This window comes from Diorhabda carinulata, chromosome 6 (assembly GCF_026250575.1).
Source record: "Diorhabda carinulata isolate Delta chromosome 6, icDioCari1.1, whole genome shotgun sequence".
In the NCBI taxonomy this organism is placed as follows: domain Eukaryota; kingdom Metazoa; phylum Arthropoda; class Insecta; order Coleoptera; family Chrysomelidae; genus Diorhabda; species Diorhabda carinulata.
Window position 1 is genome coordinate 2588565 of NC_079465.1, and position 239760 is coordinate 2828324.

At 30.3% G+C, this 239760-nt stretch overlaps 9 protein-coding genes and 2 long non-coding RNA genes across 30 annotated transcripts; 3 read left to right on the forward strand and 8 right to left on the reverse strand.

The window, feature by feature from the left end:
* Nucleotides 1–2512: 2512 nt before the first annotated feature.
* On the reverse strand, nt 2513–14627 carry LOC130895666 (uncharacterized). 4 transcript variants are annotated; one of them, XM_057803107.1, is made up of 6 exons: nt 12808–12934; nt 9646–9960; nt 6958–7149; nt 5671–5845; nt 4918–5124; nt 2513–2950 (listed from the first exon to the last, which is right to left on the reverse strand). In XM_057803107.1, exons 2-6 carry the CDS (start codon nt 9693–9695, stop codon nt 2627–2629), a joined length of 948 nt encoding a protein of 315 aa, XP_057659090.1. In that variant the 5' UTR covers nt 9696–9960; nt 12808–12934; the 3' UTR covers nt 2513–2626. The 4 variants fall into 4 exon arrangements, with proteins under 4 accessions (XP_057659090.1, XP_057659088.1, XP_057659089.1 ...); XM_057803105.1 differs by lacking the exon at nt 12808–12934 and adding an exon at nt 14613–14627 and having other exon boundaries at nt 2516–2950; nt 6958–7164; XM_057803106.1 differs by having other exon boundaries at nt 2522–2950; nt 6958–7164.
* Nucleotides 14628–15123: 496 nt separating this feature from the next.
* Nucleotides 15124–29643, reverse strand: LOC130895667 (uncharacterized). Of its 2 annotated transcripts, XM_057803111.1 has the most exons (4): nt 29424–29643; nt 23520–23982; nt 17305–17436; nt 15124–15686 (listed from the first exon to the last, which is right to left on the reverse strand). In XM_057803111.1, the coding sequence occupies exons 2-4, from the start codon at nt 23749–23751 to the stop codon at nt 15544–15546; spliced, it is 507 nt and encodes a 168-aa protein (XP_057659094.1). In that variant the 5' UTR covers nt 23752–23982; nt 29424–29643; the 3' UTR covers nt 15124–15543. The 2 variants fall into 2 exon arrangements, with proteins under 2 accessions (XP_057659094.1, XP_057659093.1); XM_057803110.1 differs by lacking the exon at nt 23520–23982.
* Nucleotides 29644–31339: 1696 nt separating this feature from the next.
* LOC130895668 (uncharacterized) lies at nt 31340–60056 on the reverse strand. Of its 8 annotated transcripts, none has more exons than XM_057803116.1 (3): nt 59902–60056; nt 32304–32438; nt 31340–32177 (listed from the first exon to the last, which is right to left on the reverse strand). In XM_057803116.1, exons 1-3 carry the CDS (start codon nt 60014–60016, stop codon nt 32038–32040), a joined length of 390 nt encoding a protein of 129 aa, XP_057659099.1. In that variant the 5' UTR covers nt 60017–60056; the 3' UTR covers nt 31340–32037. The 8 variants fall into 8 exon arrangements, with proteins under 8 accessions (XP_057659099.1, XP_057659098.1, XP_057659096.1 ...); XM_057803115.1 differs by lacking the exon at nt 59902–60056 and adding an exon at nt 58890–59014; XM_057803113.1 differs by lacking the exon at nt 59902–60056 and adding an exon at nt 58220–58588.
* Nucleotides 60057–62358: 2302 nt separating this feature from the next.
* On the reverse strand, nt 62359–66887 carry LOC130895669 (regucalcin-like). Of its 2 annotated transcripts, none has more exons than XM_057803121.1 (6): nt 66650–66887; nt 64668–64831; nt 64289–64492; nt 62919–63131; nt 62746–62858; nt 62359–62693 (listed from the first exon to the last, which is right to left on the reverse strand). In XM_057803121.1, the coding sequence occupies exons 1-6, from the start codon at nt 66787–66789 to the stop codon at nt 62451–62453; spliced, it is 1077 nt and encodes a 358-aa protein (XP_057659104.1). In that variant the 5' UTR covers nt 66790–66887; the 3' UTR covers nt 62359–62450. The 2 variants fall into 2 exon arrangements, with proteins under 2 accessions (XP_057659104.1, XP_057659105.1); XM_057803122.1 differs by lacking the exon at nt 66650–66887 and adding an exon at nt 65529–66136.
* Nucleotides 66888–67704: 817 nt separating this feature from the next.
* LOC130895672 (uncharacterized) lies at nt 67705–75654 on the forward strand. The gene is made up of 2 exons (XR_009059487.1): nt 67705–67924; nt 75389–75654. It is a non-coding gene; the product is annotated as an uncharacterized LOC130895672 (long non-coding RNA).
* On the reverse strand, nt 69796–116315 carry LOC130895670 (scavenger receptor class B member 1-like). Of its 2 annotated transcripts, XM_057803123.1 has the most exons (10): nt 97976–98343; nt 92253–92467; nt 78898–78989; nt 78151–78314; nt 77734–77878; nt 72764–72964; nt 72074–72301; nt 71686–71970; nt 71339–71464; nt 69796–70709 (listed from the first exon to the last, which is right to left on the reverse strand). In XM_057803123.1, exons 2-10 carry the CDS (start codon nt 92380–92382, stop codon nt 70335–70337), a joined length of 1746 nt encoding a protein of 581 aa, XP_057659106.1. In that variant the 5' UTR covers nt 92383–92467; nt 97976–98343; the 3' UTR covers nt 69796–70334. The 2 variants fall into 2 exon arrangements, with proteins under 2 accessions (XP_057659106.1, XP_057659107.1); XM_057803124.1 differs by lacking the exons at nt 92253–92467; nt 97976–98343 and adding an exon at nt 116081–116315.
* Nucleotides 95087–98546, forward strand: LOC130895671 (uncharacterized). The gene is made up of 2 exons (XR_009059486.1): nt 95087–95310; nt 96371–98546. It is a non-coding gene; the product is annotated as an uncharacterized LOC130895671 (long non-coding RNA).
* A 2219-nt stretch (nt 116316–118534) lies between the features above and the next one.
* Nucleotides 118535–126910, reverse strand: LOC130895673 (calpain-7-like). Its single transcript, XM_057803125.1, has 12 exons — nt 126599–126910; nt 126264–126541; nt 126030–126211; nt 124993–125218; nt 124564–124782; nt 123705–123969; nt 122895–123122; nt 122603–122844; nt 120006–120211; nt 119731–119939; nt 119442–119674; nt 118535–119338 (listed from the first exon to the last, which is right to left on the reverse strand). Exons 2-12 carry the CDS (start codon nt 126530–126532, stop codon nt 119197–119199), a joined length of 2421 nt encoding a protein of 806 aa, XP_057659108.1. The 5' UTR covers nt 126533–126541; nt 126599–126910; the 3' UTR covers nt 118535–119196.
* A 2315-nt stretch (nt 126911–129225) lies between these two features.
* LOC130895674 (transducin beta-like protein 2) lies at nt 129226–173508 on the forward strand. 3 transcript variants are annotated; one of them, XM_057803129.1, is made up of 7 exons: nt 129528–129929; nt 130710–130922; nt 163920–164140; nt 171765–171951; nt 172429–172620; nt 172677–172862; nt 173179–173508. In XM_057803129.1, exons 1-7 carry the CDS (start codon nt 129797–129799, stop codon nt 173394–173396), a joined length of 1350 nt encoding a protein of 449 aa, XP_057659112.1. In that variant the 5' UTR covers nt 129528–129796; the 3' UTR covers nt 173397–173508. The 3 variants fall into 3 exon arrangements, with proteins under 3 accessions (XP_057659111.1, XP_057659112.1, XP_057659110.1); XM_057803128.1 differs by lacking the exons at nt 129528–129929; nt 163920–164140; nt 171765–171951; ... (1 more) ...; nt 172677–172862; nt 173179–173508 and adding exons at nt 129226–129494; nt 136459–142396; XM_057803127.1 differs by lacking the exons at nt 163920–164140; nt 171765–171951; nt 172429–172620; nt 172677–172862; nt 173179–173508 and adding an exon at nt 136459–142396 and having other exon boundaries at nt 129529–129929.
* Nucleotides 173509–175331: 1823 nt separating this feature from the next.
* Nucleotides 175332–182881, reverse strand: LOC130895675 (uncharacterized). 3 transcript variants are annotated; one of them, XM_057803131.1, is made up of 7 exons: nt 178785–178994; nt 177849–177994; nt 177489–177645; nt 177049–177168; nt 176447–176797; nt 176209–176355; nt 175332–175982 (listed from the first exon to the last, which is right to left on the reverse strand). In XM_057803131.1, the coding sequence occupies exons 2-7, from the start codon at nt 177891–177893 to the stop codon at nt 175804–175806; spliced, it is 999 nt and encodes a 332-aa protein (XP_057659114.1). In that variant the 5' UTR covers nt 177894–177994; nt 178785–178994; the 3' UTR covers nt 175332–175803. The 3 variants fall into 3 exon arrangements, with proteins under 3 accessions (XP_057659114.1, XP_057659113.1, XP_057659115.1); XM_057803130.1 differs by lacking the exon at nt 178785–178994 and adding an exon at nt 182702–182881 and having other exon boundaries at nt 175333–175982; XM_057803132.1 differs by lacking the exon at nt 178785–178994 and adding an exon at nt 182702–182881 and having other exon boundaries at nt 175819–175982; nt 176205–176355.
* A 2184-nt stretch (nt 182882–185065) lies between these two features.
* LOC130895676 (myosin-VIIa) lies at nt 185066–237748 on the reverse strand. Of its 3 annotated transcripts, none has more exons than XM_057803134.1 (23): nt 237580–237748; nt 219132–219304; nt 218759–219079; nt 218292–218694; nt 215327–215495; nt 215056–215268; nt 214627–214805; nt 212517–212746; nt 212245–212461; nt 211959–212187; nt 211816–211901; nt 209920–210874; nt 209502–209727; nt 207053–209431; nt 206653–206977; nt 205988–206242; nt 205474–205931; nt 204268–204501; nt 194565–194830; nt 191286–191532; nt 190854–191230; nt 190592–190795; nt 185066–190531 (listed from the first exon to the last, which is right to left on the reverse strand). In XM_057803134.1, exons 2-23 carry the CDS (start codon nt 219255–219257, stop codon nt 189844–189846), a joined length of 8787 nt encoding a protein of 2928 aa, XP_057659117.1. In that variant the 5' UTR covers nt 219258–219304; nt 237580–237748; the 3' UTR covers nt 185066–189843. The 3 variants fall into 3 exon arrangements, with proteins under 3 accessions (XP_057659117.1, XP_057659116.1, XP_057659119.1); XM_057803133.1 differs by lacking the exon at nt 237580–237748 and adding an exon at nt 225774–226104; XM_057803136.1 differs by lacking the exon at nt 237580–237748 and adding an exon at nt 225842–225951.
* Between the last annotated feature and the right edge of the window lie 2012 nt (nt 237749–239760).

Consider the following 239760-nt stretch of genomic DNA (forward strand, 5'->3'; position numbering starts at 1 on the left):
TATATGATATAAATATAATATATATGATATGATAATTAGTTGACAATATTATCAGCTTAAAATTTTAATAGTGAATATGTATATAGATACATAATGATGAAGGATAATAATTCGCTCATTCTAAAATTCAAATAAGGTGTAGGTAAATGATAAATTTGTGTATCATTAAAACATAATATAAATATTACACGTAACAGATATCATTACGAGAAATGATTACAATAAAAAAGAATGACATACGTGAGTAAAAGACAATCTTAAATTAGTATAATTTACAAGTAACTATCGTTACAATAAAATCTAATCTACTTATGTACAGATTAATACGGATGCCTAGCTTTCAACGTGACCTTGTATAGTAGTCAAGTGAATCCATTGTTTCTGCTGCTACACAATATTTTATTTTGAGAATATAATACATTGCGAATAAATCAGGAATTGAGAATATTTTGTTTTAATAACATGAATATAACATTTTTGTTGTATTAAATTCAAAGCTTTTGTTTGGAAGCAACAGAATGTTACATACTAATAGAGCGGCAACCCACAATACTTATAGTTTATACCTGTATTTGAAGCATTGTTGCCAAATCACTTATAATTATCAGATTTTAACATAGCTTCATCGTTACTTTCAAAATGTTAATTTGATAATTATAATAATTCTGTAATTCTTATGCATTTTTTTCAATTCGGTCAAATGATTTACAAATTTTATTTTTAATTTGTGTTATTTAATTTTTTATAGCAAAAATGTGGGTTTGATACATGATCGTTTGTTTTTCCCGATTTATTTGTATATGGATAAATATATTATATAACTTAGGCATGTATCTAACTCGCTAAATATATTTTTAAATTAATAATATTATGATTGCATTTATACTATTTTTTTGTTATTAAAAATTATGTATTCATTCAAGTAAAATGCTTTTCTTCCTCCTACATGGCAATAATTGTTATTATTACATATTTAATTCATAAAAAACATACTTGATCTGGAAAGAAATATTCAAACATAATTTAAAATTAAATCTGATAATCTTGGCAACATTGCGCCATAATTTCTGATTTGTGAATAATTGCAAAGCAAATAAGAAGCAACTAACGCGGGAGTGCGTAAAAGTTTCGAATTTTTAGGTTATGCTTTGATTTGACTTTATTTTTTATTATTTTACGGTGTTAATCAAGTTTTGGTGGTTTTACTTGTGTTTCTTGTTATGTTTTTTATAATTATAAATAATTTTAAGTCCGTCGTGTACCTTAGTGATTTATTTATAAAACTTTCATGTTTTTTTTGAAGAATTAATTGTGTATCTTATTTATTGATAAGGATATGTTGGTGTTTTAATTTACTGTAAGTACAATTTTGTTTACAAAGGAAATGAGGATGTATATTCTATAAATGATTATAGAATAGTTTAAAAATATGAAAAGCAACTAAAAAGAAATCTTTCCAATCCGAAAGGTTATCAGCTACAACTTGCAAAATATTGAATAACATGCAATTGATCTACTTCTTTTGTATTGTTTCATACATTTTTAGTTATATATTTTAACGAAACAAATTACGAATACGAATAAAAAGAATTTGTAGTAGTTGAAAATTAATTGTTATCATATTTATTTACAATTTAAATTTATACTAAAATAAAAAAAGGAACGTATTAAGTCCGATTGTTCATATTTTCTATTGGAAACTATTTAAAAACTTATATATCCGTCAAGGGAAACTTTTCATTTATATATGGATTGTTCTCTTACCCTCCATAATCAGTACTTGACAAGCCGAAATGACGTATCAATCCAACGCCATATTTTACTAGCAAGAATAGGCTCATGTCCACTAAATAGTTTTTAATTATAAATTTATATTTACATTACAAATGGTCTTCACAAAGATACATTCTTCTATGTGTTGTCATTGATATACAATGAGTGTCACTCCTACTAGCAAGTGTTTATCAATTTTTCCGTATCCGTTGATTTTTTGTAACATAGATAAATAATTTGTCTGGAGTTTTTATGGTTGCACTTTTGCACTGGTGCACTATACAGTTCTTGTAAAACGAACGAATCATTTTTAGAAAATAGTGATACTTGTCACAGATGTAAACAGATAACTAAATTGTTATTTTTAAACACAAAATACGTATTGTAAATATTGTTATTTCTTTAAAATATACTTTTTTTGAGATAAAATAGACATTAATAATACGAGTTGTTTTCATAAACTGAAATTTATATTTTTTTGGTATAAATTGTAGCTCAAATTTTCATTACATTTATTTCAATTATTTTCAAAATGGCGTTCCCAAAAAGGTTTAATAGTGCCGCCATTATATAGACAAGTTGAAAAGATAGTAATATCAAATTGGATTTTTCCATATTTTTTACGAAAATTCAAAATTTGAGCAAGTTTTTTGTATATTTGAATATTTCGTAAAAAACCAATTGTTACTTTTTTTTGTTTGGTTATACAGGGGGTTAAAAAAAATAAAAACACAATATAACGTTTGCGTTTAAAAATTTTATTGAGCATGAAAAATTTTAAAATACATTGAAGTAGTACCATTCCGTTAACTGTTTTTTTTTTTAAATATTAACTCACATTAATCTCATAGAACTAAATATAATTAGTATGTGGTATATTACTAGTACTAACAGTGCTTTTACTCTTCTTTAACTTAATTTTGTCTTTAATTTGCAATAATCGCGATGTCGATTCTCTATGAACCAACGGTATATGCTTCTTATCTTGTTCACCGACGTTAATTTTTTCACTTTCAATTTGTACAACGGATTTTAAATCGTAACAAAAACCGTCTTTGCAAATAATAGGACTTTGCAGGGCAGTTAATGGCGATTTAACTAAAATCGAATCATATTGATTTGTGTCTGGAGTTTCTAAAAAGAATTTAGGAACAGAACTCTGTCTGATAATAGGTACCTACAAAATATAATTATTTCTCAGGTACGGGTTCGCAACTATAAATTATTTTGAATTTTACAGCTAAAATACTAAGACTATATGATAAGTTTTTACGTTAACTTCGCAATTTTGACACTTAATGCCACTGATCACAATATAAATATCAAATTATAACTGTGAATCACTGGAAATTGAATTCTAAATGTTACCTAACGGTATTCGGCGTTGTCAGATTTATAGTTTTTGAAATCAGACAAATATAGTAGATTTTGTTAGTTTTTTCTTCGTTTTTCTTTTCCTAAGGAATAAATTATTATTCTATCCAAATTAATTAATTAGTATCGTATTTTATCTATAATTAATACCCGTGTTTCCTTTTAGTTAAATTGATCGGAATCATATATATATATATATATATATATATATATATATATATGTATATATATATATATATATATATAATTTTATGTCAATAACAGGAAAAAAATGACAATGCGGCAACGCTGTATACCCAACATCTGACACGTTTGCAAACTTTTTATAACTATTAGATCAATGGCCAAGTGTCATATGTCATTACTGTTGAGTGTTGACGTCAAATTAATAACAATAACGTTCAAGATAATAAAAGAAGCTTTCAAGTAGAATAGCGATAGGAAATTGAAGTATAAGTAGTAAAAATAATATCAATATAATAATTAAAGAGCCTTTATGTTAAATTTGCAATTTTGACATTATTGAACAAAATATAAATATCGGTGTAACTGAAATCATCACTCGTGTAAGGGGAAATTACATTATAAATGTTACCAGAACGCTGTTATTGTTTTAAAAATTAGGAAAATGTAATAGATTTTGTAAGGAATCAATTATTATTCTATTAAAAGTAATCAATAAGTATCGTATATTATTGAATATTATTACTTGTATTTACTTTTAATTAAATTAAACGTAATCATAAACAATTCAATTTTATATCTACAATAGGGGAAAAAATGAAAACGCGGCAACGATGTATAACATCTGTCATGTTCGTAAACTTATCATAAAACGTCATTTATTCATTTCAATATTTAGATGTCTATGGTTTGGATCATAGATATAATATTAAGACTGTTCCGAAACTAAGAACCCGAGTTCAGGTAGATCACCTATCGTAATCCAGAACGAGATTTAGATTACAGCTTCCGAAAGTTTCCTTCATAAACAAGAACTTTTAATTTTTATTGCTTTTTTGCGCGTTAATGTATGACATTTATTTATTTCTATACCAGATTTCATACGTTTGATAATTATTGAAAATCAGTTATCCACCTACCCTAACGTCACACCGATTTAAGGGGAATGCATAATTAATAAAGTTCGAAAAATCATAGACAAATTAAACAACTCGTTAGCTGATCGTATTTACCATCTTTCAGTGTAGAAATAATCATATCATATGACTACACCCCGATTAACTCAATCAGATTCCGAACAACAATAAACGTGATCCGGGTTAGTTTTCGGACAATCATATCATGTTCGGGTTAAATCGATCATAGTTTCGTTATATTTATGGTTTGAATATGAGATCAGTGGCCAAAATATTAGTTTCATATGTCATTACTGTCAATGTCAATAACGTTTTTAAGTCAAAAATAACTTTTTAGTTGAATACCGACGAAAAAATTGAACTTTACAAAAATATATTGGATCTATTTGTTTTCGTCTAGTTACTGGATTTTTTAATTTTTTATATTTCATTGTGGAAAAATCATTTTTTAAGTGTCAAATATTGTTATATTGACAAAATTTTTACTACAAACAAACGGGAAACAAATAAGGCATTGTTGAGTAAAATTGGTATGTATAAAATGAATAAATAAAAAAATATATTAAAGATAACCTAAGAAACAGTTTAAGTTAACTTTTGTTTATAAATTTAACATTGTTAAGCATAAAACATATAAAAGTGAGGTTATTTTTCTAATTAATCTACTTACTTCTTTGGAACCGTCGATATTCAAATGCAAACTTCTTGATTGTCTCCTTTCCATAAGAGATTTCTTACGAGTTTCTACGGTAGGAGGGGGAGATAGGAATGTATTTTCCGAAATAGCAGGTGTGTCAGCTACTGAATTTTCAAATGTTCTATCAGATATATCTTCGAAACTCACAGTTTTTTTTACAATATTTGTACAGGAATCTTCCTGTAAGAATAACAGCATCTTGGGTAAATTAACAGACGATTACAGGAATAAAAAAATGAAGTAACACTTCTTGATAGGTGGTTCATTCGGGGTTAAATAGGTTGTTGAATCGTTTCGGTTGTTTTTTATCTATTTGTTTTGAAATTTGTTCATCTTACTGCTACACAGTGATCAAAATAGATTGTTTTAATTTTATTTAATGAAACTATAAGAATATTTGTCATAAAAATCTAATTTTGTTAATTTTCTAATTTTTAAATTCTTTTATACATTTTGTTGATAAATTTTCTTGATTTTATGTCTTTTCTGATTGAAAATTAGTTTTTAGGCAATTTGATAAAGACCGAAATAGGTCGAAACGTCAATTTTTCAATAGTCACTGATTTTCAATCAGAAAAACCTAAAATCAAGAAAATTTAGCAAGAAATTCACCGTATTATAAAAGGGAATGAGGTTAACAGATATATTTTATTATAATTCACACATATTTGAAGAGATTTAGAGAATATTATACTGTCTAGAAGATATTTTGTTGAAATTGCTCACCTCATCGTTTTTTTCTAAATATTTAGAGTTATTTGCTAAAGAATTGCAATCTTTCTCTTCAAGATCATAATTTGTTTCTAAAATAACCGGAGTAACGCGTTGCATCGAAGATTGGCTTTTACTTTTTATCATAAAGTTTCTTTTTCTCGGTTGCGATATGATTGGAGACTTTTCCCTGGAAAAACACCAAAAATCTAATACACAGATGGCGCTATTAGTATTAAATCCATATGATTTTCAGTTAAACCTAATCCTCAAAAGTTGCGTGTATAAATTTGTTTGTCTAAATGGATAAAGGGGCACTTCGTGTGTTTATAAAACATTGCTTTTTGGCATAGTTCATAGTTGTGGGCGGCCAAGGGTTGTTAAGCACATAAGCCTTCTGTTAAGACTCGTCGTACCCTTTGTTTTTGTCAAAAAATCATTATTGAAGCCATGCTTCAGCTTGATAAGCATTATCCGGACTTTGCACCGAAACCGATGCATGCAGTAGACGTCCTAAAGAGGCTGTCATTAATGAAAACATCAGAAAAGTGCATAAAATAATTCCGGATAACTGTATAGTGAAACTGATTGAGATAGCTGTGACCCTAAAAGATATCAAAGAAGATTGGGCTTTGAATTGCTTCCGTATCCACTCTATTCTTCAGATCTGACCCCATCGACTTGTTTCCTGTTTTCAAACCTCAAGAGGATGCTCGCTGAACAGTATTTAAACGCCGATGAAGAGGTAATGGCCGAAACTGAAGGCTACTTTGAAACTAAAGATAATCGAAAAATTGTATGACCACTATATACTTGAAGAAAACCATATAAAAAATATTTTCTTTGTACTAGTCTACGACTTTTCAGAGAATCAAAAAATGTGTAGAAATATTTCGTATTCAGTTTTTGACAGCCCTGTATATTTCTTTTTCATTTTCGTAATTTTCCTGGAACTTGTTACTGTTTTTTTTTCTATTTATATAAACAGTTATTTAAAAAAAACAAATTTTAAACCTTTTTTTATTATTTGTCTAACCAAAACTTCTTAAAAAAACAAAATGTTAGGATATGCAATACATAACCTAGAAATACGATTAATATTTATTTTAAATGTAGAATTAGCAGCTTGGGTAAAAATTAAATTAATTAAATAGTATAGTTAATTAACATTTTCTTTTATCTTCAACTATCCACAAAAAAATTATGTATAAATATTTGTTCTGGAATCGCCTATGTCATCAACCAATAATAATTAGAAAAAGAAGAAGTATTTCCACTAAGAGAAAAGTAAATTTTACTCACGTTTTTACCGGAAGAGGATCAATAGTGACAATCGCTCTTCCTGCTATCACAGATACACTGTCATAGAATGCCATATTATCGCAAAAATTATTGTTTTTTTCTTCTTTTGTGATTGACTCTTGATACGTGGCTATGCTCTCGTCGAAGCAAAAACGTTCTTCTATTAGATGCCAATAACATGATTCCAAACAGCTGAAAATACAAATTCTGCTATCGAAATTTAGTGAATAATTTCGCAATTTACCTTCTTAAAATTATAACCACATCCCTGATATGACAAACTTATGGTAAGTTTTATAATATGAAAGATATTTTACATTGTTGCCACGTTATAATTATTTTTCAGTTTAAGGGCATAAAATGATATATTCATTCTATTCAATTCAACTAATAGAAAATAATAGCGTAGATGTTGAGACTTTCAATGTAATATATTAGTTTAAAGCATCAATTTTAACGCAATGGATTGTATCCCTATCAGATAGATATAAAAATAATAAATCCTACAACACCGAAGACAAATTCCACACGGTTGCCAATGTTTAAAATTTAATTTCCTCTGATAAATGATTTCATATATATTTGGCATATTTAGATTTTCTCTAGTGGCTGCAATTGTTACCAGGCTGTTAATGTGAAAGCTAAAAACATTAGGTCAACTAGATCGAGATACTGCAATAGCTCAGTCAAAGTCGAACAACATTTTGGTTATGATTAGTTTAATACAAAATATTATTAAGTAAGTATTTATATTTTTAATAAGTGAATTAGACAAATAAATAAAAGAAAGTGGTATCTAATTTGTCGTAGTCTATTTCAGATGTTATTTACTCTCACTTAATTGGCTATAAATTATTAAAAACATTGTATTTTAGTACTTTGTTTTGTTCTTAAGTTATAAAAGTATTCAAAAAAGACAAATTAAGGAAAATTTGTGTGTACACTTCCATATTTCTGCTATAATTCTTAATTTTTGCAAAAAACATTTATTGAAAAAAAGAAACTGATTTTAAAATTTAGTTATCTTTTTTGTTTTATCTTGTTAATCAAAATTATGTTTTATTTTCCCGAACAGTTATAGTTGTGGACATATAATTGACAGTAGTACTTTCCATGTATTCTATATATTGTAAATAACAACGCCACTTATAATTTGGAAAAATCTCTAATTAAAAAAAATAATTGAACTAAATAAAAAATAAAACACAATTTGACTGTACTATAATTGAATTCGTATAGACGCCTTCCAAGTCTGTCTTTACACTGAACTTGTACAAATCGAATACGTACGTTTTTAAAAGGGTTAGTAGGAAACAGTTGAAACGTAATTTTTTACTTAGGGCCTGTTTGATTCATATTCAATAAGAAAATGAAAAAAATACTATAAGTAATTACTAATAAAATACAAAAAACACCAATTAAAGAAATTATAACACACTTATCTACCTGATTTTGATAATAAAACTAATACTGTTGTAGTGTTGCCAACGTTTGAAATTTAATTTTCCCAGATAAATGGGAGATCGCTTGATATACATTTTAAGTATATAAAAATGTTGTGTTTGGCTATAATAATAATTCAGAACTTTACTTAAAAGACCATTATTTTATTGAAACTTTCCAAAACATCGATTAGTTTTAATGTAATAGACGTGGAAACATTAATATATTTTAGCTTTTTGGTACAGAAATAAGTTTAGATCAATTACGTATATAAAATATTTTCATAATTAGGTATAACAGCCTTAACATAAATACTTCTTTCCTGTTTAATAAAAATTAAGTTTAAAACATCAATTGTAATTATTGTAGAAATAATTATAGTGGAAATTTTGTTGCTTCTATATAGATATAGAAATAAGTTTTGATAACTTACATACGACGACTCTATTTCCTAGTATATTCCATTTTGAGACATATTTACTTGTTTTTAAACTTTTAATAGATAATTAGACAAAGGTAAGTGTAAAAAACTATTTATAAAATTATATTTTTGTGTGGTTATATATCATCATAAAATTTACTATGGTATTATTATGAAGAAATATAATTTATGAAATATCATAAATCTAATAAGATAAAATTAGTCCATGTTTATGAGTTTTGACGAAATAAACGTCTAATAAATATATCATTTACTGCAAGTTTGTCAAATTGAAAATGGAGCTTGTTCGAAAAGAGTTAAGATAAAATTCATAATACTAAGAAATAAAGAGTTTATACAAAAAAAACTGCTGAGTAACAATAAAAACAGACTCAATATTTTCCATTCGAAACTAATATCCTTATTTAACATCGCGTCGGCGGGAAGTATGATCATTGAAAATAACCTAAAAATATTTATGTATATAACCGCCATTGAAATAAAAAAGGTTTCTTATTTCCATGGTAACCGCCAAGGAGAGATCGAGTGTTGTTAGAGTGTACAGGGTGGTATTTAAGTAATTCTATAGGGTAATATAAAAATAAATGGAAAGAAAATATTAATAGTCTTGTTTTAAGAAAATATCTTTTTAACAATTGAAATGTATTGTTTTTCTTTATATCATCGCCAAAAAAAAATTGTTAATATAAATGTTTACATTGTGATTTTTAATTGTATATCACTATGATCTACGAGCACTCGATATTATTTGAATATGATATTGTTTTATCGAGTTTTTTTATTAAAAAGAAAGGGTAACTCACCTCTGTATACATTTGCACATATCCTGTACGCGCAAGTACACCTTCGGCATCTATTTTCTTCACAAACTAAACCACACAGTTCTACTGTTACACAGATAAGGCTAGTCACATGTCGATTTTGATAAATCAAGATATAATCGAGATATAATTACTAAAATTATTTGTTTCTGTTTATTGCTGGTGTACGTAGCACTTATTATATCTTCTAATATTACGATTTATTAGTTTTCTTTGCCGAATTTGTAACGCATTCAAATCATTACCTTCTGCATTCTCAAATTGGTGTCGTAGAGTCGCCTCGTTGGGTAAATATAGCTGCAAAAAGAAGAGGAAAGTAAATAAAAGCGGATTGAACTTGCTGTTCACTCGCAAATAATGAGTAAAAATATTTCGAAGAATAATTCAAGTTTATGAAAATAGGCTAAACAGAACCGGACTTAGAGGCATTTTTTTGTAATAAGGTTCCCGCTCTCCCCCACTTTTGGGTAAATATAGCTACAAAAAGAAAAGGAAAATGAATAAAAGCGAAATGAACTTTGTGTTCACTCGCAAATAATAAAAATATTTATTTTAGAAATAAAAAAAAAATGAGTGGAAACATTTCGAAAAAACAATTTTCGTCGTTTACACGTTTTTTGATATATCTCGGGACAGAAAAAAGATATCGGTATGCGGTTTTCGTTATTTTAATGTTAATTTAATTTACTATTGACATATATGCTTAAAAATGTATGTTTCCGTTAAAATTTGTGAAGAAAAATCACAATGTCTGACATAGATCAAACAACGCCATCTAGTATTCACGTTTTTAATTATTTTATTTACAATTCATGTTTTTTTTATTATTTGGTAAAATCTCTTTCGAAAAATATCAAGTTTATAAAAATCGGCTGAACAGAACCGGACTTAGAGGCATTTTTTTGTAATAAGGTTCCCGCTCTCCCCCACTTTTGGGTAAATATAGCTACAAAAAGAAAAGGAAAATGAATAAAAGCGAAATGAACTTTGTGTTCACTCGCAAATAATAAAAATATTTATTTTAGAAATAAAAAAAAAATGAGTGGAAACATGTCGAAAAAACAATTTTCGTCGTTTACACGTTTTTTGATATATCTCGGGACAGAAAAAAGATATCGGTATGCGGTTTTCGTTATTTTAATGTTAATTTAATTTACTATTGACATATATGCTTAAAAATGTATGTTTCCGTTAAAATTTGTGAAGAAAAATCACAATGTCTGACATAGATCAAACAACGCCATCTAGTATTCACGTTTCTAATTATTTTATTTAGAATTCATGGTTTTTCTATTATTTGGTAAAATCTCTTTAAAAAAATATCAAGTTTATAAAAATCGGCTGAACAGAACCGGACTTGAAGGCATTTTTTTGTAATAAGGTTCCCGCTCTCCCCCACTTTTTATTTGAAGAAATAGAATATTTTTTTCTACATTCTTGGTATTGGTTTTTCATGGTTTATATCCTTTCCTCCCTTTTGCTTCGTATTTTCTTTGTTAGTAAATTAATCCGCGACATAGTTTTGATTTTAACTTTGAGCTACCTCAAATCCTTAAGTCAAAGGCGCTTTTAAAATCTACGAAGATTATGTGTAGCTCTCTATTGTTTGTTTATTGGACTATTTGATCTATTTTTTGAATTGCGTTAATTGCGGTTTCCTATTTATTAGGTAATCATAATCAATTTTGAATACAAAGCGTAGATGGTAACGAAAAGTTATTTAAGACATTTTTTTAGGTTATAATTTGTTTTTTTCATTTCCTCACAATCATTCATTACGAATAAAAGTGATAAGATGACGAGGTAATGACTTTCAGACTAGATCGATTCCATTTTCGTATATTTTCGCTTATTCAAACTTTCTAATCACAATTTTTGTTTAGTCTAGTCGAATTTTGAATATATTTAAAAAATAAATAATAGGATTTCATAAAAAATGAATAAAATAATAAATTAAATCATCATTTATTATGGGGACCACTCCTAATACGATAAATAGTACAAATTCTATTTTATTTATTTATTTTAATAAGTCGCCCACCTCTAATCTACGCCTCTGCTTATCTAACAACGAATATTAGTAATTAAATATCAATTATTTTTGATTAGTACTAATAAATTTACGCATAAACAGGTTATTGAACGTATCAGTCTAATTACTGAAACAAAACAGGTGGGAAAACAAATTAGTTCTCACAATTGGGTTAGAAAAAAGACAAATAATAATATCAGATGTATTATCGTTTTTTTTTTCTTAAACAATTCTCCCGACCCAAAATCTTCATCTTTTTTCTATGGAAATCCAGATCCACAGTCTTCCAACTTGTTTGTAACAAAGAGTAGGTAGAAGGTTTTTCCCTAAGTCAGGTATATTAACGAGGATTAATTTAATTGTAATCTATTTGGACTTTAAGAAGTTTACTTGAAATTTCACGGTTCGGGGTGCGTTTTATTAGGGGTTTCTTTAATATTTACCTTCCAAAAGTATCTATTTGACTGGTCGATTCATTTTCTGATCTCTATGTTACTCAAACAGTGCTGGAAGTCTTTTTTCGGCGAAGGCTTTAAGGTTTACTTAAATCGGGTCCTTTTTTAAGCAGATTTTCGTCAAACCTTTCAAGGAAATTTGATCAGACCCTTCGGCGCAAGAGCTTTTGGTCTGGAGTCAGATTAAATACGGAAACAATTCATTACAAACTCCACAAAAAGATGTGTTAGCCCCAAAAGCACGTTGTTATCTCATACAGGGTTAACCGGGACTAAACTACAATCATAAACACATCGTATCAACTTTCCTGGTAGTCTGAACACGTTCTCGATGACATAAAGTTTATTTATGTCAATGAAACATGATAATTTATCGAAAATTCACGTCATATTCGCAAGCTTTTATCATTTTTGTGAATTAAACTTGTTTAAATCGAATTGTGAAATATTTTCTCTCTACCCACTAAAGACTCACACTGTATAACATTTAGAATGTACTAGAATATCTCGAGGTTTAATAATTAACGACTGATTAATCGTATCGTGCAATTTGCGAGTCAAAAAAATAACTAAACTAAATATGTACTTTGCCGTAGTGCCTTCCGTTCAAACTTATCGTTGAAAATATTCGTAAAAACGTCGAAATGACAGACTTACCTAAAAAAAAAATATCCACGCACTAATGAACACTAATATATATCACGTTTTAAAACAAATTGCATCATATTAAGCATCGTTTAGTTACCGAAACCACTAAACTGGTCAGACCCCTGAATCGTTCTCGAGAGATCGTAAAGCAGAAACTTCCTCTCTTCAGGTAAAAATTTCAAACGAGATTAAGGAAATCGTCGACTACACCGTACGAAACTACACTTGTCGGTATATCGTACGAGGGGCGATCGTAAAATAAAAAAAAAAACGACCGCGATTCTCCAAGTGGTTCAGGTGGACTCCAAGGGGGTATTTATTGGGCGTGACGAATAATTGGGGGTCCACAATCGTAACCAGACGTCCACGAACATTTATTTGGTTTCGAACTACAATTTTGATTTGATTTTGTGTGATAAATTACACCAATCGCTTCAATTCGTGATTAATGCGGTTCATACGCGCTTATTTCCACAATTTTATGATGAGAATGATTTCCAATGATTGCTGTTACATACCGAAGTACGATGGTTGTCGAAAACCTCGACAATTACGATGGGACAGCCTCAATTTGTAAGTTTATTTGAAATCGGATATTCTATCGATGGAAACGGATGTTTTATATTAAATAATCATACAAAAACCTCAACGAACCTAACCTAACCTAAACATTTTCATTGGAATCCACGATGTTAAACTTGAAAGTGTATTAAGACGTAGCTAAAGTTTGACTCTATGGTTCAGGGTTGCCAACTAATCACGAGGGAAAATTTGAACTGTCAAAGTTAAACTTCGTAATAAACCGTCTACTAAGAAGAAGGCCATTTCGATTTAGTACCAAAGCATCAATTCTTCTGTTACATTTTTACTGTTTAACGCCCAAAACCGTGTCCCGAGGGGACACAGGGGCCACAGGGTTGGCAACCGTGCTGTGTTTTGTCATTGACGTTTCAAATGTATACATTGTAACCTCAAAAAGGCGCGTAGACATTTATTAGTTAATGTTTAGACCAGAAAAAAGAACAATTAAGCAATAAGGAACGAATAACCAACCATAATATTTGACGTTTGACATTTGTCAATGTCGATCCATCCTCTATGTCAATAGGTCTTGGGGTAACAGTTTTGAGAAAGATTTGTTAGACCAATTCTTATAGGATTCGAGGATGGATATTGCGTAGACGGATCTGTACATCCCGCAGCATTATCGTACAGATCTTCGTTTGAATAGGCAGTCTAAACATAGACTATTTGTACCCTGAATGTTTTTTATGATACCCAGAACCGTAAAATATAAACTGTCGACGTTTAAGGAAAAAATCAGGTGAAATATATTAGAACAAAGTTTAGTTTTCAATTTAAACTGAAGATTGATCATAATTTTCGATTGTTAGAAGCAATTTTAGTTGCTAGGACGTGGCTCAAACCTGATTATAATGAAATTTATATATTTTCAAGTAATATCGACTATGATATTCAATGATTTCATCCCGACGTTCGAATCGTTGTCCGAAAAAATAACACGAATGAATTTTTCAATATTTGGCGTGCCCCTCGTACAAAACTACTGAACGACCTCGACGATTGCTGCGAGAAAAACCGCGTTTTATTACATTTAACGTCGATACACGTTCCACAACGATCTTGTGACTTTCGACATTGAAATTTATGAATCGATTGAGATACGGTTTGAATTATACTGTGGGAAGTCAAGCAATGCCGAAGTTGGGATTTTTTAACAATAATACAACTTGACTTAGATACGTTTCATTGAACATAACACTAATAAATAATTTATTATTAATTTCACATACTTGACGGTGCGTTGCCGTAGAGTAGTCATGCCATCAACAGGATTCAAGTCCGGGCAACGCGCTGGCTGGTAATTTCGACGTCTACCGTACGAAGCGCTAAAACAACGACATTAGACATCATTACAGCCGAGATCGTTGTTGTGCTTCTCGTGGAGACCTTCCTCGATGGTTGTCTTTGGGATTGATCGTATCTCGAAATCAGCATCACACACCAATTGACTTTTATCCTTTCCTTCATCCAGTTTTGTTCCCTGTGCGCAAAAGGTTGCTGAAACAGCAACTTTTGAAGGACTTGGACAACGTTTTAACCATCTAGAACGACTTGGAGTTGTTGTGGAACAGTTTCCGTGAAAGCGGCCCTAATATAGGAGCTCCTCCTCTGCAGAGCTGCGGTTGTGGTTTTATGTTTATGATTGCGCTGTTCCTGGATTAAAAAAGAAAAAAAATAACGTCGATTTTAACCCGAGCGAGAAGATTGAGTGTATAGGGTGTTTCGCCACAAAAAAATCGGTTTTTAAATGAAAAATATTTATTTAATAAAACGTTCTTGACATAATGATTATTATTTTTTAAAAAAATTGATTTATATCTAACGAAAATGCGTAAGACACGAAAGGATTTGATACGTAGCGGTAATATTTCTTCTTCTGTTATTTTCCGTATAAGAAAAATGAAAATTTTCCGGTCTGTTATCGAATTTATTTAGTAAAATGTCGATTAGAGTCGTTACGACACAAATTTGAATAGATAAACAATTATTTATAAAACAATTTGAAACATAGTGCGGCAGTCGACGTGTTAAACTGATTGTTGTCAATTATTAAACGTCATAGAACAAAAATTCTCTAAATTTGATACAACAAATGCACTAAAAATAGAAGTTTTCAAACAAATTAAAGTTTTTTTTTAGTCACGATTGAATAAAAAATAATTATGTCGAAATTGTATAAGGGGGTGGAGATTGAGCGGGTGTAGTCCGCGTGTGAACGTTAATTCTAGTCTGAACTGACACGCTTCTCATGTTATTTTCTTCTTCTTTTATTATATCTTCGTATTTAGGAGGTGCTTCCAGAGCTGCAACAAAATATTGGTTAAATACAAAATTAATCAAAATTAACTACCAGCCTTAATTTGAAAAACACTTCTTGCTTCAGGGGGTTATTATATCTCGAAAACAAAGCAGAAAACATTCCAAAGTGCTACGAAGATGAAAACAAAAGGACAACACGTCAATCTGGTGATCAAGGATCGCCGTTTCGACGAGATCCCCGAAGGTATTCCAGGAAGTTTATATTTCCCGTGGAGATGTACACGCAATCCTTCAAGGGGTTATTATATCTTGAAAACAAAGCAGAAAAAAGATCAAACGCATTCCAAAGTGCCACGAAGATGAAAACGAAAGGTCAACACGTCAATCTGGTGATCAAGGATCGCCGTTTCGACGAGATCCCCGAAGATCTTCCAGGAAGTTTATATTTCCTGTGGAGATGTACACGCAATCCTTCAAGGGGTTATTATATCTTGAAAACAAAGCAGAAAAAAGATCAAACGCATTCCAAAGTGCCACGAAGATGAAAACAAAAGGACGAAACGTCAATCTGGTGATCAAGGATCGCCGTTTCGACGAGATCCCCGAAGGTCTTCCAGGAAGTTTATATTTCCCGTGGAGATGTACACGCAATCCTTCAAGGGGTTATTATATCTTGAAAACAAAGCAGAAAAAAGATCAAACGCATTCCAAAGTGCCACGAAGATGAAAACAAAAGGACGAAACGTCAATCTGGTGATCAAGGATCGCCGTTTCGACGAGATCCCCGAAGGTATTCCAGGAAGTTTATATTTCCCGTGGAGATGTACACGCAATCCTTCAAGGGGTTATTATATCTTGAAAACAAAGCAGAAAAAAGATCAAACGCATTCCAAAGTGCCACGAAGATGAAAACGAAAGGTCAACACGTCAATCTGGTGATCAAGGAGTCTTGGAAGCTTACGACTTACTATCAAACGAAAAACGAAATCAGTATTATACTCCAGCTGGTTTATAGAATTTACCTCGTCCCTTTAGACGTTTTTTTTGTTTCATCGATTCAAGATATCGCTAAAACTGCGACATTTGGAGAACTTGGACAAGATTATCGCCGTTTCGACGAGATGAGTAGAGGAAACGGACGCTCTGCAGTATATGGATGGGCAAATCGGGCTTCTCGGTACGCTGGGGTTAATTTGGGATCAGTAGTTGTCTTTTTTGGCTCAAGGTTAGATGTCTTAAGTCTTCTTCCACTCGCAACCACTTCACGCGTTTCCCTGAGCTCTTGTCGAACTTGAGCACCAGGATGTGCAAGTTTTTTTTTTCCAGAACCGCGTTTTTGGTGAACCGAGTGACTTTATGTTGACCGCTTGAGCTGCTTTATCACTTGTTGAAGAAAAGGAATGGAAAAATAACAAAAAAAAATGGAAAAAGAGGACTGAATAGATTAGATTAGATTATAACAAGGAATATAGCGAAAATTATGCCTCAAATAACTCAATACGAAGTATAAGGTATGCTCTGATTGAAAATTGAGTAAAACCTACAAAAATTGGATAGTTTCATAGGGGACGGATGTATGAATGGTTGCTAGGATGCCGTACGAGACGAAACAAATAAACTGTAATGAGTTTTGACGTCACAAATAAAATAAATCGTACATACGTGCGTAAGGAGGTGGCGCGCTCGGAAATATCCCCACGTCCCTATCAGTAGATTCCAAATCTTCGATGAACGTTGAATTTATATACGCATCTGAACTTCCATCTCGTGGAACGTGTCGATGAGCCAGTCTTTCTGCATAAAATCGAACTACGTATCAAAAACTCGTTTCAACATTACGATATAATCGAAAATATTTTTTTTTAAACGACATAAACCAACAATCTGTTCGTAATAAAAGATTTGCTTCATCAACCTGTCCGATAACCAAGAAGATATTAGAGCTCCGAGCTCCAATATCATCGGTTCCGAACCAGTTTGAGATCTCCTGGAAAAATTAACAAGGGAAATGAGTCAAACCAATTATTGGGGTGACCTACAGGGGTTGAGACAGATTTCCATCAAGATTTGCTTGAAATTTCAACAGTAGGTAGTAAAACAAACTCTACCCTTTACGTGAATACCACCCCAACTAGGGGGTGGTAATTTTTTTGGTGGAACTAACCGTAGAAATCGGTTTTTCAAAAAATCGATACTTTTTGACTTATTCGCGATTTAAATTTTGAATTTCTATTTTGTAACCTTTTGAAATATAAAAACTATAAAAACTAATTTTAAATTAAAATAAACCCTAAATGGAGACGATTCAGAAACATATATAAACGTTTTCCGTATTTATTTACACACTACACAATACACTTCACTTGCACTAATTTACTTCGCGATTTAAATTTTGAATTTCTGTTATAAAAAACTAATTTTTCACAAAAAATTTGGATTTTATCGAAAAATGATTATGATTTATTGGATCTTTTTTAAAGAACTTTGAAAAACTATTCAAATGAGACTTTGTAATACAAAAAATACGTGAATTATGACGAAAATCATATAGAATCCCTTCGTTTCATAAAAAAAACCTTGATATTGCCGCCCTGTTTAAAAAAAATTGTCTTTTATTACAAATAACTTTAAAAAAATGATGGATACGTACGTTAAAACATCTAGAAAACAAAAACCCAGGTTTGTTTTTAATAAAAATTCAATATAACCTTTGAAAATTCATAGGAACGTGTGACTTGTACCATTTTGGAACATTTTGAAATATAAAAACTAATTTTAAATTAAAATAAACCCTAAATGGAGACGATTCAGAAACATATATAAACGTTTTCCGTATTTATTTACATACTACACAATACACTTCACTTGCACTAATTTACTTCGCGATTTAAATTTTGAATTTCTGTTATAAAAAACGTAGATTTTTCACAAAAAATTTGGATTTTATCGAAAAATGATTATGATTTATTGGATCTTTTTTAAATAGCTTTGAAAAACCATTCAAATCAGCCTTTGTAATACAAAAAATACGTAAATTATGACGAAAATCATATAGAATCCCTTCGTTTCATAAAAAAAACCTTGATATTGCCGCCCTGTTTAAAAAAAATTGTCTTTTATTACAAATAACTTTAAAAAAATGATGGATACGTACGTTAAAACATCTAGAAAACAAAAACCCAGGTTTGTTTTTAATAAAAATTCAATATAACCTTTGAAAATTCATAGGAACGTGTGACTTGTACCATTTTGGAACATTTTGAAATATAAAAACTAATTTTAAATTAAAAGAAACCCAAGATCGAGACGATTCAGAAACATATATAAACGTTTTCCGTATTTATTTACACACTACACAATACACTTCACTTGCACTAATTTACTTCGCGATTTAAATTTTGAATTTCTGTTATAAAAAACTAGATTTTTCACAAAAAATTTGGATTTTATCGAAAAATGATTATGATTTATTGGATCTTTTTTAAATAACTTTGAAAAACCATTCAAATCAGCCTTTGTAATACAAAAAATACGTAAATTATGACGAAAATCATATAGAATCCCTTCGTTTCAAAAAAAAAACCTTGATATTGCCGCCCTGTTTAAAAAAAATTGTCTTTTATTACAAATAACTTTAAAAAAATGATGGATACGTACGTTAAAACATCTAGAAAACAAAAACCCAGGTTTGTTTTTAATAAAAATTCAATATAACCTTTGAAAATTCATAGGAACGTGTGACTTGTACCATTTTGGAACATTTTGAAATATAAAAACTAATTTTAAATTAAAAGAAACCCAAGATCGAGACGATTCAGAAACATATATAAACGTTTTCCGTATTTATTTACACACTACACAATACACTTCACTTGCACTAATTTACTTCGCGATTTAAATTTTGAATTTCTGTTATAAAAAACTAGATTTTTCACAAAAAATTTGGATTTTATCGAAAAATGATTATGATTTATTGGATCTTTTTTAAATAACTTTGAAAAACCATTCAAATCAGCCTTTGTAATACAAAAAATACGTAAATTATGACGAAAATCATATAGAATCCCTTCGTTTCAAAAAAAAAACCTTGATATTGCCGCCCTGTTTAAAAAAAATTGTCTTTTATTACAAATAACTTTAAAAAAATGATGGATACGTACGTTAAAACATCTAGAAAACAAAAACCCAGGTTTGTTTTTAATAAAAATTCAATATAACCTTTGAAAATTCATAGGAACGTGTGACTTGTACCATTTTGGAACATTTTGAAATATAAAAACTAATTTTAAATTAAAAGAAACCCAAGATCGAGACGATTCAGAAACATATATAAACGTTTTCCGTATTTATTTACACACTACACAATACACTTCACTTGCACTAATTTACTTCGCGATTTAAATTTTGAATTTCTGTTATAAAAAACTAGATTTTTCACAAAAAATTTGGATTTTATCGAAAAATGATTATGATTTATTGGATCTTTTTTAAATAACTTTGAAAAACCATTCAAATCAGCCTTTGTAATACAAAAAATACGTAAATTATGACGAAAATCATATAGAATCCCTTCGTTTCATAAAAAAACCCTGATATTGCCGCCCTGTTTAAAAAAAATTGTCTTTTATTACAAATAACTTTAAAAAAATGATGGATACGTACGTTAAAACATCTAGAAAACAAAAACCCAGGTTTGTTTTTAATAAAAATTCAATATAACCTTTGAAAATTCATAGGAACGTGTGACTTGTACCGTTTTGGAACTTTTTGAAATATAAAAACTAATTTTAAATTAAAAGAAACCCAAGATCGAGACGATTCAGAAACATATATAAACGTTTTCCGTATTTATTTACACACTACACAATACACTTCACTTGCACTAATTTACTTCGCGATTTAAATTTTGAATTTCTGTTATAAAAAACTAGATTTTTCACAAAAAATTTGGATTTTATCGAAAAATGATTATGATTTATTGGATCTTTTTTAAAGAACTTTGAAAAACTATTCAAATGAGACTTTGTAATACAAAAAATACGTGAATTATGACGAAAATCATATAGAATCCCTTCGTTTCATAAAAAAAACCTTGATATTGCCGCCCTGTTTAAAAAAAATTGTCTTTTATTACAAATAACTTTAAAAAAATGATGGATACGTACGTTAAAACATCTAGAAAACAAAAACCCAGGTTTGTTTTTAATAAAAATTCAATATAACCTTTGAAAATTCATAGGAACGTGTGACTTGTACCGTTTTGGAACTTTTTGAAATATAAAAACTAATTTTAAATTAAAAGAAACCCAAGATCGAGACGATTCAGAAACATATATAAACGTTTTCCGTATTTATTTACACACTACACAATACACTTCACTTGCACTAATTTACTTCGCGATTTAAATTTTGAATTTCTGTTATAAAAAACTAGATTTTTCACAAAAAATTTGGATTTTATCGAAAAATGATTATGATTTATTGGATCTTTTTTAAAGAACTTTGAAAAACTATTCAAATGAGACTTTGTAATACAAAAAATACGTGAATTATGACGAAAATCATATAGAATCCCTTCGTTTCATAAAAAAACCCTGATATTGCCGCCCTGTTTAAAAAAAATTGTCTTTTATTACAAATAACTTTAAAAAAATGATGGATACGTACGTTAAAACATCTAGAAAACAAAAACCCAGGTTTGTTTTTAATAAAAATTCAATATAACCTTTGAAAATTCATAGGAACGTGTGACTTGTACCGTTTTGGAACTTTTTGAAATATAAAAACTAATTTTAAATTAAAAGAAACCCAAGATCGAGACGATTCAGAAACATATATAAACGTTTTCCGTATTTATTTACACACTACACAATACACTTCACTTGCACTAATTTACTTCGCGATTTAAATTTTGAATTTCTGTTATAAAAAACTAGATTTTTCACAAAAAATTTGGATTTTATCGAAAAATGATTATGATTTATTGGATCTTTTTTAAAGAACTTTGAAAAACTATTCAAATGAGACTTTGTAATACAAAAAATACGTGAATTATGACGAAAATCATATAGAATCCCTTCGTTTCATAAAAAAAACCTTGATATTGCCGCCCTGTTTAAAAAAAATTGTCTTTTATTACAAATAACTTTAAAAAAATGATGAATACGTACGTTAAAACATCTAGAAAACAAAAACCCAGGTTTGTTTTTAATAAAAATTCAATATAACCTTTGAAAATTCATAGGAACGTGTGACTTGTACCGTTTTGGAACTTTTTGAAATATAAAAACTAATTTTAAATTAAAAGAAACCCAAGATCGAGACGATTCAGAAACATATATAAACGTTTTCCGTATTTATTTACACACTACACAATACACTTCACTTGCACTAATTTACTTCGCGATTTAAATTTTGAATTTCTGTTATAAAAAACTAGATTTTTCACAAAAAATTTGGATTTTATCGAAAAATGATTATGATTTATTGGATCTTTTTTAAAGAACTTTGAAAAACTATTCAAATGAGACTTTGTAATACAAAAAATACGTGAATTATGACGAAAATCATATAGAATCCCTTCGTTTCATAAAAAAAACCTTGATATTGCCGCCCTGTTTAAAAAAAATTGTCTTTTATTACAAATAACTTTAAAAAAATGATGGATACGTACGTTAAAACATCTAGAAAACAAAAACCCAGGTTTGTTTTTAATAAAAATTCAATATAACCTTTGAAAATTCATAGGAACGTGTGACTTGTACCGTTTTGGAACTTTTTGAAATATAAAAACTAATTTTAAATTAAAAGAAACCCAAGATCGAGACGATTCAGAAACATATATAAACGTTTTCCGTATTTATTTACACACTACACAATACACTTCACTTGCACTAATTTACTTCGCGATTTAAATTTTGAATTTCTGTTATAAAAAACGTAGATTTTTCACAAAAAATTTGGATTTTATCGAAAAATGATCCAGTTATGGAGATGGAATTGATTTAGAGAACCGAAGATTTTGAAAATTGAATAAGTAGAAAACGATCGGATCTTTTTTTAAGAACTTTGAAAAACTATTCATATGAGACTTTGTAATACAAAAAATACGTGAATTATGACGAAAATAATATAGAATCCCTTCGTTTCATAAAAAAACCCTGATATTGCCGCCCTATTTAAAAAAAATTGTCTTTTATTACAAATAACTTTAAAAAAATGATGGATACGTACGTTAAAACTTCTAGAAAACAAAAACCCAGGTTTGTTTTTAATAAAAATTCAATATAACCTTTGAAAATTCATAGGAACGTGTGACTTGTACCATTTTGGAACATTTTGAAATATAAAAACTAATTTTAAATTAAAATAAACCCTAAATGGAGACGATTCAGAAACATATATAAACGTTTTTCGTATTATTTACACAATACACTTAACTTGCACTAATTTACTTATAAATATCACTCAAATAATTACTTTCACTGATTTAATCATACAACTACGACTATTTATTTAAAATTAACTAACTTATTTATAAATAGAATTCTACGAAGTTCTAGAACAAAAACCGAATTCGGCGAATTTTAAAATTCTATTAAACGTGAACAGGGCCGGATTAAGGACCCATTTCGCGAGCTTGCAACAATATAAATGTGTGTACGAATCGATGATTAAGGGTTGAAACTTTAACTTTAATTTTAATGAATTTTGACAATAAGGGGGTGAAGGTTTATTGGTATAGGGTAGATTTGAGATATTGAAGATGTAATTTATATTATTTTCTAACAGTAAATCATACACGGGATCAGTTCTGTGGTTTTATATTGAAGCGACGACTCGATGTCTTGGTGGATCTTCGAAAAACAAAATCTTACCTTCGGGTGTCGTTCTGCCCGCAACAACCACTATTCGTCGTCTGCGACGTTCCATCTTCATCCTTTTATATGTTCTTATTGCAACACACAACCGAATGCAAATTGAAATGATAAGGCAAAATATCCAGACTCCTGCGAATGCAGAAAATCCATTTGTTCGATCTCCCTCGTTATTAGATATTGGAGGTGAAGGGCGACGAGTCGTAGGATAGGGAAAAAACTGTTTTTCCATTATTATACGTCAAACACTCAAAAATATTTGGAATTACATGTCAGATGTTTTTCCAAAAGTGCGATTTATCTATAATCAGTACTTTTGATATCGTGATTTTTGATAAAAACAAGTGTGTGTGCGGCGATAAAGTTTATTATTCGGACAAAGGAGATTCTTTATGTTTTTGTTTCGTATTTCAATGGAAATATAAATATTATAATCCACCCTGATGTATAGGTCTGACGTTCTCTAAAAGATAAACATCAAATTTATAATAGTACAGTCGTTCAAGCTTAAAATCGACGAAACCTCGAAATTTTAAAGATGGATCTTCTTGAAAATTCGGAATTATGTTCATCTTACCCTCATCTTCAAACCTGATTTGGTCGCGAAGTATGCTTTTTGTTTTTAAGGGGTGAAAATCACCCCTTACTCCAATAAATTGAAAACTAACTAATTAAAGCGGGGATGGGCTTTAGTTATGTTTAAATATAATAAATGTTGATTGTTTTGTATCGTGAATTTTATATTTTGATATTTTACAGTTCACCTACCCTTAAAAATAACCCCTTATGCAAAAATTATTTGAAAAATGTGGTTAAAAAACAAAAAATTTTATAATAGGAGGATTTTTTTTCTTAGAGTATAAGAAATCTGACCGTCAATATTTTTAATAGTGTAACCACCAAAAACCACCCCTCGGAATGGGAAGAATATAAATATAAAAGATGCACAGCGTGTATAAAAGAATAAATACTCCAAAAAGGTTAAAGACGTTTCGTGATTTTCCAGCATTATCTCTAGAAAAATGTATTTGGCTCCCCTTCAAGCTTTTTGCTTTCATCCATACATCATTTTGTAGGGAATTTTATAAGCTACAAAACCACGAAAGTTGCAACCCTTCTAGGCCCTTTTCTTCAGACAATTTTGATGTTAAAGATTAAAAAAGAATATTCCTTAAAATTGAAATCAATACTTTAAACGCTTATATCTCGTTTAATTTTCAAGCTACGTGAGTTTAAAAAAAAGCGAAATGTTTAGTAAAATAAAAGTTAAATTTTAGTTAGAAATAAATTTTTTCGTTTATCCAATAGTTTTTGAGATATTTTGAAAAAATAACGTTGTTTTTTTAAATCGAAAAAAAAATTTCGCATTAAACAACTTTTTTTCAAAATATACGTGTTCCGAACAATTCAAATTTTTGGAACGTGTTGTTAGGGCTTAAATAAAGATAATTTTACGTGGGCTACGATTAATTTTAATTTTGACGTACGTGGTGTCAAATTTACCGAAGTTTTTTTTGTCAAATTCGAGTTACTCAACTTATTTTCGTCATAACTCGCTTAATTTTCATGCTAGAAAATTTTGTAAAAGTTCATTTTAAAGGTCTGAAAAAGTACTTTAAAAATGTTCATAACAATTTTTTATGAAAAATTGATAGTTTTTCCGTTATTTGAGCTCAAACTTTTGCGTAAATTTACGAAAAAGAAAAATTGGCTTTCAGTGACTCATAAGTTGCTAAATATTATTAAAAAAATTTAATTGAAGCTGACCAATTTCTTTGTTTTTTTATAAGCTTCAATTTTGATAAGAATAATTTTTTCCAGAAAATGCGTAATTTTCGAGTTTTTCGTGAAAAAATGTTGAAAAACGTGATTTTTTTTATTTTCGTCATAACTCGCTTAATTTTCATGCTAGAAAATTTTGTAAAAGCTCATTTTAAAGGTCTGAAAAAGTACTTTAAAAATGTTTATTACAATTTTTTGTGAAAAATTGATCGTTTTTCCGTTATTTGAGCTCAAACTTTTGCGTAAATTTACGAAAAAGAAAAATTGGCCTTCAGTGACTCATAAGTTGCTGAATATTATTAAAAAAATTTAATTCAAACCGACTAATTTCTTTGTTTTTTTATAAGCTTTAATTTTGATAAGAATAATTTTTTCCAGAAAATGTGTAATTTTCGAGTTTTTCGTGAAAAACTGTTGAAAAACAGTGATTTTTTTTATTTTCGTCATAACTCGCTTAATTTTCATGCTAGAAAATTTTGTAAAAGCTCATTTTAAAGGTCTGAAAAAGTACTTTAAAAATGTTCATAACAATTTTTTGTGAAAAATTGATCGTTTTTCCGTTATTTGAGCTCAAACTTTTGCGTAAATTTACGAAAAAGAAAAATTGGCCTTCAGTGACTCATAAGTTGCTGAATATTATTAAAAAAATTTAATTCAAACCGACTAATTTCTTTGTTTTTTTATAAGCTTTAATTTTGATAAGAATAATTTTTTCCAGAAAATGTGTAATTTTCGAGTTTTTCGTGAAAAACTGTTGAAAAACAGTGATTTTTTTTATTTTCGTCATAACTCGCTTAATTTTCATGCTAGAAAATTTTGTAAAAGCTCATTTTAAAGGTCTGAAAAAGTACTTTAAAAATGTTCATAACAATTTTTTGTGAAAAATTGATCGTTTTTCCGTTATTTGAGCTCAAACCTCTGCGTAAATTTACGAAAAACAAAAATTGGCTTTCAGTGACTCATAAGTTGCTAAATATTATTAAAAAAATTTAATTGAAGCTGACTAATTTCTTTGTTTTTTTATAAGCTTCAATTTTGATAAGAATAATTTTTTCCAGAAAATGCGTAATTTTCGAGTTTTTCGTGAAAAAATGTTGAAAAACAGTGATTTTTTTTATTTTCGTCATAACTCGCTTAATTTTCATGCTAGAAAATTTTGTAAAAGCTCATTTTAAAGGTCTGAAAAAGTACTTTAAAAATGTTTATTACAATTTTTTGTGAAAAATTGATCGTTTTTCCGTTATTTGAGCTCAAACTTTTGCGTAAATTTACGAAAAAGAAAAAATTGGCTTTCAGTGACTCATAAGTTGCTGAATATTATTAAAAAAATTTAATTGAAGCTGACCAATTTCTTTGTTTTTTTATAAGCTTCAATTTTGATAAGAATAATTTTTTCCAGAAAATGCGTAATTTTCGAGTTTTTCGTGAAAAAATGTTGAAAAACAGTGATTTTTTTTATTTTCGTCATAACTCGCTTAATTTTCATGCTAGAAAATTTTGTAAAAGCTCATTTTAAAGGTCTGAAAAAGTACTTTAAAAATGTTTATTACAATTTTTTGTGAAAAATTGATCGTTTTTCCGTTATTTGAGCTCAAACTTTTGCGTAAATTTACGAAAAAGAAAAAATTGGCTTTCAGTGACTCATAAGTTGCTGAATATTATTAAAAAAATTTAATTGAAGCTGACCAATTTCTTTGTTTTTTTATAAGCTTCAATTTTGATAAGAATAATTTTTTCCAGAAAATGCGTAATTTTCGAGTTTTTCGTGAAAAAATGTTGAAAAACAGTGATTTTTTTTATTTTCGTCATAACTCGCTTAATTTTCATGCTAGAAAATTTTGTAAAAGCTCATTTTAAAGGTCTGAAAAAGTACTTTAAAAATGTTTATTACAATTTTTTGTGAAAAATTGATCGTTTTTCCGTTATTTGAGCTCAAACTTTTGCGTAAATTTACGAAAAAGAAAAAATTGGCTTTCAGTGACTCATAAGTTGCTGAATATTATTAAAAAAATTTAATTGAAGCTGACCAATTTCTTTGTTTTTTTATAAGCTTCAATTTTGATAAGAATAATTTTTTCCCGAAAATGCGTAATTTTCGAGTTTTTCGTGAAAAAATGTTGAAAAACATGTTTTTTTTTTAATTTTCGTCATAACTCGCTTAATTTTCATGCTAGAAAATTTTCTAAAAGCTCATTTTAAAGGTCTGAAAAAGTACTTTAAAAATGTCATAACAATTTTTTGTGAAAAATTGATCGTTTTTCCGTTATTTGAGCTCAAACCTCTGCGTAAATTTACGAAAAAGAAAAAATTGGCCTTCAGTGACTCATAAGTTGCTGAATATTATTAAAAAAATTTAATTCAAACCGACTAATTTCTTTGTTTTTTTACAAGCTTCAATTTTGATAAGAATAATTTTTTGTAATTTTCGATTTTTTCGTGAAAAACTGTTGAAAAACGTAATTTTTGTTGTAATTTTCAGTCGCGAATAACTCAAAAATTATAGAGTTAATTAAAAAACTTTATTTCACATTTTCTTCATAAAATTCATTTTTCTATCCATTCCCTGTGTTATTTTCAATTTTTAAATTTCCACTCCCGAGTAAGGGTAGAAGCACCAAATCAGGTTTGTTATTTGCGTCATTTTTAAGCTTCCGCAAAAATTTCAAACTAATCCATGAAAGTCTTTAAAATTGCGAGGTGATTTGCTTGGTTCACTGTACTATAACATATTTTTAAAATGGAAATACTCGTCCAATAATATTTATCAAGCCCTAACACGTACCACTTTTCAATAGCTTAATTATCCCTGTTTACATTAACACGTGAAAATTTTATTTCCTCCATTCCCATCTGACATTTTTTCCCGAAAATTTGGGAGCAGTCAGCGATAAAGTTCTACCAAGAAAATTCGGTATCAAGGACAATCAAGGATTCGGGAGATTACTGTTGGTTTTTAAAAAGAAAAATTGCTTAACCCCTCGTAAAAGTAAAAAGTAGATAATTGATATTTAAAGTGATTTTAAAGTCAATGTTTAAACGTGAATTTATTTTTTTAATAAATGAATATATTTCTATAAATGCAGATATTTTAATTACGATATCAATTTTAAGAAAAACACAATTCAGAATAATTAATAGATAGTAGTACCAAGGACGTCCAAGAAACATGAAAATTTCTAATCCAATCATATCTCTATCTTATCAGTATTTAAATTTGTGGACTTATTTGAAGAGGGTATCATTCAAATGTAGATATAAATACCAAGAACAAGAGATAATTACCCTTGATCGTATTAAAAAAAAATAATTATAGCTATTTTTATATAATAAAACCTACGGTTTCTTATAAACGCCGTCGGTCGCGTACAGCGTCACGCCGTACGCCGCGTCAGTGGTTTCTTTAACACGCTGACGTTGGCGTATGGACACCGTAGACGTCATTTAACCGCTTTGCGCCACTCGTAGGTCATTCCTCAATTTTCTCACGACAAAAAGCAGAAGAAAAATCAACAGAGGCGGTCTTTATGGCTTCAGAGTTTTTCAAAATCGTTGAAACCATTTCTTGTGAATCATTCAATTGCGAAATCATTCAATAACTTCGTTGCTATGACAACGACCTGGAAAATTGTGACTTGTCTCAAGTTGTGTTTTGATTTCGCAACTTTCAAGCCCTATAACTCAGAAACGAGGGCTCGTATGAGAAAAATTTCACGTTATTTACACGTCGTTTATTCACTCCCGAATTTTTTGCACCAAGTCTCGGAACACACCCCGTATACTGTACATGGGTTTTTGAACAACTGATTTTTATGCAATGAGGGGTGGTTTTTTGACAGATGGAAATTATAAACCACCTCATAACATTTAAAAGAAATAATATTCATTATTAAGATATTTTCAACAGCCAATAATGATTTTTTTTTTAAATTAGTCTTAAGAGTGGGATTTTTTTCAAAGTTTGGGGTAGTTTTAATCTCTAAACACCAGAAAACACATAAAATTTTTCATGAAAAACGAATTTTCATACGTACAATTCTATGTGGTTCGTAAACATTAATATTTTTATCATAGTTGACTGGACTATGAATTACAGTATTTCTAGATGTGAAATAATTCTTTTACCTGCTATTATCCTCTCTCTTTCGTATGACTGTTTGATCTTCTGTAAAAGTCCGCAGAATGATATGATGAACACGAAAATCAAAGAACATAATATAAGCACTTCCAGAGTCATCTTGTTGGGGTTTTTAATATATATTTTTTTTAAATAAACTAGAATCTTTTTATGTGCAGGCCTACATTATTAAAAAATATTTGATGTCTCCATCATTGGACTGATATTGATTTTTCTTAATCAGTCTAGCGATTAGATAAAAACCGATAACAAGTTCCTACGCATATTTTGATGTTTTACTACTTCAGTGGTGTCAGGATGATCTATTTTCGCCAAAATTGGGATTATTATAAAAGATATTGGAATTGTACTGTAATTATTTGTTATAAATCGCATTTTTATAAAAAATACACCTGTTGAGGCATAAAAACACATATATTTAATAAAATTAAGTCCATGTAAATATACATATAGGTTATAATTGAATGATGCCCCTGAAATATCGGCAACATGTTATACGCTCCCAACTATTGTCCCAACCGAATATATATTTCATTAAATTTGAATTATTGTAAAATTAATAAAATGAAAATTATTTATTTCGATACTAATTTCTTCTTATATAATCATTATACTACTTTGTTTCATATATTTATTATAAAAACAAGACGTAAACAAACGATGTCCATATAAATGATTTCTTATTCAACTTCCGGTCGTAAAAATTCAGTTGTTCACTATTTTTTTTTTTTTCATTTAATATGAATTTAATCATTTTTACAAGTACTTACTACCTGTTACTTTTCTCACAAATACCTTTGTGTAAAGTAACGTTTTGATAAGCAATGTCAATAAAAGGTCATTGCTCAACCTCATTTTACTATTAACTTTTTTAATAATAAGTAATCAAAATTTACATTTCAAAATTTTATCTATATCTGGAGTCTCGTTTAACGATTCAGCAATAATATATCGTTAATCTTTTGAAACATCTTATCAAAAAAAATTGTGATACAATATTTTTTGATATAGGCAACCAGTAATACTGAATATTTTGATTGGTATTAACCAAGGTTCGTAAACACTAGGTCGTTCGTTCCACATACGAAAATGGGAAACCGTTACGTCACTCGCTCAAAAGAATTCGATGAATAAACAGTTAAAATAGATCAGTAGAATAGGTCATTTCGAGTAATGTGATTTGAGACGTCGGCCACACTGTTGTGGTGGACAAAAATAGAGATTATTCCAATTTTTTTGGGATGAATATATGAGGCTAAAAATCTCGAAAGTAAAACCAATGTTCATGTAAAAAACGGTCTCACAAGACGATATGGCGGTTGGCTATGACGTCATTCCAATAAGATCTATTATGTGTCTGTTATAAATCTGTTTTTTCCATCATAGTCACCCTGTATTGGATATTTTAAAGAAATTAATCATATGTCTGCTGACGTCACATATTTATCGGATAAGTTACTGAACAACCAATCTTCTATCAACCTTGGGTATCGTCGAGAAATTTTCCTACGAGTTATGCAAATCTATTTACATATTGTAGAAAGTTGTATTTATAAATTAATTCATAAATACTTATATAAAGGTGGGTTTTCAAATTGATATGGTGAATTTTTGTTATATACAGGGTAAAAAAATCCATTTGCTTTAATAGGAATTGTAGAAATGAAATACAGCTTTCAATATACAAGGCAACCTATCTTCTATCAACCTTGGGTATCGTCGAGAAATTCTTCTACGAGTTATGCAAATCTATTTACATATTGTAGAAAGTTGTATGTATTTATAAATTAATTCATAAATACTTATATAAAGGTGGGTTTTGAAATTGATATGTTGAATTTTTGTTATATACAGGGTAAGAAAAAATCCAGTTGCTATAATAGGAATTGTAGAAATAAAATACTTGATATCTAAAAGATTTATTATAATTATAAATACTTTCCAGGTATATGCAGTTGTTTGCATGTACACAATAAAATCTAACTGGTCAGTCTGATTAAATCTGTATAAAATGAGATTTTATTAATAAACTTACTACATGTATAGCCTACCTATTTACACTAAAAAATACGTTTTGAATTCAATGTTATAATACACGGATCACAGTAATTCATTTCAGATATTGTAAATGTAAATAAAAACAAAATACAACGTGACTATAATAAATTAATGAAACAATGTTTGACTTTGAAAGACTGCCCCTAACAGAACAAACTTTTTTTCGTGATGTAAGTGTGATTATAGATTATATATTGTGAATACAATTTCCGGAAGATGGTTTCGAGTATGTTCTACTCAAAATTTGATTTTTAGAAATATCTACACATTCATATTTAATATCTTATCATCTAAATCACAGTATATAATTAATTAGAATAATAATTATTGGAATTTGTTACCGTCTCAATTAATCCGGTCGAATTATGGGCGAATTACTGATTGCTAAAGCTGGTTATACACTAAACGGTTAATCTGATTGTGTGAAACGTTCTTTTGTAATGAATTAGAGCATTATAGACGATATTTAGGATATTAATTAAAATAATTTTTTGAGCTACTCTATTTTTTGAGCATTTTTATTATCTACAGAATTGTTTGGAATTACTGCGACGTTGTTGTTGTTGTTGGTGGTACAACAATTACAGCGTGAGACGGCGGAGGAGGAGGTGGTAATTCTGATGTAGAGGTACCACCGTTATTTTGTAGACTTGCTTTCATAACTTCATCGTATGAGGGGGGTGCTGAAAAATAAATGAACAATTATTATTAGTTAACTACGAGAGTTGTTTGAAAAGTTTCTGACGTAAAACAACTTTCGTATAATCGAAACTTAATGATGATTAGTGAATTGAGATGATCGTATTTACCGTCATCATACGCAGATTTGTTCATTTGATTCATTAACGTGATGTGGTCTAAAGATAAATGGGCATTATGTGTCGGCCATTGTTCTTGATTCTGTACTTGACTACTTATATTGTAAATATCTTCCTGTTGGTGAGCTGTAACAAGAGAAAAATGTTCTTATTAACTATAAACACTCTAATTATACAGTGTGTCCCGCGTAAGAACGGGCGCAAATTAGATATAAGGCCATGAATTTCGAAAAAAAAAAATAATTTGTTTGCAAGTTTTTTATCGGTCAGTTGATTTGAAAAAATTAATTTTTATATCGTGAATTATTTAATTCTAAAACTTTTTTTACTCTTGTCATTTTTCATAAAAGTTTGTCATTTTCAAAAAAAAGTCGAATAACTAAAGACATGGTTTTCTACAATGTTATTTATAAAAAAAACTTCTGTGAAATTTTATCTTCTTCTACTTACTATTACTTAAATCCCTTAAAGTTTTTTACAGTGAAACATATTTGGTATTTTTAAGTTGAGAGGTTGCATAGAAATTTATTTTTTTCGAAATTTTTGACCCTACTTTAAGGCCCTATAATTTTTCAGGAATGCAACTTGGTATAGAGATAAACCGCCATCAAACGTCATATTTTGAATTTTCTTATAAGCTTCTGATTGGTTTCTATTCTTAATCCCGTGACGGGACACCCTGTATAAACGGTAAAGTATAGTACATAATATTTTCATGTGGAATTAGTAAACGTATAAAAAGTTGCATACTTTTCAGGAGTGATTCATAGAATGAACAGTCACATAATAACTATTAGAGATAACAGTTAACCTACGATTAACGTTATTTTGAAAATATTTTTTGTTACATTGATTTATAATAAACATTTCGTATAGGTTAATCCATTGTTTGAACTATTTACAATTTAAAATACAATGATAAGAATGTTATTGTTTACTTAAATTTTTATTAAATTCAGTGTAAAGCTGAAAATAATAGCGATAAAGCACGGCAATGTACATATTACAAATAAACGGTTACTAATATTTTGTTTTCGTGATATTTCTAAATATAATTCAAATATTATAAGTTCAGAATGATAAAATTTAAACCTCGACTCAATCGACAGCAATATTAGTGAGTTAAACAAATCGTAAACTGTTTTAACATTATTAATATTATATTATATTAATTTGAAACCTTGTAAACGTTGTAAATCATTATTCTGATGATAATAATATCCGAAACCAAAAAAAAAAGTTAATTAAAACTTTGATTAATAAATGTAACCTTAGAAGTTCGCTTCTTGGTATGAACCGTGTAACGCCCTCTATGGGAATCAGATATAACAAGTTCATTGCGTAACTTCCTAGAGATGGGAGGGTTACATTTTTTTATACACCCAACGATAGTCCCGATTATATTTAAGGTTTTATATCTATTTTAGGTTAGATTATACGATATACGAACATATTTATTTTAATTAACGTTGAAGAAAAATATTTTTTATCGACTTACAGATTAGACCTTTCTTTCTCAATTTGTACTGTATGTAAACATTGAACAAAAAGAAGCTAACGAAGATGAGCACCACCCAAATAACGGTAGACAACATGTTGGTTACATTTCTGTAGAACTTTTGATTCGATGAATAAAAAAAATGTCTCTTTATAATGTTTCGTGTTTTTCGCTTCATACATAATAATATACGTTTCTTATCTTTGTCTAGTTAATGTCGGATTAAATGATAATAGTACGTTGAAATAATTTGCGTTTTACACATTGACAAATTAAAAGCAAGGTTGAAGTTGTAAAACAAAGGAGAGGTGGGGATAGACGGTATTTTCGTCCATGGATTAAATATCCGTGTAATATTTTTAGAAATAATGGAAGATAAATCTATTAAAAATTAATTGTATAAGGGAAAAAATCATTTATATGAATAAATCACAATAAGCATATATATTTTGATAAATATCGATCAAATATAATGATTGTTAACCATGCGGGAACACTATAACCTCTTTCGAAACACGCCGGCTACATAAGAAACTAAAAATAGGTAGTCCGGTCAAATTAGATCAAAAAATAAGAATGCATCTACATAAATTCTCATCGAGTTGAAAATCAGTAAAATTGTTTAAAATATAATTAAAAGTGAAATTTGAAAGTTTCCCATCATTTCCATGTATGGTCAAAGTTCAAAAAAATGAGTTTATCGCGATTATCAGCAAAACGGTGAGTTTTATCATGAAAATACCTCAGACGAAAATTGTAGATCATAAAATTATCTACAAAAAACGTATTAATACTTTTTTTCCTATGAGCTACCGTTTCTGAGATATAAGATATAACGATTCATTATAAATTTCACAACTATTTAAATCGTTATATCTCAGAAACAGTGGCTTGTATGAAAAAAAGTATTGATACATTTTTTGTAGATAATTTTATGATCTACAATTTTTATCTAAAGTATTTTCATGATAAAACTTACCGTTTTACTGAAAACAGCGGAAAACTCAGTTTTTTGACCTTTGACCTTGAATAATTTTTTTTCCATACACTTAAATGATAGGGAGCATTCAAATTCTATGTTCAATTGTATTTTAAACAATTTTACTGATTTTCAGCTTGATGGGAGTTTACGTAACTTTGAATATCTAAATTTAAAATGAACATGTTTTTTTTATGAAACATACTGATTTGGCATTCCGAGAGTGATTTGAAATATCACGAAAATTTGACGTCAAAATGGAAATTTCAATCACGAATAACATGAAAACGATGAAACTTACGAATTTTTTCAATTTTTTTGCAAGTCCTATAACCGATGCTAAAATACAGGGTATATATTTGGTTCCCAATATCTCTTTTTTTTGACAAATTATAACAATGTGAAAAGACATGTTGATCGACGCATGCGCGGAAGAGTTTCTGTGAAAAAAATATACAAATGCATCATTTTTATCAAAAAACCTAACCTAACCTAACAAAAATCACTAAATTTTCATTTTATCTATTGATTTTTTCGCGAAACTAATGCATTTGCGTACTTTTTTCACAGAGATAGAGAGCGACAAAGATAGATCAATCGAACAAAGTTATCCACGGTTCGATATCTGTCAACCTTCCTGAGATAATGGCCACTTCCGGTATATCCGGAAGTAAATGTTTCACTATTAAAAAATCTCGTATTTTGTAAAAGGAAACTAAACAAAGTACCACTGTACAATATAGAACTTGTTATGTTTAAAACAACAACCGAAATCGCTTTATAAGTTGAAAATAAACTTGTCATAAACTAATAAATTGACAGAAAACCGAATAAACTTGTTGGCGAACGCTAACCACGCTATGCGTCGAATGCGACGTTTATTAACCTTATCGTTACCTCTTAGGTATAAAAATAAATCATTTTATTTAACTGAGTGTTACACGTGTCCTTGTCCTTGTCCTTCAGGTGTTCTAGTTTCAACAGAACAGTGCATTTCATATTTATTTGGCAGTAGTCCAATATCTGTATTACGTCAAATTGTTAAAGCATCATTTGTTGTTATAAGGAAGTTGTTATAGTCCGGGAGCCAGCAACGGAAAGTTACTCTTAAGAGATAATTAGTAGAATGCATCAGAAAAGTATTTTGTCGATCTTGTTTGTTATTGAGTCATCTATATAAGCTTTAAGGTTATGCAAAATCATCGAAGTGAAACTGTCAACTGTCAACATTGAAGTTGTCTACTCCAGAGCGTCCCGAAAGTGTTTTGCAGTACAGAACTGTCACTTTCACTACATGGAACATTCAAAACGCAACTTTCGATATGTAAATGAATACAGAACGTCAAGTGTCACCTCGAACATTTATATTTACACAGATTTCCTCTCAAATGAAAATTTTATTGATATTAGCTTATATGTAATAGTGAATAAATATATAAGTCAGCCGGAAAGATCGTCAGCTGATACTTTGGGAATTATCGCGTAGGAATTAAGTAGAAGCATCTGTTATAATGAATACACTGTTTACACCAATACTACACCAACAATAACAATTACACTGTCTGATACGCGTTTCGATAACCAAGTTATTGTTTTCAGTGACTGAAGGTAAAAAAAATCAGTAAAATTGTTTAAAATATAATTAAAAGTGAAATTCGAAAGTTTCCCATCATTCCCATATGAGAAAAAAAATGTTATTCAAGGTCAAAGACGAAAAAAAAAAGAGTTTTTCGCGATTTTCAGCGAAACGGTAAGTTTTATCAAAAAAATACTTCAGACGAAAATTGTAGATCAGAAAATTATCTACAAAAAACGTATTAATACTTTTTTTCCTATGAGCTACCGTTTCTGAGATATAAGGTTGTAAAAGCTGTAATCATAATATTATGTACACGCGTTTATTGCAATCATATTTAATTTAAAATTATTACAAAATAAAGGAAATTGGCATCATAAAAGCGATTTAAATTAAAAAAAAGTTGTGAAATAAGACTGTTTGATACGCGTTTCGATAACCAAGTTATCGTCTTCAGAGTCTGAAGGTAAACAGTTTATCTATGGGTCATTCTATTAATGAGGCAGTTGATGAAGAAAGATATTTAGACTTTTTAAGGAACGAATTGCCATTTCTATTGAAAATCATACCCTTAATTATTCCTCGTGGCAGGTTTTTACAACATGATGGTTGCCAAGTACATTATTCCATATATGTTTCGTGATTTACAGCAAAACGGTGAGTTTTATCAAAAAAATACCTCAGACAAAAATTGTAGATCATGAAATTATCTACCAAAAACGTATTAATACTTTTTTTTGTACGAGTCACCGTTTCTGAGATATAATGTTGTAAAAGCTGTAATTATCATAATATTATGTACACGTTTCCAGGTGGTGTTTTCCCCAGAAGGCCTATTCTACGAGTTTATTACAATCATGTTTGATTTGAAATTATTACAAAATAATGGAAATTAGCATCATAAAAGCGATTTAAATTAAAAAAAAGTTGTGAAATTTAATGGTTCGAGTTGTAATTTTCAAATTGTAGCCTCGTTGGAATCAAACGGATCCTCCACTGTTAGTGATTCAATATTAGAGCCTTGACAAGGTGTACAAAACTTTTTGCAACCACATTTAGCCCTACATCCCTTACGCAGTTGCGAAAAATTGTGTTCGGCAGTGAAATTGAAGTTTGAACGGGTTCTAACGTATTGTTGTTCAACTCCAGCCCCAATCTGTAGGGTCTAGCTGATAACCAAGCCAGATTTGAACTTGTTAATATGCCCGAAAAAGATGTTGATTAGCAGCAACTGAGGTTGGAGAAAAACAAGCCAATTGAAATTATTTTTTTTTACTTTTAGTATTTTTAACTACTAAATCTTGTTTTTCAAACATTTTCAAAATTGTTATTCTACCTATCCTGTAAAATGCAGATTTTATCACTTTCCAAAAGTATATAAGCTTTTTTATGAATAGATTTATGTTGAGTTTTTCCTGGATTTAAGAAGAAAATAGTTTTTTCAGTTGGAGTTGCATTTTTTGAGGATTACAATTTTTCGAATTGTTATATCTCAGAAACGATGACTCGTAGGAAAAAAAGTATTAATACGCTTTTTGTAGATAATTTTATGATCTACAATTTTCGTCTAAAGTATTTTTTTGATAAAACTTACCGTTTCGCTGAAAATCGTCAAAAACTTTTTTTTTTCGTCTTTGACCTTGAATAACATTTTTTTTCTCAAATTAGATTGATGGGAAACTTTCAAATTACTCTTTTAATTATATTTTAAACAATTTTATCGATTTTTTTTACCTTCAGACTCTGAAGACGATAATTTGGTTATCGAAACGCGTATCAGACAGTGTAATTTCACAACTTTTTTTTAATTTAAATCGCTTTTACGATGCTAATTTCCATTATTTTGTAATAATTTCTAATGAGACATGATGGCACTAAGCCCGTGGAATAGGCCTTCTGAAGAAACCACGTTAAATACACTACCTGGAAACGTGTACATAATATTATGATGATTACAGCTTTTACAACATTATATCTCAGAAACGGTGACTCGTACAAAAAAAAGTATTGATACGTTTTTTGTAGATAATTTTATGATCTACAATTTTCGTCTGAAGTATTTTTTTGATAAAACTTACCGTTTCGCTGAAAATCGTCAAAAACTCTTTTTTTTCGTCTTTGACCTTGAATAACATTTTTTTTCTCAAATTGGATTGATGGGAAACTTTCAAATTACACTTTTAATTATATTTTAAACAATTTTATCGATTTTTTTTACCTTCAGACTCTGAAGACGATAATTTGGTTATCGAAACGCGTATCAGACAGTGTAATTTCACAACTTTTTTTTAATTTAAATCGCTTTTACGATGCTAATTTCCATTATTTTGTAATAATTTCTAATGAGACATGATGGCACTAAGCCCGTGGAATAGGCCTTCTGAAGAAACCACGTTAAATACACTACCTGGAAACGTGTACATAATATTATGATGATTACAGCTTTTACAACATTATATCTCAGAAACGGTGACTCGTACAAAAAAAAGTATTGATACGTTTTTTGTAGATAATTTTATGATCTACAATTTTCGTCTGAAGTATTTTTTTGATAAAACTTACCGTTTCGCTGAAAATCGTCAAAAACTCTTTTTTTTCGTCTTTGACCTTGAATAACTTTTTTTTTCTCAAATTGGATTGATGGGAAACTTTCAAATTACACTTTTAATTATATTTTAAACAATTTTATCGATTTTTTTTACCTTCAGACTCTGAAGACGATAATTTGGTTATCGAAACGCGTATCAGACAGTGTAATTTCAAACTTTTTTTTAATTTAAATCGCTTTTACGATGCTAATTTCCATTATTTTGTAATAATTTCTAATGAGACATGATGGCACTAAGCCCGTGGAATAGGCCTTCTGAAGAAACCACGTTAAATACACTACCTGGAAACGTGTACATAATATTATGATGATTACAGCTTTTACAACATTATATCTCAGAAACGGTGACTCGTACAAAAAAAAGTATTGATACGTTTTTTGTAGATAATTTTATGATCTACAATTTTCGTCTGAAGTATTTTTTTGATAAAACTTACCGTTTCGCTGAAAATCGTCAAAAACTCTTTTTTTTCGTCTTTGACCTTGAATAACTTTTTTTTTCTCAAATTGGATTGATGGGAAACTTTCAAATTACACTTTTAATTATATTTTAAACAATTTTATCGATTTTTTTTACCTTCAGACTCTGAAGACGATAATTTGGTTATCGAAACGCGTATCAGACAGTGTAATTTCACAACTTTTTTTTAATTTAAATCGCTTTTACGATGCTAATTTCCATTATTTTGTAATAATTTCTAATGAGACATGATGGCACTAAGCCCGTGGAATAGGCCTTCTGAAGAAACCACGTTAAATACACTACCTGGAAACGTGTACATAATATTATGATGATTACAGCTTTTACAACATTATATCTCAGAAACGGTGACTCGTACAAAAAAAAGTATTGATACGTTTTTTGTAGATAATTTTATGATCTACAATTTTCGTCTAAAGTATTTTTTTGATAAAACTTACCGTTTCGCTGAAAATCGTCAAAAACTCTTTTTTTTCGTCTTTGACCTTGAATAACTTTTTTTTTCTCAAATTGGATTGATGGGAAACTTTCAAATTACACTTTTAATTATATTTTAAACAATTTTATCGATTTTTTTTACCTTCAGACTCTGAAGACGATAATTTGGTTATCGAAACGCGTATCAGACAGTGTAATTTCACAACTTTTTTTTAATTTAAATCGCTTTTACGATGCTAATTTCCATTATTTTGTAATAATTTCTAATGAGACATGATGGCACTAAGCCCGTGGAATAGGCCTTCTGAAGAAACCACGTTAAATACACTACCTGGAAACGTGTACATAATATTATGATGATTACAGCTTTTACAACATTATATCTCAGAAACGGTGACTCGTACAAAAAAAAGTATTGATACGTTTTTTGTAGATAATTTTATGATCTACAATTTTCGTCTGAAGTATTTTTTTGATAAAACTTACCGTTTCGCTGAAAATCGTCAAAAACTCTTTTTTTTCGTCTTTGACCTTGAATAACTTTTTTTTTCTCAAATTGGATTGATGGGAAACTTTCAAATTACACTTTTAATTATATTTTAAACAATTTTATCGATTTTTTTTACCTTCAGACTCTGAAGACGATAATTTGGTTATCGAAACGCGTATCAGACAGTGTAATTTCACAACTTTTTTTTAATTTAAATCGCTTTTACGATGCTAATTTCCATTATTTTGTAATAATTTCTAATGAGACATGATGGCAATAAACTCGTGGAATAGGCCTTCTGGAGAAACCACGTTAAATACACTACCTGGAAACGTGTACATAATATTATGATGATTACAGCTTTTACAACATTATATCTCAGAAACGGTGACTCGTACAAAAAAAAGTATTGATACGTTTTTTGTAGATAATTTTATGATCTACAATTTTCGTCTGAAGTATTTTTTTGATAAAACTTACCGTTTCGCTGAAAATCGTCAAAAACTCTTTTTTTTCGTCTTTGACCTTGAATAACTTTTTTTTTCTCAAATTGGATTGATGGGAAACTTTCAAATTACACTTTTAATTATATTTTAAACAATTTTATCGATTTTTTTTACCTTCAGACTGAAGACGATAATTTGGTTATCGAAACGCGTATCAGACAGTGTAATTTCACAACTTTTTTTTAATTTAAATCGCTTTTACGATGCTAATTTCCAATATTTTGTAATAATTTCTAATGAGACATGATGGCAATAAACTCGTGGAATAGGCCTTCTGGAGAAACCACGTTAAATACACTACCTGGAAACGTGTACATAATATTATGATGATTACAGCTTTTACAACATTATATCTCAGAAACGGTGACTCGTACAAAAAAAAGTATTGATACGTTTTTTGTAGATAATTTTATGATCTACAATTTTCGTCTAAAGTATTTTTTTGATAAAACTTACCGTTTCGCTGAAAATCGTCAAAAACTCTTTTTTTTCGTCTTTGACCTTGAATAACTTTTTTTTTCTCAAATTGGATTGATGGGAAACTTTCAAATTACACTTTTAATTATATTTTAAACAATTTTATCGATTTTTTTTACCTTCAGACTCTGAAGACGATAATTTGGTTATCGAAACGCGTATCAGACAGTGTAATTTCACAACTTTTTTTTAATTTAAATCGCTTTTACGATGCTAATTTCCATTATTTTGTAATAATTTCTAATGAGACATGATGGCACTAAGCCCGTGGAATAGGCCTTCTGAAGAAACCACGTTAAATACACTACCTGGAAACGTGTACATAATATTATGATGATTACAGCTTTTACAACATTATATCTCAGAAACGGTGACTCGTACAAAAAAAAGTATTGATACGTTTTTTGTAGATAATTTTATGATCTACAATTTTCGTCTTAAGTATTTTTTTGATAAAACTTACCGTTTCGCTGAAAATCGCGAAAAACTCTTTTTTTTCGTCTTTGACCTTGAATAACTTTTTTTTTCTCAAATTGGATTGATGGGAAACTTTCAAATTTCACTTTTAATTATTATATTTTAAACAATTTCATCGATTTTCAGCTTGACTGTAATTTATTTAGCTTCACTCTTATTTTTTGGTCTAATTTCACCGGACTATTGTCATATATCAAAACAAATCGAATTCGAAACATTGGATGTTGAGTAAGAATTGACGAATATCAAACTTGTAGGTTAGGTAGAGTGACATTTAGGTAGTTGTTCAAACTTGAAACATATTTTCCAAGCACCTACCGCCCTCTCTAGATCATACCAGGTGTGAGCGTGACCATCCTCGGTTTTGCTTTATCCTCGTCGCCTCGGGTTGTACTTATTGAAATTAAATCGAGTTATAATTGCTCGATTATCTCGATTAGAATCGCAATAACCGTAGATACGACACACTCTTAGATTTAAGACATATGTTAACTAAAGCGATCACAGTAAAAGAAGAATTACCTGTCATTTTTTGATGTCTACAATGTTCCATACCTTTACAACACAAGACACAACTTAGATAAGCCAAACCGGCGCCGATTCCCGCAGCTAAAGCACTTACAGCCATTCTTATAAATTCACGCAACACACTGTAGATGTTGACAAAAATACTGAATTTGATCGGGCACGTCCACACTTGAGAAAAAAATTCGCCGATGACAGAGTATCTAATTATTAATAAATTGATTGTAATAAAAATAAAATCGTTATCTTATCAAAAAACGAGCAGCTATTTCTGCACACGATTTTTCGAATTTATTCACGCACATTTCGAAACGATTTATCACGAATATATATTTTTTTTTGTCCTAAATCTATTTGTATATTTGGCAGCAATATTATAACTTTTTCCGACGTCGCCGAACTCGATATTTCACTGGCCGAAGTTAAACTGATAAACAGAATAATTTGGAATTGAATGAATTGGTTCAATAAACAAGGAAATTCCTTTTTTATCGCTAATAATGCGTAGTGACTCAGTAATTGATTAATAAATATGCAAAAAACTATTTCAATCACAATAAAATCCATTAGAAAAATTTGTCTTTCTTATCAATATCTATTGTCAGACTTTAACAATTTTGTTTTTATGTCTCGCTTTGCGCTGTTGCCAGCTCGTACCGAATATTTTCCCAATTATAGTGTTAAATTAACCATTAATCAATATTTCATAAATATGAATAAAAAATAATTCACAGTCAGTCCACGTGGACTCATCATCTCCACTATTTACCAACGAAAACATCGAATCGTAAATATAAATGCATTTCCATTGGCCGTTGCTGTCGGAAGGCGTATGTACACGATTTCTTTGAAATATCGTTGCGATAAGCAGTGGCGCGGCCAAGTGAGATTTATTCAATTCATAAATTACGATATTTGCGTCAATTAAAAGACTATCGAAGTTCTAATAGACACATAATTTATCTAGATAAAACATAGTTTTAATAGTCACGGTGTAGTAAAGTTTCTATTAGGTTGACAATACTACAAATTCCTGTTTTGAATTGATTTCGTGCCTAATACTTTATTAATAACTGCTAAAAAAATGAAAAACTGTGAAGCTGAACCATTAATCAAAATTTCATAAATATGAATAAAAAATAATGTTTACTCCCCGTATAGAATTCACAGTCAGTCCACGTGGACTCATCATCTCCACTATTTACCAACGAAAACATCGAATCGTAAATATAAATGCATTTCCATTGGCCGAAGTTATCGGAAGGCGTATGTACACGATTTCTTTGAAATATCGTTGCGATAAGCAGTGGCACGGCCAAGTGAGATTTATTCAATTCATAAATTACGACATTTGCGTCAGATAAAAGACTATCGAAGTTCTAATAGACACATAATTTACTTAGATGAAACATGGTTTTGATAGTCACGGTGTAGTAAAGTTTCTATTAGGTTGACAATACTACAAATTCCTGTTTTGAATTGATTTCGTGCCTAATACTTTATTAATAACTGCTAAAAAAATGAAAAACTGTGAAGCTAAACCATTAATCAAAATTTCATAAATATGAATAAAAAATAATGTTTACTCCCCGTATAGAATTCACAGTCAGTCCACGTGGACTCATCATCTCCACTATTTACCAACGAAAACATCGAATCGTAAATATAAATGCATTTCCATTGGCCGTTGCTGTCTAAAGGCGTATGTACACGATTTCTTTGAAATATCGTTGCGATAAGCAGTGGCGCGGCCAAGTGAGATTTATTCAATTCATAAATTACGACATTTGCGTCAGATAAAAGACTATCGAAGTTCTAATAGACACATAATTTACTTAGATGAAACATGGTTTTGATAGTCACGGTGTAGTAAAGTTTCTATTAGGTTGACAATACTACAAATTCCTGTTTTGAATTGATTTCGTGCCTAATACTTTATTAATAACTATTAAAAAAATTAAAAACTGTGAAGCTGAACCATTAATCAATATTTCATAAATATGAATGAAAAATAATGTTTACTCCCCGTATAGAATTCACAGTCAGTCCACGTGGACTCATCATCTCCACTATTTACCAACGAAAACATCGAATCGTAAATATAAATGCATTTCCATTGGCCGTTGCTGTCGGAAGGCGTATGTACACGATTTCTTTGAAATATCGTTGCGATAAGCAGTGGCGCGGCCAAGTGAGATTTATTCAATTCATAAATTACGATATTTGCGTCAATTAAAAGACTATCGAAGTTCTAATAGACACATAATTTATCTAGATAAAACATAGTTTTAATAGTCACGGTGTAGTAAAGTTTCTATTAGGTTGACAACACTACAAATTCCTGTTTTGAATTGATTCCGTGCCTAATACTTTATTAATAACTGCTAAAAAAAATGAAAAACTGTGAAGCTGAACCATTAATCAATATTTCATAAATATGAATGAAAAATAATGTTTACTCCCCGTATAGAATTCACAGTCAGTCCACGTGGACTCATCATCTCCACTATTTACCAACGAAAACATCGAATCGTAAATATAAATGCATTTCCATTGGCCGTTGCTGTCTAAAGGCGTATGTACACGATTTCTTTGAAATATCGTTGCGATAAGCAGTGGCGCGGCCAAGTGAGATTTATTCAATTCATAAATTACGATATTTGCGTCAATTAAAAGACTATCGAAGTTCTAATAGACACATAATTTATCTAGATAAAACATAGTTTTAATAGTCACGGTGTAGTAAAGTTTCTATTAGGTTGACAACACTACAAATTCCTGTTTTGAATTGATTCCGTGCCTAATACTTTATTAATAACTGCTAAAAAAAATGAAAAACTGTGAAGCTGAACCATTAATCAATATTTCATAAATATGAATGAAAAATAATGTTTACTCCCCGTATAGAATTCACAGTCAGTCCACGTGGACTAATCATTTTCACTATTTACCAACGAAAACATCGAATCGTAAATATAAATGCATTTCCATTGGCCGAAGCTGTCGGAAGGCGTATGTACACGATTTCTTTGAAGTATCCCTGCGATAAGCAGTGGCGCGGCCAAGTGAGATTTATTCAATTCATAAATTACGACATTTGCGTCAGATAAAAGACTATCGAAGTTCTAATAGACTCATAATTTACTTAGATGAAACATGGTTTTGATAGTCACGGTGTAGTAAAGTTTCTATTAGGTTGACAACACTACAAATTCCTGTTTTGAATTGATTAAAAACTGGTTGTGGTTGGTGGATAACATTAAATGCATAAAAATAGCTTATTTGGAACACTTAGTATCCTCCAGTTGATTATGATGGGTAAATTTGAAGATCGTAGTGGAATTGGGAGGAAACGAGCCTCTTGGTTGAAGAATATTAAAGAATGGACTGGGATAAGAGAAGCAGGACAGTTATTTAGACTAAAAAACTGTATTGAACAAGTTATCAAAGAAGAAGATGAATGAAAAACGAATTGTGTACAAAAAGGGGTCAGTACAGGTCTGGTAGCCCGTTTAAACCAAACGCACTTACAGGCAAGTACGTTTTACTCGTCTATTTACGTTTTATGATTTAATATTCGGTTGTAGCAAGTTAACGAGATAAAATAATGATTCGATTGCCTCAGCACTTTCCATAGATTCAATTTAAAATTTGTTTATTTCATTATCAAATAATTATAACAAAAAATAAGAAGTTCTGAGTTCGTTTTGACTATTCCGAATCTTTTATTTTATCGGGACCAGTCTTTTTAATACCATATGAAAAATATTTCAATTTATAAATAATAAATTTACTAATAACACGATAAATATAATTAGATTAAATTTATTTTGTTTTTGTTTTTGGAAAAAATATCATCGGAGACAACAAATTTTCATAAATAAAACGATAATTTAAAAAGGTTGATTTAGTGGTTCAAAGGACAAAAATACTCTGCTCCTAATTGAGATATGAGCAAGAACTCTCGCTATATAAATTAGATAATATCATTAAATTCAAAATTCATTATTTAATTACAATTTGTGATAATTTTTTTCGGAATGTTTCTTTATGACAAACCGTTTACTCGGCAAGTACAACGATCTAAAAATCTAAATATCTTCTAAACGATAAATTTTATCGAGTTAAAAAAAAAGAAAAAACAAAAATTGCTATCTTTAGATTGTACAGGTTGTCCCCGTGAAAATTACGGATTGTTAAACATTATTTTCATGTCATCATAGTCCAGCGGTCATGTCGAAAATATTGTGGTCTCCTGGACAAAATTAGAAAGTTAATGAAATTTTGGGGGATTGTTGGGGGGTGTATAGGAAAGTTAAATCCAAGTTTTCGAATAAATCTAGCCTGTCCTCGAATGGGGATGGCCGAAAAACCACGATTTTTTCGGACTTGTTTCAGTTTTTGGCTTATAACTCCCAAACTGTGCATCCTACCGCAAAAGATACTATATACTTTTTTAAAGTAGATGAGAGTCGCTATCGTTTAAGACCAACTGCAGCTCTGTAGGTCTAATAGTTCCCGAGATACAGCTCTTTAAAGTTTGCCATTTTTTTCCAAAAATTTGAAAATTTATGTTTTGGCCGTCTTTTGCACGAAATATTAGCTAAATTATTGATCCCACGAGGAAGTCATAGAGCAGTTATTTAGCTTCAATTTAAGCACAACCGCAACGCTGTAGAACGAACTGTTTGCAAGTTATAAGGAAAAATCGAAACGTCACAAAATCCGATTTCTCAAGCTCTCAACAGTATAGCAGTTATCCTGCTATGGCGAAGTTATCTCAAAAACTGTGCGTCGTAAGGTTTTCTTTTATTCTATTTTCGGAATCAGCATTAAATTCTCTTCAAATTTTACTAGTCACATTACTTTTTTGACTGTATAATTCCGAAGATACAGGCATTTGAAAATACGTCAAATTTCTCGAAATGAAGAAATGGTTTGAAAAATCTATTGTTAGATTATGGTTTTTCGGCCACTTCCACTCGAGCACAGGCTACATTAATTCGAAAACTTGGATTTACCTTCCCTATACACCCCCAAACAATCCCCCAAAATTTCATAAACTTTCTAATTTATGAGAATTATGGACTGGAACATGTCATTTCATGAAAAGTGATGAGAATTATGGACTGGAACATGTCATTTAATGAAAAGTGATGAGAATTATGGACTGGAACATGTCATTTCATGAAAAGTGATGAGAATTATGGACTGGAACATGTCATTTCATGAAAAGTGATGAGAATTATAGACTGGGACATGATATTTCATGGAAATTTATGAGAATTATGGACTGGAACATGATATTTCATGAAAAGTGATGAGAATTATGGACTGGAACATGTCATTTCATGAAAAGTGATGAGAATTATGGACTGGAACATGTCATTTCATGAAAAGTGATGAGAATTATGGACTGGAACATGTCATTTCATGAAAAGTGATGAGAATTATGGACTGGAACATGTCATTTCATGAAAAGTGATGAGAATTATGGACTGGAACATGTCATTTCATGAAAAGTGATGAGAATTATGGACTGGAACATGATATTTCATGGAAATTTATGAGAATTATGGACTGGAACATGATATTTCATGAAAAGTGATGAGAATTATAGACTGGAACATGATATTTCATGGAAATTTATGAGAATTATGGACTGGAACATGTCATTTCATGAAAAGTGATGAGAATTATGGACTGGAACATGTCATTTCATGAAAAGTGATGAGAATTATGGACTGGAACATGTCATTTCATGAAAAGTGATGAGAATTATAGACTGGGACATGATATTTCATGGAAATTTATGAGAATTATGGATTGGAACATGATATTTCATGAAAAGTGATGAGAATTATGGACTGGATAATGATATTTCATAGAAATTTATGAGAATTATGGACTGGAACATGATATTTCATGGAAATTTATGAGAATCATGGACTGGAACATGATATTTCATGGAAATTTATGAGAGTTATGGACTGGAACATGATATTTCATGAAAAGTGATGAGAATTATAGACTGGAACATGATATTTCATGGAAATTTATGAGAATTATGGACTGGAACATGATATTTCATAGAAATTTATGAGAATTATGGACTGGAACATGATATTTCATGGAAATTTATGAGAATCATGGACTGGAACATGATATTTCATGGAAATTTATGAGAATTATGGACTGGATAATGATATTTCATAGAAATTTATGAGAATTATGGACTGGAACATGATATTTCATGGAAATTTATGAGAATCATGGACTGGAACATGATATTTCATGGAAATTTATGAGAGTTATGGACTGGAACATGATATTTCATGAAAAGTGATGAGAATTATGGACTGGAACATGATATTTCATGAAAAGTGATGAGAATTATGGACTGGAACATGATATTTCATGGAAATTTATGAGAATTATGGACTGGAACATGATATTTCATGAAAAGTGATGAGAATTATGGACTGGAACATGATATTTCATGGAAAGTGATGAGAATTATAGACTAGAAAATGATATTTCATGGATTTTATGAGAATTATGGACTGGAACATGATATTTCATGAAAAGTGATGAGAATTATGGACTGGAACATGATATTTCATAGAAATTTATGAGAATTATGGACTAGAAAATGATATTTCATGGATTTTATGAGAATTATTGACTGGATAATGATATTTCATGAAAAGTGATGAGAATTATAGACTGGAACATGATATTTCATGGAAATTTATGAGAATTATGGACTGGAACATGATATTTCATGGAAAGTGATGAGAAATATGGACTAGAAAATTATATTTCATGAAAAGTGATGAGAATTATGGACTGGATAATGATATTTCATGAAAAGTGATGAGAATTATAGACTGGAACATGATATTTCATGGAAATTTATGACAATTATAGACTGGAACATGATATTTCATGGAAATTTATGAGAATTATGGACTGGAACATGTCATTTCATGAAAAGTGATGAGAATTATAGACTGGGACATGATATTTCATGGAAATTTATGAGAATTATGGACTGGAACATGATATTTCATGAAAAGTGATGAGAATTATGGACTGGAACATGTCATTTCATGAAAAGTGATGAGAATTATGGACTGGAACATGATATTTCATGGAAATTTATGAGAATTATAGACTGGAACATGATATTTCATAGAAATTTATGAGAATTATGGACTAGAAAATTATATTTCATGAAAAGTGATGAGAATTATGGACTGGATAATGATATTTCATGAAAAGTGATGAGAATTATAGACTGGAACATGATATTTCATGGAAATTTATGACAATTATAGACTGGAACATGATATTTCATGAAAAGTGATGAGAATTATGGACTGGAACATGATATTTCATGAAAAGTGATGAGAATTATGGACTGGAACATGATATTTCATGAAAATTTATGAGAATTATGGACTGGAACATGATATTTCATGAAAAGTGATGAGAATTATGGACTGGAACATGATATTTCATAGAAATTTATGAGAATTATGGACTAGAAAATGATATTTCATGGATTTTATGAGAATTATGGACTGGATAATGATATTTCATGAAACGTGATGAGAATTATGGACTGGAACATGATATTTCATGGAAATTTATGAGAATTATGGACTGGAACATGATATTTCATGGAAAGTGATGAGAATTATGGACTGGAACATGATATTTCATGGAAATTTATGAGAATTATGGACTGGAACATGATATTTCATGGAAAGTGATGAGAATTATAGACTAGAAAATGATATTTCATGGATTTTATGAGAATTATGGACTGGAACATGATATTTCATGGAAAGTGATGAGAATTATGGACTGGAACATGATATTTCATGGAAATTTATGAGAATTATGGACTGGAAAATGATATTTCATGGAAAGTGATGAGAATTATGGACTAGAAAATGATATTTCATGGATTTTATGAGAATTATGGACTGGAACATGATATTTCATGGAAAGTGATGAGAATTATGGACTGGAACATGATATTTCATGGAAATTTATGAGAATTATGGACTGGAACATGATATTTCATGGAAAGTGATGAGAATTATAGACTAGAAAATGATATTTCATGGATTTTATGAGAATTATGGACTGGAACATGATATTTCATGGAAAGTGATGAGAATTATGGACTGGAACATGATATTTCATGGAAATTTATGAGAATTATGGACTGGAACATGATATTTCATGGAAAGTGATGAGAATTATGGACTAGAAAATGATATTTCATGGATTTTATGAGAATTATGGACTGGAACATGATATTTCATGGAAAGTGATGAGAATTATGGACTGGAACATGATATTTCATGGAAATTTATGAGAATTATGGACTGGAACATGATATTTCATGGAAAGTGATGAGAATTATAGACTAGAAAATGATATTTCATGGATTTTATGAGAATTATGGACTGGAACATGATATTTCATGGAAAGTGATGAGAATTATGGACTGGAACATGATATTTCATGGAAATTTATGAGAATCATGGACTGGAACATGATATTTCATGGAAATTTATGAAAATTATGGACTGGAAAAAGAAATTTCATGAGTTCTGACCCCAGTCGAGTTTCCCTTGGATCCCTGGTGGTCCATTTTGGAAATCACGGTTGTACATTTTCTGAAATATGTACTGTTCAAACGACTGATTTTTTGGTTCTTACGCCGCCCTTTCAAAATTTCTATAATAACATCAGAATAGAAAAACCTACAATCGTATTTTCGGCGAAATTTTTCGAGAAAAGAACCTTGGATTTAAAATAAACCAAACTCTCGAAACTTTTCCGAGAAATAGTTACTTATTGAAAAACATTTTATGATACGGATACGTAATATCTAATACATAAGGTTTTTGACCACTCCAAACCGTTTTTTCGTCGTTCTTATGATTATAAAAGATCGATGACTTGTATCATCTCACGTACGACGTTTAAAAATGACAGTATTAAGTTTTGTATCGTATAAAATTTCGAGGAAAACAAAATATTAGTACTTACAAATGAAATCCACCCCGTAGGTATTGTACAAAACATCCATAGAGCTCAAATACGGCACTCGATAACCGTGATCCTCTTTGGTAACCTTCATTCTTTTTTGAATGAAAGAATAGAAAATCAAAAGTATTATAAACACAGCTAAAAAGAACACGAAATGTTCCTGCGAGAAAGACATAATTCCCATAGAAACTCGACGTGTCTACATGGGAATTTAATTTGATGTAATTAAAATCCACTTACAGACAAAAATTCCGTTTCGAAATTATTGTCGATTCGACCGCATTATTTATATTATCGAATATATCGTTTCATAAACCGTCCACCGACTACTAAGAAATAATAACAATCACGTGGACTGACATTGTCGTCGATTAGCTTATCTACCTAAGTGAATAATAACTAAGTCGTTAACTGTAGGCCAGTCAGTTTAAATAACTAATTTAGAGAGTAGTAGATTCAAAATTAAATTGAATTAATCATAATGATGATCATAATTTAATGACGAAAGAAAATTTACTACACGATAATTATTATTGATGATTCAATGGGAAAAATGGTGTTTTTTCTCGAGTTACTTTTACGAAATAATCGATTGCTGGATAAGAACTGAGAAGAATTTGGAAAAACCACGATATTTAATGGTTATTTTGTTTATGAATTTTTATATTTGTTTTTGTGTGGTTTTGTGGGAAATCTTGAGTTTTTTAAATTTAATAAAGTAATTGATACTACAGGGTATTTTGAAAATTAACAAGTTTTATATATAACAAGCGTTGCGAATTATAGAATGGAAAATGATGGTTCGTGGAAATTTATGAGACTTATGGACTATAAACCGAAATTTCCAGAGAAATACTGAGAATTATAGACTGGAACATGATATTTCCTGAAAATTGATGAGAATTATGGCCTGGAAAATGAAATTTCATGGAAAGTGATGATATTTACAGACTGAAAAACAGAATTTTATGAGAAGTACTGGGAATTATGGACTATAAACCGAAATTTCGTGAGAAATACCGAGGATTATAGACTGGAAATTGATATTTCCTGAAAATTGATGAGAATTATGGCCTGGAAAATGAAATTTCATGGAAAGTGATGATATTTACAGACTGAAAAACAGAATTTTATGAGAAGTACTGGGAATTATGGACTATAAACCGAAATTTCGTGAGAAATACCGAGGATTATAGACTGGAAATTGATATTTCCTGAAAATTGATGAGAATTATGGCCTGGAAAATGAAATTTCATGGAAAGTGATGATATTTACAGACTGAAAAACAGAATTTTATGAGAAGTACTGGGAATTATGGACTATAAACCGAAATTTCGTGAGAAATATCGAGGATTATAGACTGGAAATTGATATTTCCTGAAAATTGATGAGAATTATGGCCTGGAAAATGAAATTTCATGGAAAGTGATGATATTTACAGACTGAAAAACAGAATTTTATGAGAAGTACTGGGAATTATGGACTATAAACCGAAATTTCGTGAGAAATACCGAGGATTATAGACTGGAAATTGATATTTCCTGAAAATTGATGAGAATTATGGCCTGGAAAATGAAATTTCATGGAAAGTGATGATATTTACAGACTGAAAAACAGAATTTTATGAGAAGTACTGGGAATTATGGACTATAAACCGAAATTTCGTGAGAAATACCGAGGATTATAGACTGGAAATTGATATTTCCTGAAAATTGATGAGAATTATGGCCTGGAAAATGAAATTTCATGGAAAGTGATGATATTTACAGACTGAAAAACAGAATTTTATGAGAAGTACTGGGAATTATGGATTATAAACCGAAATTTCATGACAAATACTGAGGATTATAGACTGGAAAATGATATTTCCTGAAAATTGATGAGAATTATGGCCTGGAAAATGAAATTTCATGGAAAGTGATGATATTTACAGACTGAAAAACAGAATTTTATGAGAAGTACTGGGAATTATGGACTATAAACCGAAATTTCGTGAGAAATACCGAGGATTATAGACTGGAAATTGATATTTCCTGAAAATTGATGAGAATTATGGCCTGGAAAATGAAATTTCATGGAAAGTGATGATATTTATAGACTGAAAAACAGAATTTTATGAGAAGTACTGGGAATTATGGATTATAAACCGAAATTTCATGACAAATACTGAGTATTATAGACTGGAAAATGATATTTCATGAAAATTGATGGAAATTATGGCCTGGAAAATGAAATTTCATGGAAAGTGATGATATTTACAGACTGAAAAACAGAATTTTATGAGAAGTACTGGGAATTATGGACTATAAACCGAAATTTCGTGAGAAGTACTGAGAATTATAGACTGAAAAATGATATTTTATAGAAAGCTATGGTTCGGAAAATGAACTTTCACGGAAAGTGATGAGATTTATGGACTGGAAAACGTAATTTAATGAGAAGTGAAACAAAAAATGAGTTTTAAAGAATGAGATGACAATTGAATACCACAATATAATTAAATGGAACGGAAAACGAAATTCATGAAATGCACTGAGAATTATGAACTGAAAGATGAATTTTTAGCCTGGAAAATGAAATTCTAGAATAAGTTTTGAATTAATAGGCTCGAAAATGGAATTCCTAACATCACCTACACAGCTACGATATTTTATTTTCGAATCTAGAAGAAAAAACATATTTGACGTTAAGAAAAAAAGTCTTAAATTCAATATATTTAGTTTCCACGACAATTTCGTGTGGATTTTCAATTCTTTCGTATACTACGTTCCAAGAATTTACGTAATGACGAAACTTACTGTTAATTGTCGTTTGTGCAGTTGCTGGTTCTTGCGGCACTCTACATTTAACTCTAATTATCACTACGAGTATTATTAATATCAAAACAACCGCTCCTAAATAAGCTATCGCCACCACATCCATTGTAAACATCTTTATATTCCGCGATGTTATAAACTTCGTAAGCTTTTGCTGAAACGATAATCGATAAACTGATACCGAGTATTTCATTAATTGGTATCATTTTTTTCGTATTATCGGATTAAGAGTCACTAGATAAACGAGTGGATTAATTTTATGGGTTTCGCATTCCTGAAATATGTACGTTCAAAAATACCGGGGTATCGTTGTTGGTAGATGTTCAGCTTAATTCGGCAACTTGTTGCTTGCTTCTTATCTCTCGTGAATTGGATCTTAATCTTCCGATTGTAAATTAGTCTTAGGTGAGTTGTAAAATGTTATAGATTTCAATTCGATCGATAATTTTTCATTTGACCTTGATATTGCCACTCCTCGCACTGAATTTCAGTCTTTAATTCATTCATTGTTGTTAATGTTTATATTGATTGAAATATTTCTTTTGGTTTCGACCCAAAACAGTGTCGCTTCGATTATATTAATATAGGGATTATTTTCATTTGGGTGGGACTACCAGTTGATTTCAAACGGGATTCAACACCGCCCTGTATCTCAGAAACGATTCGCCGTATGAGAAAATCTTTCAAACAAAAGTTGTGGAGAATTCAATTCTCTACAATATTGATAATAAACATAAATAGCGTAAAACCCATAGGAAACGAGTTATTTGCAAAAAATCGATTTTTTTGACTTTTGACCCCCGATTTTTAAATTTGCTCACACCGAATTATATGCGAGTTTTGAGAGGAGTTTTATTATGTCAAATGAACAAGTTTAAACACGACTTTACAGCTGGGTGTCTGCAATAATTTATAAACTTAATAAGACATTATTTTGATCGGGACTACCGGTTGATTTCAAACGGGATTCTAACCGCCCTCTATCTCAGAAAGGATTCACCGTATGAGAAAATTTTTCAAACAAAAGTTGTGGAGAATTTAATTCTCTACAATATTGATAATAAATATAAATAGCGTAAAACCCATAGGAAACGAGTTATTTGCAAAAAATCGATTTTTTTGACTTTTGACCCCCGATTTTTAAATTTGCTCACACCGAATTATATGCGAGTTTCGAGAGGAGTTTTAATATGTCAAATGAACAAGTTTAAAGGACTTTATAGCTGTGTATCTGCAATAATTTATAAACTTAATAAGACATTATTTTGATCGGGACTACCAGTTGATTTCAAACGGGATTCTAACCGCCCTCTATCTCAGAAACGATTCGCCGTATGAGAAAATTTTTCAAACAAAAGTTGTGGAGAATTCAATTCTCTACAATATTGATAATAAACACGAATGACGTAAATCCCATAGGAAACGAGTTATTTGCAAAAAATCGATTTTTTTGACTTTTGACCCCCGATTTTTAAATTTGCTCACACCGAATTATATGCGAGTTTCGCGAGGAGTTTTAGTATGTCAAATGAACAAGTTTAAACGACTTTATAGCTGGGTATCTGCAATAATTTATAAACTTTATAAGACATTATTTTGATCGGGACTACCAATTGATTTCAAACGGGATTCTAACCGCCCTCTATCTCAGAAACGATTCGCCGTATGAGAAAATTTTTCAAACAAAAGTTGTGGAGAATTCAATTCTCTACAATATTGATAATAAACACGAATGACGTAAATCCCATAGGAAACGAGTTATTTGCAAAAAATCGATTTTTTTGACTTTTGACCCCCGATTTTTAAATTTGCTCACACCGAATTATATGCGAGTTTCGCGAGGAGTTTTAGTATGTCAAATGAACAAGTTTAAACGACTTTATAGCTGGGTATCTGCAATAATTTATAAACTTTATAAGACATTATTTTGATCGGGACTACCAATTGATTTCAAACGGGATTCTAACCGCCCTCTATCTCAGAAACGATTCATCGTATGAGAAAATTTTTCAAACAAAAGTTGTGGAGAATTCAATTCTCTACAATATTGATGATAAACACGAATGACGTAAATCCCATAGGAAACGAGTTATTTGCAAAAAATCGATTTTTTTGACTTTTGACCCCCGATTTTTAAATTTGCTCACACCGAATTATATGCGAGTTTCGAGAGGAGTTTCAGTATGTCAAATGAACAAGTTTAAACGACTTTATAGCTGGGTATCTGCAATAATTTATAAACTTTATAAGACATTATTTTGATCGGGACTACCAATTGATTTCAAACGGGATTCTAACCGCCCTCTATCTCAGAAACGATTCATCGTATGAGAAAATTTTTCAAACAAAAGTTGTGGAGAATTCAATTCTCTACAATATTGATGATAAACACGAATGACGTAAATCCCATAGGAAACGAGTTATTTGCAAAAAATCGATTTTTTTGACTTTTGACCCCCGATTTTTAAATTTGCTCACACCGAATTATATGCGAGTTTCGCGAGGAGTTTTAGTATGTCAAATGAACAAGTTTAAACACGATTTTATGGCTGAGTATCTCGAATTTCCTAGGTGAACTATCTTAAATAACTGGACTAAAGATCTCATGGTTTGTATATAAAGATTTATTTAGGAAATTTACAAAGTAATAATCATAATGTCCCCTAAGAAAATAATTATTAACTAGAGTGTGTTGACATTCCATAAGGACACTCAACTGATAAGGTTTACAGATAAATGTAATGGCTTCTTTAATAAAATTCAAATTATACATCAACTTGACTTAAATTGTTTAAAATATTCCTTATTCTTATTATTAGGGAGATATGTTTTACCAATTATATAAAATTTATTTTCCAGTACAAGATTTAATAATTTTATTTTGATTTAAATCAAAACTATTTTCCAAATCTTCGCGAACTAAACTAGAAAAAAATATTATTTTCGTTTTGCTTCTTTCCTTCCAGTTTTTTCAGTTATCAGACTTGTTCAGAGTGTCTAGGAGCCTTGAAAACATGTTGAACCTCCCTCGTAACTGCATTATTACGAGATCACGTATCTATGGTTGCCTAACTTAAGAAAATATTATAAGTTGTTCAACGACAGTCGAGGAATGAGTTCCCTCCGATAACGAATCAAAAACCATCGTGTAAAAGTTTTAAAACCGTGGAAAACTCAAATAACCCTCATATGATAACACGTTCTAAGTACGTTCACCATTAAAATTGTCAAACTGCAATGTCAGATTTGACGTATTCGCATCAGTGTTGCCATATTTCAAAACTACAAAAAATAAAAGTAGTAACTTTCGTATAACAACTTTTTTAAAACTCGGTATATTAGTTTTGCTACCAAAATTCTTCGATACTTTTCCCAGGTAAAGTATGACCGATGACTGTTCATCGTTTTATAATTATTTTGACTCATTTCGGAATTTTACGTCAAGTATTTGTAAACAACTCAAATAGCCCTCGTATGATAACACGTTCTAAGTACGTTCACCATTAAAATTGTCAAACTGCAATGTCAGATTTGACGTATTCGTATCAGTGTTGCCATATTTCAAAACTACAAAAAATAAAAGTAGTAACTTTCGTATAACAACTTTTTTAAAACTCGGTATATTAGTTTTGCTATCAAAATTATTCGATACTTTTCCCAGGTAAAGTATGACCGATGACTGTTCATCGTTTTATAATTATTTTGACACATTTCAGATGAAATACGGATAGCCATAAAAAAAATTCCTAAACATGTGATTTATATAAATTTAATAACAAAACAAACATGTTTGCGATATTGAAACGTCACATAAAACAGAATGTCCAACATTAAAAAAAATGGGAAGTTGATTAATTAAATGAATATTTAATATTAATTACTAAATAACTAAGAAACTATTAATAACAAATTATATATTTAACCATTACTATTATAGATATTATAAGAATAATCTCGACTCACCTTGCCGTAGACGTGATTCGATTTCCCTTTTGAACTGTCGTCTCTTAACTTGCACGTATTTCCTTAGTAACAACAGTAGAAATATAATCAAACCGATAAAAACCACGAAACCGATTTGATCTCTTACTTCGAGCATATTTTCAACGTCAAATAACATCATCATAGAAAAGAAATCTATATTCGGTTGGCTTTAACACTCAACGAAAGTTTTAACTCGTTAATATTTGCGAGAGACAAAGATGTAAAACTGATTAGATAAAATATTTCGATGTATAAAATAAATTTACTTAAGCGAACAACAAATCTCGGCCATATTTGGAATGTTACGTGTAGAACAAATCAAGTGATACATGGAAATTTTCAAGTAGAAGTTTGTTTAGGGGATTCTCTAGTAAACAGTAAATTTGTTACATAATTCTATTTTCAAAAATATAACACTAGTTTACACGGTTTATACAATTTCTTTGTAATATTCATTTGAATGACTAACCTAACCTAACTTAACCAAGCTGATTTTAAATTTTAATTTTTGTCGATGACCTTGAGGCCGTCGTACACTGTCAATTGATTCATTTTAGTCTTTTTTATAATTCGGTGCGTGTCGTATATAGGTATGGACGAAAGATTTTATACATTTGTTGTTTTGAAAAAAATTGTTACAGACGCTTACCTGCTAATTCATTTACTTGACATATTCGTCTTTCGAAAGCTTCTCTTTGGGACACAATGTAAACAAAAACAATTATTGACAAAATTAACATTCCAATGGAACAAAGATCCAGAGCGTCTAACATATTTTCGAAATAATAAACAATTAGAATATGTACATTTGCTTTTGCAAATTTGAATTTGTGTCGTTTTTTCACATAATTAAGATAAGATAATAATAGGATTAAAAAAGTCAAAATAAGTCTATAATTATAACTAGGCATGTGATAACGAAATTAAGTTTAACAAAAAAATATGTTTATAATATTTGATTCAACGTTATTACGTTTAATTCTTCACGTAGTTTTTTGTTTATTTGTGAATCTCGCTAGAAAAATCCAGATTGTTGTAATTTGATTCATTCGAGTAATGAATTTTGGTTGATTCAATTAAACTAATTATATTCATTCAGTATTTGTGAAATAAAAAATTATCTCTTTGTTGTGAATAAAGTTTATTAAAATTAGACTTATTTTTGGTTCCTGATGTCTAAATTTGATCTTTTACAATTGACACTAAATATACGAGGGTTGTCTGGAAAGTTTTAGATCCAATAAATGCTCCTTGTAGTCTTTCTCCTCAAAATATACGTTTAAACACGTCTGATGAAAATTTGAGGTTAGATAAAAGAAGAACATCACTACGGATCAGATCTGGTGAATCTGATGCATGAATTCAAATCGAATTCTTGCCCAAAAACCGTTTGTTTTGATGTTTCCTTTCTGTAGCTCTGCCCAAAAACATAGTTTAGTCTATCCTACTACTTCAGGTTACATCGACAACAACATAAATAACAAAATATCCATAGATTCAGATCCGGGTTCAGATATGATGCAAATTCGAGTGGAAGCGAGAGGTAAAGTATATAAATAGAGAGAGAGAGAGAGAGAGAGAGAATATATCAATAGAGATGGCGCTCGTGTCAAGAATCGATATTTGAATTTATAAACGGTTAAAGTTAAGTGAGTACTCACCGTTAGATCGCACTTCTTCCTTCTGGAACTGCAGATACTTCAACATGAACAGAATCAACATCATTAAAAACGAAACACCGAAGAAAAAAATTGTTTCGATCCAATCTTCTATCATAATGGAATAAACCTCGACGAATTTTCTGTAGTAACACACTGTTTACTGTTAGGTATTTAACGAAATTTATTTTTTCGTCATTGTCGCTGTTAGATTAGATAAAGAGATTTGTTAAAATTAATTTTATTTGGTCTCGCGAAGTAAATATGACAATTTAATATTTAAATATTTAAACAAATAGAAGTAAGATTTTTTTTTGGAATGAATTTCCGAGATTATAAACACCCCGATTTTATTGAAATTTTCACCAAAGCTTATACTTGATTAGAGAAGAAAATCCTTGAAAATGTGTCTACTTAGAAAGCTTCGTTTGCCCCGCAGCCCCCTTCAAAGTTATAACCAGTTTTATTAAATATCTCCGAAAATACTGATTTTAGAGAAAAAAATTTTAAACAAAAAATGAAGATCTTAGAGAGCTCTACAAAAAAGATTATATACTATTTTTACGTAAACCTATTCTTTACGGTGTTATGATACAAAATATATCAGCAGTTGTCAAATTGACTAACCTAACCTTACCTTTTCTGTGTGTAATTGAACAAGTAACAGCAAAAGTTGTCGATCTTTTATTATAAGAAAATTGGTAAACAACAACAAAATTGAACAGTAATTATACTGAAATTCATCGATAATTAAAATAAAAACGAGCGAATTGGCAATCCAGCAATTATCATAACTACATTTCATAGGCGTATACTGTATAGTGTAACAATATTATTTTATATAAAATACTCATGATTTTTTAATGATTCCAAATATATTTATATAAATTTTATATAAACAATAATAAAACTTGAACTTGAACTCAATTATTAGCTATAATATTGTCTATATTTAATCAATGTTAACGTCCAGAACACAATCGCCTCTATTTTTTTCTATTTTATCTATGATCTATATCGTAGATCGAGAATATTTAAGCCTACTAGTCAGGCAACTCACAATACCACAATGCACTAAAAGATGCCTCGAATAATATTTTCTTATGTTATAATACATTATTGGATGCATATAAAAATATTGAAATTGTTGACTATAAGAATAATTTAATATGTACTTAATGAGCATAATCTCAAAAGTCCACTGAATAGTTTATTAAATAGAGACTGAATGTGCAATTTCCCGCCTAAGCGACTCTCCCGCTGGAATTGTAACTCGCGCGAAGATGTTCATTGGCGGGAAAACTTAGTAGATATGGGTAAGTCAAGTTAATAAGCCTCAGTTTACCTTCGGTATCTGAAGACGATAATTTCATTATCGAAACGCGCGTCTGAAAGTGTAATTTTTGAGTGTAATGATAGTAATAGATAGTGTGTTTAATAATATTTTATTAGTTTGATTTAAGCGTGATAGTTAGCTTAGAAACACATTACTAATAAGTTTCATGATTTAGTACAAAGCCGACATGTATATTTGATGGTGATTTCATTGTGTTTTTGTTGTTTTGTTATGATGTTTCAATAATAGAAAGTGTTAGTTCAGTTTTTCAGATGAAAGAAAGGAAATAAGTTTTCATTTGTTGTGAATTTTCAATAATGGAAAGTGTTTATTCAGTTTTTCAGATGAAAAGTAGAAAATTGGTGGTTTTGTTGTGAATTTTCAATAATGGAAAGTGCAAGTTCAATCAATTCTTTAGATAGGGCAGAAAAAATAAGAAAATGGTTTCTTTTATCATTCTATAGAAAGGAAAATGAAAAAGAAAAAGAATGTACTTAACTTCGAAGAGCTATTACTACAGACGAGAAATTTATTTGAGGTAAGTGGTATAAAATTATATTACCATGAAAAATAATTTTCATTTACTCTATTTCAAAACATTAGCGGAAAAATATTTACATTTTTGTTATTGATAGATGTCATTTTGTGTAATTTGAAATGAGGAAACCATTACAAGTAATATTTTAATTCATTTCTCACCAAGATGCTTTAGCGAATATGTTGTACCCGATATTCAGGCCATATTTTCTTTCTTTTCTCATTAATAACTTTTCCTTTTTCAAAAATAAGCAAATGTTTGACATAACGTGACATATGACGTCAGTATAGTTTTGATGTATTCACATAATTATTGTGTAAAGCTTTCCACACGTCTTTAGCGTAACAACACGTGACGTAAGTTTAGCATGCGTTTAACGTCATGTGACTTATGACATCAGCTTAGTACTGCAGTATTAACATTCGGTGTAAAGTTCTTCACACGTCTGTAACGTGATAGTACATGACCTCACGTGACGTGAATTCAATTTTAGTGTGTTTATCCTCACTTATCTACCTTGTTTCTGTCTTTTTCTTCTTTCTTGTGTCAAAGAGAATCGAAAGGAGGTGTGTAATAATCAAACTCATTCAGATTATAATCATTTATTCAGTTATAAATAGGAAATTAGATATGACAATCACAAGTAATTTAACATTATCGCCAAATTTGACAAATAATTTATTCTTTACAATTTATAACAGCTTGGTTAGACGGAAATCCTTTAACTCCCAAACCGTAAATGGCGTACACGCTACCAGCATCCGGTTCTTCTTTCATTTGTTTATCGTCAAGATGGAGATGTGACGTAGTCGCATACAAAATGTCAAATTTTGGTCCGCCCCAAATGACAGAAGTGACGTACGAAGCTGGCATCTTTATTTTCCTCATTATCTTCCCGCAAGACGGATTTACTTGAATAATCTGAAAGTTTTATTAAATATAAATTTAATTTAGAATAGAAACGAATACGTACTTCGTGACCTCCAAACATGGCGATCCACAGATGGTCGTTTTCATCTATAGTCATTCCGTCGGCTATACCAGGATACCCGTGATCTTTTATATTCATAACCACTCTTTTATTACCTTCAATAAAATTATACATATATTTATCTGTACAATTTCGAATTTAATTCTACTACTTACAAATAGAAGCATTTTCCAAGCTGAAAGTATATTCGTCAATATCTCTAGTGGCACTGTCTATGTAATAAAATTTTTTGTTGTCTTTGGACCAAGCGAGTCCGTTACTTATACTGACTTTCTGTAATATTTCACGTTCTTTGAGGTTATGATCAATCATGTACAGTGACCCGCCGAAATCTGGTACCGATAAATCAGTTTCACGTTTCAAAGTACCTAAAAACGAATTATTGTGGCTCTTATTTTGTTTTAGGTAGATTTTCTCATTTACTATCACGATTATTATAACAATTTTTTATCAAAAATGCTCCACTTTTGTTTTGTTCGTCAACATAACCTCAGATTTTTATTATTTTCATAAAAAATTCAGGATTTTCTCTAGTATAAATGTATAACCGTGTTTTTGGAACACATGTTCGCTTTTCTGATTTGTAATATTTCGAATTTTAAATAATGTTTCACAAAAAATAAAACATTTTATTTGGATTAAGTAAAAATTGTGCTGCCATCTTACGAACATTTTTGTTAATTAACTCAAACATCAATAGAAAGTGAAATCTGAAACTGTTTTATAATATAGGACTTTTTAAATTTGGAATAAATCAGTTTCAATAAAATAGTTTTGTTTTAAATGTTTCTAATGGGACTTTTTAAATGGAAAATTAGTTACATTTTTATCGGAATCAGTGTATTTATATTGGAAAACTACCTAAAAAGTATAAATTCGTAACAAAATGAATTGAAATAGACACCGCCATCTGTTACTAGTACTTCAAATGTTGACAGCGGTCATTAAATGTGTTTTATTCCACATATGGAAGAAAGAGAACTCTCTTATCGAGCCCCATAAGAGAGTAGTCTCCTCACTTTAACCAGTAGTTTCAAGTACCTTTTAAAACAAATCTTGAAAATTTTATCTCAAATCGTAACAAATTATTTTAAATGTGAAACAAAATTAGCAGATATAACGTAAAAGTATTACTTAGGAACTGAATTATAAGTGTAAACTGTACCGCCATCTCGTATTATTACTTCTAAGGTAGAAAGAAGTCGAATCAGATGTCGATATTACAGTTAGCGTCTGCAACAGTTGAATAGTTTGAAATTTTACTGTTATCTCGAATAAAATTACGTGATTTCCTGTACACTGAATTTATTATCAAATTTAGAGGAAAAATTATTGTTTATATATAATGATTTAAGTGTTTACTATGATTTATCTTTTTTAAATCGTGTACTATTCCAAAATATTTTTAATAGTAGATATCAATTATTAGAGGAATAATCGGCAACATCCTAATATGTCGTGAAGTTAGCTGCGAGTGCGAATAGATAACATTAGGTTACAAATTAACTTCGTTAAAAGTACTTACCTCCCCAAATTCGACCAAGACTATCAGCTTTACCGTCGTTGAATTGATTTTTCGGTTTGTCCTTTTCAATCATGTGAATTTGTTTGAAGGTCACTTTACCTTTGTCCGGCCATTTAAGTTCGTACATAAAACGATCACCACACACTACCCAAGTATCTTTTTTCCCTTTTATCCTAAGAGCGAATCCAACGGAATCATGATTTGCTAAAATATTTTGAAAAAATTCGTTGATGTCATCAAGAACATACACTGATAAAGTAGAAGAAGAAAAATTCACGGGAATTATACGGGGGATGGTTAAACAACGTATTTAGAAAATGAAATTTAATATGAAAATGGAAGGGAAAATAGATACAGATTGTGAATTAGTATTACTTACGTAATTTAAAACAGTCAGGAGAAATGGGTGACTCACAATCAGTTTTTAATTTGTACAAAGTTGCTTTAAATGTATCGGTGTATACCAAAACATTACTATCTGGGTCCCAGTATGGTCCTTCGCCATGTTGGATACGAGAAGTCAATTTAACAATCTTTACTTTACTAAAAAAATGATAATTTATATTTTTTTTCATTAAGTGCTTAATAGAAAATATGAAATTGGATGTACAAAAAATATTCTAAAAGAAAAATTATTTCAATTTAGAGACGTTGGCATTTTATATTGCTTTTTTTATATTTTATATTGTGACGTTTCTTTCGTGTTATTTTTTTTCTGACTATTTTACTTTTGCCTTTTCAATAAAGATGGATCATGTCAGCTCAACAACTCCTTCGGAATAAAAATAAGATTTTTAATAGCTGCTAAATATAGTGAACAATCTAACCTTAATTCTGTCAATGTGAAAAGCAATGTTGCCCGATCAATTTGTAAAATTGCTAATCTCACTATTCTCCCTTTATTTGGTAAATTCTTAGATCGTGACGTTTTTTATGATAGAATAATATTATTAGTTGGAGATAAGGCATTGAAATAAAAATAATCAAAATAAATGATAATAATTAAATGTCAGTGAATCGTTGGAACTCTTACAATATATGCGTAAAATAAAAAGGTACCGCTTAAATAAAATATAAAGGTACCGCTAATTTCATTTTTCTATATTAATTTTAATTAAAGCAAAAGTCGTAAATGTTTGATTATTTCAAATAAAATTATTTATACTTTATGGTAAAAAGGAGAATAGCCGACTTTGGAACAAAATTATAGTAGTGTAAACAAATTAAAAACATCACTTACTCCATTTCAGTTCACTATTCAAAAATTTCTTGAAGACACGAACACGCACGTATCTTTTTATGTATTTATATTCAGTTTACAACTTTATTGTGATGTAATAAAACAAATTTCAACAAATGAATAATTTAATCCTAATTTAGTAAGAGTCATTAACATTTTATCACAATTATGAACATCAATATTATCTATTTAACATAATGACAATAAAACAAGCTTGAAACAGTGATATTAGGTTGTTCAAACAAGGAATTTTATGAGGTCAAACTAATCTGAAGGGTTTCTTAGTTATGTCTTCATATCGTAACCGGTTTCATCATTTGGATATAAACTTGACGCACCGAATACGTTCACCGTTCTCTCCAAATTAAAAAGCACGTGTAAAAGTTTATACCGTCGTCGACGAGTCGTTTTAAGTGAATCTATTCTAACTTTAGCCATCGTAGAAACCTCGCAGTAAATAAGAATAACCAATCAAATTTGTTTTCACTGATCACATGATACTAATCTATACATTTTGTTTACCTTGTGATATAGGTATATAGATTTTTTTTATATTTCACCAATAAAACATTTGATTTCCTCGTTCATTTTTAAAAAGATTTCAAAATAAATATAAATACAAACAATATGATTAGAAAATGTGGTGTTACGCGTCGTGTGTAGTTTAAGGTGTATACCGCGCACCACCAATTAGAAAGACTTCTAAAACGCCGCCATATTGAATTATTGGTCAATCAGGAAAAAGCGCGCGAAATCATGTTCAATGTTAAATAATTTCATACATCTTAAAAATTTTTGTTTCATTCATTCAATTATTGAGGAAATTAAGATTTATAAGGGAATATTTTTAGTTTATACAATGAAGTAACGAAAGAACTAGTTTATAGTATATCCAATAGATGAAAAGAATGGAATTTTATGATAAGTAAACAAGTTTTTGTTATATATATTCTTCAAATATAAAACGTTAGTTTTGTATAGCGTTTAACTTTACAGCGTTGCCTATGTATAGGTAATCTACCTATACTTAGATACTTTTAAATCGAATATATATTTATAAGCGGCATTTCTGTGTATTAATATGAGGTAACTCTGAAATAATGGTTAAAAATATCACTTACTCTCCACAATCTTCACCGTAGTATCTGACGCTGGCGGTCAAAATATTTCTAGGCATCGTAAATTTATTTATTGTCCCTAAATTAAGTCCACGCATGGAGCACCAGAATTTGGGCGCTGTAGGCCTAATGCACCTCAACATTTTAAATTTTGTAATTTTATTCCCCGATACACTAATTTGAATAGAAAAAAATGTCACTGTGGCATTTTTTTCGTTTCCATGGGAATTAAAGAAAATTTAAAAGGTCACTTTCAAAAATAATTGATATTTGCACAAAAATGAGGTTATATAGATGGATAATAGAGGAATTTGAAACTACAACAATCATTATGCTCATAATATTCTTTTCAACTCACCTCATAATAAATAATATGAGTTAATTTTATTAAAGAGGGATAATTTCAATAAATATTTGCCTCCCTTACTGATACGTTCACTTCTTTATGTAAACTTTTCTAACATTTCTTAAGTAACTATGAAAAAAAATGTCAATATTCATTCCATATGCAATGTTAAATCGAAGAAACCTTAACATGCAAAAGACGCTTCAACTAATATACCAGACTTTAATAAGTTATTACCAATCAACTTTAAATACTATTATTTTCTTATTACATAGAAGATCTGGCAACATAGCTCTCTTGTAACAACAGATAAGTCGAGATCGAATAACTTTCGAGAAACATCACTATAAATATAGATAAGGAATTTACAAATATATGAAATGAATCAAAAATACACGGAAAGAATTTATAATTGGAAATTTTGTTTGAACCATGTAACTTCCAATACGACTGTGGTTTGAATAAATTCTACGAAATAGTACGTCAAATGACGAAGTACAACTAATAAATATTTGAAATTACCTCGTTGAAAATTGTTTTGTAGTAATAATATATTTTTATTAATTATAAATACAAATAAATTGTAATTATTGAAAGTAAAATTTGAAAAAGACAAACCAGATTGATTTATCTCAAGTATTATTTGCACAATAGACAAATTAAAATATCAACGAGACTTTTTCTTATACTAATCGATATTGAAAATAGTTGAACTAACCTTTGTGTAGCATTCGAAATATCATTCATATTTAACAAATCGATGAACATTGACTCACATGACAGCTCGCTGTATGGTAAAGAAAATGGCTGTCGTATATCAGCAGGTCCAAAATTTTAAAATAAAATCAATTAGCAGCGGTGATAATTTCAAATTTGTTTGTGTGTTTACTGTGAATAAGCAAAAATGAAAGTCTAATATCGACTTTATTAAGGTGATTATAAAATCAAAGTTATTTTTAAAATAAATATTTATTAAAAACTTAAAGCTAATATTTACAAATTTGTATTGTAATTTTCCACTAATTATTCTTACAACAATATTCTTTATTCGTTTCTTCTTGTTCTGTTCCGGTTCATTAACATTAGTTTATCATAGAAATATTTCATATTATATCATTTCTTTCTAGTATTAATGTAATTATTGATTCAGTTTTTTTAACTCACTTTATACGTATACAATTCTTATGGTTTATAACTTTGTATTTTAGGCTTGCAGATTTTAATTTTCCTTCACTATTATAAGCCCTGTAGTACCTAGTATTAAGAAAATATTAAAAACCATTTAATCAAGTAACTTTTTTTAACAGATTATAACTACATAAAATAAAAAAGTATTTACATTGATGTCAGATCCTTGATTACTGATTAAAACTAAATTCACCCTATATAACATTTAGATAAAGTACTAGACCCTTGCTATCATATTAAAAAGTAGTTTTTTCAAACTTATATACCATATTAGAATCATTTAGACATATGAATTAAACATTTAATCAAATATATAGTAGTGTGCACGTAAAGAGATACAAAACTGCTCTAATAATATCTTCTGGTAATGCTCGGTTCCTTATTATATAGGTGTTAATCAAAAATAATTGTTAATAAGTGTTAATTAGTCATCATGGGATTGCTCTTGCACGTGGTATTTCAACTCCCTGCCTTTCAACAGGGCTGCCACTACTTCATCATTTATCCTATATTTCCTGACGAGTCTACTGAAACACATTGTTTATGTGGATGAATCATAAATGGAGTTGTTGGTTGGTTTAGGCGGCTTCAGATTATGAATACTGTGAATATTACTAAATCCCCATATCTTATTTATTATCACTATAATTGTTTTGAACAAATTAATAAATTTTCATTTCCAGTCATATCAAAAGTTAAGTTAAGCTTGGCAACATAGATATTTCGGGGTTAAATGGTAGTTGGTACATCAATATATTTCATTTATAATAACTCATTAAATGATGAAATGGAATTTTTAGGAATATATTATAAAAAAACAACTTATCATATCTTATGATCATTAATATGATTATTTTCCAATCTTCACCGAAGTATAATTAATCTTGGCAACATCGATTATAGATAAATCAATTTTTTAACAGTTGGCGTAATCGATTGTATTAATTTCATTTAAATCGGTTGCAGCGATGCCAAGTACTTTCACGAAACTTAAAATTTCAAGATTTCAAATAAACTATGTTTACAAAATAAGAAAGTAGCAGTAGAAAAGTATAAAGATTACCTCATTAACCGTTTTTCATTAATTTAATCATAATTTCTAAATTTTAAATTGACAATATCAGTAAATTTATTTTTCGAATGTTAGTATCATATCAATATTATGTTTTCGTAATTTCCGCTTCACTCTGTTAACCTATAAGAAGCTGTTCTGTTTGTTATTGGTAGAATAATTTACAACGTTGCCAATAATTATTTGAATTATCCAGTCCGAATATTAAATATGAAATAATGCGATTAATCATGAATTTAATTAACCATAAAGATAACCGTTTATCAATATACAGGATGTGGTAATTGTTTTAAAATTCTTCAGCTGGTATCAGCTATCAAATTTCAATTTGCAATAATCTCCAAAGTAAATTTTTAAGCTTGGCAACATCGATTATGGATAAATTAATTAGTAATCAACAGTTGGCATAATCGATTGTATTTCATTAAAATTGGTTGCAGCGTTGCCAAGTTCTTTCACGAAAACAATTCGAGATTTATTTAAAAAATATTGTAGTGGGAGTAGACAAGTTTTAAAATGCCCCGCCCCATTAACCCATTTGCATTTTCATATTAGTAAATTTATTTTCCGTATGTTAATTTACAACGTTGCCAATGTTCATTCAAATTATGTCATAGTTGAAACATGAATTTAATTAAGATAACTGCTCTCAATATACAGGATGTGGCAAAAACATTAAATTAAAAACTAAATTAAATTAAAAAAATGAAGAAAACAACTTTTAATTTCGGATCAACTCCTTAGTAGACTTCAATCTGGCAACATTGAGTATCGATAGTTGTACAACTTCTGATTAAATTAGTTGTGGTGTTGCCAAACTTCTTAAATTTCTCAAGTTTATAATGTTAATTGCAAAAATCATCGTTCTAATACCAATTGTCCATTTATTATAGAAACCAACAAAATATTTGAAAAAAAAAATGATCAAGAGTGGTTGATGTGAAATATTGACTAATATGGCTTATGAAAATTAACTCTAATTGTATCACAATATCGTTTTTCTTTCCTATAAAAAAAGGAACAGACTTGATAATGTCTTTTAAACACATTAGAACGCCAATTCCTTCACTGTCATCTTGCCATTAACCGACCAAAGCACTTTGTTCGTGACTCGTATCAAGTTCTTGTTCATTATCGTCTACGCTTTGTTCACTGTCCGTAAGAGGCACCATACTATCGATATAAACCTCCAGTTCCTTCGCCGTTAAACTAGATGATCTAGCAGGAATGTAGCTGCTCAGTTTCCTATCGATGTTGTAGACCAATTCGTCTTCTATCCAAGGTTCTTGGTGTCTAAATCGGCTCCTCGATACCCTGACGAATTTATACAACGATACCAAGAAGAAAAGCACACCACCCGCCAGGAATATTATCATGAAACATTTTTCTACTAGAGGCAACACGTTTAGGTACATCCTGAAACGGGTCTCCAAAAAATCTGGCAGTTTATTCATGGACTGGAAAGAAGAGAAGAAAATATTGAATACATCTTCTTTCATCAATATTAATGGAGAAAAAAATTATTGAAAATTAGAAGATTTTGTAGGTAGTTTAAACATTTCAGTGAGGCCGCCATATTGCGTGACGTCTTAGGTATAAAATAAACACTGAATATATGATACAAAGTAAATACGACAGTTATTCTAGAATGAACGTTATTATTGAACATTTACTATTCTGTTTTGTGCCAGGATTTGGCGTGGCGTGGCGTGTTGTCTACAACTTTTTGAATCGTAATATCTCAGAAACGGTAACTCGTAGGATTTTAAGTATCCATACATTTTGTATAGATAATTCTATGGTCTACAATTTTTGACGGAAGTATTTTTATGGTAAAACCTACCATTTTGTTGAAAATCGCTAAAAACTCATTTCTTTCTAATTTGACCTCGAGTAAATTTTTTTTTCATACATGGAAATGGTGGGGAATTTAAAAGTTTCATTCCTAATAACATTTTGAATAATTTCACTGATTTTCAGTTTGTCGTAACTTCACGTATTTCAACTTTTATTTCCAGTTTCCAGTTGTGGAACAAAATCAATATAAAACTTCATTTTTTAATATTATAACTTGATTTTTACTTACTATTTCAGCCCAAAGTAAAGGTAGTACTATGTTATCGAATCTCTCACAGTTCGCAATGGTTTTTATATTTCTTAGATGCATGTTAATTTGAAACCTAACAGCTAATTGGAGAGGAAGACCTGAATCCTACAATATAAAAAGTATTTCTTGGTTTTTTCATCATTTAACTACATTAAATCATCAATTGAAATCAAATATGAATACCACACATAAAATTTTGGACAAAAATTTTCAATATACAAGATTTTTTTGTATGTATGAACGGACTATAACCACAAATGAAACGGAGAGTTTAAAAAATCGTTATATCGAGGTTTGACTGTATTAGAAGCAATTTATTAACTTACAGGTTGAATAACGAAGAAAGTCCTGTGTTTCTTGGGATCTGGATTCATTCCGATGACGTTAGCAGAAAGGATTTTGTCTCCATCGAGGAAATGAGGATTGCTAAGGGCGATTGGGAACCCGTAGTAGCACCCTCGTACGTCTAAAAGACCTCTGGGTTTACAATTGGTGGGGTCTTTGCAAAAACATTTGTTATTTTCACGATCCCAACCGTTGTCATCGGCTTCAGGATCGAAATTATAAATATAAGCTTTAAGGCCACTGGTGATGGTTTCATTCACTTTTATCTGAAATAATTATTAACTAAAAACATTTATCTAATCGATGAAACTTTTTGTATGGAGTATAAATGTTGTTAGAGGTGCGAACAACTGTTACATTGTAACTTACCAGTTTTTTAGCTCTGCACATACTTTTTCTGAAAAACAATAGGGTATCGTTGGGTTCTATGTACCCTTGAAACTTTGTACCATCCGAAGCTCCTGATATATCGCCACATGGACTATCCCACTGGGGAATTTTAGTGTCTCCTCGGTATTTTTCTATTAAACCAATATTATTGAGACCGAATTTTTGACCGTCGTAAACCGTTTCATAATCTCCATCGAAGTCGTACATCTAGAAAAAAAAAATTATTTATTAATTTTTTTAATATTTAAAACAATCTTATAATGAAGTAATAACATTAAAATCCCATTAATTAAATATTGAATAAAATGAAAACGAGTTGTCCCAACTCTACAAATTAGATCGTTACAGTTTTTGACGTATACAATGTTGCCAGATTCAATTTAATTAAATCTTAAGTTATTAGAAACTTTCGGTTCACTAATTAAATGTATTTATCTCGTTATCATTATTGTAAACTAGAAAAATCAGTTTCAGATTCAGTTTATATTAAATAGTTTATCATTTTACCATAAAATCGAGTATGCACTGAAATTTCGAAGTAATAATAACATAAAAACAATAAATCTGACAACATTTCAAATGTCAAATCAAGCGTTGCCAGTTTTTATAAATAATCTGTGAAAAGCGCTTCACAAATTCAACACCGATAATTTTTTTTGTTGAACTTACCCTATCAATCAGACCGAGTTTATCGAAAGTGATCCAAGTAGGCATGAAATTATTTCCTAACGTTAAAATACTGCTGTAATATCCAAACATGAATTCTCTCGCTGTCATCGTAACTAAAGGTTGACTCTCTGTCTGTCTAATGAGTAAATTCAGACCTATCCTAGTGAAGTATGATTTATCAGAAACCACGTCTGCTATACTCTATAAAAAAAATTTATAAACACTTAAAAATTATTAGAATAACTAAAAGTTTGTACTCTTAAGAACAAGGTAAATATATTCGATTGATAAACACCATAAACAACGCATATCGAGTAGGTATTATTATACTGAATTTATTACTTTTTGCATTATTCTTTCTTGTTAAAAAAGAAGATATAAGTTTTTCACATTAGAGTTTATAGGAAATAATAGTTGTAACACACATTTCAATGCTAACTTTTTATATTTGATTATTATTATTATAATACAGATTTTATTACAAGATACGTGGCAACACCGCACTGTTACGTTACTGAAATTATAGTAGCTTTGTTCGTGGTAGATGTTTTGTGATTATGCGCAGTTTGAAATTGTGCGTTCGCGGTGTTAATGAAATATGTTCAGAATTTTGAATTCTGTGTATGTGGAGTACACTAATTCCTGGGTAAGGATTGTCAATCCGGCGCATGTGCATTTATCCTATTTGGCATTTTTGTGATATTTACCACGAACTAACTTCTAATTCATGTGTTTTTCTACGTATTTGGAATTTATATAAATAGTATATTTTTGCTTTATATAAAAACGTTGATATATAAAAAAATGAGTGAATGATAATTTACCCCTACTCTCTGATTATTTTTAATCATAAATTCTTCATTTCTGTTTGTGGTAATCAACTTCTAAATAGCCGCGTCGTTGCCAGATTTATTTGCACGTATAAACATACATATTAATAAGTATATCTTTTATGAAAAAAATTAAGAAATTAATTCGATGTGCTGCGGAGATTGACCTGGTACTCAACATTAAATATTAATTTTATGCTCGCGAAAAAAATATTTAATTATTCCCGATTCATCGTTACCGGAAAAGGAAGTATGAATAATTATTCCAATAAAACAAAGTGTCCAAGGAAAACATCAAAATTTGCAAACATTTAAATAGTCACAACAAGTTAATTTCGCGCAGATTCCAATTTATTTTAATGCGTATTTTCTTGACTTTTTCAAGGAAATCTTAGTAATTTGTTCGGATACAAGGTTGAGCAAACGGCATTTATTCATTTGCGTGTTGCAGCTTCACGACAGATAGGTCATCCACTTATAACAACTGTAAATAGTTTTTTTCTTTTAGAAACATGCCCGACAGCGTAATTATTCAATGGTAAAGTGGAATATTTTTCAAACTACCGATTTGAATATAATGATTTACAAAGAACTTCTTCATATTGAAAAAAAAACACGATTTTATCTTTAATAAAGTATACCTGTCATAGTTATAGGTTAGAAATTAAATATTTCTACTTGAAACTTGACAACGCTGTAGTTTCTTCTACTACTAATAAACATTTAACCAGTTATACCGACTGTCGAAAAACGAATTTACCGTTTAGTTTTAAGTCTATTTCAAAGACAATTATATGCAATATTTTAAAAAAAACTTGAACTTGAACACGAATAATAACTCTTGGTTGATTCAACGAGTAGTAGGGTTGAAATTCAACAAGCTAGTGTCGACGTAGACATCACGAAATTTTGAACGTTTGACGAAAATGTATTGAATTAAGTAAAAATCTAAAGTTACGTTTTTTAATCAATTGAATTATGATGTACATAAATTCCCTTAATAATTGGTAATAAATAAATAATAATAATAATGAATATCTTCAATTTTTTATATAAAGATGTTTTGAAAAGAAAACTAAATACTCAAAGGTGGAAAACTTTCGAATTGCACCTGGTATAATTGGGTAAACAAGTTTTTTAATAATTGTTTTATTTGATATTTTCAAATTTGCAAATCGCCTGTTATATAATTCTAAAATTCGTGATGATAATTCATTATTAATTCAAAATAAAGATTCAAATGCAAACTTGTCGGATTATCATCAAACCATAAACCACAATAAATGTTTATTTAATTTTTTTTAACATATTTAATAATTAATCATAAATTTTACCATGAATCTATGATCATTTCCAAAATAACTGTATAATTCGGAATATTCGCGAATCAGAACTAGTTAGTTGAGGTCAACGTTTCATAGACCTAGTAAAATTAACACAGAACGACCGATTTAATAGATTATCAAAGTCTAGATTATTCCGTTTTTGGCCTCAATCTTGAAGTACAATACACTAAACTATTCCATTATATTGCCCCAAAATAAAAGAAGAAGAGCTTTAATCAATCACCGATATCTATAAATAATGAGGTTATGGTTCATCTGCTAATTTACAATATTAAGCTTGAAATAACAGATTTGATAACTCGTTTACGGTTCACTGGTTTTGTAATAACAATAAATTTATATTAATTATTATATTACTGTCAAATTTTTTTCATTCAACTAAACATATGCAATTCAATTATAAATATAAAATTGCATAACCATCGAAATATGCTTGTTTTTATTATTAGTGCAACCCGTAGAGTGATCGTGTTATCCAGGGTGTGAAACTGTTTTTCGAATGGACAAAAAATGTAAACAAACACCTGTGGCGATGAGAAAAAGCGATGATGCCGCGTCAACAATTACTATGAAGTTTTTATCATACATTCGAGAAGCTTGAATATTTCATTAGAAGTTATAATTAAATCGAAGTGGTTTATGTCTGTCAAATTCTTTTCATTTTTGTACACATATGCAATTTAATTATAAATATAAAATTACATAACCATCGAAATACGTTTGTTTTTATTATTAGTGCAACCCATAGAGTGATCGTGTTATCCAGGGTGTGAAACTGTTTTTCGAATGGACAAAAAATGTAAACAAACACCTGTGGCGATGAGAAAAAGCGATGATGCCGCGTCAACAATTACTATGAAGTTTTTATCATACATTCGAGAAGCTTGAATATTTCATTAGAAGTTATAATTAAATCGAAGTGGTTTATGTCTGTCAAATTCTTTTCATTTTTGTACACATATGCAATTTAATTATAAATATAAAATTACATAACCATCGAAATACGTTTGTTTTTATTATTAGTGCAACCAATAGAGTGATCGTGTTAGGTAGGGTGTGAAACTGTTTTTTGAACGGACAAAAAATGTAAACAAATACCTGTGGAGAAAAGCGATGATGCCGCGTCAACAATTACTATGAAGTTTTTATCATACATTTGAATAACGAGAATATTTTGTTAGAAGTTATAATTAAATCGAGGTGGTTTATTTCATTTATGATTAGGTACGAATGTTGTACAAATACTTGCTCAATAAAATTAGCAAATCGAGTGAAATCAGTGAATAACCAGGCAAGTAAAAGTCGTTTATAAACGAAAATGCAAAAAATTCAGTAGCAATGCAAGTGGAAAGGTATTTGATTTATAATAAATATTGCAACACTGTTTTAATAACGGCTAAATATGAAAAACTACAATGCTTTACACAAAATGGCGAAATAGTGTATGGTAATAAATATATTTTTATTTATTGATAAAACTTTCAAAAATTTCTTAAGCAACAATTTTTTTTTATAATTTCCAATAGCATGAAAATTTTAATACAAGAAATTCATTATTCAAATTTCATTTACACGTTTTTTCACGTGATCAGAAACAGACGGTGCACCAATCAGCTGCGCGTGACGTCACTAAATAGTAAACGGACGATTAACACCGTTTTAGCTATCGCTGAACTAGAATTTACGTTTTTATACCTGAATTAGGATTTTTTTTGTTTATATTGATTTACAAAAAAATTATAATGGAAAGCGAGTGCTATAAAGCAAATAATTCCAACTTGTCAACGTTAAATATGGCGGAGAATCAGTTACAGATGCAATTATTGATTCTTGTTTTTTAAAAAGCCTCACATTTTGTCTTTTTTCAACTAAAGGTCTAATTTTTGTATTGGTGACTTTGTACTTCCGCCTAGTTGACATTCATATTTTGTGGGCTAAACTCCATCACTAGCGCTACAGCTTGGGGGCCTCAAATTTTCTCTAGCCACCAACGCCATCAAAATGGAGGTTCCAAATGTATAAAGTCCTTGGAGGCGCGTGTATAAATAGTTTTTCAGGTGTTTTCAAGGAAGTATTAGTGCACTTTAAACCACTTAAGAGTTTTAAAAGACTTTTCATGACACAATAACAAACAACAACACTGAAGAATTCCGTGTTTACAAGCATACTATGTACTGACGTCACTACATCGCCATATTGGTAACGAACTTTGTAGCGTGAATTTTCATCGGAAAATTTCCAAATTTCATAATTTTTCAAATACCTTATTTCAGTTTTTTGTTAAGAATGACATTTTGATGAATTTTCCCAGTTTAATATATTAAAATATCAGTTATATATTTGTATTTGTTTTTATTACCCTTTTAAAATAAATAGATTCGGCAACACTGCTAATTTCTCCTAAAACCATATTACTGAGATCTACATTTTTATCACGCAATTAAAGAAACCATAAACAGACGATTTTTAGCATTTATTGCTTTATGTAGGTGGTAGCATTGACTTTGCAACTGAAATGAAGGTCACTGCCAACGGAATGATTATATTTATTTTAATATCGCTACTTAGAATGTTTATAATATTCAATTATTATAAAAGGGTGTTTAATAAACACAAAAAAACATTTAATTGCGTTAAGCGCATAAAAACTTTACGGCAAATTTCACAGCAATATTGCCAGAAGTATTTTGAAACGTGTGTCACTACTACACGTGTTAATAATTAAAAGATTAAATATAAAATTGTACGTGTATTTTAAATTTTAGAAAATTATTGATATAATGTATTTACTTACCAATAAGGCAATGTTGGGCAATACCAACAAATCTTCCTCTAAATTTCCCTGTGAATATTCAGGTACCCATACCAAAGGATGTTTTGGAACTGCTGTTAACGTGCCGTTATCGTTGAAAGTAACGTTTTCGTGTTTCATTAGTTCCCTATAACAAAAAAGCAAACTATAAATGGCGTCTAAGTGATAATTATTAATAGTAATATGATCTATAATCTTTTTTACTCTTCAAATTGTCAATTACATGTTTTCCTGTTATTTTAAGAACGTGGCAACATTGCTCAAATACACCGACTAGTTTTTATTATGAAGGAGCCACATTATAGATGAGTAATTTCATCAAATAGTGTTTGTTAAAGTTTTGACGATATTTGAGATGAAATAAAAAAGGAAAAACATTAATTAAATATAATAAATTACCTATAGACATACGGACCAACTTCTTCCATGCGCAGTTGATTTTCTAAGCCACTCATATATTCCTCTTTATTTGTTATATTCCACAGATAAACTTTGAGATATAGTTCTACTGGTGGCGCCCTCCAGAGCTCGTAAATCTCTCCGCCCTTTTCAAAGATTAATTTCTATAACAGAAAAATATTAATTTATATGATTGTGAAAGAGGAGGCATATTATGTGGAAAAATTGTTTTTATGGAAAATATGGGACGAATTTTATAGTAAATTTAATATATCACCCTTAAAAAAGAGTGCCCAATTTCTTGAAAAAAATTATGAACTATGGTGTTTATTTTTTTTGTGCAGCTATTTGGAATTTTGTTATAGACCAATCTCAATTTGGAAACACCCTGTATATTATTGTATTTTAAATTTAATTTCTCTAAATATATATTTCACAATCACAATCTCATCAATTATCAGATAAACTTTACCGTTCAACGTCTTTTGTTTATAATTAATATAATACCAAATAAATAAATAAAATACAACACCCGCTTTATTTATATTTTTTAATTTTAATACACTCTAGTATTTCTTATAAGAGGCACGAAATAAGCGTAAACAAGAATCCATGTTGTCTTCTTCTTTTTTATGCCTCGTCTGTCAAGTTAATGCGGGAAATGTAGTATACTGTTGCCGGTTGCCGGCTTGTTAGAAAAGTTTATTGTTTACATGCTTACGTCTGTCAATACAAAATAAAACTTACCCATTTGAATATTAGATCGTATGGATTAACCACATGAATGAATGTTCCTGACAACACAGCTATTAACCCAACAACAGCTATTATAATGGCGGCTAAAACAAAAAAAAATTATTGAGAATCGATTGAGAAATTATATTGTTTTATAGAATATCTCATTATAAGAGTTAGTGTCATTGTTAGAGGTAGTAAACTGTAACAGTTATTTCGAATGATTTTATTCCTTTCAATAATAGTTAAAAACTTATGTGGAAAATAAATTAAGTATCAAATATTGATTTGCTTTTTCGATAGTTAAATAATTGAATCTAATTAATAAAATTGTTTCGAATCTTGTAACCTAATCATTCTCATAAATTATTGTTTATTGATTCAAAACCGATTTTGATATGTACCCATTAATAAATATAACGAGTATTAACTACCTACAGAAATACGGTCATTAAATTTTGAATGCGGAAGGAATGCAGAATTTTTAAAATAACAAAAACACTAGCAGAGAATTTTTTATCGCACGACCTTGCCGTGTTGTCTGATCTTTGGAATAGTCGACAAATGTAGGAAGTTTTAGAATTATGTATAAGGTTAAGGTATTTTCTAGTTTTATTTATGTTACTAGGCATAATTAATTTTAAATTTATACCAATGTTGGTGTTATATGTTGTTATTATTTTTGTTATAAATGAAGAAGTGTTTGCTTGCAGGAAAAGAAAATATGTTTTCGTTGACTTAAGAAACCCGATTCGCACCATTAGAAATTATTAGATTGTAAAAAAGTTCGAGTGCTTTATTTATTTTTATACTTTAAACATTATTAACAAATCACGAACGCAAAAAGAAACAAAATGGATGACACTGTATGTTTACAATTTGTAAAATTGTAGGATTCGATTCGAAGTCTTAACAATGTATCTTTTTAGACACGTGACTGATACGTCATCAACCATTTGTATCCGAATTAAATTGAACAGATGGTAGAAATAGACGTTATGACTAATATTCCTAAGTTCGGCATTTTTGTCAAATTATAATTTTGTTAAGTATTTCCCGGAACAGATTAAAATCTTTAAAAAATGTTGATTATTCTTTATTTTCGATTAACCTTTACATATATAAGTGATATTCAAATTTCATGAATCATTTTTGTCCAGGCATTGAATTATTTCGTCACCAATTTATTTCACTTATTACTAAAAATTATGAAACTATTCATGTCTTTTATTCTCGTACTATAACATTTGAAATCGAAAAAAAAACAATGTATTTAGCTTCTAATAATGACTTTCAATGAAGTTTTTCTGTTTTATTTATATCCTAAAAGTTTAGATTTACTTAATACAAATTCATTTTCTATTTAAACAATTTCTTTATTTCCCGATTCATAATCATAAATCATTTTGACTATAACATGTTTTTCTATAAAAATATATCAAGAAAAATAGTTGATTGGGATCATAAAGAACTCCTATAATTAAAAAAAATTTAAAATGTTTGATTTTTAAATATAAACACCTTATATTATATTGAACAATATACAGTTTTTTATAGTTAATTAAATTGCTAAACTCTTGTTTCATTTGTATTGCCATACTTCAATTGTTTACTCAAGAATTTTGTTTATTTATTATGAACCATATTGAGTGTTTAATTGAAAAGTTTCGAAAAATATATATAACAATACTTAAAATATATTTTCTAATGTTTCCGACTCACTACAGTTTAGTCATAATTTATAGGTTATATGGTTCATATTATAAATCTCTATTTACTAATATAAAATATAATAAAAAAGTTAATACGGCTCTTAGATAACTGATTTTAACAATAATAAAGTAATAATGAAATAAACTTAGTCCGATCATCAAATTAAAAGTGTATCTGTCTATTATAATGTTTTATCTTTAAGATATTTACGTTAAACGTAAAGAAATTGTTACGTATGTCTGTGATTGTTCTGGTGCGAATAAGAAATGGTTAAAATGAGTTCCGTTTTTTTCCGTTAGTAGAAGAAGATGGATGTATGTCCTGTGATTGCTTTAGTGAGCGAGACGGTTATGTCGAGATGCGTTCTTTATCTATTATTAGAAGAAGAAACCACCAATACAGTATGTGATGGATAATATCGTTAACTTAGTCACGTGTCTTTGGACTATACCTACTTACTCTTAGATGAGATATTTTCAACTTTTTTACTAATTTTTTATACGAGGTGCGACTAGATTTTAATTGTTTTTAGTTTCTATATTGATTTATTAAATTTTAACCAACGTTTGATTTTCAAATACGTTTGTTAGGATTGTAGAAAGCTTGTGCCTGATAGTTTTTGTTCGATCGTTTCCACGGGTTTCGAATGGAAATAAATTTATAATAAAGTTTTTTAATTATTGTTAATGGAATATAAATAAAGGTGATTATAATGTATGCCGAAACATATAAGGTTGTTTAGCTGTAACTTGTTCAAAGTTTTTAAAATAATTTGAATTTTAAACTGCGAACTAATTAAAATATTAAATACTATAAGTACAAAAAACAAGTTTCTAATAAACAGAATTTTGATAAAAACAATTTTAACAAAATCACGTCTGAAGGTGAAACGAGAAACTAGTGGTGATAAAAAAGTAATTTATCAATGGTTCGATTTCGAATACGCTTTAGAAGCCGTTGGAAACAAATTAATTAATAGCACATATAGTGAATTAGAACTAACCCAATTACAACAATGAATATTGGAATAATTCGTATTTATAGGTTATGTGACACGTCACTGAGCTTCCTTTCTTAACATTTTGTATAAAAATAGTTCACCATAGAAAAATGTAATGAAGGATTTTTTATTGTTAATATTCATTATTTAGTATAAATTTACATGGTAAAATATGAGAATAATAAGATTTAATTGATTTTAACTATCATAAATGATTTCGTTTTTCGTATTTACATGTATTATAATATAGAAGTTTGTATTTTATTTAAATGAATTTACTGTTGGGTGGTGGCTGGTGACCTGGTAAAAATTGGAATTTTGGAGAAAGAATATTATAAAAGAAGATTAAAGAATTGGATTATCTAACTAAAACATGGAAAACAAATACCTATTTTTGCAACTAATTAACGGTTAACTAATCGAATATATTCATGCTTATGCCCTAAACCGACATAACCTTACTTTTTCTTCATATTTACAATGTGAAACGATTTCATTCTTATTTAAAATGATATATCCATCTCAGATATATTACAATATCTTTATTTAGATATATTTTTATCGGTACTTTTGGAGTTAGACTTTTTATTTATTGGAGCAAGGTAAGAAATCATTGACCCACATTGTACGATACTGTGAACGGGAAATGAATCCCGGATATCCGCATTTATTCTAGATTGAATAAAGGACCATATGTAGTGTATAAAAGTCCAATGTATGAATTGTTTCGGTTGATGTACATATTTAAAAAATCACCCAAGCTGTGATATTTGGAATATTGAGCTCAAATTTGAAAAGAGTGTTCCCAAAGGGCATTTGTATAATGAAAAAAATCAAGACGTAGCTTGTAGTCATGCTTCTGGAAATACGAAGCTTCAAATTCATTCAAATACAAGTTTAAAACATATGCACGTTAAAAAAATCATTCCAGCTCGAAAAATGAAGATATTGAACTCAAATTTGGAAAGAGTATTTCCAAAGGGCTTTAGTATAAGGGAAAAAAACAAGATTTTGTTTAGAGGTATGGTTCCGGAAATACGAGGCTATAAAGTTGTTCAAATATGAGATAAAAACATATGCACGTTTATAAAATCATTCCAGCTCAAAAAATAAAGACATTGAGCTCAAATATTGAAGGAATGTTGCCAAAGGGCTTTAGTATAAGGAAAAAAAAACAAGACTTTGTTTAGAGTTATGATTCTGGAAATACAAGCCTATAAAGTTGTTCAAATATGAGATAATAACATAGGCACGTTAAAAAAATCATTCCAGCTCGAAAAATGAAGATATTGAACTCAAATTTGGAAAGAGTATTTCCAAAGGGCTTTAGTATAAGGGAAAAAAACAAGATTTTGTTTAGAGGTATGGTTCCGGAAATACGAGGCTATAAAGTTGTTCAAATATGAGATAAAAACATATGCACGTTTATAAAATCATTCCAGCTCAAAAAATAAAGACATTGAGCTCAAATATTGAAGGAATGTTGCCAAAGGGCTTTAGTATAAGGAAAAAAAAACAAGACTTTGTTTAGAGTTATGATTCTGGAAATACAAGGCTATAAAGTTGTTCAAATATGAGATAATAACATAGGCACGTTAAAAAAATCATTCCAGCTCGAAAAATAAAAGCATTGAGCTCAAATACTGAAGGAATGTTGCCAAAAGGCTTTAGTATAAGGAAAAAAAAACAAGACTTTGTTTAGAGTTATGATTCTGGAAATACAAGCCTATAAAGTTGTTCAAATATGAGATAATAACATAGGCACGTTAAAAAAATCATTCCAGCTCGAAAAATAAAAGCATTGAGCTCAAATACTGAAGGAATGTTGCCAAAAGGCTTTAGTATAAGGAAAAAAAAACAAGACTTTGTTTAGAGTTATGATTCTGGAAATACAAGGCTATAAATTTGTTCAAATATGAGATAATAACATAGGCACGTTAAAAAAATCATTCCAGCTCGAAAAATAAAAGCATTGAGCTCAAATACTGAAGGAATGTTGCCAAAAGGCTTTAGTATAAGGAAAAAAAAACAAGACTTTGTTTAGAGTTATGATTCTGGAAATACAAGCCTATAAAGTTGTTCAAATATGAGATAATAACATAGGCACGTTAAAAAAATCATTCCAGCTCGAAAAATAAAAGCATTGAGCTCAAATACTGAAGGAATGTTGCCAAAAGGCTTTAGTATAAGGAAAAAAAAACAAGACTTTGTTTAGAGTTATGATTCTGGAAATACAAGGCTATAAATTTGTTCAAATATGAGATAATAACATAGGCACGTTAAAAAAATCATTCCAGCTCGAAAAATAAAAGCATTGAGCTCAAATACTGAAGGAATGTTGCCAAAAGGCTTTAGTATAAGGAAAAAAAAACAAGACTTTGTTTAGAGTTATGATTCTGGAAATACAAGCCTATAAAGTTGTTCAAATATGAGATAATAACATAGGCACGTTAAAAAAATCATTCCAGCTCGAAAAATAAAAGCATTGAGCTCAAATACTGAAGGAATGTTGCCAAAAGGCTTTAGTATAAGGAAAAAAAAAACAAGACTTTGTTTAGAGTTATGATTCTGGAAATACAAGGCTATAAATTTGTTCAAATATGAGATAATAACATAGGCACGTTAAAAAAATCATTCCAGCTCGAAAAATAAAAGCATTGAGCTCAAATACTGAAGGAATGTTGCCAAAAGGCTTTAGTATAAGGAAAAAAAAACAAGACTTTGTTTAGAGTTATGATTCTGGAAATACAAGCCTATAAAGTTGTTCAAATATGAGATAATAACATAGGCACGTTAAAAAAATCATTCCAGCTCGAAAAATAAAAGCATTGAGCTCAAATACTGAAGGAATGTTGCCAAAAGGCTTTAGTATAAGGAAAAAAAAACAAGACTTTGTTTAGAGTTATGATTCTGGAAATACAAGGCTATAAATTTGTTCAAATATGAGATAATAACATAGGCACGTTAAAAAAATCATTCCAGCTCGAAAAATAAAAGCATTGAGCTCAAATACTGAAGGAATGTTGCCAAAAGGCTTTAGTATAAGGAAAAAAAAACAAGACTTTGTTTAGAGTTATGATTCTGGAAATACAAGCCTATAAAGTTGTTCAAATATGAGATAATAACATAGGCACGTTAAAAAAATCATTCCAGCTCGAAAAATAAAAGCATTGAGCTCAAATACTGAAGGAATGTTGCCAAAAGGCTTTAGTATAAGGAAAAAAAAAACAAGACTTTGTTTAGAGTTATGATTCTGGAAATACAAGGCTATAAATTTGTTCAAATATGAGATAATAACATAGGCACGTTAAAAAAATCATTCCAGCTCGAAAAATAAAAGCATTGAGCTCAAATACTGAAGGAATGTTGCCAAAAGGCTTTAGTATAAGGAAAAAAAAACAAGACTTTGTTTAGAGTTATGATTCTGGAAATACAAGCCTATAAAGTTGTTCAAATATGAGATAATAACATAGGCACGTTAAAAAAATCATTCCAGCTCGAAAAATAAAAGCATTGAGCTCAAATACTGAAGGAATGTTGCCAAAAGGCTTTAGTATAAGGAAAAAAAAACAAGACTTTGTTTAGAGTTATGATTCTGGAAATACAAGGCTATAAATTTGTTCAAATATGAGATAATAACATAGGCACGTTAAAAAAATCATTCCAGCTCGAAAAATAAAAGCATTGAGCTCAAATACTGAAGGAATGTTGCCAAAAGGCTTTAGTATAAGGAAAAAAAAACAAGACTTTGTTTAGAGTTATGATTCTGGAAATACAAGCCTATAAAGTTGTTCAAATATGAGATAATAACATAGGCACGTTAAAAAAATCATTCCAGCTCGAAAAATAAAAGCATTGAGCTCAAATACTGAAGGAATGTTGCCAAAAGGCTTTAGTATAAGGAAAAAAAAACAAGACTTTGTTTAGAGTTGTTTCTGGAAATACGAGGCTTCAAAGTTATTCAAATATTTCTCTCTCATTCTGTCTTGTTATTATTGTCGATGTACACAATTTGATGTGACATGAGGTTGTTGCAGCATATTTCCCACAAATTTTGGACAAAGATTCGTGCAGTTTTGCATAAAAAACGCTGCTTTTGGAGGAGGTTCCTCGATGGGTAAAGTCAGCTAAAACTTCTTCCTAATGCAGGAAAATGCCCGTCCACAAACTTCGGTAGTTCCAGATTGCCAAAACTGCCACTATGGATTGGCCAGCTCGTAACCTGGACTTGAATCCTATCGACCATTTATGGGATGAACTGGAGGGAAAAGTTATGGCTAGAAATCCTGCATAAGCCATTTATAAGTTAAATACTGACAATTCCTTGATTTCTATAAAATTTTTAAATCTGACAACGCTGCTCAAATTTGATTTAACTCGGAAAATATAGTAAATAATTTCAGTTTTAACGAGGAATATCTGCGTGCAAGAATTTTTCTTCTGGAAAACTCAAAAAAAAAAAAAATAAATGTGTTAGTTACAGTTTGGTATAAAACGTAAGTTATCTAAATGAGTTATAAATTTAAGATAAATTAGTCGTAATTATAATTTAATAGGTGTATAATTATTTTCAAATTAGATTTGATGATTAAAAAAAAATTGGAAAATTATATAGACGTACTTTGTACTGAACGATAAAAAAAAATTCCGATTGTTTATTGGGGAAATTTTTGGGAAGGTTACACCAATCACCGAAATTTTTTGTAATTCCACAAAAATAACCTCGTTAAACAGGATGTAAATTTTTTATAATCATGATCATTCTGACGTTTTTTTCTTAAGAAATATTCCAAAAACAATAGGAACTGTAATTTTTAATCACACATTTATGACTGTGTCTGTTCAAGGAAATAATATTCAATATCATAAATATCCGTATTAATCATTCAAAATCCGCCATTTACAAATACGTACAAACTTTAGGTTCGTTCTTGGTAGCTGTACTGGCAGAACTGTTCGGAAAGTGTACACTAAAGCGTTCTAGTAGAACCACACAGTTTAGAGTCAGTTCAGTGCAGTTGCCGAAAACAAACCTTCAAACTTTTTGATATAACCTAAAAACAAATGTTTATAAACGTCTCCATCTTTCTTTATTAAACATAAATATTACGAGGGCTGCTACTTAAGTTTTGAGATAGACAAAAACCAAAAAATATTCTCCGATAAGATTGGATGCGTTTTAACCAATTATCGAAGCATGTTTCAAAAACGCGTTGTCGTGGTGAAGGATGACTTTTCTCGAACATTTCACCCGAACAAACGCTGGGGTAACAATCAGACCAGGTACTTCCGGAACGATCCCCGTAATCAATATTTGGTATGAAAATAACCAACAATAAAGTAAGATAAGTATTTTATACGCCTATTTGATAAAGAGTATGAAAAACATAATTGAAAATTGTCTAGAAAACTAAAAACTTTGATTCCATGTCCTGGATGAAGAAACTGGTTGAGTCCAAGTTAGATAACAACCAGAAAGCTGGGGAATTATCACGAAAATGGTGAAGATGATTGACGGGAAGTTTATATACAGAGTTTGAGGTCATCGGTTTGTTATTAGATCCACAAGTTGGATCCGTTCCGCGTGAGTTTTAATCCTAATCAGCTTTTGATAAGTTTGCAAAGGATACAAAAAGATATTTACGGATCCTGGCGAATTACCGCATTGACAACTGTACGAAATTTAATTTTAATCCGATCGCTAAAACTAAGTCAAAATCGAGTCCAAAAATTCAAATACAAACTTACGAACGTGTAAAAAAAAATAATTAACATAATATTCACGCTATTTAATTCGCAAAATATTTAATGTTACCTTTTGGAAACGTAATAGATGTTTGGGATTAGAAATAATTTATTACCGGTTAGAAAAAACTATTTAATTACTAGAATGGGCCTGCGGAATATTTTCGTGCGAAAAAATTATGCATAATCCAACAGACCATATAAATTCCAATAAATAATTTTTGACGTACTTAATATCGAATCCGATTAATATATATTCAAAATCGGCAAGTTTATTACCATAATAGAGGGACGTATATAAGCTGAAAAAGAAGAGCCGGATATAACGGCGCATTTTCGAACATCCTGTTCGCAGTCCCGATCTAACACCGAGTTATTTTCATCGTTTCCTTGAAATAAAGAAGTAACGCTTCCAAATTGACATAGAACTCGACTAAACCCGCACACAACCCACCAATAATTGACGGTTACAAGGTAAGGGTGTTAAGCTGTATTCTACGAGGGTTGCTACTTAAGTTTTGAAGCACGATCTCGAGCAAAAGGACTCACACGTCAGACTGGGAACGGCGAACCCACCGAAGGGCCCAGAAACATCGTTGGTGTGGCCAAAAGCGCTCTCGACGCTCTAGTCTACTCTAGTGATGTATGGACTCCGAAACAAGTGCGAAATCGGACTTCTAACCGGATACCGTCATATAAGATGACATCTCCATCTCGTGGACATAACGGAGTCGCCATGTTTGGCTGGTTTTCCGAATTTAATCGTTACAGGATTAAATTGTGATTGAGGTTTATTTGGGCGTTAGTACCACTCGCATACATCCAATATTCCATGAACGTTTCGCTGTCAAAAAAAAATTTGTTCGCTTCAATGCTCGGCCTCGGTAATAATGACGAAAATCAATTTTCGTCCCTTGTAGTATTTCTTCGCCGCCCCTCGTAGTATTAAAAGCTACTGATTGGCCCGTTGTGGGCCTTCTTGGCACCGTATGAAAATGTATAAACAAAAACGATCATTATAACTTGAAAAAATTATTAAAGAATTATTAGTAGGATACCTTGAAATTTAAGAAAAAAAACATTCTAGTTATAGACTTAATTATTGTTCTCCATAACGAACACGTCCAGACAAAGAACTGGTTCTGAGATCTTGTTCTATAATTTGTAACGTCTCGGGACTTTCCATCGGTAACCAATATAGGCGTACATTTTCGCATAATTAGTCATTTATTTTCTAATATTCTAATATTTCTTTTTAATTTGGTCCACAAATAATAAATACGTCGTCAATTTGATTTAGTTAAATAAAAATTCCATTAGATACCTGTTAATAATTAAAATTCAACGACAAAAAATTAAGACGTAAGATTTAGGATACGGTAACAACAAATTTTCCATTCTATGATCTCATTTAAAAGTTTTAGTAATAATAATATTTTAATTTTCATAAAAAAAAACCATAAATAATATTTATTCGAATATGGAAATTGCTTCTATAGTATATTAACTCTGATATAATATCTAAAACCATCACGGAATCTTAGAATTATAATGACAGTCTTGTCAATTGTCAATAGGAACCTAACGAATCAAACTCAACCGATAACCATTTAAAATGACCGCCGTGGGGTAAGCAAATACTTATGCGGATTTATTAATTTCGTGAAGTTATTTGCGATTTATTGAAACTCTCTTCTTTGGACAAGTGCAAGTCACGTGTTTTCCCAACACTACAACCTACAGAAATTCAATATTAATATCCACAGGCATCTCCAGGCAGCAGACACTATTCGAATTACACTCTTGTGTTTAAATATATAATCATTGAGTACCAAATCGGGGATTTATGGTAGCTTCTATTGAATAACCTCATCGATATTTTTAAATATAAACACGTTGATTTTGTCCTGGACGGTTCTACATTTGAATTTATAATACATAGTACTAAAGCGGAAAAATATTATTGTTAAGGTTATGTTTAACGATGACAGTTGGGAATAGTCAGTGTTGCCACAACCAAACCATATATATAGTAATACTTCAGTACGAATTCGATGAATTTCGTGTTCCAATATTAGAACGAGATGCAAATATATGGTTATTTCTATATTTCCGTATCTCGTTTAACTAATTACCATACAGTTGAACAAAGTTAGTTCGAACAGAGGTTGTTTCTTTCTAAAGTTGGCACAACATTTCAATAGCACGGTCTATTATTATTGTGTCTATGATTTTTTGTACTAGGATTCTTAAAGTTGGACATGTTCTACGTTTATATGTTGATTCGGCGCAACCTTTCAATAAGATTATACCTTGAGAAGAAAAAATTCCTTATTTAACGTTTCAAGACTATGTTCACCTTGCAATTCACATGAAATGAAAACAAATATGTCTTTCATAAACAGTTCAATTCCAAAGATGGATTCAATCCAAATAAGTAACGAACAACAATTATTTTAAATAGATACGAGGCGTGCAATGTTTTTAAAAAATCGTCAATTTTTTTCCACGTGGCAAAGTGTCTAATCTTAAAGTGTCTAGACGTTGATGAAGGCTAGATTGTATACATACGTCTAAGCCGACGATTTCTTTATCGTTTTTCTGAGAAAGGACGCTGCTGACCTGTGGGGCGAGTGGGAAACTTGTAATGAAAAAGTAAGTCCGGTTCTGCTTAGCAGATTATTCGAGAAAGAACTTTTTTGTTTTTAAAGAATTCAAAAAAAGTCCTTCTGAGTACAAGTAGACGTTTAATTATTTTTAATTCTTACGTGAAACAAAAGGTACAAATTTATTTTTATTCAAATAGGAATCGCCAAGTTCTAAAAACCTTGCAAAGTTTTTTTTTAATTCCTCAAATTTATTTACGATAAATTTTTAGGCTTTTTTAATTTTTTTACGTAAGTTATTATTAAATTTAAAATTTGTTACATGATTCATTTGTTAGTAATATTAGTTTTACATTTAAATAACGTCATCTAGCGGTCAAAATAAGAATATTATAACAGTTTGAATACTGCAGGTATGTAATGGCCGACGACCTGTGCTAGTCTATACTAGTTGCGTCCGTTTTGACCATTTTCTTATCTACATCCTACGGTTATGTTAGGTTAGGTTAGGTCATCAAATTTCAATACATGTATTTGACTTAAACTCCAGGTAAAAAATGGTTAACCATAAATCAATATTTCGATATCGTTAACCCTGGGAGGTATAATCATTTTACAGAAGAATTTAGTCAAATTTTTAGGTTATTTTTTTTTTACTTTGGCTAGTCAAACAGTTTAAATATCTTTATTATTTATAATTATTGATTCACTCTTTGAATAAAACTCAATAAAAAATATATATTCCATCAGAAAAGTCAAAATAAATGTGGTTGGCTGGTAATGACAGTTACTTTATAGGTTATAACATCGATCAAAGTCATGGAAAAAGAAGAAAAATCGTTATATACATATCGTAGATATGGGAAACAAGGATAAAATGTTTGTATTGTTGCAAATATAATTTTAATGCTTTTACTACTTTGACCTCAACCTACGTGAATCTTAATTAGATGCAAAATATGCAATTATCATGAATGCAGAATGTCAAAAGATTGATCATAATCTAAGAACGCCTTAACAACACAAAAATAAACAGAATTTTTGTTCCAAACGCCCAATTTGGACCTCAATAAATCCAGGGCGTGTCGTTTGACGTCACGACCAATGAAGATGCGTTTATTAAATTCTCTCTCTCTCTCTCTCATACACACACCCAATTAAGAATAAATGAAATGGGAGAAATAATTATTTCTCGTTATTAGTAATATTTAGCTCAACATTTAGATAATGCCATCTAGCGTCAATAATAAGATTATTATTCGAAAAGTTTAAATGATTGAAGATAATGGCCGACGAATAAAAAACCATCGATCTAAATATCTCATTGAAATGTGTTTTATGAAAATATTTTTATTTGGAAAGTATTAGCGTTGCAATAATTGGGTTACAAAGTGTTGTTGATTACAACTAAAATTAAAATTCTCGATATAAATAAATAGTTTCGTAAAAAACAATCAAAATCAAATAGAGATTATTTCACTGATATGATGACAGAAATAAATAGTATCAAGATTAATTTCGAAATGAAAATTCAAACATCGTCACGCAGCCCCATCGTCGGAATAATAATTAATTGAATAAATAGCGAAGATCTTGTGTAATTTCTTTGGAATGTTGATTGTTGCAGTTGCAACCATTTGATAAATAGCATTTGATTTTCCGTTACTATTCAAATTTTCTTTCTGCAATGTGATTCAAGACGATGCAATGAGTTTTGTCAATAGAATTTACAAATTATGACGAAATGCATTAAAACTGATCGAAAATTTCATAGCTTTAGAATTGATTGATTCATAAGTATATTCCCGCCGAATTTTATGTTTATGTTAGGTTAGGTTTGCATCCAATCGCGATTGTTCGTTCATTGATTTCATTGACAAGTGACAATGAAAGATGATGTTTATTAGAGCTACTACAAATGACAGATTATGTGGTGATTTAACTTTAGAGTGATTTTAGAAAGAATTCACGAAAAATCTCCGTGTTGGAAATTAAGTACTTCGATAACCTTACCAACTACACCGTTATGGCTCGATACAAGTTTCGACGAGATGTAATTAATAAAGAAACAAGCTGGGAATTCTCTTATTAACGTCGATATACAATGTGGATAAACCTGTAAAGTAATTTCATATATTTTGTCCACCAGTATAATTGTTTCGATTTATATATGTCTGAGGCGAAGTAATTGTGATTTTTTTCAAACAGATTTTGTCCAAATCATACAAAATACAATATTTTCCCTCGCCAATCCTGTAAATCAACCATAACCGCCACCATAAAAACATCAAAATTAAACTTACATTTGTACCCGGGAGGTTTATGTATTTTTTGTGTCTCCCCGTATATTTCTGCTTTTTTAGTTTGGTTAGTGCTAACTGCATCGTACGTAGTTCCTAGTATACTATTCCAAATTGTAAAAAAGTCCTTCATTGTAATTGCTATAAATATTTTCAAGTTCAATGGTCAAGTTCGTTTTTTTTTTTTCGTTTTTAAGAAAGTTGCACTGGACTTGAACCTGCAGATATAAATTTTGCAATTAGGAGTTAGATAATGATACCAATTTATCACTGGTAACGTTACTTTTTAAAGAGGTAGTTAATTATAAAATTTATCTCTATCCGAATTTATTAAAATCGACGCAAACACAATATTGTTAATAAAAAAATATATTAATCGAGTATTCTTGTATATTAGCTTCATAAATATTATATATTCTTTTGTTGTTTAACTGTTTTTCAAAAACAACAATCAAAATAATTATTTTAAAAGCAGAACGTCATCCAGAACAAATTATTTTCAAGATCAACTGATAAAGTCTAACGAAAGATTGTTTTTTTTTTTTAATTCTCCAATCTACTTAACGAGAATCAAATTTAATTGACGTAATAAAAGTATAAAGACTATAAAGGATGTCCATTAATTTAGTTAAACATTTTTTCCCAAGTTTTTCATACTACAAGTCAAAATAACGCAATTTCGTTAATAGACAGACATTTTCTTGTTAACAACTTAAATATTTTTGAGCCTCCCCGATATTATACAGCAGATTTGCTTCAGAACGCTTCGTGCGCAAATAACTTGCGCAAATGTTCATTCGAAGCAAGTTTATCAAATTGAATGTTTTAAGTATCTGTAAACAATTCAAATAGCAACCATTGAAAATGTCAAACTTCATGATGTCAATGTCAGATTTGACATATTCACATCAGTGCTGCCATACCTCAACACTTGAATACATCTTGGTATCTTGTATATCCACCAAAATATTACAATTGACGTTTAAAAGCTGGGAAATCATTTCCTCGAAGAATTAGTCAAAACGAAAAGTAAAAAATTTTAATCTAGGTTGGAAATTGAGATGCGGAAAGAAATATACGGGTGATTAGGAAACTAAGTTTACAAATTATGAAAAGTTTCGTACCACAACGAATTTACGTCGATAATGACTGTACTAACCTAACCTATATAAGGCACTAGCTTCACCATGGAAACGTCATTTCAATTCTACTACTTTAATATATTCTTAGGTTAAGGAATGATGTCCGTGAAACGATTTATGTATATTCTTAACAAAATTTATTGTATTTATAAATAAAGAATTTAGTTACGAAGGTGTTTGTTGATACGGTTGTTGTTTAGAGACACAGTAATATTTTGACCTCGCGCCGACAAGCAAAACGAATAAATATTATAGTATTATCAAAATACTTTTTTTTAATTGGGACATCTCACAAAACACGATATAATTATAAATAATTATAATTATAAATCAGTTGTCTTGTATGCGCCATTAAGTTACAATTCTGAGATTTGTTCTACAAAACCAAATGTCGATTTATAATTCCCCGATATGACAACTGAAATACTACAACAAAGTAGTACACAACATTTTTTGGACGACGCGTAAGATCCGAAACTTTTTGAATTACACCGAGGAAAGAAAATAAATAATAGAAAATTATGAACATTTTATTTATCGAACAATATAATTTATCAATTATTTTTCGTCTACATTCATTGTTACTCATTAATTTAGCCAAAACTTCGGATAAAATGAATAATTTCAGAAAATTAAAAATTTAAGGTTATGCAAAATCATCGAATTTCAATTTCATCAACTGTCAACATTGAAGTGGCTAAAGTCACATTTAAGGAAGTTAAAGTTGTTTACTCCAGAGCGCACCGAAAGTGTTTTGCAGTACGGAACTGTCATTTTCACTACATGGAACATTCAAAACGCATCTTTCGGTATGTAAATGAATACAGAACGAACGTCTAAAACGAACATTAGATCGATTGGATATTGACTGATTTAGACATGTTTGTATAGACACTAAACATACTCAATGATCGGGATGTAAAAAAAAACATAACTACACTAGAAAACATGAAAGAATTCTAAAAATAATGTTGAAAAACGGCAAGTAGATGTCGATATTTGTTTCTTTGTTTACTAAACTAATAGTATTGGTTAAATTGTTTAAACTGTGTCAGATAGTCCATAGAACAATAATTTGAGGATTCGCATCTGAATCTATTGTTTTGTGAAATATATTTCGTTTTGTACTTTTGACAAGTTTCTTCTTCTTTCGGTGCCCTTTTCTTAAGAAGGTTGGGAATAACCCCAGCAATGTCATTTCTGTCTCTGGCCCTTCTTATCAGCGTCCACTCGCGAATATTCTTCAGTCAAGAAGCTTGTTGTTTGCCGGGACCACGTTTTTCCTCGATTTTCCCTTCGATCAGAAGCTGCTTGACCATACCGTGTTGAAGGTATTCCACAAGATCAATATCTTCATCACTATCCAATAAGTAATCAACAAAGTCCATCATATCAAAATAAAAATTGAATTATTATTGAAACAGAGTTTGAATAAAATGTCGGAAAGCCAAATATTGGTGGAGAGCTCGGGTTTTACCATTACAAATAAAGTTTTACAAATCTCCGTCGATCCTATGTGTGCTACTAAAGTTATTGGAGTCGAGGGTCAAAATTTGAGGTTTTTTGGATTTTTCTCCAAAACTGTGAGTTTTATCAAAAATAACCTCAAACTAAAGTTGTAGATTTTAAAATTCTCTACAAAAATGATATCTATGATTTTTTTTCTAAGAGTTACCATTTCTGAGATAACGCGATTCTCAGTTTTGCTCAAATGTCCAGTTGAGTACAAAATGATTCCTGTGATTTCAAGGAAGAGACCAATAACACAGCCACATTTGAACAATTTATGAACATCCAGCAAAAAGAAGAAGAAGTAATAGAAGAAGTCATGAATGTTGAAGTAGACTTTCAAGTGTATGAATCTGATTAAAATATATAAATAAATCAAAACAATAGTTAACCCAATAATCAATAATAAGGTAATATCTAGATATTGACTTGTATTGTTCCTTTGAATTATCCTAAAATTGTCATGAAACTTAGAAAAAAAATATCATACAGACCATTTTTGTAGAGAATTTTAAGATCTACAACTTTGATTTGAGATTAATTTTGATTAAACTTACCATTTTCGAGAAAAAGCCTGTAATGGTAAACCCAACTCTCCATCAATATTTGGTTTTCTGGGCATTTTTGTTATTTTAACTGTCTATATTGACCGGAATAGTAACTGAACGTTTTCTAAGCTATTTTCACTGTGAATAGTTAAGAAAATGTTATAAGAATGTCAGTTATCTTTTTCTCGTGGAGCTATTTGTGTCCAATCAATCGTTTAATTAGCTAATTCGTTATTATTAGTTATTTTTTTCTTCTATTTTCTCATCAAATGCAGTACCTTTTCATATATAAACAGTCTATTAGTTAAAATTTACTTATAAATCCATACATAGTTGTAGTATTAATGAAATTCCTATGTACTTTAACTTGTAGTTAATGTAATTGTTTTTTATTGCTTCTTATCACTAAAAATTCAATTTTTTTAAGGTTTGTAGTTGTACATATTTCGTTAATAATAGACTGAATTGTATTTCTCTTCTGGTGGACCTCTTCGCTTTGTTTTATCCAATTTTCTCATCTTACTACTTCATTCATACCATCAACGTCTGAACCAACTCATCACCTACTTAGACTTCTATAGATAAATGGATGTGGTCAACGTTTGGTGGGTTACCACCCGAGGAAATTTGGGAATCTTAGAGAGATTGTGCATCCAATATTTTTCCTCTCAGATCTTCTAGATACACGTTTTTTATATATATGAAAAGTTTTTTTTGGCAGAGCTGTTGATTGAATATTCATCGTAATGTAGTTAGTAACGAAGTACTTAAGATAAGTAGAGGATTTTTCTGAGAACGATGAATAATTGATTGTGGAATGACAATTTTTTGTATAAGCACCGTCCAGAAGTTTGCCTGCTATTGAATGATTAAAATTCTTTTTGCAAATTTTTAATTAATCAACTATGAATATGATTTGCAGTCGAGATTCGGTTAGAATTGAAGATTTTCCTCATAACAAACTTGAAACAAGTCTAGATTACCCGAACATATCGAGGCTATGAATATAAAGAAGAATTTGAGGAGGTGAGCTTGGACGTGAACTAAAAAAAATGTTACAAACTATTGAATCTAAGCAAACTAAGGTTGAAAGTTATATGAATTTGCTGAGCTTACACCGCTTCAACTATGTATTAGAAAAATTTTTGAAACGACGATTTTTCGCTATGAAAAAAGGGTGAAAAACGAGGAGAAAGTATCAATCCATCACTTCCAAGGTACTGACGACTTTCTAGGAAGTTTGAAACTACTAGAGGCCGAAAATAAGAACTGTTACTTTGACTTGTAGTTTTCGAACGTCACTGTGAGGCTTGCTAAGAGTTTGAATTGAGCACTTTGAGGGATCTGTTGATTTTAATCTGACGAGTTGAGTTAGTTTCGACCTTGCAGCTTTTACTCACCGACTCTTTTTCTTTTTTTTACAGCAATTATGCTTATTTGGTAGCTCTACTGTTTGAGCAGATTGATATTACCGTGTGTCCATTGAGTCAATTGAGTAACAAACGCCAATATTCAATTACAGCTGCTTGGAATTTTTATGTATTAGATATACAGGGTGTTTCTATATTCGACCCACAACGCTCTACCACTCAGAGATCTCAATAAATGATTAATTTGCCATAAATCAAGAACGTCTTTAAATTTTTCTTTTTCGAATTGAATTCTAGCTGTTAGACTTTGTTTAGATTCTATTATTGTTTCGTATACTAAGAACTTCATATAGTCCCATATAAAAAAATCGATAGGATTTAAGTCAGGTGATCTTGGAGGCCAATAATCGATCAATACATTTTTCTCTAAAACGTCTGTTTTAAGTAATTTCTTCAGGCTGTTGCAGAATGAACTGATGCCGTTGTCGGTTGAATATAGAAACACTGACAACTGATATACCCCAAAATAGGGTTTATTAAAAATTATTTGACTTGATTTGTACTTGATTTTAGATCTGTTTTCTTTGGAAATCGGTTTAAAATGATAGATAAAAATTTGACGTTTAGATCTACTTCGTTTTTTATCAAAATGTATAAATTTTTCTAACCATATTTTCAAAAAAATAAAAAGAAATTATATCTTTACACGTATTATGTTTTGTTTTCTTTTCAAAGATTATTTTTTTCTATTTATATGTTTATGTGGTTTATATTTTATTTCAGTTATAATTATTTTATGTCTAATGCCACAGTGATACATTTTGGAAAATATTTGAAAAATTTGATTTGTTTTCATTATTTCTTGTCAGTATTTCTGTACAATAAATTATTTATTCTAAATTTGTATAAATGTTTTTGAAAAATAATTGCGGCGAATTAATATGGTTTAAAATAATTCTTTTTAATAAAATTAAATTTAAAATAATTTTTTCTTCGATTTCACAATATAATATAATTTAATTTATAAATGAATGGAAATTTATATCGTTATTATTTTCTACAAGTTTATAATCCTTTTTTTTAATTTTAATTATTAAAAATGTAAATGAATTAAGTACCTCTTTAAAAATCGCATAAATCTTTTTTAAAAAACTCACTTGAACCAAATATACACTAAGAACAACACAAAAATCATTCACTAAAATACGCGATGGGACTAGAAAACGCGCTACGCCCAATTTTCATAAAATCGTCAACACATTCATGTAAATCTAATAAAATTTTCAGTAAAATATTGTTTAATATATATTTCTTGTACTTTCACTGACCAATAGCGGAGCATACGATATCCCCACCGTTACCTGAATCAAACGTGGATTTTGTTGACAATCTAGCCGGTAAGTTTCAGGTACTGGAAATGTGTAGGTACTGTTCAAAATTGAACCAATTGATTACATGATGTATATTTATAAATAAAAACGTTTTATTATATCTAATAGGTACAAAATGTTTGTAGATGTGAAATTTTTTCGTAAATATACGGGGCTATGACGAATTCAATAACCTGTTCATTTGATACGAATATGACAGCTACAACATGGCGTTTTGCTAGCTGTGACGTCACGCTTCTCTGATTGGCGTTTACTGCCACGTGATTGAACATACTTTTATGGTGATTATGTTTTATTAAATTTTATATTTCAAATTAATATAAAATTTTACAACAAATTCTGCGTTTTTTCATTCCACATGCTTTAGTCAAATAAGATTTGGGGGAGAGTGGGAAACTAATAATAATATATTATCTATATCGGAAAGGAAATTACTTTTCGTGAAATATCCTATAAACTAATTCTGATTAATTAAAAAACCATTCTAAATTCAAATTTTCCATAATATTTTTCCTACACGAAGCATTATTAAATAACAAATTGCTTATTCATTTAAAAAATTGCCTATTAACATTTATTATATTAATAATAATAATTTCAAGTCAATTATGAGGCTAAAATCTGCATTTTTCGAAAGTTTTAAAGTTGATTTTAAAATACTGCGATTAGATCCACCGATTTCAAATTCGATTTTGTATTTTTTGTTTAGAGTTAGTACACTGTAGTACGTTAGTACTTCGTTTCGATATATTATTTAGTATGATTTTAACAATGTTTTGAGACAGAAATGCTAGACAATAACCATCCAATCTCTCGTGGGTTAATCCCACTTTTTTATAGCCTTGGCGGTTCGTATAATTTTCCACATTCCAATTATCTTGAGATCCCTACAAAAGGGATTCCCGTTCAGCTTTTTTTGCAATAATTGACTCTAGGTCGTCGTACCACATCTCAACATATAATAATATAGCGGCAATGCCTTACAAAGTGGTCAAGAAAAAATTACAGTTCGAAATTCGTGATTATATAAGGTTGAATTAAGTTTTTATATAAAAATAACTCATAAAAACACTATTTGAATGTGTATTTATTTATTTAACGTAAAAAAAACTAATAAAAAATCTTATAATAGGTGATTTATTACGTTTTAAAATGAATGTAGAATCACCCGGTAAAGGGTAAGTTACTTTTTTATAATAGGCTATTTGTAAATTAGTTTAAAACTATTGTTTAGCATCTATTTCACCCCAAAAATATATTATTTTAAGAAATATGAGACTTTTACATTAGAATTTTGAGTTTTTAGGAATAAACTTGACAAACGTCAAGACTGTCATGGCGTCTTGAATGACATCACACCTTCCGAAACAGCCATGTTTGTTTATGACAGTAATTTATGTTTTTTTATTAAATAATGAATTCCTTGTATTATAAAAAATGTATATTGAACGGCAAAGATACAAGATATCAACTGATTCCACAATTTATTTCTGTATAAACTGTATTAATTTAACAGTTATTGGCGAAAACTAGAAATAACGAATATGACAGCTACAACATGGCCTTTCGCTAGCTGTGACGTCACGCTTCTCTTATTGGCGTTTACTGCCACGTGATTGAACATACTTTCGTGGTGATTATGTTTTATTAAATTTTATATTTCAAATTAATATACAATGCGGTCCATATATATATATGAAATAAAATCAATTGTAACCTTATTATGTACTATGTGGAAAAAAAACTTGATTTTTATTCTTAAATTGACAATTTACAATATGAAAACGTTATCACCCTCCAGCGCCCCCTTTGAATTATAACCACCATCGTGCGGCACCTTATTGGAAAGGGATTTTAGTTACTAAAAGACGTCTAATGACTAGACTCAAAGAATTAGTCATTTTAATCATGATTGGTTGTGGTAATACAACGAAACTTGTGGAATTTTTAATATTAAATTCCCCGGTCAACACGTTTCGCAGTCTACAGTTGGTAAAATTGAAAAAAAGCTTCGTGAAACTGGACGTGTAAAAAATATTGAAAAACCCGGTAGAAATGTTCAGTTGGTTCAGGAGTTTGATGAAGACGATCCTGATAGAAAACAAGAACTCGAAAGTATATTTTAACAGACTGTCAATAATTTACAATTTACACAAATGGTATTTCGTATTTGGTCTGTTATTTATTTATAACGAATGTTATTTGTTTATGTATTAGATAATTTTTCGAATTGTCAATCGCAAGGTTACGATAAATGATATTGAGAATATAATAAAAATCTGGAGGTACTTTGTAAAAATACGAAATTTGGTATAGAAATTTTGTTAGTTATTGAAGTCACGATCGAAAATTACGTAATACAATTTAATATTCTATTTTAACTATTCAGGATATCGTTTTTTTTTTAAATTATTCACAGAATATTTATAAAACGAAAATAAATGTTGTGGAAAAAAATGTAGAATGTGTTACTAGTTTCATATGTCCTTATTAATTAAACTTTTAGTTGTGCGAATATGATTTTTTTTTATATTGAAATTTATTCACTTTCTACATATAAACGGCGGTCAAATAACAAATTTTGTCCATTGTTATTAGCTTTTAAACATAAGAAATAATGTTTTGTTAGTCCTACTTCCAAGTTTTGTGCTAAAAAATAACGAAATTTGCTCTAAATAAGTCCTGTGTTGTTTTTTTAGTTCATTTTGAGTGCTCAAAATATTTCCAACGGTAACAGAGGCTAGAATTTGACTGAACTTCACCTAGAGGATGTCCGTTAATCACTTAGAACCCTCGTAGAAACCAAAACTCGTGATAATAAGACAGTTTCTCAATGTTGTAACGATTTTTAGTTCATTTTGAGTGCTCAAAATATTTCCAACGGTAACAGAGGCTAGAATTTGACTGAACTTCACCTAGAGGATGTCCGTTAATCACTTAGAACCCTCGTAGAAACCAAAACTCGTGATAATAAGACAGTTTCTCAATGTTGTAACGATTTTTAGTTCATTTTGAGTGCTCAAAATATTTCCAACGGTAACAGAGGCTAGAATTTGACTGAACTTCACCCAGAGGATCTCCGTTCATCACTTAGAACCCTCGTAGAAACCAAAACTCGTGATAATAAGACAGTTTCTCAATGTTGTAACGATTTTTAGTTCATTTTGAGTGCTCTAAATATTTCCAACGGTAACAGAGGCTAGAATTTGACTGAACTTCACCCAGAGGATCTCCGTTCATCACTTAGAACCCTCGTAGAAACCAAAACTCGTCATAATAAGACAGTTTCTCAATGTTGTAACGATTTTTAGTTCATTTTGAGTGCTCTAAATATTTCCAACGGTAACAGAGGCTAGAATTTGACTGAACTTTACTCAGAGGATCTCCGTTCATCGCTTAGAACCCTCGTAGAAACCAAAACTCGTGATAATAAGACAGTTTCTCAATGTTGTAACGATTTTTAGTTCATTTTGAGCGCTCTAAATATTTCCAACGGTAACAGAGGCTAGAATTTGACTGAACTTCACCTAGAGGATGTCCGTTAATCACTTAGAACCCTCGTAGAAACCAAAACTCGTGATAATAAGACAGTTTCTCAATGTTGTAACGATTTTTAGTTCATTTTGAGTGCTCTAAATATTTCCAACGGTAACAGAGGCTAGAATTTGACTGAACTTCACCTAGAGGATGTCCGTTAATCACTTAGAACCCTCGTAGAAACCAAAACTCGTGATAATATGACAGTTTCTCAATGTTGTAACGATTTTTAGTTCATTTTGAGTGCTCTAAATATTTCCAACGGCAATAGAGGCTAGAATTTGACTGAACTTCACCCAGAGGATCTCCGTTCATCACTTAGAACCCTCGTAGAAACCAAAACTCGTGATAATATGACAGTTTCTCAATGTTGTAACGATTTTTAGTTCATTTTGAGTGCTCAAAATATTTCCAACGGTAACAGAGGCTAGAATTTGACTGAACTTCACCCAGAGGATCTCCGTTCATCGCTTAGAACCCTCGTAGAAACCAAAACTCGTGATAATAAGACAGTTTCTCAATGTTGTAACGATTTTTAGTTCATTTTGAGTGCTCTAAATATTTCCAACGGTAACAGAGGCTAGAATTTGACTGAACTTCACCTAGAGGATGTCCGTTAATCACTTAGAACCCTCGTAGAAACCAAAACTCGTGATAATAAGACAGTTTCTCAATGTTGTAACGATTTTTAGTTCATTTTGAGTGCTCTAAATATTTCCAACGGCAATAGAGGCTAGAATTTGACTGAACTTCACCCAGAGGATCTCCGTTCATCACTTAGAACCCTCGTAGAAACCAAAACTCGTGATAATAAGACAGTTTCTCAATGTTGTAACGATTTTTAGTTCATTTTGAGTGCTCAAAATATTTCCAACGGCAATAGAGGCTAGAATTTGACTGAACTTTACTCAGAGGATCTCCGTTCATCACTTAGAACCCTCGTAGAAACCAAAACTCGTGATAATAAGACAGTTTCTCAATGTTGTAACGATTTTTAGTTCATTTTGAGTGCTCTAAATATTTCCAACGGCAATAGAGGCTAGAATTTGACTGAACTTTACTCAGAGGATCTCCGTTCATCGCTTAGAACCCTCGTAGAAACCAAAACTCGTGATAATAAGACAGTTTCTCAATGTTGTAACGATTTTTAGTTCATTTTGAGTGCTCAAAATATTTCCAACGGTAACAGAGGCTAGAATTTGACTGAACTTCACCCAGAGGATCTCCGTTCATCACTTAGAACCCTCATAGAAACCAAAACTCGTGATAATAAGACAGTTTCTCAATGTTGTAACGATTTTTAGTTCATTTTGAGTGCTCAAAATATTTCCAACGGTAACAGAGGCTAGAATTTGACTGAACTTCACCCAGAGGATCTCCGTTCATCGCTTAGAACCCTCGTAGAAACCAAAACTCGTGATAATAAGACAGTTTCTCAATGTTGTAACGATTTTTAGTTCATTTTGAGTGCTCAAAATATTTCCAACGGTAACAGAGGCTAGAATTTGACTGAACTTCACCCAGAGGATCTCCGTTCATCACTTAGAACCCTCGTAGAAACCAAAACTCGTGATAATAAGACAGTTTCTCAATGTTGTAACGATTTTTAGTTCATTTTGAGTGCTCAAAATATTTCCAACGGCAATAGAGGCTAGAATTTGACTGAACTTTACTCAGAGGATCTCCGTTCATCACTTAGAACCCTCGTAGAAACCAAAACTCGTGATAATAAGACAGTTTCTCAATGTTGTAACGATTTTTAGTTCATTTTGAGTGCTCTAAATATTTCCAACGGCAATAGAGGCTAGAATTTGACTGAACTTTACTCAGAGGATCTCCGTTCATCGCTTAGAACCCTCGTAGAAACCAAAACTCGTGATAATAAGACAGTTTCTCAATGTTGTAACGATTTTTAGTTCATTTTGAGTGCTCAAAATATTTCCAAAGGCAATAGAGGCTAGAATTTGACTGAACTTCACCCAGAGGATCTCCGTTCATCACTTAGAACCCTCGTAGAAACCAAAACTCGTGATAATATGACAGTTTCTCAATGTTGTAACGATTTTTAGTTCATTTTGAGTGCTCTAAATATTTCCAACGGCAATAGAGGCTAGAATTTGACTGAACTTCACCCAGAGTATCTCCGTTCATCGCTTAGAACCCTCGTAGAAACCAAAACTCGTGATAATATGACAGTTTCTCAATGTTGTAACGATTTTTAGTTCATTTTGAGTGCTCAAAATATTTCCAAAGGCAATAGAGGCTAGAATTTGACTGAACTTCACCCAGAGGATCTCCGTTCATCACTTAGAACCCTCGTAGAAACCAAAACTCGTGATAATATGACAGTTTCTCAATGTTGTAACGATTTTTAGTTCATTTTGAGTGCTCTAAATATTTCCAACGGTAACAGAGGCTAGAATTTGACTGAACTTCACCCAGAGGATCTCCGTTCATCGCTTAGAACCCTCGTAGAAACCAAAACTCGTGATAATACCACAGTGTTTCCGCATATTTCGAATTTCATCACTTTTGAACCAGTAATTTCATAATTATAACTAGTGAAAGCTCTTAATTTCATTACAGACCGTTCATCAAAACTCTTAAGGTACTTCTAGTAGATGTAGAAGCTTCGAATACAATAATTGATCGACAATATTCGATCTGTTTATGCTCTTTAACCCGGACTTTAATGCATCTCTTTGTCTGCCCAATATACTTATACAGACAGACAGAAAGGTAGTATTCGAAAAGATTTCTATGAAAATCGGCAATTACCCCTGAAAATAGTTATAATTATTATTTCAAAAAACCATAAACACGTTTAATATTACAAGCTGATTCATGTGTTATGCTTATTCAAGAAAACCAGTTTTTTGCAAGATTTAATAAGCAAAAAAATGAATGAAGATATGCAGTCGTAGTTTATCTAAACAATCCAATTATCTATTCATTTTATTTTTTATATTAATGATTCAATTTTTGTTATTTAATTAATATATCAATAAACAAACATTAGTTACCAACATACTGACTCTGTACAGTTTATTTTCCGAAAAATCACTAAATAATGAAGCTAACCGCTTCAGGATGATTAACTTGGTTTCAAAATGAACAAAAGCCATAGAAATATAGTAAAATCAATCAGCAAATCCACCAATGCTGGTGCCAATCTACCTCTAACTTACCAAACGACTCTTCCACTTAAACAGGAGCGAAATTTAAAAGGTGACTAGACACGGTCGCCATATTGGACATCATAAACGATCTGTAATGGCGCTGGTGTATTGAGATCAGAACTCACGCGTGGGAGGTTTAAACAGTTGAACAAACTTCAAGATTCGAAGCCAAAATGTTTGGTATTTGACCCCTTACGAGTTTTTGAATAGATTTAAAAAATAGTGTTAAATACAAAAATAAAAGTATCACAACATATCAATATTTTTCATTTTTTATAATTGCCTGGTAAATATCATAAAAAAATCCCTGAGTTTCGATGGAAACTGTTCATGAACATAGTGTAATTGATGTTTGCTTCAATAATAACTGCGTTTAGAAAAGAAAACAGGTTTTTTCACTATATAACATGCCCGCAGAAAAACAACCATGATATCTTTGAATAAATTTCGAAAAAACCGCGTCTCTTCGTCCGCCATAGTAGAGTAGGTCACGTATCGAACCTTCTAAAAAGTCGCCTATTCATTTTAAATAAGGTTTTTGTTAGATACAACTTACGAGGGTCGCTTGAAAACTTCGCAACACCATCATGGCGATGGCAGAACATTTAACTTAAAAATAAAGTATTAGAATATATTTATAGAAGTTTCAGGTAAACGAGGACGGTTCCGGGAATATCTGACCTTGAAAAATACCACTGTATTGAAAAGTACGCAATTTTCATCGTTATATAATACAAAACTTTCATTTGAAATGCCTTAGCCCAACCAAAATAAAAACTGAATTAGATTTTAATCTGGGTAAGATTAATCCTTGGGTAGCAAAGTTTCAACGAGACTGTACGACCTGCGACGACCAAATGAGGTGACGACTCAAGAAATGTCTAAGAAAATCCACAATTTTGTCATGAATGATCGTCGATTGAAAGTGCGGGAGCTAGCAGACTTAGTAGGCATTTAAAAAAGTGCGGTACATCGCAAATTAACCGAAAATTTAGACGTTTAGTCACAAATAAACAAAAACTACGTCGTGAAGATGGTTCCATCGAGTGTTTAGCAATGATTCACAGATATAACGATATCAGAAATCCAAAGTGACCTGCTAATCGACTGGAAAGTCGAAACCTACCACTTAAGCTACATAAAACAAACTTAGGCACACATAAAAGCTTGTCTAGCCAATGAACTGTTCTTTTTAAACGGGAATGGAACTCGATAGGTGCACGTGGTCATCTGGGACGCCATTTTCATGTTTTAGGCATTGGGGACGTTCCGGAATGCAATGGAAGATAAAGAAATCACAGACCAACTCATCGGTGAGAGTCCAGTAAGTTTTACAGTGTGTTCGATTATATCAAAGGACGTCATAAGTATAAAATAAAAACTGAACATACGATACAGTTTTCCTCTATTATTAAACTGTGATTAATCTGAAAAATGGTGTATAAATCGTGTTTTGTGTCGGGATGTAAAAATAACTGTATTATACCAGCACACGCTACGTTGCCGGCAACGATAACCTCGTGATCATCAAGAAGACTATTGTTTTCTTATGTAGTTAGAAATTTTAAATTTTTTCGATTTTAAATCAAATATTTAGATATTATTTTTCCATTTACAAATTAATATTTTACTTTTTGACATTTGACGGTTGAAAATGTTCAATCAAACCACTTCAATGACTCAATGTTATGTTTATATTATTTTTTTCCCGCACACATCTCAAAATTATGAGTGATTACTTCAAGCAAGTTCCAATTCGTCACATGTTTAATAAGAAAACTGCGAAAAACGTGAAAACGACTGACACAGATTTTCCTTTATATATTCACGGACAGTAGCGATGTATTCGATAGGTTTTCAGTTTCATTGACGTACAAATGATGGTTGATCCAATTTATAATCAATAAAATAATTTGTTGGTATTCCTGAACGTCAAATACGTTCAAGGTCAATTGGAAAAATGGATTGAATAAATGACAGTCAATTTGACTGATCTATTTTTCAATTATCTTGTCAATATATCTAACGAATTGTCAAAATCTATTTAGAAATGGTCGCCGTGGGGTAAACAAATGCTTTTGTCGTAAATTTCTGTATGATTTGTGAACTTTTTGTTGAATTTTAGACCCAGTTTTACTGAGAAATGGCTTTTTAAAGAAATGCGGAAATATGGTTTTGTGTTGTGCTTAGTTTAGATAATCGGGAAATGTAGTTTAATAAACATGTATATTGGATTTGGAAGCTAGTGGAAAATAAGCAAGATTCTGACTACAGGTCTGTTCTTTTAATGAAACTCCACCTAAAGCTCTAAGTTTTCGTTGTAACAACTTTTACTACCGGAAAAAGCCAAGAAAAATTATCAATGGTACATAGGAGGAAGTCTATTGTTTACCCCACGGTCGTCATTTTGAATGAGCTGTTCTTAGATTGTCTAATTGCTTATACAGGGTGTTCCACGACGAGTTAAAACTATCTGTATATGGCAAAATAGTTTTTAAAAATATTTTCAAAGATGGTTCCACCGGAAGTCGACAGTAACTTTGTTATTTTAAGTGGAACACCCTATATATTAATACATACGTAAAATGTTGATATAATTTTGTCTAAAAACTTTTTTCGAAAAATGCAATAAATTTGATATTTATAAAGTTAAACTTTGAACACTTTTCATACACACCCTGTATAAAATTAAAAATTTTTCAACATATATTCAAATACGTCCGACCTTGATAAACCATTTTCATATCTTTAAGGGTATCCTCGTAAAAAAATAATTGATAAGGGTTCTGCAATGGTCAAATTTTTTACATAAAAATTAATAACTCAAAAAGTATTCATTTTTCGAAAAAAAATTTTAAACGGAACTATACTAAAATTTTACGTAAATTTCAAAAATGTATTAATATACAGGGTGTTCTATTTAAAATAACAAAGTTACAGTCGATTTCCGGGAGAACCGGAAGTCGGCCATCTTTGAAAATATTTTAGTTAAAAAGATCGTATCCGTAAACACAAACGTAGAAATTTTCACTATTTTACTATGAATATTTTGCTATATACAGATAGTTTTAACTCGTCGTAGGACACCCCGTATATTATTCGCTAATAGAAGCGAATTTGGCAGAAATAAAGAAAAATATTCAAGATAAATTGACGAAGAACAATCTTCTTGCTAACCTTACTAAAACTGACCCTTTTTGAATGCTTGGATATAGCAGATTCTAGAATCAAAAATCGTATTTCGACGACATATTTTCACAGATTTTCGACTGGACTATTATTGAAATAGTGTATGGTATAACCTCATAACAATCTTCGTAAACAACTATAAATAAATATATACCGATGAATAAAGACGACTTCATTATAGATTTTAATGCATTATTGTCAAAAAATTTGAATTTTAAATATTTTCCACGTATATAAAACCGAGCCTGAATCCTAACCTGTCTGATTTTGAAGTTTCATCATGACAAGCTGAATAGCCCTAGCAACTGAGGCCGTTTTAACTAAAAAGAAGAAGGAAATAAAACGTATATTATTATTTAGATTTTTAATGAAATTAATTAACGTTCTGAAATAAATAGTGGACAATAACATTATTAATGTATGTTATTGTATTTCAAGCATGCAATATAGAACTCTAATTCCAATTTTAATATTAATAATTAGTTACAGTCACACTAGGAGCAATTAAAGGTAATTTAGAAAGATTTTTAAATACAAACAATTGCTAAAAGGTTACAATCATTCGAAACATCAATATCACGTATCTAATTGGTTAAATTATACAGGTTGTCCATTTTACTCCACAAGGTCACTTATTATTCGTATAACTGTCATTTTTAATGATTATTGACAGCATTCACAACGAAACTTGTTAAAAATTAAGTTATCTACGAAAACAGATTATTTATGTCAAAATGGTGGCCGTAGGGTAAACAATTTTTGGTTTTTCCTGTATGGAGAGTTGTTTTTTCAATAAAAATAAATTTACAAACCACAAAAACTTACGAAAAAAGCGTTTGTTCAACCTACGGTGGCGACTGATTTTGATAAATCGTTAGGAACTCAATATTATGCTCAATTACGTCAACTTATTAAGTAGGAGGTGGAGCACCGTTGAATTATGAAAATAATTTCAACTTTTGTTATAATTTTCGTTCACTGAAGATGAAATATATTATTATAATCCGTTCCTGATATATAACAGATATTGTTTCGACAGCTTCGGCCAATAGAAACGCATTTATTAATACGATTCGATGTTTTCATTGGTACACAGTGGAGATGATGAGTCCACGTGGACTGACGGCGTTATAGATTCATGAAATATTGATTGTTCCTAGCGACCGCATCTGCAATCGATATTTGAAGAATAAAATTTCGTCGACGCTGTTTTTTTGTAAGCGACGTTGCCGTTTTTAGTATGAATTTAACATTTAGTAATCGTTTAATATATAATTATGATAAACTTCCATAAAATTCGCGTAAATTACAATAAAATTATAAACCGGATTGTAATTTATTCCAAGACTTTTCAATCATCATAATCGTTGCATTTATTTATTATATTCACACAGGCTTTGGTCGAGTGCTATATCCGCTTTTGTAATACAGGTTGCGTCAAAAATAAAATCCATTTTTTGGTGCTCTTTATCCAAAAGACAAAGATCTTCCTGACCCCAACGTATTGCTTAACTTGTCTTCGAGTTCTCCACTGAGAGACTGCGCTTCAATTCAAGGCGACAGGCATCAAGTAGGATTCTCAATGTCCTAGATACAAAGGTCCTTTTCATCAATTTACTCTTTTGCGATTTTTTTTTATATATATATCAAGAAAAACGAATCGAGGAGACAGATATATGTAAACACGAAGTAAATCCCCTTAAAGTGTCTTTTTTCGTACAAGTTTTCTCTAAAATAATGAAAATATCTGAAAAAATTGTTATTGTTTTCCATATCAAAGATATTTTGAACAAATTTGTCCTGTTTATTTACGTATAAGCAATTTTAGTAGAATAAAGGGACCCTACAATCATTATAATTGATTCTCGTAATTCTAGTAATCATTAACACATATTAGCATGATTTTTTCTAGTTAATTACGTAATTTACATTAATAATGTTATTAAATACACAATATCACTGTTGTTGACATACGTAATTAATGATCTTTTTGTTATTTGGTAGTTTTCCAGAAAAAATTTGTTCTAGATCCATATCGAAAGTTTATAAATCCATCTTCTTGATAATACTTGAAATATTGATGATGTACTTCTGAAATACCCCGTACATCATTTTTGTGAAACAATTAATTATGGCTCCCGTGTCAATTTTGACGTTTTATAAGGTCTCTATGTCATAATAATCTTGATTATGGCTATTATCCAAAATATTGGAGACATAAAGTGGACTATTTCAAAATTATTGAGCTACTACTCAAAATGCATGGCTACTGGCAACACCTCAAAGTGATATAGCGTGATAAGAACCCTAAACATCAACCTTTGACCTTGAATAGCACATGAACTTGATGGAAACTCGTGGGAACTTTTAATCGTAAACCCAAAGTCTCCACTTGAATTCAGTTCTACTGGAATTGTTGTTAGTTACAAACATACAAATGAAACTTGAGAAAAGCGTCATAAAAACCCCAAACAACAATCTTTGACCTTGAATAGCACATGAACTCGATGAAAACTCGCGGGAACTTTTAATGGTGAACCCAAAGTCTCCAGTTGAATTCAGTTCTACTGGAATTGTTGTTAGTTACAAACATACAAATGAAACTTGAGAAAAGCGTCATAAAAACCCCAAACAACAATCTTTGACCTTGAATAGCACATGAACTCGATGAAAACTCGTGGGAACTTTTAATGGTAAACCCAAAGTCTCCACTTGAATTCAGTTCTACAGGAATTGTTGTTAGTTACAAAAATACAAATGAAACTTGAGAAAAGCGTCATAAAAACCCTAAACAACAATCTTTGACCTTGAATAGCACATGAACTCGATGGAAACTCTTAATGGTAAACCCAAAGTCTCCAGTTGAATTCAGTTCTACTGGAATTGTTGTTAGTTACAAACATACAAATGAAACTTGAGAAAAGCGTCATAAAAACCCCAAACAACAATCTTTGACCTTGAATAGCACATGAACTCGATGAAAACTCGTGGGAACTTTTAATGGTAAACCCAAAGTCTCCACTTGAATTCAGTTCTACAGGAATTGTTGTTAGTTACAAACATACAAATGAAACTTGAGAAAAGCGTCATAAAAACCCCAAACAACAATCTTTGACCTTGAATAGCACATGAACTCGATGAAAACTCGTGGGAACTTTTAATGGTAAACCCAAAGTCTCCACTTGAATTCAGTTCTACAGGAATTGTTGTTAGTTACAAAAATACAAATGAAACTTGAGAAAAGCGTCATAAAAACCCTAAACAACAATCTTTGACCTTGAATAGCACATGAACTCGATGGAAACTCTTAATGGTAAACCCAAAGTCTCCAGTTGAATTCAGTTCTACTGGAATTGTTGTTAGTTACAAACATACAAATGAAACTTGAGAAAAGCGTCATAAAAACCCCAAACAACAATCTTTGACCTTGAATAGCACATGAACTCGATGAAAACTCGTGGGAACTTTTAATGGTAAACCCAAAGTCTCCACTTGAATTCAGTTCTACAGGAATTGTTGTTAGTTACAAACATACAAATGAAACTTGAGAAAAGCGTCATAAAAACCCTAAACAACAATCTTTGACCTTGAATAGCACATGAACTCGATGGAAACTCTTAATGGTAAACCCAAAGTCTCCAGTTGAATTCAGTTCTACTGGAATTGTTGTTAGTTACAAACATACAAATGAAACTTGAGAAAAGCGTCATAAAAACCCCAAACAACAATCTTTGACCTTGAATAGCACATGAACTCGATGGAAACTCGTGGGAACTCTTAATGGTAAACCCAAAGTCTCCAGTTGAATTCAGTTCTACTGGAATTGTTGTTAGTTACAAACATACAAATGAAACTTGAGAAAAGCGTCATAAAAACCCTAAACAACAACCTTTGACCTTGAATAGCACATGAACTCGATGGAAACTCGTGGGAACTTTTAATGGTAAACCCAAAGTCTCCAGTTGAATTCAGTTCTACAGAAATTGTTGTTAGTTACAAAAATACAAATGAAACTTGAGAAAAGCGTCATAAAAACCCTAAACAACAATCTTTGACCTTGAATAGCACATGAACTCGATGGAAACTCTTAATGGTAAACCCAAAGTCTCCAGTTGAATTCAGTTCTACTGGAATTGTTGTTAGTTACAAACATACAAATGAAACTTGAGAAAAGCGTCATAAAAACCCTAAACAACAATCTTTGACCTTGAATAGCACATGAACTCGATGGAAACTCTTAATGGTAAACCCAAAGTCTCCAGTTGAATTCAGTTCTACTGGAATTGTTGTTAGTTACAAACATACAAATGAAACTTGAGAAAAGCGTCATAAAAACCCCAAACAACAATCTTTGACCTTGAATAGCACATGAACTCGATGAAAACTCGTGGGAACTTTTAATGGTAAACCCAAAGTCTCCAGTTGAATTCAGTTCTACTGGAATTGTTGTTAGTTACAAACATACAAATGAAACTTGAGAAAAGCGTCATAAAAACCCTAAACAACAATCTTTGACCTTGAATAGCACATGAACTCGATGGAAACTCGTGGGAACTCTTAATGGTAAACCCAAAGTCTCCAGTTGAATTCAGTTCTACTGGAATTGTTGTTAGTTACAAACATACAAATGAAACTTGAGAAAAGCGTCATAAAAACCCTAAACAACAATCTTTGACCTTGAATAGCACATGAACTCGATGGAAACTCTTAATGGTAAACCCAAAGTCTCCAGTTGAATTCAGTTCTACTGGAATTGTTGTTAGTTACAAACATACAAATGAAACTTGAGAAAAGCGTCATAAAAACCCTAAACAACAATCTTTGACCTTGAATAGCACATGAACTCGATGGAAACTCTTAATGGTAAACCCAAAGTCTCCAGTTGAATTCAGTTCTACTGGAATTGTTGTTAGTTACAAACATACAAATGAAACTTGAGAAAAGCGTCATAAAAACCCCAAACAACAATCTTTGACCTTGAATAGCACATGAACTCGATGAAAACTCGTGGGAACTTTTAATGGTAAACCCAAAGTCTCCACTTGAATTCAGTTCTACAGGAATTGTTGTTAGTTACAAACATACAAATGAAACTTGAGAAAAGCGTCATAAAAACCCCAAACAACAATCTTTGACCTTGAATAGCACATGAACTCGATGAAAACTCGTGGGAACTTTTAATGGTAAACCCAAAGTCTCCAGTTGAATTCAGTTCTACTGGAATTGTTGTTAGTTACAAACATACAAATGAAACTTGAGAAAAGCGTCATAAAAACCCTAAACAACAATCTTTGACCTTGAATAGCACATGAACTCGATGGAAACTCTTAATGGTAAACCCAAAGTCTCCAGTTGAATTCAGTTCTACTGGAATTGTTGTTAGTTACAAACATACAAATGAAACTTGAGAAAAGCGTCATAAAAACCCTAAACAACAATCTTTGACCTTGAATAGCACATGAACTCGATGGAAACTCGCGGGAACTCTTAATGGTAAACCCAAAGTCTCCACTTGAATTCAGTTCTACAGGAATTGTTGTTAGTTACAAACGTACAAATGAAACTTGAGAAAAGCGTCATAAAAACCCTAAACAACAATCTTTGACCTTGAATAGCACATGAACTCGATGGAAACTCGTTGGAACTCTTAATGGTAAACCCAAAGTCTCCAGTTGAATTCAGTTCTACTGGAATTGTTGTTAGTTACAAAAATACAAATGAAACTTGAGAAAAGCGTCATAAAAACCCCAAACAACAACCTTTGACCTTGAATAGCACATGAACTCGTTGGAAACTCGTGGAAACTTTTAATGGTAAACCCAAAGTCTCCACTTGAATTCAGATCTGCGGGATTTTTTGTTGTTTACTATATCTATTGTACAATATCTTTTCTTTCATCATCTATAATTTCCATATTTGTTTCTGAAGAATTCGCGAACGTTAATTTGTTTACCGAAGCAGGAAATCCACGGGCCATTTAATTAATTATATGTTAATTGGAGCCGCCATCTTTTAAAATCCGATCTCAAATCTCAAAAAGTTTCCGTTTCATAAGAAACGCATATCCCATCAACATCAAACAGCCGAGAGGTTTTAGACACTCAAAAAAAACTGTAAATTTTTTTCTCGGTCTTCAATTTTTGCAATAACAAATTGATTTACGTCAAAAGAAATCATCGACTATAAATCATATTGATATAACTCGTTTTTGATCTATTGCGTTGCAGATTTTATTTGTTCCCATTACGATCATCAATAAAACTCAAAGAAAGTATTTTTTTTTTTTGGTCAATTATAATCAAAATAAGTTTTTGAATGTTTATAATTCAATATTGAACAATTTAACGTTATACAAATACGTAAAAGTTTTTCGGCAACGCTGTAAAATGTCCCAACATTAATAATCATACGAGGGGGTTTCAAAGGTTAATTACAATTTTTTATATGTCAAAATTTTACGTAAATATTACAGATATTTTAGTTCAATACTCATTCGAAGAAAATAATTTTCGTCGTTTTCGAGAAAATGAATATAAACTCAAGTAAATTTCTACTATTATATAATTTAAGTATAAATCAAGGTATTAATTTATAAATATTTAAAGTGGTACTAAAAATGATTAACACATATAACTATGACTATCACATAGATAAAATTAGCTAATTCAGTAATAAAGCAAATAAAATAATTTTTTTTAAATCTGTCGTTAAATCAGACATTGTGTATAGGTTTCAAGCATAAAGTCTAATTGAAGTAAATAACGCCTGGAAATTTTTGGATTTACTTTCGAAAAATTTGTACCTGTATGGCTACAACCCTCTGTATCTTATTCTTGGTCATAAAAATGATATTTTCTTTGTCTATTTCATTTATTTAACTTTAAAAACCAGAACTCCAACACATTTTGGTCAATAAACCTCAATTAGTAATCAATCTTGCTATTTATATCTTCTCGATGCCTCATCTGTTTTATTTCCCCCCAACTGTATTAATCTACTGGGCAAAAATCGTTGTCCACCCCATATCCATTAATTAATCTTCAAAACGGTGTTTTACAAACTCTCAACTCTGAACCAGAGTTTGTTTTACCACTATGATGAGACGTAATAACGTCGAAACTAGCCAGTGGTTACAAACCTTTCCTTGTATCTGCGATCTGGGGATCTTCGTAGGAGATGCAATTCAATATTCGTCAAGGCATTAGCCAGCTAGATTATGAGAGTTATCGTAGTGGGATTGTGGTAAAATTAAACCCCAAAGTGTACTCTAATATATTTCCGAGCTTTCTAATATTTATATATTCATCATCTGTGAATAAATTAGCTGAGAATTGCAGCGAGATAAATTTTATATCTTTTAATAAACATTAGATTCATCAACTTCAAAATTCAATATTCAAATTGATGCTTAGGTTATTGAGCGTCAGTTCGAATATTGATTTTTAAAATCGATTTAATTTAATGTTTCCAAGACATTTAAATTCCGCCGCAATTAACTAAGTATTCGAAGGCTCGGATATATATTAGAGTTAGTACACTATGGGGTTTAGTTTTGCCACAATCCCACTACGAAAACTCGTATCTATCGTAGTGTTTTTATTTGTTGTGTATTATGCTCGGTATAAGTGTGTATATAAACGGTTTTTTATATATTTTCGACTGCTAGTGAAAGCATCCCAAAAATAACCACGCATTCCTTTTCATTTCCCCTGTTGTCGATGTTCCTGGGGTTTTTCTAAAACCTGGTGAACCGATTCATCAGCAAAATGGCCGACAGATTGTTTGTTTCGGGTTTTTTTCTCTTTTTCGCCCGGTACATTACTGTACACTTGAGAAAATTTTAATGAATTGGCAACATGTTTATATATTAAAAAATTTACCACTACTTAACTTGTCCCCAAAATATATGTCTATAATAGATAGTTTATTGATTTGATAGACATGTAATCCATGCAAAAAAACTTACCCTTCAATCGTATCAGCCCCTCTAAATATTTCACACTCGTAGAAACAATCGCACTACAACATGTAAGGAATCTTTCTAAACGAAACATTCTGTCTAAATAAGTTTGAAAATAATATTTTTATGTTAATTAAATGATTAACAAGCTTTCCTCTTGTTTCATTTATTCTTTTTAATCCTCAAGCTTTTATGATGAATTGAACTACAGCTTCGAACGATGATCCAATTTTATAGAGATAAAGCTTGATACCAAATAACACTTTTTATAAATATAAATAAATTTCTCGTATTACCGGGGTTGCAGAATATCTTTACGACGTATTCGTTGAAAATAAATCAAAACAGGACTAAAATGAAAATAATTTGAACTACAAACTGAGTTTCTTCATTAGTTTCTATTTCAGGATGAAAATATTATTAGTTTCCAGCATTTTAGAAAATTTTACTTAAATCTAACAATTAGATTTGCCTCGAGACTATCGAATATGAGAAAACTGTTGAAAACTTAAAATTTATTCACCCTGTATCACTATATAGTATTTAACATTTAATTTACATATCCTCGTTCAAGTTTTTTTATATTATATAACATGCACACATATTATTGATTCATACAAACAAAAATTTTGACTATAAATTGAAAACAAACATATGAATATTATTATTATTATTAATTTCAAAATGTATACTTCACTAACTTCCCTCGTATATTCAATACGTTCTATTTCACTTGACATCTAAGATAACCTACGGTTTGTGCTAAAAATTGAATTGTAAACAATGTAATATCAATTACTGAAAGTGAATAAAATCAGAGTCATAACAAAACTTAATATTCAAAATATTAACTACCCAATTTATGGACATTCAACTGCAAATAAAGATAAATCACTGAAACATTCGCATGTTATTTTTTGATAAATTTATTGAGAACACTGGGCCACTTTCTAAAATTAAATATATTTAAAAGAAATGGTTACTGCTTAACTAATTAATTTCGAATTGTTTACTTTTTACATCAATTTATTCAAGATACTTTTATTGTGTTGAAAAGAACTTATTATCAGGTGCTGTTATTTTTGAAACTGTGATAGGTAAATTGTAATGATGATTCTCTAGATTTGTAATACATACTTTGGACTCGTACACTGAATTTCTTATGAAATTATTATTGCTGAAATTCGAATTATATTCAGTGTTTTCAAAAACTTTAATTTAATTGCGATCGTTGCAAAAGTGGCTTATGGATACATTAAATCAAAACAATATATATGAAAAAGAAGAAGACAATGTCAAAATTAAAAAATGCATAAGTAGATAAATAAGTTTGAAAAATTTTTAAAATAAACGATGCAGTAGGACTAAGGGAAATATTACGATTAAAAATCTTGAATGGAATTATGAATATATAAGTAATGGAACAATTAATACTGTAATAAACGATACAATTGAAGCAAAATGTTATAAAAAAGAGAACAAAAGAATTAATACGAGATGTGAAAAGTAAAAAGGTAAAAATCATAAATAATGGTAAAAAAATTGAGGAAAAGGTATGTAAGGATTATAAATCATGAACATTTATAATCTGCAGAGGTATTTATAACAATTTCTGATGGTTCTGAGTTTTTTTTACTTGGTGTAGTAAAATATAGTTAATATTGGGTAACCTGGTAAATTTTCACTATTTTATTTACATAATTTGATCTCTGATCTATTAAATAAAAATTTTTCATTCATGTTATGAAAGATATTTGATTTTACGTATATACTTTGCCAAATTCCTTTATCATAGTCACATTGACCTGTTTCATGAACTGAAACATAATTTTATTCAATTTTCAAAAAAAATGATGTTGAAAGTTTTTATATTCTTTTCCATATTCATAGTTGTTTATCACTTAATTTCAATACTGATTATGATTCTACCCATAATAGGTACTCAATATTTCATGTTTTTTTATATGATTTCAATATGTTAAAATACAAGTAATTTTACAAATTCATACTATAGAATGTCCTCACGATTCTCACGTAAGATCCTGAATGTTAACTGCAATTTCAACCTTTTTGTTTTGACTATTTCAACACTATGTCAAGTCAAAATCAGCTGATATTTTGGTAAAGACTGAAATAGGTCGAAACTTCAAATTTTTACTTGTTTCATCTGATTTTGAATTAAAAGAGACTTAAAATCAAGATGAATCACTATGAAAATCAATTGATTTTCATCCTGCTACTGTAAACTTAGGAATATTGGAATTAATTCTTCAAAACAGTCCTTTATTGAGTAGTAAAGTTTGTATCCTCTTCCTGCCATTATCAGCTGCCCAAGTTTTTGAGAAATTCTCTGTTCTGCCACTTTTCTATTCTTACATGGTATTTGCTACATTGTTTTATGTATTTCAACTATTTTTTTAGATAATTTAATTTTTCATCAGTTATGAAATAAAACACAAGTTTGTATAAAAAATTATATTTGCGAATATATAAACAATTAAATATATTTAATAAACTCACAAAATTCAACAAACTAGCAGAAGACAGTATAAAATGATTGAATATTTAAGCAAAATATGCAAAAAATATATAAATAAATTGTTTTCTGTGTACCCTAGATGACTAAGAAATCCCTACATATTATGATTGCATAAAAATTGATAATGGGACAATCTATATAACATCGAAAGGCAAAATTTATTCAAATGAATATGTCAACACTAGAAAATGATTTCAATTTTTTTTTGTTTTTAATTTATTCAAATACTACACTTGTATAGTAGATATACATAAAAATAACATTATCAAAGTATGTATTGATTTATTGATGCGCATTAATTATTCATGTATCTACTACTGGAAAATAGTATTCTTTATATTAAAATTGGAATTTTTAATATCGAATAAAAGCACCGTTTATTACCACTACATCAATAAAACTGTTCCTTTGTATTTTCCTTTGATTCATAAATAGAGTACATAGTACGACAAACAAGAAACAATAAATAAAGAATCAGAATAAACAGATAAAACTAGAGGACGGCTAATTTACCAAAAATATTCCGTAAATTTTGTTAAATCCCAGATAAATATTTTTTATTTCAAACAACAAGTTATTAACTTTATGTTTTAAAAAGTTTTATTGGTGATGTTGACTTAACGTTGAGTATGAAAGGTCCTTCTTGATTCGGATAAAAAGTGGAAGGAATTATCCGTAGAACACTAGCAGGTATGCTTGGTAGATCCAAAACGATGTATCCAGATCTGTTAAATTAGAAAAAATAGCACCTTAACCATCAAAACTATGTAAAAAAAATGTAGAAGACCTGAGGTTTCCTTTAGACTGTAATCGGGATAAATACATTACCTATAAGATCCCGATGATTTAGCTCTAAACGGAGCGGTAACGGATTCATCTTTGAGTTGCTGTATGGTAACTTCGAATCCCATTTGGTATTGTTTGGGACCCTTCAATTCTATTAAAATTTGATTGTTATCGGATTTAGAATCGACATCGAGGCAGTATTTGGGATTATTAGGAAAAGTGAGAGGATGATTCGGGCATCCCCCTGCTGTAATGCCCTTCCATTCGCCCGTAATCTGCAAACGAGTTTTTTACCATGGACCGTACCGTAAATAAATGCTGTAACCCTCACCCTTTGTTCGTATTTGTAGGGATCAATTATTTTATTCAAACGGAAGGGTAAAGTCGCATAAGCCCTTAAGGTATAATATATCGTGGTGGATTTTTCGTACTGAGAAACGACAATTGTAAATTTTCTATTAGATTCTGAATTCAATAAAATTTTACACAGATAATGTGGACTGTTGATTTTAACTCCATCTATGTACGGTGGCGGGTCAACTGCAATAAATATAAAATAATATTTCAAAGGGGAAACATGATAGTGATATCACCCTGTCTACTTACAAGGATAATAAACTTTTTTTCCACCCCTGTAAACGAAAAGTGTTATATATTCTTTGTTGTCTCTAAAATCGTCGATGTCTGTGATGTGTCTTGTTAATAGTAACCATACAGCGCCGGCTCCATCGCCTTGTACATCTAAAGAAAATTGTGGATTTTCCGATATGCTATATAAATCTTTTACTGGACCCGTCCCTGCGTTCCAAGATCTACAATTTGATATCGGGGTATAGAAATAGACAGTATCATTGATGACAATAAAACACTACAAAAAACCAAGTTTTCGAAAATATTATATACCATATGGGATCAAAAATAACACGGTAAATACATATATCAAATGTCATACGTGTTGAATCTTATATAAAATTGTCATCTGCCATATTTCAAATGTCAAAAGTCAAGTTACAATAATTTCAACGTTACAAAGAAATAATTGGGAATTGATATGTTAATGAAAACTAATATTTCTTATAAATAGAAAAATGATCATAGATTATGTGAAAATTGGTTGAAAAAAACTTAGATAAAGTCTACATAATCATTGCTGTTGTGATTACTAGTAATAATTGAAAGAATAACATACTGTACATGTTACAAAAACGCTGTCAACTGTCAATAATCATTTAAGGGTAATTATCTGTCAAATGTCAAACATAAGCTGTTCAATCTTAGTAATACTGTCATCCGTCAAGTATCAAACGTCAATTGAAATTTTTAATCCATAAAAAAGTGTTACAAATTAAACCAATTATTATAAGGAAACATTTAATAATTGAAATAAAAATTTTAATGACATATTAAACGTCAAATGAGGCGAATGTTTTTGATCAATACGGGAAAATATCAGCTGTCAAGAATCAAACATCATTTGAAGTATAATTATCTGTCAATTATCATACGATATGTCAGATATAGTTAAATCTTAGTAACTCGTCGAATATCAAACATCAATCGGTAATTATTTGTCAACTGTCATACGAGATGTCAATCGTAAGCTGTTGAATCTTCCGTAAAATGTCAAATAACACTTGTCAATTGAGACGGGAGTTTTTAATCCATACAGGGAGCGTCAAAAATTATTTCATTGCTATTAGGGGAAAAACAAAATGGAATATGAAAAATTTAGTGACATACGAAACAAAAAGTGTATCGGATGTTTTTAATCAATACCGGGGATAAAAAAACATCAATTTGACGATTGAATAAAGTCACGTGAAATATCAACTGCCAACAATCAAATTTCATTTCGAAATAGGAACATCATCTGTCAACTGTCACACCAAATGTCAGTCGTAAGCTGAGGAATCTTTGAAATACTATCAAATGTCAAGTGAAACGGACATTTTTAATTCGTACAGGGAGCGTCAAAAAATAAACCAATATTTTTAGAAATAATTCAAAAGGAAAATAAGAATTTCAATGATATATCAAATGTCATTTCCGAAGAAGAATTATGTCAACTGTCATACTAAATTTCAATCGGATATTTGTAAGACTGTCAAATATCAAACGTCAAATGAAGCAGACATTTTTAATTCGTACAGAGAAAGTCAAAAAATAGTCAAATGTTCATTTTCAAACATGAAAATAAAAATTTTAATGATATGTCAAATGTCAAGTGAGGTAAACGCCAGAAAACATCAAATGTCATTCTGGAAGAGTAATTATATGTCAAATGTTATACGAAATGTCAGCCGTAAGCTATTTAATATTGGCAACACTGTCAAATATCGAAAATCAAGGGAAACGCGCATTTTCAATCCATACAGCGTCAAAAATTGAACTAATGAAGTTAACAATAAAAATGTAGTTTTTCAATAAACAATAAGGGATATAAAGCATTAAATTGACGATTAAATGTAAGAAAACATCAACTGTCATCAATCAAATGTCATTTCCAAATAGGTTAGATATCTGTCATACCAGATGTCAGTATCAAGTTGATGAATCTTACTAAATATGTCAACTGTCATACTAAATTTCAATCGGATATTTGTAAGACTGTCAAATATCAAACGTCAAATGAAGCAGACATTTTTAATTCGTACAGAGAAAGTCAAAAAATAGTCAAATGTTCATTTGCAAACATGAAAATAAAAATTTTAATGATATGTCAAATGTCAAGTAAGGTAAACGCCAGAAAACATCAAATGTCATTCTGGAAGAGTAATTATATGTCAAATGTTATACGAAATGTCAACCGTAAGCTATTTAATATTGGCAACACTGTCAAATATCGAAAATCAAGGGGAACGCGCATTTTCAATCCATACAGCGTCAAAAATTGAACTAATGAAGTCAACAATAAAAATGTAGTTTTTCAATAAACAATAAGAGATATAAAGCATTAAATGTAAGAAAACATCAACTGTCATCAATCAAATGTCATTTCCAAATAGGTTAGATACCTGTCAACTGTCATACCAGATGTCAGTGTCAAGTTGTTAAACTGATAAAAAACCTTTGAAGAGTCGTTGAAATGACGTAATTTAATTTTTTTTAATATGTATCGCAACCAGAATCGTTTTGAACGAAATAAAGATTGATAATATTAATTTAGTGACAATCTGTAAAATATTTCAATTGATTTTACTTACTGGTGTATGCAATATGTATGTTTGAACAATTCCGGGTTCCAATTCATATAAAAAACATCGAAGAACTTGCAGAGACTATCGTAATCGATCCAAAATACTCCGTTGTCGAATTGAGCGGCGCTGGAAGGATCGAAATTGAGTCTTCTCTGCAATTCGGGCGTCCAACGTCGCGTATCCAATTCCGAATAATTTCCACGCCATCTCAAATGCGACCAGGGATTTTTCAACTTGAATAACCTAACCTAAAAAACTTCAATTCGTAAATTTTATTTATTTTTCTACGTATACTTACCCCATCGACTGTTTGTACGTCCATGACAGCGTACGCGTGAGTGGATACCAGTCCTGTTCTTTCGGCCTCGAGATCCGACATGTCTCCGGTGGCTACAGAAACTAACACGTCACCTTTGGCCAATCTTGTTTCTATTTTTTGATAAACAGCGTCTTTGTTGAAGTCGGGATTATTTTTTATCGCGGCCCTTTCAGGTATCCAACCGGTTAAGGCGTGGAGATCGATATTCTGAAACATATTTGTATTCGCAACTTTATTTTATCTTCCCATCTAACGGTACTTTTGGAAGCGTGACTTAGCAAATACAAATTTATTGTTACGAACTCGTCCCCGACATGATGCCGGTCCTGTCCCTGATGTTTGTTCATATATATATATATATATATATATATATATATATATATATATATATATATATATATATATATATATATATATATATATATATATATATATATATATATATATATATATATATATATATATATATATATATATGTTTCTATCATATTTGTTTACATTGTTACTTTTTGAATTAATTTCTAGAAAAGTCTCGTCATTTATTTGTTTTGTTTCTTTATTTTCTAGAACTTTAGAGAATTTCGTTTTGTATATATAAACGAGTTTGTTAAGCGGAGTTAATTAATTTATAATAAACAGAACGAAATAGAAAAGTAACCGAAGGTTTTAAATAAATTATAGTTAGTTAAGTGTAGTGTGTGAAGTGTTTAAATAAGTTAAAGACAGCGTATACCAGCGATAAATGAAAAATCCCCTAGCGCTCAATAATCAATAATATATAATACTCACACTATTACTACCGGGAAAATCATATCCGCCCATAACTTTCATGTACGCTTTCTCCAACAAAGATATCCAAAATTCGTTTCGATTAGCCGAATATGAACACAACAATCTTCCGTATCGATCTATAGGTAAACTATCATCTATTATCACTTTTCTCGGGATACCGTTGATATGTAACTTGATCATATATTTTCCGAAAGGATTATAAACTGGTTTTTTATCTTTCGATTGAGGATATATTATTGCGGTTACCAATTTTTTACCAAACCTATCGCATAATTTCACAAACTATACTTGCGTGCACAGAAATCGGCCCACTGTAAATTTTTTGACTTTAACTGTGCCTTGATATTTCCTTTTAGAACTTCTTATTATAGCATACGGTTTATTTACAGTATTTCTTGTGTTTCTTTTTGTTCTAGAATTTTGTTGAATTTTATTTAGGTATATAAATGCTTTGTCTATTGATTTTTGTGGGATTTTTTCTATCGGATTCAAGTCAAGGCTGTACGGTGGCCCCAACACAGGATTGGTTCGTGCCTCTATAGCAATTGCACCTCCATAAGCACTTCGCTTTTCAAAACAGCAACGTCCAATTAAGATGATCCTGTTTTGGACCAATCGCAGTTGTTTTAGTGGTCAGGAGTTGTAAATCGCCTTCCAAGTCGCCTATGAAAGGATACAGTCTCGTCAAAACGCTGGCACATTCATCGAACCGCTGAGCAACAGCTCGCAGACCAAGTCCAATTTTGATTTAAGCAATAATTTTAATATTTAACAAATTTTTAAGTCTAAAGTTTACAGTGGACCGATTTCTAAGCAAGTAAGTTTATATATTTAGTTTCAAAAAAATTTGCGTTACCTTTTTTCGTAAGAAGCACTAACAGCTAGACTTGCTACGAAGGAACAATCTGATATCACAGTTTGCTTTATGCTCAAATAATCTGGAACGGAACGGTACACTATACAAGGGTCGGAACATATTTCTTCCGGTCTTACGAATTTATAAAAATCCCTTTTCTGTTTCGGTGATAATTTTAGATGACCGTCTTTGTCAGAAAATGGTATGGAGTATTGAAACCTGATAAATTATAACATAATTAGATGAAACAACAATAAAAGAAGAAGAATAAATACTAATAAACAAAATTGAGAAACTTGAATTTCTTTTTTGATTACCAATTTGTAAAAGACCGACCTTTGGAATATTAGTCATAACGAAATTCTACTATATGTATAGTTTGGTCGGTGAGTTTCACCCTGTATATAAGTTAATAAAGCTATAACTAACCTTTCTGATAAATCTACACTCATAAATGGCACATAGTCCCTTCCATTAATCCTTGATGTATGTAAAAGTACCAATTTTTCTTCGTCGGTATATCCGCCATCAGTTGCAGTTAAAAAATTCGCCTTATTAGATTGTGGATTAGGGTTAATAGATGGTCTTTGTTGAACTAGTTTGCTATTAGTTGGTGAAGTTTCACTACTAGGCGGTGATGTTTCTTTTTTTATACCTAAACGACAATGGGAATCAACGAAACCAGACAATTCCGCATTTGTAGGTTATATTTTTATAGTTAACTAATGTTCTAATTGTTTTTCAATAGTCTTCGATAAAATAATATAAAAAAACATTTTTTTTTCACATAAAGAACCTATTTTAGAAAAAGACAAACTAAAAATCACTTAAATTTAAAATAAACAAACATAACCTCAAAGGCAAAACTTTCCCCTAATACTAATGTATCCATCTGCATATTCAATACAGGCTTAAAAAGCTTTGTAAATTCAAAAAAAACAAAAAGAATAGGAAAACCACCAAAATAAGAAAGAACAAACTAAAAGTTCACAATCTCAATTCTGATATTCAAAAAATCGTTTTAACATGTTAAGTGCGAACGAAATTCGATGTTATTTCTCTGTAATCCAACAATTTGTTCATTTTAGTCGCCATATGGAGTTTAATATTAAGAAAAATTTTATTTCAAATCAAAAGTGCGAAAAAATCATGTTTATTGTTTCAGTTCATAGGTCCGCATGGGTTCGAGGGCAAGTTCATCGATACAACTTTCTCCAAGTCCTAGAGCCGCACAAAAAAAACATTAATCATATTCTTTATCAAAAAAATATTAAGAAAGAATATAGCAATCACAGATTTTGATGTCAGTGTTGCACAATATAGAAAAAAATTAAAGAAAATATACACATATCCAAAACATAACGCATAACAAGTCTGGCTATTAAGTAACAAAATTGGTTACGAAAAAGGGTTTTATGAAATAAACTTATTTGTACCTTAGAGGAAATTATGAATGATTCAAGTACCTTTTAGTTCTTCGGCTCTATCTAAAGCCATTAAAGCAAGATTCTTCAACTCCCCTTGCATTAAATCAGGAAATTGCGAAATATACTCAACTGTCTTGGCATACAAATCAATAGCATCCTCTTTATCCCCTGCTTCATCTTCTTCAATAGCTTGGTTCAATAAGAAATAACATTGTCTCAACCTATTACAACAAATTGTTAGTTTACGTCTCACAGATGTTGAGTTATCCTAACCTCGATTTGCTTCCATTTTCATCTACGGTTTTATGTTCTTGTGGAACTTTGTTCATCAATTCATCAGCTCTTGATTTATACTGATCGGCTTTTTGATTAAGGGATCTCACTTTGTCTACATCTTCTGTACTGTTAGCTACTTGTGTTAATAATCTAGCTGCAGCTTCGTAATAATAAGCTGCTATATTTTGTTCATTTTGTTGATCGAATTGGACTGCTTTTTTAGCGGCTTCTATTGCATTATCTAGTTGCGCGTCTGAACTTGACATTTTTTTGTACTATATCAAAATAAAATTTTTATCTACAGCTGGTACAATGAAAATACACTTACTTACCTACAAAATATTATCACAGTGAAGTAGAGAGTTTTTTTGTTTAATAATAATTTGAAACTTCAAATTTTTGATTCGTGGTTTATTAACATTTTTTCTTTAGTTGTTTTTTCTATTATTATCAAGGTGTGGTGGGATTGAAAATGACGTGTTTACAAATTATAACTTCATGTTATACTAACGTAATTATTTTCATAAAAACATAAAAAAATATTAATATAACTAAAAAAATAATAATACAAGTATTAACTCTAATTATTTTGTTATAAAACTAGATATATTTATATAAAATAATTAAATAATTTCACGTTTTTTGTCTAATCGAATCTTCATATATATATTGGAATCGTAGAGCTGCTATCTACAGGAGAATTTCTATACTAATTATAAATCTTAGATCTGCAAAAGCTTGAAACTTTTAATTATACTGTTCACTACTAGATGGCATAAATTTTGTCGTATTCCAAATCGTATTATTTGAATGTTATTTTTATAACAACCAATTTATCGAATGTAAAAAAAAGCCAAAATTGTCGGAACAATCTTTTTCCATTCAATATTATTTAAAATTATATTAATTTGCTTCGATATTAATGTAAAGTAAACAGTAACTTTGGTAATTGTTAAAATTATAGTTATACTTCTTACTTATAGAGGGTAGCACTAGATATATTTCTAACAAATTCGTGATTATAACCTCATAAAGATTCTTATATATATATATATTTAGAAAAGAGAAAATCAAGATACGATAAATATCTAGTGAACAAATGAATATGTATAAATGTAGGTGTAAATGTTATCATCAAGGATCTGAGAGGTTGTTGTCGTTTCATGGCACGTGTAGTTTTATCAGATGGTTCAAATTTAAAAAAATATTTAATAGGTAAACAAAATAATAATGCTGAAATTGCAAAAATATAAGATAATGTTGTTTATTAAACTGATAACATAAGTTTTTCATAAAGAACAAAAGATATAAAAATTAATTTTCGTAATACACATAATAAATATTACGTTTTATTTCCTACAATATGAAACTTCATTAATTTTCTTGAAATTTTGAAATAACAACTTGAACAACATTATCAAGTTTTTTGTTATATAACAGTTTATCAATACAGGATATTCGAAAGAAATGAATCAGTGTTATTTTGATAGAGTATCAGTAATATATATATGAGAAGTATGTCAGTAGGTAACCCAATTAAATAAGGGCGAAATTAGACCTAAAAAGATAACCTAACCTCAAAATGAATTATATAATTTAGTACAGGACATTATAATATTTAGTAAAGGTTAATATATGGAAATAACATTTACTTTTACACCCCTGATTAATATTCGAAAAGTTCGGGTTAGGTAATACGTTTGTCTTAAAAGAAATGAAAGAAAGCATAGTGTATAGATCAGCTGTGAATGTGAAAACTAAAATTTGGTATAGAAATATTTTATTTTATATGAGTTTGGGCTAAACTTTTGACGGGTAGTGTAGGTCTAAAGTATATAACACATTTTAAGACTCGTAAGACAGAAAATGCACCTTTATTCAATTAAATTAATACAAATACTAATATAACGTTATTACAACAATGCATTTGGACAAATTAATGCTTGTTTAATGTGTATTTAATCATTTATTATTCAAAGTTTGCAACAATACGATATAATTTGATTTAAGTTGATATTTATCATATATTCAATAAGTATTTATAGTTATTATATCTTTAACACCATATAAATAAATAAACTAGTTAAAAATATCCTATATATCTCGTCTAAGTCATGGAATTTACCAACTAATATGAAATTTTGGAATTAAAAATATCTGATCTATTTTTATTAAAGCAATACAGGCAATTTGTAGACGTATACGTAAAACTGGTTGTCTAACGTCGTAAATCAATTGCGAATAAATATTTACGTAGTAGATACGGTAATTTATATATTTGTAATACAAATTATCCAAATATTGATTTAATTATTTATTTTTTGTTATTCTCTTATGAAATTAGTGAAGTAAAAATATCTGATCTATTTTTGCTGAAACAATGCAGGCAATTTGTAGACGTATACGTAAAACTGGTTGCCTAACCTGGTATATCAATTGAGAATAAATATAATACGTAGAAGATGCAATCATTTATATATTTGTAATACAAAAATAATTTTATCTAAATATTATTATTAAATTTTGATATTCTTTATATTTATTACTCAAGTTTTTCAACCATCTCACTTTTATTTATGAATTTGTTTAGATCTAACATTTAATGTTTCATATACTCAGTTCGGTAAATGTTTTTAGTATTTTTGTATATATATTTTATTTTATTCTGGTTAAAAACTGACTAACAAATCGAAAAATTTTCATTATGCTTTCAAATAATTTCTAATAAATTATTGTTTGCTTTCATAAATATAAATATGCGAAGTACACCCCTGATTCGTTGATGTCATGTGCTTTCCTAACGTACACGACCACGTGTTTTTTTTTTTCATTACATCAGTAACTAAATAAAAAGGACTTATCTCAATACTACTACTCTACAACGGTATTCCGATGTATCGATGACTAAAATCGCTACGTCACTTTACAGGAACTGGTTTATTATTACTAACTGATAAAAATTGTTAAGTCCAGACCAGAATATTAGTCATTGGCAAAACATTTTATACCTTTGTTGTTTATCATAAACGTTCTTGTTATCATCATGAAAGGTTGTACGTTTCTACGTTGCTGTTTGTGTTTCATTTTATTTGAAAAGTTCAATTTAATTTAGAAAAAATCTAATTCTAAATCATTTCAATTAGTGATGATAAAATTCGCGTCGTATTTTAGATGTTCCATGTTATCTGAAGAAAGTGGAGGGGATCGTATAACGACACGTTAGCAGAGGTAATAAAAAAAATATTTATAAAGAAAATCGATCAGTAAATAGTTGTACGTGTATCTGAATCATACACTATATATTTTCAGTGGGTAGCTCAGTAGAAAGTCATGATTAAAGTCAGTTATTCTTATAAAAATTTAAGTTTGGCGCCTTTCTCTCCGCTGTATTCAACGATCAGTCTCGCTAAGTTGTCAGTTGGCTGGAAAGTACAGTTGCGAGAAGTGTATGATCGGACCTCGTGGTGTTGTGACTCATAGAATCGTCGATCGTAAATTTTTGTCGAAAATTTTGATATATATATAAGAAAATGGAAAGTGTTTGGTACGATTTTCTAACAAATAACGTGTTAGTCTTTACGGTACTTATCGGTTTAAGTGTTTTAATTATCATGTACGTAATTAAATTGTTTAAAGAAGAAGAGGTTAGAGAAAATATGAAAAGTAAGATTTTTTATATTCACTGTTAACTGTTTCTTTAAATATTGAGGTCGTGGAAATATATAAATTAATCATTAAATATTGGAGATTACCTCACTTAAAATTAGTTTTTTCTAAATTACATAACTAAATGATATTTTTTTTACGTTTTATAACACATTTTATTAAAATGTATTGCTTCCATTTGGATATGTGTACTAGGTCAACAAACGGAACCACGTGGAGCCGATTTAAAAGTACACTGTAAAACAAAAACGCTGAACAGTATAAAGAATAAACGAAAACTTTTATTTTTATATATTTAATACCTGATATTGATGATATTAACATTAATAGTGAATTAGATGACTGAAATAATTGAATTAATTTGTAGTTAAATTATTTTTAACCTCTTAACCTTACAAAAATTTGTTTGTGCAATCTGCTTTTGCGTTTTATTACGTAGCGGTTTCGTCAAAAATAAAATAAGAATATTACTTGCATAAATATTATCTTATTTAATTCAAGATCAAAAAATAAATTGTAAATTTGATTTTAAAACGTTGTATAAAAAAATGCAACTAATATTAGTCAGTATAGTGTGTGTTTCATGAAAGATTTGTATAAATTATTTTATGAATACGAAAACAAGTTTTTACACTGAGAAAACGGTTTATTTATAACGAATCTACTTTTATGCTTGGCTTGTAAAAGCGATTTTATTTTATGTTATAAAGAATGTATGTAGTATGAAACGGTCAGTCATGGAACTTGAATGACTGTATGGTATTTTGTATGCTGCAGGCGACAAATTAACGGTATATCCCGAGAAGAAAAAAGACCAGTCTCAAGGTGGGAAGAAGAAGAAGAAGATTGTCGAAAGTAGATGGACAGGAAAGCATGATAAATACATCTATAGTCATCCTTGGATTTTGACTTCGTTGAAGGGGCATACTGGGAAGGTTTTGGATATGGACTTTAGCAGTAATGGGAAATTTTTAGCTTCATGCGATGACGGTTAGTAATTGTAGTATAGTTTTTTCAGATTTTTAACTAGAAATTTAATTCCATAAATTGAAATATCAAATATTTACATTTTAACATAAATAAGAACATAGAGTAGTTTTTTAGTCATCAATTTTTTGTTTTATTCACCATTTGGAATCAAGTTTCTAACCTCATTTTTTTTGGAAAACTTTAAATTTAAAATATAAAAAACGATCTTTTGAAATATATACGTACAGTATCGTCGAAAACCTACTGATAAAACCTAAAGAAACAAATTCTAGTGAAAACCTAGCGAAAAAAGTATGACAATAAATTTTTTATACAAACATTATAAAAAGTTTTAATCCGATATATTCTAAATTCGAATTGAACTTGACAACATCGCATATAGTTGAATTTGTACGGCGGGATTTTAAGGCTGGTTCATAAACTTGACGTTTGTCGATTAAAATCATTCACGTACTACGTAAATATGTCAGATTTAAATATAAATAAATAGGAACGTTTTAACCATTGAATTAAAAGTTAAAGGAAGGAGTAATAAACAAAAGTTAGTTCGGTGCATATAGAGGACGGTAATCTCCGCTTTACCATAGGCGTGCTATACAAAAATTATTTTGTAGCAAACGATATAAAATATGAACAGAGTTAGGAAAAAGTGTATCTTTAATATTATGGTGGGCCAAAAAAATTTTTTTAGCTACTACGAAAATATCGTCCAAGGTTATCCAAACTTTGAGCTCTTAATATCAATATTTAGAGGTGCCGCATCGTGATTTTTTTATTTCTCATTAAAATTACACAGGAATTTTTTTTTTTTGGAATTTCTATGTATTTTAACGAATTATTGTGTAATAAAAAGAAATAAATATTTCAAAAAAACTCTTTTCCATGCAAATTAAAAATAAAAAATCACGATATCACGAATAATTCGTGATACAAAAATATTATAGTTCATTCGTAAAATTGATTAAAATGTATCAAATTTTTCTCAATGACAATAAAATTCTTGTAAGATTGTAGTAGAAATGTGATGGGATAAATGCAACAACAAATATCTTAAACAATTACAAAAAGTTTGAACCTGATATACTCCAAAATCTAGTTAAACTTGACAACATCGTATATAGTTGAATACGTATAGCTGGATTGTAAGGCTGATTCACAAACTTGATGTTTGGCGTTTCCAATCAATCTCTTACTAAATTGTTTACCACTATTTCATCTTAATTCAATTAAAATATTTTCTTCAATGTATACGTATGGTGTAATTTTGTTTCACTATCTACTAAACTGATTTTCTATTATAATCAGGGGCTATCATCAGAGTTATACATAATGAAAATTACATTTGAATAAGTGAGTTAGATATTTAGTATTTACAAGTTATTTGATGAGATAATTTCATCAATCAGCAACGAGATACTTTTTTAAATTCAAAATATGAATTAATCGGAAATTTTCAACTATTGAATTAAAAATTAAAAGGAAGGAGCAATTAACTAAAGTTGGGTGCATATGGCGGACGGCAATATTCGCTTCGCCATAGGCGTGCTGTATAATTTTTTTTGGAGCAAATAATATTTTCATAATACAATTCCAATTAAATTTATTATTACAAATGAAACTGAATGTAAAGTTTTAAAAATTCAAGAATACTTTTCTTAATATAATTATTTAATTTTTATATATAATTTTTTAATAATAATACATATCGTGAGAAAACTGTATCTCAAAATTTACAAATTATACAGGAGAGCATTTCAAAGTTCCACCAATTTATAATTAACCAATGCCACGAAATCTATTGTATTTATAATTATTTTGGAATCAAAATTACTTGTTCTATGAGAATTTCTAATATCAAAAGCCTTATTCACAAGCGATGTAAAGGAGTAAAGTCGAAATGGTCGAAGTTTTTCTTTTCTGTCGCCTTTTCTACATGCGTTTATAAAAAGTTGTTTCTGTCGTGAATACTGGTCGTGGTCCTGGTCCTACGGCTTCATCTGTACCTTTTAAAACATTTATTTTTTTTATTAAACTGATATATCGATACTCGATCAAAACTTATGGCAGTTTTGTGCTTTAGGCGAGGCAGTGGGGTGAAGTACTGATACTTTTAATACTGTAAGATTATTATTTCAAACCTACAGATGTAATTATGAAAAAAAATAACAAAAATCTTGATAATTATTATATTAAGAGCATGTGACTGACATCTAACTTTTAGCTTTGAGGTTTGTTAAAAATATTTATCAGTGAAATGTTGATACACTTCTTCTAGGTGTCAAATTCATATGATTTGTTTTTCTGATTATGTTCGGGAAAATTAAAAACAATTTAACTATTTATTTTTATCATTATGGTAGGTACGCCTATGTCTTAACCTTTATCAAAATATGAAAAGTGTCTTTTAGATTCTATATATTTGAAATTAATAGAAGCTAAAAAGAATAAAGAAAAAACAACTTACCTGTAAAAAGTGATCCTCATTATATATTATTATGAGTGTTAGAGCAGCTGCAAGCTACAAATCCAACCATATTATTTTCAATTTATTACTAATGTTTTAACACTTAAGCCACTATTATAATCGATGCTAATGAACATAAAACTAAAAATATATTCATAACCACTGTACAATTAATAAAAATTTTCATTTTCATAGTATTCATCCCGACAGTTTCGAAAATCTTCACGATGTACGTGTTGATATTACAGTTACTTATGTCAAACGTATACTTCTAACCAAATTTTATTGACACCCGTTCGTGAAATTTCGTTAGCAAACTGGAAGAGCCAATCAAATCTGTTTTCATCAGTCACGTGATGTCACAATACAATTATTGCTTTAAAGATTTATAGTGTTAGGAATCTTTGATTTTAATTTTTCATCATTAAAATATCCGTTAATTTCAAATAGAAATTAATATAAGTTCAAAATATTGGATTGTTTTTATATATCTAAAGACACAATTCCCGCTCAAAAGTTTACGAGGGAAAGTTGGCTGTGGATGACGTACGGAACATCACATATGAATCGACCATCTTAGAAACTATTATTAGTTCAATAACAGCGTTGCCAAGTTTAATTCGAATTTAGTCAAATTGATTAATAATCTTTACGAACGAATGAGAAAGAATAGGTAATTATTTGGAACAGGAAATTATTAAACGAAATCATAAAAAATATATTACGTTAATTTATTTACATTTTGAAATCGGTTAATATGTCTTTACAGCCGCAGGTAATGATATCACAGATAAAAAACTTTTTCATAATCATTTACAATGTCTACAACAGGTCAATGACATTCGACTATCATATGAATTCAAAACAACAAATTGCTCTTTTTACCAAATGTTATTAACCTTTACACATTCAAAATTTATCGCAATCAAATCTATTAAAATTTTACGAATTTAACTATAATTTTATTACAGTGTACGAGTACCAATAATAATTTTTTTATCTAATGTTCTCTTAAATAAAATATTTGAATTGGATTTATCCATCTAAGATAGTCCAGTGGATATATACGTTGATAAAGTTCAAATAATAGATATATTTGGTTTCGCCGCCACTGGTTATCTAGGTTAAGAAATCGCTGATAAAATCGTTTGTATTGACATAAGCCTATTTGATTTTATTTTTCACCTTCTAAATACGTTTTAAATTCACTTTACAGATAGCATACACACACAATGAAAAAAAAATGATTTACGACAGATAAATCTACTTTTTGTTGACTTGAGAATATTAGAATTTTGCAAGCTATTATAGGGGTTATTGACTGTATTCATAAGTCGTGAAGAGATTATAAATATTTACTATTTCTGCATTTTCTTTTTTAATTTGTTTAAGTTAGACATACGGAAAATGGAATGTTTGCATTACGTGGTTCAGATAAACATATAAAAACATAGGTTAAGAAATTGAAGAAGAATTCAATTTTAATGCACATAGACAATATTCGTGTTGGGATAAAATCGGCAACGACTAGTTTTTACATAGACAAATATTAGGCTTATTTAGAACAATCGAAGAGACGATTTTAAATTAAAAAGAGAAGAATCTATTATTGAACATAAGAAACGAAACCATGTGGTGATAAAACTAGGAGGTTAAATGAATTGTTTTATATCATATTAACTGTGAACATATGATTTACAGTTTAAAAGTATCGAAAATATTGAAGGTAATATATTTATAGCATTATAAACTATTATTTACCGGGTGATAACGAATTTTGATTAAATACATACAGTAGCGTACAAATTTAAAGTTAAAAAATAAATTTTTATTAAATGTAAAAAGTTGTTAGTAGAGTCAGCTGTGAAATTGACAGCTGCGCATTAAATTAACTTTTAGTTGATGTTTATTAGTACAATTTTGACAATTTAAATGTCAATAAAAATCATAAGTTAGTATATTAGAGAAATTCTTGAAGAAACACGATTTGTAAACCTAATAATATACAAAGTTTTTTCAATAATATCTTGTATCTATTAAAAATATATAATATTAAGAAAAAATGATTTATTTATTAATATTTAAGTGAAATTATTTTTGGTTTAGAATAAAATAATTATAAAAAGTGCATTGAACTTAAAATTAGAAGGTTTTTGTGGTTGAATTTAGAAATTTTCGAATGTTTTATTTGAAAAAATTTAGTTTCTTCTTTTCTATATTAATTACCTGAAGATGAAAATCGGATTATTCGAAATTTTTATTTTGCTTTTCTTCTACCGTATAACCTAAGCTTCTAATACAAATATTCGGTGGTAAATTAGTAAAAGTGGTAGCAAAATTTATAGTCTTTTTAATAATAAAAAGAGTTGTTAGTCAAGGTAAAACATTTTTCCTCGTTTTCAAGGACAAAAACAACAATTATCAATTAACCTTCACAACTAGATGTTACTAAATTTACAAAAATTGTTCTCGACCAGTCAATTTAGAAATATTGACGCCATCTTGGAAATCTGTGTTTATTTATAACGTGTAAGTTTTCTTATTTAAATATACATAAATGTAGTTTTTTATAGACATAATACATAATACAAAATTTAAATTATACTATGTACCGAACTAATCAAGTAATTAGGTATTGAAATTAATCATTTTTCTAACGATTTGACTCATCTACCGATTCCGAGATGAAACTCCGTACTTAAAGGTTATCTATGGTCGGAAATACTTTAGTCATCGTTACAATATGGCGTCGGATTATTGTTTGGTTAAGGAATCTATTTCTAGACGATATTGATCGTTATTTTTTATAAATTATCATAGAATAATTAAAATTATTTTTTTTTTAATAAGAATATAGATAAATAGTAATAAAATACTTTTTGTTTATATAAATAAATAGAACGTGTTGATAAAATTTATTTCTTCTGATTGTCATAGTTTCTTTTATCAATGTTTATGGTATATATTTGAAAGAAATCTATTTAAAGTGTATAATAAAACGTGCTAGGTGATTATTGAAACTAATGAAGCGTTTTTGTGTACATAGTGATGAAATATTATTTTTGTGTGCAGAAGATCCTGACCCAGGAGGAAAGAAAGAAGCTGCTATTTCCGAAGAATTGAATAAAGACAACGTCGAACCGACCGACGAAAAATCCCCCTGTTGTCCAAAAGGTTTATCGAGGAGACAAAGAAAAAATCGTAAAAGAGACGATAGCTCGCCGCCGGGAAAACAAAAACTGAAAAAATCCAAACCGAAAAAATCGTCTACCCAACATCAAACTATTAATAACAATAAAAAAATCATGTCCAATCGATCTGATCAATGGGACATACCGGAAACGATGCTCTACGATCTTCTTCAAAATTATTTGTTGTCTTTGGATCAAATGATGACCATGGGGTATCCGATACAGACTACGGTGGATCCGGGAGCGGTGGCGATTTACAAGAGCCCCAGCGAACCCTGCAAACCCGCGAATAATACAATTTTCAACTTGAACGCGATGGAATTCGTACCGAGAAGCGATTGCAGTACTTCGGATAGCGGTCAAGGTTCTGCGGAGTCCGGCGACAGCGGGGACGAATCGACCGCCAGCAGTTGCAGTAGAAGTAGCCGCAGCAGTACCAGCAGCAGTTACTGCTCGTATTACGACATAAATAATTACACCGAGCAATCGTTAGTGCCCAGCAACTACGTTTACCATTCGAGGATATGTTGTAGATGCGAAACGAAATTTTACACAACCGAAACTGAATATATGACCCAAGAGGGATGCGTCTATCATTGGGGGAAGCTGCAAAGCGTTTTCGTCGATAGGAAACCGCAGGTGGCTTACAGTTGTTGCAGCCGATCGGCGGGAACTCCGGGTTGCACGGAAGGGAAATTTCACGTGTGGAACGGGGTGACGATGGGAATGAACGGATTTTTCGACGATTTTATATCGACTAAACCGAGGAGGAAGCTACCGCAAGAAGGACATTACGGCGTATACGCTCTCGATTGTGAAATGTGTTATACAGTGCGCGGTTTGGAAGTAACGAAAGTGACGGTGGTTGGAATAGGGGGGAAATTAGTGTACGACAGTTTCGTTAAACCTGATTGTGAAATAGTCGATTATAATACCAGATTTTCTGGTATAACGAAAAAAGATATTACGAGTAATACGAAATCTTTGACGGACGTACAAAAAGATTTGTTGAATTTTATAAACGCGAAAACTATTCTAATCGGACACGGTTTAGAAAATGATTTACGTGCTTTGAAGATCGTGCATTATACGGTTATCGATACGGCGCAGACTTTCCCGCATTACCACGGTTTGCCTTATAGAAGATCCTTGAAAAATCTCACTTCTACTATTTTGAAGAGGACTATACAAGGAAGCGCCGACGGACACGACAGTTACGAGGACGCCAACGCTTGCTTGGAACTCATGTTATGGAAGGTGAGAAAAGATTTGAAAAAACTTGCCGTTTATTCGTAATTATATTCCTCTCATTATTGCTTTTATTTATTAAAATGCTTCTCATTTATAAAAATCATTTCCTAGTTAGAAGATAGAATGCAAAACTTAAAATAATTATTGAATCTACGAATAATTAACGGAAAATCGATTTTTTTATGATTTCAGTGTAAATCCAATTAAGAAAAATTGAAATACCATTGGTTACGGTGTACTTTTCGTAAAAGTTTTGAGATCAACTTCATAATTTACTTTCGAATTAAAAATAATGAACAGAACTGTTTAAATTAATTTATATCCTATGATTTCAGTACTCGTTTAATTAAACAATGGATCTACCGATAATTTACAGATTTTTCTTTCATAAAAATAATAATTATAAGTATCAAAGTTGTCACCGTAATAATAATTAAAATATATGAATACCCCCTGCACTGAATCATAATAAAAATTGAAATACCATTAGTTTCGGTGTACTTTTCGTAAAAGTTTTGAAATCAACTTCATAATTTGCTTTCGAATTAAAAATAATGAACAGAACTCTTTAAATTATTTTATATCCTATGATTTCAGAACTAATTTTTAATTAAAAAATGGGTCTACCGATAATTTACAGGTTTTTCTATCATAAAAATAATAATTATAAGTATCAAAGTTGTCACCGTAATAATAATTAAAATATATGAATACCCCCTGCACTGAATCATAATAAAAATTGAAATACCATTAGTTTCGGTGTACTTTTCGTAAAAGTTTTGAAATCAACTTCATAATTTGCTTTCGAATTAAAAATAATGAACAGAACTGTTCAAATTATTTTATATCCTATGATTTCAGTACTAATTTTTAATTAAAAAATGGATCTACCGATAATTTACAGATTTTTCTTTCATAAAAATAATAATTATAAGTATCAAAGTTGTCATCGTAATAATAATTCAAATATATAAATACCCCCTGCACTGAATCATAATAAAAATTGAAATACCATTAGTTTCGGTGTACTTTTCGTAAAAGTTTTGAAATCAACTTCATAATTTGCTTTCGAATTAAAAATAATGAACAGAACTCTTTAAATTATTTTATATCCTATGATTTCAGAACTAATTTTTAATTAAAAAATGGGTCTACCGATAATTTACAGATTTTTCTTTCATAAAAATAATAATTATAAGTATCAAAGTTGTCACCGTAATAATAATTAAAATATATAAATACCCCCTGCACTGAATCATAATAAAAATTGAAATACCATTAGTTTCGGTGTACTTTTCGTAAAAGTTTTGAAATCAACTTCATAATTTACTTTCGAATTAAAAATAATGAACAGAACTGTTTAAATTATTTTATATCCTATGATTTCAGTACCCGTTTAATTAAAAAATGGATCTACCGATAATTTACAGGTTTTTCTAGTAAAATGAGTTTTCTACCATAAAAATAATAATTACAAGTATCAAAGTTGTCATCGTAATAATAATTAAAATATATAAATACCCCCTGCACTTAATCATTATAATAAATGAACATTTTTTGAAAAGGAACTTGGTAAAAATTATTGAAATAAAGAATGGAAGCCAAAATACCAATTTTTTTTTTGAAAATATACATAATTATAGTACCTTAATAATAATAGTAAATAAATAATGTTAAAATCTGTCAAATTTGTTCAATATCTTGTATTTTCAGAACTCATTTCAGACTTGTATAGATACTTCTATACTCCCCTCGTTTTTTGATTCTAGAAAATCGAAAAATGATCCGATTTCGATGATTTTTTTTTAAATTTTCTTTTTTACGGCGGATTTACGAAAAAAATTATGGGGATGAAAAAAATTGAAAACTTATATTGGTTTCAGGGTTTTAAATGTTCATTCACGTATATTTGTAGATAACTTTTTTCCAGATAATCAAATGAAGTTGTTATATTTTTTTTTCATAATCTAAACAAATAAACGAACAAATTGAAGAAAAAACTATACAAAAATGTTAATTTATCATGATTCTATAATTAAAAATAATGATTTCTCTTAAAATTAACCTTTTCTCACATATAATAGTTTGTACCTTTTTTATTAAGTAATCATATGATTGTGGTGGTATGGAGCTGTCAAAAGTCATCATCAATTGACATTTACGTGTTTATTTCATTGTATAAACATAACTTACCATTTGGTATTTCTTATGTTAATTTAATTGTTCTCGTTTGAATCCAGGGCCTAATCCATTTTCCCTTTGGTTTTTTCCGAGAATTGTCTTACATACATATAAACATAATTGTTTATACAACAAATACCGCAGCACAAGCAGCCATTCATTTAAGTTCTTAATACCATATGACATCGACACGATATTGGACTTATTGCGCAGAAATTAGCGCAGAAACTGTACATAAATATGATACGGGATGGTATTTCTGTACAGTATTCGATATCGAAAACTAGATGCTCGTATTACATTATACAGTTTTTGTCAATATTGAAAACTATACAGAAAACAATATCGGTAGTTACATAACGTCCATACTACCTTTAAACTATTGAATCATTTGAATTTAGATATTTTAAATAATTTAGTTTCTAGTAAACACAATATTTGTTAAATAGTAATTTTGATTAATGACAAAAAAAGTTGAAAATAAATATGCATTCCATTTACATTCAAGTGATCTGAGACTTCTGTATCTTAATCTCAGATAATTACGTCATTGCTCACAAATTCACCGTCTATTACAGCAAAAGAAACGACATATTCAAAATAATAGTATTTATGAGATTATTTACATTAATAACTGTTTGCAATAATCTGACAACGTGATGTTCTTAACCTCACTTTCAATCTGAGTTTAAAATAACTCACTATAAAGCATATACAATACTGTTCCTAATATTGTTTATATTCTCACAGCTCTCAATTTTTTCAATATATACCTGTAAAATAATAAAGTTGCCCTAAGTTTACGTAATTTACTTATTGTATGATAAAACTGCAACCATATAATTGATACCACAAAGTACACATTAAATTTTTATTCTACCTTCTAACTAAACGTTTAGATATACGAAAAACAATGTGATTCAATTATGAATTAAGAAATTTGTACGTTCCTTCAAATTTCTATTTATTTTTTTGATTATAGTGATAAAAAAAAGGAGAAAAGATTCTCGTGTTTTGTTGTACTGTGATGAACTTGTTTCTATTTTATTCGTTTGTTGTGGCAAGTATCAGTTTTTTTTTCGAAAACACTATTTCGTTATAAAATTAATTTCTTCCACGCAAAAATTATCATGAAAATATTTATACACATGCACTTTTAATGTTATGTTTACTAGTGAATCAACGTTACTTTTAAAACATCATAACTTTTGCTTCTTCTTTTATAATTAAATATAAAATAATATCAATGCCTTCATTTCATAGACATAGTAATTCGAGTTGGCTGAAAATATATAATTTCTATATTCAAAAGTTGTGCTAATTTTAGAAAGAAACAGCCTCTAGTATAAAGTATATCTATCTTTGTTCCGCTGTGCGCCGATTGGTCAAACGAGATAGGGCGTAGAGAAATATATTTGTGGGAGGAGTAAGATACAAGTAATTGAACACTTGACAGAGATAGCTCTACCATAACCTTCTTTCTATCTCCTTCTAATATTAGAACACGAAATTTATTGGAAGCGATATTTAGTATTACTTTGTCTATGCTTCACTCCGATTATCATTTAACTATACTTCAAAATATAACTTCTACTTCTTCTTTTTTATGTTGAATATAAAATAATCATTCTGGCCTTCACTGTGATTTAATATTTGACTATAAATTCATCTATGGAATTGCCATTTTGAAGATCATACAACTTTTACTGTAGAAATTTTTCTGAAAATTCATAGTACTTGTAAATTTGTTTGAAAGAAATAACTTATAAACGATATTTTGTTTGTTTGTTTGTTTATGGAGGTTTATTTTGCTTTGCTTTTCTCTTCGATATTTTCCATAATATCGTCCGCGTCAGAAAGAGTAACACAAGTTTGAGGTTAGTGGCAGCAACTTCAAGTGTATGAATAAACGTCAAACGGCAAACGGAAAATTATGAATCAGCTGCAAATCTAGTAGATATCGTTATTTAAACAGAATGGAAATTCCACTATGCCCAATATAATTATCATAGTTGAGTGAATTTCATGGTAATTTTGGATGGAAGATGAATTTTTTAATTAGGGATATAATATTTAATATTTTTAATCATTTGTAACGTCCAATATGACTCAATTTTGGCAGCTATCAATTTATAAAATGACATTATCAGTCTGAGTGCCGTGTTGAACAAAGTATGTCCCTAAATTGAAAATTTGTGTGTAATGTACAACAAATCGTTTATGATAATTAAGTAATTTTGTGATAATAGTTTTAAGGACTATTTTGTTAGGTCCCCGGCCGGGATTTCTTAATCATTACAATTTGTAAAATAATCTAATTGTTTCGACTGTAGATTTTCTATTTACAAATTTTCTACTTTCAGACATTCAATAAATCGTTTTATGTATTATATGAATTTTATTTATTTCCTCAATACTTTTCCTCATCCTTAAGTTCAATTATAATCGTTTAAAGACTCTGGTAACTAAAAAAGGTAAGTTTCCAATCAACTACCCTTCAAATTTATTATTCCATCCACATTTCAAAAGATGGGTGGAAAACGGAAGTAAATTATGAGAAGAGAACAAGAAAATGATAAAAAAATGATAAAGCATTCGAAATGAAGGTAGATAGGAGCAAAACCAATTATTGGGGCAACCTACAGGGGCTGAGACAGGCAAAGACTTTCCTGGGAAAATGTATCAGCCAAAAAAATGTCATAATTGTTGGCAAACATGAAAATATACAATAAAGAAATTACTTGCCATACATTTTCCTTCCAATTAACGTTTTTCCAATTCGAAATTCTCTTATTTCAAGTTTTGTTTTCGTAACACTACTCAAAATGTTAGGTTAGGAATTTGACGAGTTCGTTTCAACCACAAATATTTCCATAGAGCATTCTAGAACACGTGACTTTGACAAATCTTCGACTTTTTTTATTAAATAAACGTACACAAAGAAAGTATTAAAATTCCAAGTATAATATATATCAACACAACGTTCAGCAAGCTTTTTGAGACCCTGGTAAAACCATTATTTGAGTTTACAAGTTATTTCACATATTCTAATGTCAATGATGTCATTCTGGGACGTACTATGTCAAGTTAATATCAAATCAGCTGATTTAGATCCTCGAACAAAAGATATCATTGGAAATAATTAGCGAAAATGGTTTTTTGTTGTATTTTAAAATGTGTTAGCAATTATATCAGGCATATACTTAGTTTTTATTGACTTCCTGCAATTCTCACTTATGAAAATCAACTTTGGCACGTGTAAGAGAAAAATAGTTGGATGCTATAAACAGGGCGGGCATAACCCAAAAAAATAAAAGTATACATTTTATAAAAGTTTTTGTTTGTATCAAATCACAACTCTGTCTCTAATTCTAATTAGTCTTAAAACTATGAACATGAACAACTTCACAAATTTAAACTCGAATCTCGAAAATAACCAAATTGATACATAAACAACTTTTTGAGGTTATGTTCTGATATAGCCCATTTCTCGATATAAAAGTTTTAAAACAACTGTTTGAAATACTTATTGTTCGAAAAATAACATTTTTGGTCAACATTGATTAAAAATAAACAAATAACATTCTTTATAAACTTGTTTTACACATTCAAGCCCAAAGTTTTACGTACATTTTGAAAATTTTATTTAATTTGGTATTGGTACTAAAATGACTGTAATAAAATTGTAGAATATACATTTGGAGTTTAGTTTTATCCAAAAATGAAACGTAAAAAGTTATAATATATAACAGATAGATAGTCCACTGCAAGTAACGGTGTCAATAAAATATTATAAACTAAGACTGGTCATATTTTGTTCAAAGGATAAAACAAACGGTTTTTATTTTACGACTAGTTCCATATATTTCACTATAATACAAAACTTTTTTTAGTTCATTAGTAACGGTGAAAACAATAAAAAATTCTTGTACCTTAATTATTGTCAAATCAGGTGATTTTATACGTGTTCAAACAATGAATCACATTTCAGAAATGAAATCATTAAGTAAATTTATCGTGAAGATATAAAACAATGTATAAAGGCAATTATTCAAACATAACCTAAAATAACATAAATCAAATGATTAATTCATTGAATTTCGTTATCAAATTGCATTGATTGAATATATTATAATATTTTCAAAAAAATATTGAATTGAATAGTGGTTAACAAAACCTTGACCTTTATTACTAAATCTATAAAAAATTGGGTTTCGTGATTTCATTGCTATATCAGCTGTAACGACAAACATTGAATATTTCCAATGTTGCCGGATTTATACTTATAAATATATTATTGTTTTTTTAGATTTTAGAACGTTTTTTTTGTATGTTTATTGAAAATGAATTGTAATAACAAAGATATTGAATTAATAAAATAATAGAAAATAGATTTTTAATATCAAACGTATTAAAAATTGAGACGTCAATTAGGCCTTATATACTAGAATTTTATTTATTGAAAGACCTTGACTGTATAAGTGGTTATACTCGTGTCGATATTGAGATTCTGATAATGATACAAATTAGAGGTCTATGAATTTAATAAATCAAATTGACTAATCTTTATATCTATAAGTTGAATTTACGCTTAGGTTATGTAAGAAGATATCGAAATTGAAATAAATTTCCAATATAATCATGATAAAAAAAAGTTTTTTGTAAAACTGTATGAAACGATGTAAATTGTAATTATCAGTAAATAAACCATGTGATTTTATAACATATTTTGTCGATTTGTGACGTATTAATAGGAAATGAAGATATTTTAGTATAAACTAACCTAAAAATCGTGAAAATTACATTTTTAAAATATTGAAACACATTTTCGTTCGTTTTACTGCTTCAAATAATCAATTCAACTGTAAAAAAAATCTGTATTATATTTGAGCTCTAGTTTTTTGTGAAAATATACGGGTAGTAATAAAAATTACCTTTCCATCCAGGTTATTTCTGTAAAAAATCATTTATATCACCAGGAAACTTGATAAACTCGAGATGTTTTCAAGTTTTATTTAAATACGAGTATAAACTTTATTCTGAACGAATTTTATATTGGCAACTTAATTTGTTATAGATTTTTTTAAAAAAATTCTTACATAGGCGTACTACACATTTATTTTGATAAATAGCAATAAGAATTATTACATTTTTTATAAAATAAACTCCTAATTATACAACAAGGGTCGTATGGAAAGTTCTGGAAGATGGGAATTTCATATATACGCATGCGTTAACACCCATTTTGCTCGTATAGTTTTTGTTTGTCATTGACAATCGTATCTATGAGTCGTTGTAAAAATTTAATGTTATCCAGAAACATTAGTAAGGTTTACTTAAATGAATCAAAACTATATTGTGACAAAATGGCGTTTATTCGTTGTTTCTTCTTCTTTTATTGCAAAACGGGAATAAGAAACCATCTATATCGATTAGACAATCTAAGAACACGTCAAAATGATGGCCGTAGGGTAAACAATCTCGTATGCACCCAAGAAACATTTTTAGAGGAAACCACGTGGTACCACCAGTGGAAAAACTTGAAAATGTGTCACCACTATCTTTTTTTGTGAAAAAAAAAAGAACTAGATTGACTTTCATTAATATCAGCGCAGATAAAGTGATCAAAACTCAACTAAAGTTCCGCTATGGTGGCAAAAAGAGTGTTTCAACTCCATTGAATAAGCATAATGCCATTTCGCAATAATACTGGGAATAATAAGGTCTGAAATTCAACAAATAACACAGAAACTTACGACAAAAGTATTTATTTACCCTACGGTGGCCATTTTGGAATGGACGTCAGCTGATTTTGGTAATTCGGGAGGTTGTTCAATCGGAGAGCTATGAATAAATGTTTATTCAAAAAAAAAAAAAAAACAAAAATCTACTGTAAATAATCTAGTTTATAATACTACTGAAATATAGAACAGTGCAGTTGTATGTAGGATGTATCGTTTTTGTTATTCATTACTTTTGTATACATATTAAACGAGATTAATATGACAAATGACAGGCGTCATAATTGGTGACGATTAATCGGTGACGTACCTCGTATCTATTAGTTAATTTTTTTATCGATGAAAACGAAATATACTGTTACTTTACAAATAGTGTTAATACAAATCCATTATCCATCACTTACAGTAACAGTAAGAAGAATTAACTAACAATGGCGTGTACATTACCCTAAAATGTTGAATCAAAACAATTTCAATTTGTCAAATAGAAATAAATTTAATGCATTCTCGGTTCATTAGTAGAGAATACATTTCATAATTTATAAATAAACAAAAATAACATTAACTAATATAACATTTTCTCCAATTTAAGGAACTTTAAGTTTTTAAATCAACACAACTGGTTGGAATTGACGTATGACGTATGACTTTTGACGCGACGTTCAGATGAACATCGATTTAGTTTTATGTTTATAATATTTCCTTAATTTGTTTTGTTATTATGAATTGTGGTATATTTATATAAATAGAAAAATTACGTAATACATATTTATTATTCTATGACGATAATGATTACGATTATTGTGATAATGATCGTGATCTACTGGTTTCTAATTATTCTATTCTTTCACGTTATCGGCATATCGAACTAGATTGGAAATGAATTAATAACGATTATTATGAACATCGTTACGTTAAAAAATAAATTACCGACGTCTATCGTATGAATAATTATAAATTACGAGTGTATATTATTTTAAAGATTTGAGATATAAAGTAAGAATTAATAATCGATCTCGTTTCTTTGATCGATTGAAGAATCGATTCCATAAGAAATGTATTCAGCATTAAAGATGTCCGTGGTTTTTTATAATATTTAAATCAATAGTACACGTACAGTTTAATTTTCTCCTGTCACGTCTTAAACTAATAAAACAAACATAAAAACATATAAATAATCGTGGAAAACAAAGAAAGGTTAAGTGTATCACAAGGAAATGGAAATATATGCGCCGACTTTAAGGTTATACCATTGAGGAAGTCAACAATCTTCTCAAGTACTGTTCAACCTTAAAAAATATATATAAAAAAAACAAAATAGATGTTTTATTCAAGCAATTACCGCCATCTCTAGGTGATGCTAAGTACTTTCGCCATGAGAATGCGCCGACTCAATAAACATTGATTGTACGAAAGTTATTGCTTAAGCCGATTTCACACGATGCGTTTCCAACGTTTGTCGATGGTATAATTGGACGCTTCACGTGCGCATGTCATGTTTTGTTTCCAACGTTGCCAATATCATCAAGTTTATTTTAGAATAATTTACGCTATTTATCATTTTTTTGCCATTTTATCAGTTTTCGTCCAATAGTTTTGTCAATGTCAAAGTGAATGTTGACAGTATCGTGTAGTTTCGGCCTTAGTCTCCACGAAATTAATAATGTCGACAGTTAAAATAACGAAATATTTTATTTTCTTTGACTGATAAAAAAGTGAAACGTCATTTAAAAATGACTAAATTGTAACGGATGAAAATGATTAGGAAACAAAAATATTATTGACCCATTTACCTTATTTTATAGGTTAAACAAAGTCACTTTATCATCGAAATCAATTTCATTGTATCCGCTAAAAAGTTTACAATGATTTATATGTAAAGTAAATATCGGTTTAGATAAAAATAATATTATACGAGGGTTTCCGAAATATCGTTTCTTGAATATCTGTTGTACAAGACAAACCAAGTTATCGTCTTCGGAGACTAGAATTAAACTCTGGGGGACACAATTCGCCTAATGACAAAGCCAAAGCGCCCGATCGGCTTCTCAAAGGACTTTGGTGACGTCAAATAGGGCACGACGGGCCTATCTGAAGGCCTATGTGCTCAACCATGAACTACGAACTCCGGGGGACTTTTTTTTGATATCAGGTGATGTGACATGGATTCTCTGGACTATCAACGATAACATTCAATCCCGATCTAGCACCGAGTGATTTTTATCTTCTCCTGAAATGTGGCTTGGAGGGTAAAGCTTCCAAACTACCAAAACCAAAATCATTGCGGTCACAAAATGGTATTTTAAATGGGATTCGAACCCTAGACCAGTAAATCCGGAGGTTGACGCTTTAGCCGATTTTGCTAAATCAATTTTAAACAATAATGAATCGATATTAAAGCAGAAAACTCACAACGACATTCTTAGGCTCGAGAAAAAGAACTAGGCGTGATGACATTAAGTTTTTCATCTTCTGGAATGGTTAAAAAAACCGGTGTTGGTGTAAGCGTGAATTTAGTCACGTACTAGTCGAATAACTCAATTCATAACTTTGGAAAAACTATTTGTGTGGTTTCACTATGACTCGTTGAATGTCAAGACTATTAAGAACACTGGAACTAAGGGACGTATGGAATCGCTTAACTACGGCGTTGGTTCCCGTCAGGAAACGGTCAGTTTACAATAAATCTTAACGTATATAAAAGTAACTAGAAGTTAGATAGGTAAATTAGGTAATCCGAGACGAATTAAAGTGGTGGGATACACTAACAATAATAAGACATAAAGGAAAGTTATAAACAAACAAACCCACGTAGAGGTGAAGCTTATACAAGCGTGTTAAAAATATTTTTGTTGAGTATTATTAATAATTATAATAAATGACTATTATTTTTAATTAATTACAACGATTAAGTATATTAAACGATAATTTTTGTGGTGAAATTCAATCTCTAAACAAATTAAAACTTTTCCATTAATAAAATGCGCATTTTTCGAAATTTCAAATACATGAATAAACAATTTGGAACAAGTATCGAAACCCGTTGAATTTACGTGTTAACGATCCTTCGAAAAACAGTTAGACAGACATTAGATGTTTTTTTCCAAACTATTTTGTTTGTTTATATTTGGTATGCATTTAAACAAACTAATTTTGAAGTTCGTTGACTGAAATTCATCGAAAAATGGTAGTTCGAATAAAACGAAAGAGGTGCACGACTTTCAATGACCTTGTTAATAAAAATATCGATAGTATGTTATTTTTTAAGAGACGTTTAACGAATTATACAGGGCCACTGAGTATATTTCGTATAATAACGAATTTTATATCACATTATCGGGTATTATCTTAAATACGAGGTTAGTTCCAGAAGTACCTGGACTAGTAAAGAAAACACAAAGATTTTGGAGAAAAAAAAGTCTTGGAATAGAATAATCCGAGGGGGCTAATGCCTAATTTTGTGCACAAACGACAGACAAGTTATTTTTTTTATGTCAGTTGCATTAAAATGTCTTATGAGTTGGAGTTGAGAAAACGTTTGTTATTATTTGGTTGGACAGATCCCTAAGCTTGACGTAGTTCACATTTTTCAACACCAAAATACTTCACGCAGAAGCATTTATCGTTATAGCCGAAGATGAAGAAGGAACACCATGTCTGAACCTCCCATACAGTTGAAAATCAAAAATTTCCATCCGAGACTGACTTATGTTCAGCGTACTGGCTAATTGGGTGACTGCTTGAGCAGCTTTATCACTTGTTGTAACCATTTTTATGTAGAATTTCCATTTGTATCTTTTCTGTATAATGGTTGACGTTTCATGGCTGACTGATGGTGGTGGGTCAGGTAAATAACGTTTCGTATTGATTGATCCTCCATCCCAAAGAATTAAAAATAAGTCATATTCTGTGACTCCTCTTCTTTCTACAATGTTCTGATTTCTTAAAAGTCTTCACCGATCTGAAGTTCCTGTCCCGAATCCTACTGACTGCGCCAATTATAAATTTAACTTCGAAAAATCGTTTTTTAAAACTTTAATAATACAAAAAAACACGTTTTATTATTTTATAAGCGATTCAACTTGATTATTTTTACAATTGAATTAAATAACATTCATTAAAAGGTATTTCAACAGTCCTATTTTATAGTAAAATAAACGTTGACACATTCGTGATCACACCAATCCTACTGACTGCGCCAATTATAAATTTAACCTTCGAAAAATCGTTTTTAAAAACTTTGTTAATACAAAAAACACGTTTTATTATTTTATAAGCTATTCAACTTGATTATTTTTACAATTGAATTAAATAACATTCATTAAAAGGTATTTCAACAGTCCTAATTAATAGAAAAATAAACGCTGACACATTCGTGACCACACCAATCCTACTGACTGCGCCAATTATAAATTTAACCTTCGAAAAATCGTTTTTAAAAACTTTGTTAATACAAAAAAACACGTTTTATTATTTTATAAGCTATTCAACTTGATTATTTTTACAATTGAATTAAATAACATTCATTAAAAGGTATTTCAACAGTCCTATTTTATAGTAAAATAAACGTTGACACATTCGTGATCACACCAATCCTACTGACTGCGCCAATTATAAATTTAACCTTCGAAAAATCGTTTTTAAAAACTTTATCAATACAAAAAAACACGTTTTATTATTTTATAAGCGATTCAACTTGATTATTTTTACAATTGAATTAAATAACATTCATTAAAAGGTATTTCAACAGTCCTAATTAATAGAAAAATAAACGCTGACACATTCGTGACCACACCAATCCTACTGACTGCGCCAATTATAAATTTAACCTTCGAAAAATCGTTTTTAAAAACTTTGTTAATACAAAAAAACACGTTTTATTATTTTATAAGCTATTCAACTTGATTATTTTTACAATTGAATTAAATAACATTCATTAAAAGGTATTTCAACAGTCCTATTTTATAGTAAAATAAACGTTGACACATTCGTGATCACACCAATCCTACTGACTGCGCCAATTATAAATTTAACCTTCGAAAAATCGTTTTTAAAAACTTTGTTAATACAAAAAAACACGTTTTATTATTTTATAAGCGATTCAACTTGATTATTTTTACAATTGAATTAAATAACAGTCATTAAAAGGTATTTCAACAGTCCTATTTTATAGAAAAATAAACGCTGACACATTCGTGACCACACCAATCCTACTGACTGCGCCAATTATAAATTTAACCTTCGAAAAATCGTTTTTAAAAACTTTGTTAATACAAAAAAACACGTTTTATTATTTTATAAGCGATTCAACTTGATTATTTTTACAATTGAATTAAATAACAGTCATTAAAAGGTATTTCAACAGTCCTATTTTATAGTAAAATAAACGTTGACACATTCGTGACCACACCAATCCTACTGACTGCGCCAATTATAAATTTAACCTTCGAAAAATCGTTTTTAAAAACTTTGTTAATACAAAAAAACACGTTTTATTATTTTATAAGCGATTCAACTTGATTATTTTTACAATTGAATTAAATAACAGTCATTAAAAGGTATTTCAACAGTCCTAATTAATAGAAAAATAAACGCTGACACATTCGTGACCACACCAATCCTACTGACTGCGCCAATTATAAATTTAACCTTCGAAAAATCGTTTTTAAAAACTTTATCAATACAAAAAAACACGTTTTATTATTTTATAAGCGATTCAACTTGATTATTTTTACAATTGAATTAAATAACATTCATTAAAAGGTATTTCAACAGTCCTATTTTATAGTAAAATAAACGTTGACACATTCGTGACCACACCAATCCTACTGACTGCGCCAATTATAAATTTAACCTTCGAAAAATCGTTTTTAAAAACTTTGTTAATACAAAAAAACACGTTTTATTATTTTATAAGCGATTCAACTTGATTATTTTTACAATTGAATTAAATAACAGTCATTAAAAGGTATTTCAACAGTCCTATTTTATAGTAAAATAAACGTTGACACATTCGTGACCACACCAATCCTACTGACTGCGCCAATTATAAATTTAACCTTCGAAAAATCGTTTTTAAAAACTTTGTTAATACAAAAAAACACGTTTTATTATTTTATAAGCGATTCAACTTGATTATTTTTACAATTGAATTAAATAACAGTCATTAAAAGGTATTTCAACTTGAATTAACTAAGATTTTATAGTAAAATAAACGCAGAGACATGTTTTGTTTAGTTTTTTTGCCAGTGACTTACGACTATAGGGTTGTCGACGAGTGTATTCACCTCTCTTGAACTATCTACCCTTTTAGTTATATTTTTAAAATAAAGCGACAATGTTTACAGTCTTTTCGAGACTTCGATTTAGGAATTATGACATTCCATAATGAAGCAAATACCTTATTCATTTTTTACCTAACAGGTAATCAAAATAATGCATCAATTCGATACAATAATAAATAAATAATGTGGAATTAGAAACGTTCGTTATCAATTTTTATCAAAGTAAAAAAAAACAAAACAGTCAATCAAACGGACTTATAACAATATACAAAACAATTGTCGCGGGGGTTCAAGGTCATATTTTGTTTACATATTTAATTAATAACCTGACTAGACAAACCTTTCGAGATGGTTTCATAAATAGTAAATAAACACGATAAGCAAATCAGGTGATTGAGCTTCAGATCTAACTTGAAAAACAACATGACTTTGTAAATGTATATTTTTTTGAAAAAGAAAACTCGAGTTATTCAATAAGTAGTTTTCAAGCAGAAATATTGTCCAGTTCAATTTGAAAAATAACAAAACTCCAGATCATTATAGCCAGCCAGACCAACTCACTAATATCTAGTCGTTTATAACGAAACTACGCTGTTTCTAGAGATCAGGCACGCAAAATCGTGTAATTCACTTAATTAACCAACATCCCTCTACCTTTCGCACTGTTCATGACACCCCCTCCTATTTTATACTTCCACAAACCCAGACGAGAAGTTTTTGAATCCAAAAGATGAAATTGGACTTGTGAGCGACAACGAAGCGAGCAGCTCTCTAATCTAGTCGTGTATAACGGAACTACGCTGCTTCTAGAGATCAGACACGCGCGATGGGTTTATTTGAGTTTTGGATATATGTTTTGTTGGAATATGAGACAGTCAGTAGGTTAGTTTTATTGAACATCATCGTACATCGGTGTCCACGTCAAACAACTGGTTTTTGCGCGATGAACATTAAGCTGGGTACTTAGTTAAAAGAATAGAGACGATAGAAAACGAAAAACGATAAGAAAATAAAAATATTGAAAACCAAAATTTGTTCTTGTAGCTGTTCTACCATTTTGGTCTTAATTTCTTCTTCTTCTTCTTATGAGGAGATTCCAAACAAACTTCATACCAATTTCAACTTTCATTAGGTTGAAATAATTATAAAACGAGTATGAAAAACATTATAAAGCTAATGATAATGATTTTTATTACACCATGTTAGTCAAGAATCTGGTTAATCTTCGTTCTATTCTTGGTATATTTCATCTGGCGTAATTTGTACAATTTAGGTATTAATGTCATCTGTCGCAATATGGATTGTCTTAAGTACGTACGAAATAATATGAAAAAAAAACTGCATCTTCTCTATTGACGACATACAGTAGACTTTCATTAATTCGAAACTCGAAAAGAAATAAAACTAATTTGAATTAATTAATATTTCGACAGAAAGCTGTTCAATAACTTTTTATAAGAGAAAAAGTACCTGAAATGCTCTCGTTTTGTAGACAGAAGCTTGGTAAGATGTCGAATGAGGCTCTTGCTTCTTTAACTGACACTTCTGCTAAAGGTTGTGATGTCCTCGTCGACATCGTTGATTTTTTCATTTGTATCTCTCGCAGATGACACGTCGCCATCGGTTAGTGAACCTGGGACAGCAACATCTTCATCCATTTGCCTGATTTTCTTCTACGAAACCAGATTAGAATCATGACATTCCCAGATAGCTAATTGTCAACAGATCCTAAAAGGAGCTCAACAATTTCTTTATGTTAGAACCTCTAAAAATTATGGATGAGATCTTTGTGCAATGGTTGCAATTTAGAAGTGGTATTCGGCGGAAAGAAGTAGAATTCTACGTTGGACAATTTAGGAAGGTTGTTGTGGACAAAGCAGTTAATTGAAAATTCGCTTTTGTCGTTTCGTGTCTCCAATAACTCGTCGTCATTCAATTCTTGATCCGTCCATATTCACTGCAAGTAAAACTGTCAACTAAGTTGACATTTTTCATTTTTAGAAACAAGTTATTAAGCAAAGTCTAAGCAAACTTCATTATTAACACTTCCACCTTCCCTAAAAGTCCATTTCTTTTTTATAAATCACCCTTCACTTGCTGCAAAGTCTCTTCAATTTTTATAGTATAATAAGAAGTCGAGTATTTCATCGCACTATGCGTAAAATTTGCGACCGCACGAATCTCTCTGACTGCGCCAATTATAAATTCAACCTTCGAAAATTCGTTTTTAAAAACTTTGTTAATACAAAAAACACGTTTTATTATTTTATAAGCGATTCAACTTGATTATTTTTACAATTGAATTAAATAACATTCATTAAAAGGTATTTCAACAGTCCTATTTTATAGTAAAATAAACGTTGACACATTCGTGATCACACCAATCCTACTGACTGCGCCAATTATAAATTTAACCTTCGAAAAATCGTTTTTAAAAACTTTGTTAATACAAAAAACACGTTTTATTATTTTATAAGCGATTCAACTTGATTAATTTTACAATTGAATTAAATAACATTCATTAAAAGGTATTTCAACAGTCCTATTTTATAGTAAAATAAACGTTGACACATTCGTGACCACACCAATCCTACTGACTGCGCCAATTATAAATTTAATCTTCGAAAAATCGTTTTTAAAAACTTTGTTAATACAAAAAAACACGTTTTATTATTTTATAAGCGATTCAACTTGATTATTTTTACAATTGAATTAAATAACAGTCATTAAAAGGTATTTCAACAGTCCTATTTTATAGTAAAATAAACGTTGACACATTCTTGACCACACCAATCCTACTGACTGCGCCAATTATAAATTTAACCTTCGAAAAATCGTATTTAAAAACTTTATTAATACAAAAAAACACGTTTCATTATTTTATAAGCGATTCAACTTTATTATTTTTACAATTGAATTAAATAACATTCATTAAAAGGTATTTCAACAGTCCTATTTTATAGAAAAATAAACGCTGACACATTCTTGACCACACCAATCCTACTGACTGCGCCAATTATAAATTTAACCTTCGAAAAATCGTATTTAAAAACTTTATTAATACAAAAAAACACGTTTCATTATTTTATAAGCGATTCAACTTTATTATTTTTACAACTGAATTAAATAACATTCATTAAAAGGTATTTCAACTGTCCTATTTTATAGAAAAATAAACGCTGACACATTCTTGACCACACCAATCCTACTGACTGCGCCAATTATAAATTTAACCTTCGAAAAATCGTTTTTAAAAACTTTATTAATACAAAAAAACACGTTTCATTATTTTATAAGCTATTCAACTTAATTATTTTTACAATTGAATTAAATAACATTCATTAAAAGGTATTTGAACAGTCCTATTTTATAGAAAAATAAACGCTGACACATTCGTGACCACACCAATCCTACTGACTGCGCCAATTATAAATTTAACCTTCGAAAAATCGTTTTTAAAAACTTTATTAATACAAAAAAACACGTTTCATTATTTTATAAGCTATTCAACTTAATTATTTTTACAATTGAATTAAATAACATTCATTAAAAGGTATTTGAACAGTCCTATTTTATAGAAAAATAAACGCTGACACATTCTTGACCACACCAATCCTACTGACTGCGCCAATTATAAATTTAACCTTCGAAAAATCGTTTTTAAAAACTTTATTAATACAAAAAAACACGTTTCATTATTTTATAAGCTATTCAACTTAATTATTTTTACAATTGAATTAAATAACATTCATTAAAAGGTATTTGAACAGTCCTATTTTATAGAAAAATAAACGCTGACACATTCGTGACCACACCAATCCTACTGACTGCGCCAATTATAAATTTAACCTTCGAAAAATCGTTTTTAAAAACTTTATTAATACAAAAAAACACGTTTCATTATTTTATAAGCTATTCAACTTAATTATTTTTACAATTGAATTAAATAACATTCATTAAAAGGTATTTGAACAGTCCTATTTTATAGAAAAATAAACGCTGACACATTCGTGACCACACCAATCCTACTGACTGCGCCAATTATAAATTTAACCTTTTTAAATTCGTTTTGAAAAACTTTATTAACACGAAAAAAACACATTTGGCTCTAACGACCATAAATATAGTTAATTATGTTGTATACAATAGGATTAGTATTTAAGAGTGCATATACACGCATAGTGTGTTCTTAATAGTCTTGACGAATACAGAAGATACAGAAGATGTCCCCGAATAGATGAAACGACATTGTTTTTATTACACACGGTATTTTTAAGACATATTTTTTATATCTATTATTAACATGATATCTTGGTAATCTCGAGATTATTTTTAAACTGTCTGGAATTCCAAATCGGTTGACGTAAGATTCGATTATGTTTAAGAAATATTTCAATGACCCACCAAATAGTAATTCAATTCTAACTTAAACTAATAGAGTTTGAAATTTGAATGATTTGCATTCCTATGGTGGACACCATAAGTCTGTACAGGCTTGAGTATCCGCTTATAAAGAATAAGCTGGACTAGAATTTGGTCTATCCTCAAATAGCACCCGTATGACAACCTAACCTAACTTGACTCGTTCTGGGTACGTTCCAATATTAAAAATGTCAAACTTCATGATGGTGATGTCAGATTTGACATAATCACGTTCTATGTCTCAAAATCTAAGGAGCAACCCTCGTAGCAGGGATTTTGAGGTAACGTCAACTGTCAAACAACTAACCAAACCGAAAAAAAAAACCAAAAATTGAGAAAAATCTATTAAAATCCAAAATACATCATTTTTGTTATACGTACAATGAAAAATAGGATTTTTTGGACCATAATGATAAAATTTTGACCTGCAATAGTTAAAAATTATAGAATAAATCACGTCATTTTTACTTATGGTACGTTTCGATGTTTAATATCGAACCGAGATGATTACGGGTTTATGTAAAGATCGAAACTACTTTCTAGTTTTACCAACACATGCGCGTATTTGAAAATAAGTTTTTTTTATGTCAGTATTTTGTTACCACGTTACGTAGCCAACAACTTTCTACTTTCACACATGCATTTTAAGTATAGCTACAGAGGCGGGTTTAAATCTTTTTTTTTTCGGAATGCGGCGAAGTTTCTGGTCCTTTCTCTTTGTGGGATTTGAATTCTTGTTTTTCTAATACTTGCTTGGAATACTCTCATTATTTTAAATGATAGAAATGCGTGCTATGCCTTTATTTAGAATTTCAGAAATTGCAGAATTTTGTAGAACAACTTCCACATCTTTTATACTGAAAAGTTTTCTTATATTTATCAACTATTCGACTGCAATTCCACCAAAAAGTTGAACAAACATTTTGTTCTACATAACACAATAAATCAAATGATTTGTAGATAAATCTGGAAAATTGGGTTTGGGATATTCACATTGACTTTGTCACGTAATTAGGTCTAAGTTATTTCCAGAATTTTTTTGGGCTAAATTTTGTTAGGTGGTTAGTTTAGGTTATTTTGAAACTTTGTTTAGGTTAGACTTTATCACTCATTAAGTTTAAAACTTTTGTTTTGTGTAAAATTTGTTATATTATTGGTTAAGGTTGTGTAAAAAACCCTGTTTTGTACAAATTTTGTTACGTGATTAGCTTAGGTTATTTAGAAACCTTTTTTGGTTAGACTTTATCACACAATAAGTTTAAAACTTTTGTTTTGTGTAAAATTTGTTATATTATTGGTTAAGGTTGTGTAAAAAACCTTGTTTTGGACAAATTTTGTTACGTGGTTAGCTTAGGTTATTTAGAAACCTTTTTTTGTTTAGACTTTGTCACATAATAAGTTTAAAACTTTTGTTTTGTGAAAAATTTGTTATATGATTGGTTAAGGTTGTGTAAAAAACCTTGTTTTGGACAAATTTTGTTACGTGGTTAGCTTAGGTTATTTAGAAACCTTTTTTTGTTTAGACTTTATCACACAATAAGTTTAAAACTTTTGTTTTGTGTAAAATTTGTTATATGATTGGTTAAGGTTGTGTAAAAAACCTTGTTTTGGACAAATTTTGTTACGTGGTTAGCTTAGGTTATTTAGAAACCTTTTTTTGTTTAGACTTTGTCACATAATAAGTTTAAAACTTTTGTTTTGTGAAAAATTTGTTATATGATTGGTTAAGGTTGTGTAAAAAACCTTGTTTTGTACAAATTTTGTTACGTGATTAGCTTAGGTTATTTAGAAACCTTTTTTGGTTAGACTTTATCACACAATAAGTTTAAAACTTTTGTTTTGTGTAAAATTTGTTATATTATTGGTTAAGGTTGTGTAAAAAACCTTGTTTTGGACAAATTTTGTTACGTGGTTAGCTTAGGTTATTTAGAAACCTTTTTTTGTTTAGACTTTGTCACATAATAAGTTTAAAACTTTTGTTTTGTGAAAAATTTGTTATATGATTGGTTAAGGTTGTGTAAAAAACCTTGTTTTGGACAAATTTTGTTACGTGGTTAGCTTAGGTTATTTAGAAACCTTTTTTTGTTTAGACTTTGTCACATAATAAGTTTAAAACTTTTGTTTTGTGAAAAATTTGTTATATGATTGGTTAAGGTTGTGTAAAAAACCTTGTTTTGGACAAATTTTGTTACGTGGTTAGCTTAGGTTATTTAGAAACCTTTTTTTGTTTAGACTTTATCACACAATAAGTTTAAAACTTTTGTTTTGTGTAAAATTTGTTATATTATTGGTTAAGGTTGTGTAAAAAACCCTGTTTTGTACAGATTTTGTTACGTGATTAGCTTAGGTTATTTAGAAACCTTTTTTGGTTAGACTTTATCACACAATAAGTTTAAAACTTTTGTTTTGTGTAAAATTTGTTATATTATTGGTTAAGGTTGTGTAAAAAACCTTGTTTTGGACAAATTTTGTTACGTGGTTAGCTTAGGTTATTTAGAAACCTTTTTTTGTTTAGACTTTGTCACATAATAAGTTTAAAACTTTTGTTTTGTGTAAAATTTGTTATATTATTGGTTAAGGTTGTGTAAAAAACCCTGTTTTGGACAAATTTTGTTACGTGGTTAGCTTAGGTTATTTAGAAACCTTTTTTTGTTTAGACTTTGTCACACAATAAGTTTAAAATTTTTGTTTTGTGAAAAATTTGTTATATTATTGGTTAAGGTTGTGTAAAAAACCCTGTTTTGGACAAATTTTGTTACGTGGTTAGCTTAGGTTATTTAGAAACCTTTTTTTGTTTAGACTTTGTCACACAATAAGTTTAAAACTTTTGTTTTGTGTAAAATTTGTTATATTATTGGTTAAGGTTGTGTAAAAAACCTTGTTTTGGACAAATTTTGTTACGTGGTTAGCTTAGGTTATTTAGAAACCTTTTTTTGTTTAGACTTTGTCACACAATAAGTTTAAAACTTTTGTTTTGTGTAAAATTTGTTATATTATTGGTTAAGGTTGTGTAAAAAACCTTGTTTTGGACAAATTTTGTTACGTGGTTAGCTTAGGTTATTTAGAAACCTTTTTTTGTTTAGACTTTGTCACACAATAAGTTTAAAACTTTTGTTTTGTGTAAAATTTGTTATATTATTGGTTAAGGTTGTGTAAAAAACCTTGTTTTGTACAAATTTTGTTACGTGATTAGCTTAGGTTATTTAGAAACCTTTTTTGGTTAGACTTTATCACACAATAAGTTTAAAACTTTTGTTTTGTGTAAAATTTGTTATATTATTGGTTAAGGTTGTGTAAAAAACCTTGTTTTGGACAAATTTTGTTACGTGGTTAGCTTAGGTTATTTAGAAACCTTTTTTTGTTTAGACTTTGTCACATAATAAGTTTAAAACTTTTGTTTTGTGAAAAATTTGTTATATGATTGGTTAAGGTTGTGTAAAAAACCTTGTTTTGGACAAATTTTGTTACGTGGTTAGCTTAGGTTATTTAGAAACCTTTTTTTGTTTAGACTTTGTCACATAATAAGTTTAAAACTTTTGTTTTGTGAAAAATTTGTTATATGATTGGTTAAGGTTGTGTAAAAAACCTTGTTTTGGACAAATTTTGTTACGTGGTTAGCTTAGGTTATTTAGAAACCTTTTTTTGTTTAGACTTTATCACACAATAAGTTTAAAACTTTTGTTTTGTGTAAAATTTGTTATATTATTGGTTAAGGTTGTGTAAAAAACCCTGTTTTGTACAGATTTTGTTACGTGATTAGCTTAGGTTATTTAGAAACCTTTTTTGGTTAGACTTTATCACACAATAAGTTTAAAACTTTTGTTTTGTGTAAAATTTGTTATATTATTGGTTAAGGTTGTGTAAAAAACCTTGTTTTGGACAAATTTTGTTACGTGGTTAGCTTAGGTTATTTAGAAACCTTTTTTTGTTTAGACTTTGTCACATAATAAGTTTAAAACTTTTGTTTTGTGTAAAATTTGTTATATTATTGGTTAAGGTTGTGTAAAAAACCCTGTTTTGGACAAATTTTGTTACGTGGTTAGCTTAGGTTATTTAGAAACCTTTTTTTGTTTAGACTTTGTCACACAATAAGTTTAAAATTTTTGTTTTGTGAAAAATTTGTTATATTATTGGTTAAGGTTGTGTAAAAAACCCTGTTTTGGACAAATTTTGTTACGTGGTTAGCTTAGGTTATTTAGAAACCTTTTTTTGTTTAGACTTTGTCACACAATAAGTTTAAAACTTTTGTTTTGTGTAAAATTTGTTATATTATTGGTTAAGGTTGTGTAAAAAACCTTGTTTTGGACAAATTTTGTTACGTGGTTAGCTTAGGTTATTTAGAAACCTTTTTTTGTTTAGACTTTGTCACACAATAAGTTTAAAACTTTTGTTTTGTGTAAAATTTGTTATATTATTGGTTAAGGTTGTGTAAAAAACCTTGTTTTGGACAAATTTTGTTACGTGGTTAGCTTAGGTTATTTAGAAACCTTTTTTTGTTTAGACTTTGTCACACAATAAGTTTAAAACTTTTGTTTTGTGTAAAATTTGTTATATTATTGGTTAAGGTTGTGTAAAAAACCTTGTTTTGGACAAATTTTGTTACGTGGTTAGCTTAGGTTATTTAGAAACCTTTTTTTGTTTAGACTTTGTCACACAATAAGTTTAAAATTTTTGTTTTGTGAAAAATTTGTTATATTATTGGTTAAGGTTGTGTAAAAAACCCTGTTTTGGACAAATTTTGTTACGTGGTTAGCTTAGGTTATTTAGAAACCTTTTTTTGTTTAGACTTTGTCACACAATAAGTTTAAAACTTTTGTTTTGTGTAAAATTTGTTATATTATTGGTTAAGGTTGTGTAAAAAACCTTGTTTTGGACAAATTTTGTTACGTGGTTAGCTTAGGTTATTTAGAAACCTTTTTTTGTTTAGACTTTGTCACACAATAAGTTTAAAACTTTTGTTTTGTGTAAAATTTGTTATATTATTGGTTAAGGTTGTGTAAAAAACCTTGTTTTGGACAAATTTTGTTACGTGGTTAGCTTAGGTTATTTAGAAACCTTTTTTTGTTTAGACTTTGTCACACAATAAGTTTAAAACTTTTGTTTTGTGTAAAATTTGTTATATGATTGGTTAAGGTTGTGTAAAAAACCCTGTTTTGGACAAATTTTGTTACGTGGTTAGCTTAGGTTATTTAGAAACCTTTTTTTGTTTAGACTTTGTCATACAATAAGTTTAAAACTTTTGTTTTGTGTAAAATTTGTTATATTATTGGTTAAGGTTGTGTAAAAAACCCTGTTTTGGACAAATTTTGTTACGTGGTTAGCTTAGGTTATTTAGAAACCTTTTTTTGTTTAGACTTTGTCACACAATAAGTTTAAAACTTTTGTTTTGTGAAAAATTTGTTATATGATTGGTTAAGGTTGTGTAAAAAACCCTGTTTTGGACAAATTTTGTTACGTGGTTAGCTTAGGTTATTTAGAAACCTTTTTTTGTTTAGACTTTGTCATACAATAAGTTTAAAACTTTTGTTTTGTGAAAAATTTGTTATATTATTGGTTAAGGTTGTGTAAAAAACCCTGTTTTGGACAAATTTTGTTACGTGATTAGCTTAGGTTATTTAGAAACCTTTTTTTGTTTAGACTTTGTCACACAATAAGTTTAAAACTTTTGTTTTGTGAAAAATTTGTTATATGATTGGTTAAGGTTGTGTAAAAAACCCTGTTTTGGACAAATTTTGTTACGTGGTTAGCTTAGGTTATTTAGAAACCTTTTTTTGTTTAGACTTTGTCATACAATAAGTTTAAAACTTTTGTTTTGTGAAAAATTTGTTATATTATTGGTTAAGGTTGTGTAAAAAACCCTGTTTTGGACAAATTTTGTTACGTGGTTAGCTTAGGTTATTTAGAAATCTTTTTTTGTTTAGACTTTGTCATACAATAAGTTTAAAACTTTTGTTTTGTGAAAAATTTGTTATATGATTGGTTAAGGTTGTGTAAAAAACCCTGTTTTGGACAAATTTTGTTACGTGGTTAGCTTAGGTTATTTAGAAACCTTTTTTTGTTTAGACTTTGTCATACAATAAGTTTAAAACTTTTGTTTTGTGTAAAATTTGTTATATTATTGGTTAAGGTTGTGTAAAAAACCCTGTTTTGGACAAATTTTGTTACGTGGTTAGCTTAGGTTATTTAGAAACCTTTTTTTGTTTAGACTTTGTCACACAATAAGTTTAAAACTTTTGTTTTGTGAAAAATTTGTTATATGATTGGTTAAGGTTGTGTAAAAAACCCTGTTTTGGACAAATTTTGTTACGTGGTTAGCTTAGGTTATTTAGAAACCTTTTTTTGTTTAGACTTTGTCATACAATAAGTTTAAAACTTTTGTTTTGTGAAAAATTTGTTATATTATTGGTTAAGGTTGTGTAAAAAACCCTGTTTTGGACAAATTTTGTTACGTGATTAGCTTAGGTTATTTAGAAACCTTTTTTTGTTTAGACTTTGTCACACAATAAGTTTAAAACTTTTGTTTTGTGAAAAATTTGTTATATGATTGGTTAAGGTTGTGTAAAAAACCCTGTTTTGGACAAATTTTGTTACGTGGTTAGCTTAGGTTATTTAGAAACCTTTTTTTGTTTAGACTTTGTCATACAATAAGTTTAAAACTTTTGTTTTGTGAAAAATTTGTTATATTATTGGTTAAGGTTGTGTAAAAAACCCTGTTTTGGACAAATTTTGTTACGTGATTAGCTTAGGTTATTTAGAAACCTTTTTTGCACAGACTTTGTCAAATATCTACGTTTAGGTTATTTTGAGCCATTTTTTGAGCAGCCTCTGTCAAATAATTGAGTGTAACTAATTCCCAGAATTTTTTTTTGTCAAAATTTTGTTACGTGGTTAATTTAGGTTATTTTAAAACCTTTTTTTTTTGGACAGATCCTGAACAAATTTCATTTCCGAGTGACATTTTCAGAACCGATCCTGTATGATAATTACAACCGACCTTTTCAGCATAAATTTCAATCCATTAACTGAATACGTACTGGTTTAAGTAAGACAATGCCATATTTTCAAAGTGGGGTATTGAGTTCCATGTTACAACATACAATAAAATCTTTATTTTATTTAACGATTTCGATTTGCGACGCGTATGGAAGAAATTTTTAACAAAGGAACGACTCTAATCACGTTATGAAGAAATTTTAATTATATAACGATTTGGAAATAAAGAAATGGAATGTTCATTAATATCATATACTTTTATATATATATATATATATATATATATATATATATATATATATATATATATATATCCCATGTAGATCAAATTTTATGATTATTTAATATTTAGAAAGTTTCGCCAATACTTTATAGACCACTCAATATTTCTAATTTACTGTTCAACAATCATTTTAAAATATTTCTTGACTTAACCTTAAAAATCCATAAATTTGCTGTTTTCGTTTCAGCTGGAGCCGTTTTTCTTTGGGATACGAAAAATTTCGCATTGAAAGATCGCAAATCTTTACGTGTCAATATCGAATTTGATCATGCCACGTCAGTGAAATGGAGCCCGGATTCCAAAGCCTTCATTATAAGTAAATTCAACGAAAACACCGTCGAAGTATACAAAGTAGATAAAAAGAAAGACGGATGGTTGACAGCGTCAAAAGCTTTTACATTCCCAAAGGTAATTCAACATAATCAAATCACAAAATGGTCTTTTTTATGAAATCATGCCCGTAAAAACAATCGAACAGGTCTAGCTTCACGGTTTGTATAAGTGGACGAGTGCGTTACACATTTTTCCGGTTGTAATTGATGATTTTAGTGGTTTTTTCAAAATTCTGAGCAAAGTTTTTTCCTTTGTTGATTTACGACGTAAATCTTAGTCAAAGTAACAATTTTTTAAGTATTTATAATCCGTACCCTTGATAGTAAGTCAAGATATTTATTTATTTAGCGGTTCAATATTATTTTTGAGGGGTTTACTTTATAGAAAACACATATAATTAAACCACGACTATAACCTCAAAAATAACGATGAAATTATGAGAGAAGATTGAACAACGAATTCGCCAGATTCACCTACATGTGATTTTTTCATTCTCAAAGAAACTTACGAATCGATTGAATCCATAAAAAAGTATTACGGAAAGTCTGTTGGATAGACGTTTGTTTTGGGATGTAAAAATGTTTTTTTTTTTGTTAGTATACGACAAATTTGATCGATTGGTTCACTTCTGTATGAATATCAGGAAATATAAGTAGCTAGTCACGAAGTTAATTCATTAAATTGTGATAATTGTTGTCAATTCAATCGAAGGTTTTTTATTTTGTTCACGATGTCGATGTCGCACAAAAGCTGATAAAAAAAAACTGTTACTGTATAATTACATGTTCAATGACACTCAATTTTTTCGATGACTATTAATTCATTTACATCATGTCAAAATTTTATATATATATACGAGGTGTGGTTATTAAATAACTAGACTTTATCGTTAAAAACAGTGCATGATTTTTTTTTGTCGTTTTTGCTTTCACTGACTAAAATCTTGTTGGTTTTAATGCGTATTTGACGTTACGAAAGAGGTAGAAGTCACGAGGTGTAAGATCCCGCGAATAAGGTGGCTAATACATCCATGGGATGTTGTACATCGGTAATACGAGGTCCCAACACAAAAATTTCCTTTGCTTATTACAATTTGTGTTGTTTTTGTTATTTTTTATTAATTTGTTTTTGTTTTTTCTTCAAAATGATCTATAACAACAACCCTTTTGACAGATATATGTAACGAAAAAAATTGGTATGATCAAAGTCAAACGATATGTCGTAGTAAATAAATATGAAACGTTGTACAAGATTATATTATCTAGAAACTTGTTGTGACATCAATTTACGTTTTAAATTGAATCTTTTCGATGATAAAATTGAAAAACAAACAGAAAAATATACATCAAATCACTATAAATTATTTTTCGGATCAGTAACGTCGTTTGGTATAAAAACAGAAAATTTCAAACTACTTCATCTACAATTGTCACAAAATATATTGTTTACTAATCGAATATTGAATATACAATAACTTACTTTGAAATGTTTAACAATTATTTTGGTTTCTATTAACTTTGTCATCGAGTATTTTCAACTCAGTTTGCACTTTATTTAGTTATAAATCTTGTTTTTTTACTTGAATTCCTAAATATACAATAACTTACTTTGAAATGTTTAACAATTATTTTGGGTTCTATTAAGATTGTCGTTAAATATTTTCAACTCAGTTTGCACTTTATTTAGTTATAAATCTTGTTTTTCTTACTTGAATTCCTAAATATACAATAACTTACTTTGAAATGTTTAACAATTATTTTGGTTTCTATTAACTTTGTCATCGAGTATTTTCAACTCAGTTTGCACTTTATTTAGTTATAAATCTTGTTTTTTTACTTGAATTCCTAAATATACAATAACTTACTTTGAAATGTTTAACAATTATTTTGGTTTCTATTAACTTTGTCATCGAGTATTTTCAACTCAGTTTGCACTTTATTTAGTTATAAATCTTGTTTTTCTTACTTGAATTCCTAAATATACAATAACTTACTTTGAAATGTTTAACAATTGTTTTGGTTTCTATTAACTTTGTCATCGAGTATTTTCAACTCAGTTTGCACTTTATTTAGTTATAAAGCTTGTTTTTCTTACTTGAATTCCTAAATATACAATAACTTACTTTGAAATGTTTAACAATTATTTTGGTTTCTATTAACTTTGTCATCGAGTATTTTCAACTCAGTTTGCACTTTATTTAGTTATAAATCTTGTTTTTCTTACTTGAATTCCTAAATATACAATAACTTACTTTGAAATGTTTAACAATTATTTTGGGTTCTATTAAGATTGTCGTTAAATATTTTCAACTCAGTTTGCACTTTATTTAGTTATAAATCTTGTTTTTCTTACTTGAATTCCTAAATATACAATAACTTACTTTGAAATGTTTAACAATTATTTTGGTTTCTATTAACTTTGTCATCGAGTATTTTCAACTCAGTTTGCACTTTATTTAGTTATAAATCTTGTTTTTTTACTTGAATTCCTAAATATACAATAACTTACTTTGAAATGTTTAACAATTATTTTGGTTTCTATTAACTTTGTCATCGAGTATTTTCAACTCAGTTTGCACTTTATTTAGTTATAAATCTTGTTTTTCTTACTTGAATTCCTAAATATACAATAACTTACTTTGAAATGTTTAACAATTGTTTTGGTTTCTATTAACATTGTCGTTAAATATTTTCAACTCAGTTTGCACTTTATTTAGTTATAAATCTTGTTTTTCTTACTTGAATTCCTAAATATACAATAACTTACTTTGAAATGTTTAACAATTATTTTGGTTTCTATTAACTTTGTCATCGAGTATTTTCAACTCAGTTTGCACTTTATTTAGTTATAAATCTTGTTTTTTTACTTGAATTCCTAAATATACAATAACTTACTTTGAAATGTTTAACAATTATTTTGGTTTCTATTAACTTTGTCATCGAGTATTTTCAACTCAGTTTGCACTTTATTTAGTTATAAATCTTGTTTTTCTTACTTGAATTCCTAAATATACAATAACTTACTTTGAAATGTTTAACAATTGTTTTGGTTTCTATTAACTTTGTCATCGAGTATTTTCAACTCAGTTTGCACTTTATTTAGTTATAAAGCTTGTTTTTCTTACTTGAATTCCTAAATATACAATAACTTACTTTGAAATGTTTAACAATTATTTTGGTTTCTATTAACTTTGTCATCGAGTATTTTCAACTCAGTTTGCACTTTATTTAGTTATAAATCTTGTTTTTCTTACTTGAATTCCTAAATATACAATAACTTACTTTGAAATGTTTAACAATTATTTTGGGTTCTATTAAGATTGTCGTTAAATATTTTCAACTCAGTTTGCACTTTATTTAGTTATAAATCTTGTTTTTCTTACTTGAATTCCTAAATATACAATAACTTACTTTGAAATGTTTAACAATTATTTTGGTTTCTATTAACTTTGTCATCGAGTATTTTCAACTCAGTTTGCACTTTATTTAGTTATAAATCTTGTTTTTTTACTTGAATTCCTAAATATACAATAACTTACTTTGAAATGTTTAACAATTATTTTGGTTTCTATTAACTTTGTCATCGAGTATTTTCAACTCAGTTTGCACTTTATTTAGTTATAAATCTTGTTTTTCTTACTTGAATTCCTAAATATACAATAACTTACTTTGAAATGTTTAACAATTGTTTTGGTTTCTATTAACATTGTCGTTAAATATTTTCAACTCAGTTTGCACTTTATTTAGTTATAAAGCTTGTTTTTCTTACTTGAATTCCTAAATATACAATAACTTACTTTGAAATGTTTAACAATTGTTTTGGTTTCTATTAACATTGTCGTTAAATATTTTCAACTCAGTTTGCACTTTATTTAGTTATAAATCTTGTTTTTTTACTTGAATTCCTAAATATACAATAACTTACTTTGAAATGTTTAACAATTATTTTGGTTTCTATTAACTTTGTCATCGAGTATTTTCAACTCAGTTTGCACTTTATTTAGTTATAAATCTTGTTTTTTTACTTGAATTCCTAAATATACAATAACTTACTTTGAAATGTTTAACAATTATTTTGGGTTCTATTAAGATTGTCGTTAAATATTTTCAACTCAGTTTGCACTTTATTTAGTTATAAATCTTGTTTTTCTTACTTGAATTCCTAAATATACAATAACTTACTTTGAAATGTTTAACAATTGTTTTGGTTTCTATTAACATTGTCGTTAAATATTTTCAACTCAGTTTGCACTTTATTTAGTTATAAATCTTGTTTTTTTACTTGAATTCCTAAATATACAATAACTTACTTTGAAATGTTTAACAATTATTTTGGGTTCTATTAAGATTGTCGTTAAATATTTTCAACTCAGTTTGCACTTTATTTAGTTATAAATCTTGTTTTTCTTACTTGAATTCCTAAATATACAATAACTTACTTTGAAATGTTTAACAATTATTTTGGGTTCTATTAAGATTGTCGTTAAATATTTTCAACTCAGTTTGCACTTTATTTAGTTATAAATCTTGTTTTTCTTACTTGAATTCCTAAATATACAATAACTTACTTTGAAATGTTTAACATTTATTTTGGTTTCTATTAACTTTGTCATCGAGTATTTTCAACTCAGTTTGCATTTTATTTAGTTATAAATCTTGTTTTTTTACTTGAATTCCTAAATATACAATAACTTACTTTGAAATGTTTAACAATTGTTTTGGTTTCTATTAACATTGTCGTTAAATATTTTAAACTCAGTTTGCACTTTATTTAGTTATAAATCTTGTTTTTCTTACTAAAATTCCTAAATATACAATAACTTACTTTGAAATGTTTAACAATTATTTTGGTTTCTATTAACTTTGTCATCGAGTATTTTCAACTCAGTTTGCACTTTATTTAGTTATAAATCTTGTTTTTTTACTTGAATTCCTAAATATACAATAACTTACTTTGAAATGTTTAACAATTATTTTGGGTTCTATTAAGATTGTCGTTAAATATTTTCAACTCAGTTTGCACTTTATTTAGTTATAAATCTTGTTTTTCTTACTTGAATTCCTAAATATACAATAACTTACTTTGAAATGTTTAACAATTGTTTTGGTTTCTATTAACATTGTCGTTAAATATTTTCAACTCAGTTTGCACTTTATTTAGTTATAAATCTTGTTTTTTTACTTGAATTCCTAAATATACAATAACTTACTTTGAAATGTTTAACAATTATTTTGGGTTCTATTAAGATTGTCGTTAAATATTTTCAACTCAGTTTGCACTTTATTTAGTTATAAATCTTGTTTTTCTTACTTGAATTCCTAAATATACAATAACTTACTTTGAAATGTTTAACAATTATTTTGGGTTCTATTAAGATTGTCGTTAAATATTTTCAACTCAGTTTGCACTTTATTTAGTTATAAATCTTGTTTTTCTTACTTGAATTCCTAAATATACAATAACTTACTTTGAAATGTTTAACATTTATTTTGGTTTCTATCAACCTTGTCCTCGCGTCAGTTCAACTCAGTTTATATTAATCTTTTTGACTTTCGGGGTTAATAACCACCACAACGGGGTGAAACATATGGAAGTGCAACAGAGAATATGATGCTTAAAAACCAAAAATGTTTTCACCAACGTATAGACTGAACCATAGAGAAAAATGGGGTATGCAGAGCAATCGCATTGGACTTATGGAAGGCTTTTGACAGGGTTTGGTATGAAAAGCTTTGACAGTACATGCACCACGAGCATTAGTCTTCATTTATCATTTTCATTATCGATTATCGTAGAATTGAATTATTGTTATTTATATTATTCACGAAGAAAAATTATTTTTTTTTTTAATTAAACAACTTCAATTGTCAACCAACCAATAAATCGGCATAAACGCAAAAAAAATTAACGAATGCATGAATTTAATGATATCTATATAACTATTTATTATTGCGGTTAGATCTGATTGCATAATTTAGTCGATTCGATATGGTGATACACAGAAAAAGAAACAATTGACGGTCGTTTTTAGTCAAGCTTAAATGTTTCCGATTTGTAGTTCTGTAGCTAGAATTTCAATCGTATTCTTATACACTATAATTTATCTATTACCTATCCGCAAAAATCGAAATTCAATAATCTTATTATCAAGTGACAGAACTGAAATTTCGTCGCCTCTCCGGAAACTTCCGAACGCCATTTTCGTAAAAATCTTTCGGCTTGTCAACATGTTTTGGAGGTCTATATCAAAAATTATGCAACAACCCTCGTATATTTAAAGAGTTCCTACTTAAATCACAGTTATTTAAGAAAAAATTTGAATGGACATCGATTATTATCTACTAAAATTGGTGTAGCAATTATTTCAGCTTCTGAACTACCAAAACAAATATTAATAGTAATTCTTTATTTATAAACCATGCATCAATACACTTCTCCTTGAAATTTTGACGAAAAAGTTGTACTTGAACACGAATGATTAATTATGGCAAAGGCTGATGATAAAAACGCGAAATAATTTCACACACTAATGCTGAAAATTGGCGGGCATGTTGATAACATAAGAACATAACCTATTTTCTTCCATTTCCGCAACGTATAAAAAAATTGTTGTTTATAAATGAATTATTACTTTTATTAAAATCCATTATTGATTTGTTTTAAAATTATTATTAGATGTACGGTAACGACGTTTGATATCTTATTTTGTAGATATTCTTTCCAAAACACATACCTATTCATCTACTAATAATCTTTTTATATTAGCTTTGCTCGCGGTAGAGATCTTGAACATGATCTGTCATCATATTCCCGCGCAGTGTAAAATTGTGCATTCGCGGTGCACGTGTACGTTCGGGATTTAAAATTCTATGCTCATGGAGCACAGATAACGAGTTCTGAATACTTCTAATGTATTCTCATACCTGGGTAAGGAATTTTTATCCGGAGCATGCGCATTCGTTCTACTTGCCATTTTTGTGAGATTTGCCACAATCTAACCTATGCGTTTTTTTATGAACTAGTAATTAAAAATCGTGGTGGTTAACTTACAAATATCAAGAATAAATCTTAATTATTCAATAATGTGAATATTATATATTTTATTCCCCTAGCTAGTTTGAATGTCAAAAGATATTCTGAACAAAGCATATGCATTTGAAACGTTCAGATGATATCCAGAATTTACTAGTGCCAACAAATGTCCTTTTTAAAGTAAATATACAAATTAATACATACCCACCTTATAAATATATAAAAAACTCTATGGGTATCCATTTTATGTGTACTAAAAAATATATTCAAGTGAAACAGTTTTTTGTTTTTTTTTTAATGAATGATAAAAGCTAACTCGAAATTATACTAAAGACAAAAGTGTAAATCATAAAAATGTTTTTATTCTTTTTTTTCCATTACTATTCTAGAGATATCGCGAAATAAAAATTTGTAAAACCACATTCTATTAATAAAGAAGAAATTACCTAGACGTAAAAATTAACGTCTGACTGACAAAAATACGAATAAAATTAAAATATGTTTCTTAATTATTAGTTTTCAATGCACCTAAATCGCTAACTCCTACAAAAAGTTGCTGTTTCTATTTATTCCCCAATCTATCATCAGCTGTTGATGTCAGCTTTAAAACATAGTTGCCAAATTTAAATCTAATTCGTTGGTGCTATTTTGATATTATATTTTTCAGCACCATGAAACTGATGTTATCAGTATGGATATAGCACCAAACGGTAAATTTATAATGAGTTGTTCCAATAAAACAGATTTAGTCGTATGGGATCTAAAAGGACAAAAGTTAGCCGTACTTGACACCTACCTTATGAACAATACCAGGGCAAAAATATCGCCATGTGGTAAATTTATTGTCGTTTCAGGTAAATTTATATTTATAATTATTATTTTCTAATAAAATCTTTTAATATTCTCGACTATTGAAATTTCAACGTTAGTAAATTTTATTTCTTCTAGCTTTTTTTTGTAAATCCGGCAACATCGTCGCATCAGGCGATCATAAATATAACCTTATTCTTTTTGTGCATTTTCATTTCTTTTATTATTGTAACATAAATGTAAGAAAAACTCAATCTTTTTAGTATGGTTATTTATAAGAAAATACTTTCCTTTTTCATAAGTTTCATACAATTAGGTTAAACAAAAGATTGATAATTATTTAATAAAACAATTTTCTCTTTCATTTTAAAGAGTGAAGCTTCAAATAATTAGCGCCTATGTGAGTCAAGGTATATTTGCGTACAAATAAAGAACCAATTTTTCTATATTTAATTCCACGTGCATTTCGTAGTCGTTTATGCACAGGGTTGTAATCAGACAAATATATATTTTTTATATAGGTTTCAGTCCAGATGCTAAAGTTTGGGAAGTTATTTTTAATAAATCGGGCGAATTTCAAGATGTAAAACCGATAAAAGAACTCACTCTAAGCGGCCATACTTCCGGTGTCTACGACGTTGCTTTCGACGTGGATTCATCACATATGGCGACCGTTTCTAAAGACGGTACTTGGCATATGTACGATACTAAAGGTATAATATGTCGTATATATTAAAATATTTGAATCTAATTGCGATTTTTGTTACAGTTAGTTATAAATTAGGTGAAAATGCTAGATTATTGAAATCTGGTGAATACGAAAAATCTGGCAACACAGCTCTTATAGCTTTATCTCCGAATGCAGAAGTTCTGGCGATCGCCACTTCAAATAACGTCGCTCTTTATTCAACATGGACAACTGAATTGGACTACAAGATTGAAAACGTTTATGAAGGTAAATTAATATAATTATTAGCTTTATTATTGAAATATTATATTAACACGATTATACTGTATAACGCACGTTTCGGTAACGTAAGTTATCATCTTCAGAGACTGAACAGTTTATCTTCAGTGTCTGAGGACGAAACTTGGTTATCGGAACATGAGTTAGACTGTATAATCGTTAGATTAGGTTAGGTTAGGGAGACAAAATGCTTCATTTTCTGGACTATAAATCAAATTCTGAAACTTTCCTCAGCTGTGAACGTGTTAATTTTAATTCATAAGGGATAATCCACCAAAAAAAATATGCACAATATTTGTTTCAGATACTATCACTGCCATCATGTTTGACTCCACCGGGAAATATTTACTTACAGCAGGAGATAAACAAATAAGAGTATTCCACAACGTGACTGGTTACAAATGTGACATCGCGACTGCCAAAGAAAAATTAAAAGAAAACGTCACTTCCGCCACCAAAGAACGCCTTCTATCTCTAATTAAAGAAAACCAAACCTTCCTCGATAACATCGACCATAAATAATAGACTGTTCATAAGACTGTTAAATACACAGGGTGAACCAATTAAAAGATGTTATCCTGTATATTATCAAATATTTTGTATTGATTTTGGGCAAATAAAGGGAATTAATCAATATGTGTCTTAATCACTTGAAAATATCAATTTTTTATTGAAAAAAATTGGTAAGAAACGAAAATATTTCATCAATTTTTGTCTAACAACAACCTAACCTAACATTTTGTCAAAAACGTGAACTGGAATTGACTATGTTAACCTATAAAGTCGAAAAGCCCTTGCAAGCAAAAGTATTCACTTTTTAAAATAAAAAAAATCACTAAAAAATAAACGGCATATTTGTAGTTCAATATTTACTAATATAAGAGATATATTTAGTAAATATAGTCCCCTGAAAGTTCCTACAAAACATGGACATGTATCTGTATGATAAAATACTCCAAAAACAGAAAAAATCCTAAAAATTAGATTCAAGTTTGTGGTTTTTTTTCAAGCAAACAAATTGAATTTATTAAAACGAAAATCGCATAAACTATTAATAAATCAGCGAACAATGAATGACATTGTTGTAGTTAAGTACATCTAGATGTAAATGAGGTATTTAATCAAATTAGCAGCTTATACTTACCTATAAAATAACTATTTATATCTGAATAAGAAATGTTTAAGAAATTCTACAATAAGGTTTGCAGAAACCAGAAATTTCATTTAAGCCAACAGTTTGTTTCGGAACAAACTTTTTGAATACATAAAAACACACTATTAACAAATCATTACGAAAATAAACAGCACGTTGTAGTTGAATACATCTTGATATAAGATTAACGTCCAAAATCGAGTGATGTTGCTTCATGATACAAGTTACAGAGTTACCCATTTTAAGGTTTCCATAACGTAAATTGAAAAAATATGACTCGATGAGGTTATGTTAATTTTGTAGTTAGTGTGTGGCACAGAAAATGATTTTCCCACAAGTTATAATTTGATGTTGAGAACTGAATTTTACAAAATTCTTACCGTTTAGAAAACACTTTAAGAAAGCGTTTGGGAAATTTAAGCAAATGATTCTTTATGTTGACAATTGACATTGACAGTAATGACACATTTTATTACAAGAACGCCACAATTGATAAGCTGCAGAACTGAACTTTTGTTGCTGAAAATTAGATGCAAGTAGATCTTCCTATTGGGTACGTTGTGTGGAGTATGGAGGTTTCGGAATCGACTGAACGTAATTGAAACAGCCAAACAGCATTATTCTCTAAATCTTTATTTGCATCTACTACATAGGCAACAACATATACATTAGATCATAGATATAGTGTAAGATCAAACTTATATTCATGTATCGAAAATTGAGACTGCTTCTATTCTAAGATAGAATTCTAGGTAAGAGTGTTGATCTCTTCCTAAACATCTAACCTCTCCATGTGACCATTCCCTTATAAGGCTCAAAGAGAACCTCATATTGTCTTTTGTCGCCATCTACACATATTTTTCACAATTAGTAATAAATAACAAGACTATTAGTTTTTTTATTCACAGACTATGAAATGGATAATTATATCAATATCATTTCAATTATTTCACCTAATTTAACAGTTTTAAAAAGAAACTACAGAATTTGATTATAAAAAAATTTAGTAAAGTCGGTGTATAGTGAGTATAAACACTTGACAACGTATTGTACCTGTCAGCTGACGCCCATAGATCTTAAACACACAGCACAGGTAGTAATTCACAAAAAATATTCAATTATTTATAACATTTAGATAAATATTTATCCATATTATTGATAATTTTCATATAAAGTGTAAAATAATGAAGTAACTGTGATATTTAACATTGATTTAAATAATACAACACAATAAAACGAGCAAACTGATCCATTGTAATCGGGTTGGACAAAACGAACGGATATCTCTGGAATTGAGGGTTATATTAGTAATGAAGTTTGAAGACAAGAAATTGTGTACTTGTGTTATTTTTTTATGATCTAGATTAAAAGTAGTTGAATCATCATTATTATATGCTATTAAATGAAATTTTAATTGATAGAGTCTTAAAATCAGGATAATCAAGACAAAACCATATAAAAAAGATCTAAGAAGTAAAAAAGTTTGATGTTACTCGACGTAGAATCAAATTTCAACTTTATCTTAAAGAAGAAAAAACACAGTGTTTGCCGGCTCATCAATATCTACTTTAGGTAATTTATTATTTATAGTAAATTCTGTTCTAATTCAAAATTTCGTAAGAATAAGTAAATCAGATTTTTTTTATCCCTTCAGTCGACAAAAATATTAAGTAACTACATGTAAGGTTTTCATATTTTATTTGATGAATAGATTAAACTGAAAATACAAAGTGCATTCGTATATTTGATAAAAAGTGGCGAATAAGATTTAATTTTTCAAACTTGTGTTGGACTGTGTCTTGGAGTTTTTGGACCAGTTTCCCCCCAATGTTGGGCAGTATATTGTACATATCCTGGTTCGCCGGGACTGCTTGGAGGTCTTATCTCTTCATGTAATCTATCAGATCTTTGTAATATATATTTCGGATTTGAAACATCATATTTCCCATATTCTCCTGAAAAACAAGGACATTTTATGATATTTGGAGGTTAGATAAGAAATATTTTCCGTTCTGTTCTGTGAAATAGTGAGTAATATCCACGATTTTTGTGATAAACAGATGATATACTTCATATAATGAACTGTTGTTGCTTAGATTTTTACTTTTTATTTATTTTTATTATAAATCATAAAGTGTTTAACAAATATTTTAACTTTATTTACCAATATCACGTACCTACCTTTCCTGATATTGCTCCATACTGGAGAATGGATTTCCATCTGTGGAGGTAATTCCATATCATCAGCTTCTGTACTTCCGTCGTCTGTAACGTCTTGACCGTATATACCGAACCTTTTAAAAGAATCATCGCGCATTCTCTGATAACCTAAAAAAACATATTCAACATACATAAACTAAATATTTATGGACTAAAATTGATCTCATCTCAATCTATACTTTATGAAACGATATAATACCGTTGTGGTTATTGGTAGTTTGCATTTCCATTACAGTAATTCCGTTCTTTCCATTTTTTTCCTTTTCTTTTTTAGGATGGTACTGAATTTCTTCTGGTTTCTTGATATCTGTCTTTAACTTCCCCACTTTCTGTTTATCTTTATCTACTTCGTGCTTTGTCACCACTTTACTATCTGGGGGGATTACTATTTTTTTCGGTTGGGCATGTTGAGATTTTTGAGATTTTCTTTTCGGTCCTCCCATATCTAGGAGAAACAAAGCGGCTACTACTAGAGAAAACGTACCCACTATGGCGGCGTTGTCTATTAAGTTCGCAGGAACTGAATCTAGAGCAGCGAATGATAAACTACCTAAAAAAATAATTATAGTCACATAGTATACTTAATGAATTAGTATACTAGTATAGTATAGTATATTATATAGTATAGTATAGTATGATTTATGATGAGAATGCAAAAAAATTCACGACACACTTAATACAGAAGACTAAATAACACAATTCTTTAACTAAGTTTCCAAATCGTGCAAAAAAAAAGGATAACGAATCTAGATCGAAGTTGCTTGTACTAACCTAATATTCTAATACGGACTTGGTACTCACCCATAACTATGAATAATATAGTCCCCACGCCCAATAAAATGTATTCCGTTATTCTAGAAGTGGTTGGTAATTCCCCGAATAAATGTCCAAGGAACAATGCTGCACATATTATTAGATAACCTAGAGAGAAATTATTATTAACGACTAAAATAAACCGATAATATGATGTTTGAGATATAGTTCCACGATATTAATATAAAAGATACATGGTGTCCGAAAAAAAGGTCAGGGAAGGGAAGGGGCGGGAGGTATGTCAATTGTCATCAATTCTGCGATATTCGTCACTTAAATGATGCGTCAGGCGTTCGACTGATTGAAAAATGAATCAGCACCAGATTAACCAAAATCCTGGCGTTCAAGGTCTTCTGGAATGCTCAAAAACGTAGACAGTGCAATAATTTAAATCAATAATTTTGAATGTTAAATTTAATTGAACTAACCTCCGTAAGTGGTATCGGCAACCGCAGCGCCCACTCTACTCCATGTTATGTTATTTAAAAGACTCCATTCTCGAGAAATTTTTTGAAGATAAAGAAACACCCTTGAAGCTTCGTCGTCTGTTACTCTTTTATAAGTTAAACATACCACAACTAACACCTGAAAATAACATAAGTAGCTTCACTTAAATGGCTGTCACTTTTTTCTGACTTAACGAAATGTCATGAAATTTGACACATTGTCTTTTGAAAGTTGGTACTTCATAAACGTCATATAGATTTGACAATGACAGCGATATCTGTGTGTCAGTGATTTTTTGAGAAAAAATTAATAAATGGATTTGTTAGTTTTGAAGTACTTACCACTTCTACTAGTTTTAATAATGTCCATCTATTGAACTGTACCATTTTGACATGAAATATTTGAAAATTCCACAAAAATAATCATTCTAGAGCAATTTATCCATGTTCATGTTCAATGTAAAAAATTTTCTATTTTGTGTTCTCTTCTACAACAAAAGATAATTTTATATTGTTAGATATATTTCTAAAAAAAATACTCCAAAGTCCAGTATTGTCACCAATAACTATGTAATAAGAAAGTTATTACAAAATAACATATTTCAAAATCGTACGCGTTAGTATTGAGTATTGCCTATCTAATAGGACAAGTTTACGAAATAGACAGTTGAAGAAAGCGTCGTCGATGATCAATAATCAGTTTACACTAACTCGCACTGGGTACTAACATCCTTTATTACATATATTTAGTTTAATCGAAAATAGAAAAATACAAGTATTTAATCTTATTTTAATACGATTTAAAATACAATATATTTAAATACGAAAGTATGGAAAAAAATAGATTTGTATTTATTAGAAGATGTATATTCTGTGATTTCATTAGTTGAAATTTATGTATAATACTGAATAACTACAGAACGCATCTCGCGATTGATGGATAAGAAATGTCACATGTCATTGGGAGAATAAATATCTAAATAAAGGTTGTTGATTTATTCTAAAAATTATTGAACTTGTGGAAAAAAAAATATTGGAAATCAGGTATTTTATGATAAGACAACGAACCTAACAGTTTTAGTTATTTTCTGCAAAATGAATGATATTTATAATCGAGCTAATATGACGATGTAACATGTACAGGATTCAATTTTTGTTTACTAATTATTATATTTACATTTTTGTCGGATATATTGTTAAGCTAATGGTGGGAATTTAAAAAAAAATATGACTAGCAATGTTTAAAATACAATGAATGATATCTTACAAGTGCTTCACCTTTTTAAGTTAAACCGAGGTCAAAATTAAAGACACTTATTGTTTATAACTAATTAAGTGTTAGAAAAAATTATTTATAGCGCATTTAAATTATATAATTATGACGTATTTATACCACAAAGCTTGATATTCAAACAGTTCCGCCATTACAGTATCACAAAAATTATGGGAACTCATTCAAATTGAATTTATTAAAAATAAATGATAAGACTTTGTGGTATTTAATGTTAATATTTCAAAATTAATAAAATTTAAAAACATTTTGGTATAAAAACTAGTGATTTTTTCATAATTGTAGAATATAATATGTTAATGAAATAAAATTTTAAATTTTCAGTTGATTTTTTTATTTATAACTAAGAAATGATTAAATGTGTGTTATTCAGAAGCTCTACAGGGTGAAATTTGTTATAGGTCATTTTAATATTGAAAAATTACAGCTATCAGAAAGAGACATAGCTGATACGAGGGTTGCTACATAAGTTTCGACAGTGTTGTGAATATGGCAAATCTAACATTGCAATTCATAAAATTTGACATTTGTAATGTTGGAACGTATACTTGAAACACTTCCATACATCGCTCACTTTATCTGTACTATTTTCTTTATGATACAAGATGAATTCAGAGCTTACTGAAGAATAAACTTCTAAGCTACACCGCTAAAATCAGATCTACAAAACAGAATGAGAATATTCGAAAGAAAAGTTATCCTCAAGATATATGGAGGAGTTGAAATTGGAATTGGAGTATAACTCTTAAGATGGTGGTTGGATGATCTCGTAACTATGTGAATTACAAGATGGTGCTCCTAGTCAAGATAGAGGAGTTGAAATTTCGTGTATTATAAAGTCTCTATTAATTATATAATTTCCAATATAAAACTAATGAAAATGAATCTACAATATAAAAATTTATTTTTCTGAAACAATTATTTGTTTCATTTAGTTTTTCGGCTAATTTCATGAATTCTAACCTAATAGTTTTCTCATAAAATCATCATTCACTTTACCAGTTAATTTATCCATCCATTTAATTGTAAGTACTGAATATTAATTGTCGTCAAACTGTGTCTAGATTAATAGTCTAATTTCTCCTTAAACATTTTTTATGCTTTCGATATTTTAAATTTTTTGTCAGGTGTTTTTTTCTAGAGCGTGACATATCCATACACCTGTTTAATAATGGTCGAAAGCGAGACATTTTTAATTTTACGCTAATTATTAACAATAATAAATGTACATTTTCTCTTAAAATTTTTCATTCAATCTAGAAATGTTACTGTCAAATGTATTTTAGAGGTATCTACTTAAGAGTTGTTATAAAAATACGGTGTATGAATTTTTATACTATTATATTTTATACTTGCAAACAAGCAAAAAGAGTTAAAATCTTTCTATGGCGATAAGTCTCAAATCCAATATCAATAATTAGTAAGATTTAAAGTTAAAATTCCGCCGCTTATTTTTAAATAATTTTTTTTACGAGCTTGTACAATATATTTGTATACTTTGGCGAATACAGTGATATAACATCAAAAGTTCTAACGATCATACACGACTATGCACGAAGCCATCTTCCTTCGAATAGTAATCGATTCTTGTACAATTGTAAACAATTTTAGACGAAAAATAAATGATTTGTTTTTAAGGAACCGAGATGTATTATTATATTTTATAAAAAAGAATTCGAAAGAAGTATTTCTATTCTCTTTTGACAATTAAAATGTGGAAAGAATTACGCAATCCAAGAAAACAGCTGATATACGTCAAACTTGCTGCGGTAGGGTAAACAACAACATTTATACCCTTGTTAGTTTTTCTTGGTTTTTCCCGTATTGAGAGTTGTTTGGTATTTTTTTTTGTTTCATGGTGCTTAGAGGACTCTAGATACTTTTTAGATCTGTTTCAGTGAAACTATTACAGTGGAAACAGAGTATTATTGCAGTTTTTTTTCAAGATTATGTAAGTGAGTTTTCAAGTAATTTACGGCACTTGTATATATTTTGTAATAAATTACAGTTTTCTAGACAGTAATTTCCACTGTTGGGATTAAGTTTATCAAACATGATTGAATATTTTTAAGGTTTAAAATAATAACCCAGAGGTGGAGTTGAACCTTTTTACATTAGATTAAAAAAGCTTTAGTCAGAATACTGCTCATTTTATACTAGTTTCGTATTAAAACTGGAAATGAGATCTAAAATCGATTAAACAATCTCACAAATCACATAAAATATACGGCAAAAGCATTTGTTTACCCCACGGCAGCTGATTTTGACATTTCGTTACATTTCTCAATTGGAATCGATTCACCGGCATTAACCAATTGCCGTTCTGTGTCTGCATTATGAACTACTTACATAGATGTTTAACCGTAGAACATAAATTGTCATTACACCAGCGCCACGATTGGTAAGTGGCAGAACTAAATTTGTTTTGTCAAAATTTACATGCCAGTTGAGGAATTTTTGGAATTTGATAGGATTTCAATCGATTTTTGAAGGAAAATGTTTTTTATTTCCGATATGCTTTCTTTAGTTATATCAAAAATTACTTATTATTAACTTTAACAATGAGAGAATGATTCACAATATAATTGTTTACTTATACCACACCCGACATATGAATAAATATATTTAGAAGCGGTTATTAAACAGGAAAATAGTTTTTCTTTTCATGTCATGGCTATTACGCTCTACAATTATTGACTATACTTGATATTATTTTCGAAAAAATATTTACATTTATAGTTTAATCATTAATTTTAATTGAAAATTTGGCAGTTTGGAAACGTAGTGAGTTAGTTCATGTTTTTCATAGATTTTAGTTCTATATTAGAGAAGAAAAATCTCACAGGGAGATACAATTATTAGCTTATATACTGTTTGATTTAATTTCAACAGTTTTTACGAAGAAAATACTTTTTATTTGGTTAGTTAACTTTCTAAACGCAGAAATTAGTCTATAAGTTGGTACTGCTTAACAACAATCAATAAAGAATTATTATTCTCAAGGAAACTACTGGTAAGAACCGGTTTTATGATCAGGCTATGAAAGCATGATTAAAATCAAATCCTGCGAAAGAATTCTGGAGGAAAAAGGACCGGATCAGTGTGAATATTTGTAAGATATTGCCCGTCGAACATTTTTACAGATTTTACATATATTGAATCTTAAACTTCAAGGACGAAATCAATTAATCTCCGATATTTGGTGTCATATCAGACATTTCACAATTAAATCCATTTTCTAGCCAATAATGACTTATTTTTGAGACTAAAAACTATCGCAGGTACGGAAGACAAACTTCAACTGCAACTTTTAGAAGTTCAGGCATAGACAATTAAAATGTGGAAAGAATTACGCAATCCAAGAAAACAGCTGATATACGTCAAACTTGCTGCGGTAGGGTAAACAACAACATTTATACCCGTGTTAGTTTTTTTTTGGTTTTTCTGGTATTGAGAGTTGTTTTTTTTGTTTCATGGTGCTTAGAGGACTCTATAGATACTTTTTAGATCTGTTTCAGTGAAACTATTACAGTGGAAATAGAGTATTATTGCAGTTTTTTTTCAAGATTATGTAAGTGAGTTGTATATATTTTCAGGTATAGTTTCATCGTAATTTCTTTCATATTAAAGCATATATAAGTTGTGTGTGTTGTAAAAATGAAAAATAGGATTCTAATTTTATAATTTTTCTGTTCTATCCGGCCCTCTATTACTGTTGGTTGTTATTTAGTAAAACCGTAACTATAGAAACAAAAAATGAGAGAATTAAGTTGTTTTAAGTACAAAATAAATTGGTTTACTCTTAAAAACTGTGTCGTTGTTTTATTAGATTAAATATTTTACTTTAAAACTTTTCGTAGTATTAACCGACGTTTACAACTAATTAAAATTATCAAAAACTTACTTGTTTAAAGTAGTCTTGTTTTAATACTAAGGTAAGTTATGAATAAATACGCAATTTACATAAAATAACACTACCGACAGACAACAATCACACAATTTAAAAAGAATCGCGTGTTTTTATCAACGTGACCGCAATATTCAGTCCCAGAACCTCGCTGTTTACCACTAGCACCAGTTGACGGTGAATTTGAAGAAAATATAATTGTTTCGATGTGTCCCTACCTAATATTATGACGAATTGCAACGGTTCGGGTGGAGAGGACACAAAATAATATCTAATATAATGTCATAAGACATTCTTAAACGATTTATTTTAGTTTACTTATATTATTATTTCTTATATACTTTTAAAAACGGCTATAATACAATTTTATCACACTATAATATAAGTACAATCGATTAGTGAACGCGGGTCGACGATTTCGAAGATCAAATTAAGAGAAAAAGTGAAAAACATTCGCCATAACCTAAAAAAGTTGATGCTTGGATAGGAATTACTGGAAAACATATCGTATATCTGTTAATTATTACTGGAAACTTGTTTCTAGTACAGTTCCGGGAACCAAATGAAATGTCCAGTACGATCTCCTGATCTGACGCCATTAGATTTACTTTTTGTGAGGATATGTCAAAAGTATTGCATATAAAACTAAACTCCTCAACTTAAATGACTCGAGAAGACGAATCACGCTTAGATCAACCACACCTGAGATGTTGAGTAACGTTATATAAGATATTTATACGAGGTTTGTTCATAAAATAAGGTTCCCAAGAAGATACAGACTCTATGAAGGCAGTTAGACGGAATTTACGGAAACTGACGTGCAGCTCTGCCCCTTTTATCCCCTAATCCCGCCCTGGTAGCAAAGTTTCAACGAGACTGTACGACCTGTGAAGACCAAATGAGGTGACGACACCGTAATTTTTGTTTTTTGTTGAGCCAGGTACTTCTGAGACTGACAAAACTGACAAAAACGAGATAAAATATAATACTGTGGTAAATTAAGTTGACACATTAGATTCTAATAAGTTTTTTTAATAAAATAGTACGAATGTGGTAAATTCAAACTGCTAAAATCATATTTCTTATACGCGTTAGACAAAAACTCCATTCGAAACCATCGCTGAATCATAAATTTATCATTTAAAATATTCTCATAATGGATGTCGTTTACTATAATTGCTTCATGCCTTTATACATGTGTGTGGCATTGAAATAAGTATTGTTTATAATATATAATTTGTAACAGCATCAATATTAATATTCTTCAGTAAAAAAAATTGGCGTTGTTATATAATTTAGTGTGTGGACTCCTATACTAACAATACTAGTCGGCGCCAGCTGCAACGAAGATGATTGATGGTAACACTCGTAATAAATATTTATTTATAACTAAACTATCACAACAATAATTGCTGATCAATCTTTAAATTTCAGATTTATTATTATATTGATTATTAAAAATATCTCTCTTCATGTATTTAGCCTTCCTTTACTACCTTATTACGATACTGTAATTCGAGGAACATACCACCTTCCACGATAGTCTATTACTATCTATTGAATTAAAATAATAATGATCTTTTCGAACCAGCTGGCAACGTTGTAAACGTTTACTATTTACATAGTATAAATAGTGAGTAGAAAATTAGTTTTGAATTACCTTAACCTATAAAGATTGTCCATAAAACAAAGTCTAATTAGTGACCTTTAGAAAACAAAAAAAAACATCGTCTTGTGAACTGTTAATACAATTACGCAATTATATTTCTTATTCACATACACATGATATGACCTCTACGTCAAACATCTAATTTAAAATTTTATTTATTTTAATAATAAACTATCGGACAATGAGACTTCTGTAACTAATGGCGAAAACAGTTTAGAAATATTACTTCGGTATGTAAAGAAACATAATTTTATAGTAGGTTAAAAAACGACAGCTGTCACTTTATAATGTTGATAAAACTGATTTCGATTTATAGGATAAAATAAATGATTAAATAGTTATGTCAATTACGCGACAGATATTCGAAATTATATAAAAAAGTCTAACAAAAACAATTAATGTTAAAATTGTAGGAAGGACGCCATCTATCAAATGATAGCAGCATCGATTGTACGGCGGATGGCTCATAAATTAGATTCCTGTTAAAATTTTAATAAGCATCGCCATCTATCGAACGGTAGCAACATTGTCTGTATTACGGATGACCTATCAAATCGATTCCTGTTAAAATTTTAATAAGCATCGCCATCTATCAAACGGTAGCAGCATCGATTGTATGGTGAATGACCTTAACAGACCTCGTATTTTAATGTTACGAATTCTGGGCTTATTTAGAATAATTTATAGAGAAATTTTACGTAAAACTTTATTTATTGTTATCAATTTTTTGATGGAATATAGCAACAGTAATAATATACAATAACTGGATTAAAAAATAGAAATGTTAATTAACAAAAATTCAATTTTATACATGGTTCTATTAATTTTCTGTTTATTTATTTATACTAACATAAAATAAATATGAATCATAATATTTAACATAAACATTTACAAGACCTATAGAAATATAAAAAAAAGTTCTAATATCTTGAAAAATAATAAGATATATAAAACACTTTCTGTTTGATATAATTTTGTTTTTCGAGGTTATGTTTTGTAAAAAAGTTATAGAAATTTCGAAATGACAAAAAAATCATTTAGTATTATTTTTTATCGTCGTTTGAGAAACTTTTTGAGAAAATATTGAAGAAAAAGGATTAAAATCCTGACCAAATTGGAATAATTGGGTTCCAAACCACTGTTCTGTTGAAATGAAACTTCCTGATTGTTGTCACACAATGGAGACAGCTGTTTATACAAAAAAATTGAACGATTAAGTTCGATATTCATTATTTTTGAAATAAGTTTTGGAATTTATGAGAAAAAAGTGAAGAAAACCATAAAAATCACGGTCAGATTGAAATAATTGGGTTTCAAACCACTGTACTGTTGAAATGAAACTTCCTGATTGTTGTCACACAATGGAGACAGCTGTTTATCCAAAAAAATTGAACGATTATGTTCGATATTCATTATTTTTAAAATAAATTTTGGAATTTATGAGAAAAAAGTGAAGAAAACGATAAAAATCATGTCCAGATTGAAATAATTGGGTTGCAAACCATCACACAGTTCAGATCGAACTCCTTGATTGTTTCTGGACAACCCTGAAAGTTTTTGGCCAAAAATTCTTACGATTAAGATACTATTCATTATTCCTATCATATTTTATGAAACAATAATGTTTAAAAAGTGAAGAAAACGATAAAAATCATGTCCAAATTGAAATAATTGGGTTGCAAACCATCACACAGTTCAGATCGAACTCCCTGATTGTTTCTGCACAACTATGAAAGTTTTTGGCCAAAAATTCTTACGATAAAGATTCTATTCATTATTCCTATCATATTTTATGAAACATTATGTTTAAAAAGTGAAGAAAACGATAAAAATCATGTCCAAATTGAAATAATTGGGTTGCAAACCATCTTACAGTTCAGATCGAACTCCCTGATTGTTTTTGGACAACTATGAAAGTTTTTGGCCAAAAATTCTTACGATAAAGATTCTATTCATTATTCCTATCATATTTTATGAAACAATAATGTTTAAAAAGTGAAGAAAACGATAAAAATCATGTCCAAATTGAAATAATTGGGTTGCAAACCATCACACAGTTCAGATCGAACTCCCTGATTGTTTCTGCACAACCCTGAAAGTTTTTGGCCAAAAATTCTTACGATAAAGATACTATTCATTATTCCTATCATATTTTATGAAACATTATGTTTAAAAAGTGAAGAAAACGATAAAAATCATGTCCAAATTGAAATAATTGGGTTGCAAACCATCTTACAGTTCAGATCGAACTCCCTGATTGTTTCTGCACAACCCTGAAAGTTTTTGGCCAAAAATTCTTACGATAAAGATACTATTCATTATTCCTATCATATTTTATGAAACATTATGTTTAAAAAGTGAAGAAAACGATAAAAATCATGTCCAAATTGAAATAATTGGGTTGCAAACCATCTTACAGTTCAGATCGAACTCCCTGATTGTTTTTGGACAACTATGAAAGTTTTTGGCCAAAAATTCTTACGATAAAGATTCTATTCATTATTCCTATCATATTTTATGAAACATTATGTTTAAAAAGTGAAGAAAACGATAAAAATCATGTCCAAATTGAAATAATTGGGTTGCAAACCATCTTACAGTTCAGATTGAACTCCCTGATTGTTTTTGGACAACCCTGAAAGTTTTTGGCCAAAAATTCTTACGATAAAGATTCTATTCATTATTCCTATCATATTTTATGAAACAATAATGTTTAAAAAGTGAAGAAAACGATAAAAATCATGTCCAAATTGAAATAATTGGGTTGCAAACCATCTTACAGTTCAGATCGAACTCCCTGATTGTTTCTGCACAACCCTGAAAGTTTTTGGCCAAAAATTCTTACGATAAAGATACTATTCATTATTCCTATCATATTTTATGAAACATTATGTTTAAAAAGTGAAGAAAACGATAAAAATCATGTCCAAATTGAAATAATTGGGTTGCAAACCATCTTACAGTTCAGATCGAACTCCCTGATTGTTTTTGGACAACTATGAAAGTTTTTGGCCAAAAATTCTTACGATAAAGATTCTATTCATTATTCCTATCATATTTTATGAAACATTATGTTTAAAAAGTGAAGAAAACGATAAAAATCATGTCCAAATTGAAATAATTGGGTTGCAAACCATCTTACAGTTCAGATCGAACTCCCTGATTGTTTCTGGACAACTACGAAAGTTTTTGGCCAAAAATTCTTACGATAAAGATTCTATTCATTATTCCTATCATATTTTATGAAACAATAATGTTTAAAAAGTGAAGAAAACGATAAAAATCATGTCCAAATTGAAATAATTGGGTTGCAAACCATCACACAGTTCAGATCGAACTCCCTGATTGTTTCTGCACAACCCTGAAAGTTTTTGGCCAAAAATTCTTACGATAAAGATACTATTCATTATTCCTATCATATTTTATGAAACATTATGTTTAAAAAGTGAAGAAAACGATAAAAATCATGTCCAAATTGAAATAATTGGGTTGCAAACCATCTTACAGTTCAGATTGAACTCCCTGATTGTTTTTGGACAACTATGAAAGTTTTTGGCCAAAAATTCTTACGATAAAGATTCTATTCATTATTCCTATCATATTTTATGAAACATTATGTTTAAAAAGTGAAGAAAACGATAAAAATCATGTCCAAATTGAAATAATTGGGTTGCAAACCATCTTACAGTTCAGATCGAACTCCCTGATTGTTTCTGCACAACCCTGAAAGTTTTTGGCCAAAAATTCTTACGATAAAGATACTATTCATTATTCCTATCATATTTTATGAAACATTATGTTTAAAAAGTGAAGAAAACGATAAAAATCATGTCCAAATTGAAATAATTGGGTTGCAAACCATCTTACAGTTCAGATCGAACTCCCTGATTGTTTCTGGACAACTACGAAAGTTTTTGGCCAAAAATTCTTACGATAAAGATTCTATTCATTATTCCTATCATATTTTATGAAACAATAATGTTTAAAAAGTGAAGAAAACGATAAAAATCATGTCCAAATTGAAATAATTGGGTTGCAAACCATCACACAGTTCAGATCGAACTCCCTGATTGTTTCTGCACAACCCTGAAAGTTTTTGGCCAAAAATTCTTACGATAAAGATACTATTCATTATTCCTATCATATTTTATGAAACATTATGTTTAAAAAGTGAAGAAAACGATAAAAATCATGTCCAAATTGAAATAATTGGGTTGCAAACCATCTTACAGTTCAGATCGAACTCCCTGATTGTTTCTGCACAACCCTGAAAGTTTTTGGCCAAAAATTCTTACGATAAAGATACTATTCATTATTCCTATCATATTTTATGAAACAATAATGTTTAAAAAGTGAAGAAAACGATAAAAATCATGTCCAAATTGAAATAATTGGGTTGCAAACCATCTTACAGTTCAGATCGAACTCCCTGATTGTTTCTGCACAACCCTGAAAGTTTTTGGCCAAAAATTCTTACGATAAAGATTCTATTCATTATTCCTATCATATTTTATGAAACATTATGTTTAAAAAGTGAAGAAAACGATAAAAATCATGTCCAAATTGAAATAATTGGGTTGCAAACCATCTTACAGTTCAGATCGAACTCCCTGATTGTTTTTGGACAACTATGAAAGTTTTTGGCCAAAAATTCTTACGATAAAGATACTATTCATTATTCCTATCATATTTTATGAAACATTATGTTTAAAAAGTGAAGAAAACGATAAAAATCATGTCCAAATTGAAATAATTGGGTTGCAAACCATCTTACAGTTCAGATCGAACTCCCTGATTGTTTCTGCACAACCCTGAAAGTTTTTAGCCAAAAATTCTTACGATAAAGATACTATTCATTATTCCTATCATATTTTATGAAACAATAATGTTTAAACAGTGAAGAAAACGATAAAAATCATGTTACAGATTGAAATAATTGGGTTGCAAACCACCATACGGACCATACAGTTCAGGTGGAACCCCCCGAGTGTTCTTGTACAGCAAAGAAAAGTATTTGACCTTAAACGAAGAAGTTGAAGTTTGTTTTATAAATTAATACGATGTATTACGAAAAAAAATATTTGGATTAGTGTAATATGAGTCAAAATTCGGTAATAATCAGTCAAAAATTATTTTGATCGTACATTATAGAGTCGAGTACTGAGTCAAAACAATAATTTTGAAAAATTTCTTAAGAAAACATATGTCTCGAAAAACAAAACGTCGAAATGATGGACTATTACGTAATATATAATTTTTTACGATGTTTATAATTATATTTATTGTATCAATTATAAGAAACCCTTCCTAAAACACACCCCGTATTTCGAGGTAAAGATTTTTCACTGTTAAACACTACATAACAAAAAATTTTAACTTTTACCTGCAATTAGACTTGAATCTTCATGGAAATACAGGGCGTACAGTACATACAGTACATAATTTACACATTTAATTAGTTTTTTTTTCCCTAATTATGTAACCTAATACTTTGTTCTTGTTCCAAATTGATGTACTGTCTTACTAGCCTCGAAATTTCGTGCGCTTGTTCAGTCTGTAGCCTAGTAACCCTCTGTTGTAACAAGTTACCGCATTTCATATCCAAAAATAAAGCGCCGTCTTCGGATCGCACCTTCCTAGTACTAATAACCTCCGCGAAAGGCCAATGATGAATCGTTTCGTGCGTGTTCATATCCAAGAAATGCACCCCGTTTTTATTCAAAGCCAATATATGTTCCTGCCAATTGTCGTTTTCTCCTAGTACTTTTTTAACGGCGAAAAAAGAACTACCGAACAACGACCAATTAGTTAACACTTGCAGTACTCGATGTTTAGCCGTGGAAACTGATAAATTAGCCGCTTGTCCCCAAGTCGTTTGAACTAAGGCTAACCATTGCGCAGGTCGGGGTTCTCGCAACGCCAATACCGGTTTGGGTAACAAAAATTTCACTTCTTTAAGACTAGGCGAATGACCTAGATCTGCAGCTCGATGTAGTAGAGCCGCGATCAAAGACATGTCCCTTATTATACTCGAAGGTAGACTGGTACTACCCAAACGAAGAAGAAGACCTTCCAGATAATCCGGAGCTACTTGATTGAACAATACTTCGGTGTATAACGGACTAGAATCGTGTTTGAGGGGATGGTACCAAACCGATCTGCAAAATAAACATTTTCAATTATAAAATTCGCGTTAAATCAAATCTTTTTGTACGCACCGGCAGAATATTAAGTAGAAAGGTTGTGCGGCTTTATGTAACTCAGTTGTAACGTCTAATATGTATTCGTCTGCGGCTAGAGGCATAGTAAACGCATCGCCTTGTACTATACAGTACAAACTGAATTCTTGTTGTTCAATTTCGTTTGTTACGCCGATTAAATTACACAACTCGCCGATGACGTCCGCCACTACTGTACTACACCTGCAAAAAACGTACAGCGGATTAATCGGCGTTCCAAAAGGACGTTTTATCGTCGTACCTGGTATTAACAACTCTTTCGGCTCCGCCGGGTAACCTATAGATCTGTCTTCTAGCACTCCTTCCGGCGCTAACTGCTGTAACTTCCTCGACGGAAGGTACGTTCTTCCTGCCGCCGCATCTTTGGGTTTTTCTCAAATTCGATAGACATACGGCGGCCGTTCCATGACATACTCTTCTTCTGTCGTTTGCCGCGCTGGTCAGATGTTCGGTAAGATATGGAATAAGAACGTCGGAGCAAGCGAAATATGCTGCGACTATCGAAAGGAGTCTCCAAGCTCTTTGGCAAGATTCCGGATGGGGAGATTTGTTGCTGGTCGTTTGTTTCATTAATTGGCAGTAGACTTCGTCGCGTAGCTGCGTGAATTTGTGACAATGCTACGAAAGAAATTACGTTAAAGATAAATTGTACGATAAGTTTATTTATTATTACCATTAAGACGGTATAGACGCATTTAACTTCGGACATATCTGGAGTTAATGGTAAATCCCCGCAATATCTTAAGATACATTCGAAGCATTCGATAGCTAATGGCGTCATTTGTTGGTCGTGTAGTCTCAATAATGGACCGTCGATCGGTACTCCTTGCCATTTTATAAGATCCGTGTGTTGTTTCCACGTCCATTCTTTTCTTTTTTCTTTCAATTTGGCCATGGAATCAATTTTCTGGTTTTCCGATCTGAAATTAAAGAATTGGACATATCAAAGATAGATCCAACGCCAAGAGTTGCTCCGATAGCTCGATAGATAGTAGTTTGATCCTCCAAGAAGTTACCAAACTTAGCGTCCACTGATACTAATCCCGTTTCGTAAATCATCATCACCGAAGCTGGTGCAATCAATAATTTTCCTTTTATTAGGGGTTTCCGGAAGTATCTTTGTCTATTTCAACTCCTGTAGATGTGTGAAGCTAAAGTTTAGTTCTGGGGTGCTGTGATTTTGTATTTTTTTTCCACCAAGACATCTTTTTATATACATTGAGACTTTTAAGTCATCTTCAAACGAGTTTTCGCTCAACCGGGAGCTTCGGTGATACAACTGCTGAAGATAAACGTTTTGTATTGATCACGGGCAAAGAGACAGAGCAATAAATCTAAAGAACTGCCTTTGAATACTTCTACAATGAAAAGGAAATGAAAATCAGATCAACGACTGTAATGTTTTTGGGATTTCAAAGTGTAATCCATCCATCTTATCGTTGCAGAAGGTTTTATTTCGATATATATCTTATCCGACATCATCTGGTTTTACTACCAATACATTTTGATCCCAAAAACCAACGATTATTATGTGGAAATCTATTTTTTTTAGTATTTTGGAAAATACGGCCACTTACAGTGTTGGTTTGGGAAACTAAAATAATTTTATAAGGGGTTTTCCAATAAGAGGTGTTATTTTGATATTTATTCAAAGAAAAATACAATTTTTTGAGATAAATGGAACACAACATCAGCCAAATGGCCGCCACGACTGCGTTTACAGGACCATATTATATTTCATGAAATTTTCCGTAACCAAATTGCAAAGCGGCTGCCCTACGTCCCCGATAGCCTCACGAATTCCATCTTTGAGGTCTTGAATCGATGCTGGACTGTTGGCGTAGACGTGGATCCAAAGGAAAAAGTCGCAAGGTGTTAAATCACAAGATCTCGGTGGCCGATTGTGATTATCTCTTCGAGAGAAATTTTTCCCGTAAAAGATCGATGGTTTCGATGCTTGTGTGGCACGTAGCGCCGTCTTGTTGAAAGTAAACGTTGTCCAAATCAATACCATCCAATTGCGGCCATAAAAAATCATCAATAATCTCTCGATAGCTCAATTCATTCACCGTAACTGTTGCTCCAGCCTCATTTTCGAAAAAGTAAGGTCCAATGACACCGCCAGACCATAAACCGCACCAAATAGTCACGCGTTGAGGACGTAGAGGATTTTCAACAATAACTCTTGGGTTTTCCGAGCCCCAGATTCGGCAATTTTGTTTATTGACGTAACCACCAAGGTGGAAATGGGCCTCATCAGTTAAGATGATTTTCATGCATTTCAAGGACCAAATCAGCAAAGCCACGACGTTGTCGATGATCGGTCGGCTTGAGTTCTTGTGTTAACTGGACTTTATAGGCCTTAAGACCCAAGTCTTTATGCAAAATACGGTGTAATGACGTTTGTGGAATGGCTAATTCCAAAGAACGACGAGGAATGGACAAACCTGGGTTTTCTTCAACACTTTGGGCTACAGCAGCGATATAATCGGTTGTTCTTGAGCGACGTGCACGGGTTTTATTCTTCACATCACCAACTTGTCCCGACAGCTCAAATTTTTCCACCAATTTCTGTATTGCGGTCCGAGAAGGTGCTTCACGTCGACCCGAAAATGTTTTAGTTTTACGAACCGTCTCTGCCAAACTTCCACCATTTTTATAGCGAATTTTAATAATTTCAATGCGTCGTTAAACGCATTTTCATTAATGGCGTAGTTTCCACTTGTCAAATGTCAAAAAAATGACAGCTTCGAAAGTGACATTTACCGAAATAGCGCGCAGTTCAAAATAACACCTCTTATTGGAAAACCTTTTATAATAAAGATACTTTCACATCGAAAAGTCATTCTTCCGTAGTTAAATGAATTAATTATTATCACTATTCAATTATCTCGGTATGGATTCTTAAAATAAATTACTAACCTTCATTACAATGAGTAATTAAAATTAAAATGGAAAAAAAATCACGCACTATACCGATCACCAGTTAAAACAACAGTTAAACTAAGTAATATCCCATCCCAAAGAAATATAGACCATATTAAACAAGCAATTAAATAAAGAGAAAGAATATATTTATTATGCTTTCTAATTTTTTACAATATAAATATAACGAACGTACTTTTTATACGACTACACATCGTTGCTCAACATTAGATAAATTAGATCGATTAAGAATTGAAATTAACTACAATTTGATGATGCCCATAGATAAATGACAATCATGACCACAACATTTCCCGTTCCACTTAGTGAAACACGTGGTTGGGATGTACGACAACGTTTTTTTGCAGTTACAAAAAACGAGAATGATTCTTTTTCGTCATTTTTCCTTATGAATCCACCGTTTTTGTCCTCCGCATCTTCTACTGTCTCTCATAGCGCGTCAAAGTTTCCCATCTTAGAGTTGATCGTTCTCGACGTCTTCTCCATGGAGTTCGGTATTCATTTTGGATACCTGTGGCGATAGAAAACATTCAGAACGACCTCAGGAAAAGCACAAACGCGACAGCGATAAATCTAGGAAGAAGATTACGCTGAAAGTAATGATTTGGCCGTAACTGTCACCCGATCTCAACCTAATTGTGTTTTTGTGGGACAAATTGGACGGGGAAGTCATATTTCCACTTTACATCTTCGGAATACTCTGACTCTGATTTATTTGTCGTAATAATACTAGGGAAAAGGGGTAAAGTTGAACAGGATCGTTAAATTTTGAGCTGGAAAGGGTTGTAGAATAAGTACTTTTTCTTCTTTTTCAAATGAGGCAATTTCCCGCGTTTCCGTTCTACGTCATATGTCACTGTTTATGATTCTTCTTCTATTATATACCTTATAATCAACGGATACGTCTTTTGAAGGTTAGATCTAACTAAATGTCATAACTAGAATCGCCATCTATGTATTAGCCTACGAACTTTCCAAACCGTGATGATATAATGTATTTACTTACTCTGAGAACTGCCTGAAGTTGTACATCGCGAATTGTAATAGTGAATATTTTCCGCTAGAAGGTACGGGACTATTTGGAGATTGTACTTCATCGTCCCTTAAATCCCTCGGATGACGCTGTTGTTTAGGGGACGTTTCTTGAACTGATACTCTAGATTTGGTAGTTGTCGTATTCACATTATTCGTAGTAATGTTTTCGAAAGAATCCGTTTGCGGCGAACGAGTACGTTGAGGAGACGTAGCGTCCCAATGATTTTTCGACTGTATCTATAAACAAAACAACAAATAATACCGAAAACATTGTTTATATTAACAAAACCATAACCGAGTTATCGTCTTCAAAGGTCGAAGTCTATGAAGACGATAACTCGGTTGGGCGGCTGTTCTAGCTTATATTTGAATCGCCCTCGTAACTTTTCATTATAGTTGTTCAATTGTAAACATTCAAGTATCCAAAATGGCCGAAATTCGACATTTTCGGACGCTGATCGGAAACTTTTAAACGATTCCTCGTATTATATTTCGCACGTAGAAAAAATCCTGGTAGTGAAATTCGTATCGGAACATGTGTTTTTTTCTGTGTCACATACTTTCACCGAGCGTGCAGAACCAGAATTTTACGGACGGAAATTTATAAGTACCCATTAAAAAAACAATGACCATAACGTACAAGGTCGATATATTTGTTTATGCATACCGGTTCTATAGTTTTAAATAAATTAAATACAAAAATTAACATCAATATCAAATTATACAATTTATTTCAATGCCAAAGTTATTTCCAGCTGTAGTCACCATATACAAGGTGTATCAAAAAATTTAGGAACGTTTCTTGGGAACGGATCGTGCGTAACATTTACAAAAACGGTAATTCGGCGACTGCAACGCGTAGAAATATTCGTCATTTGAATTATTGATTAGAAAACGGGTCAAAAAGTTTGTAGAGAGTGGATAAACCAAAATCCGGGCGTCCTAAGTCTTCTAGAACAGTCGAAATCATATAAAGTGTGACTTAATCTGTTCGTGACGAGCCTGACATGTTTGTTGCAAGGATCGCCGATATTTGGGTCTTAATTTTTTCAAAATTCAGTTGGTGTAAGAATATAAGCCTCGGGATGCTGGTTAGAGGCTTGAATTCGTAAACCAGATGATTGATTTGAAGGTTATAACCTGTTCGTGACGAGCCTGACTTGTTTGTTGCATGGATCGTCGATATTTGGGTCTTAATTTTTTCAAAATTCAGTTGGTGTAAGAATATAAGCCTCGGGATGCTGGTCAGAGGCTTGAATTCGTAAACCAGATGATTGACTTGAAGGTTATAATCTGTTCGTGACGAGCCTGACTTGTTTGTTGCATGGATCGTCGATATTTGGGTCTTAATTTTTTCAAAATTCAGTTGGTGTAAGAATATAAGCCTCGGGATGCTGGTTAGAGGCTTGAATTCGTAAACCAGATGATTGACTTGAAGGTTATAATCTGTTCGTGACGAGCCTGACTTGTTTGTTGCATGGATCGTCGATATTTGGGTCTTAATTTTTTAAAAATTCAGTTGGTGTAAGAATATAAGCCTCGGGATGCTGGTCAGAGGCTTGAATTCGTAAACCAGATGATTGACTTGAAGGTTATAACCTGTTCGTGACGAGCCTGACTTGTTTGTTGCATGGATCGCCGATATTTGGGTCTTAATTTTTTCAAAATTCAGTTGGTGTAAGAATTTTAGCATCGGGATGCTGGTCAGAGGCTTGAATTCGTAAACCAGATGATTGATTTGAAGGTTATAACCTGTTCGTGACGAGCCTGACTTGTTTGTTGCATGGATCGCCGATATTTGGGTCTTAATTTTTTCAAAATTCAGTTGGTGTAAGAATTTTAGCATCGGGATGCTGGTTAGAGGCTTGAATTCGTAAACCAGATGATTGATTTGAAGGTTATAACCTGTTCGTGACGAGCCTGACTTGTTTGTTGCATGGATCGTCGATATTTGGGTCTTAATTTTTTCAAAATTCAGTTGGTGTAAGAATATAAGCCTCGGAATGCTGGTCAGAGGCTTGAATTCGTAAACCAGATGATTGACTTGAAGGTTATAATCTGTTCGTGACGAGCCTGACTTGTTTGTTGCAAGGATCGCCGATATTTGGGTCTTAATTTTTTCAAAATTCAGTTGGTGTAAGAATTTAAGCCTCGGGATGCTGGTCAGAGGCTTGAATTCGTAAACCAGATGATTGATTTGAAGGTTATAACCTGTTCGTGACGAGCCTGACTTGTTTGTTGCATGGATCGTCGATATTTGGGTCTTAATTTTTTAAAAATTCAGTTGGTGTAAGAATTTTAGCATCGGGATGCTGGTTAGAGGCTTGAATTCGTAAACCAGATGATTGATTTGAAGGTTATAACCTGTTCGTGACGAGCCTGACTTGTTTGTTGCATGGATCGTCGATATTTGGGTCTTAATTTTTTCAAAATTCAGTTGGTGTAAGAATATAAGCCTCGGAATGCTGGTCAGAGGCTTGAATTCGTAAACCAGATGATTGACTTGAAGGTTATAATCTGTTCGTGACGAGCCTGACTTGTTTGTTGCAAGGATCGCCGATATTTGGGTCTTAATTTTTTCAAAATTCAGTTGGTGTAAGAATTTAAGCCTCGGGATGCTGGTCAGAGGCTTGAATTCGTAAACCAGATGATTGATTTGAAGGTTATAACCTGTTCGTGACGAGCCTGACTTGTTTGTTGCATGGATCGTCGATATTTGGGTCTTAATTTTTTCAAAATTCAGTTGGTGTAAGAATATAAGCCTCGGAATGCTGGTCAGAGGCTTGAATTCGTAAACCAGATGATTGACTTGAAGGTTATAATCTGTTCGTGACGAGCCTGACTTGTTTGTTGCATGGATCGTCGATATTTGGGTCTTAATTTTTTCAAAATTCAGTTGGTGTAAGAATATAAGCCTCGGGATGCTGGTTAGAGGCTTGAATTCGTAAACCAGATGATTGACTTGAAGGTTATAATCTGTTCGTGACGAGCCTGACTTGTTTGTTGCATGGATCGTCGATATTTGGGTCTTAATTTTTAAAAAATTCAGTTGGTGTAAGAATATAAGCCTCGGGATGCTGGTTAGAGGCTTGAATTCGTAAACCAGATGATTGACTTGAAGGTTATAATCTGTTCGTGACGAGCCTGACTTGTTTGTTGCATGGATCGTCGATATTTGGGTCTTAATTTTTTCAAAATTCAGTTGGTGTAAGAATATAAGCCTCGGGATGCTGGTTAGAGGCTTGAATTCGTAAACCAGATGATTGACTTGAAGGTTATAATCTGTTCGTGACGAGCCTGACTTGTTTGTTGCATGGATCGTCGATATTTGGGTCTTAATTTTTTCAAAATTCAGTTGGTGTAAGAATATAAGCCTCGGGATGCTGGTTAGAGGCTTGAATTCGTAAACCAGATGATTGACTTGAAGGTTATAATCTGTTCGTGACGAGCCTGACTTGTTTGTTGCATGGATCGCCGATATTTGGGTCTTAATTTTTTCAAAATTCAGTTGGTGTAAGAATATAAGCCTCGGGATGCTGGTTAGAGGCTTGAATTCGTAAACCAGATGATTGATTTGAAGGTTATAACCTGTTCGTGACGAGCCTGACTTGTTTGTTGCATGGATCGTCGATATTTGGGTCTTAATTTTTTCAAAATTCAGTTGGTGTAAGAATTTTAGCATCGGGATGCTGGTCAGAGGCTTGAATTCGTAAACCAGATGATTGACTTGAAGGTTATAATCTGTTCGTGACGAGCCTGACTTGTTTGTTGCATGGATCGCCGATATTTGGGTCTTAATTTTTTCAAAATTCAGTTGGTGTAAGAATATAAGCCTCGGGATGCTGGTTAGAGGCTTGAATTCGTAAACCAGATGATTGATTTGAAGGTTATAACCTGTTCGTGACGAGCCTGACTTGTTTGTTGCATGGATCGTCGATATTTGGGTCTTAATTTTTTCAAAATTCAGTTGGTGTAAGAATATAAGCCTCGGGATGCTGGTTAGAGGCTTGAATTCGTAAACCAGATGATTGACTTGAAGGTTATAATCTGTTCGTGACGAGCCTGACTTGTTTGTTGCATGGATCGCCGATATTTGGGTCTTAATTTTTTCAAAATTCAGTTGGTGTAAGAATATAAGCCTCGGGATGCTGGTTAGAGGCTTGAATTCGTAAACCAGATGATTGATTTGAAGGTTATAACCTGTTCGTGACGAGCCTGACTTGTTTGTTGCATGGATCGTCGATATTTGGGTCTTAATTTTTTCAAAATTCAGTTGGTGTAAGAATTTTAGCATCGGGATGCTGGTCAGAGGCTTGAATTCGTAAACCAGATGATTGACTTGAAGGTTATAATCTGTTCGTGACGAGCCTGACTTGTTTGTTGCATGGATCGCCGATATTTGGGTCTTAATTTTTTCAAAATTCAGTTGGTGTAAGAATATAAGCCTCGGGATGCTGGTTAGAGGCTTGAATTCGTAAACCAGATGATTGATTTGAAGGTTATAACCTGTTCGTGACGAGCCTGACTTGTTTGTTGCATGGATCGTCGATATTTGGGTCTTAATTTTTTCAAAATTCAGTTGGTGTAAGAATTTTAGCATCGGGATGCTGGTCAGAGGCTTGAATTCGTAAACCAGATGATTGACTTGAAGGTTATAATCTGTTCGTGACGAGCCTGACTTGTTTGTTGCATGGATCGCCGATATTTGGGTCTTAATTTTTTCAAAATTCAGTTGGTGTAAGAATATAAGCCTCGGGATGCTGGTTAGAGGCTTGAATTCGTAAACCAGATGATTGATTTGAAGGTTATAACCTGTTCGTGACGAGCCTGACTTGTTTGTTGCATGGATCGTCGATATTTGGGTCTTAATTTTTTCAAAATTCAGTTGGTGTAAGAATTTAAGCTTCAACGTAGCGGATTATGTTTACCGAATTTCGATTAACTGGAAATTCTTAAAAACGGGCTCTGTTGCCGATGATGCGTGTTCTGGTATACGTAATAATTAACGAAAATAAATAAACAGTGGCGCTGGGGTTGATTGAGCAGCGTCTCCTCCACGTAATTCACGAGGACGATCAATCAAAATTATCGACAAGGGTTTTTACAATCTGCAATTGATATCGGAAGAACTATACGAATTGTAGGCTCACCAGGATGTTGAGTTGTTTTTCTTCTACAACAGCATCACCACTTTCGTCACTAGTATTTTGATTTTTTTCATCGCCGATACAAATACTGGTATTATAGCTTTTAACTGAACTACCGGAAACACTCTCGCTACAACTGGATATTTCTTTAACTTTGCACGCACTGGAATTATCTTTGTTATTAATTTTATCGCATTTCCCGTTCAAATTTTCGAATCTGGCCAATATAGCTTTGACCGACACTTTGGTTTCGGCTTCTTCCGGTATGGTTTCCATACGTCCCGGATTCGATTCCGCGCGATTTTCTCTATCCGATCTATCCGCGCCGAAATGAGCGCAGGGTTTTTCGATTTTACGACATTTCTGGGCGTAAATTTCGCATTTTGTTTTTGTTTCCGTTCCCGAATCCGAATCGTTCGAATCGTCGCTGAGACTTTCCGAAGCGTTGGAAGAATTTGCTAAACTGTCTAAAGATCTCGCCGGAAAGTTGTCGGATAGATTTTTGTGTTGACCCCACTTTGTCGTGTGCATTTTTTCGTTTATAATTATCACAACTACAACAATAAATATAACCTAATAAACTTTTGTTTCGAGTTCATCGTACCGAGTTGAAATAAAAATTGCGTCACGTAAATACCACATGGTGTTGTCTTGGAATCGATTTCCCGCTCAGAGAAGCACCGCTCGCGCTTTAATGTGTGATGGTCGCTGGTCGATGTTCGGCCGACCGGACGTGTTCTGGTAACTGGATATTTGTGGGGCGTTTGATGGTATGTATGGGGGATCGTCGGTTGAGGATGGTCAAATTGAGAAATTGGCGTACAAAATTCATATAATTGTAATTGTAATAATAATAATATAAATTTAATGAAAATATTTTGTTTTTTCGTTTTATATACCAGGGAATAAAGAAAAGTTTGTCGAGTGAAGTGTATAAAGATGAAAATTTCTTTTTTCCAGTAGAAATCTAATTAATTTTAAATAGTCTGATTAAAAACAATCAATTTGTACAAAATTGTACTAAAAAAGGATCCCATGGGATTTTCCCCTTATGAATTAGAGTCGATTGAATCGAGAATCTTTTTATTGGAGGATTTTGGAGCCCCAGAACATAATTTATAAAAACTGTAACGAAATTATTGTCATTTTATCAGACCTTATTGAATTTTCCTTTGGAAAACTTTGATATTCACCCCATATTTCCCAAGAAAATGATTGTTCATCATGTGGGGGTAGTTTTCTACCAGGGAATAAAGAAAAGTTTGTCGAGTGAAGTGTATAAAGATGAAAATTTCTTTTTTCCAGTAGAAATCTAATTAATTTTAAATAGTCTGATTGAAAACAATCAATTTGTACAAAATTGTACTAAAAACAGTTCCCATGGGATTTTTCCCATACGAACTGGAGTCGATTGAATCGAGATTCTTTTTATTCGAGGATTTTGGAGCCCCAGAACATAATTTATAAAAACTGTAACGAAATTATTGTCATTTTATCAGACCGTATTGAATTTTCCTTTGGAAAACTTTGATATTCACCCCATATTTCCCAAGAAAATGATTGTTCATCATGTGGGGGTAGTTTTCTACCAGGGAATAAAGAAAAGTTTGTCGAGTGAAGTGTATAAAGATGAAAATTTCTTTTTTCCAGTAGAAATCTAATTAATTTTAAATAGTCTGATTGAAAACAATCAATTTGTACAAAATTGTACTAAAAACAGTTCCCATGGGATTTTTCCCATACGAACTGGAGTCGATTGAATCGAGAATCTTTTTATTGGAGGATTTTGGAGCCCCAGAACATAATTTATAAAAACTGTAACGAAATTATTGTCATTTTATCAGACCGTATTGAATTTTCCATTGGAAAACTTTGATATTCACCCCATACTTCCCAAGAAAATGATTGTTCATCATGTGGGGGTAGTTTTCTACTACATTTCCACGTAATATCCCTATTTTAACAGAACTTTTTTGTTAAGTTTCTTCTGAAAAACAGCAGCAACTATAGTTGCATCAAAATTTGAACATAGTTTCCACCGTTGGAAAGAAAATAACTTTCCTTTCTCCACAATGAAGTCAAGAAGGTAATTGGCATAAAAAAGAGACCCCCTTTAACTTTAACTAATGGTGTTTTGTCCACCATTACATTAGAATGACGAATTTTTGTTCAAAGAAAAGTCCAGTTTTCCGCGGCGTTAGGAGAACCAATCTCGTTTCGATTTTCGAAATTTTGAATCCTCCCGCTGCTAGCACAGAATGTCTTTTCCTGGAGGATAGAACATCCGATGGCGATCTCCAACACGCATTCCTCTAAGTCTGATTTTAACTTCTTATTTCTAATGAGAAGATTATCGGTTAAGTTAAGCAGATCCAAACGTCCTTATTGACGAAGACCGTGGCGAAAAAAGTTGATTAATCTGCCGTCAACTTTAATCTTAAGTTGAAATAGAGTTTTCGAATTTCTTTTCGTTATTTTGAAGACCTAGGAATACGAAAAAAAAATGTTTTCGATGATAATATTAGTTAGATTCAAAATGGGGATCTAGAAGAATCAAAATGTCGGAAAATTTGTGTTCGCGAATATCTGAATACGGCTCTGTTTAATATATCGGTATTAGAATGCGTTTTTTAAATGGTATCGAGATGAGTGTGAAGAACGGTTTCTATAAAAGTGAAAACATCTTAATTCGAGAGAAATCTCATAAGGATCGTTAATAATTAATAGAATATGTACCTAATTGCTGCTAAAAAATTTTAATTACGCGTTTACAATTATAATTCTTGGTGCTTGTTTGTTGTTGTGTATCGATTAACACATTTTCCAACAAAATCAGTTCGATTTTATTGACTTTTCACCCATAATTAATCGAAATATTTCTATATCTGACCGGTATTCCAACTTGTAGGTTAACAAGACGTAATTTTCTATAGAAAAACGAGAATTAAAACTGATAATATCAACGCTAACCGTATGGTTCAATTAGAATCTCAATAATTAATCCCGTTCAATACATAATTGTTTAGAATTTATAAATATACCAAGCGAAACGCACTCTCTTGGTTCATGAGCACAACTAACACGTTCATAGATTTGACGGTAGATAACACTAGCGGCTACGGCGTCCAACCAATCGCAGAACAGCTTCGACATAACATAGTGCATACGTGAGTACATCCGGGTTGGATGCCAACCAATAAAAACTCATTTCTCGTTGTGACGCACTAAAGTGTTTTAAATGAAAATATGGACACGAGAAAGCTGTGCGCAAGATGGATGAAACAAAAACTATCAACTGCAAATTTTATGCAACGTTTGAGCGAAGAAATCAAGTAAAACCCGGTCTGCATTTCATGAAGACAATGCTGTCTAAACGATGTGGTTGATCTATGGTATGAACAAAATTGCGCATTCCTGAATCTAGAGGTTCCTCTGCGTCCCAAAAACGATCATAATCTCCTTCTTCATGTGAGGAAATAGAAAGAAGTCCGCAGAAGAGTACGATGGACCATAAATGACAATTATAGCAGATTGAACCAAGAATTGGATTCCAGAGTAGCGGCAGAACCAACTGGACGTTGAAGCAACCGCTTTCTGATGGATGATTCCATAATTGTCGAAGTCGATCAACATTATCTTGACCTTAGTCTATTGATAGCGATACTTTTTAGGTGGGAATGCAATTTCTTCGATTTCCGCTTGTAATCCGGAATTGGTAGCACCAGGTCCCGTCGCCTGTGGACAATACGCTCCATTTACACCTGGTAATGATATCTCCAGCGGTTTCCATTCGATTTGCTTTTTTTTTCGCTGCGTTGTCGTCTAATTTCAAAAAGGAATTATGTCTATAATGATTTAAACCGTATTCTGGTAAGGAAGCAGGACTTGTATTGACTATTCGCAAGCCAAAATCGAGTATGTTCAAGTCCTAGTTCCTGGAGGTTTAGTGTCCAAAGGGTGGCTAGCAGAATCTGCGTAATCGTCTGCCATACCTATCGTCTTAAGGTGGTAATTGACGGGGCAATGACCTGTCGGAAGACCCACCACCAGTTTGATGTCGTTTCGATCGAATTAGTAACTTAAAGAGGAAAGCAAAGGAAGGGAAAGGAAGGGAAAGAAAGGAAGGGAAAGGAAGGGAAAGGAAGGGAAAGGAAGGGAAAGGAAGGGAAAGGAAGGGAAAGGAAGGGAAAGGAAGGGAAAGGAAGGGAAAGGAAGGGAAAGGAAGGGAAAGGAAGGGAAAGGAAGGGAAAGGAAGGGAAAGGAAGGGAAAGGAAGGGAAAGGAAGGGAAAGGAAGGGAAAGGAAGGGAAAGGAAGGGAAAGGAAGGGAAAGGAAGGGAAAGGAAGGGAAAGGAAGGGAAAGGAATGGAAAAGAAGAGAAAGGAAGGGAAAGGAAAGCAAATTTTTTTTTTCTTTTCTTTTTTTTTCTTGAGCGTACAAACTACTAGCAACCTACGATACTTTTTGAACATGCTGTATCCGCGGTCGAATAGGAAAAAAAAATTGTTTAAAGCATTAAAGATACTCACCTTTCTATTTTCGTTACAGAACCTCATGACAATTTCAGATAGCTGTTGAGCTCTCGGTGTATACAAATTTAACTTTCCTTGCGGTATGTCTAAGATGATGTTCGTTGGTCTTGGAGCCGTGCACGATGAAATTTCCGATAAAGAATAAGAATTCAACACCTGAAGAGTATTTTGTTCTTTCTTGACCAAATGAATGCCCCAATGAGATATAGCCACAAATTGTATATCGGACAACTGGAACAATAAAGAACATATTGATGATTTCTTGTATTCAACTGCATCAATTTACTAAAATGTACTTATTCTACACTAGTGATTTCTACAAATCCACCTCTCTCAGATGAGACGTCGCACTTAGGATCCTAACTAATTGAGAGCTTCTTTCTTTCCTTTCCTTTCCTTTCCTTTCCTTTCCTTTCCTTTCCCTTCCTTTCCCTTCCTTTCCCTTTCTTTCCCTTCCTTTCCCTTCCTTTCCCTTCCTTTCCCTTCCTTTCCCTTCCTTTCCCTTCCTTTCCCTTCCTTTCCCTTCCTTTCCCTTCCTTTCCCTTCCTTTCCCTTCCTTTCCCTTCCTTTCCCTTCCTTTCCCTTCCTTTCCTTTCCTTTCCTTTCCTTTCCATTCCTTCCCCTTCTTTTCCTCTTTAAGTTACTAATTCAGTCGAAATTCAATCACATTGACGGTCGGTCTTCCGACAGGTTAAATACCATCTCAACACGATAGTCATGGTAGAGGACGAATACGCAGATTCCGTGAGCTAGTCTTTGGACATTAAAACCCCAGGAACTAGGTCTTGAACATACTCGAACGCATCAGATTTCGGTAATGAGTTTTCTCCAAAAATGTGCAAAAAATTGGCCATTTCGAAATACTAAATCGTATCAGATGATCCATTTTTATGTCCTAGACGTGCCGACCCATAATCTGACGATCGTCTAGATATCTAATTTGTCGAAAACGTTTAATCGGGTACAAGGTACTTTCCTGTGTATTAAAATGAAATTACTGGTGTACTGATAGCCAAAACAAAGTGAATTAAATGGAGTTTATCGGACCGCATCGGGTGTTTACTATATAGTGACGTCATTCGCGTACAATCGATTGTTTCTGTTCACTGGAATTATATCTAATATACCGGAAAGAATACTACGAATGAATCATATAAATCGATTTAAAAAATGTTAAATTAATAGACGGAATATCGAACTTACTTGTGCAGCGCCGGATACGGGAAATAACCTAGAAAAATATAACGGCCAAGTCCTTGCCAATTCGATGACAGTCCTCTTAACGTTGGCTTTATGATTATTATTATAATTGTCGGCGGTGATTCCGTATCCCGACAACATATTAATCCCGGCTCTCTTTTCGCTCTGAGTCAATCTTATACAAGGCGTTAAGCCGTAAACGTCCATAACTACTTGGCAGAATATCAAATGCATGGTAGTGAGATGACCTAGTGGTTCAGATGGCGAAAATACTTCTTTGCGTACCCTCAGTAACCACGGTACGCGATTGTAAGTGACGCAGGCCGTCGTGCCGGGCGGAAGGAGACTGGAAGCTGCGGTTTTTGGCGATTTTTCTTTTTCCTGGTGCGCCGGTTGCGTGGTAATAGGAGATTTAGTTGGTGGTGTTTGAATTGGACGCATGAATTCCGGCCAATCGTTCACTGAAATAAAAATAAAAATAAAAATCAAACGAATACTTTAACCGAGTTTAACTTACCTTCCGGTTTATCGATTTTATCCAAAAATTGTACGGATCCCGTGGAATGTTTCTTTTCCCTTTCCTGCGCGCTTTTCGATAGCATGTGAGTTTTGAAAGTCGGTGGTCGTTCCATCGATTCCTGATTAGATGCTTTTCGTACTTTTCTATTTTTCTCGAATTTCATTTCGTTTCTATCCCACATTTCCATCATGTGTTTAGCGTCCATCGATGTGTTCGTCGTAGTTTCCCCCAAATCCCAGCTATCTCTTCGTCCTAAAAATAAAATTATACAAAATAAATACACTAGTGAGCCCCGTTGTTCGTCAGTACAAAAAAAGGGGTTGCTCGCAGGGTTGGGGTTAATTTGGGGCCGGTAGCTCGCTTCTTTGGCTCGAGGTTAGCTACCTTAAATCTTCTCCTGATTATCCGGCCGCTCGCACCCTCTCCTAGTATTTTTCTTGGAATTGAACACCGGTTAATGACTTTTGTTGAATTTTTCTTTTTTTATACGTGTTTTCATCACGATAATTAAGTCTAACTCGTAATTTTCATTCTATAATGCAGTTTCCCTGATGTCGGAAAGAGTTTCCATTATCAAATTTGCTGTAATCCCCGATATTCTAATTTTTGTTCAAACTAGTCAGCAAATACTACCGGTCTTGGTATATTTGTATTTAACTTACCGTCTCTTTTGTCTTTGGTCCATTCTTGTCCATCATCTGTAGTATCTTGAGTAATATTACTTTGTACATCCCAGTTGGTGCTGAAGGAGTTCCTTTTGGAATTATCCTGATTAATCAAATTCTGGTGAACGCCGAAAGTGTCTCTATCTTGTCTTTGAAGCATAAATGAGGATTCCGGTTGATTATGGGGACGTATTACTGGCGGTGGAGGAGCCGGTCCTAAAGGCGCCGGAGGAAGAGAAGGTGGACCGACGGGTGGAGGTGGCGGTCCCGGTTTCCAATTGGAACTACCCCAACTTTGCGATGTTGGAGATTTGGTACCGTTCTATGGACAAAGAATGACAAGTTGATAAAAAAGTGGATGTATTAGAGATGAATGTAGTTTATTTTTCGTACTTACATTCAAAGGAGTCTCCGGACTAGATTTTCCACTATCATCTCTAGAATCATCTCCCCATCTACCCGTAAGTTGTTGCTCCAACATCATCTTACGGGTATCCTCCAATTTATTAACGGCTCTAGTAGGTTTATCGGTGCTGCTAGACGATCTAACAGAATGATTCGCCGTTACCATCTCTAATCTTTTCTTCATTTCCGAACTCAATTTGAGTTTACCTACAGATCCGGGAGACGGTCTAGCCGCTCCGATTTCGAACGCCCTTTTAGTATTAGCTTTCGGCGTTTTTTCGTTTTCTCTTGGAGGCGATTCGAATTCTATTTCCTCCCATTCGTTTCTGGTATAATTGTGCCCGTTAATCACCGTTAACGATTGATCTTTATTTGGTGTTAGTTTACGTTGATGCTGCCTCATTTTGAAGTGCATGAAATCTTCGCTGGATTCCGAATTGACGCAATCTTTTGGCGGAGGCCATCTCCATTTACCGATTCGTACGGTTTTAGCTCTACCGTACGGATCCAGAAACGGTCTAACTTCGTTGGGATCGGTGGCTTCTAACGGTGGAGGCATCGGGGGTGGCGGCGGCGGAGGTGGTATACTACCGTTTTTACTCTGGTTAGAATCCGAACTAGCTTTACGTGATTTAAAATCGTTATTTGGCGAACTGGATTTTCTAGTATTATTAATTTTGAAACTAGATTTTCTTTGTTGATTACTGGGTTGATGTACTTGCGCTTTGACTGTAGTAGTTATTGAATCGTTAACGTCGCTGGATAAAGAGTTCTGTTGACTTAATAATTGTTGTAGAGCTTGATTTTGCGCTAGTAGTTGTTGTTGGATTTGGATATTTTGAGCCATGGCTGATTGTAGGAACGCCCTTTGTAAATTCTGTTGGAAAGCGGCTATATCGGTACCGTTTTGTTGTAAACCCGGTATGTTAAATAAAGGCATTAAACCTTCTTGCGTAGGACTCAAAAGAGGCATCATTAATTGCGAGGAGTTTACCATAGGCGAAGATATTGGAGGTAAAGCGTAACTCGAGGTACTGGCGTCTCCTTGAGTAGTTCCTCCACCTTTTATGCTATCTATCAAATTTTTTTCTGTGAGATTTTTCACGCTGTCGTTGATAAATATCGGTTTGAAAAGATCGCTGATATAATCGTCTACGTTATCGCCGTTTTTATTTTTGCTAGTTAAATTTTCTACTTCTTTATCTAAAGCTGCGTTATCTCCGTTACCTTTACCGAATTTATCGCCTCCTCCTTTAACTTTATCGATAATTCTATTTGTTTCCGACATATTTATATCGTCGATAACTAAATCGTCAAAAATATCGTTTAAGAAAGTACCTAAATTATTATTTTTACTATCAACTGTGGTAGCAATATTTTCTGATACGTTATCTAGAAATTTATCTAGTATATGTTCGTCGTATTTGGATCCGATTAAATTTCCTCCTTTAACACTAGCTGCTATCGATCTAGCATCACTCAATTCATCTAGATTACCATCTAGTACCGGACTGAATAATTCGTCTAAGAATTGATCGACGTCCGAAGCTTGACTTGGTACTCTAACTCTTCTCACGTGACTTGCCAGACTTGGTGCTTCGCTGGTATCGGACATAGCCGAGCTTCTGATTCCGCCGAATTCTGATTTTTCGATGTGGGCTTTACTGGAATGGGAACCGGGCGGCGCTTTTTTACCGGCGTAAGACGATTTGATATATCTCGGACCACCCCTATGGGAAGTACTGACACTAGATACATCGGGGTATTCGAATTCTTCTTGTTTAGGAAGGTAAGTCGGTGGAGATATAACCGGTTTGATTAGACTCAGTTGTTCGACTGAATGGTATCTTTCGTTTAGTTTAGAAGATTGACTCAAACCTAGATCGGCTAGCGGATTCGGTTCTGGTTCGCTTAGAAGATTATCTAAGCTTCTAGATCTGGCTTTCTCTATGTCGAAATATCTTTCGTTGAGAGCCGAGTTTCTGGATAAAGCGTCGTGTGAGGTTTTTCTTGACGTAGGCGGTGGAGGTCTGGAATATTCTTTTGAAGACTTTCTGGACGGAGTAGCTTGAATCGGGGTAGAATGCCTGTTGGAAGATAATTTCCTTTCTCGATTCGTTGGAGGTTCCGGAGGTGGTACTTGAGGTCTGGCCGGCGAATGTGAAGTATTTGGCGATTCTGGTTGTCGTTTAGAACCGAATTTGAGCTTCGTCGATTTAGGAATCGGAAATGCCGGACATAATTCTAGTTCGGAAACTAAATCGAATACGTAATCTAAACCGCTGCCTTCTGTTACGACTGATGAATCGTCCATTACGATCGTCCATCCATCCGAGTTGGCTCCTAGAGAAGATACGGCTAAAGAAGCGATCTAAAACAAAAAAAAAAAAACGCATTTAAACAAAAATTGGTGCTCGAGGAATCAATTTTGGTTTATTTACTTCTTCGCAAGTTGACCAAGAATCGACGTTAACTGTAGCAATACTTTTATCGGGTAGAGTTAGAGTTAAAGCTGTGTTATAACCTTGACGTACGCTTCTCCATTCTAATAGACTGGGGGGGTAAGTACGAGCGTGTGGGGATCTCTGAAAACCCCTTGTGATTTTCCTTTGGAGGGTTTCTTTGATGTTATCGGGGACATGATCGCCGATGTATTTGAGGAGGTACCTATGGGGTGAAAAGTAACATATTTATTCTTGAAAAACACTACCAATCAAAGCTCCTTTTCAGAGTACAAGTGTACTCAATGGAGAGGATCTCTAGATTCATTGATCTAAGCTACTGAGATGAGGTGAACTGATCATGGATCATGGGGTGGACGAAAACTTGGTGATTTTTAGCGGACTTTGAATTACTTACTTGTGTAAGGAAGGACTGGGCTGGAAACAACTGACGCAGTGCGCCATCAGTTGGCAAACTCTTTCGGAATTTTCGTTTTGATGTATTTGATTACACAGTTGGATTAGTAGCTCGTCCCTTAAACCTTTGGAGGTTAATCCTTTATGTATGATGTAATCGGCTAGTGCTTTTTCTCTAGTGCCCGTTAATTGGAGATCATTAGACCAACGTAGTATTAGTTTGAACAAAGCTACCGCGTCTTGGAAATCTTCGTCTCTAGCTGCAGCTTTGGATAGGAAAGGAGCCGTTATCGGTTCTTTTTTCATCCTCATATCGGCTCCTTTGAAATATACCGAGGAAAATTTGGAAAATTCGTATTGGTCCAAATCGTTGGGTAATATTAGAGGCGGCGATGTACCTGTAACTCCACCCAGAACTTTCATTAGACTTTTTTCGGTATGGGGAGGTGTGTAATTGTCCAATTTGGTGAAAATGAACGCCAATTCCGCCGGTATATCTAAATGGTTGACGTTTATTTTGGTATTGGACGTTTTGGCTAGCGACGCGGCAGCGGCTTGTTTTTGAGCTTGCGCTTGAAGATGAGCTTCTCTAGCGGCTCGTTGTTTCGCTCTTTCCTTAGCTATTTTTTCGGCATCTACTTTTCTCCTATATTCCGCCTTCCTTTTTTCGAATCTCTTCCTTTCCAATCTCCCTCGATGTAATGCTTGCGCTTTTATAACGCCTCTTTTCACAGTTCGGTAATTGGTTCTTTGTTTGTAGCCTTTCCAGTGTTTTTGAATCGTCACAGCGCTCGCCCTGATTTTTTTGTAATTTTTCCTAGCCAAAAATCCTCTAATGTTCTTTTGTATCAGGACTGCGGCTCCTTTCAGGGACTCTCCGCGAGCTAATTCCAATCTCCTTTCGAGGCTTTCACGTAGGAAGACTCTTGTAGCGCCCAATTGATAATCTGGTCCTTCTGAAATGGATCGAGAATAAAATAAATGAAAATTTCTAAAAAAAACTCAATCACCTAAACTCGAACAATTTTCCTTCATATTTTTTACTTTATTCACGCCCCCACGTTTAAACTTCGAAGATATTTGACACTAATCCTCGATCATTTGAGTTGACGACCTAACCACAAGACCGTTAACGCATTTTTGTTCTTGATGCGCCTTAAACGCACTCATTTACGTAAATATTTTGTTTTTTTTTTTGGATCAAGCTTTCAATGTACTACTAACTATTAATACGAACTCGTCCCCGATATGTACCGCGAAGCGGGTCCTGTCCGTTTATAATATAAGTCTAAAGCTTGGCTTGTTTACTTTCTAGAATTCTAGAAATTCCTTTATGATATATATTCGAGCTTGTTTAACATCGAGAGTAATGTAATTGAGAATAAAAATCGAAAATAATAATAAATGCAATGTTTGGGATTGAGATTCAACTTTTTTTTTTTACTTTTTTCGTTCGTATTTTTTCATCAAATCAAATAATATAAACAAAAACATTTGGAACGTTATTGGATCATGCTTATTTTTGACCTAACCTAACTTTTTAAGTTCGGTTACTGATGGCATGTCTTCTACTGAAGATTTCAGATGTTTTTGGGGGAGGCTGGGGTTGAGATGTTAAGTTGGTGAAATCCACAATATGTGGAGCCAAAAATCATCGAAATCTGATGATTTTATGAAGCTAAAAACAGAATTTAACCGAGATCAATTTTTTTAGTAAATATCAACTTACTAGTGCCATCTTTTATTTAAGTTATAAATCTTCTTTGTTTATTGTAGTACCATTTATTGGTTGATCGATTAAATCGATTAAAAGTGATTGAAAAATCGATTACATTTAAACAGACAAACTGTGAATGAAATGTTCGATTGAAATAAACTGTGGTGAATGATTTTTTACCTGTTTCTGTTGGTGGAATATGATCTAAGATAGCTCTACAAAGATCTCTGTAAGGTGCTCCTCGAGGTATTTTCACCAATAAGTATCTAAAAACAAATTTATCCAGTTTTTTCTTTATATAATTATATCAAACAATGATTTACCTATATCTATCGACAAAATGGTGGAATTTCATCCTTACAGGATAACCAGATTGTCTTATTTTAATAGTATCCAACATTCCTGTATATCTAAGTTGTTCTAGTACCACCGGCATATCGAATCTCATTGGTGCTTTGTCGCTGTTTGGTTTGACGCACCTTATAAACCACGGATTACACCTCGACATCGATTCCAGTAAAGTATGCAGACTGTCCCCGAATCTAGCAGCAACTGAAAACATTAAATACCATCTATAAAAATGATTCCTTGAGCCGGGGATGGTCTTACCAGTTGGTGTTCTGGGTTTCATTGTGACGAATCTTCCGTTGGTTCCCCTGGGAAGCGTCCTAGTTTGGATATTATGCAATAGAGGTTTAGCTATAGCACTTATTAAATCGTTTTTACTTGAAGCTATAAGTTCGATCACATCAGGTCTTAGAGCATCTCTATTTTTGTCCAAGAAACCGTCGACGGAGTACCATACTTGTCCGGCATAATGACGAATCTATTAAAATTGTAAATTAATTTTTTCGGATATCGAAAAAAGTAGTTTTACTCACCCCGAATTCTCTGGCACCGACTCTAGGTCGACAATAATTTTCGTTGAGGGCGTGGTTGTAGTGGCATTTTTCCAAAAATGAGGAATCTGACGCTTTGGGGAAGTTGCTTTCATCGTCCAGAAGATGCAGAATACCCACGGGTTTCTTTCCCAACAGGTGGATTATGGGGGTGTTGTCGTTCCATGCTAGGTTCGTCCATTCTAGTCTTTCTTTGAAATATTCTTGTTGTTCTATGTACAAAATATTATTTCACATTTACCGGTCTATTTTAATACAATCAATAAAGGAAACAATATTTATTAGTACCAATTTTCATACAATGTTGCCTTCTTGGTACAGTTTTTGGAATATTCATTCCTACGCAACATTGCCACGTTTAACTGGATTTCGGATTTGATTGGAAATAATCCAGGAAAGTTTTCTCAATACAATTTTCGTAATATTGATTTTTACGGATTGTTGCCATATTTTACAGATAATTGGACATATTTTATGGTTTCTTTTTATAATATCAATTTTCAAATAACGTTGCCAAGTTTAAATATATTCTTGAGATAATTGAAAATAAAAGATTCATAAGATTCTAACTAATATTCATGCAACGTTGCCATATTTAACTATGTTTCTGATTATTAGAAATATGAAAGTTTTCTCCATACTAGTTTTTACACAACGTTGCCGTATTTAGTAATATTTCATAGATGATTGGATAAACGTAATTCAAGCTTTCTTGATTAAGCTCTTATATTATCAATTTTCATTCAACGTTGCCACGTTTAACTGGCCCTGAGATAATTGAAAATGGATAATTCATAAGTTTCTCAAAGTTTCTTATTAATTTGCATGCACCGTTGCCATTTTTAACTATGTTTCCGATTATTAGAAATATAAAAGTTTTCTCCATACCATTTTCATATTAATTTTTACACAACGTTGCCATATTTAGTAATATTTCATAGGTGATTGGACAAACGTAATTCAAGCTTTCTTGATTAAGCTCTTATATTATCAATTTTCATTCAACGTTGCCACGTTTAACTGGCCCTGAGATAATTGAAAATGGATAATTCATAAGTTTCTCAAAGTTTCTTATTAATTTGCATGCACCGTTGCCATATTTAACTATGTTTCTGATTATTAGAAATATGAAAGTTTTCTCCATACTAGTTTTTACACAACGTTGCCGTATTTAGTAATATTTCATAGATGATTGGATAAACGTAATTCAAGCTTTCTTGATTAAGCTCTTATATTATCAATTTTCATTCAACGTTGCCACGTTTAACTGGCCCTGAGATAATTGAAAATGGATAATTCATAAGTTTCTCAAAGTTTCTTATTAATTTGCATGCACCGTTGCCATATTTAACTATGTTTCCGATTATTAGAAATATAAAAGTTTTCTCCATATCAGTTTCATATTAATTTTTACACAACGTTGCCGTATTTAGTAATATTTCATAGATGATTGGACAAACGTAATTCAGGCAGTTTTCATATTAATTTTCCTAACACGTTCAACCTATTTTCGAGATAATAAGGAATAAATTTTTTTTTTCATTTTTGATTAATAATTTATGCAATGTTGCCATGCGTAAATGAATTTTAGATGATTAGAAATAAGAAGATAAGATTTTCCAGCTATTATTTTTGTAATATCAATTCATATACAACGTAGTCACGTTTAACTACGTTTCTGAAAAGATCGGAAATAAATAATTCAGAACTTTTTTTCCCAATTTGTGATAAATTTATGCAACGTTGCCACGTTGCAACTATATTTCAGAGATCTTTAGATATATGTATTGAATACGAAGTTTTCAATTTCAAATTTGATCATACATAAATAATTAACTATGTTTATTGTAAATACATAATTCAATTTTCTAAATAAATTTTTATATAAATTTTCGTGCCACTTTTTCAAGTTTAAATATATTCCAGAGATGATTAGACATAAATCCCCTATACAGAGTTACAATGTTGTCAGATTCAGACATATTTCTTGGAAAAAAATATTTCCAAACGTGAAAAATTTTTGTACAACGTTGCCAAGTTGAACTTTGTGTCGGTAATGATTTGAAATATATAATTTTTTGGAAAGACTTACCTAATTTAAATACATGCTTATTAAAATAGAGCTGTAGAGACTCGGAGGCGAAATTTATACATAATTGCTCGAACGAATTCTCGTTGAGATTCTCGAAACCGAAAATATCCAATAGACATATTCGTGCCGCATCGTAAAGGCCGCCTTTTTGGACTATCGAGTTGATTCTAGTTACTAACCTGAGAAGAAAATAGAATTTAAATACAACGAAGGAATCTGTCAAATTTACGTCAAATGTGACAGCTTGTCAATGATAATAGGTTCTTAACTGTCACAATTCTATTGTAAATTACGATACCTAACATGTTTTAAGCCTGTTTAGCAACAAATAAGGAACGGAAGATCATCAATCGAACCCCTGGTCGATTATCGTTCGGTTGGGTTAGGTTATGTTATGAAAATAAAACGTTTCGACCCTGTATAACTTACCAATTGAACAGTACGGAATATAGCGATTTCGCAAACGCGTCTCTCGCATCTAATGCTTGGTCAATCGTTAACGGCGAATAAACTTTTTCAGCCCTCGCTTCGGTGATTCTCGATGTCAAGGCTCGTTGCAATCCCGATGAAGAAATTTGTAAAAGGTGAGCGGCCCACTTGATTTCCACTTCCGAACCAACTTCGACGCCTTCCTGACCGTGCCTGCACATCGATTATGGATAATTAAATCGATAATTAATAATCGAATAGTTTCATTTACCTAAGTTGTCTTCGATGGAAATATATGTTTCCTAAATGTAATACCGAGGCTAATATTTTAATGACTACTTCTTGTTCGGCTTCGCCTATACCCAAAACTTGCATAGCTCTTGTTAGAGCGTTCCAATCAGCTCCCGATCCTGAGTGTCCAGGTCCGCAATCTCCACCACCTAAAGACATAGAAATTGACTCGGTTGTAATGGACGGTTTGTTCTTTTAGAAATTCACAACTTTAAATTGGCAGCACTGCTTTATTTGACAGCTAATGGGGACTTTTTGGTTAGTTTGGTTTGACATTTCATTACGGATAGACTTGACACAAGATTTTACGAAAGGATTTTAGCTACAAAGCATGCTTTAATTAAATTATTTAGAAATCAACATTGTAGGTGGAATATGATTTAAAAAAAATATTTGTTTGTTTTATTATGATTTGAATTTCAGCTCAATCCTACAATTAATTTGGTAGTTATGATTTTTTGAACATGCATATAGTTTCCATCAATAATCGAACATGTTTGGTTCCCTGTATTTCCAATACTGTGTGACCCAGAAAAGTCCTGATTTTTTTCCAAGTATATCTAACTTTCCTTTATGAATCTCTATCATTTCAGCTCAATCCTACAATTATTTTGGTAGTTATGATTTTTTGAACATGCATATAGTTTCCATCAATAATCGAACATGTTTGGTTCCCTGTATTTCCAATACTGTGTGACCCAGAAAAGTCCTGATTTTTTTCCAAGTACATCTAACTTTTCTTAACAAATTTCTATCATTTCAGCTCAATCCTACAATTATTTTGGTAGTTATGATTTTTTGAACATGCATATAGTTTCCATCAATAATCGAACATGTTTGGTTCCCTGTATTTCCAATACTGTGTGACCCAGAAAAGTCCTGATTTTTTTCCAAGTACATCTAACATTCTTTAATAAATCTCTCTCATTTCAGCTCAATCCAACAATTATTTTGGTAGTTATAATTTTTTGAACATGCATATAGTATCCATCAATAATCGAATATGTTTGGTTCCCTGTATTTCCAATACTGTGTGACCCAGAAAAGTCCTGATTTTTTTCCAAGTACATCTAACATTCTTTAATAAATCTCTCTCATTTCAGCTCAATCCTACAATTATTTTGGTAGTTATGATTTTTTGAACATGCTTATGTTTCACATCAATAATCGAACATGTTTGGTGCCCTGTATTTCCAATACTGTGTGACCCAGAAAAGTCCTGATTTTTTTCCAAGTACATCTAACTTTTCTTAACAAATTTCTATCATTTCAGCTCAATCCTACAATTATTTTGGTAGTTATGATTTTTTGAACATGCATATAGTTTCCATCAATAATCGAACATGTTTGGTTCCCTGTATTTCCAATACTGTGTGACCCAGAAAAGTCCTGATGTTTTTCCAAGTACATCTAACATTCTTTAATAAATCTCTCTCATTTCAGCTCAATCCAACAATTATTTTGGTAGTTATGATTTTTTGAACATGCATATAGTATCCATCAATAATCGAATATGTTTGGTTCCCTGTATTTCCAATACTGTGTGACCCAGAAAAGTCCTGATTTTTTTCCAAGTACATCTAACATTCTTTAATAAATCTCTCTCATTTCAGCTCAATCCTACAATTATTTTGGTAGTTATGATTTTTTGAACATGCTTATGTTTCACATCAATAATCGAACATGTTTGGTGCCCTGTATTTCCAATACTGTGTGACCCAGAAAAGTCCTGATTTTTTTCCAAGTACATCTAACTTTTCTTAACAAATTTCTATCATTTCAGCTCAATCCTACAATTATTTTGGTAGTTATGATTTTTTGAACATGCATATAGTTTCCATTAATAATCGAACATGTTTGGTTCCCTGTATTTCCAATACTGTGTGACCCAGAAAAGTCCTGATTTTTTTCCAAGTACATCTAACATTCTTTAATAAATCTCTCTCATTTCAGCTCAATCCTACAATTATTTTGGTAGTTATGATTTTTTGAACATGCATATAGTTTCCATCAATAATCGAACATGTTTGGTTCCCTGTATTTCCAATACTGTGTGACCCAGAAAAGTCCTGATTTTTTTCCAAGTACATCTAACATTCTTTGATAAATCTTTATCATTTCAGCTCAATCCTACAATTATTTTGGTAGTTATGATTTTTTGAACATGCATATAGTTTCCATCAATAATCGAACATGTTTGGTTCCCTGTATTTCCAATACTGTGTGACCCAGAAAAGTCCTGATTTTTTTCCAAGTACATCTAACATTCTTTAATAAATCTCTCTCATTTCAGCTCAATCCTACAATTATTTTGGTAGTTATGATTTTTTGAACATGCTTATGTTTCACATCAATAATCGAACATGTTTGGTGCCCTGTATTTCCAATACTGTGTGACCCAGAAAAGTCCTGATTTTTTTCCAAGTACATCTAACTTTTCTTAACAAATTTCTATCATTTCAGCTCAATCCTACAATTATTTTGGTAGTTATGATTTTTTGAACATGCATATAGTTTCCATTAATAATCGAACATGTTTGGTTCCCTGTATTTCCAATACTGTGTGACCCAGAAAAGTCCTGATTTTTTTCCAAGTACATCTAACATTCTTTAATAAATCTCTCTCATTTCAGCTCAATCCTACAATTATTTTGGTAGTTATGATTTTTTGAACATGCATATAGTTTCCATCAATAATCGAACATGTTTGGTTCCCTGTATTTCCAATACTGTGTGACCCAGAAAAGTCCTGATTTTTTTCCAAGTACATCTAACATTCTTTAATAAATCTCTCTCATTTCAGCTCAATCCTATAATTATTTTGGTAGTTATGATTTTTTGAACATGCATATGTTTCACATCAATATTCGAACATGGCAACAATTTAAAAGGCTACAAAATCATTTTTAAGACCTTTGTAGCAATAAATTTCAATCTTTTCTCACCTTGATTTAAATAAAAATATTTATCAGCATCCACAAGTCCATACTTTTGTCGTTCCGAAGGACCCAAAGCTCCCAAGAGTTCGTAAAAAACATGATAATTACGTTCCCCCGGAGCCTGAGTTACAATTCTAGATTTTTCCAATAAATATTCAGTAACTTTGGCACTTATAATAGATCCCTGTTTGAAATAGACCTCTAAATATTTCCCAAACCTAGAACTGTTATCGTTTTTAGCAGTCCTAGCATTACCGAACGCTTCCAAAAGCGGCGTAGCTTCCAAAATTTGTTCAGTTACTAAAGCTTGATTCCTAGGAGCCGAAGGAGCTACGGCTGCCAAATATTGCATTACCAATTTCGTCGATTCCGTTTTCCCAGCACCGCTTTCACCGCTAATCACCACAACCTTAAAATAATAAAAATATTGTCGATTATTTCTTGTATTTTTAATAAAACCGTAAATTATATACCTGCGGAACTGGCAACGCCGAATAAGCAGCGGCTCCCAAAGCGAATATATGAGGTGGAAGATCTCCAATCATTTTGCTTCTATAACTTTGCGCAGTTTCCAAACCGTAACTCTCGTCGAAGTTCCTGTAAGGATTTACAGCTACCAAAATGGAACCCGCGTAAGTATATATTAAATCATGATCGTATCGCAGCTTGAGATTCCATAACAGAGCTGCTTCGTGAAGATCCACTAGATCCACCATGTCTTCCACACCTTTAGCGCCCAAATCTTGCCGGCGACGTACCTGACCTTCACCCTCAGCCAAAGCGAACGTTTGAACCTAAAACATTTTATATTTCAACGGATAATATTTTGGAAAATTAGTAGTTTACCTTTCCGTTTATGATGGCTTGGACGGTAAGTACGTTCGCGCTTTTGTGGCATTCTAGAACTTCTCCTGGTATCCAATGACCGACTCCTGGATCGAACCATATCAAATCGCCCGTAATCCAATCCATTTTCGATGTTGATCGTTCTCAATTACCTGGGATCATTTTCTTAATCACTGTAACGAAATTATTTTTATACTATTTGAGTTTTTTCTATTCGCACTTTCTGAAGCAAACGCGATCGAGAGAGTGTGGATAGCTAGCTTCTCTGCTCGCCAAGAATTGTATCGAAAGCTTCTACGAGAAATCTGTGGATCCAGATCGATCAAAAAGTCGAGTTTTTACTCTGGGAATGAGCTATTAACTTCCAAGAGTTGCATCTAGTGATACAAAGTGATTTAAATTAGAACGGGATTTAGGACAGCCGTTCAAGCTTAAAATCGACCGAAACCTCGAAATTTTAAAGATCGATCTTCTTGAAAATTCGGAATTATGTTCATCTTACCCTCATCTTCAAACCTGACTTGGTCGCGAAGTATGCTTTTTGTTTTTAAGGGGTGAAAATCACCCCTTACTCCAATAAATTGAAAACTAATGAATTAAAGCGGGAATGGGCTTTAGTTATGTTCAAATATAATAAATGTTGATTGTTTTGTATCGTGAATTTGATATTTTGATATTTTACAGTTCACCTACCCTTAAAAACAACCCCTTATACAAAAATTACTTGAAAAATGCGGTCAAAAAACATGAAATTTTATAATAGGATAATTTTTTTTCTTCAAGTATAAGAAATCTGACCGTCAATATTTTTAATAGTGTAACCACCAAAAACCACCCCTCAGAATGGGAAGAATATAAATACAAATGATACACAGCGTGTATAAAAGAATAAATACTCCAAAAAGGTTAAAGACGTTTCGTGATTTTTCCAGCATTATCTCTAGAAAAATGTATTCGGCTTCCCTTTAGGCTTTTTGCATTCATCCATACATCATTTTGTAGGGAATTTCATAAGCTACAAAACCACGAGAGTTTCAACCCTTCTAGGCCCTTTTCTTCAGACAATTTTGATGTTAAAGGGTAAAAAAGACTCTTGCTTGGCATTGAAATCAATACTTTAAACGCTTATATCTCGTTTAATTTTTGAGCTACGTGAGTTTAAAAAAAAGCAAAATGTTTAGTAAAATAAAAGTTAAATTTTAGTTAAAAATCAATTTTTTCGTTTATCCAATAGTTTTTGAGATATTTTGAAAAAATAACGTTTTTTTAAATCGAAAAAAAATTTCGCATTAAACAACTTTTTTTCAAAATATACGTGTTCCAAACCATTCAAATTTTCGGAACGTGTTGTTAGGGCTTAAACAAAGTTAATTTTACGTGGGCTACGATTAATTTTAATTTTGACGTACATGGTGTCAGATTTACCGAAGTTTTTTTTTTCAAATTCGAGTTACTCAACTTATTTTCGTCATAACTCGCTTAATTTTTATGCTAGACAATTTTGTGAAAGGTCATTTTAAAAGTCGAAAAAAGTACTTTAAAAATGTTTACTACAAATTTTGATGAAAAATTGATAGTTTTTCCGTTATTTGAGCTCAAACTTCAGCGTAAATTTACGAAAAAGAAAAATTGGCTTTCAGTGACTCATAAGTTGCTGAATATTATTAAAAAAAATTAATTCAAACCGACTAATTTCTTTGTTTTTTTACAAGCTTCAATTTTGATAAGAATAATTTTTTCCCGAAAATGCGTAATTTTCGAGTTTTTCGTGAAAAAATGTTGAAAAACATGTTTTTTTTTTAATTTTCGTCATAACTCGCTTAATTTTTATGCTAGAAAATTTTCTAAAAGCTCATTTTAAAGGCCTGAAAAAGTACTTTAAAAATGTTCATAACAATTTTTTATGGAAATTTGATCGTTTTTCCGTTATTTGAGCTCAAACTTCAGCGTAAATTTACGAAAAAGAAAAATTGGCTTTCAGTGACTCATAAGTTGCCGAATATTATTAAAAAAAATTAATTCAAACCGACTAATTTCTTTGTTTTTTTACAAGCTTCAATTTTGATAAGAATAATTTTTTCCAGAAAATGCGTAATTTTCGAGTTTTTCGTGAAAAACTGTTGAAAAACGTGTTTTCGTTTTAATTTTCAATCGCCAATAACTCAAAAATTATAGAGTTAATTAAAAAACTTCATTCCACATTTTCTTCATAAAATTCAATTCTCTATCCATTCCCGGTGTTATTTTCAAATTATAAATTTCCACCCCTGAGTAAGGGTGGCATTCATCCCTGGGGTAGAAGCATACATTGACACTAAATCAGGTTTATTATTTGCGTCATTTTTAAGCTTCTGCCAAAATTTCAAACTAATCCATGAAGCTATTTAAAATTGCGAGGTGATTTGCTTGGTTAACTGTACTAATTTGAATATATTTAAAAACAGACTGAGCTTCTGGGGTCTAGATTAAACGACATTTTCCATTTACAACATCGTGATGATAAAATAACCTTTCTAAAACAGATAATATAGTTATTATAATAATATTTCTGCTTTGTTGCGTTTTTTTTTACTCAAAATCCTCAAAAACTTGTTTGAAAGCAGCGTTGCTGCATAATGGAAATTAGCCCCCTTCAGCGAAGGTTGTTCATGGTTCTAACATTAAAGAGACTTTGAATAGAGTAAACCCGCTTCAAAATGTTGTAGCGATTTCAAATCAGTCCACTTTTGCTGCAACTACAACTTGGTTACACAAAATTGCCGTTTCATTTTCAATTTGAACACTAGGAAGAGAAAAAACACTATAAAAAGGAAGCGGAAAGTCCAATAAATCACATCCTAGACTAAGGATGATATTTTCCACGAAAAAAATATGTTTTTCGTCACTAGGAATTATTCCTCGATATTTTAGTGAAGATAAACTTTAAAAGAGAAAATCCGATGCTGTTACATATCGCTACGAATCGAAATTTAGCTTTCACTCAAACCGATGCGATGTACAAAATTCACCGGTATGAAGTAACATTGCATTATTAAATTATAATACTGCCTGACGAGGTAATTGAATGAGTAATAATTCGTGTGATATAAAAGTAGATGCGAGGAATGTAAGATTGACCTCGAAATTCATTGAAAACAGGATTCTTGGTTAATAAATAATTTTATTTGTCATTTAGTTAACTCTATCAACGATAATCAAAAGTTCTGTGTGTCATACTGTTTATTTTTATTTCGCAATAAATAAATATTTGTTTTTAAATTGCAAATTATAAAAAATTTTTCAAAAATAAAAAAAAAGTATTATTTAATGCTGATTTTTTTCAAAATTATGCATTTCTAATCAGCCAAACTTTCAGATCTCATAAATAACATCGAAATATAATATTTGGTACAAGGAATAAGTTTAATTTTGATTTTCAATGAAATAGCATTAGTTTTAGTGTAACTTTTTTTTAGGTTCAACTATTTTACATCATATCTCACTGAAATTTCGGTCGAAACGATTTTTATTAGTAGTCATTCGAAAGGTCTTTTTAAGCTCTTTAAAAAGTATTCTATGACTTTTTGTTGAAAAATGTACCCTTTTCCCGTTATTTGAGGTTAAATACTCAATTACGTAAAACAAAATCTATTTATTGAAAACAGGATTCTTGGTTAATAAATAATTTTATAACTCTATCATCGATACATAATCAAAAGTTTTGTGTGTCATACTTATCGACTGTTTATTTTTATTTCGCAATAAATGAATATTTTGTTTTTAAATTGAAAATTATAAAAATTTTTTCAAAAATAAAAAAAAATATAAAATTACACTGGTAAACACTGTTTTTGTCGCTCTAGTTCAGGTATTCGAGCTTAAACCTGAATTATTTCACGCAGATTTTTCTGGAAATTTAGAATTAAGCTCATCTTACCCTCCAGATCAAGATCTAGGTGGTAGCAAGGTGTGCAAATTGTTTTTAATGGGTAAAAACAACCCCTTATCGAAAAATACTAATATTATAGTTTTTCCTACTTTTTTTTCAATTCGAATGTTTTTAGTTTATGCAGATTAAATATCTTAACATATTGTATAAAAGAAAATTTATATATTTCGTAGTATCAACCCTTAAAAATCATTAAAAACTACCCTTCTTAAGAAAATAATATAGGAACAAATCTTTTAACGATTTAAAACATTGCAATTTCATTTTTACTGTGAAAAATTCATAACATTCTAATAAAATTTAATTGGTTATCAATTTTCATTATCCAACCCTTAAAAACTACCCCTTTGCAGAGAATGAATGTATAAAAATAAATCTAATGATTGCAAACTTTTAGATTTTGCATTCTTTTTGGTATTAAAATTTCTTGTCTCTACTTGAAGTAATTTTTCATTCTCCACACCCTGTCAACCCTTAAGAACCACCCTTTTACGTCTTGGTACTCTCGAATGTACCTACAGGCAACTTAGCATTAACAGAAAAAATCTGTGCGCCAAAATTTGAAACTTTTTCATATCCCAAAATTCACAAAAAATAATTTCAAAATTTTATTTTTTATGTAACTCCATTAATTTTGAAGTTATCACATCCTAAAAAAAACCATTTTAAAGGTAATTTTCAGGGCTACAAGCCTATGTATGTTAAAAGGGCTTGAGACTCTCCACATTTTATTAATAAAAGTTCAAAGGGCTGTGGGTAAGTAATCCTCGCACTGTAGTGACAGATTAATTTGGTTATAACTCCGACAATTTTCATGCTACAAAAAAAATAAAAAAAGCAAAATAATCGTCATAAAAAATGCTTTAATTTGATTTTTTATTTGTTTTTGTATCTCTTATAGTTATGGAGAAAAAATGAGTTAAAATTTTTTTTTTTAAAAATCAAAGAAAAAGTATTATTTAATGCCGATTTTTTTCAATATTATGCATTTCTAATCAACCAAACTTTCAGATCTCATAAATAACATCCAAATAAAGTATTTGGTACAAGGAATAAGTTTAATTTTGATTTTCAATAAAATGGTATTAGTTTTAGTGCAATTTTTTCTTTAGTTTCAACTATTTTACATCATATCTCAATGAAATTTCGGTCGAAACGATTTTTATCAGTAATCATTCGAAAGGTTTTTTTAAGCTCTTTAAAAAGTATGTCATGATTTTTTGCTGAAAAATGCCCCCTTTTCCCGTTATTTGAGGTTAACTGCTCAATTACGTAAAACAAAATCTATTCAAGTATTTATAACTTACTTTAGGTAGAACATTGAGATCTTAAAATTAGCTTAATTTCTTTGTTTTTTTATAAGCTTCATTTTTGTTCACCACCTTTTTTACGATAAAACGCATCATTACAGAGTTATACGTAAAAAACTATTAAAAAATGCGGTTTTTTTTGACAAAAAATCGTATTTTACAATTGCGAATAACTCAAAAACTATTGATCTGTCGAAAAAACTTTATATAACATTCTTTACTTTAAATTTGCTGATTTTTCGATTTCTGGGGTGATTTTTGGTGAAAAATAGTATTATTTTCACCCTAACAGAATGTCCCAAAAGTTTCAAATGCGTATGAGTACGACATCCGTAGCGCTAATATTTTATTATATTAGGTGCCATTTTGTATATCGACCCAAAATAAGTCGAAAATGAACAATAAAATTTTTCGATATCTCACTTCGTTTTCGAGATATCGATACTTAAAATCGAAAAAACCTAACCTTATCTAACCACACCGAGGCTTCCCCATTAAAAGCATTTGTAGTACTTTTTTGTTAAAAAATCGATTGGAAAATCCATTTTTGATATTTTTTTATTGTACAGGCTGTCCCTGTAAAAGTTACGGATTGTTAACTATTGGGCATAAGCCGCTTCTGACTTTCAGACAATTTTTCAAATCAAATCAAGTCCCTGAGCATTTAATTTAACACAGCAAGTTATTTCAAATATATTCCAAGGTTTAAAAAGGTAGTCACCAAAGGGGGGAACCGAAAAAAAAAAAGAAAAACTAGAATTTCCAAATGAATTAAAAATAAATTTCCTGATATTCCATGTATTAAATGGGTGATTCCATTATAACTGTGATATTCAATGTCCTGTATTGTTTTTTTGTACTAGTCATTAATTAATAATCAATTAATAAAAATTTTGTGTTAATTGAATAATTCTTAAGATATTTAAACATTATTTTTATACAATATAACTTGCCACTTAAAGAAAACTTATACTACATCACTTGAATGTCAGTACCGTGTCATGTCCATTCCTAGAATTTACCGATAAATTATTAATTTTTTTTTGTCGTAACAAATGATTTAAACTAATTACCTTATAAATTCTAATGTTTATGATCAAACTGAGGAAAATTGATGCACTTGTTGTTTAATATCTTAAGTTACCATGTCAGTACCGTGGATAAATGAGTCAGTACCGTGGAACTCAAAATCCGACATTTGTGTCTTGCTCGTGATACTTTGAAGTTGTAGTAAATTCCTCTTAGAGTTTTATTTTTACAGTAAAATAGATGAATAATATGCATAAAAAAGTTAGAAAAGTTAAATTTTAAAATCTTGAAATTTTGAATACAAAAAATCACAGTTAGAACGGAATCACCCAAATATAGTATTCTAATCGTATGTAATGGATATTTATGACATACCTTTTATGTTTTAACCTCGAAACGCCTCATTGAAACCATTTTTTTTAATAGTAATGAACAGAACTGACCTTTTTAAAAGTATTATTTCACTTTTTTACGTTTGATAACAACCCGAACGAAAGCGAGTTTGAAATAATTGCAAAACAATGTTTTATTTTATACACATTAATAATATAACTCTGGCTGTTGTACGAAAACTAACAAATTGTAAAAACACCTCGTCCATTATCAACGTAAACAGTGGCGTTCAATCAAAATATTTATATTTCACGTTTATCTAAAAACAAACTACGTAATACAGAATTCACAAGAATTCATTCAAATTAGACATTTTTTCGCAAAATAGGGATTTTCTTATCCGGGACTTACGTATCTCTGAGTTACAGGCTTATAAAGTTACATATCTGAAGGCCAGGGGCGGCTCAAGCCCAATGGTTAACACTCAGTGTATTGATTTTCGGTTTCTACTTCGAATTAGATACTTTCAATCGAGGTATAAACAAAATTTACTACATTACAATGTACGTTCATTCTATTTGGTAAGTGGAAATTTATAATCTTTTAATTTATCGCACTATTATAAAAAGAAACGTTAACAATTCAAGGCGAAGCCGTCTTTTTATAACCGGAAGAAATCTTAACACGTCGACTGCATACAGAATATGTCATAGACTTTAATAGGTTCGTCATTTGTTGTTTTCAGAGGTGAATGAAACCTAATACGAAAAGATATTTAAAAAACAGTAAGTTTATACTGGAATCGCTTGTTGGCGTGCTCGGTATTACCGAACAATCTGCGGAATTGGTGCATCGCGACAGACGAAATTGAGTCTAAATACGAAATAAAGTATTTGGAAGTGACTTTCCTGGCTCCACATATAGAAAACAGCTCAAAAAACGGCCAAGATGGCGACAATTCTCTCAATTCTTGTGTATGGGGCAAGAGACAAGTTGCACTGAGTTTCTCCGGACTGTCTCTGAACGCTACGAAGGCGGCGGACCTGAAGGAAGTCCTACATTACCCAGTTTTGGACAGGACACGGCTACGGTGTACAAACACCCGAGTGGAAACGACTCAGATGATGCCGAATACACGTTCTTCATGAGTAACCGCTGGAGGGACCTTGCCACAGCTACTGTAGTTTATCATCATCAACTACTTATGGAAAAAGAAGAAACTGAAGCCCAGTGCACATTTAAGAGGTTCAAACACTTGTATAAGCTTTTCGAAAGGGCCAAGCTACAGGTAAGTCTCCCCAAATCCTAGTGAGCTTATTTTATGAACAGCCCTCGTATTTATTGGATTCCCAGTTGATTTTTTTCACAAGTAGATCATTCCTCAACATCATCCGTGCGACGGGATATGAAAGTTTTAAATATAAATCACGTAGAAAGTGGAATGTTTTTTATTTGTTTAAAAATTAACACGTCAAAATCGCCAAATCATTAGTATTCATATCAAATTGAAGTCACTCGACGGATGTACACCTAAATTAAATAGTTTTATTTATAACAGTATTAAAAAAAAAACGTCTAGAAGAATTCCAAGTGTGCCGAACAAGATTAGAATTCGAAATTGTTACAAAAATCAAGGTCAAGGACGCGAGACAAACTTTTCGAAGATTTAGATCCAATTTTCGTGATATCTCTTCAAATTCCGACCGGAAGGTCTCTCTGAAGCTCTTTGCCCATTTAGCCCATGGATCTTCCATCATTCTATCCACGTAGTCTCCCCAATATCGTCGTATCGTGCTCTCCACTTGTACAAGCATACTTCCTGTTCTATTGGAGTTTCTTCTCCATCATTTTAAACCCCAATTAATTGTTATTTAAACTCCTTTACTGCGTAGATTGTCCTTGGTGTCTCAAGGCGTTTCTTGTTGGTATTTCGTTCACTAGTTGAGCTGGTGGAGCTACGAAGATGCCATTAAGACTTTGAAGAATGAAATATTCGCCAATATCTTCCTTCCTGGAAGATATTGGTGGTGTTCTGTATCTTATGATCCTAGAGGAAGCAAACAATGTTAAATATGTAACGGGAAACGATTCCGTTTGCTCTAAATTAAAAAAAAAATGATTATCTGCACGTATCCTAGAAGATCAGCAAATGGTTCTTCAGTATCTGCTCGCCAATCTGCCACTTGTAGAAGAAATTGAGTTTCTAGAAGTTGATTGTGACTATACACCGAATGGTAATGACATCTACCTCTTAGGGGAAACCCAGATATGCAAAAATGATGAAAGAATCAACGACAAGGCTCGGAAGAGGAATGCCAATTCCTTCCCAATGACCCCAACGTGAAAGAAGACCTCCTATCTACTTAAGAGACTCCATGATCGGGGAAGTCCTTTTTTATCAATAAAAAACTGATTGCAACACCAGAGAAACGTTAAATAACTGCCCAAAAGTTACAGTTTTGAAAATTAAATGATTCGAACGAAAGTACATATTGATTTGACCTCGTATTTTTACACCCACGCCACAATGGAAATGTTGAAAATGCTAAACATGATGAAGAAGATCCTGTTCACGATTACCAATCTTCGAAATAACCTTGAGATTATGAAACATACTTATTTTCTAATCATTTACATATTAAAAATCCAGCTAAATAAAATGAAAAACTTGTATCCCACAAAACACAGCGTCAACCTCGTACAATTTAAAACAAAGTTGGTGTGAATATGAACAATGAAAGATTTATCGTTATTTGTAATCTAGTAATACAATATATATGTTTAATTCATAAACTAAGTGGGAAATTAGAAAGTTCAAATGTTAATGTATATCAGGTTTCGAAATAAATCTACTATTCCACTAAAAGTTATATAAAAAACGTCTTACGATGATAGACATTTCAAATGTCAAATGCCAAATGTCAAATGTCAAGATTGACGTACGGGAATCAAAGAATCCAAGAGAATTTAAATGAAATCTCAAACCAAATCACGATTAAACATTTAAAATAAATTCCTTTATAAGATGGTTCTGAAATAAATTCGGACTTATGGGATTAAACTCTGAGGTATTGCAAGTAACTCTAAGATTGGCATTTTCAAAGGGCTACAGCTTCCATTTTGTTTTTGATTCATGATTCTCTGTTAGGCTGGAGACTTTTTTGGACAATCCTCGTATAAAACATTACAAAATATCTTCGCTTGAAGCTATAGAGTTATGAAATGGAATAAAAATTTAGTAAAATGATTCAGCAAAATATTACAACCATATTTTTGAAAGTACATTCAATATCTATTAGTACGCGTCCAATTTATAAATAATAATAATAGTTACGTAATGCTAACATATGAAAACAGCTTCAGTTAAATATTGCATATATGAATAATTAATTTTTTTCGGTAAAATAAGCGAAGGAAGTACGGGGCGTACTTGAAAATATAAAATTAATTTTTTTTTTAATTTTACCGGATTAAGAGGTAATTTTTATAAGATAGTCGTAATCTTCAATGAATTTTGCGCATTTTTTATATTACAACTTTTAGTGTATCTCTTCAAATAAGAGGTAGGGGTGAGTGGGAACCTTGTTATTAAAATATGACTGTAAGTCCGGTTCTGCTTAGCCGATTTTTATAAACTTGAGGTTATTTGGAAGAGCTTTTGTCCAGCAATACAAAATATATGATTTATAAGCAATTTAATTAGTAATGTGAATGCTAGAGGGCGTTATTTCATATATTTTATATATTATTACAAATTTGTTTATCAAAAGTTTAAGTAGGTTTAAAAGTAAACTAAATTAACGTTAATGATAGAAATGTATGTTTATGGGAGAAAAATCCGGGTTTAGTTAACTAAAAGCAGGTTCTTTTATAACAAGACTGTCCTAAATCTCACACCTCATAATTTTGGAAACATTTTGACAGCTTTTGATATCTAAGATTCAAATTTATAGATTCTAAACCATATGTCATCAATAAATTGTCGATTTTTCATAAAAAATACATTTTTTCAATAGAAAGATTTTGTCAAAAAGTTTAAAAACGATAATTTTGGAAACATTTTGACAGCTAAGCTAAGATAAGCTTCAAATTGTTGGGTTTTGAATCCTATAACAACAAGAAATTGTGGATTTTTCCAAAAATTGCTTTTTTAAATCGAAAAAAATTGAAAGACATTAACAAAAAGTTTAAAAATGATAATTTTGGAATCATTTTGACAGCTTTTGATATCTAAGATTCAAATTTATAGATTCTAAACCATATGTCATCAATAAATTGTCGATTTTTCATAAAAAATACATTTTTTCAATAGAAAGATTTTGTCAAAAAGTTTAAAAACGATAATTTTGGAAACATTTTGACAGCTAAGCTAAGATAAGCCTCAAATTGTTAGGTTTTGAGCCCCATAACAACAATAAACTGTGGATTTTTCCAAAAAATGCTTTTTTAAATTGAAAAAAATTGAAAGACATTAACAAAAAGTTTAAAAATGATAATTTCGGAATCATTTTGACAGCTTTTGATATCTAACAATCAAATTTATAGATTCTAAACCATATGTCATCAATAAATTGTCGATTTTTCCGAAAAAAAAGCATTTTTTTAAAAGAAAAAGTTTATTAAAAAGTTTAAAAACGATAATTTTGGAAACATTTTGACAGCTAAGCTAAGATAAGCCTCAAATTGTTAGGTTTTGAGCCCCATAACAACAATAAACTGTGGATTTTTCCAAAAAATGCTTTTTTAAATTGAAAAAAATTGAAAGACATTAACAAAAAGTTTAAAAATGATAATTTCGGAATCATTTTGACAGCTTTTGATATCTAAGATTCAAATTTATAGATTCTAAACCATATGTCATCAATAAATTGTCGATTTTTCCGAAAAAAAGCATTTTTTTAAAAGAAAAAGTTTATTAAAAAGTTTAAAAACGATAATTTTGGAAACATTTTGACAGCTAAGCTAAGATAAGCCTCAAATTGTTAGGTTTTGAGCCCCATAACAACAATAAACTGTGGATTTTTCCAAAAAATGCTTTTTTAAATTGAAAAAAATTGAAAGACATTAACAAAAAGTTTAAAAATGATAATTTCGGAATCATTTTGACAGCTTTTGATATCTAAGATTCAAATTTATAGATTCTAAACCATATGTCATCAATAAATTGTCGATTTTTCCGAAAAAAAGCATTTTTTTAAAAGAAAAAGTTTATTCAAAAGTTTAAAAACGATAATTTTGGAAACATTTTGACAGCTAAGCTAAGATAAGCCTCAAATTGTTAGGTTTTGAGCCCCATAACAACAATAAACTGTGGATTTTTCCAAAAAATGCTTTTTTAAATCGAAAAAAATTGAAAGACATTAACAAAAAGTTTAAAAATGATAATTTCGGAATCATTTTGACAGCTTTTGATATCTAAGATTCAAATTTATAGATTCTAAACCATATGTCATCAATAAATTGTCGATTTTTCATAAAAAATACATTTTTTCAATAGAAAGATTTTGTCAAAAAGTTTAAAAACGATAATTTTGGAAACATTTTGACAGCTAAGCTAAGATAAGCTTCAAATTGTTAGGTTTTGAACCCTATAACAACAAGAAATTGTGGATTTTTCCAAAAATTGCTTTTTTTAATTGAAAAAAATTGAAAGACATTAACAAAAAGTTTAAAAATAATAATTTTGGAATCATTTTGACAGCTTTTGATATCTAAGATTCAAATTTATAGATTCTAAACCATATGTCATCAATAAATTGTCGATTTTTCATAAAAAATACATTTTTTCAATAGAAAGATTTTGTCAAAAAGTTTAAAAACGATAATTTTGGAAACATTTTGACAGCTAAGCTAAGATAAGCCTCAAATTGTTAGGTTTTGAGCCCCATAACAACAATAAACTGTGGATTTTTCCAAAAAATGCTTTTTTAAATCGAAAAAAATTGAAAGACATTAACAAAAAGTTTAAAAATGATAATTTCGGAATCATTTTGACAGCTTTTGATATCTAAGATTCAAATTTATAGATTCTAAACCATATGTCATCAATAAATTGTCGATTTTTCCGAAAAAAAGCATTTTTTTAAAAGAAAAAGTTTATTCAAAAGTTTAAAAACGATAATTTTGGAAACATTTTGACAGCTAAGCTAAGATAAGCCTCAAATTGTTAGGTTTTGAGCCCCATAACAACAATAAACTGTGGATTTTTCCAAAAAATGCTTTTTTAAATCGAAAAAAATTGAAAGACATTAACAAAAAGTTTAAAAATGATAATTTCGGAATCATTTTGACAGCTTTTGATATCTAAGATTCAAATTTATAGATTCTAAACCATATGTCATCAATAAATTGTCGATTTTTCATAAAAAATACATTTTTTCAATAGAAAGATTTTGTCAAAAAGTTTAAAAACGATAATTTTGGAAACATTTTGACAGCTAAGCTAAGATAAGCTTCAAATTGTTAGGTTTTGAACCCTATAACAACAAGAAATTGTGGATTTTTCCAAAAATTGCTTTTTTTAATTGAAAAAAATTGAAAGACATTAACAAAAAGTTTAAAAATAATAATTTTGGAATCATTTTGACAGCTTTTGATATCTAAGATTCAAATTTATAGATTCTAAACCATATGTCATCAATAAATTGTCGATTTTTCATAAAAAATACATTTTTTCAATAGAAAGATTTTGTCAAAAAGTTTAAAAACGATAATTTTGGAAACATTTTGACAGCTAAGCTAAGATAAGCTTCAAATTGTTAGGTTTTGAACCCTATAACAACAAGAAATTGTGGATTTTTCCAAAAATTGCTTTTTTTAATTGAAAAAAATTGAAAGACATTAACAAAAAGTTTAAAAATAATAATTTTGGAATCATTTTGACAGCTTTTGATATCTAAGATTCAAATTTATAGATTCTAAACCATATGTCATCAATAAATTGTCGATTTTTCATAAAAAATACATTTTTTCAATAGAAAGATTTTGTCAAAAAGTTTAAAAACGATAATTTTGGAAACATTTTGACAGCTAAGCTAAGATAAGCTTCAAATTGTTGGGTTTTGAATCCTATAACAACAAGAAATTGTGGATTTTTCCAAAAATTGCTTTTTTAAATCGAAAAAAATTGAAAGACATTAACAAAAAGTTTAAAAATGATAATTTTGGAATCATTTTGACAGCTTTTGATATCTAAGATTCAAATTTATAGATTCTAAACCATATGTCATCAATAAATTGTCGATTTTTCATAAAAAATACATTTTTTCAATAGAAAGATTTTGTCAAAAAGTTTAAAAACGATAATTTTGGAAACATTTTGACAGCTAAGCTAAGATAAGCCTCAAATTGTTAGGTTTTGAGCCCCATAACAACAATAAACTGTGGATTTTTCCAAAAAATGCTTTTTTAAATTGAAAAAAATTGAAAGACATTAACAAAAAGTTTAAAAATGATAATTTCGGAATCATTTTGACAGCTTTTGATATCTAAGATTCAAATTTATAGATTCTAAACCATATGTCATCAATAAATTGTCGATTTTTCCGAAAAAAAGCATTTTTTTAAAAGAAAAAGTTTATTAAAAAGTTTAAAAACGATAATTTTGGAAACATTTTGACAGCTAAGCTAAGATAAGCCTCAAATTGTTAGGTTTTGAGCCCCATAACAACAATAAACTGTGGATTTTTCCAAAAAATGCTTTTTTAAATTGAAAAAAATTGAAAGACATTAACAAAAAGTTTAAAAATGATAATTTCGGAATCATTTTGACAGCTTTTGATATCTAAGATTCAAATTTATAGATTCTAAACCATATGTCATCAATAAATTGTCGATTTTTCCGAAAAAAAAGCATTTTTTTAAAAGAAAAAGTTTATTAAAAAGTTTAAAAACGATAATTTTGGAAACATTTTGACAGCTAAGCTAAGATAAGCCTCAAATTGTTAGGTTTTGAGCCCCATAACAACAATAAACTGTGGATTTTTCCAAAAAATGCTTTTTTAAATTGAAAAAAATTGAAAGACATTAACAAAAAGTTTAAAAATGATAATTTCGGAATCATTTTGACAGCTTTTGATATCTAAGATTCAAATTTATAGATTCTAAACCATATGTCATCAATAAATTGTCGATTTTTCCGAAAAAAAGCATTTTTTTAAAAGAAAAAGTTTATTCAAAAGTTTAAAAACGATAATTTTGGAAACATTTTGACAGCTAAGCTAAGATAAGCCTCAAATTGTTAGGTTTTGAGCCCCATAACAACAATAAACTGTGGATTTTTCCAAAAAATGCTTTTTTAAATCGAAAAAAATTGAAAGACATTAACAAAAAGTTTAAAAATGATAATTTCGGAATCATTTTGACAGCTTTTGATATCTAAGATTCAAATTTATAGATTCTAAACCATATGTCATCAATAAATTGTCGATTTTTCATAAAAAATACATTTTTTCAATAGAAAGATTTTGTCAAAAAGTTTAAAAACGATAATTTTGGAAACATTTTGACAGCTAAGCTAAGATAAGCTTCAAATTGTTAGGTTTTGAACCCTATAACAACAAGAAATTGTGGATTTTTCCAAAAATTGCTTTTTTTAATTGAAAAAAATTGAAAGACATTAACAAAAAGTTTAAAAATAATAATTTTGGAATCATTTTGACAGCTTTTGATATCTAAGATTCAAATTTATAGATTCTAAACCATATGTCATCAATAAATTGTCGATTTTTCATAAAAAATACATTTTTTCAATAGAAAGATTTTGTCAAAAAGTTTAAAAACGATAATTTTGGAAACATTTTGACAGCTAAGCTAAGATAAGCCTCAAATTGTTAGGTTTTGAGCCCCATAACAACAATAAACTGTGGATTTTTCCAAAAAATGCTTTTTTAAATCGAAAAAAATTGAAAGACATTAACAAAAAGTTTAAAAATGATAATTTCGGAATCATTTTGACAGCTTTTGATATCTAAGATTCAAATTTATAGATTCTAAACCATATGTCATCAATAAATTGTCGATTTTTCCGAAAAAAAGCATTTTTTTAAAAGAAAAAGTTTATTCAAAAGTTTAAAAACGATAATTTTGGAAACATTTTGACAGCTAAGCTAAGATAAGCCTCAAATTGTTAGGTTTTGAGCCCCATAACAACAATAAACTGTGGATTTTTCCAAAAAATGCTTTTTTAAATCGAAAAAAATTGAAAGACATTAACAAAAAGTTTAAAAATGATAATTTCGGAATCATTTTGACAGCTTTTGATATCTAAGATTCAAATTTATAGATTCTAAACCATATGTCATCAATAAATTGTCGATTTTTCATAAAAAATACATTTTTTCAATAGAAAGATTTTGTCAAAAAGTTTAAAAACGATAATTTTGGAAACATTTTGACAGCTAAGCTAAGATAAGCTTCAAATTGTTAGGTTTTGAACCCTATAACAACAAGAAATTGTGGATTTTTCCAAAAATTGCTTTTTTTAATTGAAAAAAATTGAAAGACATTAACAAAAAGTTTAAAAATAATAATTTTGGAATCATTTTGACAGCTTTTGATATCTAAGATTCAAATTTATAGATTCTAAACCATATGTCATCAATAAATTGTCGATTTTTCATAAAAAATACATTTTTTCAATAGAAAGATTTTGTCAAAAAGTTTAAAAACGATAATTTTGGAAACATTTTGACAGCTAAGCTAAGATAAGCTTCAAATTGTTAGGTTTTGAACCCTATAACAACAAGAAATTGTGGATTTTTCCAAAAATTGCTTTTTTTAATTGAAAAAAATTGAAAGACATTAACAAAAAGTTTAAAAATAATAATTTTGGAATCATTTTGACAGCTTTTGATATCTAAGATTCAAATTTATAGATTCTAAACCATATGTCATCAATAAATTGTCGATTTTTCATAAAAAATACATTTTTTCAATAGAAAGATTTTGTCAAATAGTTTAAAAACGATAATTTTGGAAACATTTTGACAGCTAAGCTAAGATAAGCTTCAAATTGTTAGGTTTTGAACCCTATAACAACAAGAAATTGTGGATTTTTCCAAAAAATGCTTTTTTAAATCGAAAGAAATTGAAATGCATTCACAAAAAGTTTAAAAATGATAATTTTGGAAACATTTTGACAGCTTTTGATATCTAAGATTCAAATTTATAGATTCTAAACCATATGTCATCAATAAATTGTCGATTTTTCATAAAAAATACATTTTTTCAATAGAAAGATTTTGTCAAATAGTTTAAAAACGATAATTTTGGAAACATTTTGACAGCTAAGCTAAGATAAGCTTCAAATTGTTAGGTTTTGAACCCTATAACAACAAGAAATTGTGGATTTTTCCAAAAAGTGCTTTTTTAAATTGAAAAAAATTGAAATGCATTCACAAAAAGTTTAAAAATGATAATTTTGGAAACATTTTGACAGCTTTTGATATCTAAGATTCAAATTTATAGATTCTAAACCATATGTCATCAATAAATTGTCGATTGACCTTGACTCTAAATTTGTTCTGCACCACTCTTCTTCTTTTTATCGTAATGGGGCTTTAAACGTTTTGTTATTTAAGGTCAGTCTCTCCCAGATATTCCCCATGTTTTAGTTTGTCGCCATTTTCAATAAATTGAGAGTTTTTCAAATGTAAACCTCTCCCCTTTCTTGTTTTGGTATTTTTGTGCATCTACACCCAAAGAAAGTTTCTACCAACGTCTTAGAAAAGTTTATTCTGGACGAAAAAATCGTGATGAAACTAATTCATGAGGATTTCTCCGAAGAAAAATCGTTAAGCAGATGCCTGGGAACGGTGTCTCAATTCGTCAATTCGGACATTCTGCGGTGGAAAAGCCCGGGAGTGAAAATCGTCCCACGGAAAAGCTCTGCGTGACTTCCAAGAAGAAAAACGTTTTCTCAAAACTATTCAATTTAGAATTCGTTCTAGTTCAATTGAAAGATCGAAACGCCGTTTGGATTTTTGAATTTCGAAGCCGCAAATTTGGTCACCGACAAGTCTTCCTTTCGGCCACTATAACTTTTATTCCATTACATATTTTGACTTGAAAAAAATTGTACAACTTATTTAAATGTTAATAAATATTTCGTAACAACAATGAGATTGATTATTTCAATGGCTTGGCAGTAAAAAATTACTGAAAAATACTGAAAAAAAAAACAACCGAGAGAATCCCTTTAATGATGAATTTTCTACTTAAATCACCCTGTATATTATGTTTTTATGAGTTTTACGTTAATATCCTTTAATATTTAAAGATAAAAAAATGTTTTCCTTTACTATAAACATAAATAAATCGAAATATTTTAAGTTACGAAATTAATTATAAATATTATACTTAAATCACCCTGTATATTTTATTTTTTATTATAATTCCGGAATTTTAAATGATTATCCAACATTTTCTATCAAGATAAATATTTGAAAATATAAAATGGAATTTCTATTCGAATAGGTAAGTTTCTCAAGGATTTTTTTACCTTTCACTATATTTTCAACAATAACCGACAGTTTTATCGATTTTTCTCAACAATACATCTCATTTCACAATAACAAACTATTTAATTACACTTTTTAATTTCTCTAACCTACAATTTCAATACCGAAGACAGGTCTTGAAGGCATTATAATACAAACATTTTCTCTTTATCACCTTTTTGCGATTGTGAAAAAAATGTCGATTTAACGAAAATCCGTAGACTTGTTAAAAGTGTGTTGGGTCTCTGACTCGACCCATCGTTGATATCACGTCAATTTGTATGGAATGCGGATTGCTACATAAGCAAAACACCCAGATTTTGTTGTTTATTTGTGGTAAACAAACTTACCTGTAATCGATCGTTTATAATCCGATAATTGCACTTATATTTAGTCAACTTTGTTATAGTATTTCACATTTTTTTGTTCGGATTTCACAGGTAATTAGTCGATATATCGACAGACAACACTTTTAAAATACAGATTATAGCGAGAACTCTACACTCTACTGGTAGGTCGACTTGGAAGGTGAAGTAAGGTGCGTCCCGTTAGGTTGGTATGCGGAGAGGAGAAGCTCAACTGCACTCAATTCGTAACAATAAAAAATTGTCGCTTTTTACAAATAAATGCTTCTTTGAATATGGAAAAATTTAGAGGGATTGTCGATAACTTTAAAAATGGTAATTTTTAAATTGAAATACATTAACAAAAACTTTAAAAATGATAATTTCGGAATCATTTTGACAGCTTTTGATATCTAAGATTCAAATTTATAGATTCTAAACCATATGTCATCAATAAATTGTCGATTTTTCCGAAAAAAAGCATTTTTTTAAAAGAAAAAGTTTATTAAAAAGTTTAAAAACGATAATTTTGGAAACATTTTGACAGCGAAGCTAATCTAAGCTTCAAATTGTTAGTTTTTGAACCCTATAACAACAATAAATTGTGGATTTTTCCAAAAAGTGCTTTTTTAAATTGAAAAAAATTGAAATGCATTCACAAAAAGTTTAAAAATGATAGTTTTGGAAACATTTTGACAGTTTTTGATATCTAAGATTCAAATTCATAGATTCTAAAATATATGTCATCAATAAATTGTCGATTTTTCCGAAAAAAAGCATTTTTTTACTAGAAAAATTTTATCAAATAGTTTAAAAACGATAATTTTGGAAACATTTTGACAGCGAAGCTAATCTAAGCTTCAAATTGTTAGTTTTTGAACCCTATAACAACAATAAATTGTGGATTTTTCCAAAAAGTACTTTTTTAAATTGAAAAAAATTGAAATACATTCACAAAAACTTTAAAAATTATAATTTTGGAATCATTTTGACAGCTTTTGATATCTAAGATTCAAATTTATAGATTCTAAAATATATGTTATCAATAAATCGTCGATTCTTCCGAAAAAAAGCATTTTTTTACTAGAAAAATTTTATCAAATAGTTTAAAAACGATAATTTTGGAAACATTTTGACAGCGAAGCTAATCTAAGCTTCAAATTGTTAGTTTTTGAACCCTATAACAACAATAAATTGTGGATTTTTCCAAAAAGTGCTTTTTTAAATTGAAAAAAATTGAAATGCATTCACAAAAAGTTTAAAAATGATAGTTTTGGAAACATTTTGACAGTTTTTGATATCTAAGATTCAAATTTATAGATTCTAAAATATATGTCATCAATAAATTGCCGATTCTTCCGAAAAAAAGCATTTTTTTACTAGAAAAATTTTATCAAATAGTTTAAAAACGATAATTTTGGAAACATTTTGACAGCGATGCTAATCTAAGCTTCAAATTGTTAGTTTTTGAACCCTATAACAACAATAAATTGTGGATTTTTCCAAAAAGTACTTTTTTAAATTGAAAAAAATTGAAATACATTCACAAAAACTTTAAAAATTATAATTTTGGAAACATTTTGACAGCTTTTGATATCTAAGATTCAAATTTATAGATTCTAAACTATATGTTATCAATAAATCGTCGATTTTTCCGAAAAAAAGCATTTTTTCGATAGAAAAATTTTATCAAAAAGTTTAAAAACGATAATTTTGGAAACATTTTGACAGCTAAGCTAATCTAAGCTTCAAATTGTTAGTTTTTGAACCCTATAACAACAATAAATTGTGGATTTTTCCAAAAAGTGCTTTTTTAAATTGAAAAAAATTGAAATACATTAACAAAAACTTTAAAAATTATAATTTTGGAAACATTTTGACAGCTTTTGATATCTAAGATTCAAATTTATAGATTCTAAACTATATGTTATCAATAAATCGTCGATTTTTCCGAAAAAAAGCATTTTTTCGATAGAAAAATTTTATCAAAAAGTTTAAAAACGATAATTTTGGAAACATTTTGACAGCTAAGCTAATCTAAGCTTCAAATTGTTAGTTTTTGAACCCTATAACAACAATAAATTGTGGATTTCTCCAAAAAGTACTTTTTTAAATTGAAAAAAATTGAAATACATTCACAAAAACTTTAAAAATAATAGTTTTGGAAACATTTTGACAGCTTTTGAT

What these genes read in the sequence shown, in the direction of transcription:
- LOC130895676 (XM_057803134.1), bottom strand. Translation starts at nt 219,257, where the DNA reads ATGGATTGGATTACGGGCGATTTGATATGGTTCGATCCAGGAGTCGGT. An exon ending in AAGCCATCATAAACGGAAAG is followed by an intron (nt 219,080 to 219,131) that starts GTAAACTACTAA and finishes AAAATGTTTTAG; the next exon opens with GTTCAAACGTTCGCTTTGGC. An exon ending in CCCAGTCCTTCCTTACACAA is followed by an intron (nt 209,728 to 209,919) that starts GTAAGTAATTCA and finishes TTCACCCCATAG; the next exon opens with GTACCTCCTCAAATACATCG.
- LOC130895666 (XM_057803105.1), bottom strand. Translation starts at nt 9,695, where the DNA reads ATGCCGAAGGTGTACTTGCGCGTACAGGATATGTGCAAATGTATACAG. An exon ending in ATGTGCAAATGTATACAGAG is followed by an intron (nt 7,165 to 9,645) that starts GTGAGTTACCCT and finishes TTTCGATAGCAG; the next exon opens with AATTTGTATTTTCAGCTGTT. An exon ending in GATCCTCTTCCGGTAAAAAC is followed by an intron (nt 5,846 to 6,957) that starts GTGAGTAAAATT and finishes GTGTTTTTCCAG; the next exon opens with GGAAAAGTCTCCAATCATAT.
- LOC130895669 (XM_057803121.1), bottom strand. Translation starts at nt 66,789, where the DNA reads ATGTTGAGGTGCATTAGGCCTACAGCGCCCAAATTCTGGTGCTCCATG. An exon ending in TACGGTGAAGATTGTGGAGA is followed by an intron (nt 64,832 to 66,649) that starts GTAAGTGATATT and finishes TCATTTTTTTAG; the next exon opens with TAAAGTAAAGATTGTTAAAT. An exon ending in TCCTGACTGTTTTAAATTAC is followed by an intron (nt 64,493 to 64,667) that starts GTAAGTAATACT and finishes AAAATATTTTAG; the next exon opens with CAAATCATGATTCCGTTGGA.
- LOC130895673 (XM_057803125.1), bottom strand. Translation starts at nt 126,532, where the DNA reads ATGTCAAGTTCAGACGCGCAACTAGATAATGCAATAGAAGCCGCTAAA. An exon ending in TAGAGCCGAAGAACTAAAAG is followed by an intron (nt 125,219 to 126,029) that starts GTACTTGAATCA and finishes ATTGTCGTTTAG; the next exon opens with GTATAAAAAAAGAAACATCA. An exon ending in AAATCATCGGGATCTTATAG is followed by an intron (nt 119,339 to 119,441) that starts GTAATGTATTTA and finishes CTAATTTAACAG; the next exon opens with ATCTGGATACATCGTTTTGG.
- LOC130895670 (XM_057803123.1), bottom strand. Translation starts at nt 92,382, where the DNA reads ATGAAGGACTTTTTTACAATTTGGAATAGTATACTAGGAACTACGTAC. An exon ending in TGCCCAACATTGCCTTATTG is followed by an intron (nt 72,965 to 77,733) that starts GTAAGTAAATAC and finishes TTTTTTTTATAG; the next exon opens with AGTATAGCAGACGTGGTTTC. An exon ending in TGTGCAGAGCTAAAAAACTG is followed by an intron (nt 71,971 to 72,073) that starts GTAAGTTACAAT and finishes TAATTATTTCAG; the next exon opens with ATAAAAGTGAATGAAACCAT.
- LOC130895667 (XM_057803111.1), bottom strand. Translation starts at nt 23,751, where the DNA reads ATGGAAAAACAGTTTTTTCCCTATCCTACGACTCGTCGCCCTTCACCT. An exon ending in GGGCAGAACGACACCCGAAG is followed by an intron (nt 17,437 to 23,519) that starts GTAAGATTTTGT and finishes GATTTTATGCAG; the next exon opens with AAAGACTGGCTCATCGACAC. An exon ending in CGCGCCACCTCCTTACGCAC is followed by an intron (nt 15,687 to 17,304) that starts GTATGTACGATT and finishes ATTTTGTTGCAG; the next exon opens with CTCTGGAAGCACCTCCTAAA.
- LOC130895675 (XM_057803131.1), bottom strand. Translation starts at nt 177,893, where the DNA reads ATGGTACAGTTCAATAGATGGACATTATTAAAACTAGTAGAAGTG. An exon ending in TATTAAAACTAGTAGAAGTG is followed by an intron (nt 177,646 to 177,848) that starts GTAAGTACTTCA and finishes TGTTATTTTCAG; the next exon opens with GTGTTAGTTGTGGTATGTTT. An exon ending in AACTACCAATAACCACAACG is followed by an intron (nt 176,356 to 176,446) that starts GTATTATATCGT and finishes ATGTTTTTTTAG; the next exon opens with GTTATCAGAGAATGCGCGAT.
- LOC130895668 (XM_057803119.1), bottom strand. Translation starts at nt 51,623, where the DNA reads ATGGGAATTATGTCTTTCTCGCAGGAACATTTCGTGTTCTTTTTAGCT. An exon ending in CTACGGGGTGGATTTCATTT is followed by an intron (nt 32,439 to 51,439) that starts GTAAGTACTAAT and finishes CTCTTGTTACAG; the next exon opens with CTCACCAACAGGAAGATATT. An exon ending in CAAATCTGCGTATGATGACG is followed by an intron (nt 32,178 to 32,303) that starts GTAAATACGATC and finishes TTTATTTTTCAG; the next exon opens with CACCCCCCTCATACGATGAA.
- LOC130895674 (XM_057803127.1), top strand. Translation starts at nt 129,797, where the DNA reads ATGGAAAGTGTTTGGTACGATTTTCTAACAAATAACGTGTTAGTCTTT. An exon ending in GGTTAGAGAAAATATGAAAA is followed by an intron (nt 129,930 to 130,709) that starts GTAAGATTTTTT and finishes TGTATGCTGCAG; the next exon opens with GCGACAAATTAACGGTATAT. An exon ending in TTTAGCTTCATGCGATGACG is followed by an intron (nt 130,923 to 136,458) that starts GTTAGTAATTGT and finishes TTTTGTGTGCAG; the next exon opens with AAGATCCTGACCCAGGAGGA.